Source organism: Aythya ferina (genome assembly GCF_964211825.1).
Source record: "Aythya ferina genome assembly, chromosome: 9".
Taxonomy (NCBI): domain Eukaryota; kingdom Metazoa; phylum Chordata; class Aves; order Anseriformes; family Anatidae; genus Aythya; species Aythya ferina.
In genome coordinates, this window is record NC_140305.1 from 21,009,083 (window position 1) to 21,296,614 (window position 287,532).

A 287,532-nucleotide genomic window follows, 5' to 3' on the forward strand; every position below is an offset into this window, starting at 1 on the left:
TGTAGAAATTTCTACAGTTTGAATATCAAGAGGTTTCTCCTCTTCTGTAGGGATGTCACTGAATATGGGTGAATCACATATGTCTTTACACATTCCATTATTAGTAGCTTTATCTAAAAAAACAGATAATACAAGCAGAAGGTTAAAAACAAATACAGCAAGAAATCTGGGTCCGTATTTAACTTTTCAGTTAGCTGTAATAGCTAATACATACAAAAAGTAGTTATTGTTCCCCAGCCACTAGGACTACATTTTAAAGTTTTAATTAACTCATAAATAATGTAAACTACAAATTTTTCATCTCTTATATCAAACCAAAAAAGGAAAATACCAGCTATATTAAAAGCCAACATCCACGCTCTCCAGCTTCCCAGCATCTCAGTTGCAAATACGCATTTACCTTTACCTTTATCCTTCTTTTTAGGTTCTGAATAGTGCAACCCCACAACGTTTGAATGTGACCCACTCCAGTGAGAAGTGCCAGCATGCACTGGACTCCCATCATCGTCTGTGTCTATGCTCTGCACAGGACTGTGGTATCTACCTGCAAAGGCAAAAGATTTTCTTGTCATTATTCATCCTTTCTAGCATCACCCTGACTCCCTTGATTTAACCTAGATGTTACTTACTACTTACTTATTCTAGTTATATAAATTTATCTTTACATATCACTTACGTTGTAACCTACATTGAAAGAAGTTAACAAACACCGCAGAAATAATTTCCATACATACAAAAGTCAACAGAATAATTCAAAAGGTGGCAACTCTGTCTTTACAATTTCAGAAAAAAAAAAACAGCCATTTGATTACACTGGAAAAAAATAAAATTCTTAAATGAAAGTTTACACATGAAAGACGCATCTTTTTAATATCTTTAAGTATTTCTGGTCATCATATTTTAAGGTATATACTTAGAGAGACTTGTGGATACTTGTTGGCCAACTTAAATTAGAGTGAAAGGAAAAATAAATATAATTAAAGTCCATCCTCAGATTTACTCTGCCCAGTGTGTTAAACTCTACATCAATTAGTGGATGCTGTATTAAAATGTCACTTTCCTGAAGTACAGGTTACTATTGCTAGTATGCTTCCTCTCAACTCATAGATTATCTAAGTTGGATTTATGGCACCTGGCCAATGGATATTTAGATAAAGTTTAAAATTCATTCTAAATACTTTAAAATTGATGTATCTTTTTGTTGTTGTCACTTTTTACTTTGAAAATTATATTTGAATTACGACTAAACAACCTTCCACTAGTCTTAGGCATACCAGATGAGAACAATGCACAGAAGTCTGCCACTACGTATTTTGTATTCTACTTACTTCTATGAATAGGAGTATAATATTTAAGGATTTAGGAGTATAATAGTTAAGGATTATAGAACAAGATCTCAAAGTGCACTCTTACCTCTGTTTTCAGAATATTTTATGTCTGGTTGTTTCATAGAACAGACACTGTAGCAGTGGTCAGAAAGAATTCCACTATTATCTATGTATTTGGTAGCACCTGAAGAATCTAGATTAAAAACAAAAATAAAAATTAGTATTTACACTAACAAATGGATGTAGCTACATATGGATTTAACATTCACCAGAGTTCTTCTCACTGGCCACGTTATTACTTCTCACGTTGTGAGGATTCTGTGCCTGTCTGATAACATCATTGTTCTGATTTGCAGATTTCAGCTGCGGTCCTGATGTTCAGAGCATCAGACGCAGTTGTTATCAATCTCTGCTTCCACTGAAGATAGCGACGAGAGCACAGTTAATTCAGTGCTGAGAACTTATGGACACCCCCAATCCAACTTTCATGAAATTTCTCCCCTGTGCGTTAGTAAAATCTTCCCTTTATTGTTTGTGTGAGCTTTCCAACGTGCAGGGAGTACAGAACAAAACGGGTCAGATGCACTGACCAAAAGTGGCTTGACAATGGAGAATGCAGAGTGGTTACTCTATACATTTGGAACAAGGCTCCTTATCCTACCCTTTTACTGATTTTACTGAAAGTTACTGATTTTCCTGATATAAGTACCCTTTTCATAATAAAGTGATTACCTGAAGCAAATTAAACTAATTGAAGTGTGTACATAACTCAAGCTCTAGACTGACCTGAATATCGAGAAGGGTGTAGAGTCTTCCGTTTTCTCTTTTTAGGATGTTCGTTCATTTTGAATGGTCTAAAACAATCATAAAGTGAAAAGCTTCAAGAATTAGCCTAACTTGCTTTTATCTAGTTCTTAAACTTTCACAAGTTTATGAAATAACACAAACATTTTGAAAACCCAAACACCACATGCAAGATTGCTTTTCATAGAATCCTAGAACGGCTTGGGTTGGCAGGAACCTTAAAGCCCATCTAGCCCCAACCCCCCTGCCATGGGCTGGGAACACCTCCCACCAGATCAGGTTGCCCAGGGCCTCGTCCAACCTGGTCCTGAACACCTCCAGGGATGGAGCATCCACAGTTTCCCTGGGCAACCTTTTCTACCCCCTTACCCCACCCAGCCCATTCTGTTACAGTTAAGAATGCAACAAACACACATAGGTAATGGAGTCTAGGCTCATATCCCTGCCTTGGAACAAAATAACGAGGAGGCTTACTATAAAGACACAGGTCAAGACTCCTATCACTCAAGTGCTCATTAGAAGCAGTTCTGCATTCTGTGGCCTTTTGTCAGACACAGGATATTCTGAGGCACGTTGGAAACATTAACAGGAATGTCACCTTACCCCAAATCCTAGACTCCTCAGTATCAGCAAGGAGAGCAGCTAGGAAGGTGATGGCTGCGCAGCTCCCACGTGTAGTGAACGCATCAGGACATGAAGATTTACATCTGTGGAGTGACAGAATTTAAAACGGTTTAAACCTAAAATAAGAAGTCACATCAGGATCAAACACAGAAGCATTACTAACCGCGAAGCTATCGAAATAGAGGCGCGGAAACAACATACAAAGTTTATATTCAAATTAGCGTCAAAATGCACGAGGCGCATGCTGTTTGCCCTCCTTTTGTGCCAGGTTAGCTGACTCTGGCTGCACTTGGCAGCTGCTGGGGACAGGAGAAGAAATGGAGGTGGCAGCAGAGCACCGCGGCGGTTCGCTGCCAAGCAGCCCCCAGCGCATCGGCACCGTCCCGGTGAGCCCGGCCTGAACCGGCCCTTCCCCAGCAGCACCCAGGGCCCCCCCCGGGTTTTTTTTGTTTTTTTTTTTTTTTTATCCCGGCGGCTCCGCCCGGTACCGGGGACGGGGGCACGGCCACGGGCTCGGGCTTCAAATGGCGCCGGGGCAGCGCTAAGATGGGGGCGGGCGGGCGGGCGGCGAGCGGGCGCCGCGCCCGGCGGGGCCAACGGCGGGCGGGAGGGAGGGAAGGAGGGAGCCACCCCGCTCCCCGGGCGATGCCGGCGGCCGCTCCCCGCCCGTGCAGCCGCCGCCTCCGGGACTCACCTCCCGCTCGGCTCCGCTCCCCGCGCCCAGCCCCGGCCGCCGCTGCCAACCCCGGACGCGGCGCTCCCCGCGGGGGAAGGGGCGGAGCGGGGCGGGCGGGAGGCCGCCGCCGCCATGGCGCCCCCTGAGGGGCGCGGGGGGGAATGGCGGCCGTGAGGGGCTGCGCCGTGAGGAGAGGGCTCGGCCCCCGGCATGGCGCTGAGGGAGGGCTCGTTGGGACAGGAGCCGTCCTCTCAGCCCCGAAAGGTGCTCCCAGCGCCGCTTTTTGCCTGCTTCACAGCGTGGTTTCACCTGCAGGCAGTAACCCCTGGCACTGCTGAAGCCCCCCACAGGACTGACAGGGTCATCACTGTAGCGTTGGGCCTTGGTCCTGTGTTACAGAGGAGATAGAGCACGATGCTCATAAAGCACAAAGCTTTTTGTATCGGCTGCTAAAGCTGCTCTAGAGGAGAATCAATATAAAATAAGGGTTAAGGAAGTTATTATAACGATCCATCTCCTTTTCAACCTTCTTCCAAGAATATCACAACAGACTCCCCCTTTTTTGCTCACTTTTTTATGTCACAGTAGGATAAAAATAAAAGAACAGTGACAGCCTTCCCTGGCATCTTTAAAGGTGATCTTTAAGGTGCCATTCTGTGAGTCTGTATCTCCCCACAAAGCAGGGTATTTCAAATAGTAGTTTGATGACAAAGCAGATTGTGGAATTTTATCAAATCTTCCCTTTATTGAACTGCTGTGCTCTAGGTTAGCCTGAAGTTAACTAATTTAAAAAATTAAAAGCTCTCAATTAGCAGACAATCCACAACATCCCTAATGTTACTGTTCCAGTGATTAATAAAAAGTTATACCTTACATCTCATCTGTTTTATTCATTAGCTGGGAGTTGAAACTGGACATACTCTGTTTATAAAATCCTACCTTCAGCCTTTGTCTTGAAAGTTGGAAAACACGTCTTAGGGTGAGCCAATTTGGTGACAGCCATATAGGAAGAGCTCTGTTGTATGATCACACAGAAGTTTTGATGGCAAGCAGCATGAATGCAAGCAGACCGATCCTTTTGAAGACATATTGCTGAGTCCTCAGAAATTAAATAAATATGATGCATCTAGTATCTCCTAAGCTATACCAATCAAGCAAGGTACTAGCATCCCAGTTCAGTTTGTTCTCTACTGCTTATTCCAGACATAGAACCTGAGCTTACTCCAAGATGGCTTGTGATAAATTTCTTATAAACTGGGTATAGCCACCCAAAGGTGTAGATGCCCACGTATTTCTCCCTTTATTCACTAAAACGTTTTCTATGTAAATATTTGGGGGGAGAAAGGGGGGAGGGGAAGAAGCACTTTCCCCAGTTTCCAGTGGAGGGCAGTAATGGGAATTTATTATTTGTACTTTGCCAAGGGAAAAAGAGGGGAAAAAAAAGAAAACAACTCTTTCCTTTAAATTCAGTCCTGCTCAGTGAGACACAACAAGGCTTACCAAGTCACTGTCACATAAAGCACAATACATCATCTGTACCTTTTGACTGATTTCTTCTCCACACAAAGCAGCACAGCCCAAACACACACCTGTCAGCTAGGAAGCCGAGACCGAGTCCAAGAAAGAAATGTCTGAGGAGGATCCCCTTTGAAGCCGTAGATCCAGTTCAAAGTCACAGGCACCAGACAGGCTCATCAATGCTTTAGACAGAAAAATCTAAATTAATCTCACTTTCAAAACCCTCATGTGCCTGGGATGTTCAGACAGATCTGGGTCAGCTTTTAAGCACTCAGAACCCATTCCAACCAGATATATAAAGAAGCCCAGGGGTAGTCACCTTGTGGTTTAAACAGGCAACACAAGTGATGTTCATTTCCATTAGCAAGGATGTATCTGTACTGAAGTAAGGAAGGATAGGGTAAACTTGTTTTTTTTGGCAATGACATCAGAATGTGTAGCTCACAGGGACAACTTTTACCCACCCGTAGCAGTGAAGGGCAGGCTGCTGTTGGAACTTGGAGACACACCAGCTTCGACCTTACAAGCTACAAAGGCAGAGTATCTTGTTCTGCAGCCAAGGGGATGACAAATCCAGGTGACTTCACTACCTGTAATGGAACTTAATTTCCTTCCTGGAAGGCCCCAGCCTGACCCACATTTCACAGAGAAACTGAGGGAGCTGTGGAGCACGGGGATTTCAGGGCTTCCCTTAAGACTTGCAGTGAGAGGACAATGACAGTCCTTTCCAGATTAGAGCTCCACTTGAATTTCAAAATCACTGTAAGGATGATGAGTGTCCATCTTTAATGAAGAGTTCAGATCCAGGGTACGCTGAGCATTTGCTGGCCCTCAGCCCTTTGTGAAACTAGGCAGAGGTCATCTGAAACAGAATTGACCAGTGCACAAAGTTTAAAACCTACTGAGGGCATCAAAGATGCTTAGCAGTGACCTGATTACATCTTGATACTTTTCTCATCCCTCCAAAAAAAGCAAAATTCTCATCAAGAAAACTCACATGCCTCCCACAATAACAATTTGTTGGAAATTGAAGTCGAAAATAGACCAGCCTTTCCACAGATGAACTTCAGCAATTCTATTACAGCCTCATGGTCTTATTCTTGCCATTGAGTAATTTCCCAAATATGTTTCTCAATCTTTCAAAATCAGTATCAGATACAAAAATATGACCTAGTCTTCATTTTTAAATATAGTTTTGGTGATGAAACGCCAAGGATATTTTTCAGAACCAAACCAGATTGACTTAGCAGAGGCTTTACAACCATTCAGCTGAAACAAATATTGTCCGCTCTCTTCTCACAGCTTTGACAGACCACGTCTAAAATTAAAGTTACTTATTTTGAGGATCAACATGTACAAGAATGAATGCCATGTGCCGTTAAGACCTCTCACTTGGCCATACCCATAAATAATGCAAATTCTATTTCAGTATTTTTCACCCCACCTAAATTAACAGATGCACAAAATTTTTATCTCCTTTTTAGAAGAGCTGAAACATCAAATCACACCTCCAAGACTCAAGTTTCCTTAAATTCTCACTTCAGGATTCACAAGTGTACCAACCATATTATTTTAATTTAGTTGTTAGTATATACAGTAACACTCAAAAGTGTGATAAAAACCAAACAAAAGTAGTTTTTTTTTAATAAACAGCATGTGATACAGACCACGAAGATAAATAAAAAGCAGACTTTTTACAGTTTCCCATGAACATGAACTACAATAAGTGTCATAGGCCAAACTTGTCTTTAGCACAGCAGAAGGGAAAAAGTTTTTTTTTTCTTTTTCTATTTTTTTTTTCCTTAAATGTACTGCAAGACTATTCTCAGTACGACAACACATGCATCTTGCTGCATCTTAAATAGTTTTTTGGCCCATTATTACTAAAAATGTCTTGCTTCCTAACTATTATACCACAGGACCTTTATTACAGAATGACATACACATTGCAACATTCCCCCCCGCCCCCAGTAGTGGTTATTTCAAAGATAATTGTCTCATTTTTTAAGAAGTATTTCAAGCACTGGTGGGTGTTCATACTCCCTTTTTTGATGCAGACGTGTAACTGCCACTAACTTCAACAAAGCAAGAGACACATCAAGAGAATGCACCCTCCTGGGCTCTATCCATGCAAAATGCCAGCGGGATCCTGGTCAAGGGAGGTGATCCTTGATCCTTCCTCTCTGCTCAGCGCTGGAGAGACCGAGCCAGCGCTGCTGGCCTCCCCAGTATGAAAGACACCGGCACACTGGAGCAGGTCCAGCGAAGGGCCATGAAGACAGTGAAGGGATACAAAGGGAGGGCTCAGAGAGCTGGGATTGTTTAAGCCTGGTGAAGAGAAAGCTCAAGGGGCATCTTGTCAACACATACAAATACCTGATGGCGAGGAGTAAAACAGACAGGCAAGGCTTCTCAGTGCAGCCCTGCAAAAGGGCAATGAAATAGATGGAATTTCATTCAAACATCAAGAAAAATACAACTTTTACTGTGGATTCTCCTTTTCTGGAGATCCTCTGAGCCTGGCTGGTGGATGTGCTGGGCAGCCTGCTCCTGCAAACAGGGCAGTTGGACCAGAAGATCCCGAGGCTGCTGCCAACCTCAGCCATCTATGATTCTGTGACAGCTCCTGCCATCATGGTACCGCTTGTAACAACAAGACTTTCCAAACTTCAATCCCAAGAATCCAGGACAGACTGCACCCATATATATTTACACACTTTTTTTTTTTTTTTTAGAATCATTTTCTCCACCAGGCAAGTGGATTTTGATAGTGTATGTGGCTATTCACACTTAAAACTTGCAGAGGTGAGAGGGCAAGGAGAAAGGATGATGCTTTCAGAGGAAGAAGTTATGTTTATCTTCACAAGAGGTGATGAATAATTTGGACCACAGTGGCTCTAAGATAAGGATTCATCTCTTTCTCCTTCCTCTTCTCCCTTCCCTACATCAAACAAAGACAACTTCGGACAGCCTGGGACAGCTGATAATCTAGGCTATAGAACACTATTAATAAAGCCTGAGAACAGATTAAATATACATAGATCAAAGAAACAAACAGAACTGGATTCCAGCTGTGAATATCCACATTTTGGCCTTCATGGGTTAAGTACAGCAGACAAAAGATTTGCAGGAGAAAGTTTCTGCTCGAGTTAGGCTTTCTGTAACCTCAGCAATACAACTGTCAGGTTTAACTGTGATTAACTCAAATACTGGATCAGGTTCCTAACCACATTTTTACGGTTACACTGAGCTAAACGGTTCCTAAACTGGTTTACAGCTACTGGGAAATTGGCACCAGTATTTCAGGAGTCAAGATAGGGTTGAATATCTTTTTTTGGCCTTCTTCATGCTGAAAATATTTTGTGTCACAAACAGAAGTGACAGTAAGGACACTTAAAACATGTTTATGCAAGCCAATGGAAAACCAACAGACAGAGCATCGCTTCAATTAATCTTCTCTTACAAATGGTTCAAGTTACCCTTATGCCATGGGCATGTTTGTTTTGGGGGAGGTGGGTGTTGGAAAGGGAAAGGAAGAGAGATGGAGAAAGGGATCCACCTCTGGATTAGAGTCAGGAATGCTAACACAGTAAGATCTCATCCTTTTAAGTCTACCCCATAAAACTCAGAAGCCAAGAAGGACACTGTACTGCAGATACTGGATTAAGAACTACCGTGTTTCTCCTGAGTGTGGGTTTGCAAGTCTTAATACTATGAAAGAATAGGAAGAGAAAATATTTAAGAGTTTTCCTTAAGCTAGCAAGCAATAAAAATCCTGGAGGTCTCACAAGTAAAGGCAACTACAGACAAGACTACTGCAGCTATGAATTAGAGAGCTAAAGGCTAGTTAATAAAGAAAGTATTTCAAAGTCAAATTGTCAAGGGTTTAACTGAGCAGCTAGGAAACATCCCTCATGAAGAGAACAGCTCTCACACTGAATCGTACAAAGAAGCAATCTGGGGCTTTAATATACATGGAGCCTAATTCTGATTTCATATGCTAGTGTGAATCCAGAGTGATTCTCACAAAATCAGTGTTGTATCAGCATAAAGTGAAATCAGATTTTCTCCAACACCAGAGCACCTATCGATTTGGTTAACGTATGCAGACAGAAAGCTTCTTTATCTAGTTTCCAGTTGGCTTCTTTCATCAACACAGATTAAAAAACAACCCACACGTGATCAGCTGCAGGGGTGCTGAGCTACACATCTTTTTGGACAGATAGAGCCTTACTTAAACTGAGACAACTTTCAGCATGAAAAAAGGTAAAAAAAAAAAATCATTTGTATGAAACATGTATTGCAAAACTAAAATGGAGATTCAACGATCTGCAACAACAGCTACATAGCGTTAAAAAAATAAACCCAACAAAAGAAGTGTGGTTCTTCCATTCAAGTAAAACTAGAACAAGAGAAAGAAACATGGAAGTTTAAAAAAAAAAAAACCTCAGAAGCAGCAAGTTACAATTCTCTGTAATACCACACCATTTTCATTAACTTGAAGCATTTTAAAGATGTCAAAGTCTTCAACAAAATAGTAATTTAAGTGGCTTTTGTTTTGAATGGGTCCAGCCCAGGTCTGCAACCTGTACAGACATGCAAAACAGGAGGAATTCACAATTACAAACAGACGCTGGAACATGCCAGTTATAAAATGACAAAGCAAAGAAAATGCCTTCAAACTGTCCATGAACATGGGCTACTGACTGCTAAAGGGCTTATAACATTTTACATAAAAAGCGAAGTTGGAAACAAAAACAACCCTCCAAAACACCACCAGCAGGGTCATCACATACAAAGCTCTCTACAAGCTTGGTTATTTCTATATTGCCCTTAATATGCAGGCTTATATCTTCTCCACAAGATACGAAACCACTAACAGTTTTGGTTTTATTTAAATGCTTAAATGCTTTTTTCTTTCTTTCAAATTATAGTGACTGCAAGTCTGAAGAAACTACAAATGCACTCCTTCAGAACAGAAAGGTGTGCGTAAGTCAGAGGTGCTTTTTCAGCTACCTTCAGGAAAGCAAAGAATTTAATTTATGAAAAACTAGTCAGCAGCAACCTGTCTTGTCATTAAATCAAACATGAATAGCTTCACAGTTGAAAAGGTTAGTCTTTAAATTTCACTAAATCGTCACTTCCTACCGCTTTGTAATAAAATGGATGGCCCAGTGCTGGGCTTCTTGCTCTGGCAGTCCTCCTATGGAATTTTGCAGGAGCAAGGTGTTCAGATTCAATTCAAGCTCAAAATAAGCTACTTGGCGTTTTGAGCAGCTGATTCTCAGAACAAAGGGAACATTTTTAAATCTCCATGAAGTGGGAATAATTAAAGAAAAATTTCAAATTCCAAGCAATCTGTAAAAACATAGAGCTCAGCTACAGGTGCTTTTACAGTCTGTAAGCAGATCTTACTTCTGATACTGAGAATAGATGAGATCTTATTTACACCAATGTAAGTCAATATAAAATTCCACTGTAGTGAAATTGTATTAGCACAAAACTGGCATACCAGGATAAAGTAATTAGTGTTAAACGCTTTGAAGCTGTAAAAAGTGTTTTGTTTTTCCCCCAGAACACTGGGGGAATGTTTTCCAAAAGCTCACCCTGATTGTGGTAGGAACAATAGCTTAAAGCCCATGATCTTCCTCTACTTTTTTTTTTTAAACTATAATTACCCCAAATCATATTATGTCTATATCACTATGGAGTTTCCTTTCTTTTATTAGATGTCTATATGAAATTCTACAGCTTGTGCACAGCACTTAGTTGCAAGAACTTTTAGAAACAGAGCCTGATTCCTCATACCTTTCTGTTTGTGCAAAAAGGGTGCAGAACACTGTATGCTTGAACTGAAACACATACCCATATTTACAGAAGCAAATGGCTAGGAAGGGGTAAAGTACAAAAGAAGTTGGGCTCATAGGATGCAATAAATTTGAGTTGATCTTTTCATCCAGACTGGAGAAGTCCAACCATCTCTTATATAAAGAAGGTAAAACATTGTTTCAATAATAGATAAATAAGGATAATATAGCACCTAATATGGCATTTGTGCAATGAGTTTACTCTATTAAATTAAGAGTTACAGCCAACAGGGTTTCAGATTTTGTGAACTAAACAATTTGAACTCATTGAAACAAAGACGTGTTTTCGAAGAGCTACACCATTAGTGTTGACTGCAAAGTAGTATGTACAAAGGTTAATTTTGCTCTGGAAAGTATGACCAAGGTTAGCAGGAGTGAAAATATTCATGTGAGCAAAAAGGAATATGTAACAGTCAAAGAATAACGGGAAGTCTGTTGGACTATTCCAAAATGTTTAGTAAAACTAAGGAAATAAAACTTCACATTCCCCGTACTATTCGTGGAACTTCTATAGTCTTCACAAAAACAGGTTTCCCCCCAGAACATTGTCAAGTATCTATGTGTACAGTAATTAACTGCAAGAGCTTGACTATGAAAGTGTCTTGAAAGACCTATGTCTTGCCTTTACAATCCCCAAAGTCTTTCATAATGTAATCAATTGCACATTTTTAATATATTACAATTTGCTAAATGAAGCCAACCACTCATTACCTCATCAGTACAGCCTGCACAAAGTACAGTTTATTTATATACTTATATTCTAATCTAACACCAGCTGTCAGCATATTTTATATTACATGTGGTATTGCACTTTTTGAGTGGCACCTCGGTGTGTGTTTGCAAGTGAATGAGTTGAACCCCCAAAAGCCCCCAGACCTCTGGAATTCACTCCAAGTGCTGCCAATCTAGTGAGCTTAAAATGTTAGGGTGAACATCACCCTCAGAATCATGTGTTTCACTAATTAAAAAACCTGTTTAGTAGTTAGAAAAACAGTTCTACCTGAAGTTGTGCATAAGGGCAATCTGACATCCTTGGTACTCTGAACAGTTTCAAAAAGTGGTGCCAATTTAATTGATTGCACACATCATAATTGTGTTGGAGGACAACAACTAGATTTACAAATATATATTACACACACACAAAACAGACAGAGCTATAAAATGTTTGGTAACTCCACATGCTTTGAGCTAGCCAAATGTATCTGCTGTATGTTGAACTGCTCATTATTGACCATACTGAAAATCTACACAGCTATTTCTGATGTATCAGTTACTGGATTAAACAACCACTTCCAGAGGAGGAAGAAAGAGGAGAAATGGTGGACCCAAAGGTTGAGGGTTTAAACATACGTTCCTTGAATAGCCAGCATACCACTTCAGTAATGTGAAGAGTATTGCCCCAATGTGTGTTGATTTTTTGCTTTGTTTTTGTTTTCAAAAAAGAATCAGGCCAAGTTCACCTCTGGCATTAGTGGGTGTCTCCCCCACTTCTTCAATGCTACTTGTGTCCTCTTTCACCAGGGCTGAATTTGGTCCTAGGAGTATATCTGGTCACCTTCGGTGACACTAATGGAAACGGGAGTCTTGGACAGATAGAACTGGGCTGCAAAATTAAAAGAGTGAATATTGGACAAATCATGTAAATAAAGAATATATATTAATAATAGTTCCTATTATATAAATAGCCTTTATAAAAAAATAATCTTTCAATAATTTTAATAACTCACCTTTCTTTAGGTTCTGGAAAACATGTATGAAAAAAATCTATTCAGTTCAAGTTAGATTAAAGCAAACCTAAGATGAACACTACAACTCTTTGTTGCACTAAACCCAATTCTGACCATTCAATTTCCAGGTTAGTCAGTTTTGGGGGATGGTAAGAAGAGTTTCTTTGTGAAGGTATGAATTGCACCCCTAGAAATACTGAGCAGAAGAAACACCATCCTGAATGGGCCGATCTCCTACTGCTATCAGAAACTGTGCAGATGACAGACCCAGAAATCAAAGGTTCATCTAAACCCCATATATGTTAATGCCTCTGAGCGCATTTTAAAAGGCACTGTCCTCTCACTATTATTTTTAGATCTTTGAGCTTAAACTCCTTCCCTTCAAACTATGCTGCATTTAAATATCCACTATCACTTGAACTGTCTTTCAATGCTTTTCAGTCCAGCATAGTCTCTAGCTGCTGTACCAGATCTAAGGTAATATGTGATGGACTCTATATTCATGCTAGCACTATTTTCTTTTTCCTTCTAATTTATCCTATCAAATGAAAAAAGGAAACATTCTTCCAAGTTTACCTTTTTGGGCTTAAGGCATAACATGAAGTCACACATCATACTAAAGCTTAAGTTTTGAAGAGTACAATTTTAGTGCTATCTGAAACCCTGTTTTACATTATTTTTCAACAGTTGTCTGTACAGTTCATCTCTTATTTTTGCCGTAAGTTCTAATGTCGTTCATGGTTTGTGCAATTCCTATGCAACCAGTCTTTGCTGCTAACGGGTATTAACAGTGCAGTACCCACAAAGCGGGTTGTTCAGTTCTTGTTTTCTTTGCTTTCATTTCAGTTCAAAGCATGTTGCTTTATTGTGTGGAAGATCCAGTCCATTTTTGTTGTCCAGCCACCATGGTGAGCATCATTCATTTGCTTCATGAAGTACTCAAGAGCTTCCTGCTCAGTTTTGTCCAATGCAAGGGTCTTTCGAATGTATGCAATATCGTCAAAGGACTGCAGTTCTGGCATTCCTGAGCCAAGCATCATGGAGAAGAGATTTATGAACAGATTGGCATGCTGCCGAATTGCTAGATAAGCCTTATAGCACATCTCTTGAAACCTGGAAAAGACGGGGAAGAAAAAGAGCTCAGTGTAGAAGCCTGTTAGATGCATTTTTAATCTCTAAACACGTTTTCGGGCTACTGGTAGACATTTTTAGTCTAATAATCTAGTAATATCAAGTAATAGTCTAACAAGAACATCAAAACGTTGCTAAGAGATATCCTCATCTTCCTACTTAGGTGATCTTAACTTCTGTAAAACTCCGTAGGGGTCAGACTGACACAACGGACAAATTACAGACAAGCTTTCTAGCCTCAATCCTCATTTGCAGTTTGTGCAGATGTTCAACACAAGTCTAAGGGAGTTCAGAGACATTTTAGTTATTGCCGCTGACATTTCAGATTATAAAGCAAGTTTCCCGATATGCTGCTGCAAACACAGTGCTTTCCTGGTTATTACCAGTGACAGAGACAATTCTCTCCTTTAATTTTGTGGGGGAGGTAACTGTTCCTCCTTAGATATTCTGCAGAATGCACTGAAGATGGGCATTTGCTTTATTACAACATTGGGTGAGAAATGCCAGTTTATGCTGAAATCACTAATGTAAGTCAGGTTAAGACAAAAATGCAAGTAAAGCTTCAGTGCAGCATTCAAACAGGCAATATAATGAAAATAACACAGTATTAAAGTGCATTTTATATACAAAACACTCTGGAATTTAAATGCTTAAAAAAGCTGCTCACCTTTCAAACTCTCTTGTTTTGGTGCATTCTTGGGCTCCTTTACTAATCACTATTAAAAAGTCTTGTGTTAAGACAAATGGCACACGCTCTCTTTTATAACCAAATTTTTTCTTCTTATGATCAAGGAAGTGGCCAAAGTCAATGTGAAACAGCTTGGAAAGACAAAAAGGTATTTAAGGATTAGTAATCTTTGTTTAAAGGATATTATTGTAAAATTACTTAGAGTTTGGATGGATTTTTTTTTAAACAAACTCGTATCAAATTGAGATTATATTATGCTATATTCCTGCAAAAAACATCTTACTTGTCCATCATCTTTCACCATGATGTTACTGTTGTGGCGATCACCAATGCCCAGTATAAAGGTGGCAACACAGTAGCCAGCACAAGAACGTGTAAACAAGTCAATAGCTGCATCATACCTATTGAAAACAAACAAAAGACATTTTCTTACAGATATTCTAGTAAAACAAAATTGCAAGCCCTTTTTTTTTTATTATTATTTAAAAGGGAAGAACCAACTTTACTACCCTTGCTCAATGAAGTGGAGTTCCTAGACTTTAGCAAGGTAAGGAAGAAATTCAGCATACTCTGAAAACAGAAGTACTTACAGTTAAGATCATGGAACAGCAAGCAGGACTGTCTTTCTTCTGAAAACAGACAGTAGCTTTCATTTTGATGAGCTACTGTTAAGATACAGAGTTAAGCCTTGTCTTCATAGTTCTACCTTCAACTTATGCTTTACTGTTGATAAGTCACACAACTACTCAAACTCATTAAATACAAGCTAAATAAAGCAGGACTATTAGGCAAATGAGGGCAGGGAAAAATACTGATGGATGTAATTTTCCTCATGGTAAGTTTTAGTTCTCTTGAAGCTTCAAAAACAGCAAGTGGACATGAAAAAAAAAGCAACAAGAAATCTCACATTTCTCCTTTGTTCTTGTCCTTGAGCCACTGATGCAATGTATGGCTGTTGAACTGCAATGCTCCCTTTAAGCCTCCTTTACACTGAATCTGCATGATTGTATGAGAACTTCTCACTACCTCAATGAGTCCCACGCAGTCACCAATAGACAAACAACCATAAGGCAACATCCTGTAAGAGAAAGTGGTTTTTAGAAAGCACATTTTAAGATAGCGACCAACAGGTACTGTTTAATAATCCTTACTAGGTAAATTTCACATTACTGACTTCAGGATATGAAAATCTATCTTTAATGTTTCACAGGTGTATTATCATTAGCTGCATGGAAAAAATGTACCAGGTATTAGTCTTGTAACATGCCAGCCAATGTATTCACCATTTCTGTTCTTTAGTTTTGTATCAAGGCAAAAGACTAAGGAAAAACTTTATTGACACTTTTTGAAGACTTTGGGGAATCCACTGGAAAGACTTTTTAAAAAGACATTCAGCATGATTCAACAGTATTTATTCAACTATATTCAAAATGAAATATTAGAGACAGAATCTAAATACTGAGAGAATGAATGTTAGTATTTCATGGATTACTATAAATAAGCAGCAGGTAACTGAATTAGCAGCATGAACCTTCAAGATGATTTTTCGAATAGTGCCTGAACATAGTACAGAATTGTAACTGCAATCTACAGTCAGGAACATTATTATTTATCCAGACATTAATGGACTAACTGTACCCAGAAACAGCCATTTACTCACGCACTCCTTAAAGATCATAATTTGTTGCTTGAGAATGACCTCTAATGCTTACCGAAGATCAAGACCCTGATTTTGCCAGATGTTTTCCATAATTCTAATTATCTGTAGTGTCAGCATGTCCTGACGTAAGTCTGGAATAGTCAAATACATAAGACATTGCACATAACGTAACACAGAACACTGTTAGACTTTACCAACTAGTAGTATTTCTAACGGAAATGACGTTTGTATAGTTTAATATAGGTTTTGATCTCTCAAAAGAGAGGAAAACCTTTTAAATAACTTGAGAATGAATATAAGCTTGTGGTGATTTCCAAGCTGTTTACAAATATATATTAAAAACAATGGAATTGTCATGTCAATCAGCTAAACATTACACATCTGGAATGAAGTCTTGAAAACATTTTCGTGTAAGGAAACAAAGTATTAAATAGTGTCATGTTCTACCCCAACAGACTGAACATTTAGGAACATAAACACTTTGCACATGCCTTTGAGACAAATATTTATTTGTGCATGCTCAGTTTTTCTGGGAAAAAATTGCTTTGGTCAGTTTTTTTTTAAATGCATTTTTTTATGCTTAAAAAAAAAATACTATGTAGTATGCCAGAAAAATAAACAAATACGTAGGTTTTGAATTACACTTATTTTTCCTTACCATCTCCATTCTTAAAGATTATCTCATTGTTCTGAAATAACAATTCAGACATAATATCTGGGTTTTCCCAGTTCAACCATAGGGGTCTTTTTGCAGATGACATTATCCTGCACTCCTCAAGCCTATAAAGAGATAAGGTTCATATGAAATAAGCATATTCATACCATGTTTCTATAATACTACCGTGTTCACTCTGTTTTCTTTAAAATAGTATCAAATAAGATCTTCACAGGTAACTGACAATCAACCACTATTTCCAACTTGAAATTTAAATTACTAACGTCAATGCTAATCATTTACTAAGCACAAAGGAAGAACAAGCTATATCATACATTTTCCCTTGGTAGCATGCATTCTTCACAAATGGAACTACAGTTCCTACCACCTTACAGGAACAGCTGTCATGTTGCTCTCTAATTTGTTAAATCATTACGTTGAAACTACTTCACTCTGCTACATATTTTATTCAGCTAACTTTGATAATGCTAGCATTTAGTGTATGTTAACATTACTAAGCATTTACTTAAATATCTGGACAAATTTTAAACTGAAGACAATACCGAAGATTTCCCAGTTGATGAGCAGGATTAAGAGGAGAGATAAAACCTTGCAAAGCATCCATAAAATCTGGCCGTCTCATTTGTTCAACAAGAAACTTCATCTGCACCTGATAAATAATCACATTCAGGTTTTGAGAACACTGACTACACATAAATGAAGATAAGTATCAGGTTTCAGCTTTTGTTTAAAGGGTGGTTTTACACAGTTCCAACATCAGCAACTCCATTTAGTCACACATTACTCAAATGGAAGCTCTTAGCTTTGGTTCTATTGCTTTAAAAGGCAGACAATGGTAATGAACATAGAAAACGCTACAGCTTCCAGGTAACATACTATCTACCAATGTTAGTAGTATAGATACATCGCTATTTTATCAAATAAAACAGTTCTACTAATTCCTATGACTAAAAGCAACAGTTTTGGTATGTGGACAGCTTATAATACCTTCTGTGTCTCATCTTTCTTTTCCTGCTTGAGGATATCTGTGAGGTTAATCAGCTTCTCCATAGCCTCCACCTGCCTGCTCAGATGCTTCAGGTACATTCCACATGCTCGACAGTAGGACTCCAGAAGTAAACCAAATCTCTGACTTACAGTTTTATTGTGCATTTCAGACCTACATAGAGAGGAAGAACAGTTGCAGCTTTAAGACAAGACCACTTACAGGTGCCAAAATGAAACTATATTCATAACATCTTCCTGAAGGTGGCTTATGGGTCCTTCTTCCCAGCAAAGTAATTAGCACTGACTTCCCAAAACTCATCTCATTTTGACTGGACTGATCAGAGTTCAGTATTCCTTACAGCTAATTCAGCACAAGGTTTTCAGGCTTTCCCCTCTTTTGCCCACCCCCTTCCTTCCTGCTCCATGTTCTAAGATTTTCCTTAATCAAAAATCCATGCTTCTCAGAAATGCCGTACTAAGCCTCAAGCTTTCAACTCAAGTTCCAGATTTCTTGCTCAGACAAAGGCTAAACATGCATGTACGAACCGTAACTTTCAAAGACTTATGTGGTCAAATCAAGCGGGTCAAGAGAAGTCTGCAGAGATAGGTTTTTGTTTTTTTTTTTTAGAAACATACTTTTCCATATATTTCTCACTTAATTTCAGAAGTAACTCTGCTCTGGCAAAATTCTCTGTAAGACTGGTGAGGGGATCTGGCATACAACAAAGTTCAAATAGCAGAAATCTGTCAAAGTTGTGAACAGCTAACATGGGAAGCTTCAGTAATCTCAGTTAGGCTACCTGGTTTTAGAATAATCACCATTAGAGGAAAAAAACATAAGATTAGTCATCTAATAACTAGCTTTTTAAACTGGAAGGAATGCATTCTCTTACCAAACTATGCACTCAAACTCTTAAAATAAGGCTTGCTTTGTTTAAACACAGCAGGTATCTCACCACCCCTAATCATGATATTAAGCTTACTTTAAATGCCAAAAGAAGAAGTGTCCTATCCTTTGATTCGTCAGTGCTTTCTTGAGTAAAAATCTCACGAGCTGATTATCTAAATACTGTTCATATTTCAGAACCTATTTAAGGATAAAGAAAGAAAGTTAGATATTATTTCTATTAATCTACATATAGATTAAATCACTTAGATAAAACACAATGCAAGTTTTACATTACATTTTGTAGAATGACTGATCTTGGTATTTTAATAATTGCACACGTTAGCATAACAACAGTATCTGCTAACAGTGCATAGACTGCTTCTCTTTCAGAAACTTGCCATCTGAGGCTTCTTTTACTGTTACCAAATATTTTAGCCTCAACTTTCAACTTGCTTCAAATTTTAAAAAGATGCTTCTGTTCATACTTTCCCATATGCAAGACAGCTGAAATAGTTGCCTGTTCCAGCTGGTAGAACAGTTCTGTATCTGTTAATTTTTGGCATTTAATATTGGTAACAGATACCAAAGCACTACAGAAAATGAACCACATTTTAACTTCAAGAGCTCCTCCTGCTAATATAATCTGCAGTGCAAACAGATACTGCTGAGGACCTCACAATGTCCTAACTTTTGTTGTACTTTAAACCTCTGTAATTATCAAATATACATAAAGCATCAAGTATACCAAAACATGTTAAATACCTGTACTAGCTGGATTAAGTACTGTGACAGTTTGTCATCTGTCAAGTACTTCTCTAGACACCGAACTGCAAAAGCTCGCACCATTGGATCTGGATAATTACAATCCAAAAGCTCCATTGCTTGCTCTGGCTTGATTGGAGGCCAGTCTTTTACCAAACAGTACATCTGTGAACAAGAAGTCCAAGGACGTTACACATTTGCAAGGATTAGGAAAAAGTTATAATACACAGAAGATATAATAGAAGGACATATCAGACACAAACTGCTTCTGAATAGAAGCTGTTTACTTGCCAGTCACCTCTAAATAAACAATTTGGTATTAGTTGCCAGCTGATTGTTTTTTTTTGTGTTTTTTTTTTTTTTTTTTTTTTTTTTTTTTATCCACTATAAAAAGAATAAAAAACCCTCACATTTAACTAATTGACATAACAAAGATTGAAGTAATGCCATCAGAAGAAAAACTAGGACTCAGTCTGAGTTAAAGAATGAGAACTGAGGGCCTTTCCTGGAGCAGGCAAATGGATCACATAAAACAAACACAGACTGATCAGCCAGTTACGATGGCAACTTGAACCATCTAAGTTTTCGTTCAACTTATCATACACACAGCTTCTGGAAGTTTTCTTGTAAAGTAACATTTTCAAACTTCTTCAAAACTTAAACTTCTCCAGTGTTTTTTGTTACCTGAGCTACTTCATCTCTAGAATTCCATTTAACAGACAGAAGTAATTTGGGCAGAATTTCTGGTGTATTTACACAATAGTGCCTGCAAAAGATAAAAAAAAAAAAAGATTGTTTGTACAAAGCATCATTTTGTTTTTATAACTATCTACCACATTCCTTCAGTCCCGCATCTTTTTCTCCCTTTGCCAGCAGGATCCAACTGATATCAAAGTGTTGTCTGCATCTACGTATGAATGCAAGACTACAGTAATCGGAAAAACAAATTAATTAAACAACTTAGCTCATAAGCCTTTTCTAAAGCACAACCTAAACATACAGAATAAAGAAAAGGGATCAAAGCCCAAAACAATCAAAATCAAGGGAATGAAGTTTGATTGTGACAATGAATGATTTTCTGTTTTGTGTTTTTTGTTTCTCCCCTCCCAATACCTGTGGCTCCAAAGGAAGTCCTTCTCTTGCTCAGTGATTTCAGACAAAGGATCCCGCGTACATATGGCTCGCAGTTGCTCCTTGTCACTTTCTCTTAATTCGTTATCTCTAGCTATTCTGTTACTCTGTAGAGAGACAGTGGTCCATTAATCCTCCACACATTTTCTACCGTTGTCATACATCATACACAAGTATTTTAACAACATAGGAATATTTGTACATCATGCCATACTACCTTGCTGTTTCCTTCTGTTAAAAGTGAGCACTTACAAGTAGAAAAGAAATTAAGGACTGCTTTTAGTCACTACTGGGACAAGAAGTACATTTCACAAAATCAGCTGTGTGGTGGAATAGCTGCAGTTGGCATCTGATGAGCAACAGACTAGTGATACAAAATGAAACAGGTCATTTCTGTCTCCAGATTTGATGATGCTGAGAACTGCTGAAAGGGCTGAAAAAGAATCAGAACTGAAAAAGCAGAGTATGGGTGTTGAATAATAGAATCATTCAGATTGGAAAAAAACCCTAAAATCATCTAGTCCAGCCTTTAACCTAGCAATGCCAAGTCCATCACTGAACCATGTCCGTAAGCTCTACATCTACGTGTTTTCTGAAGACCTCCAGGGATGGTGGCTCAACTACTTCCCAGGGCAGCATGTTCCAATACCTCACAACACTTTCAGTGAAGAATTTTTTTCTGAATCTCTAACCTAAACCTCCTCTGGCACAACTTAAGGCCATTTCCTTTTGTCTTATCATGTGGTGCCTCAGAGAAGAGACCTATCCCACCTTGCCATAGCCTCCTTTAAGGTAATTGTAGAGTGCGATAAGGTCTCCCCTGCACTTCTTTTTCCCCAGGCTAAATAACCCCAGCTCCCTCAGCCACTTCTCATAAGACTTGGTCTCTAAACCCTTCTCCAGCTTCATTGACCTTCTTTGGTCAATGTAATAAACAAGTTTGACACTTAACAAGATACTATCCCAAAAGCTCTACTCAGGAACAGTGTTTTTAAAGCGAGCTCATGTTTTGATGTCTGTACAATACTGACTTATACAAAAGAAAATGAACATCAACCCTTTCCAAAGTTCAGAATGCTTAAACTGTGTAACTTCTAGAACTGAGAAAAAATACCACAGCATTTGATCTCTTGTTCTGCTCTTTCCCTGTGTAATTTCTACTGAACACATTAAAAAAATACAGTAGACAAGAATGAACTGGTCTTTATCCACCAGTTTTACTGATTGTAATTTTCCACTGGTTGAACTAGAACTTTGAAACAGAAACATCTGCATGTCTTTTACAGAAAGTCTTTCCAATGCATCTAGCTTAAAAAATAAAAAATAAATAAATAAAAAAAATAATAATAATTAAAAAAAAAAACAAAGAAGAACAAAGGAAAAACCCACTCAAAACAGAAACAAAAAAAAAGAAAAAAACACAAACTGCAAAAAGGAACAATAGGAAATTTCCAGATAGGAGATCAAGGCACCCTTTAAAAAATGAAATGGAAATATTTCTAAGAACGCATGCGAATGTAGAATCAGTTGTTATATTATGCCACAAGATGTATACTTGCAGATTCCAGGTTCTCTACTTTATATTCACTTTTAATTACATAAATTACATGCTCCCATGATGGGTTCACTACTATTGTGTGTGACAAGAATATTCCAGCCTTCAAGCTTTCATCTATCAATATTACTTCACAGAATTTTTAGTACCTTTGTCTCTTGTTAATTTGTCAGTCTGAAGCACATGGACTAGATTTGAAACTGAGAGAATTCAGGACTACTCTTTGTGTTGGCATAGAAAGATTTCTGGAACGCATTCTTAGATATCATGTTAACATACAATGCAAATAGCAAAGCCAGAATCATTCTGTAGGGAAGTTAATGAATATTTATTCATTATAACTCTACAATCACCCTACTCCTGATATAAAATCAAGTAGTTGATATTGAAGAGATTAATTGTACATATTTATCTTGATTCTGAGTTATCCTAAATTGTAATTAAATGTCAAAAAAGTATAAAATGTACCTGCATAGTGGGTCAGAAAGATCATAGATTAGGTCAAGCCCAGAAGGAAAATGCATTTATCCTGTTGCAGTCAACACCAAAAACTTGAAATTCTATGAATTGTGGGACAGTAAATGAGATTTAATATTTGAAAAGTCTTTCATATTAAAGATAATAATGGATCTATAAATGCTGCCTTATGCATTAATTTATTTAAATGCAGTGTAATGCATTTCAAGGTAAACAATAGATGTAGTTATGCTCTCTATATTATAACATTTATATAGAAATCAAACCTCAGTGACTGCTTTGCTGATTTTGACCATTTCAGGCATAAAGTTCTTTCAGGTATGGCCAATGCTAGCAATCTAGTATCTGATTTTCAATGTGTAATGCATTGTCACTTATTTCCCTAAAAATACTTAACGTTAAAAATAGCCATAAATATGCACAGTACTTGAATATAGATAATTTGGCCCCAAACCTGGAGATACCATACATTATAAGATAAAGGGAACAAAAAGATCACTAGTGATGTTAAATCTCACACAGTGAGATTTAGGAAAGGATAAGAGGATTTTTTTAAGACAAGGAGGAGGGCTAGGGAAAAAAAGCAGCATGAATAAGGGGAAAGGGAAACCTGGAATAAAATACTGGAATATAATTTCTGTTTCCCTATCAACTTGGTCATTGATGCAAATACTTTCTCTATATTTAACTACTATGACCTGCTTTTATGGTATTTTAAGGTTTATCACAAAAAAGGCAGTAATTTGAGACATTATTCTACCTCAAATATTTTTAATTTTAAATTCTAAAACGCAAGTTGATCATTACTTTGTCACTGGCTTAGTCTCCTAACCCTTTTCAGTCTTTCACAGAATCACAGAATCACAGAATTTTCTAGGTTGGAAGAGACCTCAAGGTCATCGAGTCCAACCTCCAACCTAACGCTAACAGCCCTCCACTAAACCATATCCCTAAGCTCTACATCTAAGCTTCTTTTGAAGACTTCCAAGGATGGTGACTCCACCACTTCCCTGGGCAGCCTGTTCCAGTGCCTCACAACCCTTTCAGTGAAGAAGTTCTTCCTAACATCTAACCTAAAACTCCCCTGGCTCAACTTAAACCCATTCCCCCTCGTCCTGTCACCAGGCACGTGGGAGAACAGGCCAACCCCCACCTCGCTACAGCCTCCCTTGAGGTACCTAAAAAGAGCGATAAGGTCGCCCCTGAGCCTCCTCTTCTCCAGGCTGAACAAGCCCAGCTCCCTCAGCCGCTCCTCGTAGGACTTGTTCTCCAGGCCCCTCACCAGCTTCGTCGCCCTTCTCTGCACCCGCTCAAGCACCTCGATGTCCTTCTTGTAGCGAGGGGCCCAAAACTGAACACAGTACTCGAGGTGCGGCCTCACCAGAGCTGAGTACAGGGGGACGATCACCTCCCTAGCCCTGCTGGTCACGCTGTTCCTAATACAAACCAGGATGCCGTTGGCCTTCTTGGCCACCTGAGCACACTGCTGGCTCATATTCAGCCGACTGTCCACCATCACTCCCAGGTCCTTCTCTGCCTGGCAGCTTTCCAACCATTCCTCTCCCAGCCTGTAGCTCTGCTTGGGGTTATTGCGCCCCAGGTGCAGGACCCGGCACTTGGCCTTGTTAAACTTCATGCAGTTGACCTCAGCCCATCGGTGCAGCCTATCCAGATCCTCCTGCAGAGCTTTCCTACCCTCAAGCAGATCGACACACGCACCTAACTTGGTGTCATCTGCGAACTTACTGAGGGTGCACTCGATGCCCTCGTCCAGATCATCGATGAAGATATTAAAGAGGACCGGCCCCAGCACCGAGCCCTGGGGGACGCCACTAGTGACTGGCCTCCAACTGGACTTGGCTCCATTCACCACGACTCTTTGGGCCCGGCTATCCAGCCAGGCCTACATGTAGAACTAAACAATGAGTTCAACATATCAAAGCCTAGGTAAAAGGCTACATAACAGCAAAGGAATGTTCTTTAACAAGATGCCAGCTGTCCTTAACTTTCTGAGAGCCCTGCAGCACCTCTCAGTCACAATATATACCATAAGCAGATAATACCAGTCTACAATGGACTTGCCATAGAGCATCAAGAGAAATCCAATACCCACAACGCTTTGTTCAGGATGTTTTGAGAAGGGCCTGCTGTCAATATCACCAGAATTCCCAAGCTGGAGGCTTACTCACACCTACATAATTTTTGGTACAGGGGAACTTTTCACATAGACCACAAAGCCGTCTTGGGGAAACTCTCCAGTCTTTACACCAGCCTCCATGAGAAAATGCAAACATACCAACTAATTCCACAGCCTTGTCTTTAGCCTCATAGAAGAGGGGGCTAAAGGACTACTCTCATGTAGTAAGTATGGCAATCAATTCCTTTAAAATTCATGGTACTTATGGTCACAACAAACCCATTCAACAGGCAATGAAAAGTTATAAGCACCTTTACACTACACAAAAAAGCCTCCCTATAAACATGAAATTGCAACGAAGAAAAACAGTACCACTGAAGGAGAACTACAACTTTTGAAAAGTAGTTTAGACATCTGAATCTGTAATTTAAATATGTCAAAAAGGTCCTAACAATCTGCACAGTAAGACAGTTTCTCTTTCAGGCATGGATCAGTTATGAATTAAGACAGTTTATTGGCAATAGAAAGGAAGGAGATTATATTACTCTGTGCTAAAAAGAAAACAAAAAATTGGTTTATTCCTCTTACAATAGAAGAATCCTTCTTCTTATATCCTGATTTATCACTAGTATATTCAGAAAAAAAGAAAAAAAGTAAATACTTTCATATTTTAGTAGCTATTCTTGGAAGGTAAGTTTGTCTTACCAGCCCCGCATAGCTGTAGTTGAACCCCAGTTCACGTGAGATAGTCCAATTGGCATGTTCTTCAATCACTGTCATATCTGGAAACTTAACAGGATTGCTAAACCAATCGAATTCCAGCTCTAAACATGGAGTTTCCTATGTAAAGGGAATTTAAATTATTTTTTCAGTCCAATGATACTGATTAGAATAGGGCATATTTTGAATATGTACTCTCGAGAAAGCAGTTCCCATGCAAATACCTACCTTATTCGGATTCGATCCAGTAACACCAATAGGATTCAACAAATCTTCCAGTCCATGAGGTACTGCCCAAAGATTCAAAGCCATTTTCCCAGATACAAGAGTGTCTGTGTAATCAAACATGTTTATATTTCCCCAAGCCAATGGGCAGTGCTCCTTAAAGAGATTAAAAGAAGATCTTTCAGTTTCATCTTCTAATTACTGCACAGTAGTACATTTTAAAAAATAAACAAAGTAGATTAAAAAACTAAAAATATAACAATATGGATTCATCATAGCTTAAAGTTTTATCTTTGTTGGTCCCTTCCAAATGAACTATTCTGATTTCTAACGTCCATCTGCACAGTAGAAAGATTATCAAAACCAAATAATTCTGGTTTTCATAAAAATAAAACAGCAGCTGTTTTCCCTACACTTAAACTCTAACTAATACCAAACCAGCGGGTCTAATCAGAGAGTTAAAGTTATGTTAACAATGAAAGGCATGCTCCAAACAGACTCTTCTGCTCATTTTTCAAGCAGTTTAAGACAGGGAGGGAAAAACAGAAAATGGACTCAGGAGAGCAGTACAGTACATAATCTTGCTATTAATAATACCATCTCACTTGGCCAATTTAAGCCGGCAATGAGAGCAAATAATTAGAGAAGTATCATTATATCATAAATCACATTGTTTTCCTTTTAGTAACACTTGTTTAGGTCCATTTTTCCCTGATAAATCATGTACCAAACAGACCGCTTAATCTACTGGAATTTATTGTTGTGAAACCACTGAACTCCGTCTCTGACATCAAACCTTTGATTGTGCGTCACGAGAAGTAACATTTTTATCTGAGAACAAGTTGTTACATTTCCAGATTACCAGAAAGCAGTTATGGAAACTCTCCTTGCACACAACTATGACATCTAACCTTTGTGCCAATATAAGGGCAATCATTTTGTAGCATGTTATCAGAACTCTTGCAAACACGCTAGCATTGTCCCCATGCCCAAGTAACTCAAGATTTGTAAACCTGGTTGTAGATACAAAAACTACAAAGTATCTGTGACAGTCACACAAATGCAGAATTTAAAGATGCTAGTGTCTAGAATTCGGTGCCATATTTAGATTCCTAAAAATGTTTTGAGAGCTTTCCTCAAATACTAAAGCAGCGCAAATTTTAAAATAAGCTCTAAATCTAGATATAAATACTGTCCTTCTTTAATTAGTAGCAAGTAATTCATGAGTTTAGAAACTTACAGACACTCACACCTCAAAAGACTAACACTGATCTTTTTGAAAGGCAATATAGTTGCAGTGTTGAATGGATAAGCTTTTTCTGTTGTGCTTGATTTCAAATGACAAAAAGCGGTAGTCTGAATAATATAAAAGAAAAGAAAAAATCCTATTTGAGTCTGATTCAAATCAAACATTTCACTAAGACTCATTACTAGGACAATGGTTACCAAGTATCTTCCCAAACTTGATTTGAGTAACTTTTATTTGAAAGTTTACTAAAGCTATGAAGTATTTTACCTCTTTAGCACCCTTCCGGCCTTTAACAGAACAGATAGAAAGGCAGAGCCGAGCAGCACGTGGAAGGTCGGGAATGTACATGTCATACAGCAACCACTCATTCCATCTGTAACATTTACAAAGCAGAATAAAACCTGGTTAAAAGAGGCCAGGAAGAGAGCTGTATGCAAACAAGAGTTATACTAAAAAGCATCATATCCTTACCTAAACTGTGCATACACGTAAAGAATACACTTCCTTACTGTAGAACAGTCCTACATGCACTTGACCACAATGACTGCCTTTGGGAATTGAAGCTTCCCTGATACGCATTCTACCATCACCACTGTTTAAGAAGTCACGCTAGGGTCAATTCCTGCAAGCTGAGTAACAGGTTCATTCACCTATTTTCTTGAATACCCAGAAGCTGCGACTGTGTAGGTATAACCAAAAGACAACGACTTTGCAAGTGTGCTACCAACATAAGGTTTTGCTTGTGAAATTTTTCACTTCAGCATTCAACTAAATTAGAATTGTTAGAAAGAAAAAATGCAAATATAACAAATCCAAAGCAATATTCCTAATGCCCTGCCATAGTTTTTGAATACACTGTACAGACTAACAATTTTATTTTTGCTAATGTTACACTGATATGATTAGGAGTTGATTGGAGAAAAGTGTTTTATAGCTGCCATTTAGAGAGCTAAGCAAAAAAAACATATCTTACAATTTTTTTTTTCCCCAATTTGAGGAGAATCATTAAATATATGGATGATGAACTTCAAGTATTAGTGATAAACAAGACATTTCTGGTTCCAGTTCCTTTGCTAAAAAGGGCGCAACTTAGTTTATACTAAAACATGAAACACTAGGGACCAGTCATTAGGTACAACCAGACCAGAGATTCCTCAGTAATGGTGATAGAAAGTAAGAACACTTCCACAGCTGCATAAAGAAAGGAAAACCAAAATTGCTGGCAGCAACTGGACACTTTCCAAATGATTGCTTAACTCTACTAACTCTATTAACTGTGTTGCTGCTAAAATGTAAGTGAATGAAACAGGAAGCAATTAACAATTAAAATGCAAGGAACTGCAAAATCACAGCAGACTGAACCATGTTACCTCTTTAAATGACAGTGTTCCAGTTACAAATGCATTACAGTCTCATTGCATTTTGAAAATAAACGCTTCCTCAAATCCTTTTTCACAGGATGACCAGTTTGCTATTCCATGAGGTTCTAGTGCATTAGCAAAGTGAACTAAAGAAAATGAGTATTTTTTACTGCAGTAATTCCTCAAGCACTCCAGAGTCTTGTGCATAGGCACTGTTTCTCATATTTTATTACCTTAAAATCTCACCACTGTTACTAGCTCAAGTAGTCTGAATCATAATAAATAAAAACAAGTGTATTCATTCTGCTCTCAGTGTTGCTCTAGAATTAGACTGCTAAAACAACTGTGATATTACTCAATTTACTATAGAAATAAGAACAAATTAGTTCTAGAGAAATATACATTCTGTTTTCATGAACTTCTCTAACTAGAATTTTTCTCTCAACTGGCAGAACTGTGCTTTTGAACTGCTGAATACACTTATTTTCTTAAGTATTTTCTTAATTTTTCTCAGCTGGGAGAAGCAGCAGCTTCCAAGGACAGTATTAATTTTTCCATGTGTTTGTAGCTACTAAAAGCAGCATTTCACAAAGAAATAACTGCCCCAAGCCCTTCTCTGTGAATAACTAAATTGGCAGATAAACTTTAATTCACAGAATCATGGAATATCCTGAGTTGGAAGGGACACATAAGGATCATCAAGTCCAACTCCTGGCTCCTCACAGGACCACCCAAAAATCAGACCATAAATCTGAGAGTGTTGCCCAAACTCTTTCTGAACTCCAGCAGCCCAGTGCCATGACCACTGCCCCGGGAGCCTGTCCCAGTGCCCGACCACCCTCTGTGTGCAGACCCTTTCCCTAACACCCGGCCTGACCCTCCCCTGTCCCAGCTCCATGCCATTCCCTCGGGTCCTGTCACTGTCCCCAGAGAGCAGAGCTCAGCGCCTGCCCCTCCGCTCCCCTCGTGAGGGAGCTGCAGGCTGCCATGAGGCCTCCCCTCAGCCTCTGGGCTGAACAAACCAAGGGACCTCAGCTGCTCCTCATACATCTATTCAATTTTCTTACAGTTTTTTAATTTCATATAGCATAGATCTGTATGATGATAGCCATGTTTTCAAATCACGCCTTTCAGCACCTTTCCTAAGAGGTTTTCCTTGTAGAAGAGCTACACTTGAACTAATGGCTTAACTATGTGGGGGATAACTAGAAGGGAGAAGCTATTTTTCAGTAACTGCATACATTATTAGGCCCTCTAATTATAACACCTAATCATATTCATAGAAAACACATATCTTGCGACTTTCAAAGACATGAAGTCAGAAAATGCAAGTCAATTTCTGAACACCTATTTCGTATCTAATCCTAGGAGATGCTAAAATTGCACACCTCCTCCTTACTCAAAATTACAGGCAGAAATTTAACATCTTTTAAATACTAATTCTCAATATGCTTATGTACGCTCAAATAAAACTTTGTTTTGCATATTAATGGCACTTTCAAGTTCATGTGATTTATTCTTCCAGATAATATTTGTGGTAGGTCCTGAAAACTATCAGCCCAGAGCTGGCAGTCACTGGCACATTAGCAAATGATTCCCGTTTCTCCACACTCAGTGCTTCTGCTTTAGTACACGCTATGCAACCTCACTGGAACAAATTGGTGGATTACATTACATCCCATTGCCTCATGCTGAAGTTGGAATCTGTACCTGCAACCAGAATGCCAGCTATTGATAGAAAGTAAAAAAGGGAGCTCAGCTGCTCAGAGCTATGCTGATTTCACAGTACTAATGAGTAATTTTACTGGAATTTCAGAGGCAATTGTGAATGCGCATGTAAAACAGACCTGTTCAGTACAGCAACTGTACTATTATATGTAACATTACAAGACAAAATACTTGTGTTTGAATGAATTCAATTCTTCTTATACATACATGGATATGTAAAAGTGTTCTTCAGGTAAGGGATTGCCAGCAAGTAGCTCTACCAGAACAATGCTAAGCAGAGCCTTTACTTCTTCAGTACTATCATTTATGATGCCCTGGAAGTCAGGTTCTCTACAGTTGTTCTAGTACCTAGCTTACCTGGGATTAGAACAAGGTACCCTCTGAGTATTCACATTGTCACACAAAGGTTCCCCTCCATGGTAGATACCTGTTCGAACATATATCTGAAAATAATGTTAACATTAGTACTATCTTCCAAATGTTGATAGGAATACGAATTTTGTTTATAACAAATATAATATGATTACAACATACTATCCTTTAATTTCTATCAGGCTAAAAAAAAAAACAAAACAAAACAACACCCCCCCAAAAAAAAATAGCATCATCACCCCTCAACCCAAATTTTTTCATGCTCTGCAAGGTGTGAAGTATAGTATATATGCATAACCTTCTAGGAAAAAAATAGGTTTTGGTCTTTTTCCTTATTATTGCTAAACTACTCCTAAAAATATAGTAATAAACCTGAAAGGAACTTCCAAAATAAACTGGAATTTATTATCAATTCTTGTGCCAAACTACAGTGAAGGAAAAGACCAAACAGACAAATTCTGAGAAAGTTAGAGAGCCAGGCTTCTTGCATGACTTCAGTAGGATTAAGCCCTACATGCCTTTTCTCACTGATCTCCCCATACCTCCCTTTCTAAAACAGATAGTACACTATCCAGCATCCCCTTATCAAATGTATTCCCAACTACTGCAAGAAATTCTTAAACATACTCATTATTTAGAATGTGTAAGATAACATGGGTTTTGCTTTTCTATCCATTACATACTCAGCTGAAATGAACTACACAAACTCAGTTCTGCTCCCATCAGGAAGAATATTTAGGTGAATACCACAACTCATGCATTTTTCAGTAGCATACAAAAGTTTGTAGATGTTAGAACATCGCTATGTTTTTCAGAATTGAGTGCTTGAATTTAAATGGCACGAGGATATAATTTTCTAACACTTTACATAACTATTTCCCAATTGTAAACATGGAACAGAAAATTTAGGAGGGAAGCCATGAGCTGTTAAAAACCACATGTGATTCCATAACAACATTTTCCTTACTTTGTCAATGTCTCTAATGTTCACATTTACATAGGTTGCACAGAGAATTCTTATTCTGAGCGCACTATTTATAGTCCACAGGGATTTAGCTGTAGCTTCTCCATTCATGTAGGGTGTAGCTGTAGAGATACGCCTGGAATAAGATGGCATTGTGAAGGTATCCAGTGGCAGCTGGGTATACAGGCTTTCTTTAGCCATCAGCATCAGATTGGGCATGCGACCAAGCATTATACAACTTCTTATGTACTGCAAGAAAACAAAACCAAAATTCAATGTGTTTTCCAAGTGTATGATCTTGGTAATCAATGTGTAAAAGACTCCTAGTCACAGGTAGAAAGCACACGACAAAGGGCAGGGATGTTCATTTTTGGTTCTGTTGTACTTATCACCTTCAGCTCAGCACTGATCCTGACAGACCCAAACTTTAAGCCTGTGTGATGTCCACTCAGGACTGACTGCTAAGAGCATTTAGTCTGGCAACAGCACTACAAAATACCATGTGTTAAGACGAGTCCAGCTCTGGACTGTAATTACTAAGCTCTTCTGTGGCACAGTAAAGGCATACCAGATACTTTTGAAGAAACCACACTAGATCAAATAGGTCTAGCGTTTGATCTCCTGACTGCACAAAATTATTCACGTATGCCTGCCCCAGCTCCCATTGTATAAAGTTTTTTTCCATTATTCAGGATCCCTCATCCCCCTTTTCTCCTCCACTGCTTCAGAGAGCAGATTTTCAACCATTTCAGATGAAGGAATGGAAACTGTTTATTACAACAATACATTTTTCGAAGAGGAAGCAACTGCAGTCTGTCAGGAAATCTACAGAGTAACATTGTTGCCTACTCCAGAGAGGGCTGCTCAGATGCTCTTCAGTCAGCAGTTCTGTCACACTCCCAGCACTAACAAAACCAAGGCACTGAAGGACAGACAGCCACAAGGAAGATTTAACAATGATTAATGCAGTGCTGGCAGTTTACCACTCCCCTTTCATAAGATCAAAAAGTTTACTGATGTAATTAACAGTAAACCAAGGAAGTTTGCTTATTTTTTTTCCCAACCTCTAAAGGAGGAAGGGAGAAGATTCACAGTAGCGATGGTTGCTTCATAATCCAACATCTGATCAAATTTCCTTTTGCGTTACATCAGCCCCCTTCAAGCATAACTCATCTCTTGCCATCAGAAACATGGGATACTTCTGAAAGCACCTGCCACTGATTTATCACTAATGTTAGAGGTAAACTCCTACTTCCTTTAAAGAAGAAAAAATAAACTAGTCATCTAAATCCTAACTTCAATTACCTTCCCCCACAACAACTGAAATACACACTGCAACAAATATGCACACAAGTCAAATGCACACGCATTAGCCAATTGGTTTGATGACACATACATTTTTACTTTCTATGTTTTCAACTAATTTAATAAAAAAAAAGCAACCCAGTCATAAAATTGATCACTTTTCTCCCTCAGAAATTTGGATTATTTCAGTGTACTTCAAAATAAATCCATTATGTTACTCACCTTATACTGGCTCAGCGGATATTTTTCTAGCAAGTATTCATCACAGCCGCACACCTTTAAAATATACTTGCCCTGGTACTCCAACACGCAAAGCTTCAGTTGTTCGGATGACAACAACATACTTCGTGTTTTCTTCCTAATTGCTTCAGCAATAACTTGCTCAGGCACACAGTCATGATTGATTTTTAAGGTGTATTTCTGCTTATCGTTGTTTGGTGAGACTATTACCCAGATCACAACTATAATTTGCCCTAGAATGTGAAATAACGTTAACATTTTCAACACCGTTTCAACAGACATACAAACCATCTCCCCCTTCCAGCCCCCAAAACCCAAAACTACAGAGAATTACTTGCAATACTACTGCAAGGAACTAGGTGCCCTCAGCTTATTTTTGGTTCCAGTGTAAATTCAAGAAGTTTTACTCCTAGAGGTTAGGAATATTATAATACAAGTACTGACTATTCATTCGGCCTTCAAGTAAACAGCACTAACTGTTCCATCCTTGACTTCTGTAAGATAACTCAGTGCTTCAGTATCATTTAATTCTGCATTTCTGAGCAAAGAAAAACAAAGAGCCAACAAGCTGTTTCTGCCCATTAAAAGGGAATACAATTTACCAAGTTTAAATAACAAAATATAAGTTATTAGAACAGAAAAAAAAAAAGTTTTGCTGTTTGCCTTTTGAACCTACACTCTATTAAGCAAGTTATTCTGAATAACTCAAGGTTATGATACTGATGTAGTATACTAAATATACTACATAAAACAGTCATTTACCTAAGTCACCAGCTGTATTCTGATCTCAATCACACAAAAAACCCATTGTGTGTCTACAATAAATATTTTTCTTACCTTTATCTAGTTTATTGTATATGTGTTTGGGTAGCTCAGGTGAAGACTCCACATTTGGAGGACAGACGTACAATGCTCTACTATGTGGTGCATTAGCATCTCGAAGATCCACTGCTTCTTTACAAACATTAAGAATATTTCTTCTGAAGTCTTGTACTTCAGGATCCTTAACCATGTCAAATTCACAGACGGGCATGCCAATAGCAAAACCTACAATATTGCAGAAGCATGAGGAAGTACTTGCAATTGAAAACTAAGTTAAAGCTAAAGATACCTTCTACCACTGACAAAAAAAAGCATGTTTCAAGCAAAATGCAACCCAAAATACTTCCGCGTTAACCACAGGCTTCCACTTTATACATAATTGTTTCGTCATTCAAGAACAACGCAGTTCTGAAGTTAAGTTCACTCAGCAATCACATAAAAGGTTAGAAACCAGGTGTATGTTCACTGAAAATCCTGGAAGCCTTAAATCACCACACTCACTGCTAATACTGTTTGTGGAGGAAAAGAATCAGTAATAAACTTCCTTTAAAGTCAGCACAAAGATTTCTGAGAGGATCAGAGGTGCTGTGGTGTTGATTTTCTTTAAAACCCTGACAGGATTATTAGTAGCTATTAGAACCATTGCCAAATTTGCCTACAAGTCAGTGACAGCTCTTCAAGTTTTTGATTAACTCCACTATTTAAAGATGTGACAAGCACCCCAAGAAATACTGAACTTAGCTCCTTAGCAAAGATTCACGTAATAAGGGTCTGTTCCTCTCAAGTCTTCAGTCCTACATCTAATTCCATTTACTTTCATAAATAATTATTTTTGCATGAATGCTCTAATTTGAAAGCTTTCCAACTATCTCCACTCACAGTTAGGTTAAAACCAGTGTTCTCTCCAAGTCCTGAACAGGTTAAGTTTTACAAAACAGGAGGAGTTTACCCATGATGTCTTCATAACAATTAAATAATTTAACAATTACGAGCTCCCCAGAACAAGTATTTCCAGTTGACAAGTCTCTACCACTGCAATATACATCTGTTAGCAACTATGAAGGAGGGGGTATGCTTGCCCTGGCTGAATTTAGATAGTTAACCTAGATACCAAAACACATGCTAGGCTCCCTGTACTTTCTCAATGGATAGTGGAAAGTGAAAAGCTTCTCCACAGGTGATTCAAAATACTACAGTTTGTCTCCTTCAGGTGTTTTTGTTATGTTCTCCCTTACCTACCAATGCTTTTTGTAGGAAAGGGGGGGAGGAAAACTCACCTTCTCCCTGAAATTCTACTCTAAGCAAGATAAAAACAGTACCCAAATCTGTGCTATTGCAAACGTGACTTAAGGTTGTAATGAAATCCTCTTCTACCTTCTCTTAGCTATCACAGTTCTGTAAACTTCAAAACAAATTAAGACTGATTTCCCAAATAAAACAGGTACAATAAGGCTTTGCTCTCTAATAACATGAAATCCTGCCAATTGGAGACAAGCAAACGATATGGTCTAACTCATATACAGCTGCAAATATGCATAAAGCGAAAAATTTGTACATGAATGAAATAGAATAGCAAAAAAAAAATAATTCACAGTTTACAAACGTTGTCTTAACTATGATCAGTATCTTTAGACATTTGATGTATCACCAAACAATTACGAAATGCAAGCTCTGGCACATACAGCTGCAAGAGGTGACAAATACAATTCATTTCAATTCTTTGGTTTGTGTTTTGAAGAGGAGAAACCAGCTAAGCAGACCAGCTATGCTTAAATACAAATAATCTCACCTATTTCTCTGTTGAGAATCTTCTCTTCTCTGTTACCTACTGGTTCAATGACTTTTAGAAAAGGTTGAAATAGTCTCAGGTCACAAAGCCTCCGTGTTTCATCGAAAAACTCTTCTCTCTCTGCTTCTTGCGTAACACTTACAAAAATGTAAGAAGATTCATCTTGAAGGAGCTGGTAGAGAGGGTATTTTCTCGCTTCTTTAAAGAGTTCATGTTTAATAGTTAGTAACGTGGCCTCACGGAGGCATTCTAGAGTCACTATCATTCCATTTGGGAGAAGACATTCCACAAGGATCCTCGGTGGCATCAAGTGGATGCCCCATAGCTCACCGGATGATGGTCGTGGAGGCATTTTTAAGTCTTTTGATAACTTTGTGCTAGAAGTTTTTCAAGCAGTGATTTGAATGAGTAAACCTAAGAAGAAAAATCAGAAATTTAAGCATTAAAATTTAAAATACTAGCACCAGAAAGAACTTCTGATATTTTTTTTCCAAACACTCCTTACAATCATAGATCCATTTCACAGCTATGTTTTACATCATAAAAGCAAACTTGATAAAAGCGGTAAGGAGCACGCATTTAATGTAAATACCTACTCAAATAAAATAGTTAATAGAACCATGTTAGCTTGGGAAAAAATGCCAACATGCATATGGTTTGGAAAATAAATTAGGACTAGTTTTTTGACCCAGGGTTTATATACTTATGGTTGGAACAGTTAAATAGCACAGGGGATGAAAATACCTCATTTTAGAACTATTTTACAGCAAGTTTAAGCTTCTTCAGTGCTTGTAGAAACATCTTTGCTAAGCCAGGGGATGGAGGGGACATATCTGACCTTTCAGCAGTGCTGGCTCACGCTGACTTAAAACAGGTACAAGAAAAATTGTATTTGTGTTGTACAGCCCAGTGGCCAACGATGGATGCCAAACAAGGAGCAGACAGACATTTCACAAATAAACTCTTCTAGTATTTATTTATATTTTTACATTTTTAGCCAGGCAATGTTTCTGCATTCATGAAAGCAATCTATCAAGTCCAGTCAAGTTTGTCTGGGTTGTTCTCAAGCACACACAAAACGCAGCCATCCTGTGACAGGAGAACAATACCCCACGTTGTACAGCGTCTGCTTTTCTTTGCTGTAAAGCCTGCTCCTCTCACCAGATGTCCTAGATTCCTTGCAATGAAACAACGTTCCTGATCTCACATTCAGTGCTCTCAACTTTCATTTTAGAGACCTATCACGTGCTCCCCACTACCTCTTTTCCATACCAGCTGCAGACTATTCAGGCCTTCTCTGCTCCGAAGTCATTCCATCTTTCTGCTAACCTCCTCTTCACCTTTGCATCTCTCCCAGCCTTACTTATCCTACCCTTTTTGCAAAGGAAAGGGAGAACCATAGCTGCACAGCATAGTCTGGGGCCAAACTACACACAGGCTCATGTTCTGACCAACTGGGCTGCCCATTTCCATCCCTGGAAGCGTTCAATGTTTGGTTAGATGGGGCTTTGGGAAACCTGACTGAGTGAGGTGTCTCTGCCCATGGCAGAGGCGGCTGGATTGGGTGATCTGTAAGGTCTCCTCCAACCCAAACCATTCTGCAATGCCATGGCAGTGTTTTCTTTTGTTTTCCTAACTGGTTGCTTTCTGACCATCCCTGAGCACTGAGACATTTTACTGCGCTATCACGGACCAACGCAGTCGCTGCAGCACCTCAGAGGTCATCACACCCAAAGCAAATCTCTAACAGCACATCGCAGTCACCGAGCCCGTCCTTCCATTCCATTCAGCATGGCCATCATGAGAAAAATACACCAACAGACACCTCCAGAGCAGGCCATCACGCCTCCTCCCTCAGCCACGTGTCCTGCAAGCACAGGGCCAGGGGACGACCAGGCTGCCCTTCTCAGCCATTAAAGAACCTCCTCCAGATGGACCCTCTACCTTGTTATTTTCTCTTTAGGAACACAAGGAGGGAGGGTATCAACAACAACAAAAATGACTTTTTGGAAGCGTTTTCTTTCGAGTATGCCCACTACCTACTTTTGCCACACTTCAGTGCTTAAGACGCATTAGAGTGAGAACGATGTCTTCCCAAATTCACTACTTCCTAAGCAACTCTGGCTAGCAATAGGGTTATCTTTTTTTTTTTCCTTCCCTCCTTTGTAGTTGCAGTTTGGGCTTTTAAAATTATCTGCAGAAGCATTAAGGTGCCAGTGCAGGTTTAGAAAAACGCTTTTCCACTAACACCTCATGCATATTTAGAAGGGCTTTGCTACCGACTTCTTTTTGAAAAACAGCTTAAAGAAGCAGTTTTATTTTCTTCGTCGTTGTAATGGTCTCAGCGAGCAGACTCTGAAATGGAAAGCCCTAAGCACACTCGCGGTGTATTTAAGGAGGCAGACCAGGAAAGCTTTCCAATTACAAAACGTTACAAATGAACCCAGATAACACCACTCACAGCAGCCTGGAGAATTATGAATTACTGATAACCATCCTCAGTCTACAGATAAAAAGAAATGCACAGAAGGTTAAAAACCATCTTTTTTTGATCAGTCGAAGCATGAGCAAGACTCCCTCTCCATAGGGCTGAATCAGATGTTTATATTTACATTTCTTAATTACAAGCATAGGCATAAACACGTTCCTCTTAACACATAAACCAGCATGAAAAAAAAAAACAACCACAAAGCAAGAATATGCAGTCGTAAGAACTTTCCTGTCCCCACATACAAACAATGATAATACAGATGGACCACAATCAAATTAGTTATTCACAGCACAGGCTGAGTTTACACCAGCAGCCTTTTAAGTTGAGCCCCACAGCCCTGGTCAGGCTGCTCTGCACCGCCGGCTGCTGGAGCCCATCTCCTCCCTGCCCAAGGCAGGTGCTCTCATTCCTCATCACGCTGGCACCCCGCACCCCGAGCCAGCTCCTTACAGGCTCGGATGGATTGAAGTGGTGAAGAATTACTCACTTTTCCCTTCTCAGTTTGGGTTCTGCTGTCTCAGCTGCCTTGCCAAGAGCACCTTGGAGCCTGAGATGAACACCGGGGTCTATGCAGGGCAGGGAGCAGGACCGCAGGGCACATACACATTAAATCCTTCTAGATGCTATCTATTCCAAATAAATGTCATCCTTGACTTTTTTTTCTCAAACATTAACTGCCAATACTTTTTTTTTCCCCCCTCCAAACAAAGACTTGCAAATGGGCCAAAAGGGACAGCCCAGAATCGACACTGTTTTTAGAGCAACTGCACCAAAACAGCAGCTTTGTTTTAAATTGGGAAACGGACATGTGCTGGAGCTGTGTGTATAGTCATTTTGTGTGCACATTCATTTTACTTGTGCATGTAAGCACGCCTCCAGGGTTTGGATTTGGAAAGCAAAAATGTAAACAGAAACAGTTTTGAAGTATAGTTGGCAGCTTGTGTTTCTGTGTACACTTTCAAATCTGGAAAGCTGCCTGGAATAAAGGGAATCAATTATGTTCTTCGACAGTCGAAGGAGTGTAATTTAAGAGAATTCGAGAGAGATTTAGATCCAGCTATGGCTCCGTGCAAACGCATCAAATGATCACTACAGCACACCTGCAATCTCTGACCTTCCCAAAATACCTTAAACCTTGTTCCTCTGCCAAAAGCTTCGGGATACCACAGATGGTCAGAAAGCCAAACTCAAAGCACCCATTGATCAGACCATATTCTTCTGAACTCATTGCAGCCCTCAGAACCCATTAAGCACATTCTCCATCACTAACCTTGCTAAGCATCAACAGTGACCAGATTTTGAAGCTCCGTTCAAAAATAAAATACGAGGAAGAAAAAAGGGAAGTGAAAGAACATGCCTCTCAAAATACTGATTCCTACTTGCTTCCACACTTAGCAAATTACTGCTAACTTATATGATCTGTTTTCTTATACGGTAGAAATCAGCTACAGTCCAACAGCTACAGAATTTAGAATAAGGGATTCTAAGACAAAAGACTTCAAAATTTGCTTTTGGTAAACTAGGAGACCAAAATCAATGCAAAAGAGCAGACTAAACACTTGATACAATTTTATCAGGCTGTACTTGAAACTGAATTACTCATTCAGTAAACTCCTAAACTTTAATTGAAGTCCATTAGCTTCTCCAATTGTAAGACAAATCTCATTACACTGCTGTCATAAACAGGATGTAGTAATGCCTTATAATAATTGGTGGTATCTTTGGTATCAAGGAGCTGCTCATTAAGATTTGTATGGAGATTTGAATTCTTTTCCAGTTAGAAGTTTCCTCTAGACTCTTAACCACTGGCTTCAAATGAAAAATTCTTCTGCTCATTAAACAATCCAACCACGCTTATAGATTCCAGTTTACTGCACACTCACGTGTGGGTTCGAAGATTTCCTCACTTCCCTATCAAACTGGCAGAAGAACCAGCTACAGCCAATTCCCCCAAACAAGCTATTTTTATTTCTACGGAATCCCCAAAGCCAACATCATGAAAAAAATAAAAGCCTGCAACAAAAGTAACCCTCTTCAGAACGCAAACATCTATATTCCGTTTTGTCCCTGAAATTTCAATCTTGCTCAAGCCCAAAATGTTTTACTGTCACTGTCAGACGCAGTCATCCCAAAACTCACCATGAAGAGAACTGGGCAGAGTTGCCTGGCTCATTTTGCTGCTGTCCAAACCTGCTGCGTGGTGACAGTACGGCTGCCTCAGACTAGATATTTTCAGTCTTGTCCTTTTGTTCTTCCTGCTTGCCAAGCTGGCATTTTTCCAAACTGCAGGAAGACTAGTACAAAGATGTCTGGGACTGTCCTCCCTTACAGCATTGTCACACGCAGCAGCAACATTTGCTTTGTCTCTAGCAGAGAGCAGGAGACCGATGCATTACAAGTTACGTGTTTGTCTCTTCTGTATTATTTTTGTCTTTATTCTTTCACAGAAAAGGCACAAATACGCAGAATTGCTTATCAGATCACAACCAGCAGCTCAAGGGAAACGAGCACGCAGAGGGATTGAACAGTTAAAAAACACATATCATAGCATTTTGTTTCCTTCTGAAACAGACACGCAAATATTCCTAACAATACCAGTTTTACTTGGAGTTACATACTTGTCCCCCCTGCCCCAACAGCACCGAGTACTTTTGTTCTAGACTGAGCTAACAAATTAACATTATTGGTAGCATCTGTACAATTGTAGCACAGCTGAAATACAACATTTTTTCTCACTGGAAACTAGTGAAACTCAGTTTTAGTTTAGTTCATTCAGAGCTCTATCACATGCAAATTTTTTTTTTGTTGTTTGTTTCAGAAAGTAATATCCTTGGATTCTGCTTGTAGTGACATCCAGAACCTCAAGTAAAATCAATCGTGAGGTCATTCAGGAAAAAAAAGAACTCACTATGTAGTATTGCTGGCCAATACTGAAAAAATGCTAGAAAAAAATACAGTATCAAACAAACAGCTGAAAAAAGCACAAGATGAACAGATTTTAAAACCAGAAATATTACTGCTGGAATCCTTTTTTTTTTTTTTTTTTTAAATAAGAACAAAACACCTTCACAAATGCTATGCTCTCAACATCACACTATTTTCCAAGCGCCCTGACCACCCCCACCCATGCAAGCACGCTGTGTGCAGCCCCGCAAACAGGAGCACGAGCAAGAGGCATCTGCAAGTCGCTGGTGACCTCTGCAACTCCCACCACGATTGTGCTTTTTCCCTAGGGATCCCGTGACATACCAAGAGCAGAATGTCTGTCCCAGAACATTTTCTGCCAGTTAAAGGCAGATTTGTTTTCTTTGTTAAACAAAGGAAAGCCTGGAATTAAATCTCTTCTTTAGACCAAAATCATTCACTAATTCCACTTCTAGCTTTACCTCAAAGGAAAGGATCTTGTACTCACAGAGACTAGCAGCCCCAAAGCGCAGTGCAGAGGCAGAAAGGCACCTCCTCTTTACTCTCCATACGTGTGCTTACCCACTATTTTGACCATAGCTTGGCTGCAGGCACGTGGGATGAGAACTACTCCTCTGACTGTGCTGGGGCCGTTCCTCTGCAGCTAGGTGTGCGCCCTGGAGCTCGGTGAGCAGCACTCCCATCATTTCAAGGTGTTTAACTCAAAAGCCTCCAAGTTAGGCAACAAAAATCAGAGCGACAAGCCACTCTGTACCAACAGAAAGAAGGTTTTGCCATGATTATGTATTTTCTTTAATACTCTCTTTTATACCGGTGACAAAACATACACAGGGCTTCTCTTTCAGTTTTTGCATGCAGAGTCTTCTGCTTTTGGGAATTAGCAGAGAATGATGTAAACAACAGATTACTGCAGAATTTCTTCCACGAAACTGGACTAGGTAGGTAACAAACGCTATATATACACGCACAGGCGTAAACATTAAGCTCCACCTTAAATAACGCTGTTTACTTTTCTTTCTGTTTCTTCCCATCCTCCCCCCTTCCTGGGATATTTGGAACCCAGACAGTAAACAGGATCTTTAAAAACAGGAAGTGCTGGCACGGGGACAAGGACAAGGAGCCGGAGCGGGACGAATCCAGGTGTTGTGTGCTGCTCCCAGCCCTCGCCCAGGCAAGCAGCTGGGCAGGGCTGCAGCTGGGACACGGGGGCTTCCTGGAGCTGCCCCCAGTTTTTGGGAGTAAATCTGTGCTGCAGCAAGGTGAACCTCTAGTCCTAGGGAAAAAAGAGGGGAAATTTCCTCCTGCTACCATACCTAGAAGGGCAGGGAAAGAAACACAGAGGGACACTGAGGCACTGCAGACCCCAAATGTGGCACTTTGCCCTCTGCCACAGTCAGGGCTGTCTGCTGGGCACCCCACCAGCTCATGGGGATAGGGGCACAGGGAATGCACGTTCCTAAGAAAACAGGGCTGAAATCAGGCCAACTGCTGTTTATTAATTTTATCTTTCCCCAGCAGACCCACCCCACGAGCCCTTCCTTTACTACAGAGGAGCTGAAAATGCCGAACTCAACAGATTTTGACTTGGAGCACGCTGTGTACACAGCCCACATCACGTTGCTCAGAACAATGTCTGAGAGCAACGGTAAACTGAGATAAAAGGTTTCTGCTGCCCTGAAGGAATTGCTCCAGACCCCGAAAGCAACAGCGTAAAATAAAAAATAAGTTCTGAGGTGGCACTAGATAGCAGAATTTCTGCAACTCTGCAGGTTTTTTAAATATTAAATATAGAAGAGCGAACTGGAAGACAGAAGTTTCTGTTCTGTAATCCAAATATAACTAGTTTTCCATTTCTTCTGTCTTCACTCACTTCTGTGGTCAAACAGCCTTTGTAGAAGCACAGGTTTAGTTTGCATAGCCATGCTGACTTTCCTTAAAAAAAAAAAACAAATAACATGCATTACAATTTATTTACTGGCAAACAGAAGTTGGGATGCAGCTTCACTTTTGACAGAGCATTTTTAAAAAAAAACATGCCTCAGCAAAAGCCATGGAAGTAGTGTTTCATTTTGTTTTTTAGGCTCCTCAACTAAAACCAAAACAACCCCACGCATTTTCCACTGAGGTATTTCCTAACTCTCTAAAATCATTTGTTGAACGAAAGTCTGTGACGGACTTAACACAAAGCCACAGCTACCTAAGTGAATTTTTTTTTTTTGCAGCTAATCCCTCTCACCCTACAAACAGCTAAAATTAACCCAGCCCTCAGGAAGCCCTACCCAGACAGAGACGTAGAATAAGACAGGAGGCAAAGGCATCCCGTTCTGGGAACCCTGCCCTGCAGTAGTCACCTGCTTCTTCCCAACCTACAGCCACCACAGCAGAGTAGTCGGGCTTTTTCGGAGTCAGGCAAAATTGTGAGCACCACTCCCAGCAGCCTGCGACACAGAGCCAGTCGCTGTGTATTTAGCAGAAGGTAACCCTGCTGAAAGGCAAACACTGGGATGATGAAGAGCTTTACTGACTACCTGAGCAGTGTCAGGGCTCATTTATTACCGACGGCTTTATTTAAGCTATAAATAAAGCGAAGTTTCTGTGAAACCTGGAGGAGCCTCCGTGTGTTTTGGTTCCAGCTGCTGGCCCAGGTTGTGAAAGCACTAATTCCAGGGAGCGCTGACCAGACGTTGAGCTTGCTGCTGGGGCACCTCCTTCCTGTCCTTCAAGCTGTTCCCCAATTCACATTTACTATATCTGAAAGAAACTGCCAGTATTTGCCTAGACAGATATTTACAAATACCAGGAACTTTCCTAAGAAGAAAGTGACATAAGCTCACAGGCATTTAACCACTGAATGCCATCAACTTCCCCACAATAACTTGATTTCTCAACTCCCCTGCTTGGAAAGTTGCTTTCATTTCCACAGCCGATGAAACACGTGGATAGGTTGGGATGTGCTGCCTACCACTATGATCAGAGCTCTGCTAGAAAGGCTGTATTGCAGTGACTGAACTTTCTCTTAAAAAAAAAAAAAAAAACAAACAAAAAAAACAACAAAGCAACAGTAGTGGTGGTCAGTGTCTGCTATTAAGAGCACTTTATATACCTCAAACAAGAAGTGTTTTTAATACAAGGTGCTCTGGAAACATTTTGTTAACGCCTTTGCAAATGTATATATTCAAAAGGACTGGAAGCCTGGTGAGTTTAACCTTGAAACAGAACACCGCACCAGCTGAAGTGTTTGGGATTTAATTCTAGCCCATAAGAAACACCAATTAAGGAGAGTAACCATACTGGCAAGTCATCTAACTCATCTTTATTTTGTTTTTATTATTTATTTATTTATTTTTTTAAACAAAACCTGCTCATGCAAAAGGACAGCAAGAAGAGACCAGAAGCTGTAATAATGGTTACACTTCTCACATCACCTTGCAGGTGCTTGTGATACCGTCCTGTCTGCTGCTGTACAATGAAGGGCTTGGAAAAGGGGTGGTGAAAGAAGAGCTGGATTGCAAAGTAATTTGACAACACAATCAAACAGAGGCTTGAGAGTCAGGGATAGCTTTTGCTCTCCTTCTGTTCATGTAGTTTTGTTGCTCACCAGTTCACATTTTCATCCTTTATCTCTCGATAGTTGTTATGCCATCTTCCTCTACATGTCAAAGCGTTCCAAGTCGGAGCTATCTAAGATCAAGGGAGCGCTGCTCAGCAGCGATAACTACAGCAGGGCTTTCTCCTCCATTTCAGAGCAAGTTGGAGAGGAAGACAGCTTATTAGGATTTACTAACAAGCAAAGTAATTATGCTTCACCTACTGAATTAAGATGTTAAAGTCCACTTTAAATACGTTATTTTAGATAAAAAACGCATCCAAAAAAAAAATCACATAACTTCTTAAGTATACCCTCTAAAAGACAGCATCTCAATTTCACGTACTTTCCCATATTTTACACCAAAACACATAATTTATTATAATCCCTGTAACAAGCTTGCTAGACTAAAAGTGGCACTCACGGGCACAGGCCTGGATGTTGCTTAAGAATTAGCTCTTTCACTTCCACAGAAGAGGTTTCCTTGGGACAAGTGCTCTTCTATAGTACTTAATATTAAAACCAAAGATCTCAGAGGTAACAGCATGAAATTGCAAGAATATGAAATACAATTTGTTAACTACTTTCCTCCCAGCAATGGAGACTGCCTTGATGCACTGATAAGCAGAACTGGATGCTCAGCATCCACATACACTTTTCAAAGCCCAGCAGAAGTTTTCAGATTTACGAGTTCCATCTCCACTTCTAAAATCCAGCCGTAGCATTTGCTGATTATTCTGCTCAGAGTTGGGAACATAAATACAAAAATGAAGAGTAAGTGGTATGTTTTATAATCTAAGCAGTTTAATGACCACAACATGCATATTTTAGAGTATTATTTGGAATGGAAGTATTTACTTCCTGTCTCCCAAAGGGAGTCTATCCAGAAGCTTCTCCCCATGTTAACTGAATTAACTTGATTTTAAAGCTATGTCTGTAGTCAAGGATCACTTCGTTATTTTCCATCCTTAACAAAAAGTTACTTAACAGCACAAGTACCAAAGTTAGGTAATAACACGTCTCACCACACAAAGCATATTTGTGAAGTCTGAGAAAAAGAGTTAATCTCCACTGTGCTTGCACAGAAAACCAGCCTTCACTCTCTGGTCAGCGTTACTTTATTTGTGCCTGTAAGCCCAGATGGTCAGTGCTTAGCTTGCCTACATCTTCCCAAAAATTAGTCTCATCGCTTCTCTAGGAAGTCAGATGCCAAAATCTCCAGGTACAGAAAATTTTGTTCCATTATATTCAGATGAGAGAGCAGGGAGGTATTTCTGCTTATGGCGGATTTGTTTCAGCTGAAGTTCTGAATTTTGGTATTTTCTTTTCAGTCCTGCTCAAGGCTTTTTGCATTTTCAGGATGTTCAAGAACTGCTGGTTTCTTTATTGACTGCTAATATCTTAAAGACTGAATTAGGTTGCAACCAGGCATAACCTTTTGCTCTATTGGAAGAAAAAAAACAAAGGTCATGTCCACCACAAGGACTATCAGCTGTTTAGCGGTGAGTTTAAGACATTTCCCAGACAACAAATGCAATCACAGCAGAAAATCTATGCTTCTGGAAGGGGACCATGACCCAGGTTAACAGCAAGAATCAAAAGATGTCAGGAAGAGTCTTGGAAGAGGCATTCATCATAATTAAGTGCCACATTAAGTACTGGCAAAAGACTGGCTGCCTTGCACCTTAAATAAATAATTAGTGTGAAAAAAACTGTTCAGTCTGAGCCACAGATAAGTCTTTTGACATACTGTACAATCTAGGAGGCAAACTTCCAGTTCCCTTTCCTTTCTTTTCTGTTTCGACTTAGAAAGAAAATACACAAGGGATGTTTCTCCACATTTCTTTGCCTTAGAAGAGGGTCATAATGTACAGCCAATAATGTGACTCAGCTGTCTCAATTTCAGAGAACTTTACAGTAAATTTTAGTCAATTCAGTAAGCCTCCCGTATCTGACAAACATGCTTCGCATTTCACAATCCTCAAAAGCTCCCCTTGCAAGTATTTCTTTAACTGGAAGCTATAAGTAAAACCACCAGTTTCCCTACAAAAAAAAAAAAAAATCCAAGTATATAGGTTAAGAACATTAATTTAAGAAAATTAACCTATAGGGTGGCCAAAAATAAATAAATAAAAAGATCTGAGGTATCCCTAACCTGCTACCGGTAAAAAGCAACGAGGCACAAACCAGGAGAACATTGAACCCGAAGTTCTACGCTTGACCCAGCTGCTCTCACGCCAGACCGCAGCAGAGCTGATTTACTTCTGCTGCTGCGTTGAGCTCGAAGCACGCCAGCGAGGTGAAGGCTTCTGAAGGCCTCCATCATTCTCTCTCTTTCAATTTTGCGAAAGTAAGTTGGTTTCTTTGAACTTCATTGCCTTGTTTCTAGAGTTCAGGTACTCAGGCGTAACTTTTCAGAAGCAGACCGTAAACATTCCCAGCGAGTGCACTTGCTCAATCATGCCTGCCACGGGCTTTAATTCCCCGCGTTACCAGCTTTGAGAAAAAGTACGCTGTTAATGGAGAACAAGTGATTATTTCCACTGTCCCTCACACTCCCTGTTTGAAATGCACAGGGTTTTTCAACTGCCTCTCACAATATCTGATCCAGAATTAACTAGGAAAATACTTTCCAAGAAGCGAAGTGTAAATGCATGCTATATAAAACAGACACGCAGTTTGCAAAGCCATTGCTCAGACAGAGGGCAGATTCAGAACTGCAGACACTACTCAGTCTGCAGCATTCCCGTTTGCCCACAGTTTACTTGCATAATTTACAAAAAATGCAACTTTTAAAAACAGTTTAACTCCCCCCGAGCCTCCCTCCTTTTAAAAATAATAAATACATATTTTCAAGTTAAAACTACAGCAGTGTTACAGGGGAAAAAAAGAGAGTATTCAGAGTTATTTCTGGTTCATTTAACACTCCATTAACCATTCAGAAATAGAATTACAGAATAATTCAAGCTGGAAAGGACCTCTGGGAGCTATCTGAACCAACCACGAACTCAAAACACTTCACATGTTTGACGTCCAAATAAATACCGAGAGAAACAAATCTATTTTCTCTCTCCACCGTGCACATTGGGATTAGGATACTACAAAGACAAACTTGTAACAATTCTTTACCATGACACATTCAACTTAAACAGTAAAAATTCCCACCCCGTTTTAGCTTAAATATTTTTATGCCTTTTCTAGTCTTAGCTACAGTTTCAGACAGGCATGGTCACTTGGAGCAACTGGACTTGTGGCTTTTTAAAAGGAAGAGACAAAACTCCTAGATGGATGGAACACAATGCATGAAGGGCTGAAAAAAACAATCCCTACCTTATCTTACACTTCAAGGCATGAAGCTTTTTTTTTTTTTTTTTTTGCAGTTTGCTGAAGTACAAACACACATTCTCTCTCTAGTGTTCCCCCTCCAACTCATGGACATGCACAAAACACCCATATGCCTTTGACTAGAAGACTTACTAGATCTCAGACATTTTCCTGTAATTACAAGACTGAAAGTTACGAGACAAAACTCACTTTTATGTTACTTTAATACTAAATTAGAAAGACTAATTTTGAAGTATTATTCCTGCTTCAGTCACATATCATAAAAAATTAGTTTTAACTGTTTCCTCACCTGTATCAAAGTTAAATAGAAAAAAAGCTTCACTTCCTTTCATCCAAGCACAACATTTTTCATGCGCTTTGTCAAAATTGACATAGGTTGTAGTTAATGTACTCAACTAGACGAAGGAAGCAGGTGTGTGGGTATCATATAGACACACGATACCCACCTATGAGATGGTGGTGTTTCTAGTATGATTTGGAACTGATGTATCAGCATAACAGATCTATGGCAAGGATTCTGTACATAAAACATCTATTCATTAACAAAGCTGTTTCTGCAGACTAAATGCCAGCCTTAAGTTTGTTGTTTAACTATTTACAGATAAATCTCTGACTTAAAACCTGCGATGATCATCAAGGTTTTTCAAAAGTGGCTTGCACACGAGCAAGCCATTAGCAAGCACAGTGTGTACTTGAATCTGAGGAACAGCTGTTTTCAGAAAGAAGTCTGTTCTTCACGTAATAACACCTTTTAAATATATGATTTTCTCCCAATAACTAGAAACCTCTTATGATCTCGTTGGTTTTGTGAGACATTGTGACATTAAGTGCAGAGCCCTTGCTTGTAGGAATTCCTAGTCCAAAACTTCCAGCAACTTTTTAGGACAGCTACCCTGGAAGCGCTGCTCCCCACCCGCTTTCAGAAAGCAGTAACAGCCTGGTTGACAGAGAAACAGTTAACCAAACACTGGGCTACTTTACGACTTCCAATAAAGCACAACTGCTTTGTAAACAGCTCAGCTACACCACCTTTTCCAAAGAACGCTCCAGAAAAACACACACACACGCACTCAGTTCCCTAACTAGTGGACGTAACCTGTAAGAAGAAGCAAAACATTTTTGCCATTAATACAGAATGAGTAATTGAAGGAGCAGAACAGCAAAAACATCTGGGCACGGATTCGTAGGCTGGGCTTACGCAGTCTTTGAAAAACATGAAGTGTTGTCTGCAGGTTGCTAAGTTTGGCATCGAGTTAACGCCTCTGAAGCGCAGGGCATCTGCTTGAGCAGAACTCCAACTGCAGCTCTGAAGCTGTCGTGTTTATTGTCTTAATGAAAAAGCAGAGCGCCTCATGGATCACAGGCAGAGCTCTGTGGTTTCATAAATTCCCCTGTAAACACTATGAGCTGGGCTAATGTGGGGTTTGTCTACACAATGACATCGTCTAAAATACACTTCCAAATAACTGCTCTGGCAGAGTTTGCCATGGTTATTGTTGGAGAAAAACGTTATTTATTGTTAAATTTTATGTTCGCATGGGGCTTTATTTCAGAACTGATTATCTACTGAGATCCCCACAGCAGACAAGCATTAAACCCCACCGTCCCGAGCACCGGAATATCCCTGGGAACTCCTGTTGTTTATGCACAACAAGAGGTGGACTTTGATTATTACAAGGCACTGGAGAACTGTAGCTTAGAAACAGCTGAAGCAAGCGCTCCAAGAACATCTCTATAAAATAACAGGGGGGTGTTCAGATTGATGCTGACAGAGATGGGAAAGCTGACTTCTGCCACACGATGAATGTGAGAAGAGCTAAAGCTCAAAGCTGGAACGTAAGGGTACGAGGAGGTAACAGAGCTGAGAAGCAGATTTCCTCTATGGAATTGCAATGAAATCCAGTCAGAAGCCAGCTTACCCCTCCTTTCAGGCTCCCTGAAGGATAAACTAAAGCAGGCTTACAGCCCCAACACACACCTCACTCACCCTTATCCCGAGCACGCCGTGCTTACAGCGCACCCCCCGCTCAGCCGCATCCTCCAAGCCCTCCACACAAACACCCGGCAGAGGGAAAGACCCCACAGGGCAGCGCCAGGAACCGCAGCTGTGACACGAACAAACCAGCTCCGCGGGGCAGACCCAGCCCTGAGGAGAAAGCAGCGGGCGGGCACCCCGGGGAACCCCCCCCACACCCCTCAGCGGGCCGCCAGCAGCCCCCAGGGAGAGGCCGCGGCCCGGCCCCGCGCCGCCCCTCGCTCACCTCACGGCCGCTTCCGAGCCGGGCAGGGCCGGGCCGGGCCGGGCAGCGCCCCCACGGCCCCCGGCGGCGGCGGCAGCCCCAGCCCCGCGCCTCCCGCCCGGGCAATAACAGGAAGGCGGCGGGGCCTGACCCCGGACGGGGAAGGCGCCGCCCGCCGGAAGGGAACCGCGGCCCGCAGGGAGGGGGAGCCAGGCGGAGGAGGGGGGGGGGAGGCCGCAGGGCGCCTGCGCTGCCGGGGAAAGGAGGGGAGGGAGGGGGGAGAGGTGTGGTGGCACCCGGCGTGACGTCACGCGGAGTGATGTCACGCCACGCCGCGTGACGTCACGGAGAGGAGAAGCAGGCCCCTAAGGGCGCTGAGGGGGGGAAGGAGGTCTCCAGCCTGCTGTCAGGCTGCCCCGAGTGGGCCCTCGAGTGGTAGCGTGAGGAATGCTTCAAGTTTTGTCTAAAAAGTGTTGAAATTTGTAAAATTGAAAAATAAAGCGATGACATAAAAGAGGCTGCGTGTGCTGCTGGAGTCGGGGCGGTTCTGACTGTCAGAAAGGGGGCACAAGCACCTAGTGAGTGCCCCCAGGAAATAGGAATTAAAGGCGGCGTCACTTAAATTGTGTTTGGTTTTTCGGGGTCTGAGCCCGGCGCTGGGCTGCTCGGCCAGAGCCAACGCCACACAGTGCGGGAGGGCTGCGGTGGGACATCCCGAGGGATCACGCCCTGTGGGGCTGACACGTGTCCCCACAGCAGGAACGGTGGCATAGGGGGGCTCCGGGCCCATCCCAATATGCTGAGGGCATCAGTGACACGCAGCACGGCCAGCTGGGGGTCCCCAGGGGCTGGGTGATGGCTGCCAGGAGCCTTGGCCGCAGCTCTGGCTTATCAGTTCTTCCCTGCTGTCTCCTCTTGGGTAGAAATGGGAGAAAACCAACAAAAGCCGAATGTACCCCAAAATGGCAGCCTGTGCCACTCCTCGATGGCTCGAAGGGCAGCGTAACGCACTTCAGCAACCGCTGCCACCAGCCACCCCCGGGTGTTTATACGGACACACACAGGCTCAGCTGCGAGCCTGGCTGCTGGCAGACGACGCAGCGACCACAAGAAGCGGAGATAACACCGTGGGGGCCTCCAGACCGGGATCTGCCCCAGCTGCTACACCTCGGGGGCAACTTTTCAACACCTTAAGCATGAGGGGCTGGGGGCTGCACGGCCGGCTCCTGCCCATGCCAGCCCCGGGAGGAGGGCAAGGAAGGGCTGCATAGGGAGGGGGCGAGCTAAGCCAAGCCGTGCTAAACTAAACCAAACCGTGCTGAACCAAGCCGTGCTAACCCATGCCCAGCCGTGCCGAGCGGTGCCGCTGCCGCAGCCCATGCGCAGTCCCCGCCCCGGCTGCCTGCGGTCACTTCCTGCAGCTGGGCCCGGCCGTGCCCGGCGCCCCGGCGGCCTCGGGCGAGCGGCAGCGGCTGCGGGCGGCGCGGAGCGGGGCGGTGCGGAGCGGGCGGATCTGGGGCGCCGGGGCCCGGCTGCGGTAGGTGCCGGGGGAGCGGGGCCGGGAGGGACGCGCCGGGCCCCGGATCCGCACGGGGGGGTTGTGGGGGGGGGGCTCAGCGCAGGGTTTGGGGGCGGTTCGGGTGTTTCTGGGGCTCGCTGCCTTCGTTTTGTGCTGGTTTTATTTTTATGGGGTGTTTGCTGGCGCTGTGTCCGTGCGGTAGTGCCCAGCTCGCGGTTGTGTCAGGGTGGTGGATAGCAGGCTTTTTTTTTTTTTTTTTTAATTTTGGCTTAGGATCTGCCATCGAGACTGCAAGGCGTGCAGCTTTGCAGGGGTGCCTGCTAGGATGCCAGCATCGGCACCATGGCTTCGGAGACCCTGCTGGGCTAGGGCATGGCAGTGCCCTAGGGCCCCGGTACATATCAGCATCAGCAGAGGGTCAGCAGGCCCTGTGCATGAGCATAGAGCTGTGTGTGGTGTGCATTGGCTTTAATGCACTGTATGCAATCCCTGCAGCACTATAAGGCTCCCCCGGGCACTGGTCATGGCACTGAGCCCGCTGGAGTTCAAGGAGCATTCACAGACACAGGCTGTGATGTTCGGGTGGCCCTGCGTGCAGCCAGGAGCTGGAGTCCATGACCCTTGTGGGTCCCTTCCAGCTCAGGATATTCCACAAATCTGTAAAATGACTGTATCTTTCAGGGTAAATTCTGCAGGTGGCCAAAGGTAAACTTTCTGGCAAAGAGATCAAGTGGCAGCAGTGTTATGAGATAGCGTTTCCTGTCTTGGAAGAAAACAACCTTACAGTTTTTCTTAATTTCTAACTAGTTTTCTAAAACTAATTCCAGTGAAACACTGCTCTGCATGTGGATGTCTTGTGAGTTACATCTATGGATAAGGAAGGTCATACAGTGTGTGTGCCTGCCAGATTTCAGATCCAGACCAAATCAGTTCCTTCCCCAGACCCGTGTTGGTGACAGCTGGGGACACACTCCCTGTTAGCTGTGCCACCAGCAGGATCTAGGTGCTACCACCCTGTGGCACTCAGGGCAAGGAGGCTGAGTCTCCTCTTTCAGTGCTGTCCTTGGGCTGCCCCAACCTGAAGGAGCAGGAGAGGGGCGTACCTGTCCTTTACACCCACCTGAGTACAACTGGCACAGGGTGGAATTATGTCCTCGGCCATGCAATGTGCACAAGGAGGCATGGCTGTGATGGAAGAGATGCTGTGGTGAGGCAGAATGCCTCCCGAGCTCAGCCTGCAGAGCTGCAGGTCCTTACCCTCCCTGGGGCTGCAGTGTTATGTGCACAACTCTTTCACGGGGGAGGTTCATTGATCGTTTGCTCTTCTGTAAGGGTAAAAATTTTGCAGCTTTTCATGCGAATGGAAAGGAGGAGTCAAAGTGTTCCTGTTAACTTCTGCACAGGTATCCGTAGTGACCAGCGGTGATGTGTTAAAGGGACATATAAATAAGTAGAATTTAAATGCCCTTTTTTTTTTCCCCCTTTAAATAATATCCAGACAAAAGAAGTGAACGTAATCTGAGCAGTTTCAATGATGGAAGATCGCCGTGAGAAGAACATCAGAGTTGCATATGCAAAGTCAAGAAGTTCTAATTCTAAAATTGCTCATGCAGGCTTAATTTTATCTTCAGACTACTGTTTACTTTGAGAAACAATAAATGGCCTTATAAATAAAGATTTTTTTAAAGAGTATTGCGTTCCATCTTTTCCCCTGTGGATGCATATGCTATAGCAGTGTCCTATCTTGTGCCTGACAAATGTCATCCATGCCAGATACGTATGGAGGATGCAGCAGGCACTCATGCATAATTAAGCAGATGGATTCCAATTGCCATTTAGTGTAGATCACTTTATATTCTTCTCTGAAGTATTTAGCTATAATTTACTCTCTTTTTAAGGAAGAGGCCCACTATGGTATTGAAGCAGGACTCTGATGGTATTGCTTGGCTGCTTGCATAGCTGATGTAAGATGCCTTGATAGACCTGTGGTATGATCCATTTAACCATCTACAATATGAACTAATTCCATCAATAGCCCCAGTGAAATTGATTGGACAGAGTACTAGTTGAGGAAACTAAAGACAGCAACATCTTTTTCCATAATTCTGTTTAGCCAGGAAAACCTATGCTGAAAGTCAGAGAGAAGTTAGGTGACAGTACAGAATTTATGCTGCTGATGAGTGATTTACACCAGGCTGTTCCTGTGTTTCCTCTTTCTTCTTCATGATGGATTTTGTTTTATCATGTTTCAATTAGTTGTCGTAAACTTGTTTTTGATTTTGTTTTTATGGTCACCTTTTGGTTCATGTTTTTACTTTTTCTTACCTTTAGTTGCTAATAGTAATGGAACTTTCTCCAATCTTGTGTTATTTAAAAATCTGGTTTTAGAGGTAAAGATTTCAGAAATGCTTTTGTCACTTGAGTGTTTTAGTTCTACTGATTATTTTTTTCCCTAATAGTATATAGACCTCTCTGGAGCCAGACTTTCAAAGGTGATAGAGTATTTAAAAATGCAGTCATCAACTAGGATTTTCCAGAGCTTGCATGTAGCAAGGTATTTATCTCCTGCTAATTTTAGCAGATTGAAAATCCCAGAAGTTATCCTAGATAAATGCTATCTGCTTCTCCAGGTTCCTAAATGCCCTTGAAGTCAAATTATTTTCTCAAAAGTGACTCAGGATCAAAGTTCCTAGGTGGCATATCATCTATCTTTCCTGTAATTTTACAGAAGCCTCTTAATTTTAAAATATAGATGTGGCTAACTATTCGCTTAAACAAAGCCCACAGCGTAAACATGGTTGCTACCAATGCAATCTTAGCTGGAAGTGATCTGCAGAGACCCAAGATAATGCTTTTTGCTACCCCAGTGTAACAGTGAACGGGATTTGTTACGATAAGAAGCTAATAAGACATTAACAGAAGTAGCTGTGCCTTGATTTATAGTATCACTGCTCCACATTATTCTGGGAATGTTCATCCCGGGCTTTAGATGTGATTTATAAACTTTAATTAAATTAGCCTCTGAGAACCCCTTGTTGGAAATGTAGGGCTAGTTCTAAGAACTTGAATTAACTGAGAAATAATTGAATAAAGGTTAATATGGGATAAGCTCTCCATTCTTGCAGAAGAAAATACAGCTTTAAATGTTGCATAGGTTGTAGTTAGTAAAGGAAATGCAGAGAAATAGCTCAAGGTCATTCAACAAGACCACGGAAGAGCTGGGAAGAGAACCATTGGGGGATGGCTGGGTACAGCAAGGTGTTCTCGAGTCACTTAGTACTCCTCTGCTTTTGGTTGACTTACATGAGAAAAATTAACTTTAGAATATTTTTGCTCAGGAAGGTCTGTGTGAGTATTTGGGGGATGTATTCTGTGTGTAGGTATATTCTATATCTGTCTGTATAAAATAAATCTTTGAAATACTTGTATTTTCTTTTTAAGTTATCAAGTAGTGGTAATAAATTTTAATATTTGTTTAGGCCTTAGAGTGTAAGCTTCTCCTTAGGCTGTCAGAAAAGGACGTGGCTGATGGTTGTATCCCTCTGCTAGCAGTTGTATCCTTCTGTTACCTCAGCTCTATGTGCTGAACGTGTTGGAGGTCGCATCTCCTAGCAGTCATAGAGCAGTGGGGTGGGCATGCTGGGGCAGGGTTTGGCTCTGGGGCAGGTACTGTGAGCTCTTAGGAATCTTCACACCTCCAGAAAGGTGCCACGGGGTACTAACAGCTATATTTCAGGCTTCAGTCCACTTCTTGTATTCGTCATTTTTTAATCTTGCCCTGGTTATGTGGGATGTTGCTGCTCCCGTGAGTGATACAAGTTGCCTTTATGGCTGCTTGGCATTGTGAAAAGGCATAAAGGAGAGGCAGGGAAGTTACAGTAGGCGTCCCCTGGGTTGTCACTGTTCCTGTTAGTATGATGTGCTTCAGCAGTTGTGTTTCTCTGGTCTAGGTCTGAAGAGGACTCCTCATCCTTCAGACGTAGCATGCCCACAGTCTTCCTGGCCAATGATTCTTTTACAGCAAGCAGGACTTCTTCCTCATCCTGAGAAGCCTCCATCTCTTCCTATGTCAGTGGCTACAAGGCCCAGAGCCACCTCACCGCTGTCCCCACCCAAACCTCTCGGACTGGGGCCTTCCCTTCACCACGCACAAGACGAAGAGCTTGCAAAGGCGGTGGAGCAGGACCCTATGCTGGAGGAACTATGTAAGCCTCTGTGCTGTAAGCTTTGCAATGTCACGCTGAATTCAGCACAACAAGCCCAGGCTCATTACCAGGTAAGCAGAGCAGCGGGGGCACAGCTCGCGTGTAGCCGTGCCTGTGTGAGTGTGTGCGCTGCCGGTAGCGCTGCTGTAGCACGGAGTTCAGCGTGGGCTAAAGATTGAGGAATAATTCAGCTGCTCCAGTGGGTTTTAAGCACTGTATTGAGGTGGCTGCACACTAGCAGCTTCGTTTGAGTTAACTAATCTGAAGCTACCTCTTCTGATTGATTCATCTGAAATAGGTTAGGGACCGTTTGTATATGTTTCTTTGCTGGCATTGAATATATTGTGGTCTTACATCGCTCCCTTCTACTAGTAATCTGTCTGCCTAGTGTATTTGTGTGAGATGTGGAGACAGTAACTTTCTTTACCAGCAAATACAAGAGAGTGTTTGTCTGTATGCTCAGGACAGCAGGCCCAGACATCAGGCTTTTTGTTGGCCCTGAAAAAGTGCTGTCCAGACATTGAACGGGTAGGTTGAATTAGTGTTACAATTTTACATCTGATTTCTGCAGTATTTCTGTCATGAGGGGACAAAAATTATATTTAAAAAGGTGCAACTTGTGTTTATACACATGCCTTACTATATATCCAAAATACATATACATACTCCCATATACCTCTCTCAAGTTTTCAAAACACCAGAAAGAGCTACAACATATATTTTTTCAAGAGAAAATAAAATGTGAAGCAGAGTTTTGTTTTTTTTTTTTTTTAGAAATTCAGTCCCATGTTTGAAATCATGCTTGAAATCTCATGACAAGAAATGTGTGTGTATGTGTTCAGGCTTATCAAGAAAGCTATGTAAAGCAGTTAACATTTCATGTCTAAAATACAAGATACTGATTTTAGGTGAAATGGAAGCAGACTGATGAACTAATTGTAACCTTACAGTTTTCAGAAAATTGGTTGAAAATTAGGTCTAAAGTGCGAGCTGATGAGCATTTTGGAGAAAAGGGAAGGATGCCAGCATATCCTAAAATCAGAGCTGCTGTTTTCCAAGTGACAGCTCCTTTACCTGAGGTGCCATCTTCATGGACACTTTTTCCTTTCTGTCTCTGTCTCTGCTTGCTTTCAGTGTAAGATTCTATTATTGGGACAGTGATTAATTTTAGTTCTCTTTCCAGGGTAAAAACCATAGTAAGAAACTCCGAAATTACTATGCTGCCAATAGCTGTCCGGCACCTGCCAGGATGAGTAATGCAGTTGAGCCTGCCCCGCCTCAGGTTGTCTCCCTTCCAGCTCAGGTAAGGCATGGGAAGGTGACTGAGATCATGCTGCTTGCTTCTGACCTAACTCCCAATAAGGATAAGCAGATCTGACACCTGGAGGATTAATGCAAGAGTTGGGAAAGAATTTTCCTCTTGATGGCACAGGAAGGTGGAGGTGGCTTGTTGTGAGCTGTTTGCTTTCCTCTGAAGAGGCAGATATTGGCTGTGGAAGTTTGACGTGCTGCTGACTGAAGTTGTTTAAAAGCAGGTGTAAGGCAGCTTTTTCAGAGCAGCACTTGGACGTGAGGGTGTGGCATCCACCCTGCACAATCATCCCTCCTTGCGTGAGTGAAGCAAACATGGAAAAAGTGTTAGGTGCTCCTGCACCCATTGCCCAGGGCTGTTGTCTAATTCCTCTTTTGTTGCTCCTTTTGCAGTGGTTATTCCTGTGTGTAGGGTGAGTGGATGGATGGGTCTCTCTGTGATCCAGATTCATTCGATCTCAGGCACATTAGAAGCAAAAGAGATGATTTTTACTTTTGCTTGTAGAGTTTATCACTTCTGGTTGCTGTGGGGTGTAGCAGCTAACCTGTCTCTTGCACATGTATGTGCAGAGAATCTCAGCTGGGCTGCAGGGATCAAAGCTGTGCCTCACACCCCCAAAAACATTTGTCTCTGTGATCTGTACAAAAGAGAAAAACATTTGCAGTAAGTGGCAGGTTGCTACATGTGCTGTTGGAGCCGCCAGAGGGAGACTCAGTCCTGTGTAAAATGACTGCGGCTCAGGGAACTGAATCAAGGTCTCGAGAAGGCTTTGGGTCCTGTCCTAGGTAGTGGGATGTGGGTGAGGCACCCGCTAGGGTGTCTGATGCTTCTTGCACTGGAGAGAATGGTCCATGGCAATAAAAAGGCGGCTTTGGGGCCGTATGAGGATTCATGTTGTAACTTATGAGTCAGAACTGTGTGTGTGTGTGTGTCTGTAAGCTTGCAGTTTCAAAAGCAACTGGACTTGGCAAGTGCTGCAGTGACAGGGCTGTGTGAATCACTGCTGCTGCGCTGTTTGCAGAGCGCTTTTGTCTGGATGACACACACACACACACACTGAGGAGACCTGGTTGCTGCCCCAGTCAGCGTGCCTGGCTGCCTGGAAGGGCAGGGTACCAATCAAACAGCTGGGTCCTTCCTCGGAAATCCTGGCCCAGGTATACCTGAAGGGTAAGGTTCAGAGGTCTGGCAACTCAGCTATTGCCCGTCTCCTGGCGTGGTCAGGGAACTGTGCAGAGATGGGGTATGCAGGAAACATGAGAGGGGAGCACCATTACATTTCTGTGAGTGTGAGCCTTCCTCTATAGGAAAGTCACTATTAACTGCGTATATCTCAGGGGATTTGCAGATTCCCTGGAAGGCTGAGGCAGAGAAAACTAAGTTGTCCTTGTAAGAACAGTTTGGGGAGCACCGAGAATGTCCTCATCCATACGGTCTAACTCCAGCGCTCTGACAAACACGCTACTGGTCTCAGTCCCTGGGATTCAAGGCTTTCAGAGATTTAACCTTCTTGTGTTTCACATGCTGTCTCTCCCTTTGCTGCTAGATGGGATCCAGTAAACCAGGTGGCCGAGTGATCTTGGCCACAGAGAACGATTACTGCAAGCTTTGTGATGCCTCGTTTAGTTCTCCGGCTGTGGCGCAGGCTCACTACCAAGGGAAAAATCATGCCAAACGGCTGCGTCTTGCAGAAGCACAGAATAATTCGTTCTCGTAGGTATTGTTCAACTTCACGCTCAGGCTGAAAGCATGTGGCAGTGTCTCTGGCAGTCGTTTTACTCGGAAAACTCTGAATCGCAGCTGTTCATATTTGTTTAATCTCCAGGGATGCATCGGAACTAGGCAAACGGAGGACAAGGAAAGAAGGGAATGAATATAAGATGATGCAGAACAGAAGAAATATGTATACAGTTCAAAACAACACAGGTAATCGGGAGCTTGCATCTGTTTTAGTCTATAGTTGGAATTATAATGCTAATACTAAGCAGTTTGTCTTCTGTTTCTGAGCTCTGGTCTAGCAGAGACAGGTTGTGAAAGGAGCTGATTCTAGCTCTGATCCTTCCTGTCTGTATCTATCTTCCCAGCTGCTAAAGTCACTTTGTTTTATCAGCCCGCTTGGTAGTTTGGTTTCTCAGTTTGTAACTTAATTTACCATCTGCCCATCCGTAAGGCTACTCTGAGCAGAGCTGATTTTCCTGCTTTATTTTCTTGGCCAGTGGCCAGATGCTTTGACTCCTCCTGTAGCACATCAACCCGTAGGTGTGCTCCTCTGTCCCAAAGGAGAGAGCACATTAGCCTCCCTCCAAGAGCATCTGTTCCTAGAGCCCATCCTCAGGTGTTAGCTACTAACTTTGCCTCTTTACTGTAATTTAAAGCATGTTTTATAGTGTCCAGCCCAGCATCTCTTTCTCTTTTTCATTTTATGTTATGAGCACATTAGCTGAAACCCTGCTTCGTGGTGAAGCATGGTTTTATCTTGTCATTCTAACCACTGTCATTTGGAAAAAGGTATGTCTTAAAATTCTATTAAAAATCATTTTGTGATAATTTTAAACTGAGATAGGCGGCTTATTCTAATCAAAAGACTGCTCTATTCTGGAATTGGATGGTTTTAAAAAAAATAATTGGCTCATTACTTAAATGGTTAGACTCCTAATATTGTAAGACCCTATTGATTCTTAATAAAACGGGGGCACTAGGTCCACTCTCCCACTTTGGAAAATACCTGCGAGTACTGCTGCCCTGTGTGCTGCACTCCCTGTAAATCTGGATCTCATTGGAGAAGTCATGGAAAAAATGAATTCACTCGAATCAGTTAAAGAAGCTGATCTTTGTCTGCTTTTTAAATATTTGTTGGACTTGGAAGTTGTCAGTGAGGGGTGTCAAGTTTTTCTTTTTATAGGTAAATACATGTAAGCATTTGTGTTGTTTCCTCAGGTCCCTACTTCAATCCCCGCTCACGGCAGAGGATCCCTCGGGATTTGGCCATGTGTGTCACCCCCAGCGGCCAGTTCTACTGCTCCATGTGCAATGCCGGGGCCAGCGAGGAGATGGAGTTCAGGCAGCACTTAGAAAGCAAACAGCATAAAAGCAAGGTGTCCGAACAGCGGTACAGAAATGAAATGGAGAACCTAGGCTATGTACAATGACGCGCCGCCCTCGGTAGTAGTTTGCAAATAGAGCAGCTTGTCTCTCGCCTGCTGTTTGCCACATGCCCTGCTTTGTGCTCCATTTGATAGGAGCATGCTCTCGAGCTATACGTGTAACACCTGCAAACTTAATGGTATGGTTAGATTTTTTTTCTATCATAGTTGGCAGGATGACGCTGTGCAGGACATGAAGTGTTTTTGATGTTTGTTTGCTAGTTATCTAAGGCTCTTCGTTGTGTTGAGTGGCTGGGGGGACTTTGATGTCTCCCCAGCCTTCTGCATGAATATGCAAAGACCAAGAAGTGCTGGGAACTTCTGTGGTTCCACCTCACAGGTGAACCATGTGCAAAGCCCGCTCCCCTCTTTGTGTGCCGCAGAGCAGTGCTCCCGAATGTCTCCCTACAGCAGAGTGAATCTCTGGGCAGCTTGTGAAAGAGGGGTAGGAATGGGGCCTGTGAATGTCCAAGCTAGGGGTGTACTTGTCCACAAATTGCTGCTTGTGGCCCTCATTGCAGCCTGCAGTAAGTTCTTTCCACATGCCTGTAAAAAGGCTACGCACACCTCTCCACTTTGGAGGGTCTTGCCTCTTACCCATTTCTCTGTGATGCAGATTTCATTCTGAAGATCTGACAGTAGATGCCAGCTGATCAGCCACATCCAGAAATGCTCTTCTACCAAACAGTTAACAATGAAAATGGATTTTGGCATTGTTGGCTGGGTATCTTAACGCACCATGGGTGTAGCTCATCTCCCTGAAGAGAGCCTGTGGGGGTTTCAGTGGCTAAATGCAGTGCATTGAAAAGCAAACCTGCTCAGGTGAAATGTGCTGTGCACTGATTCCACGTTAGCCAGGGTAGGGTTAGGGATAGGTTGCAAGGAGCTGTTGGCTGTAATTTCTTTGCATAGTGATGTAGAAGAGAGCGAGTGTTAGTGTTTGGTGCACAGCTCTATTCCTAGGGAGAGCAGGGCTGCCAGGACCCTGGGAAGCAGAAGTCAGTGTGTCCCACTTCCATGCCATTCCCTCGACAAAGCCCACTGGGTGTTAAAGAGGAGAGGTTAAATGTTCCTTTGAACTAGGGCTACCAATATTGGATAAACTTTTTCCCCTCTTTCTTTTCCCATCTCAAACTGGGTTTTGATTCCATTCCTTGATGTGAACTTCACTGTTTTAGGGACCATAAAAATCCAAAGTTAGGTAGGATGTAAATGTCAGGGGTAATGATTGGTTAAGTAAAAGCTTTTTGGCCATGCAGAAGTATTCATGAAACTTGTTAACTTTTTAAATGTCAACAAAGGGTGTGTCTGTTTTGGTGTTCCTCAATGGAAGTGGAAAGGAGACAAAGAACAGAAGTAGGGCTGACATTTTTCTACTCCATTTAGGTAGCTGTGAAGCTGTGACTGGAATCCAGTTCACAGTTTTTCTATAGCATTGGCTCCAGTGGCAAGTGTAGCATGTAGCTAACCTCTCCTGGACCTGATTCCCACTGTGCTGCTATAGCTGTACGCCAGTATAGCTTCATCGACTTCAGTGGCAGGTGCAGGGAGGGAGTAGAGGAAGCATCATGCCTTGACTCTCGCTCCTCTTTAGGCAGATTGAATTAGGTGCAGCTCCATTGGTTTCAGTAGCATTTTACTAGGGATAAATTGTACCTAGTGCATGATGTTGAAGGTAACCCTGCCCCTTTTCCCCGTTCTCCCCCCCCCCCACCTGTTTTTGCCATTCTGATCCTGCTTCTTGCATTCCAGGAGGATTTTCTGCTTGCCTTAAAAAATGAAAAATGACTCAACAAACAAAAAATCCAGATAGTTTTTGGTAATCTTTCTAGTCCACTTCAGAAGGGCTTGTCTCACTTGGCTGCTCAAAAGAGAAGGCTGCTCCTCAGAAGCTGTGTATTGTTCTCTCTACCTACCTGAGCGTGAGCTATCCATGCAACTTTAACACAGCCTTCCTAAATCCCAGGAAATCCTAAATTGCTGGGTGAGTTCTTGCAAAAAGAAGAAGAAAAAAAAAGCAACCCTCTGCATTGTTCCAGGCTGATTCGTGCCTCATGAATACGGGCAGGGCAATGGACATCCTTTTGCATGGGATTCCCTCCCCTCTGCTGTGCAAAGCCCAGTTTTGTGGGCTTTGTGCACCGGAGCACATTAGAAGGTAGGAAGGAGAACAGGTGTCCAGGTTGAAAAGTACTCACTGGGCAGTTTTCACAGCTTCTAAGTCTGTTTCTCCTGTGCTGTCCTGCCCCTGGCTCACCTTCTTTGCAACCTTGAAGACCATTCCCCTTGCAGAAGTCTCCTGTCAGCCTTTACCCCTCATCCTTTGCAGTCAAAGGGCTGGTTTTCTCTTTGTGTTCTGTCTTTTTCCTAGTCTGACACCACTGCGAAGGGACAGAAGGAGCTGGGTGAGCCGTACCACAAGTGTGTTTGACCAGCGTGGTCCCTGCGTTGTGGTTAAACGTCCCTCTTGCTGTAAATGAAAGCGTGGTATTTTCCCACATTTGGGAGGCAGTGCGTGGGATGCGGGTGGCTGTGCTTGCTGGCTGCTCCCCTGCAAGGGAGTCTGGTTTTGAGGAATGGCTCGAGTCTCCCCTGAACAGACACCTAGCTGGTTTGTTTTTTCACAGGAAAACAAGCAGTGAGTGTCGTCATCCTGAGAATTTCAAAGCGGCGGGTGGTGTAGCAGGCGTAAAGCAGGCGGTGAGATTCCAGCGGCAGGACGGGTTTGCTAGGCAGGAGGAAAGCAGCTGGGGATTAATTGCCTTGCCCCAGCCCTCTGTTGTGGCCCTTCTCTGCGAGTGACCAAAGCTTGCCTCTCCCTTTCCAGCATTGCTTAATGGTTTGTGTTCTTCCCACTCTCCCTCCAGCACAGAAAATTGTTGACTACAAAGAGAAAACACCTCACCCCACTAATATCTGTAGGGTTCGAGCCAATCCAAACTCATACTTTTCAGCATGAGAAGCAGGGTGGGTCCTGATTTTATTTTTTTTTGTGAAAGCTGTTCTCCAAATCAGCAGTCAGAAGGCATATTGAAAACATGTCCTGGCAAAATCCTATTAGTCATAGGTGGGATGGGGAGAATAACATACAGCTGTAGTACCGTTTTCCAGACTCAGTCTTTTCTCAAGTTAGTCAAAGTACCAAGCTCAAGAAATAGGACTTCTGTGAAACTGTCACATTGGCCAGTAGGTTAATGACCTTTGCTGCTAGAAACAAAATATAAATCAATGTGTTGATATTTATTTTACTGCGCTGACCACTAATTGACTTGTTGATATTTAAGGCATTATTATGTAGGTTGTTTTTGTTTAAATAGAAAACTCTACATCGCACTTTGCTTTTGGATCAGAAATGATATTTATTGTATTTGTGAAAATGTTTTTCTTCCCACGTTATGTATTTTTTTCTTTCCCTTGATGCAAAAGCCTTGCCCCCCCCCCCAAAAAAAAAAACACAAACAAAAAAACCAACGCAACCTACAGATTGTCTTTGTTTCTTTTCATGCCAAACAAATTTGGAATTTCCACGCAGCTCTTTCTTAAATGTCCATTTGAAGTTTGTGGTTTTTGTTTTTTTTTTTTTTTCCTTCCCTCCAGTGGTTCCTTTGGTAACTTGGGATGATATTTTTAGAGACACATGAAGTTTGTACTACATTTAAGCATTTCTTTTATGGCAAGGAAGTAAACTGTGGAATCCATGTATTTGTGAGAAGTACGAAGATGATACTATTTTGTTTGTACTAAGCATTAGCTGCATTAGCTGTCATTTCGCATTCTGCACTAATGGGAAAACGTGGTAGAATCTTGCCTAACGTTGCTCTAATTTTGACTTTTTGCTTTTTTTGGTATACATCAAGAAGAACCCTGAAAACTTCTGTGGAGTTGCTTACAATGGTCATCAGTGTAACAAAACGCATTTTTTTCTATAAGGCTTCTTGTCTTTTTTCCTTTTCTAGGTGCTCATTATAGGGCATTAGAAGGGAAAGCTATCGCCATGGCACAGGTTCCTATTTTGGCTTACTAATGCATGAAGTCCTTTTGCTACATTACTTCAGTAATGTTCTTGCTGTAACCAATGGAGTAAATGAAATACCCTAGCTAAATATATTATGTTGGCTAGGGCCAGGGAAAATACATTGCTGAAATCTGTGTCTTTTACTTCTGTGTTTGGGTTACAAAACTCTTAAGGTTATGCTTTTTTTGAGGAATGTGTATCTTGTTCTGTAAGGATTTGGTCCTGCTCCATCTAAAATAGTTTGAAGTACATTGACTTTAGCCGACTAGGAGCAAGCCATGAAACCCTTCAGGAATTTCATACTGCTGATGTTTTCTCATGTGCTTTTTTTTTTTTTTTTTTTAATTTTACAACCATGCATACAAGGGTGCTCTGGATGAGCAGGACATCTGTTGCCAATTATGGAAAACCAAATGTCAGGGTTTGTAACAGACAAAGAAAAAGAACGGACCAGGTTTCTTTGAAGTTAGTGGCTAAGCTCCTGTTTTGAGCTGGGCCAGTTTCTTTACTATTTGCATGAAGTTGGAAGTGAAGATAAAATCCACTTGCAAATAAATGTGGTCCAACAGTAGTTTGGGGAATCTCTCCTTTAAAAAAGTATCGCAGTTAAAATTTTTTATCTAAAGTATCTGCAGATACAGGCAGGACTGTGGATTTTTATTTTGAATTTTTTAAAATAAATCGGTTTTCAGTCTGTATTTTTCAGGGGAGGAATGACTTAATTTCCTTCTGCATCTGTCCAGCAACATCATTTGCAAGTGCTTTGAACGTGTTTCATCTAGAGCTGCCTTGTCAGGTTGGTTTTGTACATTTGTCCTTCTTTTGTTTATGTTGTACTGATCCCCCTGAGGGAATAGTTGATGAAACTGATTTTTTTTTTTTCTTCAATATATAATAAATCATCTTGCTCTTATCATTGTACAGCCTTAGTGTTTGGTTTTGCTGCTGCTTGTGATATGGCTGGACGATGCATGACTGAATTGATTTCAGCCTAGCATTGAGATGGAACTACGTGAGTAATATGTTTTAATACACTGATAAAGGAATACAGCCTTCTGCAGGAGCTGTTACTCTGCAGGGGGGCCAGGGTACCTGCAACTGTTACTGAAAGCCTGCTGAGGGCTGAGGTCTTCCCCTGAGCTGTGTTGGTTTCAGGAGGGTTGCGGTGGGAACCCTTAGGTACGGGAAGGATCTTTTTCATGCTGTGCTTTCCCCTAGAGTAGACATCACAAGCTCTGGAACAGCCCCAGGCTGAACCATGGACTTGCAACTCTTAACTGTTAAAATGTGGGGACAAGCTGAGCCTGATACTTATATTTGCACATTTTTTTTGCCAGATTGCTCTTCCCCACTTTCATTACTTGAGGGCTCTAGAAAAGCATGTGCCTATGCAGCTCAAATGACTTTCTAAACAGGAAAGACATCCTGAACTGGAGCCTTAAAGCAGAGAAGATCTGGGGGCTGCTAGGTTGTTCTCAGATGTGAGAAGAACCTTGTTTTTCCTCAGAGCTGCAGCCATGCAGTGGGTAGAGTGAGCTGTTGGCCTCAAGGACAGTGCCTCAGGGTATAGATGGCTGCTGCAGCACAGCTCTGAGTGTAGATGCCACCGTCTGAACAGGGACAAGTACCTGCACTCCTGTGTCCTTTGTTATTCATGGGACTGGGCCACTGCAGCCAGTAGTGGCACCATGGTGAAATTATCTTGATTAAGTATTCTGTGGGCTGGGAGCTGCCTGCGAGCACTTAGGCTACTTCTGTGATAACAGTCAAATGCAGGAGCTTTTATGTGTTCTCATTTATAGTAAATAGGATCATAAAAAACTTAGAAGTAGAGCTTTATGTTAAATCTGACCCTGGTCCTTCATTGTTTTATGTTCAAGTGGACTCTGTTGCTTTCAGTCATTTTAGGAATCAGAGAATAACAAGCCTTTACATATCCCCATTATGGGGTGTTAAAGTGCTGCCTTAAATCACAAGATATTTTTTAATGCTTACATATGGTAATTACATCCTGTAGAAATTCCATGGCGATTTGGTATAGTCAAGCCAAGTGACGTGCAGAGACACCTGGGCAAGCTAATTCAGAATCACTGGCATTTGTTAAATTATGCAGCAAATAAAATAATAAAAAAATGAAAACCTAAGACTGATCGTATAATTTAAAACCATAAATAACCCTCCTTCTGCTTCTCCAGTTACCCTCGTATCTAAGGAATCTGTTTTAGTTGTCTTGCAACATTTTACAGCTGAGGAAGGGAACTTTGGATAAAATAAGTGATCCATCCAGAAAGTCTGTGGCTGAAAAGGAGGATCGAACCTGAGGCCTTTAAATGCTGGGGTACTGACCCTGCCACTTCTCCATTCAGCCTCCCTGTTTGCAGGCTGATGAAAATGACTGGATTTTTAAAACAGTTTGATTAAGAACTGTTTGATATATATATATATATATTTAATCATGGCTTTACAGTGCATTAGAAAATGGACGTTAGCATATGGTTTAAAAATAATGAAGCTTGGCAGAGAGAACTCGCCATACTGCTTCTGCCATTAAATCTTAACAGAGTGGTGAAAAAAAATCTGACAGCTTCTAGGATTGTAGGGTGGGCATGTTTGCGAAGAGCAGGTTCTGGATGCTCTTCTGTGTTTATTTATGTCCACCTTACATAAATTCTTTCTGTTCCTACTGCTAGTTCTCCTAAGGCATTTGGATCGAATGCTGCTTGTCTTTTGGAATGGTAAAGAGCTGTTGTAACAGATAACACCTAGAATTCAGTTGGTCTAATCCCTCACTAAATGACACTCTTTCAATTGGCCTTATTCCACTGGGCTTGTTTCACCTCTCTACCTGTACGAAACAAGAGCAGATCTATTTAAAGTCGGTGGAATTACACGAGCCTAAAGAGAGATAGGAAGATTATCCACAGTATATTAGCTGAGACTAGAGACTGCCTTTGGCAGGTGTTTGTCGTACATATAAAGATGTTAAAAAGTATTAATCTAAGCCTTGTTTTTCAGTACCAAGGCCCCCTTTTTTTTTTTTTTTTTTAACAAGGAGATGCTGTGAATGAAAGAACAAAGTGTGGGGTTGTAAGGAGATGCACAATAAGCTACATATGCTGCATTTAATGTGTCTGTGGAATTTTAGGCATGAATGCAGCATTTACCTGAAGAAAGCAGACCATGTACTTTGCTAAACGCAATGAGACCAATAGCATGAAAAACACTGCGTTAGTCTGGCTATTACCCTGGGTACAGATGAACTGTAGGTATGAAACACCTGTGCAAGTCAAATGGCAGAATTCCCATTACCAGGAGAGATGAAGACATATGGGCTAACACCTGATATTTTGAGGAGGCTGTAAAGAATATTTCAGGCTTAAGGGACTTGCAAAAACAATAACATGATGACAAAACTCTTTGATAGCAGCTAACTAGAGAGTTTGGGAGCTCAGAGGTCGTTTCTGACAATGGCTCCTTTTTGCTCTATGTGAACCTGTGTAGATGGGGAGTAATTGGGCAAAGCCTGGAAGCTGCAGTGCAAGGCAGGGCTGGCTGAGTCTCAGCAGCAGTGGGATTCTCCCTTCTCTGCTTTGACCTGCCACGTACGTGCATGCATATGTATGTGTGCACAAGTGAAACAGACCCTCTCAGGCCTCTTCCTTCTTTATTTATTACCTGCTATCCATTAGAGATCGCTTTCCAGTAGCTACCTATTGCAGCTACATCCCTTGCTGTCTGCAGTAACTCAGCACAAGCGTGTTGGGATGATTTGGGAACCAGCCAAACTACTGAGTACAGGGTAGGCTCAGACAAGTGCCTTCTGTTTGTAAAAGCTGGTGAGCACCTGCTGCTGATATAATAGTCAGCGATACTCAGAGTATATTTGGATTAGGAGGTCCAGATTTAGACAGGAACAATACAATTCACTTCCAGGATATTGCAGTTGTGTACGGCAGGTGGGATCGTGGGCTGCTGTACCTCTTGCTGGTCTGTCTGGTAGCTGGCACCAAGGTGCCCAGGCATGAGAGTTGGGTGCTTCTCATGTCTTCTCTGGTGACCTCTCTGACTGTGTCTTTGAGGTTTTTTTTTTTTTTTTTTTTTTTTTTTTAACTAGTCTGTCTTTGGTTTATGTTGTCACGCAATCACAGAAATGTAATTAATAGGACAGCTTTTATAATGTTTGCTTAAAGACTTTGATTTAAAGTTTGATTACTTGTGCAAAGCACAGATTCTTATTAAGCAAAAAACAAATAACTTCTAATGAATGTTATCAAAAAGTACAAAGAAAAGTGGCAACAAGAGAATGTAAATAAAAACAAGACGGCTGTTTCAAGGTTGGGGTGGCCCCAGGATGAATGCAGCAGCACACAGAACCAAGGAGGTAGAAATGGGAGGCAGCAGTGAGTAGCACCAGTCTGTCTTTTGCCAATTCCACAGTCCGAAGACACATGCTGGATGTTCAGCTGCCATATTTGCGATGATACTCTTGAAATAATGTCTGATGAAATTCAAGATATATGGCTAACCATTAGTTTGAGCCTTCCCTTGAGGCTGACACACTGCAGTGCGGTACAACAAGGAGGCTGCAGTGGGCTCGGGGATGGTTATGCATGGCTGAACAGACTGAGCCTTCCTCTTTGCTGTCTGCCCCCAGGGCAAAATGCAGCAGGGCTGGGCTGAGCCCAAATCCTCAGGGTGGGCTATGTGGTAGCCCAAGGTCAGCAAGTGCTTGCACAGAAGACATGACAACAACTGTTGGAAGGTAAGGTACAGCCACATACCTGAGGCTTTGGAGGAAGCACTGGAGGTTGCAGGTAGACACAGTAAGAAGAGAGGCATGGAAGTTCAGGCTGGATGTGGGTGCTTGGAGTGGCATCTCTCCTCTCTACAGGTGTCCCAGTGTAGAGACAGTTATATCAGCCCAGAGTCCTTCCGTGCATTGCTTAGCATCTGCTACATGAGACAGGTTTCAGAAGACACAATGTTAATCTAGATTAACGTGGATCTTCACACAGCTTCTCACAGCTGCTAAGAAATTCAGGGATGGATCAGAATGCAGCTATATGGATATACGTGCTGGGTATATATTAGAAAATAATAAGCTTCCAAGGGAGTTGTTCTTAATTTGGGTACAGATATATGCTAATTATATGGCAACAGTCTTGACAAGTAGCGTGCATGCACACTTTTAACTTGCATTTCTGATTACGGTAAGAAAGCCAGCATTGCTTTCTCCTCTCACTAGCTTCAAAGGCATTGTCTTGATTTAAGAAATGGTATCCTAAGCTGTTCCGAGAAAGTGAAGCTGTACTCCCGTGACTGTCAGGCTGCCCATTTAACAAACTGCATGGTAAACGGGTGAGCAGCCAAGCTCTCTGAAATGGTTCATGAAAGCTTTGAAGTTACAAAATGCCAGCCTATATTTATTGTCATTGGCATACAACAGAATATTCCCATGTTGAGTGCAGCACAGGTGTTCCAAATCAGAGTACGTGTCACCAAAATATTAGGACCCAAAGATATATCTTGAGCCTGGATCATAGGATGTAATACATAAAAGAGAATATAAGGTACACATCCCAGAGGAATAAGTAATATTCAGTGGAAGAAAAAGGAACAGAAACAGCCAGAAAATCTGAAGCTCTCTATGGTGATCATTCCAGCCCTTAGACACAGGAGTGGTGGCAGAGGTCATGGACAATGGTTTAAAGGCATTTGGCTCCTTGATCTGCTTGGGTGATTCATAAATCTCAGCGGATATTTTAAATTACTGTAGCATTTTTATAAATCTGACTGCAAGTCCTTTGAAAACAAGGCTTAAAAACTGAAGTGAGTTATTTTACAAAATTTAACCCTCCAAGGAGAGTTGTTAGCATGTGGTTGCACAAAAGCAGTGGGTGCAGTTGTAGCCTTTGAACCTGGCTAGAGCTATCCAGGACAATTCCCTGCACGATCCTGGGGTTGCCTGAGCTGCCTACATGAAAATTAGACTACGCTCCCCTGCATCTGCAAGGGTGTAACGCTGCTTGCCAGTCTCAGGTATGTTCCATATAGAAACCCATCATCTCAGTGCTGCAGTGCCACAGTCAAATTATAAATATCTGAATGTCTTCCTGGAGACTGGCTGGGGTCACCCTGTGCTCATCTGACCCTCCTGAAGATGATCTAGATTTCTTCCAGAAGGAAATGAAGCTGTATCACATCACACAGGAGCATCGCTTATGTTTGGCATTTGGGATAAAACTTAATGTTCTACAATTATAGTGTTGGATGGCTGGCAGCAATTTTGCCAGACAAATACCACATGTCTTTCCCAGAAGGATTCAAGCTTTAATATTGTTTTGATGCTGGAGGCTTTTCCAATTTCTGTTTATTAGAAATGACTTATCTTTGTTGGAAGTGCTGCTTTTAACCTAGTATAGCTGGTGCCACCTACAGCACTCCAGAAAACTCATGGCTGCAGTGTTCTGCTTTCATGGAGCTGCTGTCTGACCAAAGCAAACTGTCACCTTACTGAAATTAAACCTCTGAAGGGCTAAACTTGTGTTAGTTCTTCATCTGTTTCGTCTGTGTGCTTTGAGGCTTTTTCCAAATAGCTTTCCTTTTACATCCTCAAAGAATGAAAATCTATTTCTGAGACTGCAGGCAAACATTGCAGACTTGTGTGTGCCTCTGGTCAATGCTGTGGCATCATCCTGCTCTTTGGTTTGGGGATAACTGTCATTTCAGAAAGGATTTTATTCTTCTGTACGGCCACCTTCAGTGAAGACCATTAGTTACACCCACTGGCTCCACCTTCAAGCTCAGCTGTTGATAAGGTCTGGCAATATTTCCGCAGGCTGTTGTCGGTCCTGGCTGGTGCTTAGCTATGTAGCTGAGCCCCAGCCCTCAAAAACCCTCAGAACATGTTTAAGCACCAAGCTAAAAGTCATATTTGCAAGTACAACCCTTCATCTCCATCTCCATTCCTAGCCCAGCTTCTCTTCTCTCATCAAAAGTTTTGTAAAGGCAGATTTTTATTAGTTCACTATGTGCTTTCTGTAACAGAGATGGAAAATGCATACCAAATCTGTACGTATAATGGATTTTGCTATTGAAAAAAGTTGTGACTTGTCTGTGAATTGAAATTGCTAACACAACACGGCCATCAGACCTCCTTCCCACAGCATCGATCCTCATTGCTCCATCCGTGCTGTTAATAAACACTGTGAGAGTCAGTCACCGATTGGGTGGAGCAGAGGACTGGGAGCGGCTGTTTGCTCGGTTTTAACCAATTCTAATCACCACTTTGTTGTTATTGTGACCTTGGGGAAGCCGTGACATTTCTCCGTTTCGAGGGAATCTTGCCTGTTCTTCTGGGAAAAGAGATGTGAGGTGACTGGATTCATTGATATTTCATAAGATTATAAATAATGGACAAGGTGTAATATGTGAGAGAGAAATCTGGCTGTGCTGCGTATTCATTGAAATGCAATCATGCACTTGATCCTCCTTCTAAAGGTTTTCACTGGGCAGCTCAGACGTTTTCCTGACACATTTCAGGAGGAGGAGGAGGTGAAGGAGCAGCCACGCTGAGAGATCACAAGTCGCCTTCCTGAAGTGCTCAAACCAGCACTTAATCCTTGCTCCCTAGAGGAATGGCTATAGTAACTGGAAAGTCAAAAATAGCACAGAACTGTGACCAGATTTGAGGAAACAGGTCACAGTAATTCACAATTCCAGAACAACTCGTATCACCTCCCCAGGCTCTGTTTCCCACCTGCCTGCTGGCCCAGCACTTTTCCTGTGGGCTGCGATGAGTAACCAGCCTCAGACCCACAGGCCAAGGTTTCCTACTTGGTGACCAAAATCAAGGTGATTGGAGTAAAATTATTGAGTCTTGTAGCCCTTTAGAAAACTACTTTTTATGTGTTTGAGCCTTCTGGCTGCAGAAGTCCCATTGCTCTCCAGCCAGGCTGAGGACGCAGGGGTCTAGGCCGCAGCTGGAGGGGTGGCCATGGAGGTGGCTGTCCCTCGTGGTGGTTCTCCGGGGTGCCTGGAGCTGTCACAATGCAGTTGTCCCTGGTGCTGTGTGTGCAAGATGTCCGTCCCCATGTCCACACATCGCTGTCAGTCTGTCCTGGCAGACGTACTCCTGCCTGAGCCGTCTGAGGCTCAGCCCAGGCAGGCCTTCACATGCTGTGATCACACCTTCTGATGGCACTGCAGACGTAGTTTTAAAAACTCCAGACAATTACCTCCTTAAACTCATATTTCAAGTTCTTATTTAATATTGCCCCATTTTCAGAGGTTTTTAGAAAGGTGCCAGCGCTTTATTGATACTGGTTTGTTGTTTTGGCAAGCGAGGTGATGGTATTTTATTTTGATTTCAGCAGCACGCCCATTAGGGTTTTGACTGGAAGCAATATCTGCTAGAAACAGAAGAGGGCAGCTGCTTTTTGAGAAATGAAGAGAGCATTGACTGTTTTTGAGAATGAAATAGCAGTCACTCAGATCTAGGCGAAAGGGCTTTTTTTTTTTTGCCTTTTTTTTTTTTTTTTTTTTCATGAATGAATAAAAATAGCACGGCATTCCAGGGGCCCAAGCTAGTGTAATTAGTGTATAAAATAGCTAGACCCCATCACCTTCCGCTGAGTCCCCGGGCTTCGTCTGGCAAAATTAGATTCCTTGCAATTTTATTGCAATGTAATTAAAAAGTAACCAAGGGAATACAGAACTCAGTCTTCAGAGATGTTCATCATCGGACTAAAAAGAAACAGAATAAAAAGGATTCAGCAACTTGCTGGCTTTGTAGATGATTTATTTGTTTACTGCTCAAACTGGAAAAAAAAAAAATGCTGTGAATTGCCACACTGCACATATGGAAAAATATGGAAAAAATCAGATTTAGTAAAATATTATTCAAAGCTATGTATATTTTTATTGAAAGTTGTTTTCAATTTGTATTTAAAAACAAAAGCATGAATTCCTAAACAAAACATCCTTCTTGTGTGAAATCATTCTTGTAATCCAAAATAAGGCATTTGTGACTTTTTAATTTTCAAAGCTTTCATTTCCAGTGAAAATGATGTGAGGACCTCATTAGATGAGGTCCATCTGAACCTTTATTTTCTGTTAAATACTTAGCTGAAAACCCTTCAGCTGCTTTGGCAAGCACCCACAAACCCACAGAGCAACCGCGTTCTGGCAGCAGCAGCACCAGCCTGCATCCCTTTCTAAGTCTATAACCATTTTCCAATGCCTACTGACTTCATCAAGACAATATAGCCTCATAGTGCAAGGTGTTGGGTTTCTACAGAAGAAATACCCTACGTTTGGTTTGCTGCACTATGTCCATTCCTTGTTCAGAACTAACATCCCCACCTCGTCTGGTCCCCCATGGCTGGGGCTGTGCTGAGGTGTGTCTAGATCCGGAATTAGGAACCTGGTTATATTTTTAAAGCCAGAACAGTTATATTGGTTCACATGGAAATGTGTATAAGGTTCTTAGTGGGAGGGACAGTTAATCTCCATTCCCCGTGGGTGGGAAGAGGGAGCCTACAAGGTGCTGCCAGCAAAGCAAGGTGACAACCAAGAGGGATGGTGATGTAGCCACTGATGTCGAGGAAGGGTAAATATCTGTGTGAGACTTCCACCTCCCCCTGCCGTCGTTAGTCCAGACGGTAGGTAATTTGGAAAATTCAGCAATGACTCCTTCCAGTGCCTTCCCAGTGTCCCTGTGCCTTTCTGGCTCTGAAAACAAATGGGAATTTTTTTGTATTTGGCTTCGGTGAGGAACATGTGAAAAGCAAGCTGTCTTTCTTTTTAAATAGCTTTGAGGCAGAAACAATTAGAGACCCTCTGTAATGAAACTACTGACTAACAGGCTAACCCAAAAAGACAACTCTTCTGATGCAGAAAATAATGAGGGCTGCCCTAAACTTTTAATCAGGAACTCAACTTTTATTTGCAGCTCCTGACAAGGATAGCATCCCTAATAACATTTCTGACAGTTCCAAACTCCTGAAATTAATATGAGAGCAGCGAGAATTTAATGGAAGTGCTAATTACAGATGCTGGAATTATTCTGCTTCAAGTCAAACCTCTGATGTGGAGAAATTCAGCACGGATGGGCTGTCATCTAGTTTCTATGAGCTTTTGCTGTGAAAGGTGACCCTGGCTTTACGCACCTTCATTCTGCGAGGCATAGGCATCCTTCCTTCCCATTGACTTCCACACCTTGTGAAGAATTAGGATGCAAACAATTAATTCTTCTTGCCCTAGAGACTGTACCACTCATACCCCTAATGCATGCTGTTCCCTCTGTCTCCCCTCTCGCGATTAGTCATTATGTCCTCGACTGGCAGGATTGCATCCAGGCTTTTTCTGAAAACCACCGACTGATTTCAGTGCATCAAGCCCAGGTGTCTGTAGCAGTTTGATCCTGGGTTTCCACCTGTGCAGCAGGAACAACCAAACCTCACATGCAAGACCTGCTTGGCTGTACTTTACAGTCTAATATACTGGGACAAACTGGTGCCACCAGTCAGGAGCTGCTGCCCATGGTTTTTCACACATCGCTGGTGCAAGGGCTGGAGGTCAGGGCCAGGCAGCCTCTGGGGACATGAGAGAAGACTGATTTGTGAGGAGTGGCCACGTCAGTCTTTGATCCACCTACACTCCTGCGTGAACATCTCCGAAATCTCAGATTTTTGTAAAGGAGATTTGATGTTATCAGTGGCTCATTCATGCCTCACCCCAGAGCCACTTTTCACCTTGGGCTTCCTCCAGAGCTCAAAGAGGTGTGTGGGGACCACATCTCCAGACCCAGCAGGCTGTGGGAAGGCTTGTGCTATTCTGGTGCATGCAGCCTCAGCCTGCCACTTTCCCAGCCGTGCTGCAAGGTTGCTGCTGTCCAGATGAGGTGCCCTAAGTGCTGAGAAGAGCCTTATCATCACCTTTCAAAGGGTTTTATCTTTTTTTTTTTTTGGAAGTTGGCTACACAGCAGCATGCCCACACTACCCTCTTTACATATCCTGAAAAGGCTCTATCAGCTGGTTGTTTAGCAGTCAGGAGATCAAGAATTAAGTCTGAAGGCTTCAGAGGGAGAGCTTCCCTTTCAAACTACTCGTTAGAGACCAGAGGAAGTCACAGACCTTGGGCCTGGCCATGGATCTTTCCCAAAAAGTGAACAAATTGTGATGTGTGATTTTTTTCCTGCTTTTTTTTTTGCAGCCAGCTGTGAAACCTGAACCTTGATATTAGTTCCAACTGTTGAATGGCATTAGATGATTCATCTCTGCTATTAACACAAAAAGTAATACCACTTTCTGCTTTGTACTTAATGCCTTTTGAGAAATAGATGAAGACATAAGGGACATCGAAGAATTATTTAATCTAAGCCTTTTTCTTTGGGCCCTCATTTTCTCTCTTTATTGAATGATTACACTCTGGTTGCTGCCCTTGCCCAGCTCCACTGGAGACACAGCGGCAGCAGCCGTCTCGCCCTGCTTCAGCGCCCCTCTCGTGACAGAGGGGTGTGCATCTTCCACAGGCAGTAATAAATGCTCCTTGATGGAAGAGAGGAAAAAAAAAAAAAAAGAGGGGAAAGACAAGCTGGTTTCACTATGCTCTGTTAATAAGCCAAAGCCAGTATCATTAAAATGTCAGCATGAGCAATGAAAATTGAAGGAAGTCTTGGTGATTGGGCTGAAAATCTCATTCAGCCAAGGAGGTGGCTTGGAGGTTTTCCATGCTATCTGGTCAATGTTCATGGAGTCATGTGCACAGATACAAATGTTCCCAGGAAACATTGCAATGAATCAATGTGCTCCACGGCAATACAGATGGAGAAGTTTTTGTTGGGGTGGTAATGCTTGGCAAAGGACGTGGGTTGGCAGCTGAGAGCTGATGGCCCATTGTAGGGATTTCTGAGCTCTTACTACATTTTGAGGACCTAGAGAGAGTGGACTTAGCACATCCCCTTCCCTTCACTCCTTCTGCTCTGCTATTAAGAAAGGGAGCAACAGATCAAATATGAAATGTGAGAAGTAAAAATGAGAGTCAAGAAAAATCCTATGGCATTAAATTTTGGGGAAGTATGTTTGTAAACCTAATACTTAGTTCCAAATATCACTGTAACATAACAATCCCTCTACAGTTCCTTGAAATCACAGCTCACATGCTGTGAAAGCCCTGAACAAACTTCCCCCACCATCAGAAACACGCATTGCAACCCCCCTGCATTTTCCTGGGGCTGAACCCACCCAGAGCAGTGGGGCCGAGGTGAAGCCATGCCAGGACCCGCGAGCTGCAGAGCAGAGGTGGCTGCTCCGCACATGGCATCCTCGTCAGCAGCTTCCTCCCCAGGTGACAAAATCATCTGGCTAGTTTCGCAGGGAGAAACACCACTCTTCCACCTCTCATCACCTCGCTCCTCTCATCAGGTGGGAGCCTTGCCGAGCCTGTGGGGCTGGCTGCTGCTTGGGTTGAGCTGTCCCAGAGCCATGTCTCTGTCTGTGTGCATGGTTTCTCTGAATAAATGAATACATTTTCGAATACATATTCAAATACATATTCACACTGTTTTCTCTCACCCCATTTTATTTTCTTCCTGCATCTAACAGTAGTCCCTTGCCCTGCTTTGAGTTCAAGTTCCCCTGGGCTGTGATCTTCTTTTGTGTCCCCTCCGCCCTGTCCCTGCCGTGCCATGTCCCGGTCCCCAGACTGATGGGAGGGGATGGGGCCCTCTGCTTTCACTTCATGAAAGCTGTCTTTGCTTTTGCTGGGTGCTGGGGCAGTGCTGCCAGAGGAAGGCTGGCACTCGCTCACACTAAAAGACACCTGCAGGCTCTGGGCTAAAGAGCTTTGGGTGCTGTGAGCTGCGGGAGAATGTCATTTTTTATATCAGCATCTTAAAAGTGCCAGTCACCTGTGTAACACAGTGGTAAGAGGCCTCCTAACAACCCGTATTTGTTGTTTATTGGGGCTTCCAAGTGCTATTATAACAGGAGTAAATTATACAGAAAGGAAGGAGCTAGTCTGCTGGGGCAGAACATCAAGTTCCATCTCCTCCAGCGAGGTCCTCGCTGCTCTCCAGGACATCGGCTTTACCAATATGAAGCTGCATTTTCCCAGCACATCAGTCCTGTGATTATTTCCCCAGCACTGACAGCATCCTCGCTACTTTCTCATTATTTAGTAGGTGTGTAAGAGCCCGGTCCATCTCCTGTTAAAGTCCATAACTATCTTCTTTAATTAGCATTCAAATTACTGCCATTCTCCTAACATTACTGTCACCGAGGTGCAGCATGGCCACGCTCCAGCTCTGTTCTTCCTTTGAAGTCTCTGAGGTGAGATGTGTCCACAGAGGCTAGGAGGGATCCAGTGACAATCACAGGCTCTCTGAGATGCTGGTAGAGGAAAAAAAGGAAATGGAGGAGGAGGAGGAGGAGGGGGAGGAGGAGGAGGAGAAGGAGGCTCTCCCAGAATGGTGGGTCCAGCAGTGGGGTGGGGAGATGTGGCTGCAGTGCCCATGGGAGGGCAGTTTAATTGCCCTCTTCCCTTCAAATGAATGACTTGAGAGTGTCAGAGATGCAATTTTAACCACAGAAAAGGGAGCCTTTCCTCCTTTTTCCTCTGAGCTGGATCACTGAGGGCTGCAGTGACCTTGGCACACAGCAGACTTCCACCAAGCGCTGGGCTGGGGCCCAGGAATTAAGACGTGCAGGTTTCTAAGGCCAATTACAGCACATGGGGGTGAATGATAACTGGCTCGGATGCTGCAGCCTGGAAAACTGGTTCCCAGCTTTCCCAGTGCCAGGTTTACCCTGCGGTGCTGCACTCTGAAGTGCAGTCCATCAAGGAATTGATGTAGATACCGAAGAGGTGCAGGGGATCTGGTCCCGTGCTGTGACAGATGGGTCATCACGACTCCCCCCAAGTACCTGGGGAGTGGGACACGGGTAGAGTGGTTCAGGTGCTGGGACTGCAGGGTGTGTTTGCTGTGAGACTGTTTGTTCAGATTGTGATCAGAGGAATTTGCGGTACTTCAGTCAAAAGTTAAAAAAAAAAAAAAAAAAAAGGCAAGAAAGAATGTGCTGTGATAAAGTTAAAGAGCAGAACAAACCTTGCTCCCTGTTGACTGTACCAAGGTTTGCTGAAATTTAGCTTATCAGCACACAGTGATATTTGCTAGCAAAATAGACTAAATGATCTAAACCGAAGCACCTGGGACTGTTATGAACCGCCTATGCCTTAGAACAGAAAATTGCTTTATACCGGGGCTCTCAGGCTTTTCTTGTAACGTCCTTCTCTAGTTTGAGATTACCTTCTGAAGACATCTGTTTTCATCTGTGAAAGCTCAGGCTGCCACGTGTTTTTCTCTGACCCCAAAGCCTATTTTAACTTTGGTACTATTTAAACTCTTGCCATTTTTTAGACTATTCAGTTTGACAACAACCCGGTACAATGAGGTACCAAGGTGCACAGAAATGTGTGCTTTGCCCTGGGTCCCAGGGGAGGTTAGTGCTGGAGCTAGGGCGACTACTGCTTAAACCCCAGAGCTATGTATTTTGCCTCTTCCTTCCCTTTCCTTTCTCTGAGTTGGCAGCAAGACCTTCCTGACAAGGATAGCAACTGTCCACTTGGAGAAGTGACCTTTGAATGTGTATTTTTTACCTGTTTGGATGCAGGGGCAAACATGGAACCAGGATTTTGCCTGCAGGACGGAGAACATTAGCTGCCATGAGGTATTAGCATGGCACCAAGCACCACTTCACCTACACATCTTGCCAGTCTGTTGGAGCGAACTCTTGCCATGATGCTACAGGAGATGGGGTGCATGGGGCAGGGATGGGGAGCAGGGCCCCCCCTTGCTGGCACCATGGGGCGCCCCATCTCCCCCTCTGCTGTATTCCTGATTCATTCACATCTCGCAGCAGGGTGCCATTTATCTAGATGTGCCTGCTCAACAAAACCTCATTTTCCTAACTGCTATGATAGTCTCACCTCGACTGCTTTTTGAAAATAGAAAAATCCACGCAGCTAAAATGGAGCGTTTTGATGAGTATCTTCATGCTTTTTCAGCTCTTTCTTTGCTTCACATCATAGAAAACTTCAGAACCTCACCTCAGCACCTGAAGCACCGATTTCAATTTACATTTATTTCAGACACCACAAAGTGAATCCCTAATTCCCTGAGAATTGTTAACTCTTCTCTTTTTTGAGGTAAAGAATGAAGAAAAGGGTCTGAAAGAAATCCACGTGTTGTACATAATAACAATTCACAGTGAAGCAAATACCCTTAATGTCCCAAGGAAAGTTCTTGCAATAAAATATATGCAGTTCTCTCTCTTTGGCAGTTAATTCCTATTTCACACTTTTTATCCACTGAGACTTTCAATTTTCTGAGCAAAATGAGAAAATGGGCTCTAGGTGCTTCATCCTTGGGAGCAGCAGCAGCAGCATTGGAGAGAAAGGAGCTTCCTCCTGAAACCTGGGGGATTCCTGGCCTCCTGCAGGTAAGGAGTGGGACACAGCAGGGAGGGAGGGGGGATTCCTCCCTTGCAGTGTGGTTACAGCAGGAAGTCTCCAAAGGAGAATTTTAAGGAGCAGTCACTTAAACAAAATTGTGATACATATTCTGACAGAAAAAAGGAAAAAGAAGAAAAAAGAAAAAAAAAAGCCATAACTTACTTTTAAAGCTTAGAAAATGGAAAAATGGCTATGTTTAATAGCAATGTATCTATCCCCCTTGGAATGTGAATGAAGATTAATCCTCCATCATGTTGGAAAAAAACTAGCTTTGAAATTACTATTGCAGTGATTTTAAATTAGCATATACAGCATACAGCAGAGTCAGTTCTTTTCCTCTGAGTGTGTCCACTCTGGGCACTTTTTAGCTCAAATTTAATTGACCGTCAATTAATGTAAAGTAGTCACACATTTTTAAGGCTAGTGTAGACATTTTCCTGTATTAATCTCCAAGTTAGCTGATAATTAATCTGAGATACCTACCATCACCCAACCCCAGTGATAGTTTTATCTACCAGATATATGAGGTGCTTGTTACTGAAAAGAACAATTACATCTTCATTCAAAAATAGCTGGGGAGCAGTATTTAATTAGAGCTACATGCTGTATATTGTGGACAACTGACTTACATAGAGACAGAGACTTGAGTGGTCTGAGTTATATATCCAGCTTTGCTGTCAGGTGTGCAGATCACCTCGGAAAATTATTTACATCTTTGTGCTTCTCTTTTGACCTCATCCCTAACACTGACAAAAGTGAATGAAAAATGCTGTATCAAACCATTAATTTTTTTTTTTTTTAATACTGAGTACTTAGTGTCTTTTTTTTTTTTTTTTTTTTTTTGGGTTGGTTTGTTTGTTTTAAAGGAAATTTCAGAACTAAAACAAAATATTTCCCTTCAAACATTTGACCTGAAGTTACTTGTGACTTTCTTTGAACAATTGAAAGCATTGTGAGAAGAGTCGGTCTGCTGCAAAAACACTGCTGTTCTTGCACCCATCTGGCTCACCTATCATCATTTGGAACAGGACAGAGGGAATGAACAGGTGCTTTTGCTCTTGCATGACGTTTCCCAATCAGTCTGTACAGCCAGGCATGGCTCAAAGATAATGCCAGGCTCACTGCAAGCAAAGACTGTTTGGCGCTCTCACTGTTTCTTCCCTTGTCTCAGAAAAACAGCTACTACCCGCAGAAAAAAGCATCACCTCGCTTTACAACTGCTCTGCACCTCCGCATAGCCCAGCCCTTTACAAGGAGCCCTGCTATGCAAGCTGGTACGTACAGGAGAGCGAACGGCTTCATATAAATGCCAGAAACGTGCATTTCATGTCCTATCTTGTTTCCGAAAGCAAGCAGAACCAGCTGCTAATGCTCTAATGCTGAGAACTGGTGAGGCGCACACCGCTAGCCGTGGCTGAGCCCGGCAGTCCTTGAGAGGGCTGAGCGCTGGCCGAGCCTTTGGCTTTCTGCTGATCAGGACCCCACATCCCAAAGTGCTGGTGGCTCGTTCTTAGATCCTGAAAACAAACGTGTTGCCCGGTGTTATTATGACAGATGCTGCAGAAACCATCGGGGCCTCTTTTACTTGCCTGACTAAAGCAAAACACTTAATCAAGAGAGACCAAGTGGATTATTCCAGCCTGACTGTTCTGCTCTAAGGACCCCACTGCATTCCTTGCATCAGGAGTCACACCAACACTTCAACAGCTAGATTTGCTGGACCCACAAAACCCTCAAACCTCAGTGAATACCTCAAAATTGAGGTGTTACAGCGTGCTCAGCAAGGCCACAGGCTGGACTGGGCTGGCCAGTCTTCCCAATTCAACCATACAAATACATATTGGCCATACTGGGGGAGAACATCCTGGGGAGCTGGTGCCCCATGGTGCTGCAATACAGGCAACAAGGACGTTCATTCTCCTACCCCAACCACCAGGAAAAAAGCCATCACCCTTGCTTTGCAAAGATGAGCTTCAGCTTTGTGATTCACTCCAGAAATCCCTTCTAGTCTGCAGATAACCCCGTGGCTTGAGGAATAGAAATTTCTGCAAAGGTGATTGAAGAAAGCCCCTATACAAACACTGGAAGTGTCTTAATCAAGTTCACTAACAGTGCCACTGTGAAGTGATTGAGTTTTAAGTAAAAAAAGCCTTTTTTTTTTTTTTTTTTTTTTTTTAAAGGAAGGTGGATACTTTCTATTGATTCTTTTTTTCTTCACTCAGGATTTTTTTTTTTTTTTCAGTGAAACCATAAAGCAACTTTCACTGCAATATTCTTGGAAATAAATGGACCACATATTATGCACATTCATTTAAACCCACCAGATCTATTTAAAAAGAATAGGAGCTGATTGAGTTAGCTTTCTGTAATTGAAAAGGAGCTTGGCTGTACCAGTCTTTTCACAAAATAATTTGTCTGCTTGAAAGTTGGATCATCAGCTGCAGTTAAAATTCATTCTGCTTTCAAGATGCTTGTTTTGTGTCTCCAGTCTAGTTTTTTTCCTACACCATCCTGAGCTTGGTTTTTATAACTTGAACAAACTTTGGTGACTTAAATCAAAGCCGGGGAGGAGCAGCCCTGCTGCTAATCCAGTCTAACCCTGGCCTTGAGCCCTGCCCCATCGCAGTGGGTTTATGGTTTGAGAAGGGTTTGTTTAGTAAGGATGCTTATTTAGGGTTCAGAATAAAGCCCTGCTATACTTCTTGGGCCCACAGCCTCTGCTGACTACTCACATAAGCCAGCACCTGGCTTCCATGAACAGGTCTGGGAAGGGCCTCTTAGTGCTCAGGGATACCCCCCAGATGTGGCACTGGGAGCTCAGCACCCCAGAGGTACTTTGATGCTCATTTCTATGAGCCTCTCACCAAGGGATGTGCTCCCTTCTTGCATTAGTCAGATTTCCCTCCCAGGAGGTAACACCAGGGGAAGATTGGGGTATCCCAGCAACGTCCAGGCACAGCCAGAACCTTGGTGGCACCAGAGTGCCTCAGTGGTGGCTGTCACCTCCAGAGCGAGGAGCTGAGATGCATGTGCCCTCAAAACCTTGAGCAGCAACATCACTTTGCAAGTGAGGAAGGAGGAAAAACAAACTGATCGAACAGCCTCAGCCCCAGGGAGTTCTGGCAGTCCTTTAACATGAGTAAAATTGATATAATCCATATCTATGGATCAAGACAAACGGCCAGACTAGCAGCCACTTGGTCGATTGTCCCCCAGGCCTGCAGAGGGGACCACAGTGCAGATGAAAGGCTCAGGGATGCTGCCTGGCCCATGGTGGCACTGAGGGCTGGGAGAGGAGCTGGCACAGGGCCATGCTTCCAGAGCCTGACAGCGTTCCTGATTTGTAGCCTTGTGGGAGGAGAAGCAGTCAGAAATCAATATTAGTGGATTTTAAATGAAGTCCTAAATTATCTCACCTTCGGTCATAGTGGATTAACTCCAGAATGATTCCTAAAATAATTATTGTCTTTATATGCAAAGAAATTATGTAGCGGGTATAGCATTATGTGTCCCATTGCCAAAAGGGGAAGAAAAAGATTACAGGAAATGGCATCTTTTTTATTTTTTTATTTTTTTTTGTCTGCTAGGTTCTATGTAAAGACCTCCACGCTTACCTCCTAGAGAGTTACTGGTGAAAATATGATGCAATGTTATTTGTGGAGTAAGAACCACTGCTGCATATGACATAGATACAAAAATGATATCATCCATCAAATACAGAGGCTTTATAAATATCTGAATAGAGAATGACGTGCAAGTTGTTTTTCCTATTGGTTTTGGGACCAGGTGTCAGTACACTTAATCAATGTACACATATATTAGTGTAATGCGAGTGAATCTTTATTACAGTAGAAGAGAAACACCTGTGATAGAAAAAGAGCAATATAAATACTTCTTCATCTCAGCCACAGCTGCTCTGGGATTCTTGTGCTGAATTCTAAGAGATAGTAAAACCCATAATCATTTCCTTCTTCTGTAGCCTCCAGCCAAAACACAATTAGAGTAAAGCACTGAGCTCTGCAAAAAGGAAGAGGTAAAACCATAACCCCAACACTACCTCCAGGGTGGGACGGGGATGAGCTTGAAGATGGCAGTCCCCTGGGTGAGAAACAATACTTTAGCCATGGGGATAACACCAGGCCCTAGCAGAAGGTCTGTGGCAAGGCCAAAAATCCTCAACCACCAGCCAGGGCCAGAAGCAAATAAGCACAAGTGCAAGGCCAGAACCCATGCAGCTTCTGGGCCAATGGTTGGGGTGCATGGGGTGAGGGTCTCAGATGGGGCTGATAAGGATAATTAGTGCCTATTAATGCACCCAGTGTCTCATGCTTTAAAAGTGCTGGAGTTACAGCTATGCTTTCTTTAGAAGGTTTTAGTCTAGGTTGCAGCATGTTGTTTGCTTCCTACTTCCTAGAAGTGCTTCTCAGGTAGGTACCATGCTATGGCAAGCCTCTGTGAGTTCAGAGACCTAAATATGCTTTACTTAATGATTTTAATGCTATTATGCTATGATTGCTATTAGAGAGCAGGTTGCTGGTGGAACAGGTCTTCTGACAGTGCTTCAAGGGAAAGCTATAAATTTCTTCACCAGTTGTTATAGTTCTAGTCTATAGACAACCAATTTAACTCTGTCAGCAATTACTGAAGGCTTGGGATGAGGATGGTAAAGCCTGGCAGGTGGCTGGGTGTTGCACAGCTGCTCCTTAGCAATTCAGATCTGCTCACAGTGAAGGAAGTTGTGGATGGGTTACAACCTTTCAGTAAGCTGTCTTTTTTGAGGTGGATCTGGCTGTGTCCAACTGTTATGAGCAGAATATGGCACTTCTAGAGCTGTATGGGTGGACTGACAGCCCTAAATGTGTGAGGGATGTATCTTTTGTCAGAATGACATCTGAGATGTAGGTGTATAGAGGTGCCAGTGGGTGACCAGGTCAACCTGGAGAAAGTGTCTGCTGGAGGTGATGGTGCTGTGTATGCCCCACTCACTCCATTGGTATGCAGGTCTGAGAAGAGTCAGGTTTGCCTTTGGAGGAGGTCTGGGAGCTGTTTCCAAAATCCAGTTGTGAACTGGGCCCTCTGGTCAGTACTGGGAGGCTGAGGCATCAGCAAACATGCTGCAGTGGATGTTGGGCTGTGGTCAGCTTCCTAGGGGAAGTTACTGGCCCCATCCCAGCCAGGCCTTGGCCAGGTGCTTAGCCCTTCAGATTGTCCTCTGGCATCGTCTCCCCTTTTTGTGAGGAAAATATCTCCCACCAGTGAGTGTCAGGAACTTTTGGTATGAGCAGTCATAGCCCAGTGCACTTTTCCTTAAAGAAGCTTAAAAAAAATCAAACTCCATACCTTGATGCACACATTTTATCTAGTAATTAAAAGCTCTTATCGCACCAAGCTCTGGTTTAAAAATAGTTCACAATCCCCCATGGACTACAGAGTGAAAAAAAAGTCTTTATGCAATGTATGATAGAGAAGCTTATGTATTTCCTATCACTTCTGCAAGCTGTGTGGAGAGCCCTTTCCCAAGGAGGAAATCTGGAGAGACAATGTCAGTGGGAGAAGGAAGAGGAAAAGAGAATCACAACAATGAAATATTCATTCCTTTCTAAAATAAAAATAGCTTGAACTCTTCATGCATTTATCGTTCCAGCTGGATGGGGGTGGAGAGACACCCCTAGTGCAGAAAGATTCAGGAGGAACCAGTGATGAAGTCCCTCTTGACTTAAAGCAATCCACTGTGAAGGACCCATGAAGTCAGGCAATGACATGGGGTTTGTCCCCTTCCCTCTAGGCTTGGTGGTGGCTGTTTCTGGAGCTCTTTTCTCCTAGGACACCAGAAGAAGCAGGGCTAGGGCCATCACCCTCTATCTACTATTTTTAGCTGTGAAAAAATAAAATTCAGTGTGCTGATGAGGAAACCAAGGTGGGTTTTGCAACAGGAGAAACCTGCCTTCCACCTTACCCTCCACAACCCTGAGGCCTCTCCAAATTTTGTCATTCCCAATTTCTGAAAAATATCAACGTCTGTACGTCTGTGTGTGGAGTACCATAATACTATGGTTAGAAGTCCATTCTAGGAGATGGCCAAAGAATACAAGTGGGCATTTATTGCTTTATTCTCCTATCGATTCAGCTTGATGATGTAGCATGGGCAAAGCCACCCCATGTGGCCGTGCTGCAGGAAGGCCTGCTCCTCCCCGCCTCTGCACGCCACACACATCACCCAAATTACACGCACAGCTGTTCCAGCACCAATTAGTCATGTGATATTTGAAACATCAAATATTCTTTCTCTGCTTATCAACACTGTAATTATGGCCTGTCAGGGCTTTACGCTCTTCTTAAAATAAACATCCAAATGTTCGTGTTAACCCTTCAGTGCTGTGCTGCTGCCTTCGTGCAGCAGCTCAGGGACCTCGGGGCCCATGGCATGGGGGGCAATGGGAGGATAAGGGCAGTGATGGGTGTAGGACCTGAGGTGCCAAGGCCATGGTTAGGCCCCTAGAGCTCTCAGCCATCTACTTCAAGGCCTTAGCAATGTCACCCTTATTCCTTTCCCAGCATAGAACAATTTTGAAGCTAACTTGGCTATGACAAAGCCTTGCAGCATCCTGGGCAGAAGAGATACCTCATTTGAGACCATCTTTTTTTTTTTTTTTTTTTCCCTGCCAGATGTTTTTTCTATTTAATTAAAACTTTACAGGAAATAACCATATTTTGATTCTGTTTTCATTTTGCGTACTAAGTCAGTTTACCTTTGAGCCATTGTCCAAACCTGCTTGTGCTTTCAGTTTATGAAAAGGGTATGAAAAAAACAAGGTATGAATTTTTTAAGACTTCTTCTGAGAAGAAATTTTTTCTGCAGTTTCGTGTAGGAAAAGAGGCTTATTTTCTCAGTCAGCACTAGTGCTAGCTGACGCTGATTGCGCAGCCCCAAGCACAACGCAAAACCTCTCACCCAGGCAGGAGATGTAAAGACTTTGCCTGCTTTGTTTCAGTGGCCAGTCAGCTCCTGTGCACTGGGCTCTGTACAAGATGTACAAGATACAGCTGCTGCCACCCTCCCTGGAGCTGCTGCCCCACTGTGACCAGTGCTGTGATGGCTGGGAGGCCTTGTGGTGCTTTGGGGCTGCAGGAGGGAGAGGTCAAGCTTTGCTGAATATGTGCAGCAAGTGCGTGCACTGCTGCAGGCTAAATTTTGCAGATGCAAATGATCTGGGTCATTCCTCCCAAGTCACCTCTGCTTTTTCATAGGATGAGCTTGGCAGCCTGTACTCACAAAGGACTGCGGCTGTGTCTGGTTGAGAACAAGGGGCTGCCCTGGGATACCCCCTCTGACCTCACAGGGCACTGGGGCCCTGGGTGCTGTTTGGGCTTTGAATTCCCCCGCACTAAATTTGCCCCAAATGGCTGGTAAGTGAGCAGAGGCTGCAGCAGAGACCCTGTATGCTTGCTGGCTTTGAACAACAGGCCAGCTCTGTTCTCCCCTTCCTGGTGACCTTAGTCTCTCCACTCTTCACGCTTCCGTTGGCTTTGCTATGCAGCATTCTGTTCAGAAACTTGATGCTACTCAGCGCACTGCAGTTAATAGTGGTGACGTGCAGGCTTGTTTTTTCCATTATTCTCTATTGCTGCTTAATGACCTAAACATCTTGTACACTTTTGATAAGTTGGCTGAGGTGTACAGATTCAAGGCCAGGAGCTTCTCCCACACAGGGACCTTGGAGCTGAGCAATGAGGCAGCCCATCTGCAGCACTGAGGGCATGGCAGCAGCAAGGTAGCCGTGTCTCACTGCCCTGGGAGCAACCCTGACTTGTGGGCACGGCTCCCAGCTCACACAACAGCATGGAGGCCCTGCCTCAGCAGCAAATGCCAATACAGGTGGTGGTGTTGGCTAGGAGTAGCTAAGAGAAGCTCACCTCTGTCTCAGCTTCTCTTTCTGGGTGCCCCATTTTATCCCAGTCTTGTGACAACTTATTTAGTGAAGGGTAGAGCCTGGCTTGCATCCTGAATAGCAGCTCTAGCCCAATCTAATGCTGTATCTGTGTTGGGAGTCACCCAACTTGCACTTCTATTATTTATAAGGATAGTCTGACCTCAGTGCCAGGGAAGGTTATGGATCAGATCATCACACAGCACATAGGGTGGCACTAAGGGACATGGCTTAGTGATGGGACTTGGAAGCTCAGGTTGATGGTTGGACTTGATCTGGAAGGTCTTTTCCAACCTAGATGTATCTGATTCTATGATTCTAAGGATATTTTAAGAATGTGTTTTCAGGCAATCCTTTCCTGCCATCTATTGTTTTGCCTTTCTAGGGTGGCAGGAATTATTTGTTTACAACAACAACAAAAAAAGAATGAAAGTAAGAAATTACTTTAAATTTCAAACTCAAGTGGTCCATTGAGGCTTGGTATGGGCAGAGGGGGATGCAAGGCATGGTGCTTGGGTGGCACTGGTGTGGCTTGGGCAGGTCAGCTGTGAGCTGAATTGCCTGACCTCAGCACCAGATCTCACAAATTCACCATCCAGCCTAGCAGACCTGGAGCCTGTACCTGCTGCTATGTGCTTAGACACCCAAGGATAGTGAGGATGCTGTTGTCGGCACTCATCCCTTACAAGGCACAGGCAAATTGGCTTGGACGTGCTGACTGCTGCTGGCAGGTACCCAATTAACCTTGCTAATCAGCTGCTTTTTGAGGAGGAAAGTGTACTGCTCCTGCAGGGACTTCATTTTTTACTTCAGGTTGATTGAGATTCATGTACTTCAATATTTTAGCATTCCTCTGTTAACAGTATTGGGTCTGGCTGGAATGTGAAGGGTTTTTCCTATGCCAGAGCAAGGCAGAGTTTTTCTATGGAAGCTGGCATTCCTGCAAATCAGGTCTGGGCTGGGGAATGCTGAGAACTTAGTACCACTGAAGGAAATACAGAGAAAAAGATAAGAAAATCTATAGGGAAGATCATCTCATGGGATAAAATAGCAAAGAGAAAACAGGATTCAATACAACATTTTGTAGAGCTCTGAAGTTCACGTGTGTTTTGCTGAGGCTGGTCCCACAGACCCCAGCTAAACGTGGGTCCTGCCAACTTGCACAGTAATTTAAAACTCAAAGATAAACTGTGCTGGAGAGTGCTGCTGCCTGTCCCAAAAGCACAGAACAGCCTTGGTTGGCAGGGTGGGCTGGAAAAGCCTGGACTTCAATTATTCACTGCCAAAGAATGTGTATGCAAGGGCTGCTGCCTGGTGAGCCCCTCGGCAGCAACCAGCCCCGGGGGCACAGCTGGTGGCAGCAGGAGAGGGGTTGGACTTTGGATGTTATAGCACACTAAAACCAAAACTTGGCCCAAACCAGGGCTGCATTAAACTTGGAACGTTTTATTACCCCTTTTTCCAGAAAGCACCCTGCAAAAGGAGCATTTTTTCAGCTGCATCATGATGAGCTGCAAACCTCTTCTGCAAGCCTGACCTGCAAGCCTGACCTGCAGAGCCAAAAGTCAGTCCCCAAATTTGTTCGAGAAGGACATTCCACCCACAAGTACAAGCATATGCATTTATGGGCTATACTTATGCAAGAAAACACTATAATTTTAAAGGCTATCTTTATGCCAGAACACCTTAAAAGAGACCATCTGAACATCCAGGCGTGCAGCTCCATCTCTGGAGCACTGGTTCAAGGCATCGCTGGTCCCCTCTTCTTTCACTTGCTGCCCTTAGCCCTGCAGAAGTGCTGCTGAAGAGGAGAACAGCTCTGTCTTAGCACTCACTGCTTAAGACTGGAGGTGGCCTGAAAGATGTGCTCTCTTTATTAAATAAAATCACTTCTGAAGGTATTTTCTCCCGGCTGAATTTATCAGTTTAAACAGTTCAATTAAAAGGCCAGCAGTGTCCTTAAGGGTGCTGTCTTTCATCACTGATGAGAAGATGAATGCTGTACAGACGGATCGCAGAGAGATGACAAATAGCATCACACCCAGAGCTCAAAAATAAAAAGGGAATGAAAAATTCCCCAAGCAAATATCTTCCCCTTCTCCTTGTGTTGCTCCAACCACACCATGCACAACAGCACATCCCTGCATACCCTGTATGTGTCCTTGGCTTAAAATTTCTTCCTTGTGACTGGATCATAAAGTTTTTGTGGCTGTACCCTGCTCAGTTCCCTATCCTGTAGGGATTTGGCCCTGGAGAAAAGCATCCAGAAATATCAGCCTATCCCTGCCTGTCATGGCCCTGTGCCCCGGCTGCAGACGTGATTTTTCCCTAGAAAACAAGCCATCGATTCACTCCTGGGGCTCATGCTGACTTTGGTAACTGTAAGGTAGCTTTGGCTCTGTATGCCTTGGCTTGCCTGTGCTCAGCACACTCAAACAAGAGCAGAAGATGACTTCATGCCCAAAGGCTCATGTCTTTGCAGCAGTCCTGTAAACTGTGAACCTAGAGACTGTACTCTTGAGGCACTCCAAGCCCAATTGCAATTACACATGGACAGTGAAGCTCATGTCCAGGCTGAATCTCACAGTCAGGGGACATGTCAAAAAGCCTTGAATGGCTGTACAGTCCTCACTAAAGTGAAATGAGAGGCTGTTTTATCTCCCATTGAACCCAGTAATATTGAGTAGGTTAATGTAATTCATATTTTATTTTTCTGTTCATAATTCTTAAGGTTTCAAAACTTGCATATGCTCATTTGTTTCTTAAGGAACAGGAGATGTTACACAGTGCAAATGTGTTATGCTTTGGGATTGCATTAATTTTTTATATTTCATATGCTGGAGTTATTCTGGAGTCACTGAGTACGAGCTCTGCCAGATTCAAACCAAAAGATAAAAAAAAAAAAAAAAAAGTGGAGACATTAAAAGTAAGCACATGAGTGAGAAAGACTCTGACTCTGTCTCCACTGTCTGTGAATGAATAGTCACCATAGTCACCAGGGGAAAAACATTTTGAAAAATCCAGGTAAATCAATTAGTTTTGCTTAATTTCCTCCTCACTTGCATTGCCTTATCGTTTTTCACCACATTTTGATAGAACATGGTGCTGTGCACCATGGCTGCTGGTGGCTGAGAACCTGAGAACTGATAGCAAATCCTGGTGGACACTCATGGCTTATCTGGGGGATTTTTTTGGGAAGAATCCTCTGTGCCTGTACTAGTAGAGGAATGGGACTCTATGGCACTGATGGTTAGTTTTGAGAAGTTCCAAACTTGTCAAGTGATTGACACCCTGATCTTTGGCCTGGCTTATGAGTAAGGCCAGGCTGAACTGGAGGAACGTGGGCTCTGGTGGCTGTAAAGTCTGTATGTTGATAGGTTATTATTTTGTTTGACTGGCCTTCACCAGGACACCTTTGTCTGTGGGGTGCAGTAGGAGATTTTGGGGGGTAAACTCAGCCCATATGCTGGGGCTGGTGGGGGCATTTGTTCTGCAGCACTTCCCTGTTTCTTTAGAAAATATGGACTAAAAATCTAGAAGTAAACTGGCCCTGTTTCCCAGGGGTCAGAAATGTGTGAAAACAATCAATCTGGAGCTGTCAAAATGTTTCCATCAAGCTGCTTTTGGCTTGGAGCTGACCTGCTTGGGCTACTGCCCCTTTGGAGATGAGCCCAGTGCTTGTATTGCACCAGCCTGGCCATTTCGCTGAGTCTTGGTGGTGTCAAGAAGGAGAAGGATCCACAGGATTTTGGGGAAAGGAAGGCTCTTCATCAGCCTCCCTTACTGTAATGCTCACCACCCTCATGGCATCATGGCAGTGTTCTCTGCCAGAGGACATCAGAAGTCTCTTCTCCTGTCCCTGTTGTGTGGTAGCTTGGTTGTGACCCCACTCTGGGTGCCAGAGCTAACTTTGCAGATGCTCTGCCCCAGGAGAATGGCTTAATCCATGTGTCTGTGGTGTCCACCTCTGAGCTGGGCCGTTTGGGGGCTGCGCAGGTGTCTCTGGACAGAGCTGCCTTGAGCTCTGTAGAAGGATCCAGGCAGCTCTGCTGGCAGAGCAGCATTTGGCAGCAGTGCTAGATGGCACCGAGGGCACACCTTGAACAACAAGGGTTAAAAAAGATGTTGAACAATGACTCATTAACTAAATGTCTTTCATCTGGGGCAGGGCCAGGGGGCCTGTGGAAAAAATGGCACATCGCTGTGTAGTTAGAGCTGTATCCTAATGCGCACGTGCACGCGGCGCTGCGGGAAGGCTATTCAGGCAGCTCTATTTCTGGCATTTTGTAACTTTTCAGAGCTTGCTTTTGCAACCTGAATAATATTCCCTTAAATGTAGGGTTTGGGTTGCCTTTTTTTTTTTTTTTTTTTTCTTTGGATGTAATTATAATCTTGTTCTACATAATTTAACATCGTCAGGGCAGGAGATTTTTATCCAAGTCTGGAAGTAATTGTTTGACTAGCTTGTTAAACAGCTGAGGCAACATGAGGAGAGGACAAGGGTGCACATTTCCAGCCATATAACGAAGAATAGGACAAGCCCACCCTGGGTGTGCACAAAACCTTTGTGGTGGATGGGATGGTAGTGAGTTTGGGGCAGTGATTAAATCATTGCCATGTTCACGGCTCCTGCAAATACTGTGCATGAGTGATAAAGGTCACTACCGAGATGTCCACACAGGCATGGAAGGGATTGTGCAGCCCGCTATACCCCTCTGTTTGTGGGCTGCTTAGCTCCTGCTGCTGGTCTGCTAGATTAGCAGCCCCAAGAAGGCAGAGGAGATGGAAGAAAATCTGTTTTTGTGGCTGTGAAATGCTGTCCTGGCTCCAGAGGAGCTGTGCCAGGTGCCTGGCCCAAGGTGGGCTGTCATTTACTGCTCTTGGTTTGAGGGTTATTTCAGGCATGGGACTGCAGGATGTGGGCTGGGGATGTGCTTCAGCCTAGCAGAAGGGTTGGTGGTCAATGACTGCTTGAGAGGGCCCTGGAAGTTTCTTCCTTAATCTCCTTCGGGGACCATCAAGTCATCGGTGGTGATGGGTCCATAGCAAGCCACGTGGTAATGGCCGACTCCAGGGTTGAAGGACAGGTGACACCAAGGCCTCCTTGTCCAAGCATCACAGTTTGAATTAATGTTGACTCTGTCTACAGGGCTCCTAAGATGGGAGGTGGGTGACTCTTGGGTTTTTCTTCTCCTGCTGTCCTACGTGTGTTGACCAGCATGGCCAAGTCACGCTGGGAGAGAGCCCAGAAGTGGTGGGAGGGGACTCTGGAAGGATATGAGGGAACAACAAATTTCCTAGATCATTAATTTGCTATTTGTGGCCAGAATGTTATTGGCTCGAGATGAAGGACTGCCAGCGACAGCAGCAGAAATCTGGGACTGCAGATGTTTTCCTCCTTAAGGCGACTGCTCGGCAGCACCAGGCTAATGGCAGGACACGGGGACATCAAAAGCAGCGCATGCCTCCCGAATTCCTGCTGGCAGACAGGGCTATCAAACACAGGCGTAAGACAAGACCCTGAATGAAGGTTTTGCTCCAGTAGAATTTCCTTAGCTTCAGGAGGAATTTTGATGGAGTACAGACCTCCTAATTTTGACAGGAGAGTATCTGAATTCCCTCTAATGGCAGTTCTAATTTTGATACTCCTTAGCACGGGGAAAGCCTTTTGGATAGCTCTGCCTGTGTCCTTAATAGGATGTGTCTGACTTAAAGGAGTGAAAAATGGAGTGTGATGGAGTGTTAGCAGAAAATCAGGTTTTTGAACAAGGTTGGTCAAATTCTTTGCCTGCAGCCAACTCCATCACGGCCTCTAACCTGGCTCCTGCTTGCCAGCCAAGCCCTGTGCTGCAGGGCACTCACCTGCCTGCCCCACAGTGCCACTGCCCCCAAAACCCAGAGCTTCCCCTGTTCCTTGTGTGGGTTTTGCAGCGCTTGCATTCCCTCCTTGCTCACCACCCAGCTGATAGTACTCAGGTCTGCTGGTTTATTGTGGAGCCCCAGGGCTCACCCCATGGGTGTGCTGTTGGGGGATCTGAGTGCTTAAATATTTGGCCCCAAAGCAGCTAAATGTCATGGGTTTGGCAAGCTGAAGACAGGTTTTCTGTCTTCAACCCCTTGTCTTTGATAAGCTGAGGAGAAAAAGCCAACAGTGACTTTGGAGAAGCGGTACCCTTTTGGTCAGTAGAGTTATGCTGGAAATGTTTCCACTGCATTTTTCTGCAGCATTTTTATTTTCCTTTAGGTTTTTCTTTTAAGGTTTGCCTGGCACAAAGACTTCTGACATGGAGGAACAGTCCCCATGCTGTCCCAGGTCAGGTATGAGTGAGTGCAAGCTGTGAGCACCTGCAGGGAGGACAGTCCCACCACTGGTCATGTCCCTGCCTTCTGCATTGATTAATTCATTGGGCTGCTTTTGAATCCTGATTTGTTTGCGACCAGTGGAAGCTTGGCTGCTGATCTCAGCAGAGGGAGGTCAGATGTCCAGACTGTGTAGTCTTGCCTTGGAATTTTTTCTCTGTTTTCTCAATACTGAACACTCAAAATGTTTAGTGTCTGGATCAGCAGCATTAATAACCAGCTGCTCGCAGCAGCTTTACAGCTCGGGTGGTTCTTGGGTCATGCCTCTGGGGATAGCAGTGGCCAGACTGAGGGCTGTGTGCCCCGGCTGGTCAGGCTGCAGCACCCAGCTTAGTCACCAACTTTGGTTACCTGCGTTTTTCTCTGTGTGTGCTTTCCCACTCTCTCCTAAAGGCTCTTTAATAGAAACCTGGACTGATGGGACTTTTTAAAGGTAGCTTACACACTACACAATGACAGTGCTCGTGGCAGGTTACTGGGACTGTGTTTCACTGCGGGGCAGGAGATAATATATAACATCTATAACGTCTGGTACCTGGAGCAGGGTGCAGGGCAGGAGGCAGTGGGTGCTGGGGGACAAAGAGCTCTGCTGCTGCCACTATCTTGCTTTCCCTCCCGTCTTTGAGCATATGGCAAAACTGAGTTTTGCAGCCTTCTGTGGTTTTAGCTCCCGTTGCATTGTTCAGCTGTCTGCCTGTATTAATGACTTCGAGCCTGCTCTTGTAAGGGGAGTGATAAAGGTGTTGCTGCGTAGTCGTCATGCTTTGCTGCCTGCTTAATCTGTGATGAACGTAACAGAGCTTATGTGCGTGGTGATTAAAATCAGGAGTGCCTTCCACGTGGAAGTGTCTCAAAGCCTTCTTCCTTCTTGCCCGCTTTATTCCAAGTCCGCAGCTGAGCAGCAGGCTCAGCACAATCCATCCTCTGTGATCTGGAGCTGCGTGCAGGTGGCTGGGTGGTAAAAAAAGGGCTTTTGTAATTGAAAATAGAATAGTAATTGCAGTTATGCAAAAGAATAGCCAAGTTGGAGACTTTAAGAAGAGGGATGATGAAACCTCCCACTTTTTCTCATATACATTATCGCACGATATATTAGAAAATCTACCCTAGGAGACTTTTTTATTTTCTTGAACATTTTAGCCTGAGCTGTGTGGGAAGCTTTTTTTCAATTCCATGACATTTTAGGTGATTTTTTTCCTATCCTGCATATGGCATGAAAAATTAGAATTTTATTTTTTTTCCTAAAAACTAAAAACCTGAAAAAATTGAAGTGCAGTCAATATAAAGAGCTCCGTGGGATAGTAGCTGATCACTCTATTACAGGTTCAGATTTTTAATTTTTTTTTTTAGTTTCAGCTTTGTGCATTTTTTTCCCTAAACCAAATTAATATAAGTTTTGAAACAAAATGTTGTTTTGTATTTGGAACTAGTTTGTGGAGAATTGAGTGACAAAACCATCATCTTAGTGTTTTGTTTTTTTTTTTTTGGTTTTTGTTTTTGTTTTTTAAACAGTTTTCCCAAAATGTATTGGAAATGGCAGCTGTTTCTGGGGGGAAAAAAGGCCATAAAGATTCTTTGCCACCTATAGCAGCAGCTGATCCTGCTGTGCAGGGTGAACTTTTCTTATCTGCTCCCATAGTCCTGACCTGTCCATAAATATTTCACACCTTCTGGGGATGCTTGTATTTCTCACTTCTTTTTCTGGAACTTCCAAAGTAAACAAACCCTTTCTGTGCTTTGCATGAGAAGACCCATTCCCTGTGCCTCCTCAGTGTTTTTATGAGTCACTTGCTGCTGCTCTGCCTGGAAATGGCCTCACTTCTCTATTGCTGGCTCTGTAGAGTTTGTAGAGCATTTTGGAATAAGCATCTCTTATCTTTTATATTACAATAAAATACCCTAAATTCTCACCTGAATAAATGTAGTTCAGTTAAATATATACTCACCTACCAGCTCCCCGGATGAAAACGGAGAACTATAAAAAGTATGCAGGCTTGTAGGGAGGGTTCTGCTATTTATAACACTTTTTTATTACATTTTGAAGAAATTTGATTCATTAAAAAAAAATAAAAATGCTGTGAATTCATCTGGCAGCATTTCCAGTTTTGAAATCAGACCTTAACAGGTTGCTGGGGACATTGGTACCGGGAGCTGGCCCTGGGAGCACTGCCCCTCACTGCACCTCTGATAAATGCTGCTTTCCTCCTCCCCCTTGCCTTCTAGTTTATTAGCTGTTAGGGGCTCTGAGGCTGACACTTTGCTTTACTTGTGGTTGCAATCACTGATGTTCTCTGGGATGACCAGGGCTGCCGGTGGCTGTGTATGTGACTGATCCTGTGGCTCTCTGACTGTTGAGGAAAATAGAAGAAAAGAAATGTCACCAGTCAGCACCTAAAAAATAAATTCTCCAAACTGTTCAGTGAACCAAGCAATTGCCAATAGCTTTGTTTCACATCAGAGGAACTATTATATTTATTTTTCAAGCTTCGCTAGTAAGAAAACTACCCCCCTTTTGATTTTCAACAGGCAACATCAGCTCAAACTGAAAAATGGGAACATCTTGTTTTCAAAACATTGAAACAAAATAATTGATACTTCCCCCTCCTTTTTACTTTTTTCCCCAACAACCAAAACTTGGCAGAGTTTGTACACAGTTGTAAAATGATTGGGTACACCGCAGACTGCATGATGCTGGGAAATGACATGCTCAGGGTGCTCAGTGAAGCAGAAAAGTGTTTTTGTTTTTTCTTTCACCAGATCTATGATAGATGATGAGCAGCACAGGGGCTAAAGGAGAGCTGATGCTCTCCTGCTTGGATTCTGAGACTGGAAAGTTGCATTGAATAGCTACAGCTGTGTTAACAGGGGCATTACTGTATGAGGGAGGGAATCAGCTGTCCAGTTTTTAAGATGCTATTACCCCCAAATTGCCATTCCCTCCAGAGGTTATACTAACACAGTTGTAATGCTGTAAGGTCTCAGCTGTCATAGCAAAACAGGTGCTGGAGTCCCCCTGGACCAGGCTGACACCAGCCGGTGCTTTCTCACTGTCTTCTTCTATTGACCTTTGCTGTGGCTTGTGTCATGGCAGCAGCCTTTGGGTTGGGGACACAGACTTTGATATAACTAAATATTGCTGTGCCGGCTGAGAAACCTCCCCATTGCACTTGCAGGGCTTGTCTTTGGTTGCCTTTAACGTGGCTGTGTTGTAAGAGCAGAGTGCCCCGAGGTGGGGACATGCAGGCAGCAGTGTCCCCAGCCTTGCTTCGGACTTCGTGCCAGGTTTGAGATCACTGCATTGGTGGCTCCTCGAGATGTGCAGCTCTTGTTTCCTGAGTGCTCTTTCCACCTTTCTGTATTCACCTCCAACTCCCACTGCTTGTGCTTTGGGTACATTTTGTGAGATAAAAGTGATGTCTCCTCAATTAGAAAAGATAAACCCAAATACGCTCTCTGTTGTCCTAGCTGGTGACATTTACTGGGTCTGCTGCAAGGTGCCAAGTTTCAGAGAATTACAGCAGGGACGTTCACACTTCAGCTTCAGATTTAGATATTCCAGGATAGAAATAAGACCTGACATAAATAATCTAATTAAGAAAATAACAACTATTAAAAGGCCATGCGAATGTGGCACCTGGAGTATTACGCATGCTTTAAACCCCACGGGGATGCCTCATAATGCCTTTTAACACTGTGCTGCTGTTTTCTTGTGGCACTTTTCCATTCAGGGGTTTGGCAGCCCTGGCTGCTCCCTCCTGCCCCAGCCGGGATGCTGAGGTGAGGTATTTGTGCTGGGGAGAGTCAGAACCAGCCTCAGAAACATGGTGGGGTTGCATGAATACTAAATTTTAACCCCAGAGCTATGCAAATAGGGAATTTTTCTCATCATTTGTGCTTTCTACAAGAATATCAGTTCATTTTGCAGGGGCTGAAAAGGATATTAAAATGGAGGTAGAGTAAGCACAGGCAAACATCCCCTCTGAAACACTACCTCCTTGGGGCAGCAGGAGTTGTCAAAATTACACTTGCCGTGCTAACACTTCAGTGGGGGGTTAACTGTGCCAGTGATCAGGTGGGTAATTCCCTTTAAAATTACTGTTTTACATTGCTCCATCCAATTACTCAAGTTATTTCACTACCCCACAGATCTCTCTATTAACGTCAACAAAATGATTACAGACAGCAACAGCGTCAGGATGCTTTATCTACAGGTGAAACGCTGCTGGCATGACACGTCAAAGGCAGTGCCTGATGTGTGGGTGTCAGCAGCAATCAGCTGTCCCGGCCCCGCCACCGAAAGGCACCAACATGGCAGCTGAAGTGTCACGCGTGAGATAGGAGAGTGGCTTTGTCGCTGGCTGTCGCAAACCCCTCTGCTTGAAGGGGAACCTAAATGGGCCAAGATGCCTCAGCAGTGTGGCTGGCAGGTTCTGGCCTAGGCGCATCCTGTACCCTGCAAGTTTGGCCACTCAAGTTTTGTGGTAACACCAAGTGCCTGACTCCAGGCAGCAGGCCCTGCGTCCCCGTTTGGTTTCTGCAAAATCCCATGGGTTGATCAAAAAAGCATTTTACAAGGAAACCTTTTTGAGTTCCCCATTGCATCAGTGCTCCTAATTTCAAGGCACTAGGAGCTACAGACAAAAGTCTAATGAAACAAGCCAGGTCTGAATGCAGAAGATATTGAAATCTGGAAGATTTAATTTATTTTTTATTACATATTTTTGGAGCCCTGATTATACCCCACACCCTCCAGGAATTATTTTACCTAAGGAAAATTATACTACTGATTACAAGATTGCAATTTCATTTTCACTGCTGAGAACTCTTTTTTTTTTTTTTTTTTTTTTTTTTTTTTTTCACAGCTCATGTTACACTTACATGACTTGTAAAGTTTTGTAACATCTTGAAATTGTTAATGCTATGCTACGGAAAGGTACTTATATATAGATGAATGAGGCAAAATACTTTCTTTGCAGTCTTTTTGAGGGAAAAAAAGTGATAGTTTCTTGGTTTGAATAGGCCTGTAAATGAATTCTTTGAACCATTGGGTAGTGAGTTCACAGCCTGCTCACAGGAGTTGCCTTGCATTTGTCCTTCAGGCTAAGTACAAAGTGAGAAACTATGAGAGGTGTCTTTAAACATAACATAAGAAGGAATGTTTTCTACAGGGGAATAAAAATATATTATGCGGAAATCGCGACTACAGTGTGCATGAAATTAGACTGGCAGGATCCCTATAGTAAATATCTGACAGACAGAACAACATATTAGTCAGAATCTGAGTTTTTCCAATAAATCATTTCACCTGGGCATTTGAAATCAAAATTCACTTCAGCCAGCACTGCATTCTGCGTTAAGGTCAGGAGAGATTTCCAGAAGCACTGTGATTATTATCTAACAATTCAATTAATTGAGCCATAGAATTGGATGAGATTTTTGTCATTTCAGATGTCGCAGCAATAGGGACCTTTGACTGCAACAACATCATGAATATTGGATAAGATCCTGCAGTGCCACTCCTCCATGTTATGATCTTATCCAAGGCTGAAGGTTATGAATACAGGTTATATTGTTCACTTTTTCATTGGTAAAAACAGAAAAAAACCACCCCATAATCAAGTTCCAATACACAACTAGATATAATATAGCTTTTCTTTATATATATATATCTGTATATATATCAAGTAAAAAAATCTAAAATAGTTGGAAGTAAAAAATGAAAAAATAGCTGATTGTGTTATTATTTTTTTTTTCTTTACAGTGATATGGTAGCAAATACAAGACAAATGAGTAATAAATCTTTACATAAGGTGTTCTGGTCCCATCTCCATCAATAGGGCTCAGACTGGAGTAGAAAATGGAACAAGGTGATTTTGTTGTGTGTTTTTTTTTTGTGTGTGTTTTTTTTTTTTTTTTTTTTGGCTACAGCTTCTGCAGATAACAAAGATGCTGTTGGTAAGACAGAGGAAAATTATAGCACTAAATAAAATAAAACCACAAAGTGTTTTGCAAAAGACCTTAAACACCATACGGTAAAATTTACTTCTGAACTGAGGGAGGCTGTTAATACTGCATGCTTGTCCCTGTCCCTAAGATATGTCCATTTTGTGCCACCTAACAATAGAAAAACCTCTGGTGTTTCTATTTTTTTTTTTTTTTTTTCTTCCCCTGCAGCCAATAATAAAAAAGCAAAACCACAAATCCATTGAATTGGACTGAGCCAGAGGTGAGACCTCAGTGATGCACAAGTCATTCGCTGCCCTTTGTCCAGAGTGAATTTCCCCAGAATCCAGTGAAAAAGTCAATTGACTGAGCTTGGCAAATGGTCACACTGAGCCCAATTTTGGCTGTAGAAAGGAAAGAAGTACTAGTCTCAGCATAAAACAAGATCATATAGACGGTCAACACAAAACAGTATTTTTTTCGGTTGTCTGCATATTACATCATGTTTGCATATAGAACAGCTTTTGCATTATTGCTCTACTTATAAGAATATAGTAAGGAACTTAGAACAGACTTGCACATTACAAACTTAAGGTTCTTTGGTGAAGAATGAGAAAACAGTATTTTAGCGGTAATTGAATCTCTGAAGTTTTCATTCTTATCTGTTGATCCTTTGGATTCTCTCGCAGAGGAGGGAAAGGTATTGAGTCAGCTTTACCATCGCGACGATGGCAACGCCACCAATCATCATGCAGGTGGGCCAGAAGAGGGAGTGAAACAGTACATTAGAGCTGTATAGTTTGGTCAATATTACATTCTTCTGAGAGCCTTCGGGGTCATAGAAGCAGGAGAAGCGTTGGTACTTTCGGAAGTTTTCCATCACAACGTTCACCAGCGACAGGGATTCTTCGTAATTCTTGCCGCACTTGGGTATATACGAACACTGGGAAGAAATCAGAGGGAGAAAAATGCATCTTCAAACCAGATACTATGTCTGTTTTCAGGTGACAAACAGGAGAATTCAGAGATGATTATGCTTCTCAAAAGAAACATAATGCTATTAAATCAGTAATACATCTATCCCAGACAAAACTCACTGTTATGTACATCTAAGGAATTTCCCATTGGAGTTCCTCCAAGTGCTGTACAAACATTAGTGCTTTAATCTGCACAGCGGCCTCATGGATAGGTGAATATATTATTATTGCTAATTTACACATGCAGAAATGGAACTGATGAAGCACCTCTTCATCTTAAGTGGTGTGTGTATTCTTGCAGTGAGATGGGTAATTGGCTCGCTGTAAATACAAATCTGGTAGATTGGACCTCACTTGCATTGGATCAACATGATCTTAGGCACAGGAGTTCTCTCACAGAGGGAAAGGCCCCAAAGAGACCTTAATACAAATCTTCCCTTAGGGACAATGACTCAGATAAGAACAAATGGAAAGTCTAAGAGTAAACGGATTTTCTTAGGAATGTGGCAGAAGGCTTCCCTTCAGCCTCTTGCTGGAGACCAGCCTGGCTGCTGGGGTGGCCCTTGGGCTGTTGCTTAATTTGCTCATGGGTCCCACCATGCTCCCCTGCTGCACTGCTGGTCTCACTTGTATGGGGTGATAATTAAATTTAGATAATTTAATGAGAAGGAGTAAATTTTTTTGAACGGAAAAGACATCTTGATTAAAATAATGCAACCCATGGGTTTTTATTGTTTTAATGTATAAACTTTACAAATGTCCCTCAGTTCTTTTTCATGACTGTGCTGTGACTTTTCATAACATACTGAGACAAATCTCTAGTCCTAATAATGATCAAAAGATTAAGCTCATAACAGGATTTGATTGATTCATTGGCAGGTTTATTAGCCCAGAATATGATTTGAAGCATGGCAGGAAGATTGTCTGGCGTTAGCAGACTGGAGCATTAATGGTAGAGCATGTCAGCCTGCCATTATGAATATTTCATAGAGCTCTAGAAATTAGAGATGGAAAATATCAAAGCAGTAATATCTCATCCATCTTCCCAGTGGATACAGGACTGCTCCCCCCTGGATATTGTCTTGCACTCTGTTCAGATTTGTCTTAAATTTCCAAAGCCACAAGCCATCTTCCACTGCCTATGACTCTTCAGTACATCAGAATCTAATAAGTAGGGGAAATTTTTCAGTGAAGCTGTGCCTCATTTTCTTTTACTGAATTATATGCTGTCACTGTCTTAGCAGTATTTCCAGCTCTGATGTTTAGGTGGTGGGTGTTTGTTGTTGTTTTGTTTGTTTTTTCAAATTTGGTGCTAGGTATTTTTGTTTCTTGAAGTCCCAACTGTTACTGTCCTGAAGGAAGAGATTGAGTGAGGACTTGGCCACTTTTTCCAAGCTCTTCCCTCAGAAAACAGCAGTCACATAAAAGCCCAAACAATGACAGATTACTGGACTCCAAGTCTGCAGAAACACCTCAGGAGTGCAGTGGGGAGGTTCTGCAAGTCCTGGCTTCCTGCAAGCTGGACTATTTTCCAGACACTTTTGTAGGAGACCTGATGCAGAAGCAGAACTTGAGCTGCTGCCTCTGATGCCTGATGTCCCCGAGCCACCAGCCATATTGGGCTGGTTGGGCTGACTGTGCCAAGAGGGTTTGAAAATACGAAGCCATGGAAGTCAGTTGTGCAAGGGAGGTTGATGTGTTTTGTCTCTCAGCCCAGGCTCCTTGTGCCAAAATCATCTCTCTCTGTGCTACAGCCTCCTGTGTGCTCTCCGAGATACAGTGCCCTTCACTCCACATGCTAGTGGCCTTGTCCCAGTTCCCCTGAGCATTGTGTAGGTGACTGGCAGGCAAGAAGGCAGACACTGATAATGGGATGCTTGGAGTGTTTCCTTTGTTTTGATCACCATTTAGTTTTCTCCAATGCCTGGCAGGGAGTTTTGTGTCTATCACTTACTCTGTATCTGTGAATGTAGCCTGCTAACTCTATGCTGTTTTATTACACTTCTGCATTGTTGAACACCTGGGAACCTGCAAACATGGAAGTAAACTTTGTGTCTCTGCCTCCAGTAAGGATTCTGTGACACAACATGAGAAAAGTGGCTCTTGTGTTACTTGCAATCTGATCACAAGAAGCATGCCCTAGGAAGATATAAAGAAAACTTATATTTCCAGCCCTACTTTTCTAATTTAAAGGATCAGTCAGTCTGTACAGGCTGTCTACCTGGGGGCATGTCCAGTCCAAAGCTCTGCTCAATGAAGAGCTGCTCAGGGACTTATCCAGTCACATGTGAGTATCTCCAGGGATGGACACCATGCAAATCTCTGGGCAAGCTGGAGGTGGTGTCGTTTAAGTCAATGAAGTTGACTTCTGCAGCAGGAGGCACCGTCTCTCCCCAGATTTTGGCTCTCGAGCAGGTGCAGCTACTGCCAACAGCCTACTTGGTATCACACGTATGGAGCACTGCTGAGATGGGCTGTGCTGGTCTGAAACCTGGAGGCTCTGCTGATCCCAGCCAGGCACAACAAGCCAGGTAGTTTACAGCTGTTGAGAACTTGTATTCAAAATTGCATTTGGATTCAGGTCACATAGTCAGCAGCAGCATATCAGGAAAAGCTGGGAATCCTCCCGAGAGCAGAGCTTAACCTGTAAAACAACCTTGGGCTGGAGGAGTATTAACCGTGCCTACATTAAATTAGGAAGAGGAGGTGGCTGGGGGAATTTCAAAGTCTGTTTTCAGCAAATAAAAATAATCAATAACAGAAAGTGAAGATTTATGCTGAACTTGCTGATTTATTTGAATCCAGTGGAGCACAGAGACTGATCTGATCTGTTTTAACCAAATCACAGCATGAGCATCACTGGATTTTACTTCTGCCCCAGCAGAAATTTGGGTCTGTCCTGGTTTGCAAGTGCCGTGGAATGAGCTGAGTGTGCCTCATTTCTGCACTGACTCCAAACTGGGCTGGGGAGCACTCCTGCATTTCACACTTCAGATCCAGAGGACTTCATCTCTCAGCCACAGGAGCTAATTATCCAGCAGAACAACCGGCCCCGTGCAACTACTCTGTGCTTTGACTCATTTTAATATCACTTCATCTTAATATGCAGAAGTAATTTGGTCTACCGAACTGCTGCCATAAATAGAAACACAATAGGTTACGTTGTCAGCAGCCTGACAATGGGGCTCAGCCTTTGCGGGCTGCAGTTTGCCGAGCGCCTGTAGTTTGGGGTTCGGTGACCTTGGGTAGCAAAGCAGTCAGTGCAGCTCTGGCACTTGCACGCCCACTGCCTGAGCTGCATCCCGGCTCACTGCAGCCTGCAGACCTCAGTACCCAGGTGCTGTAGGGGCAAGGAAGGGGTGGTGGGGAGAGGGCATCCTGCCAGCCTCGCCTTTGTGGCCGGAGGGATGCCAGCCGTGCATCCGCTGCCTTCACCACAGCCGCCAGGCGGGAGCTGTCTCCGTCCCACCTGGGCTGAGTCACGCTGGGTTTCGCAGTCGTTGAAGCAGAGAAAGGAATTCTTCTGTGAAATATGTTTTTGTTTCAATGTCTGGAATTGGGGAAATTGTGCAAGAAAGATGGGCTGGCTTCTTAGTCTGTCTTTTATTTTTATGCTATGTCTTTTCTCCTGACAGTCTCTCCTCTGTAAACTTTCAGCATCTTTGCACCACCGGCAGGGATAAGTGCTGTGCCATGGCCCCAGCAACACAGCTGACCTCAGCAGAGACTGCCAGGGCTCAGGGTTTGTCACCAGAAATGCAGACGTAGCCACGTCTGCTGCCAGGCACAGGGCTCTCATCTCCCTCTGCTGCCTTGTCTGGCCCTGCAGAAATGAGGCCGTTCCTATTCTCCTGCCCCCCTGGGACCACCACCCCATGTGGGATGTGCTGTTCTCTGTCTGGGCTCTGATTTCTGCTTTCTCTGCTCTGTGCTTACCAGGGAAGCAGGAGCTGGAAGCGTTATATCGCTTTACAGCAGGGAATGGATATAACAGAACGAGCAGCCCTGCAGAAACCCACTTAGGAAGAAATTTCATTCTGCGCTCCTACCTCAGAATTAATTTTCATTGTTTCTTCGTTGTGGTAGAGCAGAAGCTTCTGGCCGGAAGAGGTGAGATTGACGTACACCTGGAGGCAGGGGTACTGAGAGATTTTCCAGCAGTCTGGACCGCAGCTAAATGAGCAGTTGAAGCTTTCTGTGATGGATGCGTTGAGAAGCGAGCACTGAGCCTCTTCCGTCCAGACGCTAAGCAGACAAAAGGAGATGTTAGAGCATGGCAAGAATGGGCAATAAGCGCTAACTGCAGCTCAGCCTTCCCATCAGGGATAAACCCGGGGCACCTTGCAGGCTGATGGGACACGCTGTGGGGCTTTGAGCAAAGGCTGAGCTTCCTCATGTCACACATCACAGACAGAGGGTATTATTCTACAGTCCCTACCGTACGTGCTTTTGGCACAAAAATACCTGATTTGCTTACTCCTATGTGTAAATGAAAAAACTCAGACTGAAGAAGGTATATCTGAGATCAAAGGGAATCAGCAGACAAGGAAACGGAGCAGCCTGCCCTGGGGAGAGCAACTTCATGATGGGGCACTGTGAACCAAGACTCAGTGGTTCACCACAAAGTCCAGCTCAGCTTAAAGTGGGGGACAACTTTGCATTCCTGGGGTATGGATATCCATATGCACAAGCCCCCAGTAGCACACAAGTGGTACCACTTGCAGCTCTACCAGCAGGAAAGCTTTTCTGGTAGCAGCTTGCCTGCTTTTCAGTAAGTTAAATCTCCTGATGTAGTCGTTCTGGGGGATTTCAGCTTATCTCACATTCACTATAGGTTAAAACTGGCATGAGGGAGCCTGGGTATGTACTGTCACTGTTCACCTGGGTTTTCTGTATGTATTTAACAACCTATGGCTGTATTTTCCTTAGGGAGGAGAGCGCAGCCTGTCCCTGGCCACAGCCAGGAGGAAGCCAAGGTCTGCTTGCTCCGTGCCGAAGCCTGCAAAAGGCTTTCAGTGATAAGTGATAGCCAAGATTGCTGACTAATTCTCTTGGTATTTCATTTTGGCAGTAATTACGCTTGTATATTCTGTTTTACATTTTTATTAAATTATGCTATGATTTCTGGAGGGAAATCGAATGAAAGATTTTTTTTTTTTTCTCTTTCTTTTTTTCTTCCCAGGAAGCATTCTGCTGGATGGGTATTGCTGTCTGCAAAGGAAAATAGCCCCTAAGGAGATCTGGCTGCACCGAGAGACGTGACAGCACAGGGTAGCCTTCGTTTCCTCACTTTAACCTTTATTCATGTATGGGGAGGATAAACTAACACCTACCTACAACAGACTTGTGAAGTTGGAATATGTGGTACTTCATAGGTGCTTTGGTATCTTCTGGCAATTTTTCACATAGATTGTAATATAAATCATCTTTCCACATGAGCAGTTCTGACCTTAACAGCCTCTACAATTGACCCTGGTATTGCTAAAAGGTCTGGGAGAGCAATTTGGAAATGCAAATACTCTTAGATACTTAAAAGGGCTTGATCCCTATCTTCGAAAAGCTAAACTTTGCCTGGATTTAAAAAGGGACAAATACCTTTATCACACAACTAAGATGCTGAAAATCAGCACAGTTTATGCATTGTGGGTTTGTGTGTTTCTTTTTTTTCTTTATTGGGGCAGGGTCAAGAAGGAATATTTTCCTGCAGGTGCACCATTAGAATGGAGGGTATTCATACCAGTTACCTTCAGGCACTAATTGTGCATATCTAAATATGAAGCCTGCTGGGGATAAGCCAGCATGTGCCAGGTATTGGCCACTACCTCAGAGTGGGTTTGGGCATGATACACCAGCCTTTTGATCCGCAATTATGCATTTTTCATTCTCCTAACTTTGCTGATCAGAGCAGAAAAAACATTGTTGACAGCCTTATTACAGTCTAGGCTGAATTTTAAATAGGGTTGGTGCTTGAAAACTGCTTTCAAATACTGCTAATGAATTACAGGCCAAACTTTCTGCTCAATACCAGAGAAGAAAGCCAGAGAAAGACTCAGAAAAATTAAGTACAGAGCAGTAATGATGAAAGATGATCCTTCACTTTCAGCAAATTACTCTATTTTGGGAGGATTTCACTTGTTGACATGAAAGCAGTAACCTACATGGAAAACTACATGCTCCAAAGCAGCTGGATTTCTTTCCCAGATAGATTCTTCATTTTTCATTTGTAAATGCATTGTTTCTTGAGGCAGCTAAATATTTTTGCTGTTCTCTCCAGAGTTTGCCTGGGCTTTACAGCAACAGCCTTTGCGAGGCTTACAGAGCTCAGTAGGCTGCAAGCCAGCTGATGTGGATATTATAGATATGTTAAACTGTGGCAAGTCTAAGGCTTATGGATCAAGATTTCGTCAAACAGGGATCTAATACTTCCCTTGCTTATGCTGGCATTGCTCAGCTTGCTTTTCACTGTAGCTACGCGTAATTTATACTGGGGTAAGCAAATGCAGAATCTGATGTATGTTGACCAAAGGAAAAAAAAAAAAAAATAGTTAAAAGAATAATCAACAGTAAGTCATCTGGAACAGAGCGTGTGAGGTCAGGGCAACTGTAATGAAATTACCTTTGCATGTAAGACCGCAGCAGGGTGATTCCCAGGAGAAAGTACATCATGATAGAGCACACCATCATGGCCAGCCCGAGGAGTATGGCCCGGTCTTCTCCAGCTTTTAGGGCTGTGACTGTTTTCCTTTTGTCCAGTAGATCGTGATCCCTGATTTTTTGGTAAATATTTCTGAGGTTGAAAATAATACATTCTTATGTGAAGTTCATATTTAATCAATGAGCCCTCTGCGGGGTGGGCAGTTCCACCTCCATACCCATCTTGTGGGTGAGAAAGGCTTAAGGGTCCTCAGGTGTCCATTTTCAATGGATTCACTCTGACCTGGTGGAAATTTATTCATCTCCAAAACAAATTACAGCCATTTCTGAAAAGGTAAAAACCTCTTATTGCAAATAGAAAGATTAGACACTTGTGCCAGCTCAGTAAATCCTTCTTTGGTGCAGCTTCATTGGCTCAGCATAATTCTACTGTGGATGAATTTGACCCCTCAATGCCAATTCTGGCCACCAGAAGATATTTAGTTATAGGAGGTGTCTTTTCTTCAGTTCAGTATAGTAACAGGTCTTACGTTACATGTAGGAAAGAGCCTGAAGAAAGTAGTCACCGATTTTTTATGAAAGGACAGTGTTCTTTCTTGATTCCCTATAGGTTAGTGGAAATTTTCCACGCTGAGTGTGACTCAAAGCTCATGAAACACTATGGGGATTTTGCAATTGATTTCTGTGGTGTTTTTTTTTGTTTTTTTTTTTTTTTTTTTTTGATCGGAGCTTATTTACTTTATTTTTAAAATTGCTTTCTGGAAGACCCGTTACTCATTACATTGAAAACCCTCACAGAAAATTATTCACTAAAGCTATTTGTTCTGGGATTAAAAAAAAAAAAAAGAAGATACAACAAACCATTCCCCCTTCAGCAGAGTCCTTTCCATTTTCTAACCATAAGTCCTTCTTTCATCTCCGAGCCTTTGATGATTCAATGGGTCATGAGGACACAATGGTGAAGAAGGAAATATTTGAGTACATTTCAAACACACTCAAACTTTGTGGGTTTAAAATGTACTTACAGACCTGAGGATGGTCAAAATCTCCTGTGTTTTCTGTTACGGTTCTTTTGAATCATCCAGGCAGCACCCGAAGCATGTGAACCGCACGCCTCTGAGCCCTGGCACCACCATAACATGGACATAGAGGTACACGTGGAAGAAGTTCCTCTTCTACTGTCTGCAAAATGGCAGGTGAGCAACATCAACATCACTTTGGGCTCTAGCAAACCCACCACTCTTTTAAGCTGAAACCACCAAGTTTCACGCAACCATGGAAAAAAAGCACCATGTGACAGACCAACCGTGTAATTTACATCCACTAATAGGGACAAGGAAATAGAGTTAAGACAGATGCAAAATCATACATAAGCACAGTAGAAACAAGAAAAAAAAGTTCAATCATAAACTCCTTGAAGCTGGAATTGAATTTGTGTTTAGATGATGAGTCATAGCCAGGCAAAGCACATATGGTGTGGGGTTTTACAGCAAAAATTGTGCTTAGGTGCTAGTGCAGTCAGATAGTCTCCCATACCTATGACCCCCTGAAGTTTCTTCATCCTACTGTAATTTACATCTTTAGCTGTCCATGATTTCTCTTCAAAACCATCCTTTAAAGCTTGTCAGTGTTTTTCTAGTTGGAAATTAAATGGTAATTCAGCCTGTCAAAAATTTCCCTGGTGCTGGGGAGAAAAATATATTGTGAACTGGTAGATGCCGTTGCCTTCAAAGAAGTGATGTAGAGCAATAATCTAACGCTACTTTTCTATTATTATTTATCAAACTGTATTTAACTCTGAGAGCTGCTATTAGGATTTGCAGTGCTCCCAAATGGAAGTCGGCAGGAAGGAAGAAATTGTCATGCAGTTCCAGAACATTACCCGATCACACAGCATAACTCATGTCTGCATGTAGACACAGAGCACACAGTGCCATCACTCACTGATGTCACCAGAGCAGCTAGAACATAAGAAGGGTCACCGATGAACAATTTAAAAACAAACAGCTAATTGAGAATTGTTGCAAATACTCCTGATGTATTTCATCCTTCTGATGTAGAATGAGAGGTAGAAAAAGAGGGACTGAAGGGTGCATTGTAGAGATGCACTCTCTGGCAGGTGGTGGGCAAAGAGGACGGTGTGTGGTCCCCACCTGCCTCGTGGTGGGTGGACAGCAGCCCTGATACCACCCAGGAGACACACTGCCTGACCATCCCTCCTCCTCCTCCCACTCCTGACAGCTCTGGGGAAGGAGCAATATGCTCCCTGTCACACCAGGAACACCAGCTATTACCTGGCTGCGCATTTTGTACTACAGAGCCCTGGTTTTGGGGACAGGATAGTGTACATACAACATTTTGCCACTAGCAGGGCAGCCTCAGCATCGCCTCAGCTGGAGCAGCAGCTATGGCATCTGCCCGTGTGCTTGCTGCTCTGTGGGGAGGGGAGGATTTTGGGTACGTGTGAACTTGTGGCGCAGCCCAGGGACCTCTCCCTGCTCGGTGAGCCGGCAAGGCGTTGTGCTCAGCCGGCTGATTCTGTATCCCAGGGCTGCACAGCTGCAATTAGCTGACGGCTGCCCTGCGTACACACACAGCACTGCACCCCGACACCGTGCATCTTGGGGACTCCATCGAATACTTGTGATTACGTGTGACAACTCCCCAGATAGGACACTGGCGTGGGTGGGGGTGTAGTTTGTTTTTAAAGCAGTGCCAGCTGTCAGAGCACAGATTCTGCAAAGACATTTAATGGAAAGCAATCCTCCAAGGACGAAAGGTCTTTGCTGTCCTCATCATTTCCAAACTGAAGTTCTCCCCTGCTAAATCTCCGTGTTCCTTTTGCCAAATTGCTCGCAGGATACGGGCTGGCTGCTCTACCCAGATTCAGCTGCCAGAGAGGAAACCTCGGCTGTGACCGTGCCTGCCGGGGACAGAGCAGAGATTTCCCTCTCTGTATCTCCCCCCTCGCAGCAGAGCAGGGATCCCTCTGCAGGATGCTCCATAGCTCCTTCTGTGCCCTTCAGGAGAAGGGAGGGGAAGGACCTGTGTGAGGGATTCTGGCAGCCTGGGTTATGTTATTAGCCCGAATACTAGACCACCAGGGAGAACTATAGTGCTGGTCTGAGCCAGCCAGCCTTCCTAAAGAAGTTCTACATCTGCAGAGTTGCTCATATTTGCTGCAGCCAAGGCCTTCCTTTGCCATCATGGGGGACATGAGCTTTTAGCACCAGCTTACATAAAGGATGAGGCTTGCCACATGCTCCCCATGTGCTCTGTGGGTTGCTGGGGCAGGACTTCTCTGCAGCCCGGGGGATGTGATGGATTTATTGGTGTTTAGTAGAAAAGGTCCTAAGGGTTTGCAGCCAGGTGCTGTCACACAGAGCAGGAGGGGGCTGAGGTAAGGCTTCTCCAGTATACCAGTTCTCATTTCACTCCCAAATGGGTAGATCTAAGCATGCTGCAAAGGCAATCCAGGTTCTGGAAAACTGAATAACCAGGAAACTGGAAAACTAGAATAACCAGGCACCTGCAATTGCTTTATTTTTCAGAAGATAAATATGAGTTACCTCCACTCAAATTTCTTCCCTTGCAGATGGGCCATGGTGCAGGTGCTGAGGGAGATGCTGCCTCTGTCAGCACAGAGCTGCTGTGGGGTTGGCAGGGGGGATACCTGTCTGCTTGCATTATTCAGAGTGACTTTGAATTCACATTTACCACTCGTATATCACAGTTAGTATTCAGAAGTCACTCAAATTACCTCATGTTGAGATGTCTGCTGATATCAGAAATCCTTGAATGCAAAACTCAGAAAACTCCTGTTTGTTACCTACAGTATTGCCAGTGCTCAGGGGCTTTTCTGCTCAGAAGCCAATTTCTTTACATTTTTCTTTACTGGGTATATTTAACCGCATTGCTTTTTGTTGTTAGAGCTATGGCAACATGCGATCTCCCTGGAGCTCTTACACAAATCTTCATGGTGGTTGTGGAAGGATTCCTATTGGTAAGAACAGATTTCACTCACTTTATTCCCTCCCTTGTCCCCACCAAACCAGACCAAACCGAACCACACCAATCCAGTGCTCTGGTTTTCCAGTCTTACAGTACTGTGGAAACATAATGGACAGCTGAGGAAGAATGAGGGCTTGGTTAGGTTTCCAAAGCCTAAAAGTGGCAGATGGGGAACAGCAGATTTCTAAAACAGAGCAACAAATATAACTTTTGGCCTTGGTCCTGCAGAAGCAGATGCTGGTAAGACACCTCCCACCCAGGAGGAGACGATTCCCCTGCAGCAATGACCCATTGCTGCAGCAGGCTATTATTAAGGTTTGCTGCTACGAAAGTTTGCTGCCCCAGCTGACAATTTCCCATCTGAAGCTTAAAGAACACAGAATTCCTAGGAAAGGATCGCTTAGGGGATGTTATTTGTCTAAAATGCACTGCCTGTTTGGTACAGTGATGCTGCCAGTGACCTTACATGTGTTAAAATTCCTGCCAGACACTAGCAAATGAATCCCTCCCATCAGCAACACTTGCTCCACATTCACACCTCTCTTCTGCAGCCCTGAGGCTGTGGTCAGCACTCTCCTGTTCCCATTTTCTCTTCTTCCCCTTCCATCCTGCATTTATTTATCACTCATAGGGTATGAACGATCCTTCCTGATGGCTTGACAAGGCACCTGAAATTGCCAAGGCCAGCGTGTAGGTACAGGGGTGCTGCTCCCACCTCTCCAGGCAGATGGGGTGAGCTCTGCCCAGGTCTGAGCAGACCAGATGCTGGCCAGCCCTGCTTAGCACAGCGCCCAGCCCAAGTCAGCCAGCCCTGCAGGAAGGCATGCTAGGAGCTGAAGGCTGTGCTAATCAGGAGCACGTGGCTCCTGGCCAGCCCGTCCTGTGGGCAGATATCTCCTGCAAGTGCCTAGCCTTGGACCATCCCGTCCATGTCTGTATTCACACAGAACATTGGCCTGGGGAAAATGCAGTTGCAGAGGACACCTGCAGAAATGCAAGAGGCAGAGAGCCAGCTCCATCCGAAAGTCCATGGAAACCTGCTGCCAAGTTGAGGTCCTCCAAATATCTCTTTGGGATCAGAGTATCCAAAGCTGAGCACCTACATGGCCTTTGCAGCAGAGTTCAGCAGACTAGTTAATTCTCCAAAGAAACTCTGCATCCTGAGGGCAGCTCTGGGGCCTGAACTCACCAGCCCATTTTCCCAAGCAGATGCCAGCAGTAATGTCTCATTAGAATATCTGAGGAGTGTGTTTTGCTAATTGGCACTGTAGATGTACTGACCTCTGCTTTTGTTTCACTGGAGTCTGATTTTTTGTGATTGCATTTAGCAGTGACTGCAAGGAGAACTGAAGGAGAGGAGTCAAGGGAGAAGGGGGAAAGAAAAGAAAGGGAAATGCGTCCGGTTGTGACAAGACAAGCTGTCCAGCAAATCTTACTACAAAGGAGAGAGATTTTGGAAGGATGAGTCTGAGTATTACTGACAATTGTTCTTTCATCAGTGATATTTAACTTCTTTCATTCCCAACTGAGTGCTGCTTTGTCTGAGGACTTAAAACCTCTCCTTCCCTTTCCTTCTCCTCTGTGCAATTCTCTGCCCCCCGGGAGACCCAGTAATTCGTTTATTCCTCTGTTTCGTCAGCCTATTTCATCCAGCAACACCACTGAAGCGGGCTGGCACTCTCCCAGTAGCCACCTCCCTTTCCACCTGCTTGTCATCACCCATCTGCTGTGCAGTGCCTTGCACACATGCTTGCCCTCACGCGTGTGCACAGGAACAGAAAACATCTCCAAGAGCTAGACACATCACCCAGATGTGGAACAGTTAGACATGGTTTGGAGAAAGGGGGCTGTGAGCAGTGTAAGGAGGGGGGTGGGTGTGCTCTGGGCTCCTGGCTGGAAGCAGGACACCTGTGAAAGGCATAGAGCTGTGGCTGCAAAACTACACCTGGGGATTGGTGTGCCATAAAATGTGCAATGCGTGCATGCCAGCCTCAGGGATGGACCTCAGAGAGGAGCTGGGGGGAGAAAGGGATAAGAGGATGCACCCTTTGCATCCCCCCTCCCTCTTCCTATGCCCCCACTGAGGAGCCGTGATAGGGCACACTCCTAGAGATTCAAAACCCATCCGAGACAACCAGCATCAATGCCATTTACCTTTTCTCATCATGTCTGTAAGATGTAGAGCTCCGGCCACTGGTCCAAATAAACATTTTAGAGGGTTGCCCAGTGTTGTTTTTGCTTGCTGCAGTGGGACGATGGAAGGACCTGGGGGAAGAGGGATAGTTTTTGTCACTGCCCATGCAAAGCAGCAGTCCAAGTTACTTCCAATGTGCCAAATCCCCTGTGGCTGTGCCCAGCGTGCTTTGAAGATGGACCATTCGTTAACGTGAGGTGAGATGTAAAATAATGGGGATGGCAGAGCAGTGGTGGATATGAAGGACAAATCTTGTAAGCCCTTCCTTCCTGTAATAACTGTAGTTTAGAAGGTGAAATAGCATCTATCAGCCACCAGCTAAAAAGTGTTTTTATGGTGATCACAGCCAGAAATGTGCTGTGTGTCCTTGGGTCTAATCCTCATGCTGGTGTTTCTGCACCGAGCCGAAGAGTGCAGAGCAGATGTCCAAGAGCTGGAGGCCATATCGGATGTTGGACCAAGACCTCTCCCAGCCTAAGCCCCAAGGCTCCCTGTTGCTGGGAAATAAAATTATATATTCATCACTGCTCCCTTGAGGGTGTCATATGTGAACTGCCCAGAAGAAAGCCCAACTGGCTGTGCTCCCACAGCCTGAGTTCTCCTGGAGCCAGACAGAGGTGGTGATGAACTCTACCAGAGAGTCAGTTCTTCTTTGAGCAATACTTGGGCATGCATTAGAAGTAACTAGCAGCTTCTGCTGCCTGCCTGAGCTGGCTGAGCTTCCTCAGCAGGGAGGGAGCAGATTCACAAACTCTAGAGCAAATCACAGCAGAGGGCCTGTCCCACTGTGGGGATGCCAGCAGAGGAAGGGGGCTGTCCTTCCCCACGAGGTCAGCGTGATTTCAGACACTCCTCATAGTGCCAGTGCCTTGCAGCAGTCCCTACGTGATTGCGTTAATGCTGCCTGCTTCATTAGCTGGGCAATCCAAGCTAATGGTCACTGTTTAGCACGCAATTGCATCCCTAATCTTGTGTAAAATCCTAACACTGATGGCATCACGGCAGCCACTCCACAGGCCAGAAGTGACTGAGGTCTGAGTTTCCTTTAGGTGAGGGTTAGCTCTGAGGTAAAAGCCTTCTGCAGACCAGTAATGTTAAGATCCCCCCTCCAAGGCCCTCCTTTGAAGACCTTTGTAAGACTTCTAAAATATAATGGCTACAACCTACACAACTGTCTCCTCCTGGAGAATACTCCCACAGGGCATCTTACCAGCAAGCTGCTGTACCTGGTGTAACTTCTCTTTTGTACAGTCAGAGTCAGGATGCTGGGTTGGACCCTGGGCTTTCTGCTCAGTTTTGCCTGAACAAGGTTGTTTCCTTCATTATTTACCCCATGTGGCCTCAACACATTTGCCTCTTGGCACTGTTGCCACAGAGACAGTCAAGAAGGCCAAGTTTTGGATTTTACAAAACACACCTTGTTCTTGGCACTGGGGACCTGTCCTGAATAAATGTACAATGCTTATGGGAGAGGCTCAGAGTACAAACTGCACAACTCCTATGAACACATTTACACCCATGCCCAGGGCACTTTACTGCTCTGGGCTGGCTTGAGAGCACCTCTAAGAGCCTGTGACACCAAAACCTCTGCCAGGCCTAACCCATCTTCTCTCATCTTCTCCTAGTCTTGTCTTCTTCTTGAACATTATCTTCCAGTGAATTTTATAGACCTCACTAGAAAACCCGACAAAGTTTCCACTAAGGAATATCAGCATGTCTCCCACCACCAGCAGCAAACACCTGAGGCCCGTGGTGTGAGGAGAACCTGCTGGTGAAGGCCTGCTTCATATTGCTCCAAAAGAGAGGTAATTCTGAGGGTGAATCTCAAAATCCTTAGCAGGTGCTTTGGGTATTATATTGTGATCTGCTTGCCCTAATTCCACTTGTCTGTGGCCATAGCAGAAGAATAGAGTAGACTAAGAGAGACAGCAATAAGCTAACTCATAAAAGAAATGTATCTACATTAGCGGACGACAGTTACCACTTAGGGAACATTTAACGCCCTGGCAGCAACAACAGTAAATCGTGAAGCAGCAACAGCAATATCAAACAGTGCATTTCTGCCCCGTGACCAGACCTTGATGTACCGCAAGCTAATGGCACGGTGCAGGACAGAGGGACATAAATAACCCTTCTCGTTGGAGCATCTCCGGAGCTCCGGCTCTACTACCTGACTAATCCAACTGGCAGGTGACCTTGAATTTGGGTTCCTTGTTATGGGAAGGGGAAAAATGGACACTGGGGAGCTGGTGTTAATGTACTGACAAATGTTTAGGAAGACTGATCGCTAATGATGCTGCATTAATGAATGCACCTCTATTTCTAGACCTTTTTCTAAATCTCTCCCGAGCTTGGAGCTGAGCTCTCCACCTAGGTTTTGAGCTGAAGGTTAATGTCCAGGACCCAGGGTGGTCTTTCTGGGCTCCCAGGGGACAGACATGGCTAAAGGAGGCTCCGTGTCCAAAGGAGGAGAAGAATGAGGCTACCAGTGACAAGTCATCACACGGGGATGCAGCTCAGCTTTGGGCAAAATACAGGTGCATTTGGTTTTGTTTTTAAAGGCAAAATTTCTTTTAACTTATGGCACAGAGGCTGCTGAGACTGATCCAATGTCTCCCAGAAACTCTGTGGTGGGCTTAGTGGAGAAAATAGCCTGGAAGAGGGTGGGCAGTTACCTCTCCCCTGGTGAGGAGGGTGGACATGTGCAGATCCCCATGTCAGAGAGCAAAGGCAGAGCCCTGCTTCGTGCAGTGCCAAGTCCCATCAGCAGGGTCGTCCCCTCCAGCTCCAGCTATGTGCAGCAGTGCCTCAGCTTCACACACTTCCAAAAAAGACCTGATCTGAGAAGTGCATGGCTTTTAAATATCCCCGAAGAGATGTTTCATTTGAGGAAAGCAGTGCTAAAACCCTGATGGTGTGTGTGGATAGGAGCACACAGAGGGGAACAGGGAGGACACCAACTGCCCTCAGAAAGCCACAACAGAGAATGGGATCAGAGGAGCAACGTGGCTGGGGAGAGAGGTGAGGACAGAGGGAGATAAACAGCCGCAAGGCAGCACCCAGAGGAACAGCACAAACAGGCAGGGCAGCTATAGCAGGAGCGGTTTTTCTCCCACCTAATTCCCTGAGAGGGTCAATCATCTTTTATCTCCTTTGAGCCAGTCCCCGTGCCATCGAGAGCACCGGCCGGAACAAAGCAAAGGCAGAGGCGATGCTGAAACGGCTGCCCATCGGGAACTGAATGCTCTGGCACTATTTATTTTTGAGTCCACATTTGGATTAGCTGTAAAGAGCTGTGTGGATAAGCAAGCAGGCAATTACAGCTGGGACGTGCTGCTCATGAATGGAAACGGCTCCAATCTGCTCAGGACATATTGAAATTCTAATTCAGTTAGATTCCTTTAGTTACAGCGTTCATCGCAGACGCTAAAAGAGATGGGATTAAAAAATAAATACAACTCTTATGCTGCCTTTGGTCTGCCTTCTCTGCTCTCCTTTCCCCCCCTCTCCTCCTCTATTTTAGCTGTTGTTTGACTTAATTTTCTGTGGCAAAATGCAGCAGTCCGCATTTAGTAGCTTGTTAATTTTTACTAGGCTCTAGCAGCCTGCAGTGGGCTGAACGTGTTTGCTGCTGACGGGTGGGCAGTCAGTGTGAATACCAGACCACCACCCAGGTTTCACATATCACGTCTTACTAAAGACCATTACCAAGAGATGTTTTTATTATTGCAAAATTGCAGGCGTGAAACCAAGGTGCAGGGGATATACAGGCAAAGCAGATGATTTGCACAAGCACTTAATTGACTTGTCCCTGGCTCAGAGCAGTGCACAAGCCCAGCAGACCATGCTGCCTCCCTGGTGAGCAGGTTGGCTTCCTGCTTTAGATGTAGTTGTGCTGTTTCACCTTTGTAGGCAGCTGCTATTGCACTGGGTTTGTGCAGGTATGTCAAGAAAAATCGGATCCAAAACAGTGGCCAGAGAAGAGGACCAGGAGTGCTGGACCAGCACTGCCAATGTGACCCAGCAATTCAAGCATGCTATTTAACTCTGCGCTGCCTGATTTTCCCTGGCTGTCATTGAAAGACGTATTAAATCTGCTGGCATATGCCAGTTAGCTGAATCTAAGTGTCTGAGATCGCCAGATGGGAGGAACAAGAGGAATGTGAGCTCGATCCCTCTGCCCACACTAGCGGTGTCTTGGACCTGCTGGAGGACCTCTGGACACAGACACATGTTCAGTCAGGCTGGGAATAGTACCGACCACATTAGTGTGTAAACCTGGTTATTACATACACCGAGTAGAAATGACTTGTCTTCCTTAAGACTAAGAAATGATCTTGATGGGGAAAGGCAGATTTAGTAACCCCATCCTACAGAAATGAGACATGAAGATGTGAAGTAGGCACCTCTGTGGTAAATCAAAGAACACAGTTCAGAGCTCATGAGCATGTTTCCTTTTTGTCTTAGTACAAAATGGTAAATTCTGCAGTGTAAATACCCTGTGGTGATTTCTCACCCTTTCAGAACCTAGACTTCATTATCTGTAGCCCTTTGGTATTTGAATATGATCAGCAGTTGCAATCAACATTTCTGATAGATTCATGTGCAGAGATCAAATCCAGCCTGGGGAGCAAGCCTGCTGGAAAGTTAGAAATGAAATGGGCTGTAATAAGGCAGAGGATTAGAAAGTTAGGAAACACAACATAAAAGATAATAATGATGTGCTCACACAAGAGAGAATAGGAACAGCGTCATTTTGCAGAAAAGCAGTCACAATATCTACCAAAATAGTTGTACGAAGTGGATGGGAAATCTGGGGGAGTCAAGTGAGTCAAATGACTACAGAGACGAGGCTGATGAGCTGGGCTTAGTGCAGTGCAGCACCAGTCTCTTAGGTAAAAATCAGTCTAAGCACTAAATCACCAGCTTTGTGGATGAGTTCAGCACACGATACACTGGATGGTACAAATGCAGACTTAGCCTCCCTAAAAAACTAATACCTTGAGAGCTTATGAATCTCTATGTAGACGTGTTCTTGTAATATACTTTTTAGCATAAAACCAATTTTTCTTGAGAGTCAGGAAAGAAGATAATGAGAAAGAACAAAAGCAAAGTCTCTATAAGGGAGAACAATGCATATGCCTTCTATGCAGTTTTGAGACAACAAAGGGAACAAAATCTCTGCAGTCCTCTGAGGCCAGCAGAGCACTCTGAACAGTGAAAGGGACATGTCTCCAAAACAAAAGCCCAATGTATTTTGGTCTCATAACTGGTCTAGAATGAAAACAATGTCAGGAGCAGGCACAGATACTTTCATTCCTCATCTGCCAATAATCTATATTAATTACAGCAAGCATCCAGCTTCAAGCTATGTCACTGCAGTGCTATTAATGTTGAAGAGTATTGAGTTTCTAAGGAGGTGAATGTCTTTTTCTCTCCCTAATCATGATTACTTGGCTTAGTACTTGGGCTAAGCTTTTATTTAACCAAGATAAATGGATATTTCCAAAACCAGTGAGTTAACACTATGCATCACATTATTACTCTCTTTTCAGATTTCTTGCCTTGTATGCTATTTTACGCAGCTGCTAAACACAAATAACAATAAGAATAGGAAGGAGGAGCTGTGCAGAATTCCATATGGATTAAAGATTGAAAAATAAATAAATCTGGTTTTGACCCATTACTTCCCCATTCTATGCCAGCATTTCCCCTCAATCAACGTAACATAACTCTATTATTTTCTCCTATAATTTCCCTCTCTTGAAACATGAGCGCCCACACCACATTGCTGCAGACACCACCAGCCTAGCTGACTAATATTGTGTTGCTTTCTATTTGGAATCCCTCTTTATCATTTAAGCTTATGTGCCAATGCTGTAGGTTAACATTCAGAAGAGCAGATGGGGAATTAGAGGCAAAACTTCTGTCAGTGATAACGGGGTTTCCATGCTTCATTTCCCCCAGGGCATGGGGAATGTTTTCCTTTTCAACAGTGCTGGGCAAAACTGCCCTAAGGAACTGGTGGTAGCAATACCGGGCTCTGGCACCACATTGGAATAATCAGGATTTTCAGTTGTGGGGTTTTCAGAGTGTGTGGGATATGTCTGTATTTTCTACTTTTAGGGAAACTTGATAATTGTCTCTCAATTTTCACCATTTTTGATGAAATTTACTGCTTCTACCTTTCCTAAGAATCCCTGAGCCCCAGTAATCAAGTGAATTTAATTCAATCAAAATGAAGAAAAACTGTATTTACAAATTGACCTTGAAATCTTGTAGGTCATTCCCATCTCCTGTGGGATACAGCTGGTGTGCATCTCACTATAATTGCATAGTATAACACTTTTTTTTTTTTTTTGGTAAGTTTAACCAAAAATGTTTCTCATAAATGGGTATTCTAAAGATCCTGTTTGCTACTAAAAGCTAGTGTTTGAATTCCTAAATTTATTTAGATCAATTTAAGCAAAAATGCCTGGGGGAAAGGTTGCTAAGCTATCAGCTAACACACTGTAGGTGACCTGAGCTGCCCCTGCTGCAACACTTGTGTGCCTCGCTGTAATACAGCATAGCAGGTAAATAAAAGCTGATTGTCTTCCTCCTAATGTGTTCAGAAGGCTTTTCTCCTATATTAATTTGATAGCAGTAATCCAATTACAGAAAACATCATCGGAAGTTGTTGTAACATGGATTGCATTTTTATTTTATACGTTGCAAAATGTTAACTTTCACTCCCCTCCTGCTTCTCTCCCTTACATTGGAAATGCTTTTGTGAATTCCCCACCTCAGCAGGTTTTTTTTGAAAGCTGATATATAAGCTTAATGAAGTCTATCATTTCAATGCTCTTTGATATGCACTTCAGAAGAGATTGGATACTGGATTCTCTTCCTATTTACAGCCAGGTCAGGAGTGAAATGCAGAAGCAACCAAAGGGTAGGGCAATGGCACAGAACTTCTCAGTGCCAGAGCAAACACTTTTCAGTTTGTTATGTTCCCTTCGGACCACATTACTCCAGTCCCCAGCTGGACCAGTGTCAGATGTTGTTTAAGAAACACTCTCCTTAAATTGGAAGGAAGTTCCAGTGTCTAAATAAAATCCCCGCTGAAAGAACACTCAAAAACTCAATTTTGACCTTCATGCAAACCAAAAAAGAGGTTTTCAGTGTCTGTAAGGATTTAAAATTGATGTGGAACACTTTGTCCAGTAGTAACTTGAATTCCTCATAGTATATGTATTTATTTTTACCTTTTGCCACAATGGCAACTTAAGTCAAATATTCAATCAAAGGTGAGCGTTTTATCACCTTTCTGCTCTGATGTCTGAGTCAGATGCTTAAAAAGTAACACCAGCAGCTCTGTAAGTAGTGGGTGGATAAAGAACAGGTAAATCAACCTTTTGTGCTGTATCTCAGGGAACGTTTTCTTCTTTTCTTTATCCAGGTGAGGCCATTTGCTATCAGACCTTGCCACTATCAAAAGTGATCTGCAACTGACACCATACAGCTATTGGAAAACATTGCTACTTGAGTAATTTTGGCTGCTAGAGCGCTCCCAGTCAGACCAGTCTGCAGGTGGGATGTTCTGGCTCGTGGCAGGAGCCTTGCTATTAAATGTTTTCTGACTGGCAACAGGCAATTTGCTTCCTATTCCTCAGGTACAGAGAAAGGCAGTATCTATTTAATCTAGAAGGTAGAAAGCTGGAGCAGGCTTAGAAAGATCATTGCCTAGCACCTTTCCACAGCTTCCCTTTATACCCCCAGAAATGTTTTTCTTCACCACTGCTTTAAAAGCTCCCGCCTCACTCATGGCTGCTGGGGCAGCTCTGCTTTTGGTAGCCAGCTCCTCTAGGGCCTTCTGGTCCCAGGCTAGGCAGGACATGAAGGTCTCCACAGGGTGACAGAAGATGCTTGTCCAAGCCATTGCTACCACCAGTCCTCCCAGAGGACGCACCACCAGTGTTAAGATGAAGGACTCACTCTAAGACAGCACAGCTGGTTCTGCTTCTGTAGGTTTTGATGCACAAAATAAATTCCTGTGAGGTATGCAGGTACTGGGCATTGCCTACTGAGCAAAGATATCCATGTGTGTGTTCTTATCTGTGTCCCTGCTCTGACTCCGTGCCCCTTGCAGTAAATACAAACCAGTCAAATGACACGGAAAGTCCATTTGGCTCCAGGAGTGCCCTGGCCCACCTTTCTGGTCACCTCTAAAAGAGCATCACCCCAAACGTCACCTTGGCAGTACTGGGGGGAGTGCCAGCAAGTGCAATAAATAACTGATAGTATTTCCTACAGCATCTGTACTGTCACTTCCATGGAAAACATGGAGCTGATCTAGGAAGACTTAATTGGGGAGCTGTAACACAATCACGGTGAAAAGCAGCACTGGAAGACCGCCCGTGGATTTCAGCAGATCAGATTCCCCGTAGTTAAACTAAATGTCATCACACCGTACGTGGCTGCTGATTTCAGGTTTGCTAATTTGTAAAACAATGTGAAGAACATGCTGCAGTTGTGAGTGGAGCAGCTGAATTATAGGTACTTACACAGCACAGTAGGGATATGAATTCTGTTTATTGCACAAACCTGCCTCTATAATTAATAGAAATAGTAACATTTTCTTGCTCTGCTTCCATTAATTCAGACTGATAGCTTTGGAAGATTGGATTGGATTAGGAATTGCTTTTTTATTAGGAATTGCTTCTTTTTTTTTTTTTTTTTTTTTTTTGGAAGAACAGGATAGAACCACAGGACTTTCTTGGCTTTTTTTGCATCAGTCCTGATCTCCTTCATTGTGCAAGGAGCAAAATTACTAGCAATGCCCTGTTGTTTGTAACAGACCATCTGTCACCATAATTGTAGCTTTATTTTGTTTTTCCCATGCTTCTGGGAGAAAAGACTTAAACTTCCCCAGCTGCCTGTCTGCACTGAACATTATGAAATGTATTTTAAAACCTTGAGAAACAGCCACAGTCAGTCCAAAGCCTGCTTAAACCCCAGCAGCTCTCCACTAATGTTGGCACCTCCTGATTAAAACTGGCTTCAGGGTTTACCTAACAAGCTGCAAATGATCTGAACAGCCATGACTCCTTCAGTAGGGGTTTTATAGGCTTTCCCTCTCTTTTAGGAGGCCTGAACATACCAAGGTTTCAAATTGTGCTTTATTTATCTCAGTGGTATGGCACAATAAGCACTGTTGATACTTTATTGTGGTGGGTAGGAGGGCATGGCATGAAGCAGAGCTGATGCATGGGTTGGTTTAGCCATTGCTAGCAACAAATATGATATAGCACAGGCTTCAGGCTGGGTTTATTTTAAAATTTGGGACTTTTTAGGGACTGGAAGAAGGGAGTGGCTGGAAAAGTAGCGTGAAAGCTGGACTGCTGCTGAGGGGCAGTGGACTTCACCTTGCCTGGTGGAAAGCTTTGCCCCAGCACAGCCAGCAGCCTCGTCCCTCTCAGGGTCAGAGGCATGGGAATGGGTATGTCAGAGAGGACTTATTTTCCCAGTGGTTCATTGAAAAAATATTAATCTTAATATCTTTCTTACATGAAGTACATAGTGACCACTGAGCTGCTCTAAGGAGGACCTTTTATTGATACGACTCCGTAGCCAAGTGTAATGCAATTAAATGACTGGATTTCATTACATATATTGACAGGGTGTCACTGACGGTTTCCATTCCCCCTATTATTTCTATAAATAAAGTCATGCCATAATCAGAAAATATGAACGTGCTAAGACCTCCATTAATTCTTCCCCATACTAATCTAAGAGCTGGGCAGATGTTTATTAATACCTTGTTACACTGCATTCATCAGCTGTTACCAAGAATAGAAAGGCTGAGACCTGATCTCATGCTGAAGGTTAAATAAGAGCAGATCTGCCTAAATCTAGACTTCTGATTGACTTTTTGACAATATTTTTGTTCCCTATCTAAATACTGTTTAAACTTTTAACCTCTCTTTCTCTCTCCCTCCTTCCTGATGTTCTGTGGACCACTTCTGAAGCCCAGTGGCATTCCCCTCCCTGCAGCCTGGAGTTCAGCAGTCCTTCAGCTGCATGCTGACATCTCTTTTGATTTCAGTGGAGCTGAATCACATCAGCCTGTGACCTGCCCTCTGTTTCTCCCTCCCGGAAGGAGCAAGGTGAGAGCCCAGGTCCACCCCACTCAGTGCTAGGCCCTGGCTAGTGCCTGCTGATGGTGCTTGGGGATGGCCCTGAGGAACAGAAGGTATGGATGGACCTGTGCTGAGCTGTGGAGGTGCTGTGACCGACTGATGGGACCTCACGCACCCTTCTGGGTCCCTGTTGTTGGCAGGGACCAAGCTGGAGCTGGTTTGTCCTCTGGCCCAAGCCATCTCTCATTGTCCCCTGCACTGGCTTCTCTGCCAAAGCAGCTCCACGATGTAATTTCTCAGTGAAAGTACTTTTTTTCCTTCTTCAAATCTTAAAGAAGGAAATCTTGACTTCTTTGAAACGTAGTGCTCTTTAACCTAGGGTCACTCCCTGATCTTCTCCTCCCCTATTTCTCTAGCACTTTCTCTTCCCATTCTCCAATCTTCCTCACCACCTGGTGTGGGCTGGGGCAGCTCAGAGCCTCTCACACTGCTTTCAGTGGGGCTGCACTGCCTCATACCAGCAAAGCAATTGTCCTGTGACCTCTGCAGACACTGCAGATGCTCTCGTGTGCAATGTCTGTGCCTACGTGGCAGTATCGAGGCAGCTCTGAGCTTCGGGCTGCTGCCAGCCTTCCTGACGTGCTCAGGCTGCCTGGGGGGAAGGAGGTGCTTGATTTCTGGGATAAGCCAACTGATGTACAAACAATGCTGATTCACATCAGATGTCCACTGAAACAAAACGTAAGATACATGTCTGTCTTACTGCATTGGGGCTGCAGTGGATCCAATTTTCTTATTTTAGGAAAAGTTTGAATCTTGCTGGCAAAACTCAGTGAACTTTTACTGAAGGACCCAGCCTCCCAGGCTATTTCTTTTCCCAGCTCATAATTATTGTAATTTTTTGCAAGCTCATTGTATTTTCAGGTACACTAACATGGATGAGATTAAATTGTACATGTCTTGTGATCTTTTCTCCCCTGATTACTGGCCTGTTTCAGTTCCTCATTTAAAGCTAAACAAAGGACAGCTATTCCCACGACTGGCCTTTATTTTGGGGGGTAAGATCTAATGCACTAAAACAGGTGGGGCAGCTCTTGGTCTGAACCTGCCTTGATGTTTTTGGTTGGGCAGCACTTGAAACAAAACTAGAGCATGTTGTGAGCTGTCCAGGGCTGGGGCTGGCCTTTCATTGCTGCTACACCCAGCACCAAGCACCTGGGGGGTTTTGGTCTTCATCAAGCCTTAAAGAAAAATTTGAATAAGAATGTTTTCAAGATAGGCTGTCCACACTACTGTGGAGGATAGGCATGACCCAATGCCTATCCCATGGTCATCCATCCAAAACCTGGATTGATGAACTGGCTGATAAGTACTTTGAAATGCAAGTGTTGGTGGCCAGCCCAACCTACTGCCCCCATCCCATCCCATCCCATCCCATCCCATCCCATCCCATCCCATCCCATCCCATCCCATCCCATCCCATCCCATCCCATCCCATCCCATCCCATCCCCAGAGACAAGAAAGACAGATGGAAAACAGCTCAAAAAAACAACAGACAGGGCCCGTGTCAAAACTCCTGACCTTGGGAAACAAGAAGGTGGATGCAAAATTAGACTGCCTGAACCTGCAAAATGTGTATGCAGATACCCATGCTGCTCCTGTACTCTCTCCTGGCTTGATTTCAATTACAGTACTCAGACCTTGCTTTGTATAAATTAATTTGAAAATTCTGTAGAAAAATCAGATCAAATCAAAAATCTTATGTTGCTTCCACCACTTTTTAGCCCCCGCCCATCTCCTTTGAGTTGGATGCTGCTTGTCTATTATCTTGTCTGCCACCTCTGAAATTACCCACTTACTTTTTGCACTCTCTTTTCCTTTCTCAGAATTGCATTTGCAGAAATGTACATAAACACCTATTCTTCAGGTCAGCATTTCAGTTAGTTTTAAATTGTACATTTCTATTTCCTGGGTCTTTACTTATTTATTATTAGTTATACTGAGTCTTCTTCTGAGTGTTTGCATTGATCCTGATAACTCTGTTGGGTTCTTATCTGTATAAATAGATCAATAGCTTTTGGATTGCACTTTCTGAAGCAACAGACTAAGAGGCTTGCTTCAAACTTGAAAGCTTATGTACTGAATTTATTAATATATCCAGCCATTACAAATGTGTGATCCATAAAATGACTTCAACCTCTTTTAAAAATAACTGAATTTTGTACATCTTCTTCCTGGCTAGTTGTATTTTGCAGTTGCCTAAGTTTAGTAACACCTTTTTACTTTAAAGACTCAAAGTAAAGTTCAACAGGGGAAAGGGTACTAACAGGGTCATGATGAAGTTCTTTCTGGAGTTGACAGGGTTGGGATAATTGCGGGTCCCAGCAGTCAAAGGGTGCGTGGAGCATCTTGGGCTGCTCAAAGGGACTAATCTAGTCCCTTAGGAACTAACAGGATTAATCTAATAGGAATCAATCTCCCATCTCAGATAGGAGATGCTCCCTTCTCTTAAACTGCAGCAAAACAACTCCCCCTCTAAGCTGATACTGAATTGAAGTCAGGCACAGAACAAGACTTTCCATTTTTATTTCTAGCTTGCTCAGAAAAGACCTCTTTGCGCTGTCTTTCTCCAAGCCAATTTTGGGCTAAATAAGAAAACATAGTTCCACAAAATCTCAGTGTGAAGCCAGCAGAAACACAGCAAGATAATAGTGTCGCAAGATAAGGGGGATTAAGATTACCTCTGGGCTTTTTTGAGAAACAGGGGGTGAAAAAGTTAATGGAATGCTCAACTGGGAGATGTTGCTGGGACCTGCAAAAAAAATGATAGACCAAGATAGCTTGTCTTGGTGCACAGCAGTTGCTCCTTGTGAAACACCATTGCACAGCCAGCCTTTTCCATGTACGTTGAATTCTACATGGCTCATGACATGGAGTCTTTTGGAGCTCTGGGTAATGAAGCTGATAATTTCCAGCTGATGTACGTAATAAAGAAGTGGCTGAAGCAAAATGATTTGGCCATTAGCAAAATTAGAAATACAACAGCTGGCAATGCAGTAGCATAATCATTGCAGGATGGGTGCTGTGTCTCCTGTTGGCCGTTCAAGGATCCCTTGGAGGGTGGGGTGAGGATTCATGCACAATTTGTTACCATGGTGGAAGGCTCTGCCTATCGATTACACCTCATTTAAGAAGGTCTGGTGGTTACATCTCATCTACTTGTGATATTTCTGGGCCAATTTGGCTCTTGCTTAATGCAGGAGATGGCTCTGGTGCAAGCATGGCAGTGCCTCCTACGTTCCGCTTGCACGGACAGCACACACTGAGAATTTACTTGTATTGTTGTGGAAATTAGAAGCTACTTTAATCACTGTGGTGAGTTTAAGTGGAATATTCTGCAGAGACAATAACAACCACTGACAGTCCAAATTCAGTGGAGGCCTGATCCAGCTTGTATTGAAACTGAAGTAATATTTCTATTGTACTTAATGGACATTGGCCTCAGACTCAAAAGAGTGCACTTCAGATTGAACTTCTCTGCTTTTGCAGAGATCTTATTAGATTTGCAGAGTTGGTATTAGATTTGCTCAGTGGTATGAGAACATTACTATGCCGTTAAATTACTTTTTCAGTTAATAATAAATTCTTTTCTACAAGGATTTTTTTTTTAAGTCCTTTTTACCTGTTTGCCTTCAACGGGTTAGGGAATTCATTCTGTCTTTCTGTTTCAAACTATTACATAGAGCTACCCTGCAGGAGGAAACAGCTCTTGTCCACTTCTCAGATGAGTACTCTGCATGCTAAACTTCTTGTCCCTTGTGCAGGATGTCACTGTTTTACTGCTGGAACCAAACCAAGAAGACCTTCAAGAGTTAATGGGAAACCTACATCAGAACAGGTTTTGACCCCAAACTTTTCCAGGGTGGGGCTCAGCACTGCCTTTTGGGGAACTGGTCCTCAGCTTCTCATAGTTGAGCCTTTTCTATCACAACATACAGATACACTTTGTGAGCACATTTCCAATGAAACAGATCTCTGAGATGTGAACTGTGATATATTATTTGTAGTATTTATATCTATAATACCAGCAGTGTGCTAAGTGCCTTGTAAAGGTGGTGGAGGACAAAGTCCCTGCCCAAAGAACTTAATAGTCATATTTTATTCAAAATGAAAAATATCCATACTTTAACCCTGTATGATACTGGATTAAAAAGGCTTTTCTCCTTACATTAGCACACAGAAATACAGCCCCCTGAGGGAAACGGAGGAGAAAGCTGTGGAGCCCAGCTGGGATCAGGGAAGATTGAGCCCCACCGTGCTTCCCTGGCTGGATTTCCCTGTGCAGAAGATGGATGGGGGCAGCAGTGGGGATGTGGCCCCCAGAGCTACCTGTTCTAGCAGCAGCCTGTGCTCTTGGGACATGACCAGGTTGCTCGTCCCGTTTGTCAGAAGTAAAGAGGGCCTCAAACGTGGTTCCACCTCAATATTTTGTCACATCACATTTACTTGCTATTTCTATGTGCAGCACATCATAGTGACAAAACCGTTTCTAAAAATATATTAAATATATTTCATCTATGATATCATTAAAACTGAATGAAAAGTAAATCATAGCATCTGAAGAAATCTTTGAGAAAAGTCTAAATTCCTGCATCAAGTATCATTGACGTTCAGTGGAAGTGGGGTACTTCTGCCCTAATGAGCACCAGTGAGAGTGAAATAGAGCACAGTGCTCAGGTAGGGAACAGCAAGCACATCTATCTAAAACATTTTTGAGGTGAGGAAGGCAAACCCACCATTACACGCTGCAGGCTGAGAAGCAAAGCTGACAAGAGTTTTGAAGCCCTAAGTTGCAGCTAATTGCAGAAGTCTAATGTGTTTCCACATGAGTGAGGCTTGTAAGCACAGGACTGGAAAATTAGGATTAGCAAATGAGTAAATTAAACTGAAATTTGGGCAAAGAGATAGGAAAGTAGATTTAAGTGCTTCAGCCATCATGGGCTTTGCCTTCCAATGATTTTTATTTTTTTTCCTTTGAAAACGGTCTATGAATTTGTACTGGATTTGAAATTGTTTCCATTACAGACACTAGAGATTTTGCAGGGAAATCAGCTGGCATTATGGAAGAACAGTAACAAGAACACCACCAGAAGAGATGTAGGCTGAAAGTGCTTCCGTTTTGATTTAATGATCTCGCTTTTGAGAAACTCTCAGCACACAAACAATTCCTGGGCTTCACTCCTGGCCACAACACAAAGACAAAAATACTCCATGCAGACCTTGCTGAGCTGCTTCCGGATCCCAAGAAAATGTCTGTAACAGTCTAACCCCAAATCTGACTTTGCAGGGTTAATTATCTCTGAGACCTAGGAAAGACACAAAGAAAACTGCACAATACAGGCAGGACAAATAACTCTGGCAATTGACTGCACAGTGGGGACGTGACCCAGTGGTGGCAGGCAGGGGACACCTGTGGCAGACCCCTGGGGTGTGCAACGTGCCCCAGCACCTGCACTAAGCTCCCTGCCAAATCTGCTAAGCTAAATCCACTTCCCAGCAATGGCATGTTGATTAACACAGGAGTTGGGGTAAAGAAGCCTCATGCTGATGCTGGAATGAGCCAGAAAGCTCAAACATGGAGAAAGCAACAAGCATTAGAGAAGAGCAGGTTGGGCATTACCACGATGGCTTCGTCACTGCGCTGTCTTTCCAACAAGGACATGGAAAACCTGACGTATTTGCTCTCAAGGAATATTGTAAGGGTGATAGCATTAGGGGAACGGAGATGCGGAGCAGTCTGGCTACTTTCCATGGTTGTACCTACTGAGCCACAGTTAGATCCAAGGCTTCCCTCTCCAATTTGCGAGGTTAGAGCATGCTGATTTCATCAACAAGGTCATTTTAGCACCAGTGCTTAATCCAAAACCTAGTCAGATATTTTTTTTAGGAGATTTGAGTAATCTCTTTAAGAGAATTAACAAGTGCTGAAGTCCCAAGGAACAATCATCCCTGTCTGGAGCACAAGGATTTGAGGTCAGAGCTAGGTGAAGGGTCTTTTTAAGGCAGGCTGGAAACAAAACAAATTCCCTTTAGAACCAGACTGCTTACAGGGAATATAGGCACACAGCCTATATATATAAAATAGTGATTTTAGGTTGCTTTTTGGGTTCAGCTGTTGGGATGTTCTGGAGGCAGCCCAGGATGTGTGGCACCGATGCTGCAGTATTGGTAAGGCAGGGGTTGCTCCAAGGGGCTCCCCTCTGAGCCACAGTCACCTGCAGTCTCTGGCCAAGCAACACATGAATGTTTTGACACCTTTCCAATGTGTCACCACATGCTGCCCGTTGGCCCTTCGTGATACAGTGCTGGCCCTGGGGCTGTGTGTTGGGAGATAATTTCTAGTTAAGGGAAAATTCACTCAAAGTCACTCATGCTCAAATACCAAGCTGTTAATCTTCAGTAAATCCTGGTTCAGAAATTTTTCCTTTTTTTTTTTTTTTTTTTTTTTTTTTTTTTTTTTTTTGGATAAATGCTTAAAAAGATTATCAATGGATATAAGGTCAAATGTTCATTTGAGGCTCTTGGGTAAAATCTTGGGAAGTGCTTTGAGGAATTGGCTTTGAATCCTTGCATCCAAAGCTACTCAGCATGTTCTGGTTGTTGGATGGATATGAAATAAACCATTTCTACATGCCCTTGGCTGAGAATACGTGGTTGACATCTCATAAGATTAGTCCTCCTCTTGCAGATTGCTCCAAGAATAATAACAGAAATCCCACAAATGCAGTGTTCCCACAAGGTTCCTATCATGTCAGGCAGAATGGCCAGGAAACAGCTCACGGCACTGTTGTGATATTAACCCTTACACCCCCCTTCTCCCTAAAAGACCGATGAAATTTTATCTAGATCCAGAAACAGAGAACGTCATGTTGGCCCTGCGTGGGTGGCTGCTGCGGATGCTCATCTCAGGCACCCTGCTGCTTCACAGCTGGCAGCGACAGATAAATTTATCAGTCATCTGAGCCAAGGTTCACCAGATGGAATTGCATTCTGCTTAGAGGGAATATTGGACTATTGCAGCCTCAAGCGTGGAAGTAGTTTTGGGTATTAAACTCATCTTAGCTTCCAAGCTTTGGACTGAGAGAGAATTCGGAGCATAAATGGGAATCCTGAGGCCAAATACCCCAAACTTGAGAGCACATAAAGCAGCAGTCATACCTGGAAGCGGTATTACAGCTCACCTAGTGAGGTTTTACGGGGAAGTTTTCTATCCAAGACATAGAAAGCTTGTTATATACATGTGGCTGATAAATTGCAACAGCAATGATTTTACCATAAAAAGAAACAAACCTCCCGCTAGACAAGTAAGAAGCAACATTAAATCTCATTCCTCTACATACAAGAGACATTTATATAGGGACTTAGTAATATTTTGATATTTGGAAAAATGGCAGCTTAGATGAATAAAGAGAAGAATAGCATATAGCAATCTTCTTGGCAAGGCCTGTAAAACTGAAGGTAAAAGATATATGGCAGGTGCTGCCTAAAGGAACACAACAGTTACACAATAGACAGCCAGGGAATATGGTAAATACAAGAAGAAATTGTTGTTAAATTCAACACACCCTTGGCAGACCATTCAGACCAAGCAATGGGGTTTAGGACACCTGCTGCACTCACTGCAATCCGCTGCTAACCACATCCCGGTGGCCTGGCTGGCTGTGGCTGCTGCAGAGGTGAGAAGAGGAAAAGGGGCCCAGAGGGTGCTAAAAGCCTGACCGTAATGCAGGCCTGACCCTGAGATACTTTCTTCTATTAATACCAGACTGAAAATCTGAAAGTCTGAAAGCGTAGTGAAAGTACATTACAGGAAGGCACGCAGCATTACACAAGTCATTGAATGTTCATTCCTTGGTTTAACATTTGTTTCAGCACAAACTCTACCAGCTCCATGGGATCGGTTCCAGGTTTATTCCAGGGCAACACTGAACAGCTAGTGCCTGAACCAAGGGGCCTGTGAGGCTGCCAAAGAAAAACACCAGGGTTAGAAGCAGCAGCTGCTACTGCCTAGCTCAAAGGTTTGACATGAATTTTGAGGAGCAGAAGCGGTCCCCATTCAGACTCCTGGTCACCGAATCTTCCCCCGATCAATCAGAAGATCTCCAGGCCATGCTGGAGACCCGCAAGTCTCTGAAAGCTCAGCTAAGCTTTCAGATGGTTATCACAACAGAGCTTTAAGTACAAATGTACAGCGTCTGCCAGCAGTAATGAAAGCCTTCTGATGGGCGTCTCTGTAATATTCATACTTTATGATAGCCTAAAACCACCTCGTCCTGTATCAAACTCATCACTATTTGCAGAAAGAAAATCAACACATAAAAAAACCTGAAACAAACATAAAGCAATGAAATGAGAGAGACTTCCTTAGTGGTTCTCAGAGATGAGATGCCTAAGGGTATAGAGCAACTACATAATTTACAGGTCAGGAATACACGCACCTACCATATGGGTATCACACTCGTGTACTGTTACCTTTCTGCAGGTAAGCACACAGAACTGGTGGGGTAGAACCAAACAACTAAACCTTGCTTCTTTTTCAGCCCCTCGGCTGCAGACTGAAGCCTGCACAGACTGCAGGCTGCTGCTGGCAGCAGGCTCGCAAAACACGCTGCTCATACAGACATCTCTTTTTGGTGGCGCTTTCAGAAACACAGGGTTCAGTTCACATTGTGGCTGCGTCATGTGAGGAACTTGACGTGCTGATACTTGGTGATGCATCATCAGGACATTTTTGACGTGATATACCTGAATGTTACAGCTATACCCCAACACTGCTGGGAGCTGTAACAGCAGGGTTTATGGCTGTTAACGCACAGCATGCTGCTACTAGCGATAGCATTAACATAGATCTCCCAATACTAGTGTTCTTTATTATTAAACAATACTAATAACATATATTTTCACCTGTAAGCAGAAGCATGTGCTGAGGGCATTCCCTAGCAAGCCTGTGCCTTTTACTCCCCAGCCATGCCTTGCTCGGAGCGCAGCCCCGCTGACCCAGCTGGGGCACACATGGATGTCCCCGAGGCCATCTCCTCAGCAACTGCAGCCAGATGAAACACCCAAAACATCTGCCTCCTGCTCGCTGTCCCTTGCAGTTTTTGCTAAAGTGGATGCTAAAGCTCTTATCTGAACAGCAGAGGTACAACCTGTGTATCAATCACAAAGCAGAACAGTCGGCTTGCAAACAAGCTAACTTTTGTTACTATACTGACTTCAGACTTAATTGTAAAAATAACATTATTTTTCTACTGCATTGTCTCTAAACACTTCCTGAGGTCATAAACTAATACAGGGAGCCAATGCCAGGTGCTCAAATGATACAAATTGTCATTAGGGATCTGTTAAAGTTAGTTGAAGCATGACAAGGTAGAGATATCAGCTGCTGTGTGCTTGCTGGCTCCAGGTGCTCTCTATCCCAGCCAGATTGGGAGCAGATAAAATGCTCACCCAGGAGACATAGGAGTTGGTTTGCTGGGAGCAGTTTTGGGGAGCTTCTTGCTGAGGTGCTTTGAAGGAAACAGCTTTTGGGAGTGTTGGCCAGAAGAAGGAGGAGCTGAGTGATATAGGAGAAGGTGTTTGCAAGCAAGGGGGAAAACATCATTTGTACATCCAAGGTACTGCATCTAGTAATCTGAAACAATTCCCTTTGTATCTGTTCATTGCTTCTTTGAACATTCAGTTCAAGTCAGGCTGACTGTATATGCTTTCCTCTTTGTGTAGGCATGCAGGTATGGGAGAAAAGTGCAGAAAAGCATGTATTGATTTATACCTATCACTCTTTGACAAGAGCAGATGGTGGGTTCAGGGTTTTAGTTCAGCTGATGGACTGTACTAAATGCAGCCTGGCTCTGCTGCTCTTGTTTATGGGTTATCTTTGATGCAATCAAGTTGCTTTAGAAGTATTTCAGAACGTGAAACAGAGCCAGCTTTAGGCTGGCTTTATAGGCAATAACAATAGTGATATTATTTAGGCTAAAATAAGTCAATATTTGGAAAGTTCCACTCTTGGTAAAAAGATCTTACCTGAGGAAGGCTGCTTGGTGCTGCCTGTGGTGAGGGCAGCTCAGCACCATGAGCAGCAGGAGGAGGAAAGGCTGGTGGGACACAGAGGGTCTGAAACTGGGAAAATAAAACTGGGAAACTGGAACATGAGAACAGAGCTGTAGTTACAAGGTGGGACAGGGGCTGAGTGGGGCTGTATGCCTGGTGGGAGGGGATGCACATCTGGTCACTGAGGGTGAGGAGGGCATAGCCATGAGCTCCAGGTAACAAGTGGAGGAAGAAAAAGCCAGCTTGGAGAAGACGTGAAATGGTGGAGATGTGAGCTGCTGGGGGGCTTGTTCCTGGCAGCACTTGATGATGACCTTGTTCCCAGCTGGGGCCAGCACAAGGCTACCTGACCTGCTTTCCCAGAGCCTGCTAGCCCTGGAAACACCAGACTCCAGCTGTGCTATGCTGACACTTGTCCTGTAAAACTGACAGCAGTGATGAATGATAGCCCATATTTCTGTAACATCATCTCAGCACACCTAACAATGTACCATTGACACCACTTCTGAGGGCTGGACTGCAGCCAGCTTCTTGATGAGGCAGTAGCTGGGCTATGGCCCTGCAATGAGCCCCAGTCTGTGGTGCTTATGGTCAGCAGGTGGGGTGAGGGACTTCTCCCCTGTACCTCCCTCCCCCAGCTTAACAACCATTCCTTACAGCAAATGCTCTATGTCCAGGATGTTTAGAAGGTAGTATTTAGGGATGTCAGCTGCCCAGCCTGAGCATCTTGGTGGTCTCAGCTTGAGCTTCAAACCACGAAGGCACCTCTTCTACCAGAGCAAGTGTGTGCTAATCGGCTTTACTGCATTGGAGCAGCTGTCTGTAGTACCAGGCAGCAGGTATAATGACATTGCCAGATCAGTTCTGGGACAAACTACAGCAGTAACTCATTTAGCATAACTCCAAGGGAGCCAATTTTGCTAGTTTTGGAGGTGTTACAAGCCACTGAGAAATAAATTAGTTGTCTTTATACCACTGGTCCATTGCACAGGTCAGAACTTCTCTGGTTATTTGCAGGCTGCGTCTGTTATTGACCAGTGTGCAAATGGAAATTTCAGCCTTCAGGTTCATGGCCATTAATGATGGTGATAAGTGATGCATTTGTGTCACATGATGAGCTTGCATGTGGAAGCTGTGGGCTGATGTGTCTGGCTGATACTTTCTCCAGTACTTTCTGTAGGAAGTGCCCATCTGAGCTGGCAGCTTGCTGGTGTGAAGTGATGCTCCCTCCTAGGAGCAAGTCTCCCAAACAGCTGTGTCTTTCTCATGCCCTGAAGGAATTTGCCACTTCTGGGTTGTCTCTTTGTAAGAATCAAAGGGGACAGGCTAAACTTTTTTGATCCTTTGTGTTAGTTTCTAATCAAGTTTTCTGCCCAGACATTCTGCCTTATTTCCTCTGGCTCTGTCACTTGCTGGTCTCTTTGGCTCAGTGGCATAACAGACCAGATGTGACTTGGACTGTAGGTGTGTAAGAAGGGAGCTGAAGCTGGCAAGCATCTTATGTATGCAAAGGAGTCTGCAGCTGAGAGTGACTAGTCTAAAGACTACTTTAAATCCTTGAGTGTGGGCCTGCATAAACCATCTCACCCCGAGTGGAGTTTGAACAAGCTGTGTGCTTATGCAATTAAGGTGAAGCTGTGCTGCTCCTGCTGTGGCTTGAGCACTTGATGGGGATGCAGACAGGTCAGTAACTGCTCTGTGGCCATCTACTTAATCCCTGAGTGGGAGGAATTGGCATCTGTGCTGTGTGGAGGAGCAGTGGGTTTGCCTTGGGCCATGTAACTGCAGGCTCAGGCCCTGAGGAGTGACTGCCATCTCAGCAGCACCTGTGCTCTTGTTTTGCTGGGCTTGGTGCTTATCTTCATGGATCAGGAGGTTGCAATCAATTCCAAAAATATCAACAGTACAGTTTTAGCCCATTAGTCAGATCAGAAGTGGATGTGTACTTAGGAGAAATTGCTTTAAAAAAGTATCAATCTTATAATTGCTGCAAAGGACTGTCATAAGAAGGCAGGTTTTCTTCCACCCAGTGCAACAGAAAACAAGGAGTCATATTCTGGGTGGTTTTCAGTTTTTCCATTGCCTTGTGTTTGGAGATCAGCTACCTTCCTTCCTGGCTTTCCTGCCTGCAGGCAGGGCAGAGCTGCAGCTGAGGAGGTGTCCTGTGGCTTTAAGGCTGTGCAGGGATGGGAAGCTTTGGATGCTACTACAGAGATATAACATGATTAATCTGCAGGCATCTGAGAACACTTATGACTTAGCTTTTGGTCTTGTATCTGTTGTTTCACTTAGGGGGCTGTTAATAACTCATAATGCACATCAGGCCATATCTTAATGATTAAGAGGGGTCTGCTTTATCTGTAACTAGTGAGAAATGCAATTATTTTTAAGTGGTGTAACTTCCTGCACCAGCTGGACAAGCAGTATTAAATGGTTTTCATGCCCTGGCTGGAGGTGTGCTGGGAGGTGCTGAAGCATGGGGCCAGCTCTGGAGCTGCTGTGGGGCAATGTGGGGGCAGAAGCCCTGCAGTGGAGGGCAGAGGGATGGGGGGGAATTGAGGCAGGGCCAGGTGTGGTGTCTCAGATGGCTGGGGAGGGAGAACAACACCTGGGGTGATGGGGGATGTAAAAAGGATGGTAGAGCTCTGAGACACTGGAGGATGGGTGGGAGTGAGAGGGAAGGGCTGGAGATGGTGAGGGAAAGAAAGGTCTGTTCTTCCTACACTGAGCCCTTGTGCTGGTGGTAAATCCCATGGGAGCAACCTTTGCTGCCTCATGCTGACCTGCTAATTGCTGGCAGGCAGCTGGCAGTGCAGGGACCTGGTAGACCTGCTGGTAGCAAGGGGATGTTCTGTTACCTTTCCCTGCAGCTGAAATGTCCAGTGCTTGTCAGCACCACACACCTTGGAGCTAATTAAGCTGAGTATTTGCAGAGACAGACCAGTTTTAAGCAGAAAGAAAGACAACACCCTACCTACATGCTCATGATTGGGTTTATTCAATTTGAGATTTTTATTCTTCCTTCACGCAAGACATTTTCTCTCCCCTTCAGTCTTTACACACCAGCAGTGGAGTTAAGAATTGGAAACAGAGTGAAAAAGGGCAATTCTCAAGGCTTGCCACACCTCCAGTGTGCAGGGCTGCTGTTCAATTCACAAACCCAGTACAAGAGCTAATTGCTGAGAACAGTGGGGTAGTTCAAAGCTCTAATTAAAGCTGATTTTCCATCTCTACTGATAGTAGCAAGAGCATGCTCACTGGTATGTTTCCAGCACAGTGAGGCTGCAAGACCACCTTATCAATGATGGTGCAGATGGCCTCTTCCAGAGATGGGCATGGCTCTGCTGAGCAAATTGGAAGTTAAATTGACTAACACTGAGTGGAAATTTGGCCCATTATCCCTCCTGCACCCCTGGCAGTGTGGCTGGGGAATATCTCTGAGCACAAAGTGTCAGGCTTGTGTCTGCGCTCAGTGGTGAGTGCAGTGCTAAGGGAAGTCAGCTTGATTCAGATCCAGCCCAAGGTACCAGTGTGTGTCCAAAGCTCAGGGATTAAAGTGCCTGTGAAGCTGCACCACGAGCTCAGACATCTGGAGTTAAGTATTAAAACAGAAGCTTTACCTAAATGACAATTAACTTGCTTTCTAACTGTGCTTTCCCTGCTTCATTCCTGGTGAAATACCTACTGAAATCACTGCCTGCTTGTGTAAACACCCAAATGTTACACCCAGCAGCATTTACCTGTAAGTGGGCACAAATGAGTGCATCTCTAGCCACATGGGAGCCAGAGGGAGTTCTGTCAGAGTTCAACTAGCATTAAAATAATTCCTGTAAAAGTGCATTTCTACCACTGTGCTGTAATCTCTGCTGTGGACCTCTAGCTAAATGCACATTAAAGTCTAGGGTCAAGGCACCTGGCAGTAAATTAATGGTCTGTAGTGTGGCTGCTACTGTGATGCCTCTTCTATTAAGAGGCAATGTTGCTGTAAGTGGTTTGTGTGCCCAGCTTAACGGTGCTCACGGCTTGCACCTGCACAGAGAAGGATGCTTGTTGCATTTCAACAAGACAGGAGCCCAAAGGCACTGCTCAGCCTAAGAGGCACTGCAGAGCTGCCTTGTTCTGAAGGGAGGCTCTGAATTGGAGTGGGAACTTCTGGTGTGCCCCCCTGCATCATTTCTGGGGACTCACACGGACCCTTTCACCAGCAATACCAAGGGGTATTGCTGCCTGCTGTCCTGGAGGGTGTCACAAGCATCATGCTTGTAACCTCTGGATGAACATGCAAAACTCAGGAGGCTCCTTCTTACCACTACTCTTTTGCTGGCACAACATGCATCATCTGGTTACCAGTACACTTCTATACCGAATGATCCTTAAATATAAAGGAAGTAAATGTTGGGTCACTCTGGACACATGCAATACTCCAGCCTACTCAGTTGCCTCTGAGTATTTCAGGAGCAGCCTGCAAAGCAAGGTTCAGTGCTCTCTGGCACCCTGGTGCTTGGCATGCAAAGCGGCACAGAGAGGGGCTGATTTCTCTGGCTCATTTAAAAAGAAAGAGTAAAAAACAAAAGGAAATAAGAGACATTTACCATCTGTGAAGGTGGGAAGGATGTTGAGGCCTTCTGCTCTCCTTTCCCATGGTTGTGCTGCTTTTCTCTCTGGGGCCCCATGGTGCAAGTCCTATGCTCCCATCTGAAGAGCTCCAGCTGCGGGCTCTCTCCAGAGCCCGTTGATGCAATCTGGGTCATTCAGAGAAGGTTGTCAGGAAGGATTCTGCACCTCCCTGCTGTGCTGGGGCTGGGATTTGCCTTCCTGGTGTGTGAGGGGCTGGGCTGGTCCCCAGTCCCCATCCTGAACCCAACTCATTCAGTGTGCTTTAGCCTCTGGACTCACAAAGTATCCCTTGAGGGGCCAGCTGAGAAGGACAAGGACACAGTGGCACTGCACTGGGGACATGGGGAAATTGTCCTGTGGGATCCATCTAAGCATTTTTTTTTTACATAGGGACAAGTCAATGGCTGAAGTTAGCACTTTGTGGCTATGCCCAGGGGCTGCAGGTGAACTGGGGAATTTCCAGCAAGGCAATGACCCCCTCCTGGCACAAGACTGCTTTTCTTGAAGTGGGGCTGAGTGGATTACTGCTGGGAGCTAATCCGTGTGGCTGCTTCATACATTTCCCTAGTGTATGGGCTCGGTGTTCAGCATCAGAAACTAAATGTGCAAAGAATAACTGATTTCAGAAATGCTGTGCAAGGATATGCATGTACAGAGGTCCAGAGCAAATTGCAGATAAAATACAAAGAAACTGATGCAACATCTCTCATGTTTTAATGCCGGTTTAGTACCATGGGATTCGATGCTGTGCCAAGCACCACGGTTTGGTGGAAGCAAGCATTACCTTACTCTGTGTATTTACACAGCACATGAATGCCAGTGGTGACAAACCTAACTCCAAGGTAGAAGCTTTGGGGCAAAACAATGGTCACCAGAGCAATGAATTCCCAGGCACTCCACATATATACCACTGCAAAACAATGGAAATCAATGCTTATGTTCCTGTCTGGTTGCTCTTTCTGCTCAGCTGTAGGCTTGTATTCAATTTATTTCAATGCTCAGTGCCTCAGTTTCCCCACCTGAAAGTCCCTAGCTGGACCGTTTGTTGTTCTTGCATTAAAAGCCCTGTGTAAGATATGGTTTGTCCTAGCAGCTGCCTGTATGAATTCAAAAAAAAAAAAAAAAAAAAACACAAATGAACTCAATGCTTTCTGTGGAGTATGGATAGCCAGATCAGCCTGTGACTGGGATAGCAGCACTGTCGTGGTGCAGCCTGATGCTTGCAGGCTGAGGTGTGCATGGAAGTTTGTGCTCTGCCCCTGGGAAGTTCGTGTGCAGCTGCTGTTCTCTCAGCCCTTCCTCATTTTAAATGCGAGTAAGTAAATGTGCTTGTTTTCAGCTTAAAATAAATGAAGATCAATATGAGGTTAAACAAGCTTCAACAGCACATGAAGCCTGTGAAACCTGGGAGCTGGCAGCCTGTCTTCATTTGCTGCTGCTGCTACCCCTGTGATTGCCCTGGCCCAGCTGAGAAGCATGGCTGGGGGGGGACTTGCCATGAGCTTGCCCTGTCAGCTACAGCCAGAGGTTTCCTGATGACTTTTGTCATAGTGCCAAAAGCAACTTTCTGCCCACAAAGTTTTGCTTGTGCCACTTCCCTATCCCACAGGCTGTTTTCAGCCTCAGTGCATTCAGGGATATTTCGCTTTCCACATTAGAGGTCCACAGGGTGTTCTAGCAGGTCCCCCCATACGGTATTACAATATACATGGCTAAAATATTACCCTAAACTTTTAACTTCAACCCACAAATGCTACCAACAGCTAATTCTTCAGATGAGCTATTGTAATTCACATCCTAAATCAGTACTTGAACCTGTTTGCCTGCAGCATGTCCTTCTCTCCACTCCTTGACTTGCAGCCTGGCTCGCACCTGCTGCTTGTCAGATAGATGTGCTCTAGGAAATCCTTTTCTAAGGTGTGCTGAGCTGCCAAGCCTGAATTTGCTCCAACACATGCTATAATCACCATTCCCTGGCTCTGTCCCCATGTCTACCACCTCTCCATGCCCCACAGCCACCACCCCACAATGACTAGCTTTACCTTGGCAGCAGCAGTGCCCAAAGCAGAGAGTTCAGTGGGGCAGGAAGGTTTTTCCCATCATCTACTTCAGTGCTTTCCACCTTTGGGAAAGCAGCCTGTGTGCAAGCTGGAGTTCTCAATGTGTTTCCAAATATTTCTCGCTGTTCTCACAGTTCCTGGGTTGTTTTAATTGCTTTGTATTCAAGTAGATGTGGAAAAAACAAAAAACACCAACACGTTGTTCAGCGACTTCTTGGAGATGAGCTGCCAGAAGGAAGTGGGTGAGAAGACCCTCTAAATAAAGTCAGCCTAGAAAACCCAGGTTTCCTCTCTCTGGATGTTACTCCCTGGAGCTCCTTGGTGCACTTCTGCCTGCAGAAGCCCCTCTTCCCACCTGCTCTGCCCCGGCTCCTTGCGTGGCCCCGGGGCATGGTGCTTGCCAGGGCAGGGTGCTTGCTGCAGTGGTACCTTGCTCTTGCTTGCTCCTTGGAAGAAAACTGCAGGACTTGAGCAGAAAAGGGGACTCGCAGCAGTGTCTGGTGGTGGGGCAGCCCTGCTCCTGCCCTGAGCTGCTCCCGTAGTTACTCCTCGCTTGCGATCTTTACTTTGAGAAGTGCCAGGGCTGTGATGGAGTAGCTGTGTGGCTGCTACTACGGCGCTCGCTCAACCCTGTGCCTCCTTGGCGGTGTGATGACAGGGACTTTCCAGCCCTTCCCTCCTTCACCTCCATCCAGACTGCTCTGTCCTTGGGTGGTGTTTGCTTTTCTGAGCTGAGAGTGTGCCGGAGGGACTTGCTCACCTCATTCTGCTCGCTGCTGTCCTACACTGTACACTTGCTGTTTGCTCCTATGGCCAAAATAAAAGCTGCTTTTCCTGGCAGGAGAAATGCATGATCCATGGCTGCGATAGGATCTTTTTCCCCTGTTTAAAATGTGAGGTCTAATGAATTAAGGAGCTACAACCCATCTAGATCTTATACCAGTCAGTCTCTGATTCATCAGAGAGTCTCCTTGGTAACTAGCTGTTCCTCTCTGATGGTTTGGTACGAAAAAGCTCTCCCAACTTAAAGATAAAATACAGCAAGAGCAGAAAGAGGAGCTGTGCCATACAGACACCTCATACACAGACAGATGCCTTGTGTGCATGTGGTTGTACAGGATATTTTCCAATGTGTGTGGGAAGCAGCCTCTCCATGCAGTGGCACAGGTTGGGAAGGGGCTGCCCTGTTTCTACCAGAAGCCCTTATTTTAGGGACCCCCATCTGCAGGGCGAACAACCCCGGAGGAGGTGATGGTGTTGGTGTGTAATGAGGGGCTGCCTCCCTCCCCGTTTCCTCAGGGACATTATGCACTCTGAGTCCTGCAGCACTAATCCCTCTGAACAAACACAATAAACAGCAACAAATCCCTGGGTGTCAGGTGCCTTCTCTTTATCTATCACTTCTATCAAAGCGAGGGGCTTTTGGGCTCAGCACTGGAACTTGACCACCTCTGCCTGCAGTGCGGGCTGTGGGCTGTCACACGCCGTGAGCATTTTGGGGCAAAATCCGTTCCCATTAAGCATTGTGGCATCTCTAATGTCTGAGCAGAAGACTCAGGTTCATGTCCTCCAGCCCAGCCCTACTCGGACCTGGTCAAAAGTTTGGCTATAATGTCATTTACCCCTACTGGCACACCCTGAAGAGCTCAAACCTCGATTCACCAAGTGATAGGGGTGGCAATGAATGGCTGCTGATAAATGAGGGTTCAGACAATCAGGCTCATTTTCAATGCAATTAATCCATGTCAGAAACATGACCTCATTCTGGATAATTGAGGTCTTTGCAGATAATCAAAGCTGTGATAACGGAGGGCTGACTCCCCCTGTGTGGTGGAGCCCCTGAGTCGTGGGCAAGGGGAGGGAGGTGAACACCTCCTTGTCCTGCTCCCACGTGGCTGCAGTGACATGGGAGGGCAGGCATCCTGCTGTGTCCCCAGCTTGTCCCCTGGCTGGGAACGGCTGCTTCAGGCCCAAAGGGAATCACAGGGGAAGCCTCTTCTCCGCCTCCATCCTGCCTTTTCGCTTTCTTTACAGAGCTTAAAAGGGAGAGCAAAGTCTTGCTGCTGTCAGATCTCGCACCTGTGTCTCCTGGTGGGAGGGAGGTGGTGGGAAGGGAGGCGGAGAAGTGGAGGATCCCTGAGGGGCCGGGTGTCTGCAGGGCACGGCCTGGGGGAGGCAGCAGGATGGGGGCCGTGGCTCCTTCCTGCAGCACCGGGCAGGCCATTGGGGCAATTCCTGCGCTGCCTTGTTGTGGTTTGGTTGCAAACTGATATTTATTCTGAAAAACAACCAAACAGAAAAGATATTGGGTGCAGTGTCTCCCTGTTGCTGTCTCCTTTGCAATGTGTTGGTGTTTTGGGAAACCAAGCAAAGGTGGCCGTGGTTATATGGAGCAGGGGAAGTTGTTTGGGTTCGTGAGTTCTGGTTTTGCTGTGGCTCCTCCACTTCATTTCAGTGGCTGGTCTAATCATGGGGCAGATGCGAAATTACAGGAGTGGCAGTAAAAAAGAATTGTGCATGGCCTCGGCAAGTATTTCTTATGAATTGGATCTCCTGAGATGAAAGCTTCGTTACAGTGAAACAATGAGCCTGCTACGCTTCCAGTAGTACAAATGGGTTTCATTTGTATTAGGAAGATACAAGCTTATTATTTGTAGTCTGTTCCTCTAGCACCAGGATTGTTTAATGTGGTAATCAATGTAATTGAGGAACTGAAAGTACAGAAAATTGCAGCGCGTTCGCAGGTGATAAGGACTACAGCTGCTGGGAGGCCTGGGGGGCTGCACAGGTGAAGATGGGAACGTGCAGGGGGATTCCTGCAGCCCTGACCCCGATGTGCTCCTAGCACAGGAGGAGCCCAGCATGACGCTGCCATGAGGCTCTGGGGCTTTGTCTTTCTGGGTTTGCCATGACTGTCCCCTCCCCAGGAGCAAGCCCTGCTGTTTGTCAGTGATTTACTGTGTGCTTTAGGCTGTGGCACAAGTGGCAGGGAGGAAGGATGCTCCTTTGCTCTGCCCTGCTTCCCTTTGGCAGGAAGGGACACCTAGGGTGGGCAGCCTGAGCGTGGGGCTGCCCCAACACCAGCCTGGGTGGATTTGGGCAAGGAGAAATGCCAGGGGCCCAGGAACACCAAGTATGTTGCAGGTGCAGTCTCCGAAGCTGCTAGATTCAGAGCAAACCTGAAAGGAAAGACAGCTTGCAAGGATGCTGTCAGGTTTCTTCTCAGCTCTCTCTGTTTTAATTTGTTTCACTTCAAGGAGGGAAATTTTCTCTGCTAAAAAGTTGCCTTGTTCTGGTGGTGGCCTAATAAATCACAGCCTCAGTGAGCAGACCGTGCAGTGCGCATCACGTGGGGAGAGCTACGGCGGCTCTGCTCCACGGGTGCTGCCCCACAGCCCGCACCACTGGGGCTTCTCCCTCCTGCAGTCTTACACAAGTAGCTACAGAGCAGGTCTGACCATCGAATTAACTCACTTTAACACACGCAGTCAGCTGTGCAATGAGTTTCACACGTGTGCTGCAGTCAGAGGGTGCTTTGCTCAGGGAGCTGGCTGGGGTCAGAGCTGGAGGGACGGCTCTGGCAGTGTGCTGTGCCGTGCTCACACTTATAACAAAGCTGCTTATGTTACAATGCAATTATCATGATTTAAAATTCCAATAGTGTTTTGAAGGCGTATATGCCGGGGGGCTCCATTTGCAGAGATGTTTCTGTTATTGTACCTCCTTGCCTAATAACTTTTCTGTTTGAGCCACACTGAACCGTGTTTGTTGTCTTTGCTGAAAATCTCCATGCAGAATACAGCTCCATTGCGAGCTGCTTCTAGGGTCTGATTTATGTTTTGTGCAGGTTTAATTGGGTAAAAGTCCACACAGTGCTTCCTGCTCCCCTTCTTAATTTTTGGCAGCCCATCCCTCAGCCAGAGCAAAGCACGTCGGTGCTCTGTCACCGTGAGACCAGCAGCCTCTCCTCATCAGTCCAACCCCTCCGGGAGCAGCAGTCACTCTTGCAGTAAATTTTCGCCCCAAATATCATCTATCATTCTCGCAGCCCACTCTTGGTGTGCTGCAGACAGGCTGGCTTGGGTGGGAAGGGTGAGCTTTGTCAGTCAGCCATCTAAAAGCAGATCTGACGCTGGTGTTTTGGGGCTGCTGTGCGAGGTAAAGGTGCTGCCAGTCCCATCACCAGTGCTGGGGGACGCGGGCAGGTCTGAGGAGCTGTCCCAGCTCCAGAAAGACCAAGAAATGAACCGGGACCTACTGCAGGGGATGGTTCAGACATCCCTTAATGCAGAGGGCACTGTCCAGACCTGACAATTCAGTATTTCCCAGGAGGGCTCCAGTTCCCTTAAACAACCTCAGGAGGTTTATCATCACACCACCATTTATTGTGTGCCAAATGCACATGGAGCTGCACGTGTAATTGCCATAGTAACCATAGCCACAGCCTTCCCGTGCAGGGATTTAAATGCCAGACTGACACATCCTGGGCAGTACCACACACACACGTCCTAGCACAAACCTGTACACTTCTGGCAGCCACCCTTTTGATTCTAGACTTCCGCTGCCAGGCTTATAAGCGCTCACCAAACCTTGATTACCGGCTGTAATGAATACCTTTTCACTAGACGCAGGCTTCTGTGTGATGTCTTTAAGGTCATGTGGAATTCTATTTGCAATCTCTTTTATAAATAATAACACAAACACTTGCTGCTAAATTTGGCTGTCAGCAAGCAAATGCCAAGAAGCAAAATGATTATTATTGCTGTTATTTGCACCATTCCAAAATCCATTAATTTGCTTGTTGCAGTGTTAGGTAATGAGCGCTCCTGCAGCAAGGTCACAATTCTGTTTTATATCACATAACTATCTATTCCCACGTATCATGCATAAAGCATATTTCTTGCTTAGGGCAAAATGTTTTATTAAGATTATTTTCCTTTGTTCTTTCGTGCAGATTGTCTGTTACGACTGTACAGATTTCCTGCATGACATCTCTTTTTTTAAATTCAATGCATAATTATATGAAACAGAAATTCATCTGATGCCACGTTAATAAACCTCTCATTATTTTCCTTGAACAGGGGGATGTGCTGCTATTATTTACACGACAACATGGATTTAGCTAAGCTTTGTGGAATTTTGCAGCCTCTGACACATGTATCAGGCACGGGCAGAGCAGCGATGGAAATAATGTGAAGGCAAACTGGTCGTTTCAAGTCCAAAAGACTAATGGAAGTAGTAAAAATGGGAAAGATATGAAAGCAAGAACCACTGAAATAAATATCTGAGCTGGGAACCTGCAGGAAGGGTTCAGTGCAGCTGCACCCAGCTGAGTGTCAGCTTGGGTTAATTTGCAAGGTGACGGATGGTTTGGGAATGGGCACGTGCTGAAGAAAAATCTGGTGTCCCTGGGCCAGATCTGCCCACAGAGCCGAGCCGCTCTCAGGTGTCCTTGGAGCATCCCTGATTTACTGCAGCTGTGGCCTTGGGGTTTGTGGTTAAGGATGGTTATGCAACCCTGGACCTTCTTTCATCTTTGGCAGTGCACAAAGCCTGGACCCCCAGCACTAATGCAGTTTCGACTGACTGACCCTGCAGTGCTTGATGTGCTGCAGCTGGTCTGATCTCCCCTCTGGCTCTTTCTCTGAGCCCTGTCCTGCCTTGGCTGGCTGCAACCACCTCTTACTGGGCTTCCCAGCCCTCCTGCTTGCCACCCTGCCCCAGTGCCTCTGCTTCCCCCCATCTCCTCCTCCTCCAGGCACCTGAACACCCGCCTTGCCTCCCTGGGTGTTGGTCCCACAGCCTCCTTGCTGGGGCTGGAGGAGCCCCGAAGATGCTCCCGATTTGTGGCAGCCACTGTGCGAGGACAGGGCAGCGATGTGGTCCCCACAGCCCTCAGTTTCTCCTGGATCTGCAGGAGGTGAGTGCTGCTCTTCCTGTGGATGTAGAAAACTTGCTGGGTGATGTTAAGTGCTCGATTCAAGGTCACGATGCATATCTTTGAAATTGCTTGATAAACTCTTAATTCCCACCAAAGGACATGCTTTGGGCTGTGATCTTATCCTATAACTAAAGCTGGGATATGTTCCTCCTCTTTCATTTTAGTCCAGCGGTACATTTTGCCCACACTTAATAGTAAGTGGAAAATCATTAACTTTGCCTTCTGATATATGTTTTTAATTTCTTTATTCATAATGAGTTCTTTGCTGCAGCAGCAGGGGTGAAATATGTTGTACTCCTGGAATTCCTTTGCAGTTCAGCATTAATTAATGTCCACTTCTTATACAGTGTTAACAGTAACGAGCCCAATCTTTCAGAGGCTACTGTGGGAAATTCTTTGTTCTTTACCAGCAAGCAAGTTGTCAGAAATACAGTGAAATTTGAGCCTTAGCCTTTGTTTAAAGCTGCCTCTTAGGGGTTTTGAAGGGCTGGAGGATGGTGAAGTGTGGTGCCTTCGTTATCCAACCCTGTGCCATGTAATGGACATCCCAGTCTATCTGCTCGGCTTGCTTTTTCGTGTTTGCCAGGCTGTGCAGGAAAGGGCACCTCATTTCCACAGAGACCGTGATCAACTTTGTTAGAACAACAGGTCTGTAGGTCCCTGCTCTACGCTGAAGAGTAAACACAAGCCCTCGTGGCAGCACCAGCGTGTGAGTTCATTGCACACCATGGCACATATAGATACGCTTTACCAAAAAAACTTACTCGACGCCTTTCTCTTTGCTACACACACTGAGAAATGTAGCCCTGATTAATGATATTTTTCCAAAGCTCCCATGGCATCTGTCTGTGCTGAATTCATACGCAGAAGTCTATATGAAGAAATGAATTGCTGGAATTCCTAATGAATTTGGTTATCAGAGAAGCCTTTCTAATAAAGATAATGTACGTCAGCAGAGCTGGCAGGGTTTTTACTGGGGCAATTTTTCATTGAGTCCAGAGTAAATGTTCTCTGATAAATCTTGTCAGTGCTGTCACTCTTGGTCTTAATGGCGTGAATAGCCTTTTAGCTCGCAAAACAGCAGAGCTGTTCAGTGGCTCGTGGGTTTTGGCACCACGCTCGAGTGTTCTCCAGCCCTTCCTGTCTTTTACTAATCTCTCTGTGACTAATTCACTAACTTTTTTCTAATGCGAGAGAGGTTGCCTCCATGTGTCTGTCCACCTCTGCTGCTCAGCCCCCTGTGACTGATGCTGCCTGCTCTCCCTGCAGGATGTGATCGACATGCTGCACTTCACCTGGCTGCCTTGCCAGAGGAGCGTAGGCAGGATTAACGCTTTGTTAGAGCACCTGTATGGTCTGTTCTGTGTCCTTTCCCTTTCAGAAGCTTTTGAATCAGATTTCTTCCCTGGCTTTCACAGCCAGGTGTAGCCGTGGATTGAAATGAGGTCTAAGAAATAAACCGTGCTCTGAATTTCTTGTGAATAGTGTTTTACAGCAAGCTAATTCATTATGAGCGATGCTGTGCTTATGCCAGCCCATTTCGTGTCTCACCCAGACACCCACGGCCTGGGGCTGTGAGCCTGTGGCTGTGATGGCTGCTTGCTATCATGATGACAATGACCTTGTTTTCCTGGCTGGGACTGAATTTGCCACTGTCTAACACAGGGGGAGGACCCTGCTAACTGGGATAAACAGGGAATTTGGAAACTGCTACCCTGTGCTTGGTACCTGGGACATGAGCTTACATATATATTCCTTGCTCTGTGCTGTGCAGGATGAGTGGATCTGTGTCCCACTGTGTGAGCCTCTCTGTGAGAAGTGGTGGGAGGTTTGTTTGGTTTAAAATTCTTTTAAAGTCTCTGTTGCTGATCTTACATGCCAACAAACTCCAATGTATGCAGCAGAGACAATATCTTGATGAGTGGGTTAGCATTTGTGGAGATCTCGGCAGAAAGAGAAAAATGAGGAAATGTCATACAGATGAGTGAGAGCTGTGTATCAACTAGATCTAATACTGACTTTGGAGAAGTCCTTGGATGATGTGAACTGGCTCTTATTGCTAGCAGAGAAAATAAAGCTGAAGCAATTTATACCAGCTGAGCACCTGGTCATTACATCTAATGTAGTAAAAGCTGCTGTGGAAGCACAGGCTAAAATGGCTATTCATCTTTGATCCCTCAGCAGTGCGGGAGTCTCAAGTAATCTCTAAGAGTGGGGTTAGAAAGAGCTCAAATTTTATCTACAGCCTGCTAGACCCTGTTTGCAAAATGCTTCGGTTCCAAGAGGAAAGCTGGGCAGCATGCAGAATGGGTGCAGATATTGCATCTCCTCTTCTTCCCTGTGCCTTGGTGGGGCTGGAAGGTCTGAGCTTGTTCTGGTGCCCAGCTGAAGCCCAGCACTTCAGGTGTGGGCATTTTGAGGAGCTGGAGCTAGGGTGCGTACTGCGTGGGGTCGGCTCTGCCTCACATGTCCTGGGTTGGAAGTGCCAGGCAGGGTGCAGGAGGTGATGTGGCACCAGATTTGGGGAAAGAAGGATCTCATTTGTGAAAGCAGAGAGCCACTGAGGCCAGGAGCCAGGGAAAGCAGCGATGAAGCTGTCTCAGGTCAAGGCTGGGCAGCTCCTCAGGCTGCGGTGGAGTGGTGGTGGGTTTGCTGTAGGAGAACAGCCTGCCTGGCTGTCAGGAGGAAAAGCAAAGCAAAACAGGGTGGATTTTGTGGTTGGCTTGCAAAAGTTGTGCTCTTTGAGAGTCCACCCTGGTCTCACATATGATAATGAAAAAGGACGGATTCAATGGAGGTTGGTGTGTTTTGGTGGTGGATGGAAAACTGTTTTCTTCCTTCTCAACTCACAGTAATAACTCCGTGTGTATTTTCAGAGGTTTCACAACAATGTTTTTGTCCCTCCCAAATACTTGGTACAGTGGTTATCTCGGAGACTGCAGGAAATATTTGCTCTGTCTTGCTTGTCCTTCTCTCAACAATGCACATGCATAAAAGCCAATTTGGAAATGTTTGTGAATTTTGATTGACAATAGAATTTTTTGCTTTGAGTTTTGGCAAAAGATTCATGCTCCCCAGAATGCTTTTCAGTTAACTCTCATTTCATTTGCATGACTAAACAGTGGTTCTGCATTGCTTCATTACAAAAGATTTGCAGATCCAAATGTGTTTCATTGCTGGGGAAAAAAAAAAAAAAAAAGCAGTAAATAAAACTGCTGTGTATGGTTAAATTGCTTTAAATTAAGAATCTCAATAGCAACAGTTCTTTTTATCCCTTCAAATTTAGCCCTAGGCAATATGAAACGGAAAGGCTTCGTGCCCCAGAAGAATCTGGGTGTGGATGGTGGAAACAAAATGTTTTCTTTTAGGAAATAGTCCTGGTTACTGCCAGTGCAATAATACAAAACCCTGATGATTCACTGCTGGAATCCACTACTACATCAAATGTATTTCCATGAATTATTTAGCAAATCTAATTGAATGTTAATTTTGCTATTGGAGATAAGTAGCCATTGAGCTTAGGCTGAAAAATCAATTTGTACGTGTCATAGTTCTGATATCCCTTGAACTTGCTCGGGCTCATCTGCACTGCTGCCTCTGCTGTGCTGTGGTTTTGTGCTCTATGCTGTTAGTGTTGCCTGTGAAGTCCAACAGCACCAGGCCTACGGTATTTTACATCCAGGAGGCTCTGAACCTCCCTGGGGGACATCTCCAGCACTCTCTGTCCTTGTTGGAGCACTTGCAGCATGTTTGGGCAGCGTGACAGACCCCCTGGACTCAGGGAGTGGTGCAGGATGGTGCTGGGCCTGCTGCCCTGGTTCTGCTGAGCCACGGTGTAGAGGAGCCGGGGTGCGCCCTGCAAGTGCTTGGGAAGAGCAAGCAGAGCCCGTGTGGGCTAAGAAGCCTAGATTTAGACTATCAAGGTCAACGTTGTCCACTGAGGATTAGGTAGGATCAAGTAATTAAGGAAAAGGATAATTTACATCAGTTTTCTAATCCCCGTAGATGGAGTAGATGGCACATTTCTGCTGTCGACCCTCCTATGCATGTTTTTGTGTGAGGAAGCATAGGGAGAGGAAGGACGGGTAGCAGGTTGCAGAAGCCGTCACCGTCACTTCCAGAGTACCTCCCAGTGACCTCTCTTCCTCACTGCAGATGCTCAGGATGCCAAACGTGATCTGGCAGAGCACCAAGGCCCCAGTGGTTCCCTCAGAGCCCCCAAAAGCAGTGAGTGCACAGCTGGGGCCAGCTCCAGCACACCACTACTGTGTCATGGGGAGAGGCGGTGCAGCTGAGCTGCCCCTTGCTGAATTTAGGCCTGGAGACACCAGCATGGGCAATCCACACCTCCTGTGCTCTAATTCAATAGTTTATGAATAGCAGAGAAAGCAGCATCCTTGGGGATGCCCAGGCTTGGGTCTCCGCTCTGTGGTATGGCCTAATTGCTTCCACGGCTCGTGCAACCGGGGTGTTTTTGTGGGCACCTGTGTGGGATGTGGCTGGAGCTGTGGGCTGCTGGAACGAGCTGAGTCCGGAATAAGTCAACATCCCTGTTCCTGTCTGCTTGTCTTGGTTGTAACTAGGAGCCTGTGGCTGGTGGTGGGGATCTCTCTCAGATGTACATCTGGGTGAAAACAGATAGCTGCAGCCACAGGTAATTTGACCAATCGAGGATTATTTGCTGCAAAATTATCCACTTGGACCATGAACAAATGGATTCGCCACCTTCTGAAAGCTGCTTCACATCAGGTGGATGTGCGGACTGTGGAAAACTATGACTTTGATATCTCCAACAACAGGGTTGAATGATCTCAGTGGAATTTTTCTGCTTCAGAGTGCTCAAACTTTTCACAAAAATGGACAATTTAGGCCAATTAGAGGAATAGTTTTGGCTGCAGAGAGGGGGAGGAAGAGGGCTTCTGAAACTGTCATTCCCTCTGTTTTGAAGCTGACAAAGTGCTGTTTCAATACTTTTACAATGAATCTCTTGGATTCTGCCTTGAAATGGTTTCTGGTTTGAAAATGTTCCTAAATTTAAAAAAAGCTAGGCTCTAAAATATTTAAAGTAGACTTGAAAAGAAATGTGGGTTTTATTATTTACATGAAAAATGTCTTTTTTGGATCAACTTCAACCAAATTTTTCCTCTCTGGCCTGCTTCAGCCATCAGACTGGAAACTCCAGTATTTGCCCAACTCTACAAGAGATATCAGACACTTGGCAAGTGGAAACTGGGGGCTGCTTCTGGAAGTGTTTGCACTAGGAAACCCCCGCCAGGTTTTGGGGTGCAGAGGCGTGATGCTTGAGCACCCAACCACATCATATTCCCTGACAGAACAGCTCTGAAGCACAGGAAGCAGAGTCTGAGTGCTCTGAAGCTTGTGGTTGCAATATGGATGTCAAAGGATGACTCCCTCAATGTTCTTGCTTTTATTGCTGAAACATGAGACTCCAGATTACTCAACCTCAGCATCCAGAGCCATTTAGCCATGTATGTGTGTTTCTGGGTGTATGCTGTCTTGGTCTGTTCTGAAGGCTATGTTTGGCTATGTTTGCTGCTGCATCTTGGTGTGCTTTCCTCCCTGATTCCATACTCACTTTGCACAACACAGGATGCTCGCCACCTCCCCTGATGTATACATATCACCTCTTTTAAATTTCTTCTTTAAGTTCAAATTTTGCTTTCCCCCTGACATCAGAGAGACAGGGTGCACTCCCACCCTCTGAAATCAGCACCTGAGAAACAGAAGCAGCATATCTGATTGCATTTGATTTGGCTGCCACTAAGCAGCTCGTTGTCCCTCTGCTGTGGCATCTTGCTCAGAAATAATGTTATCAGATTAGCATAATCAAAGAGGGAACAGTTCCTAAAACCCCCAGTAGAGATAAAACTGCATAATCGGATGCAACATGCCTGTTCCTCTGGCACGTGGGAAGAGATGTGATAGGTGGTCACCCCAGTGAAGGCTGATAAGAAATGCCTTGAGGGAAAGGGAATGAAGTAGGAAGCTATTTCCCACTACCTGTTTGTAGTAGTCTGTAGGGTGCTGTGAATTGAACTCTATATTATTTTTCAGCCTGTTACTGCCAGCTATGTCATTCAAGAGCAGTTATGACTTAGCACTGTTGTTACCTGCTCCCTGTTGTGTCTTTTATGACACTTTACAGGTGTGTAAGTCTGCGCTGAGGTTGTAGCCAGGTGATGGGGCGTGGGAAATGCCATAGTATCTCTTATATCCTAGCTGGATTTCTGTTCTGAATGTTCCTCCATCAAGACAACTTCTTTTGTACACAGAGTGTCTTGCACCTGTTAATGACGTAATCAATGTAACACTGCTTAGCTGTCCTGCAATTGTAATAGATTCAGCAAAACAGTGATGGTCTAACTGGCAAAGCAACCTTTTTGGGATACGATTTAGAAGGTTATTTGTGGAAAGAAGAGGAATGCATCCACAAAAGTGAAGGTACAGTTGGGTTCTTTCTACCACCTTTTGGCACGGTGTGATGTAGCAAAAATACTAAATTGAGCAAATAGGCTGTGGCTGCTCCACATCTGGGTGGGGATTTTTTTGTGCACATCTAGAATTCACTGACCATCCCCTTGCTCCTGCCCAGCCCTCAGTGCTGCTGGGCCTTGTGACCAGCTGAAAGCCCTGCAGCTTGCAGCAGGAAAGTGGTTGCTTGGGGTAGAAGACCCTTGAAGGGCTATGCTTGGAGTGCAGGGGGATGCGATGCCTGGGGGCAGTGTGAAGGAGCAGGACTGGAGAAGGAGAGGCAAGAAACTTCAAGAATAGCCCCAATCCCTGGTCTTGTAGGTCTGTGGGTGATCAGGGCTGTCTTTAAGAAGTGATGTGGAGCTGGAGCTCTAGGAAATCAATCCACCGGAGTTTGTGCATTGATCTGTTTGGAAGCATTAACCTGAGGAATTTCTCCGTCTACACTTGTTTTCATTTTGGGCGCATGTTCACAGGGATTGATTTTCTGAAGATCTGAGCATTGAATTAGATGTTTTTCTGGATGCATTGTTTCACACTCAGCTTTTGTAAGGAGCCATCAGCTGGGCTTTCACCTAATTTGACTGTCATTGAGATTCACTGGCAGTGAGCAGGTTTGTGACTACACTTTCCCCAGCGGCCCTGGAAAGAGCAGATTGCTCCTCTACCTGTAAGGCTTTACCATCTCCTCACCCCAGTGCCATGGGAAAGGGGATGCAAATGCAGATACTGCTGTGCAGTAGGGTCGTGTAGCACAACTTGGGGTGAATTCCTACCCTAACAACACACAGTGGCATCTTAACAGGTAGAAAAGGCACCATTGTCATCTTGTCTTAAGAGAAGTTGCATAGATACATACTGTGTGTGTGTGTGTGTGTGTGTGTGTGTATATTCAGACTGTGTCCTCTGGCCATAGAAGATAAAGAGGAAGCCAGGCCACCCTGAACTGTGTAATTTTTGGTGAAAAAACATTTTGAAGGAGAAAGAAGGAAGTCACCGTGATGCTGCTGCCCCATCTTCCAGTGAATCCTGTACAGGTGCAGCCACACCTGCCCCTTGACAAACCCCTAGAGCAAGAGGAGTGGACACTCACTACTACAGGCACTGATAGTGTCATTTCCCATGTCTTCATCCCCTGAAATCTCTCTCCCTACATCTCCTGCCCACTGCTCAGCCCCACTGCTCCTGGGACTGTCCCAAATCACACTGAGACTGCACCAAAACCATCCGGAAATGGAGCCACTGCTCTGTCACCAATAAAGAAGAGCTGCTCTTCCCTAGCTGCAACTTGGTCCCCTCCGGGTTTAGTACATCCTTACCTTGTACCTGACGAGCTGGGTTCAGGTCAGACTGAGGAAAGGTTCTAAGGTTCAGGGGTCTTTTGGATGCAGGGTCTGCGTTCAGACACAATGTGTTACCAAAAGCTGATAAATATATGTGGAACGCCTTTGAAATGCTAACTTCCCCTGAAAAGCCTGCTTCTTGACTATTTCTAAGCAGCACAAAGCTCCTTCCCAGACAGTCTGCTCCCTTCTCTCTCTTTTAATAAGCAGGAAGCATAGCATATGGCTGGAAAGAATGTGACAAGTATTTTCACATCCACCCAGCTCAGGAAAGAAGGGACGTTGTAAAACTTCAAGAAAGCTCAGATTCAAAGTAGAGATCTTCAGAGAGAAGGGAGCCTGGAGCAGCAAGGTCTGAGGCAGGGGACTGCCTTTCCCTCCTGTCCCCCTCCTTTCCCCATGGGTGTAGGCAGCTGTGCCCTTCCAGGAGATGTTTCATTTCTGAACTGGTTGCAAGAGCAGCCAAAAAAACAGATTTCTGCTGCGACAGGCTCTGTTTAACACACTGTGCACTTGCTCTCCCCAGCTGCATTTTCCCTGTGCTCTTCTGAAGTTGGGTTTGCTGCTGAACTCCTTGTGTGGGTACACTGTGACCCATTTCAGCTCATTTGAACTAGGTTAGCTAAAGTGATGTAAAATGTAGGTCTTCTGCTGTTGTTGCCTCACTTGGAGTGAAATCCATTGGATGCAGAAGCCCAGTCCCTCAGCTGCTGTAAGTCAGTGCACCTCCTCTGACTTTGATGGAAGTTTGCGTCTTGTTTCCAGCTGCAGGTCTCGCCTGGCATCTGGTACAATTTATCCTGCGTGGTGTTTATTTTAATAGCCTGATAAAACTGTTATTCTCAAGGGGAGAGAGAGGCTGGTAGCTGTGTGTTTAGCAAAAATCTGCACCCATGTAGATTCCATAAGTATTTGCTTCAAAGATGTAAACACCACATTACCCAATTAAAGGAGCGTCCTTAATAATTTATCAGGCAATTAAAGTATTCATTGCCCTTTATCCCAGAGAGCTCCACCAGTGATATACAATCTGAACTTGAGTTAAAATGCTATAATAAATGAACAGCGATGCAGTGTATCAACCATAATGAGAACATTAAGGCAATGAAGGGTGGTTTGTCAAGAATAGAGTACATAACGCAGTTAGTGGAGCTAACTTAATTTCTGGAAATACCACTGATCTTGGGTAGGGGCATGGAGGGGGATGTCTGGGAGAAGAAATCTCAGTAATAGGTTCTAGGGAAAATTTGCCCATTACGTAGTCAGAGACGGAAAAGGTCTGTCTCCCTAGTTGTTATTAATAAGCCTCCTGAGACTGGCATGAGAAAGGGAAACGAGTGACTGAGTGAGGGATTGTAGCAGGAGCTGTGTTTCAGCTTAGCTCTGACTGCTTGTCATAGCACGATATTGCTTCATGGTCGTGTAATGAAAAACAAAAGCAAAGGGGAGAGGAAAAGATAAAAAAGAAAAAGCTTTTGCTACTAATTCGGGCCTGGATGTTTGAAAATGACCCAAGTGATCAGGAGTCCAGTTAGCACTGGGTTATAAGCAGACACAGACACTTCGTTTCTCTTCTGAAAATCTCAGCCACTGCTGTAAAAATGCCAGAGCTGCACCCAGCCTCCTGTCTGGTGTGCTGGGAGCTGCTGTTGCTGTGGGCGAGCACCCAGAGAAGTGGAGGAAGTGTAACCACGCAGCTGGGAAGTGCTCAGCTGTGGCTGAAGAAGGGATGATGGCTCTGTCTTCCCATTTTGAAATTGTACCTTAAGGTGGGTGAGGCGACCAAGGGCCGTTGTTACTGCTTTTGAAGATTTTTTTCTAAGTCAATTAGTGGCATGAAAAAAGATGGGATGGAGGTGAATGGAGGTACAAAAACATTGGTTCCCACAGTTAGACAGCCACAGTTCCCTTTGCTCAACACTGAAGCTCAAATGTGTTGGCAAATGATTTCTTTTAATGGAAAACAAAGAAACGAAACTTGTTCTCTGACAGTGGTGGGTTTCACAAATATTCACAATCACGTTGCCTGTATGTGTGAATGTGACATGCTTTGGGAACAGGTTTCTGCAGTAGTGCTTTTAGTGCGTGAATTCTTGATCTTTTTCAGGTGGCACCCACTGTCTGCCAGTTTAGGAAATAACTACCCTATTTAAGGCAATGTTGTGTGTTTGCTGGTTTATTAGCCAGCTTTGATAGACGTGTATGATACCTATGGAAACTTTAGTCATTAATACTGAGGTCTTAGCACAGCAGATGAGGCTAAATGTAGGTTGTCACTGGGAAAAATCCATCTAAAATCAAAAGAAGCCAACCGACCAAAGGCACATTTTGGAGTCCTCTGCACACAGCAAGGGCAAGAAGGATGTGGGCTCTGTTCCTGCCACCGTGACTGACTTGCTCTGTAACCTTGGACACTTTGTGCTATTATTATTTTTCTTTTGCTTATTTGGTCTCTTGTGAACTCTTTGGAGAATGAACAGCTGCTTGCTGCAGGATTGCACGGTGCTTAGTGCTGTATGGCAGCTCGTAACAATAGCAGGGAGGGTGATTGGATAGTGAACACTATATTAACTAATTTGGAGTGGATTATATGGACTAGAACAGTGTAATTGAATGCAGGGCTAATCTTTTCCCCGCCACTTGCAGTACATTAGCTCCATTTATTTATAATGCTATGCTTTCTCCTTCATGTGATGCAAAGGAAAGTCAGCCTCCTGTTATGAACTCACCAAAGATTTTTGGGGTGAGGATCTGCTCATTACTACATATCTGAAAGCTTTTGTAGATGTTGCTGGTCTCTGGAAGAAGATACTTCAGGCCTACACACAGCTCTGCTATCTGTGCCTGCACCGCAGTATCCATGTGGGCGCATGGCACTCCGTGCCCTCCTGGAGAAGCAGGCTGGGGAACAGGACACATCTTCACGATCCCCTATCCTAGTTCAGTGAACAACCACACCTATAGGGGTAAAATGCCTTGGTTTGTCAGTCACTTCAGAATCAACTTCTTACTGAACAAAACTTAAGGACAAAAGAATACGTTTAAATAAAAGCATGAGCTATAAGAAAGTCATAGAAAATAATACTTTTAATGTGATACATAATAGATTTTTTTTTTGGTGGTGATTGTTTAACTCAGCAAACTTTTAGTTCTTTGTTCTAGGTTAAAGCAGCCACCTCCCTCTCTTAGCTTAAGAAAGGCACAGAAAAAAGGCAATTTTCCTGTGTTTGGAGCTTGCATGTCCTTGTATTTCCCTCTTGCCTTCTGCACTTGGTTCCCCTCTTTTTGTAACTGAGCACTTGGATGCCGTTCAGCCTGCTGGGGGACTACAGCTGTTCTTTCTCTCTTCATCATTCTGGTCATTTGGCTGACATTTTGATTGTACACCTCCAATTCCGCATTCCTGGATTCAGTCTGATTCCTTTGCAACCTTTCGAAGACAGAGCAGCAAGACCTTTTGTATTGCTATGAGATAAAACAAATGTCCAAGCTTCTTTGGACAGTCATAACTATTTTCTTGTGACTTAAGACAGTCAAGTGAGAAACAGCTTGTGTGGTTTACTGGTGCCCTACCTCATTGTAAGGGTTATGGGAACTGCTGAAGGTTCCTCTGCAGCTAGATACTGCCAGTATTTCCTTTGTATGACTGCTATTGCTTGACATAAAATTTAGAAGATGACTTGAACCAAAGCCAAAGACCCGATCTCCAATCCTCAGCAAACTAAGACAAATGCAGTCCTAAATGTACTGTGAAAAATACTTGAGTTGTGATGAATTTACAGGGAAAAAAATTACTTTCTTGCAGAAATTGCAAAAATTTCTGTAGCATATAAGAGATATGGGGTTTGGTGACTGTTTGAATCCTCATCATGTCATGTAATTTATGTTAATTAAATGCTGATGGCATCTGAAGAAGCATATTGATGGAATATGTATTTGAGATACTATTATTAATTCATCATTCAGTAGCTAGTGCGTGAAATAATACATTCCTAGACTTTGATTTAGGACATTTCATTTTCAAAATTACCAAGCTCTTTTCTACAAAAATAACCCTTTGACATTTGTTTAAAAAACAAAAACAAAAAACGAATGAAAAAAGCTCAGCCCAAACCCCCAAAATTTCATTGGAATTAGGCTGGTTGAACAGCTCTGAAGTAATAATTATTTATGCACTTCCAGAGCTATCATGTGTACAGAGCATAGTTCTCTGGGACAATAAAACCTTAATTTAAAAATAATAACATTTAAGTATGAAGAACATTAAACTCAGCATCATCTGCCATGTTGTGCCCCAAGCTTAAATTTCAGCAGGTCTAAGGACATGACAACCTTCTCAGAAGCTCAGCAAGTCTTAAGTTTGCACCTAAATTTTGACCAGGTCCCAGGTGAGTAGGGTGCTTGTAGGTGCTCAAGAATAGCGGGAAGGGTTTGGGCAGAAAGCACAGGGGCCAGAGTCCCACCACGTCAAGATGCTCACTGGTGCTGGAGTTGCTTTTATTCACTGAGCATTGACAGATGACCTATGTTTTATAAGTTAATCTGGGGAAACAGCAGCACCCTACCACTCAGTTGCTTCCATTATGCTGAGCTTTACTGGCAGAAGGGAGACCGTCTGCTCTCCAAAAGTTGTTGTTCTTCACTAAAAGTTGTCAACCTTTACCCATCCCTGTTCTGCCCGGTGTCACCAAGAGGGACTGACACACGTACCCAGCTGAATTGTCTGTACAGGTTTTTGGGTATCCACCCAAGGCTTACAGCTTCCTCCCCTCTCTAAGAGCATCATTGCCTCAGGAGCTGGAGAAGCATTGCTGTTGACAAATGTTGTGTTAATGCATGAGGATGTGCACCCGTTCCTCATCACTGCGTGGAGCCCTGGGGATAAGTTTGGAAATGATGGAGAAACCTAGTGATGAGCTTATCTGAGGAAATTACAAATGTAATGGGGAGGGGAATGAGGTAAGCAGTGAAAATCAAGGTGAAATTTCATGACTGACTGAAGCTGAACTAACTGTGGGAACTTGCTGAAGCTGTCCCATCCTCTACTCCCAGGTGCACAGCTTTTAGCACTTTCTTCACCCAATATTACCACGTGATGCAAACTGAACTGGTTCTTTTGGGGATATGGGATTAGTTTTCAGGTGTAGCAGTGAGCTAAAGTCAGAGGGAAATGGCTGCTTTTGATCAGAAGGAGTTGAGTTGTAGGACTGCCAAACTGTGGTGTACGAGTGAAGGTACAACGCAGATGCACAGGTGCCAGCTCAAACACCTCCTGAACAGAACTGATTCAGGCCCTGATGGATCACTTGTGATTTTCTTTCATCTGTTCAAATGTTTGAACAGATTTGTTAAAATTTGCTTCTGTTTGACCTATTAATGGGAAATTAGGAGGTACGGAGAACGGCCCCGTGCCAATGCTAATGAAGCTCTGTGCCATGGATAGAAAATAGAGCAATGCCTTAGGGGCCAAACTGGGCTTCCAGTTGCTTCCTAAGCTCCAGATTTGCAAGGAGTAAGTCACTGTTTTTTCTTTTGTTCTTTACTTTTTCTTTTCTTCCCCCCCCCCCCCCCCCCCCCATTATGACTTCTGGAGGACATGCCTTCAGCCTTTGCCTCTTCTATCTCAAATACATGGTGGGCATTATCAATGTGTTAAGCAGGTTGCTAGGGGTGCTTCTCCTCCTTCCTTCCCCCTTGTACCAGCTTCTTTCTCACCTTGCTGATGTGGCTGGAACCAGATACTGACACAGGATTTTAATGGGTGAAGAAATAGTACTGAAGTGATGTAAACTCTTGCTTTGATTACAGAAGGCACTGATAGCCCTGAGAGGTGGGGTCTGGATTGGTGTTTTTATTCTCATGGTGCCAGCCTGCTGTGTGTGGCTATGAAACACCCCGCTCTGATTGTTACCGAAGGAGCTCATGTTTAGCTCAGAGACGTGCAGTGCTTCTTGGTGGTGCCAGCCTTTAAGTTACATCAGCGTTACAGTGCTCCTGCTCCCTCAAGGAGTGTGGAAAGTCCACATGAACGTGCTCAGTCTACCAGCAGGACGATGCTGGAGGTTTCAGTCAGCTCTCCATGCCTGTAGGCTGCTGAGGCGAGATACCGAAGTGGCAAAGGCAGGCAGAGGCATCTGCTGCAGCCACTCATTGGGTGCTGGTGTCCCTGACCCATCCAGAGGGTGAGGCAGCAAACTGCACGTCAGAGCTCTTGCTGCTAAAACATCCAGAGTCCTGGTCATGGCAAAGCCCTCCTGAGAGGGTTGGGAATGAGGACACAGCAGTGCTGACTCTGCTTGCTGTGCTCCCCTGTGGCCCACCAACCCATCTGTCCTGCTCTCCCAGGGCTTCCTTAAGCAGTATGTAGTGCGTGGCCGAATTTCTGGAGAGTGGCCACCTCTGTAAGTTGGCAGAAAATGATTCACTGTCTTTTTTTTTTCCCCATGTTGATTTTTTTTTTGACAGTTTTAAAAAACTAAAGGTTCTTAAACCTTTTTAACCTTGGATAAAGTAAGAGGTCAAACTAATGCCAAGCCAAGGAGGCAGCAGAAATGTGCCAGCAGGACAAGGGGACGTGTGGCCACTGCCCCTTTTGATCAGGTATCCCCTGCCCCAGTCCTTCAGTGCTTGTAACACTGCAGGTTGGGTGCATGGAGCTGTGTGACACCCAAGCTGCTCTGCTGCAGTGGGGAAATGTCGGCTTCACAGTGCTAATAAGCAACTGGAAGAATTGGATATTTGGTATTAGCCTCTGGGGACTTTTATGTTTGCACCATCAAGAGAAATTAAGTTCTGGGAAAAGATATTTTTAAGCACCTGTGTGGAAAGGATGGAGTTGTTCCAGATTGCAAATAGCCACTTTCCCATTGTGCTCCCTGAGATGAAACAACCCCGGAGTCATTCTGCTTTTTGCTCATCACCATTCAGTTTGGTGGATTATTTTAGTTAAACGTAATTCCTGCAGCATCTCAAATAGTAGCTGGAAAACCTTCCATGCAACTTCACCAGGTCACTTAGAAAAACACATCCTGCCTGTTGCGTTTTGCTGAGGAAGTTGTCACTCAGGTAGGTGTGAAAGGAGCCGGAAAACAGCTTGTGCGTGTTTGTGCGGAGCAGGACAAGGTGGCTGATCACTTGGACTCCCCGTTCAGGCTGTGCTTGGGGAAGGCTCTGACTGTCCCAATGATCAAAGATATTCATTCATACAGCCTGCTGCCTGGCTGCAATCTGCTAATGGTGGTGTCTGGCAAGGGAATTCCAGCTATTAGCAGTTGTAATATATGGGCAGTTTTACTTAAGAAACCTGAAGCTGGAAATTCTTAGGAATTGCTTTTTGACCTCGAAGGCATTTGGCTGTCTGGAGGATTGGCTGGAAAGGGCATCACCTGTAGACAAGGCCAGGAGCTACTTGTGTCTCATGCTGGTTGCTCTCATGGATTTGGGCATTTCTGTAGCAAACTAGGATGAGTATCACTTTATAGGACTGATATTCACCTTTGCTTTTTGGCTTCCTCATACCCCAGGGCTGGGGTGTGGTGCAAGATCAGGAGCTGTGGGGTCTGCAGAGCACAAGAACTTCTTAGCTTCTGCATCACATTCACGTCCTCTTTGTTTCTGCATTTCAGTGGTTTTATGTACATCCACTTGCCTGGGGACTTGTCGTCTTATTTGTAATCTATTGTTTTAATTATTTTCTGTGAAGGTGCCCAAAGACCTTGGGGCATTGAGACACACATACTTTATTTTATTCATTAATTATTCATTATTGCTAACTACTTGCTACAACATAGTCAGATGCACCAATGTGTCTGGGTGAACCCTCTCCTGTGGTAGCAGGGTAGCTGCTTTATTAGCCTGACTTCCCTTGGTTGGTGGTCAGACTGCTAAAATAATTGGGATGGAAAATATTTCATGTGGCCAATAACTTTATTTTTCCTAATGTGAATCTAAAAACTAACCTAAAATTCATCAGATGGAATATAGGCTCCTTAAGCAACATCCGAGGATCCCAATCTGTTGCTGATTTGTCCCAAAATTGCTAGGAGAAGGATTTACAACATGGGTAAAAGGGCTTAAACTGCCTGACTGCTCCCCCTCATGAAATTCGTGTCCTCCTCTCTCTGCAGTTTCAACCAGGTCTGAAACTTCTCCAGTTACCTCTGTAGTTCAGTGCACTGGTAGTATTCTTCCTTGCATTTTATTTTAAACACAGAAATAAACACAGAAATGTTAAAAATATAAATAACCCTGAGCTGACACAATTTCCCCTTCCTAGCTGACTGCTTTGTGCACCAGGATACGGTCACATTTTGTCTGCAATCAAGACTGGTGCTACAGAGCTAAGTTCAGTGATGGTCGTTTTGGAGAGATACTTAGTCTCAGTTCTTTGTATGCTTTTACTCATTTCTTGTCCCTCTGCAATCTGACTTCCACCATTTGCCTGCACTGATTGCTATAAAAAACAGGCCTGCCATGAACCTGCAGATGCCATCCCAACTTATTTCCATGGCAGGAGAAGCGTGTACCTGGCCAAAGCACAGTGACCTCAGCCTGCCTTCCTCCCTAACACTGCAGTTCATCCCACCCCTCAGTATCAGGGCGTATATGGGGTTTTAAATGTATTTTTAGCATGTAGTAGAGGTCTGAGCTACAGCCCAGGAGGGAGCTGTGGTCCTCTTGCCAATGCCCTGCAGCATGTGTGGCTGTAGGTCAAGCCAGATGCCATCACTTGGGGCTCCTTGTGCAGGTGCTGCTGGAGGACACCTTGCTTTGGAGCTGGTTAAATACAGCTCTGATGAGCAACAGCTTTAAACAAGGTCCTTTGAAGCCTCAGGGAAATTTTAACAGGCTGTGTGAAATTTGTTTTGGGGTTTGGTTCAAAATAACTAATAACTGCTGAACATTTTATGTTTGGCTGGAGGGGAAAAACTCTTAATTAGTTAATTGATTAGTAACGGGTCAGAGAGAGGTTGAAATTTCTCAAGTGGACTGACGAGGCTAGAATTTTTTCCAGGAATGGGAGGACAGGATTGCAGGTGGAGGAGAGCTGTGTGAAATATCTAACGACACCATTTTGTCCTACCAAAAGAGTGTCTTTTCAGAGACAGCTCCAGCCCCTGAACTGGAGTGTGCGCCTCTGGAAATAAAGCTCCCCTGCACAGGAAAATCGATGCAGGCTGCTGGGTATTGGTGTGATGAGCAGGTCCCATGGGACCGACAGGAGAATGTTTTTAGTGTGTTGAGGATGTTTCTGGGAGCTCTGAGAAAATCCTCTTTGGCTTCATGGACTCATCAAAAAATCCCCCTGGGAGTCTCTGGTCACCATGACTGTCTGTTCAAGAGATTTCTGCATCTGGTTGATTAGCATGTTGGATTGCTCCAGTAATCAAGGAAATTAAGTCTTTAGTGTTACGGACAGATTTTCTGACAGTCCTGGAGAGGGCTGGGAGGAAGCTTAGGTGAAAAATCCCAGCACTGGAAGGGTAAATCAAGCACTTGGCATTGTCGTCAGCTGTTTAATGGAAGACAGCTCAATCTCTGGCTCAATCAATCCCTATAGATTGAGCCCATAGCTATTATCAACTTTTCCTAAGTCCTTTCTGCTTGTAATTTTAACTCCAACTCTCAATTATTTTAAATGAAAGGCACAGAAGTGCTGTAGAGGAAGGAAACAATGCTTCCCCAACATGTTTTTTGAGCACACTTTTCTCTGCATGGAGCTTAACTTCTGCCCGTTGTCTGCACAGATTGGTACCTTGAGTTTATACCTCTCTTGGTGCCTCGTTGCTGTTGTTGAGCAGCCCCAGTGCAATACAGCCGGCAGTACCTGTCTGTGCTCCTCAGTAGTTACACACCCTTGTTGTAAACACTTTAAAGAAAATGCTCTTGGGAGAGCACAGCTCATTGCACACAGTTGTGAGAGTCTCTAGCAGGATTGCATATATTAAGTGGTTAGCATCTCAGATGTTTTTCAGCATAATTTTCCCTCTGTTGCTCTCTCTGGTACTCCCACTACTCTTGCTGCTCCTGGACTGAAGGAAAGGACTGGAGTAAAAGCAGGACTTGTGTATTTTCATGGCCTCTTGCTGATCTGTCTGGAGATGTCTAGCAAGCAAGGCAAGAAAATGCTGGAAAAGTGACTGTCAGTGCTCTTGAACTTGCCAGCAGCTTTGGCGCCACGCTCTAAGAGGACCCCAGCAGCCTATGTCAGTGAGCGCCCAGCGCTGCCACGGCTGCTGGGAGGAGCTGGGCTGAAGAACGGCAGAAACAGCCTGGCCAACCTGAGCTCCACACTTGGCTGCAGGCACTCAGTATTTTTAGCTTTCACACGCTCCCCAGCACCGAGGTGTTAATTTTGCAGCACCCCGGGCTGCGGCCTACAACTGTCTGTCTCGCGCAGCCCTGCTGTCTGTGTCGCGTCAGGCCCGGGCACAAAGCCAAAGGCTGGAGGCATTGGATATGGCAGCGACAGGAGCATCCCATGCCAAAGCCACCTCCTAGGCCTGGGTTAATAGAAAACAGCTCAAATGCTTGCTCAGTTTGAGAAAAGAAATGTCAATATGTCCTGGCTACCAAAGGCCTTAGCGTGTAATTGTGTAGAGACTAAAACTGCAGAAAGTGATAAACTCTGATAGTGTCTCAGAATTTATGGGAACGAATATCCCATACATTATCATCTGATGTTATCGTATAAATTATCACCTTCTCTATACCTTCTGGTTGTCCTATAGCCCTTCCTAACGCTGCTCCTGGCTGTGCAAGGAGCAATGAGGAACCCGGTACTTCACACTGTGCCTCACACAACAGAAGTGCAACATTATTCTGACAGCCGTTCTGCTTGGGGCCCTGGTGCCTGGAGCACATCCAAAGCCATCTGCCCCGCACCTGCGAGACGAGTAGAGCTAATCTGACACCGCATCTGCCTGCTCTGACCAGTGCTTCTCGGAAACACAGCAATGGCTCAGACCGACATCTGTAGAAACTGGATTTCACAAGGCTTGCTGCCACGTACACGTCAGTCCGTGCTCAAAGGAGAGAGAGAAACACGAGTGTGAAAGGATCCTACCTTTGATGCACAGTTGCCATAGTGAAAACAAACTTCTTCAGCGCAAAGGGTGCGACAAGGTAAAAGTTTGCTCTTAAAGCAAGTGGCTTGATTATGTGGAAATAATGGAGGGAAGAGCCGCGGGGAAGGAAAACAATCCTTTAGAAATTTCGTCATGGAACATGTGGGACAAAGGAGCCACTGAAAGAGGCTTTAACACATCGCAGTGATGGTGCTTTCAACAGGTCTTGCTGAAGTCTGAAACCATAAACTTTCAAGTATAACGTGCTAATGATGGAGATGGGGCATCATCCGCAGAAATGCTGAAAAACAGAATTTCTCTCCAAATCCTCCATGTCTTAGACTGTCAAGAACATATATATGTGTATACAGTACGTGTTCAACACCAGAAGTATCAGTAGAAAGACTTTACTAAGGAATAAAGAACTTTGTAGACAGAAACTTGAAGGTATAACATGCAAGCAAATTCTCTTTGCTGCCTGTTGCAATCTTCTAACAAGCAAAAAAAGGAACAGAAAGCTAACAGCTTTTTGCCAGCAGGTCATCTTCAAATGTGTAATTGGTACCAAATTGTGATGCTACCAAAGCTAACAAAAATTGTAACTGATGATCAGAAAACAGCATTTTCTGAACACACAGAGAGAAGTTTTCCTCCCTGGTTTTATAGACCCTGTTAAGTTAATTTAGCTGACCCTGTGGGGAAGAGATAAGTGCTACAGCAGCTTACAACTATCCTGCTCCCTAAGTGCCTGCAGCTGCTCCCCATGGTCCCCTCCTATCACTGCCTCAGAGCTGTTTTGATGCCAGGCATATATATATATTTTTTTTCTGTCCTGTATTAAGGCATTTTTTAATCTCTCTATTTGCCACAATATGCAGGTGGAGTCCCTGACCTGTGGGAACTAGTCCGCAAGGATCATGTGCCCTGTCTGTGATCACAAGGTTGCTTTATGCAGCACAGGGCAGATCCTGGGGCTTCTACTCAGATTTTCTTGACTGTCATTTTAAGCCAAAGATCTCCTTTAGACAAACTGTCTGTAATTATGGCTGTATTAGTGTTTATGCCATTCTCCCAGCAACCATCTCATTTCCAGGTCCCAACATTTCACCTTCTTTTGCCTTGGACAAGCTCAGAGCAGGCCAAGGTGGGATGCTGTGACTTGACCCAACTCCAACTGGAGTCAATGCAACTTCTCTCTCTTTCTTCCCATTCATTTAACATCCATCAGGGTAGGGTTTTACGGATGGGGACAATGTTTGCAGTAGTGCTATAGCATGGCAAATAAACACCAATGGCCACTATATCTGTAGAAAAGAGATTTGTCCCACTGAGCTCACCATGCGGGGCAAAGGTAGTCAGAGCACATTGAAAAGACACCAAAAGTAAGAACCCAAAGGTAAGAACAATAAGCAAGAAAGTCTGCTCCACATATACATGAGAATTTTTTGACCCAAACCAACACGTTGTTTAGATAATGGAAATTATTTAACAAAACAGTATCTGGGGATTTTTAACTGGTGCAGATGAAAGGCACTCATCCTTCCCTCCCTGCTGTTTGTCAGTCTCCAGCTTCTCACCTCATGGCGGCACGACTCAAAAGTGGGCTTTTATCTGAGGGAATGAAATTTAGCAAAAAAAAAAAAAAATATTTTTTATAAAAGCAATCTGCTCCCTGAGAGTGGGGTGGGAAACATTACAGCTGCAGTATTTAATATAATTTAAAAGCTGATTACCCTGCATGTGGAATAACTGCTTTTCATAAGGCTTTCTACTATGTATGGTACGCACCCTAATTCGTATTAACGGCTCCTAAGGAGCCATCATACTTTATCAAGAAAGTAATATGCATTTTAAACGCACTCAAATAGAGATTTACATGATAAACCTTAATGACTCCAGAATGTGTTATTAGCTATTGTACACTCCCAGAAGCAGTCACTCACTTCTGGCAAATTAGATAATTCAAGAAGCCCATAGAAAACTTCAGCCCAGAATGAAGCTGTTGCTCAGCCACTCGATGGGATTTATTTCACACATAAAGGGGTATTTTCCACCTCCACCTTGTTATGGAAAGCAGCAATTTTGTGGACAGGAACATTGCTATGAATCCGTTCTAAAGAAAACACACCATTAAATGTTAAAGCTCATTATTTATTTTAAAATGGTCTTATATTTCTTGCAATATTTCCTTGCAATTGTCCTGTCAGCCCGATGCTAAGTAAGATATCAGTATAAACCAGTTTCACAATATCTGTGAAATATTGCTGGAAGATAATAACGTTGCTGAGATGATGTTTTTTAAATCATGCCAATAGCCAGCTGCTAAATTAAGTGATAGCTTCCGTAAGGCCAATGGAAAAATTAATACCGTGAAGAACTGGGGCTAGCAACTACATTTCCCCCAGCAAGATGAGATCAAAGTAACTGTGAATATGAAAATTCAATGACTCCTAATTGTGCTGAAGATTAGGACCCCCATGACACAATGACTTGCATGGAACAAGAGAAAATACATCCTAGGGAAAAACTGCATGCTCCAAGTAAAAGGATTAACTGACCTTTCTATGTCCTAGTCCTGATAGTTTGACTTTAAATATACTTCTTACTGAGACTGGCCATGTCCTAAACAGTGAGCGGTGATTTACATTTTTTACTACTGAATTCCAAACTGACATTTTCATGCTATCAATTCTCCGCTTTTCAGCTATTCCATATTTGAAATTATTCTTATGGGAAAATAATGGTGGAGCACGGCCCGTTAGTGTGCCAGCTTTGCCCCTGCCTCTGCATGGGCGAGGAGACACAGTCAGCCCAAAAAGAGAGGAGAGCACTCAGGGCCCCAGCTCATCCTGTGCATCACCATGCAGTCAGTGCACTGCCTAGCTGCTTTATTTTTTTGTTATTGCTTAGACTTTCTTCTCCTGTGTGCTTGTGCTTCTGTGTACTTTCTCCAGAGGACAGCTTTCACAGATTTGGGGGGTAGGGGGAGGCTGTGAAGGTTTGCATATTCCACTGCTGTCTAGGGAGAATTAGTGAGAGCAGAAGACCAGGTTTCAAGTGCAGTGATCTTTTTGGATACTTAAATACCAGAAGGTTGTGATCAGCTGGAGCAGATTCAGATGGCTAACAACTGGTGAGGCAAATTGGTCTGCAAGATTATAAGTCTTTACCTTATCTTGAGTGGCATGGTCAGTGTCTGCTCACCTTTGCAGGGTGTGTGCTACAGAAGATTGTGGCTTGCTGCAGTCAGGGGAAGGATGTAATGAGGGAAATGGGACTGAAGAGGAGGAGCGTTTTACCGAACTGACCTGCACCATACCTGCACCTCAGACTGGTGCGGCAGAGCAGAAAAGTGCCCATGAGTTTGAATTATGGCTGAGCAGGGCAAAGCAGGAGCAGTCCCATGGGCAGGTAGGGCTGGTTGTGTGGGAGCAGTGTGCTGCAAGCACCTGGCAGTAAGTGCAGGGCTTGTGTTACCCAGAACTCGTTATCCACCAGCCTGCAGAGTAATTAGTATGGCAAAATCCCAGAGAGCAGGTTAGTGCAGAAGCAAAGAGCACCGAGGGTGGACTTGATGGACTGTCCTTGCAGTCTGCAACCTGGCTTGGGAGGCGCTCCCCACCGTGTCTGCCATGGGGCCAGAGAATTAAAAGGAGGAATGAAAATGCACCGAGTGTAGCCAGGCTGAGCAAGCATCACCAGCTGGGTGAGAAGCCAGCAGGAAAACACTCTCTTGGCTAGCTCCCACCTTGATGGTCCTCTGAGCTGTTGTGTTTTTTTAAAAGCTTTTTAAAGGGAAAAATGCAGCTGGGATTGGATAGCAGGAAAACCAGAACAAACTTATTTTACCTTGGTGCTGCACCATCACTGCAAGCATGTTTAAATAACATCTCCCAGAGCATGAGCTAAGACAGGGAGCTGCAGTGAGTGTGTTCAGAGGTGGAGTATTTGGGTATTTGCTTGGAAGCCTTGCTGTTTTTAAAGTGCTGTGCAGAGGGAACTGAAGGAGCAGGGTTAGGTGGCTGCCTTTGAGGAAAGGGATTGTGCCCTTTCTGTTTAAAAACATGGCAACTTTGGGGGGTTTTGTGTTTGTTGTGTAGGGTGGTGATACCTGAGCTACTGCCTCTGGGTCTACCTGGGCTGCGTTTAGGCCATGCACAAGGCAGGAGCCCTGGCTCATCCCCAGCTGCCCCAAGCTCATTACCTGTTTGCAGAAAGGCTAAATGTCCATGAATGCAGGCAAATCTGAAAAACTGGGCTGCCTCCAAGTGAGCCGCAGCTGCCTTTTATGTAAATGACACACAGCTTGGTCTTGTGTTGGGGTTGGAAAGGAGGAGGTTTGGGAAGCACTGCACTATCCAAGGTCTGGGCAATGCAACTGGAAGCTGGGCTTGCCTTCCCTCTGTCCTTGCCTCATTGTAGTCTTGTCTTAGATCTCACTGGTTTGATAAACTCTGTAAATACGCATTTAAAAATAATGTTATTTCCATGTAGGTTCCTCTTCCCAGAGCTCCTTCAGCAGCCTCACTCTGTTGATACCATCTTGAGCATTATGTGAGTTTCTGGCAGGTGTAATTGGAAAAACAAACAAACAAAAGGGACCATAAAGTGTTCCTGTAAGAACACAAGGAAGTTTTCCTTCCTTACCCCAAAGCTAAACTTTTATTTTTGGGCTTGAATTTTAGGTGTGTTTGGGATCTGTTGACACAAAATGTAGGGTTTAGTTGTGACAGGATGAAAGCAAATCTGGCTTTATTGATTCTCCTTCCCATTTAAGCGATCACAGACACAGCGGCCGTAGCACAAAGGCTCAGACGTGCTCATTTCACCTTAGGTGTTTACTTATGCCAGCCTAGGTCAGACTTTGAAATGAATTTTCTGCAAATTTGTTTGTATGAAGTTTGGCACAAAGCAAATTTGAAACTTGGCACGGCAGCGGCGAAGGGGAAACTGTTCAGAAATGCAGAGCAAGGAGCCTGGCAGCATTTCAGCGCTATTTACCTTCAGCTGGAAACCTCACTTGTAAATACCAGAGCTAGTCAAAGGCACACCGTGCTCCTCTCTCCTCTCCTCCTTCACTAACTTAGTTGTCAGTAACTGCCAGGCCGATGGGCTTGTGTTATCCCCTAATGTCTGCCACAAAAAATTGTGCTACTGAAGTAGGTAAGCAACTGGCTTGGTGTGGGAGTGCAATTCCTGAGATGGAGGGGCCATTTCTGTGGTTTACGTGAATGCTCTGAGTAATAATACTTAGCACTAATAAATTGGATTTTGGAGCAGTCATAAAAATTCATGCTTCAGGGCTTAATCTCTGTCAGGACGAGACCTTAGTTGGCATAGATCATCCTGTGTTTATCAATTAAGGAATTTCTGGTTCCTCCCTCGGGAGCCAGCTGCTGGCTGGCTTTGGGGACAGGGTTGTCCCCAGGCAGAGGTGGCAGCTCTCACGCCAGGCTTGCTGACCAGGGGTACAGCAAAAAGGGGCATAATTCCACCACTGTAGGCGTAAAGGATATTGAATGGGGTTTATCCTTTGTGCTGGGAGACTGACTGCTGACTTTGGTGTAGGCTTCCTCTGTGTTTTTGGACAATGCACATAATTTTCTGTGCCTCTGCTTTCACATAAGAGAATACCACTTTCCCCTGCACCTGGGGCGCAATAACCCCAAGCAGAGCTACAGGCTGGGAGAGGAATGGTTGGAAAGCTGCCAGGCAGAGAAGGACCTGGGAGTGATGGTGGACAGTCGGCTGAATATGAGCCAGCAGTGTGCTCAGGTGGCCAAGAAGGCCAACGGCATCCTGGCTTGTATTAGGAACAGCGTGACCAGCAGGGCTAGGGAGGTGATCGTCCCCCTGTACTCAGCTCTGGTGAGGCCGCACCTCGAGTACTGTGTTCAGTTTTGGGCCCCTCGCTACAAGAAGGACATCGAGGTGCTTGAGCGGGTGCAGAGAAGGGCGACGAAGCTGGTGAGGGGCCTGGAGAACAAGTCCTACGAGGAGCGGCTGAGGGAGCTGGGCTTGTTCAGCCTGGAGAAGAGGAGGCTCAGGGGTGACCTTATTGCTCTTTACAGATACCTTAAAGGAGGCTGTAGCGAGGTGGGGGTTGGCCTGTTCTCCCACGTGCCTGGTGACAGGACGAGGGGGAATGGGCTTAAGTTGAGCCAGGGGAGTTTTAGGTTAGATGTTAGGAAGAACTTCTTTACAGAAAGGGTTGTGAGGCATTGGAACAGGCTGCCCAGGGAAGTGGTGGAGTCACCATCCCTGGAAGTCTTCAAAAGACGCTTAGATGTAGAGCTTAGGGATATGGTTTAGTGGAGGGCTGTTAGCGTTAGGTTGGAGGTTGGACTCGATGACCTTGAGGTCTCTTCCAACCTAGAAAATTCTGTGATTCTGTGATTCTGTGATTCAGTCCAAACACCAACTCTCTGCTGGGTAGGAATCTGCTCTTCTATGGGCTTGTGCAGCAAGTGCCTGGTACCATACAACCATGGAGCATTGATTGAATTTGAGGATTTTGATTTTTAGCTGTGATTCTGTTGCCACTCTTGGTGATAAGGATGACAGCTGCAGCTTTGCATTTTCTGAAGTTTATTGGTTTTCACATTTTGTTTTTATGTTTCATTTTCTTGCAGTAAAAGCTACTTTTCACGCATAATAGCTTGTTTATTCGGTTTTTAAATTGTGAGGCTGGCAAGTAAAGACAGCCAGGAGTTAGCAGAAGGTGAAGTAATTTCACAATGTCACTAGAATCTGAATGAAGAAATCAGGGTTAATTTATGATAAAATGCTTTCTTTGCAACACATGTTTTGTCCTATTCATCCAAATTTAGTGAAAAATATAGCATGGAGCAAGACACGTCTGAAATCTCTGGAGCTGGGAAGGTGCTGTCATATATAATTTGTAACTGTTTTCTCATGTCTGGAAATAAGTTAGAGATGAAAAAGATGAGTTAGAGAGGAGAGGAACTCTCTTTGGATCAGCAGTGTTTCATAGTTATGTGCATGTGAAAGCCAGAAATATCACACATAATATTACACATGAGAGGGGATGGGAAAAAAAAATACTGTCCTGGGAAATGCGTATCTGAGAATTTGAGCTGCAGATACTGCTTTGGAAAGGGCAGATGTGCTTCTGTAGTTACTATGAAACCACATGAATGAAAATGTTCTTCTGGATTTATGATTTTATACAGTGCAATTCAATGGCAGGCAACAAGCTCTTTCAGAGAAGAGCTGATGGACCGGTTCCAGGGATGCTGTAAATACAGCCTTCCCCCCACCAGAAAAAAATAGTCTGACCGAAAGAGCCAGAAAGCAGCATGGTCTGTAGTTACCCCTCCACCTTGCTCTTCCCCAGCCACACCAGCACTGCTGTGCTCCTGCCCACCCTGGGATATCAGCTACCGCACAGCCAGCCTCAGCTAGCCACAAAATAAACATTCAGTTCCTGCAATGTGGCAGCCCATTTGCAGCTGCTGCTGTCCCAGTCTCTCATCACTCCCTGCTGCTCACACTGAACAGTTCAGAAATACGAATGAGGCCTCCAGGAAAGCGAAGCAGCTGGGGAGAAGGTGTGTGTGTGTGTCTCGCTGCTGGGGTCTTTGCCCTGTCCTTACCCGAGGAAGGCCAAGGGGGCTCTGTGCTAGCTCCTAGGCAGCCCGTGATGCTGGGGGACCAGCAGCCTGACAGAGGAAAGACCTGGGAAAACTGGCCAGAGGTTGTTGCTTTGTACATACAGTATTTCATTCAGAGCCCATGTGGTTTTGCATGTGGCATGTTGCTAGGTTTGGGGAGCACAGAGTGGCTGGCAGGACGTTGCCAGTAGCATGGCAAACACAGCCAGCTAAGTGCTGTCCTGCTCCATGCTGTGCCCTTCTGAGACACTGCAAAAAACTTAAATCCAGGTGCAAATCTTGCAAAGCAAATGTGCATACATTCAGGGTTTTAATTCCTCTTTAAAGGATGCACTTGGAGCTGCCAGACTGCAGCAGATTTGACACAGAGATGGGAGAAGTCTGGGGCATTGGGGGTGACACCAAACACTGGTTGTCCTCCTGTGGGAGGGCTCCATCTGCCTTGGGGACTGAACTCAGCCGGGGGTCCGGCAGTGGGTCACAATTTGGTGTGATACTGATGGGCTCCAGCGCTGCTGGGATCATGTCTCAGCAGGGTCCCTTCTGCATGGGACCCTCCCCAGGAGCTCTTTGTAAAGCCACCCAACATGTTCAGGAGAGTGGCAGCAACAAGCTGCCTCTGCTCCCGCTGCACGGGGAATCTCTACAGGATCTGACGCCTCACACCAGTGTCGTGTTCGTGTGCTGCCTCTGAAGGCAGGTAATTGCTCTTGATGGCTGTGTGTTTGTCCACCACCTGGCACAACCTGAGGCTTTCAGCAGCTACCGTGTCACACGCATCAATAATAAATATACCAATTAGATGCGATTAGTTTGGGAACTACTTTCTTTTTTTTTCTTTTACAAACTCTTTAACCTGTAAGATATGACACCTGTGAGTTGTTTTATGGGGGCATGCTGAAAATGAAAGGCAAATTGCCTTGTTTTCCATTTACCATGGAAATCCGGAGGAGCTCTTCATGCCAAGGTGCTTTGAAAATCCAGCCCTTAATTTTCGCAGTGTTCTTTGAAGACAAAGTGATGGTGTTGGTGGTGTTTGCAGCTTTTGGCAGATCCCAAATTTGTGATACTGTTTTTCTATCTCCCATCAGCCAACATAAGGCGGTACACAACCATACCATAATGAAAAGAAGAGCAAGTGGCTTTGTCAGACCTCTGATGAAACGTTCATATTTGATTTTGTCTCACCTTTAAGACAAGAATCAAGCTGCTTTTTGTCCAAACCAGTTTGTGTATCTTTAGTTGACAACAGGGCTAGAAAAAGCCTTTATACCTGGTCTCTGGCTGTCCCTGGCACTATGCTATATAATCCCTTCTATTGGGTTATCAAACTCCATCATAAACTCTCCACCGGGTTTTTTTTTTTACCTCCATTATTGAAGGACACTTTTATACTCTGATCCCTCTAGGGTAAGGCAATTTGACACCTAATATGGTTTCCAAGGCAGAATGTATTAAGAAGGCAAGATTCAGCAATAACGTTTATTCTCTGATTGCCTTTATAAACTCCTAATGCCTCTTGGCACACTTAGCTTTTTATATCCCTGACATATGCACAAGAGAGGAAAGTTATCAGTGTGAGGAAAAGCAAAAATCATTGAGGATGCTGCCACAGGTGACTATGATATTTATTCATGCACATCTGGGGGACTTCTAAGGCTTATGGAATGGCTCAATAGAAATTACAGGGTTTTGTGGATTTTTTTAGCATTAACAGTTGTTAAATATGTCAAAGCTGGTGGAGGAACTTTGCAAAGACAAATGTATGAGCAGCGTGACAGCTGGTGAAGCTCATTGACAAATTCTAGTAAGACTGATTGGAAAGAATCATCTCAACTTCTCGTGTGTTGGGGGAATTTAAATTAATTATGTTTTAACCACTTTGGAGGCAGACCTAAGAATAAATTTGTGGAACCCAACTGTAAGTAGCTGTTCGATAAGTGGGAGAGGAATAGAAAAGTAATCAATGTTTTAGCTGTGTACAGAATGAAAAAGAAATCAACTACTGAAAATATTATTACAATGTCATTAGCATAAATCAATTGCATGCTCTACTCTCAGAATCTTTTTCATTTCTGGTTATCCTATTTCATAAAGTCTCTAATAGATATAAAAAGAGCGCAGAGACTGGCAGTGAAAATGATTACGGACACATGGAGATTTTTGCATGAGGGGAGGCAATGAACTGGGACTGCTTAGAGAAAAACAGCCCAGCAGATCCAAAGAGCATTTTGGCTGCAAAACCAGGTTCCTCGACCACCTTGCCTGCCTCTTGCCTAGTCCTTAGGGTCCTTAAACTCCATAGGCACATTGGGTTTTTAGCTTGAAGCCCCAGAGACTCAGGGCTGTGTATGAGTGCCAGCTGCTGCTCCTGAGGTGGGTCACAGAAAGGCTCTTCCAAAGGGTCCTGTCCCGAAGCCTTGGTGGAGGGGTCACCACATGCTTTCCCTGCCAGCACATGGCTCTGGCACCCAGTTTTGAGGAGCAGCCAGCACAACACTGCTGGCTCTGAGGGATTTCCTCCTCCCTCCTGCCAGAGCCAACTGCTAAAACAAAGCTGCTGGAAATTCTTTATCGTACTAAAATATTTACTGCAGGATACACACCCCTGGCTTAATAGGATTTATAAAAGTGGCCTAGAAATTTCTGGAGGTGAAGAGAACATACATGCATATCAGTTTTATGGAGCAAGCTGAATAGTTTGCAGATTATGGTGTCTCGTGCTTGAAGTCAAACACGTAGCCACGGCAGGCTCGGGCAGGGCTCCCTCCTTGGCAGGGGACTCTGCAGCTGCCCAGCCAGAGGGCTTCGTGCCATCCCTGGGGGACAGAGCTGGGCTGGTGGGGACACGAGGCACCCCTAGGTACCCTGGGGGTCCTGTGGACAGACTTCTGAGGGCATTTCACCACAGCAAGGCAAGCTTTCTTCCTGGTCATTTCATCTGGGGTGGGCTCAGCCCCTTGCTTACATGGGTATTCCTGAAAACCTCATCTTCCTGTCTCTCTCCTTGGCAAATGGAAGAGAGAACAGCAGCGTTTCTGTGATGTAAATAATGTTTAATGAGTGGGCCTTGGGGTTGTAAAGGAACTCGAGCACTTACGCTTAAATAATTTTGGTGGTTGATTTAAAGCCAAATCCTGCTGGCTTTACGGAGGCAATTAGCCTTATTATTGCCAGAGGGATACTCACACAATTAAGGTGAGCAGTGTTTGATCTCTATTGTAGAAACCAGTTGTCTATGCAGAAGCAGTTGGCATATAGTGGTGCTAGGGCAGGACAACAATGGGCACGGAGAGAAATCCTCAAACCCAGATGGAAACCCGGTGTCTTTCAAAGAAGAGGGATGGATAGATGGACCTCCTGCCTGATGCACTTCCAAGTGGAAAGCCAAAATCAGAGAGCAAGAGGCGCATCCTCACATGGTCCCCTGTAGGACTGCAACTGTTGTTGCCTCCACAGCTTCTCCAAAGAAGCGAACAGGCTAATTAGCTCTACAATTGCCATTTATCAAAAAGAGCATCTGAAGTCTTCCAGTGATATTTTTTTTTCCTTTCTCCCTGATATTTCTGAGGCACCTATCAATGTGGTACATAAGTGCCATCTGGATAGCTGGCTAGTGACCAGCAGGCTATGATGCGGGAGGCTTTGTAAGGATAGACAAACAGAACGGAGAGCAGGGTGAGCAGGCAAACAGGCACATTTTAATGAAGGCTGAAGATGTGAAGATGGCATAAATGAGATCAATAACAACGAAGGCCAGAGAAACCCATTTGTCCAAGATTTTCTGCTCCAAGAACAGGTGGAGCACACCACATCTCCTATCAGCCTCCCCAGGTATAATTAAATAGCCTGGGAAGTGTGCTTTGCAGAGCAGTGCTGCATTGACTCTGGAGATCAACGTTTGTGAAAGAATGGAAGGCACAGCACTCACAGCATGGATGTGCTGGAGTTTTGTTAAGGAAGGGGACAGCTTTGAGATCAAGTGTCCCGATGGCTACACCTCACCCTGAATTCAAGAAAGTTTAGTTTTTATTTGATTCATAAGAAACAAAGACATTTTACAAAATATGAGATATATATATATATTAAACTAACATGAAGAGTTTATGAATACTCTAGTCCAAGGCTTTGTGTGAATAAACATGTCTACTTATCCAACTTCTCTCATGCCAGCAGTTTGCTCTGTGTGGTAGTACTGCCCCCCACCTGGGTGCCATCTTGGTATGTGTGTGCAAAAAACAATGTCTCAGCCTGGCAGAGTATCCCATTGTCAATTATTTGGGGTTTTCTTTCAACCCCGATGCCTCTGGAGCTGAATGAGAACTTGTGGTATTACAACAGAATCCTGCAAGTTCTGTGATGGCTTTTGACAGCCTGGGTCCCAACAGGGGAAATCTTCTCACTTGAAATCCATCAGCTTCTTTGTCACACAGGAAAAATGAAAAAGAAACCCACTTAGCAACTCAAACCTTGTTTGAAAGGGGATCCTCTCTGCCTGAGCTGAGTTACTGCAGACATCTCTACATGACAAGCATATTCATTTAGAGAACCATCTAAAGGATGGTGCACTTAACAAAGACATCCTGTTCACGCTTAATGCACCAGATAAATTGTTTTAAAATGCAGAGTTATTTTGTGAGTTCTTAGTGAATAAGCACATCCACATATGCATCTCTGAAGAGATTTTTAATTAATTGCTTTCAGTGTTTTTCTTTTTGTAAAATTAGAACAATGATGGAATAGACTGGCTGTGGAGTTTTGCTGAGGAAAGATTATACTAATCCACTTGAAATACGACTAAAACAGTAAGCAAGAAGAGATTAAAGCAATTTTTCCAAAACTCGTTTACCTGTGACAAAATTCTTCCAAATCAGCTGCATACAAATTGCTGGATCATTTTAATTAAGCTCTACCAAAAAAAATGTTGCTGTGGACTTCTTGGGATACTTCACATCCAGATGGTAAGTCCTGTGATGGTCTTTGCAAGAGGGAAAAATGCACTTTTCATGCAGTTAGAGATTAGGAGAGCAGAAGAGCTTTCAAAGAGCAGAGTGTCAGCAAGATCAACGTCTTATGTGGAAGTAAATGAAGACACAGAACTTGTCAGAAGTTTATCCTATGTCCTAATGCATCATTAGCATGGGTTTTCAAAAGCCAGAGGACTCAACTTCCCCAGATCCTGCAGTTAATAAATGCTATGGTTACAAATGAACTTCCTTTGTTCCCTTCCTGGATTACTGCTTCCTATGCCTTGAAGTATGTAAGCTTTGTTGAAGGAACTGAACGATGGCCTAGTTGCATTGATGTTTTCCACTCAGGCTCTCTGTCTGAAATGATCATTTCCTGGATCAGTAAACTTGACCAAATCGCAACAGACATCCTTACACCTGCTCTACAAGGACTGTTTTTCAATCCAAAACAATTCTTGCCCTATTGCCACAACAGCAGCTCTGGAATTCAACAGACAAGTTTAAAAATTGCTCCTCAATAGATAGATGGGCCACAATGATCAGAGAGCAACGAGCACAGACAGGCTGGTGTCCTTTTTTGCCCTTCAGTTCTTTTATAGGTCGGTCTCTGCAACACGTTGCTGTGATCAAGACGTGGTTATCTGAAGCCTGTTTCTGCAGCAGCCTCACTGGGTCATTAGGACAGAGGAATTTAGGGGCATTTAGCTAGAAAACGTGATGTGCCAGGACTGCCACTGCTCATTGCTCCCCATATCTTGCTAGCTCTGGTGCTGGTTGAGACCCAGCTGACATCCCTCAGCCAGCTGAAACCAAAGCACAGGTTCCTGAAGGTTTGGTGAGCTGAACGGGCTCCCCAGGGGCCAGGTGAAGGTGCAGGAGGTGGTGGCTGAGTGGGAGCAGGGAGACAGCAGAACAAGGGGTGATGCAAAGGCAGCCTGGCTGCTCGGTCCCCTGGGCTGTGCTCCCAAAAACGTGTACTCCTGAGGTCACTGTCAGTCTGTCTGGCAGCAGCACTGAGGAGCACACCCGCTCCTGTGGATGGAAAGGGACATGAGTCTCCAGAAGGATTTTATATTCCTTTGTTTCCTCTGACTTTGATTTAACCATGGCCTGTGATGCTTTAAGTACCAGATATTAATTAGAAGTGGTAAGGAGTGTGTCCCAAAGGGACCATACTGCTGGTCTTCTCACCATTCCTAGTTTGACTTATTTCAAGTTAGTGCTCTGAAACGTTATTTATTCACTCAGGAGCCTGACGTTTATAAGGCCCATCTAAATTTGCAAATAACTAATGGTTGTCAGCAAAGAGTACCACTCTGCTGAGGTGGAAAATAGCCTGCCTGCAAGTAAAGTACAGCCAAGTGTATTGAATGTTTCCTGCAGCACTTCTTTAAGACAGGCAATGTTATCTTATCTCTCCTTTGGTACCGTGCCTCAGAGGGCACACAAGGGCAGTGCTGTCCGGGGAGCGGTGACCTTGGGCAGATGAACCACATCGGGCTTAAACAGAAGCTTTGGTCTCTCTCTGATCTCTGAAGCACTGACAGGGAAGTGGGGAAATGGGACAAATGCTCTTTTGTCTCCTCTGGCTTTCAAAACCCTTCTGGCGGTGGCTGATTTAGGACAAGGCAGCGGCACGCAGAGCGGGAGGAACACTGAATTCAGGCAGAACCCCTGGGTGCCTGGGAATGGCTGGGGAGCGGGTCCTGGCTGCTCCATGCCCATCATCTCCCCTAAGGACACTTGCCCCACTGCTTTGGGATCTGCCAGCTCCCTGTGATGGGAGCTGTGGTGCAGCCCGATGCCAAGGTTCAGCAGGCAGGACAGGCTGGTGCAGGCTTGGTGAGGTTTGGGCCAGTTATACAACGCAGAGGGTTACCTAAATAGCTCGTGCATTTACTGGAGTAGTTTTGAAAGACTGTTGAGGGCCTCAGAGCTGCCAGGTCACTCCTGCAGAGCTGTAGAAGTGGCTGATAAGTAAACTGCAGGGACCCCCATGGTCACTAACAACCACCTTGCTGCCTCCAGTCTTTCAAGGATCTTAGAGGATGCTGCAGCTCCAAGATGTTGTTGGGTGTCCCTGCAGAGCTTGTCAGTGGGAGCTCTCCCCTCCAAGGCTCTCTGCTCCCCACCAAGCATCTGAGGCAGCAAAGCACAGACCAAGGGGACTAACAGCAACATGGGCAGAAAAAGCTGGGATCTGGCTTTCTCTGTGTTTTCTCTTCAAAAATGAATTACTGCTTTAAAAGTGGTCCATACAAAATAGTTCCACCTGGAACAAGCAGAGGTGGGGGTTCACCATTGGCAATAGGACAGCTTTGTATTAAGAAAGCAAAAGTAGCATTAGAAGAAAGAGACCTAACAGTAGACTTAGCAGTATCCAGGGGGAGTCTTAAGATGGGATTTCATCCCAGGCTACATTGAATCAATTTTTGTCCTAGCAAAGATCCTCCATGTTTGCTTTGATTTTGGTTCTTCTAATTCTTCTAGTTCCCTTGCTGTCCCCAAGCAGCATTAATCTGGCATTACATGTGCCCTGGTGGAATACGAACACATGGGTATTGCCCAGAGTGACTCTCGGTGTGTGACTCGCTTGCTGTGTGCAATTCAGACCCACTTCTAATTTTAGAATAAATAAGGATATCTAGGAACATTGGGGTTTAAAATAATTGGAAGGGCAAAAAGGGCCACCTGTTGGGGGTGTAACGCTGCTGGTCGGCTCCACACGGTCACAACAACCCTGTTGATTCAGCACGCACCTGATTAATTCTACGTGAAGTGGGAAGTAGTTGGATGATACAATTACTCTGTAGGAGACCTATTTGACATAACTACAGTGCAAAAATAATTCAAAAGGGAAATATATTCCTGTTTTATAACCTTCTCCTCTTCATTTGTTTCTGAATCAAAAGAGCTTGGTGTTTTGACAGCTGATTTTTTTTTCTGTCTGAGAAAAATCACTTGACAGAAATTCTTCACCCAACTGCACTTCGCTGCTTCTGAGCCACACACCAGATGTTGGATAGTTTCCTTTCTGCCTGCTATTCCACAGCTCCCCCGTACCTCCCTGGCATGCCCAGTCCCCGGCGTGACAAAGGCCAAACCACGTCACCCCGGGACCCGCAGCGAGCACCCGCGTGGCGCCTGCAGGCCGGTGACAGCTCCAGGTCCTGCCCTCGACTGGGTCTGCTGAGGCCATAAAGCTTGAGGATAACGACCCCAATTCACCAGATTCATGATAAAAATTGTTCGGGCATATTTATTTGTTCGTGCTGCGTCAGTCCCTTTCTGGTAATGTTTGTGCCCGTGGGGGCCACCTTGGTTTTTCTTCTTTCTGTGCTCTTCTCCTGCAGCCACTGCACCGCCGCTGGTGCTCTCCTGCTGTCCTCCCTGATGCCTCTCCTCATATCTTGCTACATGCAAGACCCGCAACAGGAGAAGCTGCCATGGAAAATTCAGAAATTTCCATACTGTCTTTTTTCCTGTTGTTTTGGCTGCACAAACAGTTTCCACAGGCGTCATGGATTGATGTGCACAAGTTAGGGAGGCTGGGGGGCATGGCAAGCACTGCGAGAGATGGGCCCATGCCGTGCACGATGGATGGTGCTGACTGTACGTCCTAACAGAGCTGCAAGAATTCAGACGTTTGCCATTAATATGTATATGAATCTGAAAGCTGTTTAACCCGGCTCTCACATCTGCCTGGTGGGAGCACTTCAGCACTGATGTGTTGCTTGTGTGGCTGCTCACAAGGCAGGAATTTTAAACCTGACTGCTCAGACAGCAATGGCAATCCAGTGTGAAACTCTACACTTGGTGGAGGAATTTGCTATTCGCTTTGTGTGAGTTAGTTACACAAATCATCTAATCAGGGAACGCCACATGACTGAACTAGGCAACACAGCATGAATTTGCAAACATTTGCCATTCCCAAAAGATCTGCAAGCCAAGTGTTATTCACTGAAGAAATTCCCAAATAATATCAAATAAATAAATTAGAAAATTGCACGAGCTCTGCAGACAATTCATAAAGCAGAAGGGAAAGTGAGATTCGTGGCATCAAGTACTCATTCAGCTTTTGAAGAAAAGGGGGAAATTGTTTCTCAGCACAGTGAATCAATCTGATGCAGCTTACTTCATTATCTGCTGAACATTGAGGGAGCAAGGGGAGCGCTGAGAGATTTGGAGTCACTTCTGACAGGCTCTCAGTCGAATGGATGTTTGCTGCTGGCAGAAGTTTTTCTAAGTGGCAAATTTGTCTGGGATAGTTCTGAAAGCACATTTAGTCTTGGATGATGGGATTTGCAGTATGTCTTACTCATAGCCCAAAATGCTTGAAACATGAACCTGCTCATGCTACAGAAGTTTGCTTTTTGTTTTCCCTTTTCTAGAACTCCACGTTCAGCCTCATTACCTGAGCAGCACTGTCTGTATTTTCATCCCATGAAATGCTGCCCTCCCAGTGACTGCCAGCAGGGCTGTCACCCTTCCCTGCCCTTTCTGCAAAGAGGCTGGGGTCTGCCCACGTCCCCAGGAGTGGAGCGGGTGGCAGGGCGCAGGCTGAGCGAAGCTTCCCCTGTGGTCTTACCCCATCAGCCCCTTTCCTCCGAAAGGGCACCCACTTAGAATGAAGAATGAGAAATAAAACGAAGTAAGACCTCTTAAGCTTCTGAATAAAAGTGAGATGGAGAAGAAAAACTAGGTGCTTGATTTCCACATGCATTGCTCCTTTCTGAAACAGGTTTAATATCTCCGCATAATATCTCCTTGACACATCCTGCAAACCACTAGAAACATTGTCTTTGGAAGAAAGTTTTCACTGTTATCGTCATGTACCACATAGCACAGATGACATGGGTTGAAGTGATTTTCCCCCCAATTTGCAATGCAAAGTAATACACTTTACTGAAAAGTTGTTGCTTGGACCAAATGCTGAATATTTATAAGTTGTGTTTCTTAAGAGCAATTCCTGCTGTTCCTGGTCCAGTATTGCTTCCTTTTGGCACAACCTGTATTTACTGTAACTAAAGGCATTTGACTTTTGCTGTTAAATTGCCATCAATGTATTGTTACTAAACTAATTACAGCATGACCCAAGTACAGTGTGTTACAATACACTGAAATTCTCCTTAAAAGAACATTTGTTAGGGTGAGTAAATTCAAATTACTTGGTGAGTCTCGGCTACATAGGAATTCTTTTTCTGTTGAGGATGTAATGAAAACAATCAGTCTAACTGAATTCTCCAAGTTGAGAGTATTTGACAACAGTATTGTAGCGTATGCCTAGTGACACCCACGTTAAGATAGATTTAAAACGGTTTCATAACCTTAATTTTAGTAGTTAGCAGGGCAAGTGGTACCGTATCTCTTACTGCACGACTTGACTCTCAGCTCCTTTAAGTGCATTTTTAATAGCTCCTGTGAGAAGTATTTCCGCCAGCAGAACATTTCATTGTCACTAAATACCACTCTCTCTCAAGTCTGTCTCTTGTTTGGAAATGAAACTTTAATGCCCAAGTAGAAACAATTCATCAATGCAGGGAACATCGCAGTTGGATCAAACACCCCGAATGGTAATGATGCTCCATATGCGTGTACATGAGATTTTTGGTTATTAATTTCTTGCTGCTTATCGTGGTGAGGGCCGTATGCAACCACAAACATGCAAACTTGCAGCCTAGCACTGAGCAGGGACCATGCACAGCCCGTGCTGCCCTGTTTGGCCATACAGACCGGACTCTGGTGTTTGGACATTTTCTCACACCGAACAGGCGCAGCATCAAAAAGTACGTGATGCTCCCAACTTTGCATCCCACCTCCTGGACTTCTGGCTGGGGAGAATCAAGTCTTTTCAAGGGGAAGCTTTCCTGTAACACTACTGAGTGTTTACTCCATCCCCAGCCCCTGCTCCCAGCCCTTTTGGCATCCAGCTGAACACTGTTTACATCCCTCCCCATGCTGTTGTTTCTCAGAGGGAGGGAGGGTGGCAGGGGCTGGCAGTGGCACAGGAGGAAACCCTACCTTTTTCAGTCTGAAACTACAATTCTTGTCAAGCAAAACAATGTCAACAGTGCAGAGGAAGCTTTGATAGTGCAAAATGGATGGACACATTATGTGTTTGTTGTTTTTTTTTTTTTTTTCTTCTTTCCCAATAGGTTATAACTCAAAGAATTCCTCTCCCAGAAAATCCACCCCCCTGCTTTATTTTCCCCTTTCCAAAGGACAGCAGTGGCAACCCAGGCACATTTTACATGCTAATAACACATCTCCCTCAGCTGACAGGCTCCACGCCTTTCCCCTTCCCCTTTTATCCCAGGGCACCTTCTCCTCTCCCCTCTCCCACCCCAGCAGCAGCCCGGCTGGCTCGGTAGCTAAGGGGTAAAGTGTTTCCTGCATGACCTCTAATGCATTTTGCTCCCGGGGAATGCACGCTCAGCAGGGACGAGCTCTGAGCCGCTGGTCCCCGAGGTTTTTCTGCCATAAACCCCAGGGCTAGCGGCTTCTCCCCCTGGCCCCCCACCTGGCTGCGCAAACAAAAGGCACCCAGCAGCAACAGCTCCCTTTGTTTCGCATGCAAATCCTACCTCCGATAGCTGTCACATCTTCCTCCGAGGCGAAGCCTAATTGTTAATAAACCGGGATCCAGTGGTATCCTCCAAAGTGCCACCAGTTGTTAAGCGCTGTCATCGTCCCCTCCCGGCGCTTCAGCCTTTTTGGACCATTAGTGTCACAACCCCTGCTAACTCATAGCCGAGTGCTCCCTGCTCAAAATGTCTGAAAGAGTTTGGAAGGACAATAGGAATGACAGGCACACTAGACAGCCATGCTTGAAATTAGTTATCTCGAGCTCACTTAAGGCTGTTTCGCCGTGTTTGTAAGGCACGCTCTCGGGAGGGTTTATTAGCCTAGGCTAGACGTGCCATTCCTGCCGTGATTCAGTGCCGTAATAGGATGGCTGCTGGAAACGCAGCGATCGCTCTAACCCTGCTCATCCCTCTGGAGCTTTTAAACCTCCCCGGGAGGGGAAATAGCTTCAGTCATCCTTAAACTTACTGAGGCTACTGTTTCTGCGGAACAGGGCTTCGCACGTTGTTTTGAAACTAAGGACAGAATCCCTCCTGGGGCTGGAAGGTGCTGTCGCGCCCGGTGTGAGCGGCGAAATGCAGGCAGCAACATCCGTCCCCACCGAGCTGGGGCTGCCACAGGAGCTGGGGAGAACAGTGGCTGGGGCTGAAAGTTCACAAAACTCTGCGAGGCAGACGTGGCAGGAGGGGAGCGAGGGGGATGTATGGACCGTGCCGGTATTGTGTTTATAGTCACAGATGTAGGCTGTGCTTCCCTACAGAGAAAGTGCAGTTTGCACATAGGAGGGTCTCACAACCCATATTTGCAAGTTGGCAGCATCCAGGATAATAACGAGCTAAGGAAACACAAGTGAATTGTGGTATTTGCAGTGCCTGTGACGTGGGGAAGAAGTGTTGTAAGAGGATGCTGCTGGGGAGTGCTGCTTTCAATGAACCTGTGCGCATCCCTTGATCCCGGTCAGAAACACCAGTGCTCTGCCGGGATCTGGTAGGGTTCCTCTCCTTGGCTGCCAGTTCATGACCAGCCCTGGTCAAGACAGATCAAAGCTTGCTAACATCTGCTGTCAGCTCCGTGTTGCTGATCCCAGTGTGGTCCCTAGCGGTCAAACGTAAAAGCCACCAGTGCAAACGTGTCTGCCAGCAGCGATGGCACACGGGGCTGGGGGGCACACAGGCAGGCTGGGGCCAGGGCAGGCTAGGAGGGAGCAAGGGGGCAGTTAGCACCTGGGCTGCTGCTTCAGCACCCATTTGGTGTTTCCATACTGCCCAGTCTGACCCTTGGATTAAAGCAAAAATATGCATGGAGACACCTCGGAAAGGAATGGCACTTGGAGGATTAAGGAGGAAGGCAGATCACAGCCAAAACCCACCCATGGCTGCCTCACACCATAGGAATGAAGGGGCTGAAAGTGCAAATGGACATTAGTTTTTTTAATAACTGGGAGCTGAGGGGTACTGAAGGTGAGTTAAGGAGTGAGACCTCTCTTTTGACCACCAACACAGAAGATGCCCACACCAAAGAGCATGTCAGAGTGTGCACTCCCATATCTGCCTTCATGCAAACTGTGAGCGAAAGTAAGGCTAATGTGCACAGCCACATCCCACAGATGCTGATGGGGACACCTGGGACCACTACAGGCATGACATTTGCCCCCCAAATCAACGCCACTCCTAACTGGGCTGCCTTCGCACCCAGTGCTTCCCCATGCCTGTGCTTGCTATTGCTCTCAAGCACCTGTGGTCCTCTCTTCCCCTTTCTGTCCCCTGCACCTTACAGTCAGTGTGGGAAGGGAGGTCTCAGGGCTCCATCTTTGGTTCTGGTTACAGTGGGGGACTATTAGCACCTTAAGTTTTTCCCAGAACTGGTGGGAACAAAGGGGACATTGAACTTGGTAGGCATGAACCTAAGGGTGGGCAACAATCACATGCTCACTGCTAGCACAGCTGCCTGGACCTTTCCAGCTTTGTGAATAATTTAAAGAATTCCGCTCCTGCCACCTACCCGGCATCTGCACAAGCACTAAATTCACTTTAAAGGGGAAGAAAAAAGGAAAGAAAGAAGAATTCTCCTTGTCCTCAGCAATATATGTGTCTCACTACAGACTCACTACACTCACTACAATTGCTCACCATGCAATTGATTTGTGCGTGGGATGACACAGCAAATCAAGAGGCATTGGGCAGATTCCTATTGAAGATAGATGGGCCTGGGGGCACCAACTTTGTTGCTGATGTTTCAGAGATTTCAGTGCCAAAGTGGACACAACAGTGTTCACTGACAGGTTAAAGCAGGTGACAATTGCCACCTATGTCCAAGGTTCCCCAACCATGCATGCTGAACAAAATGAGGCTCATAAAGAATGCATGACCCCAACTGCCATCACCCTTACGCAGCGAACAAACCACCCCTGGGCCTCGCTGACACAGTGATCCCAAACGCTGAAGTCCTTTGTGATAAGTTAAACCACTCAGCCTTGGTGGTCAACAGGTGACAACTATTTGTGAGAGCTGTGGGACCCAACGGACAGGGAGATGTACTTACATTGGCTGGTAACTGAAAGGGGGGTAAATTATTCAAGGAGTAAGGTGATAGGAAATGACCAGAAAGATCTTCTAGGGGTTGGTAGTTCAAAACGGTTCCATTTTAGGGTGATACTCTGAGTTACACACCTTTTTCTCAAGCTTTTTCTAATCACTGAGCAGCAACAGCAGCTGCCACCAATGATGGGGCTCATGTGTGCTCCCCACCAACAGCACAGCTCTACTGCCCGTGCATTCTTCTGGTGCATCAGTCTGCTCCCTGCTGGAGACATGATACAATGATGAGCTCTGAGCTGGTCAGGTGTGGCAATCTCCTACCTTCCCATGCTGCTGGAGTGTTGTGAAGTAGGGCTGCTCTGGGAAATGGAGGGCTCACAGGTGCTTTCACTTGGCTTTCCCTCAGAAAAATGCTAGTGACTTCTGCCGAGGCTGCTGTTCAGCTCTGCAGTAGACCCTCTTGGAGAAAACCCATCACTTGCAAAGGAGCTGTGGCAATTTTATAATGCCTGTGTCTATTTCTGACCGGTATGTGCATAGGAAACAACAGAGGAGGGATGAAGGAGAAGAATTCAGGAGATTTGTAGTTTGTATGCTGATTGTAAGTCAAACAATGTAATGAATGGAGCGACTAATGCATAATTTCATTATGAGTCATCCTAATTATAGTGAGAATTTGATAGATACATAACTGGAAAGTGTAACTATCTGTTACACACTCCTAACTGCACAGGGAAGTACACGGTATAATTAAAGCTGCAGGTTACACGTACCATAACCTTTTCTTCCCCTGTGGTGATAAGTTCTCCAGCAGCATTAGGAATTTGTTTTGAAGTCACACACCTAGCAGACAGCACTCTTTCTACCTGCTTGCTGAGTCTTTTTCAAAACGGATCTGCATTTGAAAGCAGCAGGGAGCCTCCCTAATCCATAGATAGTCGGTGTGATTCGGGTATTAAAGGAGTGACTGAACGATGGCTCTTCTACCTGGGGTCTCTCTGAAGAGTGTCAGTGGTCAGCGCGGCGTTAGCCTACAGAGCTGCAGATGCAATATGCATGGCAGGGAACAGGCTGTATCAAGAATGTGTAGTTACAGCGTAAATGGAAATTAGTCTTAGCCAGGAGAAGGATCCTTAAAATGAGGTAGGCCAAAATCCTGTCCTATATATCTAGTAGATACTCTTGGGCTTTGTGGAGCCTGAGCTGAGAACAGAATTCTGCAGATTCTGGCAAAATTTCCATAGAAAGGACGAATCCAGCATGGGAGTTGATAAACTTCTAATGGTGATATTGGCTACATGTTTTAATCCCACCCCTGGCTTTTAGGTGAACAAATTTTCAAGAAAGCCTTTGACTTCAGTCCCCAAGTTTGCGGCTCTGGCAGATCTCCCTTCCTTTCCCTGGGGTGAAACAGGCAGCACTGTGCCTGCAACAACGCTGAGGTGTTACAGCTGACATGGTGCTGCAGGAAAGCACTCAGCCAGGCTGTCCTGGCTGACCAGGCACAATCTACAGCTCTAGCATGAAGTCAGAAATCAGTTGTCTCCCGATGGTGAAGAGCAGCCCCGTGCTTGGCCATAGTCTTGCAGCCTCTCTCGTGCTGATGGTTACAGGACACCCAGGCATCCTGCAAAGCTGTCCCCATCTGAGTTATGTTGCACAGAATAGTTCATCACTTCCACTTGCTGCCTGGCTGTCCCCCTTTATAAGACAACTGTCTTTTCCTCACACAGCCCTTTCTGAGCCACTCGCCTAGGAGAAAACATCTACAGCTGGAATGTTGTTAAATGACCCAGAAGTGGCCGCTTTTCAGGCTGGCACTGTTTGATGCAAATAGATGGCTTCTTGCTGGGAAAATCTCCCTGGTTGACAACCCATTGGGTACTTCTGACGATAGTCGTTTGAGGAGTTAAAACACAGGCTCCTCTGTTTTTGCATATTCAGGCTATCACCCTCCTCTCACTGCTGGTACTAAATCCTTCCTGCATGGTTTCGGTAGAGGCCGATCTCCCTGTTTGCTCGACAGCTGCTGGTGTGCACTGCTCCTTCTCTTTGCAGTCAGCTCTTGCCATCTGCCATCATTAAGTTGCCCAGGTGTCGGAAATCTTCTTGCTCTTCTCTTGTAAACATTATTTTGCCTTCTTCTTCACTAACTCAACCTTCGTTTATGTAGAGGCTGATAGATCTGGCTGGCTGTTCTCAAAACATCTGCTGCGCCTCATACTTGGTGAGGGTGGATGGGGAAGAGAGTACGTATCCTTGCTGGCAAAAATAAAGACTGCTTAACCCTTCCTTCACTTCCCATCTCCAAAAGCTCGCTGTCTTACTGCGCTTCCAGATGTGCGAGTTAATTAATATTTGCCAGTTGGGATGCTGCTCACAGCAAAGCTATCATAAAGCACAGCTAGTTTTCAGAAGCAGCAAAGCTTCCACATGCTGCAACGATGCCTAGCACCCGGTGGTACTGAGGAGCAGGTACTGGGAAGTGCCTAAGACAGGTACCAGCAAAGACAGCAGAATAAACCTCTTCCCCTCTTCAGGCTGCTTCTGCTGGTGCAAACAGCGCCTCGCTGTTTTTTTCCTGCTCGGATATGGGTCAGGCATCCTTTTATGATTACCTGGAGGGGGAATTCAGACTCAAATAGCATCTTTCACAATGATGGGTAGTGTAAACTATTGAATTCTTTGGGCAGAGATGACGAAATTAAATGATTTCTGCTGCACCCAATCCTCCTCAGTAAATCACCGAAGATTGACTGTAAGTTTGAACAGCAAGAGAGCAGAATCCAGCAGAACAGGCTGCCTGCACAATGCTGCTCGCTGGGCCCAGGGAATGTTTACTGCTTAAATGCTAGTAAAATATGTATCTGGGGATGCACACCCAGCTGCTGGGGCCAGTCTCCAAGGCATGTGTAGAGTAATTCCAACAGGATTTCATGCTTCAGTGATTTTACTCTCCTCTGCGTGGGGCTCAGTACCAGCGCTTTCAGAGCCTGATTTTGTGTGCAGCTATTGGGCTGTTTCTTGCTCTGAACAGTTCTGCTGAGCAGCAATTGCTGCCTGCTGCTTTCCCATTTGTTAAGCAATGGATTACTGTTCAAACATTTGCAGCACATGTTGGTCTAAGCTCTGTGTGCAATTCTCCAAGTGTACTCCTCTCCTGGAATGCCACCATCAGAGGTGTTTCGTCCTCGGTTGATAATTTCCTCAAGCACTGTCCCAGTCATCACCGCTATGCTTCCCATGCTTTGTGGTGGATAATTCACTGTATTATTCACCTTCCACAGAAAAACCAAATTGCCCACTTAGTTGCTCTCTGATTTTATATACAGTCTAGCTGTTTCTTTGCCAACTCTTACCAGCTTTTGCTATCTACACCGTCCTATTCCTATGATAATTTTAATTCTCCAGCAACTTCAGCAAGATACTGCTGGATAATTCTTCCCTTGCCTTTTTTTTTTTTTTCCACCCCCCTGCAAATCATTTGCTATGCAGTGCTCTCCTTTCTTCAGGACTCAAGTATCTCCTTTAATCTCTTCTTCCTTTTATTCTTCCCTCAGCTGCTGCTTTGCTTTGGTGGAATAGTCACTTCTCTGATGAAGCTCATGCTTCTATTTCTGTTCTCTCTCTTTTTGAAAGGTCTTTTGCATCAGTGCAGTGCCTGTTTTGGTGTCTTTGATGACTCGGTGCTGTGTGCTAAGCTCTGCTCTCCAGGTGCGAAGGATCAAGTTGTGGAGAGAGCATGCCACGAGGGAGGGAAAGTGACTGCTGTGTCGCAGCAAGGCCATTTTCAATGGAGTGATGTGCTGTGGAAGCAGCTAAATAGCATGGGTGTTGGGATCTGCACTGTGGAGGGGCTGTTTAGCAGTGCTGTGCCTCAGTTTCCCCACCTGTAAGGCAGCAACAATGGCATTGCACTGCCTTTATGAAGAGCTTTGTGAGCTTTGGCCAAGAACTAAAATAGGACAGCTGAAATTGAGCCTTGTCAAGTTATGTTGTTGCTTACTAAGTGCCTAAATCTGCCTCCATAGCCTCTGTACTGCACATTGAGGTTCACGCTGTACGTCGCTGGTCACATCCAGATGCTCCTGCAGGCACAGCTGGCCTTGCAGTGTCCTCCCAACCATCACACAGCCCAGCCTGTTTCAGAGAAAAGATGTGCTGGTGGGAGTGGGTGAAAACCTTCACAAAAAGCCAATTTGTCATTTTATCCATCCATAGCCTGTTGCTGGTGCTGAAAGGGGCTCAGCCCACACCGGGGGTGTGGGTGCAGGGTATGGGGCATCCGCCGAAGTGACTAGCAGGGGATTTCTTGGGTGTGATTACCAAAAATTCACCAAGGGTCCAAGTCTCTCCGTTATCTTGTGTAAGTTGGGAGTGACCAGTGAGCTTTCACTATTATTTACTGTAGTAGAGTTATTTGGGATTTATACCACAGAGAGCAATGTTTGGTGTTAAATGTACATCTCCAAAGATATATAGGTTGTGTACGAAGTTATCTCCCCCCTGCGAAAAAATTACAGTCCCTGTACAAAGCTGCCACCTATTTATTCCCTGTCATCACAACCACTGCGGACACTGGATGAGTTCATGGATAAATGACTCAGGAGAGAAAGAAAAAAAAAAAAAAAAAGTTATTTGGAAACCAAGCACATGCTTTCCAAGAGGAAAGGCAGAATGATAAAGCTTTGCCTTTATCACAGGCTAGAGGGGTACTCCTTTGGCATAAACACACATTTTCCATTGATAAGAGAAATATGTGCTTCTCTCTGATACGTTTTTCAATCTTGCATATAAAATATTAATGTATCACCAAAGGCCACAGTGAAGAGGACTCCAGAGGAATTTAGCCAGTGAGTTATCTCTGGTTTTAATTACCTAATGTTATTTGTTTACATCTGTTTGAAATCATTTTATACTCATTATACCTATTGAGGTAATGTTTCATCATTTCTCCGCTTGGGTAACTTTAAAAACAGAAAAAAGAAAAAGGAACAGCTTGTCCATAAATTCACCTGTAATCTGACCTTTTCTTTGCTCTGGGAAGTTTTGATAATTCTCTAAATTTCTGTGGCTGTACTTGCTCTACTTTGGGACTCTTAGAAATAACCTTGACTCTAAGTTGTGGACTCTAAGGTAGGCACAGAAGATGCTCTGTAAGCTGTGGAGCACATCCCTACTTGTTGTTGTGACAGGCCAAACACTTAAAAAAATGCACTGCACACAGATCTGCTCAACAGAACCCAAATCCCGTGCTTCTATTGCAGGGGCTTCCAGCTGGAGCCTCAGCCCACAGGCACCGGCTGTTTTAATGGTGAGTGAATAGAATAAATCTAGAAAATCAGTCCCAGAAAGTTCTTACTTCCTCCAATAATGCCTCAGCTCCAGCAAGACCATCTGGATGTTGCAGGATCAGGCTTTGCAGATGCATTTCAGCCCCACTACCTGTGCTCACACACACACATGCAAGCTGCATCGCTAACCTTTGGCTGCCTCCTCTAATCCACCCTCCTCCTACCCACAGCCACAGCAAGAAAGATCTATTTTCTTTACTTACTTTTCATGTTTATATTTCAAATACCCCTTGGTACAGTAAACTAGTTAAAAACCACAATCCCCGGCCATGCAGTACCTGTTGGGGGAAGCATGACGGATCTGGTAGTGCAGGAACAAATATCCCCGGGGTCCCATCTGTCTCACACAGTGTGTATATATATATATATATTTATTTTTATTTTTATTTTCTCTCAGGCAGAGTTGTTGTTATTTTTGCAGAGAGGACTGAATCCTCTCTGGCCCTTGGTTGCCCCTGCTGCCCACTGCTCCCGTGCTGTGCTCGGTGGCTCATCAGTCCCCGCTGGGTCTGGGGGCTTCAGCCACGCTCAGCCCCCAGAAGCAAGCTCGGATGTGATTGCTCCGTAAGGAAAAGGTGACTCCTTGGAGCACCTGCCTGGCTCCTCAGACACCTCCTGCTGTTGGTGGAGTGAGGAGGGAAACAGCCGTGCCGGCACTACAGGCCTTTGGCTGCCTCACTGATGCTAACAGGTGTGGATCCACCTTAGAAGCAGAGCACCCCTGTCCCTCTTGTGCCAGTCCCTGCTCTGACCCGGCGTACCTGCCAGTAGGAAGGGGTCAGGAGCCTTATGAACACAGCTTGAAGTCCCAAAACTGAATATCTACTTTATCTTTCCTCTCTTTCACAAAGAAATCAATCATGTGCATTGATTATTTTGGCTGGCTCTTTTGGCCCTTTCAAGATTCCCTGTCAGGGACTGCTCCGTTGTGTCAAGGGCTCTACAACTACTGAACAGACACTGCCTGCCCAAAATTATTCAGGTACTTAATTTCAGTAGCCTCTTGGTATTTTAGCTACTGGAACATTCCTTGGACCACATGAAATATTTGAGATACTCTGAAGAAATTTCATGCTGTTAATTTTTAATATAGCCATTTTTAATGACTAGAGGATCAACACTGCGCTTACACACCTGGTATGATAGATATTCTCTACTGTATAATTACTACTGCCTTCTACAATTTCTGACTTTAGATGTACAAATGCATTTTACTCTTAAAAACTTAAATCTTGAAGTGGGATTTTGCTCTCGAGATCTTTTGTCCACTAAATAATAATGATGGTAGAGCCACCTAAACATAAGTATGAGCCCAGTGACTGTCAAGCAGCATAGTTTTACAAAGGAAGTCTTAAACATTCCTGAAGCCCTTTTGATTTCAGTGGGTTTACAGGAATATAAATGAGATAAATGAGAAGGAGATTACCCCCATTGCCGGCATCTGATTTTTGAATTGGATTAATTATGACAAGAGCATTTTTTTTTTTCCTCTGCATAATCAGATTTGCTAAAATTTCCTTACTAGGTTCATAAAAACATTTTGTGGTTTTTCTTTGCAGCTGAGTTCAAATTTGACTGAATTTTCATCTGGACTCTGGTATTCTTACAAGGTTCATCTTTGGTAATAACCATGTTTAAGTTTCTTTACTTTCTTTTCTAATTCAAGTTACAAAAATAAAATGAATGGATGGTAATAGGAGCAGGAGGTTAATTGTCCATCAAAGGCTGTTTGAGATGGTCCTAGAACAGTTTGAATGAAGTGTCCTGGTTTTCTTAATGTTTATTAACTCATCAACTTTATTTACAACAGTAAAATGCCTGACTCGGTCCCATACAACACGGCTTGGAGGTCTGTCTCATGAGCTCTTATTGAAATGGCCTTAGTGCCACTGCAGCTGGCCAAAAATGAAGCCTAAAAATGAGGACGGGGGCGAGACTCGGAGCCCATCTGAGGGCTGTGTTGAATGAAGGCACGGTAAGGGGCAGGCTCAAAATGTTGTCATCATGAAGCATAATAATGTGACGTGACCCAGGACCAAAACCCCTCCAGCTCCTCACCTTCCACCCCCATCTTCCTCCCTCACTAAAGCTGCACTTCAAGGGGGCTAATGATCTCATTAGGGCTTCCTTCTGGAGGAGATCTGTGAAAAGCTGGTGCTGTTTAGGAATTCCTTGGGGGTAGGATGAAGGGAAGACAGAGAACAAGGGAGTGAAAAGAGGTTAATTTGAATAACTCCTTAACATAGCACATGGGAACCTATCAGGTCCCCAAATCCAGGTCCTTTTCCAGGAGTGACCGGAGGATGTAGAGTCACTAAAGAATTAGATCCCCAGCCAGAAAGCCGTGAGTGCCTAATAGCCTGTTGGCTGTGCCATCCAAAAGGCTTTGGAGCAAACCCAAGCAAAACACACTTAATATTCTCAATTTTATTTTCATTTCTAATCACCTGCTCCTGTGTACTTTACAATTCTTTGATCTGTCTTAGAGATCAGCTTCCCTAATTTCCACGGGAAAGGACAGAGCATCTTATTTATATAAGATATAAATATATCTTATATAAATAATATATATAATATATTATAATATATATATTATATATTATATTATATATATAATATATAATATATATAATATATTATAATATATATATAAAATATATAAATATATATATATATAATATATATTACTTATACCTCGAGTACTGTGTTCAGTTTTGGGCCCCTCGCTACAAGAAGGACATGGAGGTGCTTGAGCGGGTGCAGAGAAGGGCGACAAAGCTGGTGAGGGGCCTGGAGAACAAGTCCTACAAGGAGCGGCTGAGGGAGCTGGGCTTGTTCAGCCTGGAGAAGAGGAGGCTCAGGGGTGACCTTATCGCTCTTTATAGGTACCTCAAGGGAGGCTGTAGCGAGGTGGGGGTTGGCCTGTTCTCCCACGTGCCTGGTGACAGGACGAGGGGGAATGGGCTTAAGTTGAGCCAGGGGAGTTTTAGGTTAGATGTTAGGAAGAACTTCTTCACTGAAAGGGTTGTGAGGCATTGGAACAGGCTGCCCAGGGAAGTGGTGGAGTCACCATCCCTGGAAGTCTTCAAAAGACGCTTAGATGTAGAGCTTAGGGATATGGTTTAGTGGAGGGCTGTTAGCGTTAGGTTGGAGGTTGGACTCGATGACCTTGAGGTCTCTTCCAACCTAGAAATTCTGTGATTCTGTGATTATTTCCACTGGCCATGCGGAAATACAGGGACTACGTTTCTTTTCTAGAACCTGGTCTGCTGGTTTCCTGAAACAGATTCTGATCTTTGGCACTGTAAAAATCCAGTTATCAACCACTTCTGAAGCAATGCATGTAGAACACTTCAAACATTAAAAACAAAACAAACAAAAAATTGCCAGAAAAGTAAGCACTAGAGGTTAGCTGTTATTTTGCTGTAGTTCTGATGGCAGCAACAGGTAGGGAATCTATATCCAGATAGGCCTTGGTTCTTGTCACCCCTTTGTATAGTACCTGCTTAGTATATTTTAAGAGAAAAATATGGTCAATGTGACTAAAGGCTAGCTCGTCTGACCTCAATGTTACACAAAGCCTTACGAAGGAAAATGACTCCTTCTTGGGGGAGAGAATGCAACGCAGCTTTACCTAAGGTACATTGTGTCAGATGAATTTGATGGTTTTATTTGATAAGATAATTGACTTTCTTGGCAAAAGCAGTGCAGTAGATCTAATCTCTCTGGACTTCCACAAAGTATTTGACATAGTGAAAAGATCAGTCAAACTGGAGAAAACAGGGATTAGTGGCATTGTGCAGGAAATGACTGGAGACTTAGGGAGAGTAAATGATGTATTGGGGAAAGTTTGGGTGCGGTGGCTGCCCCTGGAGTGCCTTTAGGGTTGGCTGGAGGGGTTAATTGCATTTATGATTCTCATGGGAATTCACAGTTCTCATGGGAATCATGCCTTGCGTTACTTCTGTGAAATGGGGTTCATCTTCTGAAATGACACAGAAGGAAGTGACACCAGCTGTCCTGGAGCCGGGGCCTGGAGACCTTGCCTGGAGTACGAGGTAATCTGTCCTGGCACACGACCTCAGAAAAGGTGTGTTAAAATAGGATCAGCTGCAGAGAAGTGCAGCAAATGCAGCCTTTATTTGGCTTTGAGAGATGTGATTGCTGTCTATGAAAGCAGGGGGCAGGAGGGTTAACACTGGGGAGTGAGGAGAGCTGTTTAAACTGCAGACCAGTGTTGGCACAGGAACAAATGGGTATAAATGGGTCACGGATAAACTTAGGCTGGAAATTCTGAGATTTCCAGCTGTCAGAAGAACGAGGCACCAGATTAGTCCTCTTGACAAAGAAGTGAAGGTAAAAAAAAAAAACAACAAAACAAAACAAAAACTAGCTCTAAGACAGAGCTTCACTGCTGCTTGAAAGGGATCTTGTGACATGGTGGCTTGTGATCACAGAGGCTTGGGCTCAGTGACGCAGAGCCCCCTCCCAGCCCTCTGCTTTCCCTTCCTGCCATCAGATCTGTTTGGCAGCAATTCTGTCCAACCCTGCTCCTGCGAGGCAGTGGCTGAGGAGGGCTCAGAGAAGAGCCTTTGCACCAGTCAGGAGCACAGAAAATATCCACTGAAGGCCAGCTCTGTGAGACCATGTGTGAATATCCCCAACATGTACATTTGTGGGTGTCAGCAGCTTTCTGGCCCCTGGATGAACGAACTCTGTGCTGGGCCCCCCTGCCAGGCAGTGCTGTGCTTGCTGGGCATGGCAGAGTGACTGCGCTCTTGCCCCTGCCCCACAGCCAAAAAGGAGTCAGGCTTTCTTGCAGCTGAAGGATTCATGACCTGTGCCTGCAACTTTTATCAAAATCCTGGAAATAGAGCAGGTCTGAGCCTCAACTCCCAGGAAAACAGTAGCAGCGGAAGGTGGAGGAGCAGCAGTCCTTCCCCCTTCTCCCTCTTTGCTGTCTCTTGCTAAAGGGACTTCCAGCTGCCTCTGCTCCTCCTGCCCTTGTTTGGGGAGCAGCGCCGAGCCACGCTCTGTCCCATCAGGGGCTGTGGCACCTGCCAGCAAAGAGCTGTGGCTCTGCTGCAGCGCTGCTCCCAGGATATGCAGTCTCAGGCTCCCACAGAGCATTAGTCGCTCATTTTAACCCCAGCCTAATTGCACCAAAACCTGCACGGCTGTGGCTGGACCATTTCTGGCCTCCTGCTGATGGCACCACTGAGATGCAGGGATGTGAGTGGTGGGGCAGGGTACAGCTGATGCTCTGCATGTCCTGGGGCTGGCACTTTGACCAGGCTTGCTCGTGTCTGCTGAAAAAAGCCATAGCTCTACGCCACGATGACGCATCCCAGCAGGTAGCAGGATTACAGCAGAATAATATAAGTCTCATGGAGCACAAAGAAATGTTCTCTTTCTACTGGCATAAAGTAGATGTCTCCTTACTTCATGTCAGAAAGGCTAGGCAAGGAGCAGCAAGGCTGAGATGTGATGTTACGCATGCAAGTGCCTCCTGACACATTTTCTTAAAAGTGACTGAAGCACCAAAGATGCCCCTCAAATTTTTGCTCAGAGAGCAAGGATGTCCTCAACTCATCCTGCAACAGACCCAGTCCTCTGGGCATAGAAGTACTTGGAAAGTCCATAAAAATGCTGTCATAATTAAGTCAGGAAGCAAAGGGCGCTCGCTGTTCCTGGAACTGTCTGTGTGCTTTCTTTTAACAAGTTCAGGCTATGCGGGGCGTACTGGCAGCTGGTGTTGTCTGAAATGAAAATAAAAGTGTGTGAGTGAGTGTCCAGGTACTGTCAGCATTTGAGAAGTACCGGGCACTTCAGGAAAGAAGAAGTATTTGATTTTGGGAAGCTTCTTTGTGTCACAAGTTATAAACGGGAAAATAAGCCTGGATTTGTAATCAGGGCAGGAGAGATGGTTTCCAAGGGGTGAAGAGCTTGGGCCAAACATCCTTTCCTTCTGGCTGGGTGACACCTACTAGGGCTTTCCAGCAGAGAGGTCTTCACTGAATCACTCCTGTAGTCCCTTGTAGCTGGCACTGATATTTCCTTTTTTTTTTTTTTTTTTTTTTTTTTCCCCAGAGACATTGAAAAGATTCTGTCAAATAAAGAGCACAAATCTTGTCTTTTGACAAAAATAGTAGGTAGAAGAATTAAAAGTACCTGGAGGACAGACAGTGAGTATTTAAAGGGAAAAAAAAAAAAAAAAGGCCAGTCCCATTTTTCAGTTTGACTGAAGTTTGGCTTATATTTTTTTTTCACTTTCTATGTGAATGCCAGGAGCTCTTGGATCAGAGGAGCAATGTGGGGTGTGCTATCACCACCCTGAGGGCAAGTATCAGGGTAGCTCCTGCACCCTGGGGTTATGGACAGGGGAGACCTGCCCTCCTGAACCTGCCCCAGGCTTCCTTCCAAGAGCTGCTCTGGAGAAAGGAAGCACACCAGAAATTGCTCATTAAGGAAATGATTAAGGATCTTGTGAATACCACTTGGGATTGCTCTGGTAATGGAGGATTCATTGCCATTTTTTGTCACTGAGGAGTACGTGTGAATGTAGGCGCTGATACTTCTTGGCTTGGTCCCAGGGGGAATGCAGCTAAAAGAGGCACTGGCAGCCGCAGTCTCTGTGGTCGCTGAGTGTTTGGTTGACTTCTTGGGCAAGACTATTCCTTGTTTCAGTTTGCTTATTTGTAAAACAAATATTTTTCTGTTGCTGAAGGTATATGTAAACCCGGGTGGTGTCTGTGGAGGGCTTGGAGATCCCCAGCTCTCCAGAATCACCCAGCCCCACCGGCGTGGGTAGGGTGCTACTGCTCACACCCAAGGTCGTGCTGACCTTGACTGCTGGACATGACGGAGCTGCCTTTGTTGTTGCTGCTAAAATAGATGCACTGAAAACGGTTCACTCACTTTTGCCATTTCGGCAGATTCCCTTTTACTCCGAGAGCTTGCTTCAAGTCAAATGGTCAAACTGTAAAAGGTTTCTGTCCATCTGGTAGACGCCTCAGAGTGAGAGAAGCCAGCAAAGATGACACCCAGCAGATATAAGCTGCCCGAACTCAGCTATTACAGAAGACTTCTCCCCATCAGCTCATCTGAGTATTAAATAGCTGAGGAGTAATTATGTCTAATGTTTCCTGATCTCTTCCCTCTTTGTGCATGGCAGGCTATTCTCCTTCTGAAACGCTCGCCTCATGTTCATGGCATTTGGCCTGCAGCAGTGAGGTTGAGTCCAGCCCCGGAATGTCTAAAACATTTTCTTCTAATAGATGGCTCACCATAAGCTCGAAATGCGTCACACACCAGCCAGTTATTTCCACATCATAAACTCCTAATGCTTCTTTAGACTGATGGGGGTTTGTATTTGCGAAGGCCTGGAAAAATGCCAAATATTCTTCCATGCATGATGCTGCTTTTATTTTAGCCACTGTTGAGCTAATCGCTGGGTATTTCTGGTGCTTGAAAGCCCCTCCATTTGTTTCTGAGCATCAGCTTAAAGCACCAAGCCACTCTGAAGCTTAGCAGCACCCAGCAAAGCAGGAATGGGAAACATTTGTGCTGAGATGTCACCCCTCACCATGGCCAGGAGGTTCTCATCGCAGGCATTCCCAGGATTTCAGGGAATGCCTGGGGCTGGGAGCTGAGCTCTCCTCACATCCAGCATCCCACTTGATGCACTTCTACACATTTTCTTGAAGGTCTAAGCTCTGCATGCCACTGATTCTGTTCTCCCAGTTTTCTTTTTCTTTTTCTTTTTTTTTTTTTTTCCCTCCTCCACCAGCCTTCCCCACTAAAAGCCCAGTAAAGCAGCCTGGCTGTAAAGTTCAAATTATCAGTGTTTGCTGCAAGAAGGGAGGGTGCTTAGAAAGCATGGGCCATGAGTGCAGATTTTCAGTGGTGGCTTGACTTCTGCACTCAGACCTCTGGTGTTCCTGTTGGGATGCAATCGATTTCTGGTCCCAAAAACCAAAAAGCAACTCCAGTTCATTAATCACTTTGCAACCTGGTTTCTAATGGTCCTACTAACATGCTGTGCCTTCTGCAAGCTGTCCCACCTTTGAAGTGCACTGTCTGCTCACCTTTAATTTGTTCCTTTTATGGCAAGAATCTGGTGACTGTTTGCAGAATTTCCTCTTTTCCCCACTGACTCCAACTCTGATGTGCTTTCCAGATTCTCCAGCTGCTCAACGCTAGTTAAGATTGTGCCAACTTGTCAGCGATAAACCCTTCTTTATTTTTTTGCACAGAGGCTTGTGTGTACAAAGCTTCAAGCATAAAAAGCTGCTTCAGTCCCGAAGCTTGGCAGACAACATCTCAGGCTGAGAGCAAATATCTTTGCCAGCTTAAAAACAATGATGACACATTTGGCCATTTATCAGTAATGAAAGTATAAAGATAATCATTTGCGTGATGCAAGAGTTTATGAGTTTATGTAACTAAAACTGAGTTTGATTTAGCACAAGAATTTTGCAAGGGATTCATCCTCAATACAGCCTTATTGCAGTGCTTTAAATCCCTCCTCCTTCCTCTTTTAAGGTTAATGCAGTCACATTCACACAAAGATGAAAATGTATTCCTCAGCTGGGTCCAAATGCATTCAGACACCTAGGAGTTAATTATATCCACAAACTTGCTTGCATATGTATACATGCATGCAAATACACACAGGCAAGGTTTGCAGGGTTTGTTTTCTCTCTGCCCTTTCTAAAAGCTCTGACCTTGTACCACCTCTTCTCCTGGAGCCACAGGAACAGCTCCTTCCAGAGCTCTGCAGAGCCGTGCTCCCCAGACAAAAGCTTCACCTCCTCAGTGCGTGGCACAAAGTACCTGCGAGCCACCGTTCCTGGATCCTGGCTTCCCAAGCTGACAGCAGAGCTCACCACATAGCGAGAACCCTTCAAGTGTCAGCTCTCCTAGGGACCACGTTTCAAAGGACAGGGATAACAGTGATGCTTTTCACTTCTGCCACACTTCTCGTCACAAGACAGCAAGCATTGGATCAGCACTACGTCCTGCCTACAGGCTTGGAATAACTTTGCAAAAGAGAGGTGTGGGGCATCCTCGACCCTAAAAGCAAAAAAAAAATAATTCTCAACTCAAGTGCAAACCTTACCAGCACTGCCTGCTACGGCGTGGCCAGTCGAGCAGGACAGACAGTGTGCAAGGAAGGAAGGAAGAAGGGGCAAGGCAGCTAGAGCGATGATATCCTGCTTGCACTGAATTCAGACTGTGTGAATTAAACTGGTTCAGCTGAAAGCATTTTTAAGTCGCAGCAAACTGACATAAATCAGAGTAAACAAAAGCCTGCAAGATCACCTCCACATTATTGGTGCACCTGCTGATATATAATCTTACCACCATCCCTCCTTACACAACCGGGTAATAGTGGCCAATATCTCACACTTGAAGATATATGAAGCCTCTAAGCATTTTATGATGCCTGGAAAATAGTTTAAACAATGCAGTAAGTTTACCATGACTCATAATGCACAACGATTAATAACAAGAGCACAGTTACTGCCCAAATCCCTATAAGCAGAAAACAAAAGCCTTCTTGCTATAAACACAGAATTGCGCTATATTGCTTAATTCCACCCCAAAACAATTCAAATCCCCATTCCCACTGGAGGGCTTTATAGTTATCAAAAATCCAATAGATGAAACCAAAAAGGCATGGCAGAACTGAAAGTGTCCAAATTAAATCCTGAGATTCTCTGTAAATCCATACACAGAACACAAAAATCATTAATTTATCTCCTGCCTTCACATCCTCCTGACAACTTAGCATCCAAATGCATTACTGGTGGCTCTTCCTAGCAGGTGGTAACAGCCAAAAGAAAATCAGGAAGGAAATGGGATTGGGGTTACCAGCGGAGATCTGGGCATCACAGGAGCTTTGTCCCAGGCTTGCTCCATCCTCTTGGTCAAGTTGCTTAACCTTTTTATGCCCCATCTGCCTCTCCGCCCTGGCTAACAGCTGCTGATTTACTCCGTGGGGTTTTGTGAAGCTCCATTTGTCAGTGCCTCTGATGCATTATTTATTGTCAAAGCCATAAACAGTCGCATCCTGAAGATGCTGAGCACATCACCTGCATTTTGATTTCTGCCAAAACATCTTTCACTTCAGACAAACCCCTTCTTTCTCCTCCACTAGTGTAACAGTATTTTATTCAATGACGATTAAATTTAACAAGCCAATGTGCACGTTTGGGGCCACGAAATCAGCTCCCAGTTACAGACATGCTGTAACAGGGGAAGCTCAAGGGAAAGCCACTGGACCTGTGATGCAGTGGTGGCAAAAAGCATTGCTAGCTTTGAGGACTCTCTGAGAGCTGCTTGCAGTTGGTGGGCCTCTCAGCATCTGCAGCAGGGTGTTACTGGTGGCTGAAGAGCAGCTTCAGGGGCAGTCTGTGCCCTGCAGAGGTTCCTGGAGAGCCGCAGGATAAAGCTATGCAAGGAAAAAGCTGAACAGAGCCCAGATGTAGCACATATATCTCAGTTAATGCTACACAGGGTAAATGTGTCTGAGAAAAGGCACATAAAAACAAATACATTTTCTATAAATCTTGGTTAAAATACTGGTTTGTTTTTAATATTTTTTCTTCTGGAGACTCTGGTCTATCAGGCTCTCCTGTTCCTGTTATAAAACCTGATGACAAACTGGGCAGTGGCTAGATTTAACATCCCGACTGACCTTATCTAACTGACCTTGCACCAAAGCAGCACAGTGTGCTGCCAAATTTTCCAATTCTCTTCAGTACCTGAAGTCTCGGGAGCAACATTTCCAAAATCATTTTGCATCTGCTGACCCGAGTGCACTGACCAAAGCACCAGGCAGTCGGGGGGGCATTAAAGCACACTGGGGAAGGGGGAGCTCAGGGTGCAAAGCTTTGCTTGTAGAGCTCAAAGGTGCTGGGCTTGCCTGGCTGATGTAGAGTGCTGACAACAGCAAGGGATTTGTTTCTGAAATAAATCTGGCCTCCAAATTCAACCCCAAATGAGTATTTGACCAAAATCCTGCCATGCTGTGGAAGCCTGAAGATAGTTTGAGTGATCCAAACTGCTGCATTTCTGAGGAGGTACGCTTCAGTTTGAGGCAGAGCTCTGTTCAACAGTTAAAAATAAAGAGGAGAAAGTTAGAAACGTACCTTGTGGCTCTGCACAAGTTTTCTGTTGTCACTTGTTATGCAAGCAAAAAATGGTTTCAATGCAAAATGACACTGGCTTTTCAATCATTAATGGCACAATCAACTAAAATACATAATCTGTTGCAGTGAATACAGTGTTTGTAAACACATGCAATTAAAGTGGAATAAGATTCAATTATAATGGGTTATGTGTGCATAATAATGCGGATCATGCAATTCTTATTAGTTGGGCTGTACCCTGAGCTCAGTTCAGGAGGAAATTATATTGAAACGCTCTATAATGAAGAAGAAATTTTAATGAGAAGACAAGGTTGAAAAAATATTACTCAAAGCAAGAGGAATGAAAGTGTCTGGAGGCAGAATACAAATGACTAATGCCGAGGCATTTGACTACATCTCCAGCTTTGTGCAGAGATTAGAAATCCACACTCGGCAGCTGCCAGGAGCTGGGCAGGCAGAAGTTGCCCCATCAGTTGCAGGGTCCGTGCCCTCCCTCCAGGTATGCTCTCTGCAAACTCTGCTCATTTCAAGGAGTTTCAGTAAAATAAATGAAAGAAGAATTTAGCTCTTGGTGCTACAAGAGTGCCTGTCTTCTCCTGGGCTGCTGCTTTTCGGGTTGGGACAACCAGTACCCACAAAGAGGTTCAATTTCATTTCTTTCCATGTTTTCTTCAGATAGTACATTATTAAATGCTTAGATGCTATGTTAGATGCTATGTACCTACCCAATCCTTCCCTTTCTTTAATCACTTGTGGAAGTTGATTTACTTCACGTGAATTGCTCTAATTAACCATCATGAGGAGAGGGGAGGACCGGACTACATTTTCTAATGCATAGAAAATCACTAGTGAAAGAGAACCTAGGTGGTACTGAACCTGAGAGCTGATCTCAGCTAAAACACGCAGCCCTTGTCTACTGCTAGAAACAGATAGCTCCCAAACTACTTTACAAAACCGACTTATAATGGGTACATGTGTATAACAATGCACACCCTGCTACTCTGATTAGTACAAGGCTTTGACTTGACTTAATCAATATTTGAGAGGTGAAAGCAATGCAGAGTATGAAGTAAAACAAAATAAATGAGAAAAACAGGATGCTGTGTTGCATTAGCTACACAATCCCTACGAGGCTGCAATCCTGAAGAATAACGTGTATCAACTTGGACAAGGCATTACAGATCTCTGCCCTGAGCTTGTTGCTGTTGGCACTGAGCAGCTGCACTTAAGAACATAAAGATGCATTTCTGCAGAGCGCTAACAAGTGATTGCAAGTGGGAGAGATTAAGCTGGAAACTTTACATGTGCATACCAGGGGAGGAAACCTGTGTGCACGTGTTTGGTCTCACAGTACCACCAAGCATAAAAGCTCTCGGACAATCAATGAAAATTAAAAAAAAAAAAAAGACTCAGAGACCTGAATCCAGACTGTTCATTCTGAACAAATGTTCACTAGAGGAAATTTGAAATAATGTGAGGAAATGATACTGTCACCGCAGCTCACAGCGAACAATAGCCTCATACATATTCATACAGCCAGTGCTGTCGTCTAACTCCCAGCTAGGGACCTGTGCCTTACCCACTGAAAGCAGCAGGACACATGGTGATCTTCTGGCCCTCCTGGGGCACGGTGTGAGCACCCCCATTGCACATCTGCTTTTTCTTTGCTCTAAGTTTAAGCATTGCAAACTATGAGGCTTCCCCTGTCAGGAAACATTTATGGCTATCACACTGTACATCCCCTTCCTTGCTTCTGACTTCTTGTACTTTCCTTTACACCCTTCCAAGCTACTGAATTCTTCCCTGTCTTTGGTGTTTACATCGTTCAGCTCTAGCCTGCAATGTCTCTCCAAAGCCATTTTTCTCAGAGTGACAGTACATTACAAATTCAGTCCTTCCAGTACTGATTTAGCTCCTTTAATCTTTCCTTACAAATGAATCTCTCCATCCCCTTGATAATTTTTGTTGCTCTTCTCTGAACTCCCTGCAATTTTTCACCATCTTCTCGCTAACGAGCTCCCCAGGACTGAAGGCAATGTTCCAGGTGTGGCAGCAGCACAGCACCATCGAGGTGGGCTGAACCCAGGCTGCCCCGCACCACTGCCCTCCCCGCCACCCTGCCTCATTTCTGGCTTGGGTCTCATTTGTCCCCATGAGTTTTGAGGGAAAAGATGAAGTTTCACCTTCTGTTCTGCTTCAGCTGTATGGCAGACAGATTCTAAAATGCTAGATTTGTTTTTTATGAGTAATTCTGGATCTGCATATCTGTCCTGGAGACTGCAGTGTGGAGTCTGAACATCATTTATCCATCATCCCTCATCCGTGTGGAAGTCAAAACCCTGCCTTATGTCAATAACATAGAAAATACGCACATTGTATAATTGGATGAGTAATTCAGAACTTGCTGTTTAGGAAGGAAGCTGGGATACAAGCGGATTTTCCTATGTCTTCAGACTGGCAATATTCACACCTGCAGAAGTGGGCAGGCAGAATTATGAACCGAAACCTCCTTCCCTCCTGCCTGTGAAAACTGATTGATCTGTTCTGCTCCAGTGAGCAGGAAAACTGGTCAAATTCTCCTGTGCTGTAACCAACCCCAAATTCATTTTATAGTGTCCTTACCCAGCTGCTTCTGTCTCTGGACCTGTTCACATCCTTTGTGGAGGATTTTAGTTCCTCCTAATGTCACCTCGTCTGCATGCCTTAATAACATGTTGCCTCCTTCTCCATTTCTACACGAACAGTGAAGACATCAAATTAAAACTTCTTGTAAAGCTGAGCTTTGTGGTTCTTCTATGGACTCCTCATCTTCAGCTCCATGCTTTGCCACTCTCTCCATAGCCTTCCAGCCTGTTTTCAATCAAGAAGGCAATGCTCATTTCTAAGCTGATTTAAATTAATTTTTCTAGAAAGATTTCATGAGGCACAGTATCAAACGCTCTACTCAGATGCAAATATATTACAGCTCCAGAATTCCCTTCATCTGTTAATTTTCTGTTTCTATCAAAAAAGCAATCAAGTTTGTCTGGAGAGATTTATTCTTGCTAGATCGATGCTGCCTGAGGCTTCGTGCTGCCGGGGCCAGCTCTCAGGCGTGCCAAACATCCATGACCAGAATTGCCTCCAAGGCAGCTGGGTGTAGGGGCACCTCTAAAAATGGGTGTTTGGGGTCACTGTTATGGTAGTCCTACACCGTGGGCTCAGCTAATTGGGAGTTCTGCCTTTACAATATCAAGTCCAGGCTGGGATGCTCCATGAAGACCTGGGGCACCATTTCCCTGGAGGGCTGGAGCCAGGGCTTGAGGTCCCTCCACCTCCTGAAAGCAACTGCCCGCGTCCTGCAGCAAGGTCACCCCAAGTGCCTCGGCAGGCCCTGCAGCAGCGTGCCTTGCTCAGCACCATCTGAAAAGCACCATCCTCCCTGCCAGGGCTCTCTCCGTGGTGGCACGGTGCCTGGCCAGGACAGGGACCTCCTGCCTGCAGCCTGGTGACAGATTTAGGAGCAGTGAGCTGCCTGGCAGCAGTGGCCTGTGTCACAGGGGACTACAGTCACCCAGGGACCGCTGTGGGGACCCTTTGGGGGGCAGATTGCACCGACTGCCTTTGTATTCCTCACCGTTGCCAAATATCAAAAAGATGCTGATTTCTTTATTTTAGAAAGGTAGATTTTGCAGTAGCCTTTGGGGATCATTTGTTTCTCTTTCTACACATCTGTATATACTTTAGTCACTCCACATCTTATGTTTACAATTTAGGAGAGAGAATCACGTGGGGTACAGTATTTTCACCACTTCCCCCAATATCCTGGGCTCATCCATATCAGCAGGTTTATCTATAGGCTCATCTTCCCTCAAGTAGTTCCTCACATGTTGACTAGGAAGAGATATTTTATTGGCTTTTCCTTATTTGTGAACTGTTCACATTTCTTTCATCCGTCTCATTAAGGATAGATTCTAGCCATCATTAGTTCCACACCCACCCCAATTTACTAATTAATAGACATCCATTCTCTCTACAACTTTTGCTTGCCTTCCCCCAGTGCTCATGTAATAAGTATCTTTCATATTCCCTTTAAATCCTTTGGCAGCATTAATTCACTCTGAATTTTTTTGCTATCCTTATCCATTCCTTACTGAGCTTTAAATGAATCTGTATTCGCGTTTGATTTCCTCCCCACCTTTTCCTATTTTCTGTGCAGGTTTTTTAAGCTCACATCTTTGAGCAGCACCTTTTGAAGTCACTGTGACTGTGGGATATAACAATTATTTCATGCATGCTGATTAGTCAAGTGGATTTATGCACAGACTGCTGTAGAGATTGGAAGGGGCGAATCTGGAAATAGCCCCTTGTGGATTTTGGCTGCAGTGACGGGTCAGGATGGGAAGCACTGCTACCGGGTCCTCCTAAGCTTGGTGTCTCCCTACAAACCAGGCAAGCAGAAGGCAGGTCCCAGCCACAACCCCCAAAGCAAGCCCCAGCCCCAGCAAGTTCAGTGTGGTCCTTCAAAGGATACCTGGCATGCACCCAATGTGTGTGCTCACAAAAAGCAATAAATGTCTTTCCCTCAGTAATTAGCTCCTCAAAAAAGTAGTTAATATTTGTATAGCGCTTTGAAGTTGCTAAGTGCTCATTAAGCACACACATTACTTTTGGCATTTTGGGGTCCTTTCAGACTGTGGGGCCGTACACAGTTCTCAGTATTAATGAGTTATGTGACATTGCTTAAAGGAGATGCACTTAGCAGAAAGGATTAGTTGCTCTCTCTCTCTCCACACTGTTTTGACTGGAATTCCAACTGGAATTTGCTGTTTTGGGGGGAAAGGACTATCTAGGTCCACTGTCCCTTAGGGCAGCTGAGAGCCTCTTGTTGGGCTCCTGGTCCAGCTGGAAAGCTTTTCTCCTAACCAGCTAACCAAGTCTGACCCCTTCCAAGCTAACAGGGTCCAGCTGCAAATCCTTCCCCTCACGCAGGTGTAAGACTGGCTGGGTTAAGGGGAAAAGGCAAGCTCTTCTCTTCCAGACCAGGTAAACCACTACATTTCTGTTGTTAGATATAAAGTGATATTTTTGAAAATGAAAGGGTTTTTTTGGAAAGAGTCACTAAGGTTTTAGCAGGGACATTGGTGAAGGTTCTGTCAGTGGTGGGCTGTCACCACCCTCTGTAGGTACCGGCTGTGATATATGGAAAGTGAATGGAAGCAGTGTCTGTGTTGGTGTTGTTTATGTCGTTTTCACAGCCTTACCTAAAGTTCCTGGCTAATTCATTATTCTGAGAGCCTAATGCAAGGCAGCAGGTACTACAGTTCCCCTGCCGAGTCTATTTTCAATATTAATTATCTTGCTGCGCATTAAGTAGTTTTTGTTTTTGCGTTAAAAGGTTTATGAAGATTAGATGATTAAAATGATAAAAAATAATTTTCTCAAGCATAGCCACTCTGCAGCAGCCAACTGCGAAGAGAAAAATGCGTGCGTTTAGTTGGCTTGGAAAGATGGCACCATAACTAAGTTATTACATGGGGGGAAAGGAAAGAGTGGGGAAGGCTGTTTTTATCACAAATGTTGTGGCTGCCCTGCTGGCCACACTCTTGTGCTTGTGGTGATGTGGCTGCTGCTCATTTTCATTTCCAATACAGCAGATTTTTGTCGGAGAAATTAATTTCAATATATGACAACAAGTGACAGGAATGGCTATCACTTGCAAACATACCACATCTGCTGCAAGGCTAAGCTCAGTGTGACAGCAGAGTATATTTTGTCTGCTCTTTGAAGGGGAGGGGATCTGATGAAACCCAGCTTGTGGCAGGGTCTGGTTTCATGGCATTAAGTTGGGATGCGGTGCAAGTGCCTCTCGCAGGGGCAGCTGTTGCTGGAACGTGATCTCATGGCTAAAGGAATCTCTTGTACAAACACGGTTATTATGCTTTGGCTTCCTAGCTGTGAGATGATGAGGAAATCCTGAAGGAGAAGTCACAGCCCTACCTTCTGTGAGACATTATTAGTCTGCTAATGCTGACAGATATCTGGTGTCACGCCGCTGCTCCTTATCCCCAGTGACATCCAGACCCCGCAGAGCTCTCATGGCTTATTACAACATATTGCTAAGCTGCGGGCTGTTTGGCCTCAGCAGGTTTGTTGCTGGGTTTGATTTTTGTCCTGATGGTGAATTCAGAAGCAAGAATCAGTTGGGAAAGGAGATGCCTACCCCTCTCGCTTTGACAGGGCTGCACTTGAAGTGTGATCCAAGTTGCACAGCAGTAGAGGTGGGCGCAGCTATGAGATAGCTACCTGAGCCATGACCTGCAAGGCTGCTGCCCCAAAGGGCCCATGCTGCAGTTTTCTGCCATATACCACAGTCACCTCTGCTGCCTCCGTCACGGCACATGTACGCTGGGTGAGAGAAGGTGGAAATTGATCCAGGGCATTACCAGCAGCACCGTCATCCCCACAGATGGTGCTCCAGACCCTTTCCTGTGGCTTTGGTACAGAGTATGTTTTTCCTTCTTTTCCCCTCATTATAAACATGGGGACTTATAGGCAGCATAAAACAGTTTGCTATAGCAATTTTTTCCTCTGTCAGGTAGAAGAATCAGTACAGTATTTGCTAATGCTAAAGCACTGGGTATTAAAGTCACTGTTCTCATTAGCAGTGATCATCCCCGTTGCGTGTCTGAAGATGAAACCAAAAGAGCAAAAGGTGCCTTGTGAGATACAGAGCTGAGAAGCTGAGGACAAGAACTGTTCTGATTGTTTTGCGTGTTGGATGGATCAGTTTTATACAGTCCTGTGATAGTTTCTGCATTTTGGGACACTTTGCTTCAATGACTATCACTTTTTGTATGAGGTTGTTGTCATTAGTGTTATGAATTGTTATTTGTTGATATCATGAAGTCTTTTCAATGTCTTAGAATTTATTACGAATATTAGAGATGCCAGTGTTTATCCATTTTACACCTTCATTATCTGATCTAACCCAGTCATTGCTCCAAATACATCAAATGGTATTATCACTGCTGTCTCGTTTCATTGTAATTCCCATTTGTTAGTGCTTTATTTCTAAGAAATAATTTATAAGAAAACATGCCTAAGCATAAATATTATGCACCAGTATTAAGTATGTACAAATCTCAGGTATTTGACAGAAAATGTCTGTGACTTGGGGGTGGTACAGTGTCTGGTTTAGGCCAGTGCTGGCAGACTGGGCTGGTGAGAATACTTAATGTGGGAAAGGCCCCTCTGAGAAGCCTAAAATACCTGTAGTGCATATTGCAGCATCCTACACATCCACGGTAAAGGTTCCTGCCAATGCTAAATGTAATCTCTGTCCCCAGAAAATGAGGAGTTTGTCTTATTAACAATGACTGTTATTTGACCTTCTTCCCTAGTTCTCCTAAACTGAACTGGTGTGTTGTGCAAGGCTATGGAGCCAGTTGGAGAGAGTGGAAAGGAAGGAAGAAGGGGCAGGGGGGAAGGAAGGTGCAGCTGTCTCTAAGATGGACATAAACATCACCCTGTGGTGGTGGCAACTGTTTGATTTTTATGTTGAGAAGAATTTTTAAGGATCACCTAAATAGAAAGTAAATCCAGGAGAGGAAAGGGGCCAGGAAGACAGCTGTGATGCATCTGACATGAGGTGACTCTTGAATAAAGAAACAGCCTGTCCATACTGGGTAGAGAAAGCGCACTTGGAGACTAGGACAACTTGTTGAATATCCTATCTGAGAGATAGCACTGAAAAAGCTGACCTGAATCCATTTTTAGCAATGCCTGTACTTACAACTGGAAGTGTTTTCCAGCTACAGAGAGCTTGCGCTCGCCTATGAGCAGGTTTTCCTTTGCTGGACTCTGCAGTGTTGGTTCTCAGCCCCTGATGCTTAGAGGAGGACAGCTTGGCTTGTAGAACAGCCCTTACCCCTGACAGTGTGATGTGGCTCATGGTATGCTGGCCCCAAGTAACACAGAGTTACAGGAGACCTTGCAAGAGCATCTGCTGCAATAAAAACAGACAATTATCTCTGTGTTTTAGGGAAGATTACAATGAGTCTGAGTTAGTAATCCCAAACACAGCACTTCATCCATGTTAAAGTCTGGAAGGGAAAAGCTCCAGTTTCTCAGTTTGCAAGGTGGTATTAATAAATCAACACATACAAAAAATACTAGAAACAGTGTTTTGAAACAAATGACATGATTAAAACATATTTCATCCAACAAATCAATTATCACACCCACTGATATTTGTTAAGATTCAATTCAATGAAAAATAAAATCTGTGCTTCTGCTATAAATTCTGGCTTGATTCCCGTTGATACTAATCCTCGATCTAGCCAAAATTTGCTGAGGCATTGTCTGACACAGAAAACGGCCTCTGAGCTCTAACATAAAACCTAATTACAAGAGGTCTTGTAAAACAGGGCAAGAGATGATGCTCACAGTGCTAAAGACATGCGTGGTACCCACGCTTTTTCCAGCACCAAAATACCAGGTGCCAGAGACACTGCGTTAAATGCAGAACATGCACACAGATGCATGCATATGCCAGTATTGAAAAGCATACACTGCCTTCTCTTCTCTTCACTCAAAACCCAAATGCCTGCAGCAATATCAACAAATACCATAAAAATCAGAAATAATGTTCCAATTCCCAATGCAAGAAAGCTGTGGTGTATGCATGTGCACACAGGGGGAAGTGCATGGATTTGGATGAACAGGTAAGAAGTCAAATTTGATTCCATACAAAATCATCTTTTGAAAACCTGTCTATTCACCAGGACCTGGGCAGTGGCGGCCGCTGGGTGAGTCACTGCAGCAATACCCACCTAGGGACAGCATGATATGGTAGGGGCCTTATATCTCTGCTGGCACTAATACCTCCAGCATCAGGATGGATTACCTAGATACTTTTCCCTGCTTAACACTTGGGAAACTGTACTTTGCTGATAGTTTTGCCCGGAGGCTCTATATCCACTCAAACAGGAAGAGTTTTCTCTGTGAAACCCCAGAGGAATGAAGGTGGCTGCCAAAAGGCAGGTTAACAGCATGTCTCTGAAATAGTTTGGAGGGAAAGTACTGCAAAATGCACTTTTGTGTGGGAACCCATCAAAACTGTAGGTTTACAGCAGTAATGTGCAGGCAATGGGAGCAGTCAGTGGCTGTGCTGAGCAGGTTGCCCCCTGGAAACAAGGGAATGTTTGTCGCTCATTAACGAAGCATCAGATGAGACACAGCTTTGCCAAATGTCTGAGCAAAGTTCCTCATGGAGAGGCAACTAATAGGCTTTCTGGTACATGTTCAAATTTTCCATCACTGGTCAGGGCATGGTGATAAACTGATGGTGTTCATACTATGCTTTTTGATAGCGATCAATGTCTAATTGTATAATTATGCGAAATGTTAATCTGTTAATGCCTGAAGCTTTAAGCCTTGCCTTCAAGAATCGGCCCCCTGTGCATTACTGCTTTCCTTCTCTGACAGACAAATCACCTGTATCTTTGCTCTTGACCTACCAGGGTTAACTCCTATCATGACAATGCCATTAACTCAGTTTAACCTCTTTTCTTTGGAAGCATGAAAAGCTAAGCTACAGCTGTCGCAGACTCAAAACGTGACGCAGACTGCGCCGCTCGGGCTGATTCCCTCTGCTGCAATCCCTGCAGAAAACAGTCGGCTACGGCTGGATACCCTTGCCCTTTGTGTTCGTTTACACAAGGGCGATGGAGATGTTTTAAAAATGCCCTTTCTGGGGATGAGGAGCGCTGTTATTTCCTCCCACAGTGGGGGAAGGCAGTACACCCCCTCCTCGCTGCGCCTGCCCATGGCGGTGGCAGAGCAGCACCTAGAGGCCGTGGTGAGGGGCTCGCAGCTGGGTGCTGCAGGAGGGTGGCAGGAGAAAGGGGGTCCCAGCAAGGGCCTGCAAAACTATGGGGCTTGAGGACAGAGTGCAGTTTTCCCAGTGGCACAAAGGATTTGGGGATGAAGGCAGAGAAAGCCCAAATTTCCCGAGTCTCACAGTCCTGGTCCAGCTCGGTGTGGCCTACCAGGGCTGAGCTGCTTGCCTTCGCCAGGAGGCCAGTGAATGGGGCAGGTCGGCCATTTTGTGGTTAGGTGCTCATCCTCATCCTGCTATCGCAGTACCCACACCCCTCCTGCCCTGCCAGACCCCTTTCCTCATCTGCTTCCCTCCTCGAGCCCCCTCTGTCCTCCCGCCTGCCTCTGCCTCTCTAACCCAAGGCAGCGCCAGGATGGGCAGGGGCAAGTTACTGTGGAAAGAAACAGAACAGTTCTGCCCCATGTGGGAGAGAGACCATGCCGTATCACCAAGTAATCCCTCTCACTGTATGGTAGAGCTTTTTCCAAGTAAAACTTTTTGTGTCTGAAGATCCTGATATAATACAGTTAAATTTTTTTTTTTTTTTTTTGGGGGGGGGGGTGCGGTATGGGGGTATGAATGTCATCTGATTCTGTTTTGGTCAAGAAATCTGCCATCGATGCTGACATTAATAGTCATTAGAAGAAGGCACCCTGTTTGCTGACTGCAGCTCAGCTGGCTGCTTCCAAACACCTTTTCTAGATGTTTTCCCAGTCACTTTTTCCTGAAAGATTAAACAGTTTTTTATGACTGATATTTTCCCCTCATAGAACTACTTTTGTGGTCAAATTAATTCTATCTAACTCTAGCAGTTAGATAAGCTAAGAAACAGATTTGTCCTCTACAGCCTTTTTGCCATTATTATGGCTCTAAACTGGCTTTGGTATTTAAGCATTCACGAGAAAATATGTAAGCTAGAAATAGGTGCATCAATTTAGTATAATGCTATGTATGGAGGCAATACCACTTCCTCCAATTAGTCTTAATTCCCTTATTAATATAGCTGTGAAGGTCAGTCTGCCTTGGAGAGATGCTTGTTTTCACTGAGGCAGGGAAGCTTTGAGCAAAGGGGTGGAAATCAGGAGGACAAGAGGAGATCGGAGGGGAGTCAGGTCAGTCCAACCCTTCAGAAGAGGATGGGGCACATGGCTGAGATTTAAGGATGCAATTACTTTCTGGACAAGGAAAGAGGTGTCAAACATTTAGACAAGGAGATGAGAGGGCTGTATGCAACTAGAGCCATGCTACGTGTCTGCTGGGGAAAAGGAGATGGATAAGAGAATAAGGATGAAACTCAGTCTGTTTATTAGGAAAGATGATGAGTACATGAAGACCTCACCTTGCCTGTGCCTATCACTGCTCAGGCCAACAGTGGGTTCATCCTCTAACCCTGTGGGCTGAGCCGTTCCTGAGTTGCACAGCTCCTGCAGTGGCTGGCAGAGAGGGCTATGGTGAGAGCTGAGCTGATGGCAGGGCTCTGCCTGGGACAGATGGGCAATACATCTGTAGACTGATACAAACTGGAGAAGAGCAACATTTTGTGTGCAATTCTGTTTTTCCAACCCTTCCTATTGATCATATTTTAAGGTAGGCCTGATCCTTGCATAGACAGAACGCTAAGGACAAAAACACCCCTTAAGACAGGGCCTTGGCTCTGTGACATCCTTTTCACCCAGGGTTCTCCCTCTGTGGCTGGTGGCAGGTGTTTCTAGTGCTGTTATACTGGTGTTTAAGCAGTGTACATGTAGCTTATAGTCATGTTGTCTTTGCACAAGATCTTTGATGAACATGTAAATACTTATTAGAAGACAGTCCTGGAATAAAATGGGCAAACAGACAATAGAGACATAACCAGAGAGAAAGAAGAATGGAAATAATTTTCACAAGTGAGACAAGTCCCTCACCACTGCAATGCCAGAGTCACCTTGCTCTTTTCCCATTCCTTACAACCAGGTGCTTTATTTCACCCTTTTTCACTTTCCTTCATTTCCCATTACCTTCAGCTTATGCAAGCTGTGGTTATATTCTATACAAAAGCTTTTACGCAATGCAGGTATTTTCGAAACTTAGTCTTTTCCCGGTACCCTGCCTCCATCAAGCTAGCAAGCTAGTTCATCACTGTTCTCACCGGTCCTAGAGAGCTGAAAGGTAGTGCCTTTAGATGTCGGTGCTTGTAAAGGTGATTGCATTTTCATTTCCAGGTTTGTAATGTGCTGGTCACCACCCCAACTAAGCAGAGAACATTTCTTACTCCTGGGGCCATACTGAATCATCAGCCAATCTCCCTCGGTACTTTTGGCAGCCCCTTGCCATCTTGACAAAGATCTTTTGGCCACAGAGGGCCCTGGGGAAGGCTGAATGCTGCTGGGTCATGCTTGAATGTTTGAGTGTGGTTATTGAAGGAGCGTATCCAAGTCACCTTGCTCTCATGTGATGAGCAGCAACATCATGTAAATCTACAAATTTCTCTTTCTTTAATCAAAGCCTGATACTCCAGCAGGAAGTGGTGTGTGGAGCCAAGCAGGCTGCCACAATTAGCTTTGTAGTTTAAGCACACCAGCAAGCAATTTTATCATTAATACTCATGAATAAGACTCTGTGCAAAGAAAATGTTCTGGAAACAAAAGTAATGTAGAGGCAGACTTGAGACTATTGATTACTCTCCTGCTTGAACAGCACCATCGGGAGCCCTCTGTCTTGCTCCAGAGGGCAGCATAATGCAGGGAAGGGTTTATCTCTGTTCCTAACTTTCAGTGGGATAAACTTGTAGAATGAGGCCTTGATTCCCCCTCCGTGATTAGCTCTTTTCCCACAGGACCCTGAGCTTTGTCACTGGTTGTCCACTTCTGGGAGAATAGACCTAGCTCAAACCACAGTCTTCTTGCCCATCCAGTTCCCCAAAGGCACATTTTGTTGTAACAAAGCTCTCCTTACCACTGCACCTAAAGTACCAGCGTACAGCTCGCATCCTGCTGAGCATCTTTGTTACTGCAGATATTCTTAATCTGTTTAAAAAATTCCCTGTAATATAGATCAAAATCTGTCCTAGATGGAAGAAGATGAGGGTTGAGGGAAGATGTTCTCAGTGGACTAAGTTGTATAATTGGAATAAAAACACGGTCTTGGCAGGTCTAGGCACTGGTCTGCAGAGAGGCCAGATCTTAAAAATGCCAATAAATTGATATGAGTGTGCATGGGATCAAGGCCTGTGAAAATCGATAAGGCCAGCTAGCCAGCTGCTGTGTGTCAGTGTAACTCCACAGAATTCGATTTGCACCAGTTGGTCAGCCACTGACCGTAAGACCAGAAATGTGTGTGTGTTTGTGTGTGTGTGCCACGGGGAAAACCGCTGCAAACCAACGGCCCCACAGAGCTCCACTCACCAGATGCTTCATGGAGACGAGCTGCTTGAGCATTTTCTCAGGAAACACAGAAAAAAGCAAGACACAGCATGTGAAGCAGGATTTCATAGGCACATCAGGGTGGCCACGGAGAGCAGCTGGTGGGCAGGGGGGGCAGTGGGATGGATGCTGCCTGCACACAGCACTTGACGCTAATTGTACTCATTGGACTTCAGTGTGTTCCTACTAAACCTGTGTGGAGATGCTGCTATATCAAGCGTGGCACTGCTTTAATGCTTTGAACTTTGGTAGGGATGCTTGTCTAGAAACTACGCTAACAGAAAAATCCACAAAGCATGTGGTTTGTTTTCCAGACTGTAAGTAATCTTGTTTGATTTTTGTAGTAGCTATTGGGTCTGATGGCGCTCTCCTTATTTGCAGTGAAAGGGGCAAAAGTAATTGCTGTCTCGCTCAATGTTGTGAATAACTATTGAAGTCACTGAAGTCAGCATTGGCTGTGAAAGCTTTTTCCCTTGTTGAATTAATTTTGGTGTGCAAGAATTCATTAAATAACAAGAAAACAGATGTTGATTGAGTATTGCAAAGCTTCTCATAATTGCAGTTATTCCTTCTTGTCCTTTATTTATAAACCGAATCCATACTAGAACTGCACAAGCAGCTATTCATTTAAAAAATGACAGTAACAAGTAGCTTTGCAAACACAAATAAGAATTTCCCAAAAGGGAAAAGTTCTATTTCCTATACTAGAGGGGGAGGCTTGAAGCCCAGACCTTGGCTAGGGTCTCTCCTGTTACCTGTGTACGAGCCAGGAACTGAGGTTGGATCTCCCATACTCCGTTCCACCCCATACCTATAAGGCTGTCCTCTACTCTCTTACTTCTGCAAGCCATTACACTATAAACATGATAATTAGGCTGGTAGCAATGTTTAGCATTGAGTGTTTCTAGAGTATACTCATTCCAGCCTCCCTTGGGAGTAGAAACATTGTTCTTATGTCAAAGATAGAGAAACTGGGACACAACACTTTGTCCAAACTTGTGTGACCATTAGGATCAGAGTCCTTCAGCTCCAGAGCGTGGCCTAGATCAGTCCTATGAACTGTGTTTGTTGCCTGTCAGTGCCAGCTACTGCCAGTGAATTAAATAATAGCTTGGCGGAAGAGGAAAATTAAGCAGTACTGACAAGGGAGACAAGGTATGCTTTTCAATGAGACCTGAAAATTGAGACAGAGTTGATTAGGCTCATATCACTGTGATCTAGAGATGCTAAACAACCTGCTCCCTGCAGCTACAACAGTGGGAATATCGACCAGATGGAACTGCTCCCCCTGAAATGTAATAACGCATTAGGGAAACCTACACAGCGTGGTACCTAAATGCTTTTTGAGTTTATTTGCAAAGAAGGTAGTGTCAGAGAAGCACATTGATGCACTGGAAGAATGATGGCTGTAGGGGCAGCAGCTGCCCTGTACCCACACATACCTGCCTGCCAGGGCTGCCTGACTTAGCAAGGGTCCTGGAATCCAGGAGGATCGTGTCCTGGTGAATCCCCTGCAGTGCACGTTAGGAAGCATCTGAAGCTCTGCTCCCCTCCAGAGACTGTGCTCTCACTCAGCGATGGACTTGTGGCAATGAGAGAGCAGAGCTGTATCGCTACCAGAGGTCTGCCTGCTCCTTTTATACTGAAAAGCCACAGTTTGTTGGAATGGGAGAGACTGGGGACTGTTCACAAGCTTCCCAGCTTCCAAGGTTTTGGAAAACCTTTCGACAAGTTCCTTTGGTTGCACCCAGCCTTTCTGGTGGCCTGCTTTGCCGTTAGTGCTCTTGTAATCCTATTTGCCCCATGACGAACCTGCAGGGAGCAGAAGGGCTCTCCAGTCTGCCTGCCTGCTGCCAGAGGTGCTCCTGCTGACCAAGGGAGCAGTTTGTGCTCCGGGAGTCCTGGCTGTGGCTCCAATTAGGGACCTTGGGTGGCGAAGGGGTCATAGCATGTACAGTTGGAGGCAGAGAGGGTACAGAAGGCTTTCTGGAAAATAAGTGGTATTTCTGACTGACTGGGTGCCGTGGTGATTTTACAGGGCTCTTCTGCCTCAAAGAGGAGCAGTGGAGAAGTGGAGGTGAGGGGGGATGGCTCAGCATTGATTAAGCTGCCAGTTCTGCTAATGTCACTGTGGACACAGCCACTTTCCTGTTCTTTGCCAGCAGCAACTTAAATAATAAGATGCAGAGGGAGAAGGAGGGAGTGTCAGAGCTGAGCTACTCACAGTGCTGCTGGCAGTATTTAGATGAGAACTGGTGGTGTGATGGATGGCAGCGATGCAAAGATACATGGTGAGCAGCGCTCTGGAAACACAGGCAGATTAAGTAGGACTGTGCTTGACTAGTCTGAAGGTGACTCTACCAAGAGCCAGTTGCTAGATGCTAATCACTTTCTGTCCTCAGCAAATAGTAGTTGTACTGAACTCAGCTGTGGGTACAGTTCATGCAAATATGTTGGCAGGTGTGCTTCCACGTGTTGGCTTGGACCTGCACGCAGTGCTGCTTGCTGCTGGCCAGGCTCTGCAGTTCGCGGGCAGGGAAGAGTTTTGTTTGGCCCTGGGCAGAGTGTGACGAGCAGAGCTGCACTCCAAGCCCTGGCGGAGCTGTGCATGGTGCAGCTGTCCTGCAGTCCTGTCTCCATGCCCTGGTCCTGCTCCCTGTGCCCCCGCCAATTAGCTGTCTTACTGGCTCAGTGGGTGGCACTCTTATCATACCATGGTTTGAAGAGATTTTTTTCCATGTTTTACCTTCCTTCTGGCAGGCAGGGATTACCTACACAGCTCTAAGCACTCCTAACTTCATGAGCAAGTACCCGGACAGGCAGCAGTGTTGCAGGCATTGACATGAACAAGTGGGCTTTGAAGGGTCTGGACGCTGAGGGTGCCTAAGTGGTAGTGTAGTTATGGGAAGTGTCACCAAATCTTGTGCTTCACACACTGGCTTTTTACGTTACATGGCCGGACTTGAACTTAGGCCCCACGATACATCGATATCCCACAATCAGAGTGAATGAAAAAGTTTTCTATTATTATAACTTTTAAATTTTATCTATTTTTTTATAAGCTTGATGTGTGCTGTATACAGCTCTGAGAAGAATCGGCTGTACAGCCAGTTGTGCTGGGTCCACGTCTCCCTGGTCATTACAAAGACGTGATCTTTTGACATCTTTCAAAACAGTGCGTCAAGCTATTTCCAAGGAGGTTTCTGCTTAGAAATGAGTATAGTGCTTTAGTTCTAATTCTGTAGGAGTTAAATTGAATGTTAATAACATCTCCAGCACTGGGCTTCCCATATAGAACATTATGGATATCTATCTAGTGGTTCCAATTAACCAGGGGCACCGTCTTTGCTGTCGGTTTCATCCAAGGACAAAAGTAATTCGTTAGGATAGCAAATTGCCTTCTACTGCTGCAAATTAGCATTAGACTGTCACTGCAAAAATAATCCATACTCTCTGGATTATGGCAGTGAAATTGCTATAAGTGAAAGCTGTTTTCTGAACTAATATTTAGAGAAGATGAGAGAAAGAGAGACATGAGGACATTATTAAATAGACTTCAGTTTTATTTTATTTTATTTTTTTTGAAAGAGGTTGGCTTTCTCCTGAAGGGGTAATGTACATCTATCTTGCAGGGAGTTTCCTTAGAGGGTTTAAATGGAGAGTGAAGCTTTAAGAGCGAAGTGAAAATGGAGGAAGAAATATACTGCCATGGGAAGCTCAGAAATGAGACATTGGGGGTTTCAGAGAGTGTTCATAAATCCTCTCCTGCCCAGAGGGCATTCCTGTGTGACCATCAAAATGACACACATGCAGCTGTCTGGTGGTTTGCTGCATCTCTAGGCTTGATGGACTTTGCTCTGGGGATGGGTAAACCTCCAGCTGCTCAGAATGGCAGTTTGTTTCCCTTAACAAACATGCTCAAATGTTTACTTGAACTGTTCAAGTCCACAAAATTAGATTATAAATTGTTTCAAATGGTTTTTCAACACATTTTCCTGGCTAGGGCCTGGAAATATGAGAGGCCGTCGACATCTGAAAACCTGCCCTGCCCGAGCACTGCTTCACCGTTACATGAGGAGCTGGATCAGTGCTTGTGCCTGGGGCCTCCTAAGATCCCTGTCACACCTTTGACTTAACAAAGCGCACAACAAGGTACACCTCACTAACACAACGGGGAAGAAACCAGGCACTTCCCTAACTGGCTTGGCGATAGGACTGCAAAGCTCCTGTACGCAGCGAGAGCAGCAAAAAGCAGTCCCTAGCTGGTTCCCTGGGGCAGTACAGCTCGCGCAGTTACATGAAAGCATCCACTTTGGGTAAAAGGAGGCAAAAGGCGAGTCGGACATGTGCTGCAGGCAGCAAAGAGAACTCTTCAAAGTGGGCAGAGCTGAGGGCAGGGTGGGGGCACGGTGGCAGCCGGGGGCTAGGGCAGGCATGCCAGGACCCGGGAAGGCAGCGTGCTTCTGAGCCAGCAGCGCTGGGAACGGTTTGGCTCTGATCACCTCATCAGCTCAGGCATTCTGGAGATTTAGAGCATTGAAAAACAGTTTAATAATAACTGACAAGATATTAGCATTGATTTTTAACATGCTGCATGGGTATAATAAAGGAGTAGGTATATGATGGATGACAACTGTGCAAACCGCTTGTTTGGCTTTGTTCAGCTGGTGTTGACTGAAAAAGATGAAAGAGAAAAAAGGATCTTCTCGTACTGCCATGAATCTTAACGATGTAAGGCTCAGGCCACCAAGGGTATAACAAATATCTAAGCCTCCCTTAACATCTCATGGAATAACACTGATACAGAGATTGTCTTTAGGCATCAGATATTGTCTCTGTAGCAAAGCTTTTATTTGCTTTTATTTAAAAAAAAAAAAAAAAAAAGAGTTGGAAGTATGGCTCATGAGTGCAGACTGGGAAGGAGAACAGCTATTTCCAAAGCTATTGCCAATCCCCTTACATGGACATGCTTTGCCTATCACTCTCCAGTACGAGTACTCGAGAGGGACTTGTGAGTCAACACGTGAATCTGAACAGAATTGCATTCATCGGTTTCAATTTATTACAATGCCTATGGTACAAAAATAGGAGCCTTTCAAGAAATGTATTTTAAAAAGAGACCAGAAAGTGATTAGAAAAGGGAAAAAAAAAAGCCAACAGCAACAACAAACCTCTGAAATAATGGAAGCAGTTGTACATATTTCCTAGCAGTGAAAGAATTAAAATCCAGGCATTTTATGACTTGGATAAATCTTAAGTTTCCCTGTGTGTACATTTGTGATTACAAATTTGGAGAAAGACTTCTGCAGGAAGATGAAAGCCCTCCTGGTATGTGAGGACTTGGCTCTCCTTGCTCAAATACAGGCATGTTTTCCAGATTATTTGCTTTGTGATAGACAGACAGCTCTAAACCCAGGTCTTTCAGTCTCTTAGCAAAACTCTTGAAAGTATTGAATGCATGTGTAATACACGGGATTCGGGGAAACTGAAACCAGTTGTATATCTGCTAAAGAGAATAGAAAATCTGCGAAAAGGAGTATGAAATTGGGATGTTTAAGAGGACAGGAACAAGGTAATTTCAGAGCACCTGGAGCAGATGCAGCACAACCTGTATTTGCAGGACCAGATCTGTGGCAAATCTGACCCCAAAAAAGTTTGGGTATTCAGTTAATGCACTGGAAAATATTAAACTTTTTGGATATTTAAGTGTTTAGTTGACGAACATATGTGGGTTTGAGGCTGACTATGGCAGCTGCATGAAGCTCAGTCTGGTAAAATGGGTAGAAACCCAAGCTGTGCTATGATGGGAAGACGTAGATGCATTCCTGAGCTACCCAGTTCAAAGCTGGTGCCTCTCAGAACCGACAGCGGCAGGCAGGCGTTCCCTTTGGAAGAGCGGTTTGCGAGGCTGGACAGATCATATTTAAGTGTTTGCAAGTATTGCAATTCCCGTCCCAATCCTGCAGACTCGATGCTGTTACCTCTCCAGCACAGCAAGGCCCTGCCTTCTCCCAGTTCTCCCAGTAACACACAGCCAAGTGCTGCATCGTTTCCGAATGGCCCACGTACCTGAAACTGGTAACCCAAGTAGATGAAAAACGGGCAGGGCCAGGATACTGTCAGACATTCAGGATTAATTTAATTAATCTGGCTTATATTTTATTATGCCAATACTGGCCTTTCATAAGACATCAAGGTTTTGGGGGCTCAATCTGGCGAGTAAGGTCCACAACTGCTAAAGTTTGTTCTGTTTTTCAGAACTTCTGCCTCCTACCATCCAGATGCAGTCTGTTCACACACTTAGAAGGTAAAAGGTAGAATAAGAGTATCTATACAGTGGAGGAATACATGTTTCTGAGATGGTATCGCAGGCTGTTGTGCACAACTGTGTGTCTTCCAACAAGCTGTAAAATGGCTAGTGTTTGCATGCACAACCTTTCTTTTGCTGGGAAGGATTTCAGCTTTTCAGATGTCTGAAAACACAAAGAGCAGCTGTGCGTGTAGCCTGTTAGCTCCCCTCCAGAGCAGGATGACTGCTCATAAAGCAAAAGCAAACACTCCAAACTGGCTTCATCTAAACCACCCTGCATCGCTGCTGTTACTTGTCTACTAATGGAGGGCCAGCTGTCTGGTCAGTGAAACAGAAGCATCAAATTACAGAAATCACAGAAAATGGAGCCTGGGAGCCCCTTAAAGTCACCTGGTCCATCTGTTGCCCTAGGGTGCAGCCAGCTTACCTACGCTAATCAACAATCATCAGTAAGGGGAGGTTCCGGAGTTACCCATAAACACATAATGGGTTCTCTCTGTGAGGTTGATCTGATGTAGAAAACATCCACTGCTGAAATATCTGTGTGGTTTGCTAATGCTCCAAGGAAACACGCTGATCCTGTGGAGACACGCGGATCTTAGCACTGGAAAATGGGAAACACGTGCTAGTTTCTGCCTGTGGGATTGTTGGTAGTAATCTGCATGGGTAAATTTTTGGCAAGATGGGATTTTTTTGGACTAACGTACTTATGTGGTTGCCTTTAATTGTAACAAACATGATTAGCCCACAGTTCTCCAAGAGGGGCTGTACTGTGAAGGGGATGGGAAGGTTTGCTTCCAGCCTCCACAGGCAGCACTCATGGCTGCTTCCTTTAATTAACACACCGAGGCCGTTTGGGCTGTACAGTGATGAAGCACATCCTGCGTTTGGTGTGTCGTCCTCTTCTGTCCCTTCTCCAGACCTGGTGGGTCAGGAACTGTGACAACAGGGGAGTCTGCAAGCTGCAGGGCCTTGGAGAGACCTCCCTGTGCTCTGGCTGCCTGCTGTGCCACTGCCCCTTACCAGCGTTGGTGCCAGGCTGTAGCTGGGAAAAGCCGTGTCGCTGCACTGGAAAATGACCCTGGAAAATGAGACAATTCAGAACTAATCCCAGGCTCTGCTGCATGGCAGCACCTCTGAATGCCTTATCAGCTAGAGATGAAGAGTAAGCGACTCTTGGACATTACCACCTATGCAGTTTCTGAATTGTACTAGCCATAAAATCTTTTAAGCCTTTTTTCCAAATCCACATAATTCACAGAAAGATGGGGAACAAACCAGTAATGGAAAAGAGCAAGTGTAAGCTAGTTAATAGGCCATACTGCCATTTACACTCAGGCTGAATGTAAAAAGCTTTTTCAAAGCAGTTTCAAGGAAAATGAGAATCAACCCTTTTGAACCTGTGCTGTTCTACACAGTCTGAGGAACTCGCACAAAATGGGTATTCCCTTTTTCAGTTTATGGAACATAAACCATAGAATATTATTATTTTTTTAAATAATAACCATTCTGGATCTGCTGTGCTTAATATTGTGAAATTCTGTAATTCCAGGGATACAGAGTAACTTTCTAAAACCTGCTTCCCCATACCAGGTACTGCAGGTTTTGTCATCAATTCCTGACGTACCAGCAGCTCTCTGCAACACCTTGGCTTTTTGTGGCCTCATATTCCAGTACTTTCCTATCCTGAAGCTTCCTAATTTACAAGGTATAGTCAGATCCCCTCAGCCTAGGTTTCTTCAGTGAGTGAATAAAGCTGCTGGAACTTATCCCAGAACAAATCAGATGCTGGTTGTTCTCTGTTTCCCTCCAACCTGTTACACCCTGTATGCTCTGCTTTCCTACCTGCACACATTAAGGTCTCAGCAACCAAGCAAGAAGTCTCTCTTCACTCTTGCATATCAAGCAAAGCAGTCTTAGGTCAACATACAAAAAACCTCTTCTCTTGCTAATTAAAATTCCCTGTGCCCAGTAGTGTGTGTGTGTATAAATAAATAAATAAATATAAAAATAACAAATATATATATTACTTGTTTCCTAACCCAGGATTCCTAGAATTTGTCTTAGTTTCACTTTCCGGCCTGGCTTAGGAAGCATTGTACTTAAAGAAGGATGCTAGTCAAGATCGGAGGGTCTGAGGGGTTGCATTTTCTTTTTCTCCATATGACTTTTGCTCTTTTTTTGTGTAGATTTGGTTGAGTAGAGCTTTTGCTTGGGTATTTTAAACCCATTTTAGAACGAGGCCCCAGAAAAAGAATCAGAAAGATGAAAGTATGAGCAGAAATTCTTGGGCACAGAAAACTTGAGCTAAAACTCTAAGACCCCAAACTTTCAGATACTTTTTAATGTCTGCACATGCATCAAGAACAAAATATCTATTGGAAGATAAATGTTGCCAGTAGTTCTCAACAAATCACCAGAAGTTTTGGATATGCAATAAATTGGACATTTTTTCCACTTCTTTAAACACCACAGTATAATCAGAAATAAATAGATAACTGCTGGTTTCAGCACAGCTTCATACCATCCAGGAAATAAAGTGTCAGACACATCTTTTATGTAAAAGCAGAAATTTCATTAAGAAACAACAACTGAAACACTTTCTTTGTTAAGCATAATTTGCAGTTCAAAGACACTTGCCTTTCAAAATCTCTGCTTTGATTCCTGTCAGATGCAGAGGCAGTGATATATGACATGACATACATCAGTTAGCTCTCAGCATAAAAAGATGTGATGATTTTTCTTTAATTGAGGGGATGGGAAAGCAACTTTTTTTTTAATGAGCTTGAGAAATGATTTTAAATGGCTGTCAAATATTTGGCATCGATTAGTAGATAATTCAACTGAATAGAAGATATTCAAATTCTGTTTTTGCCCAATCCCAATGCTTTGCTTTTGAAAGTATTTTACTTTCTAACATTTCAGGCATTTATAGAATAGTTTTTTGTTTGTTTGTTTGTTTTTTATAATATATATATATCCTATGTTCAAATTTGCCTGCTGACTTCAGTATGCCATTCTGATGATTTCTGGGGAGACCGGTCACCTCTTCTCTAATGGTGTATTCCAATTTACATGTTTCAAAGTAGTTCTATTTTATTTTTAATTTCCCTGTGTTATGCGTTTTTTTTTGTTGTTTGTTTGTTTTTCTTCTAGTTGGCTGCACTAGTACTCCTTTTTCTTTATTCCCCACTGACTCTCAGCATATTTTTATATAACAGGTTGTTATTGTTTTGTGTACTTTGTGTATTATTTTTCTTAAACTTTGGATTCTACAATTAGCAAGATCCTGCCTTTCTCTTTTAGAAATCCAGCTAGAATAAAATGTGAGGAGCAGAGGAACTTGTAACTGTGAACTGCTCACAGCAGAAAGCCAAGGTCTGTGCTCCAGCTGAGAGCTCAGAAGAGAGTGGGTGGCTGGTCCTGCCTCACCCTCAGTACCTCACGTTGCCTTGCTGACCGCATGCATAACCAGCAGGTTATTTCTAGGAGGTCAGAATCTGCTCCTTCAGATTCTACACAGGCTGGAAGCGGTGCTTCAAGTTGTGTAAAAAAGAAAAACTGGAAAGGCAGTGGAAATAATCCCTCATGTAAGTGAGTTTAAAATCAGGCTATGAAAATAACTGTATAGGTTAGTAATGATTGTACATCCCTGTTTCTGTCTGCATCAGTGGTTCAAGATTATAAATATAACTCAGCTGTCTTCCTTCTGTGTTTGCTCCTCACACTGTGCTTTCTCTCTCTTCCCTGGATACCAGGCTTGTAGCTGGGGAGTGTGACTGACTCTGTCTCTGTCTCAGTGCACTGTAAAAAAGCAAACATCTGTAGCAAGAAGCATACTGGAGGCCTTGGTGGAGGAGGAAGGTTGTATTCTGAAAAATCAAATGTTCAAAGGAGCCATAGCTGCTGCTTCGGGCAGAGTGACTCAGCCCTCCGGGCATGGGTTTGCCAACATAAATGCAGTTTAACTCAGCGTTTCCATGAAACCGATGAACTGACTGTCATAACTTGAGGTCTGCTACTGCCGTGTAAAAACTTCCACCTGCTTGAGTGAACTTTTTGCTGTGGAAAAGGGAAGAATAAAGCCAGCACTTTTGATTTATCGTCCGTGCAATGCTGCTATCTAACTAACAGCAAGACCCAGAAGCACTGTATGAACACCCAGTAAGGCAAAGTTCCTGCCTTAAGGACTTTTGGGTCTACATGGAAGAGGAGATCGGGCAGGAAGTGAACAAGAACAGCCAGAGGTGGTATGACTGACCCAAAGATGATTCAGATGTCCCAGTTCCAGGCTGCTCCTTGTCCTAAGACCTTTGCAGAACTAAAGCCCTCTCATAAGTTACACATCCTTCACTCAACAAAATGCAGTTCTGCTTTCTTGTACATCACAACATGGAGGAGTGTTGTGTCTGGTCTATATGAAGAGAATAAACTAATCTAGGAAGTGTGTAGATGCTACAAAATATTTTGGGAACTCTTTCACACATGAACTACCTTTGTGCACATCTGAGAGCACAGTAAATAACATTGATTTCTTTTTTCGGCAGCTGAGTCTGGAAACCTACCTCTAAAAATCATGATAATGCAGTCGGAGACCAAAAATACACTGTAAGTGTGCATGCAGAACTAATGTGACTCGGGGTTTGACTTTGGAAGCGGTCTGCAGATAAGGAATGATTTTTCAGAAGTATTTGTTGAACAGTGTGGAAACCCCCTACATCTCAGTAAGTTTCAAGATACTTGAAAGATAATGTAGAAAACAGAAAGAAGGGTATCAATATTTATTTTTTAATGCCTGATCTTGACACACATGAGTAGTCTTGCTTGGACGCAAACCCCTTTCTCCTGGTAAACCTTCGCCACATTTGTACAACACAATAACCCAGACTATTTTCATCCACCCAGCTGCCCGGTATGGCACCCTCTGGGTGAAAGATCTGCATGTCATCAAATCCTGTACTGAATGGTTTTCCTTAAAGACACCATTTTCAATTTATCTCAAAGTCCAGCTTAGCTCTAAGTATCTCTTTTATGCTGGTACCACCAAACTGTATCAACATTATAGGATTATGAAGTGGGATCACTTACCCTGTCAGCTCTCTGCTAGCATTATGGCTTCACATTGATATTTCCAGCAGAGCAAATGCTATATTTTATTAGTTACAGAGATTCATTGTGCATCCAGAAACTGCCCTCTGCACCCTGCTTTCATAATAGGATTCAGTACAGCTGAGCAAATACAACTTCTGTAATATATATGAAATACAAGAAGATAATAGGAGCAGGATAAACTCTCTGATTAGCTATAGTGTGCACTGTGAATCAGAAATACAGAGATGCTTTGCAAGATGGGGAAGAAAGGAAGAGGGAAAATGTACTTAAGGTCTGCCGTGAAGGCCTAGTAAACCCTGCTTAAAGGATTTCTATCCTAACCAACTCTCCGTAATCCATACAAAGGCCCGAATGAGATCACTACTTCAGTATATTTTCAAGCCAGACTTTACATTCTTCACATTGCAGTCAAATTGCAGGGGAAAAAGAAACAAAACAAACCCAGTCCAATGCACCAGTCGTTAGCAACCTCCAAAAAACGAGCTGACAGCAACCCCCCAACCCAAACAGACTGAGCTGCTCGTTCCTACTTACCTCCATTTGTCTCTTGGATATTTCAAGCAAAGGCTCATTTTGTCCTGCAGATTCGGTGCCGCTGCTCAGTATTATCTTGCCTGATCATAAAAAGGCTCCTGACCAAAAGGAAGAGGAAAGCAATACGTAAAACAAACACAGAAGCCCAAGAGGAAAGCTACACCCAAAAGACCAGCACTAATAGCAACTGAGAGACAGGGAAGGAGGGAACACTCCCCGTTACTAACTTTTTCCATTGATACATCAGCTACAAAACAATTTTTGCTGCAAACTTCTCTTCGTTCTTGCAAGCAAAGCTTTGCTGTTTTTGTAGACCTCAGATAAACTGCATGATGAACGTGGGGTTGGTGTGCTTGTGGTTTTGTGTGTTTGCTTTTTTTTTGTTATTATTATTATTATTGTTTTCCTTTTTTGGACCAAGAAAGCAAATTAGTGAAATATGAACTAGAAACTCAGCTGACCACTTTAAAAGCACAGTGCTGGGCAGCAGTTGTCACAAGGTGCGTTTGTCCATGCTTCATTTTTGTGTTTTTAATTCAGAAATCCTCCGCAGGAGAAGAGAGATATTTGAAACAGCTGCCTATGGGACTTTTTGGCCAGAGAGCCTTCGTGCCGCAGAGGTGAATGTTTAGATGATTAATAACTTAATTTTTTAAGAGCTTGATGGGCAGGCAGGGAAAATATGCCACCCTGTCCTTGCCTCAGAGGTATTTTTAGTGCCAAAAAAGAACTTTTATTGAGAAGGAGAGCTGATGATTTCACCTCTAAAGACTTCAGGACCAGAGGGACTTGCAGGGGGCAGAGCAGGACTTGCTGCAGCAGCAGGAGCCGCTGGGCCCCGCGGTACCCTCACACCGTGCCCGGAGGATTTCAGGCTCCCCAGGGCTGCCCCTCGGTGTAGGTCACTGAGTAGCGATGTGTGTGAGTGCCCACAACGGCTGCGTGGAAACTTTTCCCACTGACATTTAAGACGTGGCTCGGAACAACCAGCAAACAATTGGGTCTGAATTAAAAAAGTTTTGACAGCTCCATTTTGCCGAGCATTAGTCAGAAAGGAAAGCTGATGGATGTGTCATGTTTGAAAATTCCCAGGGTGCAGGAAACTCATTTGGTTTTGAAAAGTTAGGATCAGATCCTCCCCTTGTTTCAGATCAAGTCTGGACCTACTTCGGGGAGGCTGGCGGAGCTGCTCTGACAGAAATTAAGGTCGTGCCATTTACCAGGGTAAATGAAAGCTGCCTGGAGCCCAGGCAGAAAGTGCTGCGTACAGCAGCAGAGCTGGGAAGGAGCAGCTGCAGCCAGTCGGGCTGACACCGCTCCCAGTAAAGGTAATTTTAATGTGCACACACACACACGCACACCTTTAACCCTCTTGGCGACACCTTGCTGTTGCAGGCCATGTATAAAGCTGCCAAGTTGGCTCCTGGGGAAGAGAATGTCTTCTAGCCCCTGCCCGGGACATTCAGAGGCCTAAAGGCACTTGGTTCCCAACTGCCCTTAGGCACAAGAGGGGCAGAGGTGTCCCCAGCCCGGAGTGACCCATTGCCTTTGGTCTCTCATTGCCTTTGGTCTCTGAATGGGTTTCAGAGCAGAGGGTGGCTGAGCTGCATCTCTGAAGCCCCTGCGTACAAAACCAGACCTTTGCCAAGACGAGAGGAGCAGCCCTTTTAAAACGCCTTCTGGATCATTTCTCTCTGCTCCTTTCGGTCTGGCACAACAAGGAGCCACATGGCAGCTTGCTTTTTTCCCCTTTCCCATTTCTCTCTCAGAAAAAGCATCCGGCAATGCTGTCTTTGGGGCTGGTTAAAAGCTTGACATACCGACTCTGAATAATTGAGCCAGGTTAATGGCAGAGCATCATTTACATGCCTTTCAATTACTTTTAATGAGCCTGGTTGGTGCAGGTGTTTGGAGTAATTGCCAGCTATAGATTTATTTGGTTTTGTACTTGCTCGCTGTTCACAAAGCTGGTCATCTTAGAAGGGAAAATCAGCGGAGTAATTCCAGCACAATTATATTTAAGCTACTGGTTTGCAAAGGGCATTTGTGTAGGTCGGAGCAGAATATTTTCTTCCTCATTATGAACACAGCATTTTCAGCACCGTAGGTGACTTCATCAGGATTACCAGACCCTGCCATACACACCACCAAGGGCATGGTGCACAGCCAGCCCTGGGGTTAGTTACCTCCCAAACAAATGGAGTTCCCTTCCCTTCCCTTCCCTTCCCTTCCCTTCCCTTCCCTTCCCTTCCCTTCCCTTCCCTTCCCTTCCCTTCCCTTCCCTTCCCTTCCCTTCCCTTCCCTTCCCTTCCCTTCCCTTCCCTTCCCTTCCCTTCCCTTCCCTTCCCTTCCCTTCCCTTCCCTTCCCCTTTTCTCTTCTCTCTGTATCGTTCTCTGTATTAATTTTACTAATGCTCGAGTCCAAGACGTTTCTGTTCTAATTAGTTACAATTATATAACTGCATCTTATTCCGTGGATACCCTTCCTTTGCAGTGCTGCTTTGGGGGTTTTAATGGGTAGAAAATAAGGCTGCAGGTCTGTTCTCTGCCCATGTACGGCCCTGAACCAGGTCTCCAAGAAGGCAGGCAGCAACGATGTTTGCATAAGGGAGGTAGCAGGGATGGATGGCCTGCTCAGGGCACTGTGTATGGGGAGGGGAGCTGACGGGGGGTCAGGTTATCCTGTCTGACTCTTAGATTGGCTGTGTCGGGCTGGGTGGTGACTGTGGGCACATGGGGATGCTGCCACCAGTGCAGACGAGAGCTGGTCCCTCTGTTGCTGCGCTCACATTGCCAGGGGATACCCGGTGCCACGGCAATTTGGCACCACGCCGAAGGGAAGCATTTCTGCCCAGAGCCCGGCTCAGCAGCGCGCTGAGCAGCACAGCAGGAGCCGGGTGGGCAGCCGGGCCCAGCTGGGAGGGTGCTCGGAAGGATCAGGGCACCAACAAACAGTCCCTGCTCTGCAATCTGCACGTGCTGCTGGCGCACTGGCAATGTGGGTGTATTTTGAAGCCCGCCAGCCTTACCGCAGGGCAGTTTGGTGGAGCTGAGGACAGCCCTAGGCCAGCAGGGCTGCAGTCAAGCTTTAATTCTTCAAGACAAGGTCATTACTGATTTGCTTGCCTTGCTGACATGTTTTGCCGATCAACTTATTCACGGAGTGTGGCCCTTTGCACAGCAGGGAGCTGCTACACTGGGAAAGAGCTCTCTGTGAAGCTTTAAGTAAGATTTTTTATTTCTTTATTTTTGTGTGCATTTGGAAGAAGCTCCGTGCTGACATGTCAACATGATTTTCTTCCATCTGTATGTGTTTATCCTCGAATTAGAACAACTCAGAAGCTGTATAAGGGGAAAATAATTTTAGCCCATCTAATACATCCGGGAGGTCAAATTCAAGATCGGCCGCTATTATATATTTTCTAGGGGTAATGTTCTAGTTGATGTGTTGCCTTGCATGGAGGATTTTTTTAGCTCAATAGCTAAAAAGAGGTTCAAAAGCCAAAAGAGGTTTGCAGAAGCCATAGTCTCACCACCCTCTTGGTAACTATAATGCCACTGTGCTACCAGCATTCATCTCTGCAGTGTTGACACTTTCTCTTCCCAAATCAACTTTTAATAAATGTTGACCATCCCAGTCAAATTCTCTGGTCTACTGTTGTTTATATTTCCAACTGACAGACCCTCTTATTTTCTTTTCTCTTTTCTTTTCTTTTCTTTTCTTTTCTTTTCTTTTCTTTTCTTTTCTTTTCTTTTCTTTTCTTTTCTTTTCTTTTCTTTTTCCTTCTCTTCTCTCCTTCTTTTTCTTTTTCTTTTTCTTTTTTTCCTCTTTTTCTTTTTTTTTCCTTTTCTTTTTTATTTTCTTTAAATTTTTTTCCTTTTCCTCTTTTTCTTTTTTCTTTTTTTTCCTTTTCTTTTTTATTTTCTTTAAAAAATTTTTCTTTTTCTTTTTCCTCTTTTTCTTTTTTCTTTTTTTTCCTTTTCTTTTTATTTTTCTTTAAAAAATTTTTCTTTTTCTTTTTCTTTTTTTCTTTTTCTTTCTTCTCCTTTTTCCCCCCTCTCTCTCTCTCAACACAGCTTTGCAGCTGAAAGTGCTACAGGCTTGCCTCTTTAATATGACTATGCGAACCCCATCCGTGGCTCTGTGGTGTATGAGTGGTTTGCAGAGTGCAGCCTGATGTCTCTCTCTGTTTCTGTGCCACGCTTCTGTCAAGCTGGAAGCATTAAGTCCCTTCCTCTCTGACAGCATTAGAAGGCATTTCCACAATGGTGGAGTTTTATGGCTAAGTCTCATTATCAGCTCTCCCAGTGGTGTGGGGATGGACAGGGGCAGGATTTCCATTTCCTAGGACAAGGCGATTTGCCCTTAATTGACAGATTTTCCAAAGAGCCCGACAAAGCTGTATTGAGCATTTGCACAACTTTGGCCTTCACTGACTTGCTTGGAGTCATCAGTGAACAAGTCCGTGAGTGTCAGATTGAAGCTGCTGACTTGAGGAGAGAGTGGATGCCTCGCATGGTGTTACAGACTGCTCTACTGCAGTTTGACATTATAGACTCCAAGGTTACAAACTTGGGCTTCTCCAGAGTTAAGGCTACAGCTTATCTGACAGCTGAGGAGGCACTCTCCAAGTCTAATTTCCAGATTTATGTACTCAGACTTTGCCTGCTAGTCTTTCAGCTCTCAGAGCACTTCAGTGGCTTGGGCCAGAGGCAGCATATAGGTTAATACGGTCAGCTGTTTTCTGTAACATAAATACGCGTAATGTGAGGTGATGTCCATTGCAATGAAGTCCTAATGAACTCCACAGAAAGGCGGAGCTGATTGTAGTCAGCTTTGTTTGGGAACAGCGATCAATGCAAATTAAATTTGTTCTCACAACAGCAGCCGGAGCCCTGGGAAAGCAGAAAGGAGTTGGAAAAAGGCATTTTAGAAAAGATGTTAAAAAGTGATTTACAGGAGATTAACGGGTGACATAAAATACTAGTAACCATAAAAAGCCTGGAGGCTACTCTGTAATTTGTTGAAGCAGGAAAACCTACTCTTGGGAAACAAAAGAAGAAAATAGAAATAGAGGAATCGACCTGTACTTAGAGGGGGGCTAGACTGTAAATTCATTGCAATCAACAGTAATTTTCCCACAATGGGTCAAGCCCATATTGCTCTGTTGCAACTGTTGGATGGGTATCTTGGTGCAGAAAATGGTGGAGGGCATCTACGTTGCTTCTTTTAACGAGGCAGAATATACTGTCCTCTGCTCTGCAGACAGGATTGGGAATGACAGATCTCACCTACCCCTTGAGGCTGCCAGGTAGTTACAGTGCTCAGGTCAGCAGGCAACAGGAAAGTTAATTAGGTGTAATGATGGGATGAGGGTGAAAGGCGAGTTAGTGAAGGAGCGGTTGAAATTTTCTCTTCCATTCAGTAAAATATTAAAGCCTCTTCATGTTGTTATTCTCCCTTCCCTTCCCTTCCCTTCCCTTCCCTTCCCTTCCCTTCCCTTCCCTTCCCTTCCCTTCCCTTCCCTTCCCTTCCCTTCCCTTCCCTTCCCTTCCCTTCCCTTCCCTTCCCTTCCCTTCCCTTCCCTTCCCTTCCCTTCCCTTCCCTTCCCTTCCCTTCCCTTCCCTTCCCTTCCCTTCCCTTCCCTTCCCTTCCCTTCCCTTCCCTTCCCATTGTTATCTGGCCTGTCCTGGCCTAATGTCCCTAAAATGGCTCAGCCTGACCAGAAAAACGCTTTCTTAGTGAACACAGCTTCCATAGGACGCTTCATGGGAGCGTATTCAGCGTGACAGAATTTTCCAAGTCACTTGAAACTGAAGGCCTCCTTCAACTGGAGAACAACTCCGAGCACAGAATCACAGAATCACAGAATTTTCTAGGTTGGAAGAGACCTCAAGGTCATCGAGTCCAACCTCTAACCTAACGCTAACAGTCCCCACTAAACCATTTCCCTAAGCTCTACATCTAAGCGTCTTTTGAAGACTTCCAGGGATGGTGACTCCACCACTTCCCTGGGCAGCCTGTTCCAGTGCCTCACAACCCTTTCAGTGAAGAAGTTCTTCCTAACATCTAACCTAAAACTCCCCTGGCTCAACTTAAGCCCATTCCCCCTCGTCCTGTCACCAGGCACGTGGGAGAACAGGCCAACCCCCACCTCGCTACAGCCTCCCTTGAGGTACCTATAAAGAGCGATAAGGTCGCCCCTGAGCCTCCTCTTCTCCAGGCTGAACAAGCCCAGCTCCCTCAGCCGCTCCTCGTAGGACTTGTTCTCCAGGCCCCTCACCAGCTTCGTCGCCCTTCTCTGCACCCGCTCAAGCACCTCGATGTCCTTCTTGTAGTGAGGGGCCCAAAACTGAACACAGTACTCGAGGTGCGGCCTCACCAGAGCTGAGTACAGGGGGACGATCACCTCCCTAGCCCTGCTGGCCACAGTGTTTCTTATGCAAGCCAGGATGCCGTTGGCCTTCTTGGCCACCTGAGCACACTGCTGGCTCATATTCAGCCGACTGTCCACCATCACTCCCAGGTCCTTCTCTGCCTGGCAGCTCTCCAACCATTCCTCTCCCAGCCTGTAGCTCTGCTTGGGGTTATTGCACCCCAGGTGCAGGACCCGGCACTTGGCCTTGTTGAACTTCATGCAGTTGACCTCAGCCCATTGGTGCAGCCTATCCAGATCCTCCTGCAGAGCTTTCCTACCCTCAAGCAGGTCGACACACGCACCTAACTTGGTGTCATCTGCGAACTTACTGAGGGTGCACTCGATGCCCTCGTCCAGATCATCGATGAAGATATTAAAGAGGACCGGCCCCAGCACCGAGCCCTGGGGGACGCCACTAGTGACTGGCCTCCAACTGGACTTGGCTCCATTCACCACGACTCTTTGGGCCCGGCTATCCAGCCAGTTTCTAACCCAACGAAGCATGCGCCAGTCCAAGCCAAGAGCAGCCAGTTTCTTGAGGAGAATGCTGTGGGAGACGGTGTCAAAAGCCTTGCTGAAGTCAAGGTAGACCACATCCACAGCCTTTCCCTCATCCACCCAGCGCGTCACTCTGTCATAGAAGGAGATCAGGTTCGTCAGGCATGACCTGCCTTTCATAAAGCCATGCTGACTGGGCCTGATCGCCTGCTTCCCCTGCAAGTGCTGCATGATGACTCTCAGGAGGATCTGCTCCATGAGCTTTCCTGGCACTGAGGTCAAACTGACAGGCCTGTAGTTTCCCGGGTCTGCCCTCCGGCCCTTCTTGTAGATGGGCGTCACATTTGCTAGCCGCCAGTCGATTGGGACCTCCCCCGATAGCCAGGACTGCTGATAAATGATGGATAGTGGCTTGGCCAGCTCCTCTACCAGTTCCCTCAGTACCCTTGGGTGGATCCCATCCGGCCCCATCGACTTGTGCACATCTAAGTGCCGTAGCAGGTCACCAACCAGTTCTTCATGGATAATGAGGGCCACATCCTGCTCCCCATCCCCTTCCACCAGCTCAGGGTACTGAGTATCCAGAGAACATCCGGTATTGCCGCTAAAGACTGAGGCAAAGAAGGCATTGAGCACCTCCGCCTTTTCCTCATCTCTTGTAACTAAGTTTCCCCCCACATTCAGTAAAGGATGGATCCAGTAAAGGAGCAGTCACATTACAACTTGGTATTACACAGTACGTAGACCAAAATGTAAGCTTTCACGAGGTTCAGCCTGTGCTTCTGACCCTGAAAAGGCCGGAATAAGCGATTAAAACAGAGAAACTCGCGGAGCGCGCCTCTGATGCCAGGCACCCTCCTGAGGGGACGCTCGGCCGCCCCAGGCGCTGCGCCTGCGCCTGCGCCTCCCGCCATGAGGCCGGACCCGCCCGCCACGCGGCCGCGGCGCCACAAGATGGCGCTGTCGCCATGGCAATGAGGCAGCGGCCTGGAGCTGCGTGTAGGGCTTTCAGCGTCACTTCTGTCACCCCGGCCCTGTGTGCACGTCTCGGGCTGTGCCTCACCCTGCCTCCACACAGCTGGAGCTGCAGGATGGCGTCCCGTCTGGCCTCAGCCTGTCCCTGTCACTGTGGCACTCATGGATGTCCTGAGCCGCACCTGGCTCTGCTTCCCCTCACATAGAGCCATGGCCCGTCCTGGTCACCCTGAGCTCCCCGATGAGGGAGGCCCAGCCAGCACAGGGATCTGTCTCCCTAATGGCCTCATGGCTCCCTTCAACAGCCCAACACGGCTTTAGTTCAAGGGGTTCAGGCCAACACACTCAGAAGTAGGTGCAACACCACTGAAGCTTTCTGTGGGCTTTCTAGATTACCTTAAATGCACTTTCAAAACAAAAACAAAAACAAAACAAAACAAAACAAAACAAAACAAAACAAATACATTAATATTGTGGCCAGCAATGTGGCAAGGATTACAGGGAAAAAAAAAAAAAAAAAAAGGTTTTGAAAGAATAATGTGGGGGAAAAAGTGATTTTGTACTCTACTGCAATACCTTTGTGTGAATAGATTGGCCCTATGAAAGGAAAGCAAACAGAAACTTGACAACAACTGGGTATAACTGTACTTGTGAAGAAAAATGGGTGCTTGTGTAGGGCTGACAGGAAATCTGAAGTTTGATGTGTAGAGGCCTACAGATCACCCTCACCTGTGCAGCATCAAACTCACCTCCTTGCTTCCAACAAAAGAGCGTATTTACATCAGCTGCTTTCAGAAAGAGTATGCATTTCCTAAGGGAAGTTGGGTTTTTCATAATTTGATGTGCTTATTGATTTCTTGAAGGTCACTATTCCTCCTACATTTTATTCCCGATGTACCTACCTGGATAGGTAGAAACAGCTGAAATTTTCTTTGCTTCCTGCTAATTTGGCCTCATAGTAATTCATGGCTAACACATCACAAGTTAATTATGTTCTGGGAAACAAGATTTCCTATCATCTCTGTTACTAGCTGTTGCCATTTAATTTCATTGGCGTACCTCTTGTCAATAGAGTGCAAGGCACAGTAAACCTTACAGACTTTTCCATTTGTTTTTCATAAACATCTGCTAATGTCAGTTCTAATTCACTTCCTCCTCCTCTTACCTTTAATTTGAGCTGTTTCCTCATGAAAGTCTTTTGCATGTGAATAGTTGTTCCTGTCCATCCTTGAAGCTTCTCCTTTTCTGCGTTACGGTTTTTGAAAAGAGGCGTCTAGCTGAGACAACAATATTAAAAACATGGAGGTGGAAAGTGGGAAGAGCTAGTGCAACTCTGTACAACTCTGCATACAAGTAGGAATGCTGCGCAGGAAGGGGAACTTGTGCTACTGTGCAATAATAACGGCAAGCCCGTTACTCAGTGTGGTTGGTGTTGGGTCTTACTGACAGTAGCTCCAAAGAGATTATGAAAATTTGGGAGTGAGGAGCCATGAAAACACTGAATGCCCCGGAAAATCTTCCCTGCAGGGAAAGCTTTCAGGGCAGCCCCATCTGTTTGGCTTTACAAATTTAAGGAAAATCTGATCAGAGTCTTAAGTAACCTTATAGAAAGAATGTGAGTTTGGTGATAAAACAATCTTAAGTCTACTAAAATAATTGTAAGCAGATAGTTGAGGGTAGTGGAATGTAGAGTTACAGCAAGCTGCAAAATCCTAATGGGATGATTTGCTGTGAGAACAACTCTCTGGAGGCTTTGGTGGACCTCCATCCTTGGAAGTTTTAATGTGATTTACCTAAAAATCCTATGATTTAACATGGTTCTGCTACAGCATTTCATGAGCTTCTTTGGTAACAAAAGGAACTAGAGTCGGAACTCTAAAACCGTGGTTTATTTCTGGTAGACCAGCAAAAGCAGCCAGGAAAATAGTTTCAAGTAATGGTGCAAAAAAGGAATGGTCTGTCACATAGAAATTATTTTTAGAACAGCTGAGATTAAAGAAGTGACCCTGACCCAGAGGCTATTCCAAGATATTGGGTGATTCCTCATGCAGCCAAATTCCCTGGGAGGTTGTGAGCAATGTTTAGCGGGCATAAAATGCAATCTCATTTTCTCTGGGTAAAAACTTCACTGAGCTCCTGTCAGATTACAGGTGTGCATACTGGCAATGAAAGGAGAAGTCATATTTCCAAATCCAATTGTTTTGCTAAAATTCCCTATAATGAAACAAACTCAGCTGGCAATTTTATGTCCAAGTGTGGATAACTGAACGAGGATCTTTGCACTTTCCCTTCCAACTTATCTAACTGTTCAAGTCATCTACCTTGGCCTGAGGCAAAAAGTCTCAACCTTCCCCTCAGGAAAAAACGGGAGGTTGGCGGGGCAATGCTGCTGCTCAGCACAGCCTGCCCTGCCCTGCCAGCACCTTGGGCAATCCCAAGAATTTCTGATCTGCTGTCTTCTGCTGGTGGCTGTTCATGGGACTGTCATTCTGTTTGGTAGCATGGCAAGGAAACGGTGTAAGAGCAGGAGGGAGCAATGCTGGATGATGTACTCTTCTCCCATGTTACAGCAATACCAGATCAGAGTGTGAGCTCTGGTAACAAGCTTATATAGGTGGTGCTTCTGTGGTGAAAAGTGAACCCAGTATCCTGCAGGCTTGTACTCACCTTGTTTATGCAAAAGCTCAAATAGGTGGTGCTTTTGAGGTGAAATGTAAACCCACTATCCTGCAGGCTTGTACTCACCTTGTTTATGCAACCCTGCTTTGGAAGATGCCTGCCCAGGTAACTTTTACACCTCGTCTTGCAAACATTTGCTCAGGGTTGCTGTGCAAAGGTCTCTCCTTGCAACTTCCACCCTAGAAGGGCTGCATGTTAATGGGGAGGAAACTGAATCCTGTAACCCAAGCTGAGCCTGATGTGAATGAGTAAACTATGTGTAACATGAGCCACAACGCAAGCTCCGATATGAGAGCAAACAAACAAATTTGATATTTATCTGCCCAGCTGAAGATTCCTTTCTTGCTTTTAGCATAGAAAAACCTGACCAGACCTGACCTAAATCCCTTTGAAATGACTATACATTGTTGCCCAATTCCTTTTGGTTCCTTCTCATAGATGCAGTTGGATAGGTGGCTGTTGCCAGTGTAACAGTTTGGAGAGGAAATAAAAGACCCATTAATCCCTTGAAAAATCCACGTGTGCTTTGCCCCGGGCCTCTACACTCAGCATGACCTCAGTTTACTGTGTTACTCACACAGAAATTTGCTTGTCTTTAGCCCTGGTGCCAGCAGTTCCTTTCTCTGCTGGGCTCTGCTGTCAGCCTCCTGGTAGCCCTTGCCAAGAGCACTTTCATTCAGTGTGCCTAATTTTGGCACCCTGTCTTGGGAACTGAAGATTTGCAGCATACCAAGGGCTAGCCACATCTGCACTGCATTTTTTCCTTATATCTTCTTCCCATTTTTTTTTTCCTTGATCTCTAAACTTTGTCTTATCTCAAAGCTCGGTTTGTTTGATTCCATCTCCCACTTCGAATCCGACACTCCCTTTGTGTTTTGCTGCCACGCAGTATTGAGAAGACACAGGTCTTGTAGGGCTCACGCCTCTGAGACACTGGCACTTACCCAAAATAATAATGCTCTCAGTGTACTTATTTCTTTGGAGTGGTCATGATGAGGGATTTCCTTTAACATCTGTAGAGGACACCTGGGTCTGCAATATACTTTTACAAAGGTTATTTCAGCACTAGACAGATATTTTCTCGTCATTATACCGAGCACAGTACCTGCTTCCAGAGCCACTGCTTTAGTAGAGAGCCATTTTATTGAAGTATTACTCACTGATAGTGGTCATATTCATGCCACGGATTGCCAAATAAATATAACGATAAATGAGCAAATACTACCACATGTGCACATCCGAGAACTCGCAGTCACTGAAGATTATCAGTGCAGGCAGACTTTAAAACAGCCTGAGAAGGGCTCAGTCCTGCAAAGTGCCTCACTCGCTGCAGGGGGTCCTCCTCTGTGGTGGTCCCAGCAGGCGTGTTTGTCTGTGGTGGGCTGCCAGCCACTTCTGCAGGCTCAGAGCTGAGACCGGCAGGAGGCAGGCCTGATGGCCAGCACGTATGTGCCGTGCAACAGCGGCCACCTCTTTGAATTTCCGACCTGTGGTCACCAATGTCCACCCCCCCTACCTCTGTGAAGCCTCTCCGACGCCTTTTGCGTGCCCCAGGTGTGTGTGTGCCCATTCCTGGAGCATCCAGAGACCTTCTTACCCAAATGTCATGTTGTTAATGTTTCCACGGGAAATAAAGTTTATGTATTTATGTATACTACGTAGATCCAGTGCGTTTGTACTTACCTAAAATTACACATGCAACTGCTTACAGTCAGGATTTCTCTCCAGAGGCACACGGTGGCTGCTGGGCTCAGCTGCGTGTTTCTGCCTTGCAAGCATCGCAGTCCCTTGGGATCGCTCGCTCTTTGAGTTTAGGGTCTCCCGGCCATGGCTCCTCTCTGCTGTGCTAGGAGTCACCAGGCTCAGGCCCCATGCCTCTGGGTGTTTCCCTCTCCCTTAGGTGCTGTAAATATGTTTTGCTCCAAGTCACAGCACTGCCTGCAGAAGTCGCAGACTTGTGCAAATTGCTGCCCTTGCAGCTAGGAGATGTGCAAAATGCAATGTTTGTGTCAGAGCAGCCCTGGGGATTGTTTAGGCACTCATCATTTCCAATCTGCTAAACTCGCATCGTACTGTAAAACACATTGCCAAAAACACAGCACTTCTTTGGTTTGTCTTCTGTGAATGGGCCATTTAGGATCAAATGCTGCACGAACCCACGTGTGGTGATCCTGTATATTGCAAGGTACATTCCCTGAAGGTCCCTGTGAAGCCTCAGACGGGCACACCCCCGATTGATGTGGTCTCTCTGCTCACACTGCCACAGGAAGATCTGGTGAGCAGGGGTCACAACTAGTGCCGCACAAGATTCCCCCAAAAATGGAGGTGAACCCTGGGGAATCTCATTTGCTTTAGTGTCCTTGGGCACTACCAGATGAGTAAACTTTGTAGTCACAAAACACTGCTCTAACTTCAGAGCTTTTCTGGCAATTTTCTGCCTCACCTGTTTGGTGATAGACTGGACAAAGGCTAATTTGACGTGCTGGAGAACAAAGAAAATTGTCTGCATTTGAGACAGGAGGAGCTGGTGTATTATGAGCAAGGTATCCCACTCAGCTACCCCAGCCTGGCTGCTAAATACCAGTGCGATGCAGCAGTGCTCAAGTACAGAGGAGTTTGTGCCTACAAGAGAGCAGAGGGCTTGGCTTCTGCTGCTCTCCATGTCCCTATAACCTCTGAGTGACGGCTCTGGAGGTGTCTGCTGAGTCCAGTCCTGGGGCTACCCACATCAGTTGTGCAAGACCTTGCCCAGACAAGGCAGGATCACACATGGGCACTGCTCAGGTTCTAGAGAGTGCAGACTTCAAATAACTGGTGGATAAAAAAGCATATGCATCAGTGGTATTTTTTCTCCTCTTTCGTAAGTGTGTCCCGAGAGAAGAGCAACATGGCGTTAATTCCAAAAAGGGGATGTTGGATAGATCAAAGGCCTTTAAATGGCAAGGTAATTTTTCCCCCCAGGAAAGTAGTAAAACCAGCAAAAATAGATTTAGGAAAATGTTGTTATGCTCCCACCTTAGAAAATAAATAAATAATAATAATAAAAAATATATATATATATATATATATATTATTTTGGCAATTACGTATTTACAAAGGATTAGAAGGTATCAGAAAAATACCTGTTTCTTGTTATAATTTAAAGCAACAAGAAAGGCCCAATTTTGCCAGATTCAGAGCTCTGGTAAAGGACTTTTCCCTTAGCAAAGCTGGTTTGTATTCACAGCTTACCTCCTCTTCTGTCTTTCAGTCTGCTGTGCTGGTGATTTTGAGGTTTTCCCACTGCTGTCCTCAGACCCCCATGAGGAATTGGTGCACTGACATGAGGTTTTCTTCCTTTTCCGTCTTTCTGCTGACTGAAGAGGAAGAAGGAGAACCAGAGTCTTGCAACAACCCCCGATCACTGCTGTATAATCCCAATTCCAGCCTTTGATGGCTCTAGGAAAATGGCAGGAGCTCTGCTTGGCACCATTAACCTTGACTGTCAGGGCAAGCCTGCTGAAGGAAGAGGCTCTCCAACTTCTTGCTTTGACCCTATAATATACCGGGTTAGTCCTAGTTTAATTCCAGTAAATTCAATAGTTACTCCAGGGATCAATTTGTTCTGAAGTTGTTTTTTTTTTCAGTGTTTTCATACATAGAAGTGTCAGGTATTATTAGCAACAGAAGTTTATCTTGTGAGATAGTATTAAGAACCCGATAGAAGTGTGATTTTGTTTCATACTGGCAGAGAATATAGGAAATGCTGTTTGACTCCCTTCACAGCATGGATTAGCAAAATTAGACTTGTCTCCTTTGCACTAACAAGCCCCAGAACAGACTGTGAGCCATTAAATAAAGGAAACTCCTTTCAGACACACACACACACAAAAGCTGTGGGAAAATAAATCACCTAGGCTTCTAGATGGATAGATTATTACAGAGTTCATATCTGCAGGGCATCTTCTCTGCAGGGCTATTTTGTGCACGATGATATGACTTTATTATTTTATTTACATTTCCTTAACAGTTCACATGACTTGTTGCTAAGGGAAATGCTGCAGTTGCCTGGAATACCCTTTTATATTTACATCACACACACGCACAGCTCTGCCTGTACACTGACTTGGTGCTGCTTGACTAATCAGCAAGTAATATGATGGGGCTGTTAATTTAACAGCTTGAGTCAAGTTTTAATCTCATAAGAGTACTGCTGGAACTTCATTTTATTTTACCATTTGCTTATTTTTCCTTTCTTTGAATTTTTCACGAGTAATACCTTTGGAAGCAGGTAAATCCTGTTCTCTAAGGCTGCAGGTAATAGTGCTTGCCTTGGGCAATATTTGCAGCACCCAAATATTAAAGCACTCAAATAAGTGACCAGAATCTACCTTAACCTTCAGGGGCCACCAGAACCTGGGTGCCAGTTACACCCCAGTCAGGTGAGGGTTTGGGTTAACGTATTCCTGGATGGGCATTACAAACACTTGACATTTTCCCCGAATCTTTGGAAAACCTGTCCTCAAGGTGAAACCCTGAGTTTACTTACTGGCACAGAAAGACTTCATTCATTTTAGTCCTGTGGGCCTTGACTCTGGCTCCAACTAGTTTCACTTACAAACAAAGCTCAACTTTGAGTAGAAGTTAGGTGAGGACAATGAGCAGATATTCTGAAGTTTTTCTTTTCAAAGCATGTCTGGGTAGAAGTTTGGTTCACAGACTGTTCACACAGAAAACAGTAAACAATAATGTTTCAAAGTATTCCTGGAAAATTGCTCCCACGCCTGTTACCTTAAGCACACATCATCCTCTGCTTAGTTTTGCAGAGGACTGTGCTAGGGAAGTCGTGGTTTCAGAGCTTACACCTCAGGCAATGACGCTGAAGGTGTAACAAGAAAATTGCCATTTTTTCCTCAACAGATTCTTCTGAGTTGCAAAGAAGTGTCCCCTCCGTGACATTTTCCCCTCTTCATTGCCTCTCCCCGACCTCCCCAGAGTATCAGAACTCCTTTAAACTTTTCAAGATACCAGACTTTCAAATGGCAGACGGGATCCTAACATTGCCAAGCTTTAGAGCTTCATAAAATACCAGAAAACTGGTGAATGCCACAAAAAACATTGCTCACCTCAAAATAATGTTAATTTGGTTCTGAATGACTGTGCTTTTTGACCACAACCACGTTCCTCGTCATTAACTAGTCTCAGATGGTCACACTAGACTACTTTTGCTCACATGTGTGTTTAACGAGTGACTGTCTTTCAGAAAAACTGAGTAATCGGGCTTTTGTTCTCAGAAAGATTATTAACGGCACACCATGTGTTATCTGTCCTCTCATTACTTATTATCAGTCGTAATCCTTATTTGGGAAGTTCTGGTTACCCAGTCAGCTAAGAATGATACTATCATGCCACTTGTGCCGTAATTTCATAATTTGTTTAGGTCATGCAAAGCTGTCACTGGTTCTGGAAGATGGTGGTACCTGCACATTTTTGTCCCTCATCCCATCTTCCAGCACAGGAATTCATTGTTCTTTCAGAGAAAGAAGCCAAGAACCTGGTCTGGCTCAAAACTAACACCACAAAGGAAAAGCTTGGCCAGACAAACACTTGTGTTTGTGCACAAAGGAGCTGGCAACACGGGGCGTGCAAATGAGTTTCTGGAGGAGAGTTCAGCTTTGTCTTCTGGTGCCCTGTGTGAGCTGGCACCGTGAGATGACTGATCCCCTGCCTGAGGAGGGGCTGGTGCATTGCCAAAGCAGTGGGTTTGTGAATGCCCTACACGTTGAACATGTTCTAACTTCTCCTAGACGTGGATGCCTCCCCTTGCAAGGGAGAAGGGACCTCCTAGGTGCCCTTGGGATGCCTGTGGCACCAGTAGGCAACACCATAGCACCGTATGCCAAACACGCTGCTGGGAGTGACAGTGTGGCTTCACATAAAGGCACCAGGCAGTGCTTCCCTACTCCCACTGGAAAAGTTGGCTTAGTTTTATCAACAGAAAGAAAAGATTTACATTAATCAAATAATCATTTTTTATCATATGAAACTTCCTGTCCAGTGTAAGTTAGGAAATTTCTGCCCACAGCCCCTGTGCTGTCACCACGTTGCATTTACTCATGTGTTGATCACCCAGTCTAACTACCTGGGATGGCAGCCAAGTGTATGCCTCTGTAGAGAGGGGAAACCCACTGTTTTTAAAATTCACGTTATCAGATAAAGAGCAGCATGGCAGAGTATAGCTACAAACCCAGCACACTTTGAGGCTCTTACTAACTATAACAAAACACAAACCCAACCACCAGTGCATCACCTTTTCTACCTGAAAGGGTAGAACAGTACCCATTGACCAATGTATTTGCCCCCTACAGAGATTTTTCTTCAGCTTCCAATAAAACAGAGCCCCAGTGTGGCTCATTCTCCAGTCACAGCTCAGCTGCTAGAAGAGCTGGGTTTGTCTATTTGGCATGCCTGGTCCTCCCACTCTTTCTTTTGCTTTTCATATTTTCTGATGGATTGTTGACTCTTGGTTATTCTGCTTCTCCCTCAGCCCTGGATAATGCACACAATGCATCTGGTCTTGTTTCTTTTAACTGGGACTGAGAAACAAAGCAGCACATTTCAGCAATGCATATTGGTTTTTGACCTTGAACAATTTGTTTGTGGGTTTGATTTTGCTGGTTCCTCTTCCAGCATCTTCAGTAACTTCAAATCTCTTGAGTCCCTCTCATCTCCTGTCCAAGGTCTCTTCCTACTTTGTGTTCCCAGAACCGCTTGTCAGACAGGTAAAGGGAAGCATCAGTTCACTACAAAGGGAATTATATGTTTAAACATCTCCAGTCTGACACATATTGACTTTTATTTTAGGAGGTAGCATGTAAAACACACACAAAATGTAAGCTTTTGGGGCTTTCTGTTAGGTCAGGCTACAGCCAGTCCGTCACTGACACCTGATCACAGACCATGCAAGCCACCTGCCTGCACCGACCCAGCTGCAGACTTTCCCTGGAGATGCAGTTTGTGCTGGTTCATTTCCATCACCCATTTCTAAATCCAGAGTGGTACAATGACACGCCTCCAGCCCTCTATACCACTTCGTGTCTGAATCAGACCCTTTCCCTTTGCAGAATCTTGTACCTTATCTCCTACCCTGTCACTGCTGAAGTTGTCTCTGAACCCACACACTGAGGGTGACCCTGTTCTCCAAGCCCACCCACATACTCGGCTCGTTATCCTCTACCCTGGCAGCTCATCAGGCATCGGGCCCTAATGCGTGCTAAGTCCTGGCCTGGAGATGGGACAGCCCAGCATCCTGGGGTGGATGGGACACCCTGAGGCTGCCAAGAAGTTCACACAGAACAAGTGTGTTAAAGAAAACTGTACATGGGCTTATAGAAGATCTGTGTGTACTGCTTCAGACACATGGGCCTCTTAAAAGATGATGCAGTTAAGGCCTTTCAGCTGAAGGTGCAGCACAGCTGCAGGGCTGAAGACCTATTGGCTTCCCCTACAAAGTTATTAAGGTTAACTCACAGCACTTGCAGCACTTGTGCAGCAGTTAGAGAGAGGTTTGGGTTGTCTCAGAGCTCAGTTTTTCCCCCCTAGCACAAGGGCAAAGCTGTCTTTAACTGCCCAGTCAGACCTACAAGAGGCTGATGAATCATGGTCTTGAACAGGGTTTTTGTGAGGTGCACCAAGGAAAATGTGTTGTTCTTGTAGAATCCCTGTTCTTCTGCTTTTTTTTTTTTCCGCCTCTGAGGACAGTCAAGCTGTCAGAAGAGCTGCAGAGGAGGGTAGGTGTCTGGGCATTTGCCTCCCTCAGGAGTGATCGTGGTTGTGTGCTTGGTCAGTGCTGCGTTTGTGTGCCCTCGCTGCAGAATGGTCTCAGCCCCAGCTAACTGAACCCCTTCCTGCCTTCTGCTTGCTGTCTGCCATCTACTTCCACCCACGTGTTTGGTGTACCAGCTACTCTGGATGAAGTAGTCCCTTTTTGCAGAAACCTGTTGTATCCTTTATTGTGCGAACTCTGCACCCTGTGTTTTAATGTCAAGTTGGCTCTGTCCCCTGCCATTTCACTTGCCATTTGTGCTCAGCTCCTGACTGCTTGAAAAAACCTTAATGCTGACCTGTATTTACTGATGATTGAGCTTTTCATGGCTTTGTGAAGAAGTGCTTGCTGCTTTTGATCATGGAGGGAATTAACAGAGAAAACTGGCACAAGCTGCCTACCTTTTTGAAATCTTAAGCATGAATCTTTCTTTTCATTTAACGTCTCATTGGAGGTGATTTTCAAAAGTTATAGAAAAGCTCTTATCGTACAGCATACATCTTGAAAAGGCTTTTTAAGAATCAGTGTAATTCTTAGGAGTTGTGGTGTGTGTTTTTTTTTTTTTTTTTTTTTTTTTTTCTTACAGAAAAACTTTATCCAACGCTGTTTTTAAACTTATGGTAAGCTGTGATGAAGTACAGAAAATCACAGAGAATGAATTACCATCTTCCAGTCATCAGAATCTCACAGGTTTTGCCTCTGACCATACCTGTTTTTTACACGTACGGGAGATCAGACCAGAGGGAAAGAATGAACAGAAATAGCTTGTGTACTTAGGAAGGAAGGATGGGATGAACCTTGTTGAAAATGATGAGCTACCGTATGTTGTTAAAGGCAATCACAACGTGAAGCACAAAACCATCATCGCCCCCAAATGTCTCTGTTTGGAGGGCCCGGGGAACTTTGTACTCAAGGTGTGAAATGAAAATTTGAAGGACTTGGCTGGCAATGTAACTCAGCTTGCTAGTTCTGTGGGTAGCTCTTGGAACTGATGAGGGTTGTCTGGATCGCTACTGCAGGCTGCCCAGGCTCTGAGTGGGAGCAGTGAGTGCAGCTCTTAGTGGGTTCCCTGATCCTTAGTGCTGTGTTCTTAGTCCTCAACTGCACGTAACAAGCAGTCTGGGCAACATGGTGTAAAGCACTTTTCTTATGTTCTTATTCTGAGAAGGCAGTTTAGTAACTTACCAATAAGAGGCCGTAGTGGCTTTCTGGGGGAGTCTAGGCAACAATAATTGAGCATATCTGCATGCTGAGTCTCTTGGGGATATGCTTTTGAAACCTTGAAGTTTTCACAAAAATCACACTTGTATTTAGGAAGCATTTGACTAATATTTTCTTAATATTAGTTAGCTCAGACAAAGGAAACCAGGAAACTGAAATTAAAGAAAACTCTGAGCATAAAATGTTGTATATTGCCACAAAATTGCTTGCAACAGAGGACATGTAGCTCAGATTTTAAAATATTGCAGCCTCCAGGTTATTTTGAAAAGTGAAAATAAGAGTAAATGTCAGATTCTGCATGAAGTATTGCCAATCCACGTGAGCAGCTATCTGAATCTTAAATTTCCTAGTCCTCAGGATGTGAATTTAAAAGACACAAGGTGTTGTGTGGGGTTAGAGACTCTTGGGACTGCTCACAGAAGCTGTAGCATGGCCAAATCCTTAATGCAGCTTATTCATTGCCCAGGTCCAGCTCGGCCTTCGGGGCTGTGCTGCCCTAGAGCCTTGTTCCTGGCACCCTTCCTGAGGGCAGGCAGCTGGTGGTGGTCCCTGTCTGCCTCTGCTTCTCTTAGGCACCCCGCTGATTTGCCAGGTGTGCGGCACTTCTTACTCTAGAGGTCAGTATAATGTTAGGAATGGAACTGGTGCACGCTCAACTCATTTTCCCTGATGAGATGTTCCAGAGTGAACTCTAAATTATACTGCTTCCAATATAAGATGGAAGAGAAATTTCATACTGGGGAAATGTACTTGTAAAAGCACAACAGCCAATATGGGAAGCTCAGAGGGCGTTAAAGAAAACAATCATTGAGCCTCTTTGTTGAATGGAAGTTATGAATGCACTAGTAGTAATTTTCTGAAGCCATAGACAATAACATAATGTGAGTGGGTGATGGAAGAAATTACATAGGGTGAAATTTAGAGAGCTGACAGCAGCCTATGCATCACTTAAGACCTATTTCTGAGGGCTTAATTGCGGCTTAAATAGCACACAGGCCTCGTGCTCATCTTCTGCATAGAAACAAATTCCATCTCGAATGAGCACCGTGAGCAGAACATGGAAAATGTAATCTGATCAGCTGTAAAACTCCGGCTTTGGGGAAAGGGTGCTCTGAACTGAGAACAGATGTGGGCAATGCAGATCTGTGCTGTAGCACACACACTATAAAGGTCTAATGCTGCGTTTCGCCATCGGATGCACTGATGTTAGTCCAAAGGGATACCATGAGAATATCAATCTTTAAACAAATGGGAAAACTGAGTAACGAGCACACCCCAGGAAACTGGGGTAATTACTCCATTTGTGAGCTATGTGGCTGATAACACTAAAAGCAATCCTGCTTATGAGTGCTTCAGAGGCATTTATATTATTTTGTGCTGGCTGTCTACAAATATTCAGACTTAGAGGTAGGAAGGCTTATAAAAATAAATTTTCAGCTTGGTTGTTTTGCTGTGTAAGAGTAATCAGGACTGGACAGTCGTGTGTTTGCTACAAAATGGTTGCGTGCTAGTTCAGTAAGAGAGGAGCCAGAGCTCTGCGCACACTCCCTGAGAGAGATCAAGTTGGAAAGCCACTCTGCATAGTGCCTATTGAACACTTCTCAGGCAGTTCCCAGAATGTTTAAAAAAAAAGGTATGGTGGGCAGAATTAAAGCTGAACCCACTGAACTCTTCCTTATCTTTACATGCTTGGATTTCTTGTAATATTTAACTTTTTCTTTGCGTTTCCTGGACTTAGGATTCTTAGTTCTGAGACGATCAATATTCCCTTGTAATGTATTTTGACATATGTTCCCGATAAGAGTTTTCAACTTGAAGTCCTAACAAAGGTTATTTTTGTCAGGAAAGAAAAAGTAAATCAGAGTAGTCTCCTTATGGCCATTTTGAAAGCAGAAATGAAGACAAAATATTGGGACTACACTAACCGTGCTTCTCAAAACACAAAGCTCGATGAATTTAACTATTTTCTTATTAATTGAGAGGCAACCTGCAAAGCATTGCTGTGCTCTGGAAAGAGATGTGTTATTTGGCTGCCTATTAAATAGTCTGCATGAATTCTGTTCCGGTTCAGGGTTTGTTCACAAACCATTCACAAATTGTCTGCTTGTATTATTCACACTGTGTGATTAGGCATGTGGTATATTTTCTGCTCTCCGACTTAATGACTGAAACATTTTGACAGGGAATAGCAAATGGTGAATGACAACCAGTAAACAACATACAACTTGGGGTGCTTGCAAACACTTTCAAGAGTATTAACAATCAGAAGAACAATGATTCATGTCTCCATCACTCAGCTACAGATGTATTTAAGTCCAGATGTATTTGTCCAGCTCTGGGAAGCTTGCAAGTAAAATTTGCAATGAATGATGTCTCTTTGACTCGATCCAAGCCTTACATTACTTGTAAGTAGTCTAATTCTGAAAGTTGCCCACAAAGGAGCAAATTCTGATTTCCATATCAGAATGATTAACTAAAGGAACATGTCTGTCCTCCAGCAGGACTGTTGACATGGATAGGTGCCATACTCTTGTTTGAGATATAGGCATGGTGCTAAAGTCAATTTAACAGTCTACATTAATGGTAGAAATGCTACATCTCCAAGAGATAAGACCAAGTTATGTTTATTTAAAGATATCCAGATACTTTTCTTCCAGTATAAAACTTAGTCTAGCTTTAGTTGATAAACTTCACTCTTGGTTTCCGTGCAAAACCTATTGCATTTCTTCACTTTTTCAGGTTGGCAATTGAAAAACAACCTTATTCCAACCCAGAAGGCTTTGAAATGGTGGATTGTGTGTTTCTCACACAGAATGTGTAAATTATTTTTTTTTAATGCCACAGCCTGAGGTCCTTGAACTGTATAAATGATTAAGATTTCATAACACTACAGGCAAAATTCTTTCCCTTGATCCATGCTGTAGACATCTTTTGCATTTTCTGCACACATGGTACTTTCATTCCATCAATGGGAATTCCACATGCTGAATAAGGAAGAAATATTTGCATTCTGGATAACTGCCTTATTTGGGCACTTCTTAATACTTTCTCGGGCAAAGCTCCTGCTGACTTTGATCTTGTTGGCAAGCTGCCCCCTGGATGAGAGTCCCCGGTTTGAAGAGTTGGTAAATGGCGTTTTAACGGCAAGGGTCAGCAACAATTGCCGTGCCATTTTTCTTGCTTTCCCCACCACAAAGCTATCATCTGAAGTAAGGCACTGCAGTTCTTTTTTGGAAGATTAATAGTTCCCTGCTAGTAACAGATTTTCCACTAGCCAGAAAGCAGCACCCCCCCACTGATGAGTTTATCATTTGAACTTTGAATCCAGTCGGGAAGTTGAGACGTAAACTTTCCATGATGGTGATTTGTGGTATATTTCCAGTTTTCAGGGTCAGGTTATTAACCGGCGTAACAGTGATATAAGCACATGCCGTTGAGAACATGAATCAGATGAAGCATCTGACAAAGACCTCACTGTGCAGGCAGCTTTCCTAGGAGGCTGTGGAAGTCTGATGTGTGCCATGAAGCTCCAGGTGTCACGTTTGAAAATACCACAAGTATTAACAACCTGTGAGTGTATATAAAACTTGGCAACATTTTTGGTACTTAGGGTTTTATGCAGTGGCCTAAGGAAGGATTTTCATTTTGTTCAAAGATATGCACTTCTTAGTTTTTCTGTGCTTTTCCCTATCAGTTTGAGGGAGAAAAATATTGACGAGAAACCAACCCAACTGACTGAATCGGGTAGTTTATAACTCCCTACGTAGGAGGAACATTTATCACTTTGTATTTGGTAATAGTGTTCTGTGTTCCTGTTAAAAAGAAGATAATGAAAGGGTGTAATTGTGTACAAATTGCGAATGCTTGTCCTGTAAGTCTTAAAACGTGGCACTTGAAAATATATGTAATCTGGAAAAAGCTAGTGATGTAAAAATAAGTATTTATTGTTGAGCTTTGAAATGCTGGAAATCACTACCCAGAGAAAATTCTGATGTGTTTCTGTCCTGGACTGGAAGAAAAATTGAAAATCTTCATGAGTGCTGTTCTGAAGAGCAATGTAGTGTAGAAATACTTAACCTTTTGTTTAAGACCAGTCTAATGTTACTGCTGGGCACATGTTATGGAAATTGTATCTCGGGTGTCTCTTGCCTCCATTCAGCTGCAGGGATTAGATATTTTTGCCTCATGGCGTATCCCATGATACGCCCTGTTTTATGGCTTCCACAAAATACTAAATGCAGAGAAGAAACAGGAAAGTACATCCTGTGGCAAGCTTTCAGTCTTGCAAAATCTGGTTTTGGTGTATCATTTTTCCCCATTACAAATCACTTTGAGAGAAAACTCCTAGCCCTGTGAATAATATGAAATTCAGCTTCTTATTTAACAGACACACTCAGCTGTGGTGTGGCAAGCTCTCTGCGTCTGTGCTGTAACGATCTGTTCAGACCTCCTGTCTCAGGAAAGAGACTGTCCTTTGTCTGCACTCAAAATAATGCTGCGGCCCACTTCTGTAGAGACTCCTACTCAAAAAAACTTGATGTAAACTGCAGATTCAAGTGTGATTCATATGCAGTGAAGTCACACAAGCTTTTGTGGTGTAGGTAAATAGCATGTGAGATTTAGTAGTATGTGGGGTTTGACTTGAGAGAAGACATTTCTGTTTAGATTCTAGTGACTTAAGCCATGCCTGGGGATCAAGAAGGGAAGTCTTTTAATTGCAGCTCTGCCAGTGATCTGATGAAGGTAGTTCCTGTTTGGATCTGGTGTCATATATTTACATGCCACCCACTTTTAAGCACTAGTTCTCTAAATAAGAATAAAAATGTTGCATATTTTAAAATAAGACACTTAATTCTGCATGATGAAAATGTGGAAGACTGAAGGGCTGGGAGAAGCAGCCCATCCTTGCTCCCCTGAACACTTGGCTTTAGCCGCTAGGTGATGCAGTGACTTCTGTTTGTGTCTCATGAAGTCATGGGTGGCCGTGTGGAGACAGGAGCTCGGAGTCTGGCATATAAATTAAGAATGAGTAACTGGAGAAGACCCCCACTTCTCTAGAAGCAGTATGCAGACTAGATAATAGGCCTTGGAAAACCAACAAGATGATAGGGTTTCCAACTTTATATTTTGTAATTGCGTCAAATGAAACCCCATTAGAAGCAGCTGGTCTGATTCTCAGCTGATATAAATTGTCATACATGTTCAGATTTAAATAGCAGTTGGCTGGCCTACCCCAGATGTAAACTCTGGCCTATGTTATGTGATAGCTATCAGCTTGGAATGGAAACTTTGGTGCTACTTTTACAGGCAAATTTATTTTAATGTATTATCAGGAAAATCCAGCGTATTTCCAGGTATCACGTATCTGAAAAAGCAATCACCAATACAAGACCACTATGAAGGCAGTTAAAGCAATACATGCTTGCACATCATCACTGCTCAGGGCAGCTAGATGAAGCTTCAATCCAAGCCACGAGTTGGTAACTGGTGTTGTAGGGCTAGGTGCGCTGAGCCAAAGATGTCTTCAGCTTCCTGACTCCAAAGAGAGGGGCGTTATACTTCTTCAGTGGGTGCTCACACCGTTATGGAATGGAAATACATTAAGATGAGTTTCATTTTACTCTTACTCAAGAGCTTTTTAAATCTGACTTAAACGATTTATTCAATGGGATATTGTGATTCTCATTTAAAAGAAAATCAACAAATCATTTGTCTTTTTTTTTCAGTTTAGGATAGATTCTTATCTTCCTTAAATCCAGAAAAAAAATCACAACTCTGACCCTTCATATTGTCTGTTAAGTGGGGTTTAAATGAGTGTTGTGCAATCCATTGCTATAGCCTTTTCCAGCAGTGCTGTTCTATAGATTTTTGACCTATGTTGAAAGAATTCCTACTTGTGGATTCCTACGAGGGAGCTGGGTTGTAGTATCTGAAGCTGGCAGCAATGCAAAATTACAAGGAGGTGGGGGGAGTTCACTTATCTCCTGTTTCTACTTCTCCACAGTGTGTTTATTTCATAAAGTGTTTGTGTGTGGGGGGGAACAAAGAAGTAGAGCAGGGTTAAAGTGGGATGGAGAACTATTTTCCAATAACATGAGCAAAACACTTATCTATAAAAGATACAATTTTTATAGGCAATAGGTCTATTTGTGACCTAATTTAAACTAATTTCAGAGCAGTCGATGCCAATATACATTGCTTTAAAAGAAAGATTCCAAATGAGCTCACTCTGGGAATGAAACATCACTGGAGTTTGTAGATATTTGCAGCTGTGGGACTCATTTTAGAGAATAAATTGTCTGAAAGAATTGGATTCCAGATTACTTTCCAAATTAATGACAACTTTCCTGTATGTTTGCAGTTTTACGGAATTCCATAATCAAGCAATGTAGAACCACGTGAGTAATTAAGGGTTATAAACCTAAAGCCCTGTGGTACAGACATCAATATAAATATACTCAGCAATAAAGGATTATTATGTTAATCTGTATATATTGATCCTTACAAAAATATGAAAAGGGCCCTCTTCAAAATCACAAGATTGATAATGGGACATTAGTCAATTAAAATCGTCACATCGCAGAGGACGTATCTGTTCTCTGATGAAACTGCAAGTCAACAAAACAAAGGAGAAGACTGCAATGGATTTGTCTTGTTACTTGCTCGCACTTCTTTCAATGTAGATAGTGTACATTACTATTCACCTTATTGCTATTTGCATATTATTTCCAATCATCCATTTCATGTTAGCCTTGCCACAGTTCAGTGTTTGAATTACATCCGTGGCTAGGGACTATTTTGTCCCAGCTGTTTCTGTTTGGAGTTAAAAACATATTAGGTATTTTAAAAATTGATCTTAGATCTTTTTAAAGGACTCATTCGACCAGAATTTCAATTTGGGAATGCATTTTATTTGGCAAAGCCCTTCTGAAAAAATGAAGGCAGTATATTGGGAATCAAGCCTGGGTGGAAAAATACAAAATGGATGACTGGTTTGAAGGTTATGTAAAGTAAAAGCCCCCTGTGAAATGTTACTTCACATTTCAATATCTTGGAATTCATGTTCTTGTGCTTTTCTGTCTAGTCTTAATGACCAAAATTTACTTTCTTCAAGTATGAAGACCAAGGATTTCACATAAAACATCCTTCCAAGAGGAGTTTTGAGAAGTCTTTAATACCATAAAACCTGTTGTAAAACTGGGTTTGTGGCCAGGTGGTGGGATAACATACTTGCATTGGTAAAATCCAACTCCAGGAAGGGAAGTAATCCAAAACTGACATCACCTGTCCATCTGTCCCAGTAAGGACATTCCAGGCTAAGTGAATCTGGAGGGGACTATCCCCCTTTCTGGACATACCTAGTGAGACTTTTTCACCTGCAGCTTATGTTATCTTATTGATGGCCACATTTCTGAATGCAGGGATGTTTAAATATCCAGAAATAACTGGTCTTGTTTGCCCTTTTTTCCCCTGCCCGAGCCCGGATATGTACCTGTCATGGATGAGAAAGACAAGTACCAAAATGTGGTAGTAAATCACCTGCGTGCTTATATGGTTGCTTCTCTCTTTCTGGATACATGTTCAGAGTAGTTGCCAAAGACATTTATCAGGTCTGAGGAGGGAGCATTTGACTGAGGCCTCTGCTTAGAGGCAAAGATGGAGCCTTTAAATTACACACCTTGTGCTGCTCTTTAGTTTAGGACCTAAACTGGAACACACATCTCAGTATTTACTGCTTTTTATTAGGAGGAGCTGTTTGTGGTTGCTTACGGCTTTTACTCATTTTAATCACGCAAGATTTTAATCATCTAGGCTGAAATTAGGAAATGCACTCAAGATTTCAGGCGGTAAAGTTCTTAGGGCTGTCCTCTCAGGTGCTATAACCAGGAAGGAAAGGATGGGATTTGCTTCTTAGTAAGCTGTAAACATCAAGCTAATGAAGACTTGCATAAATAAGCAATCCAAATGATAATGCAGAGACAACATGGCTTTACTTGTCCTCCCAGTGAGGAAAAGGGCGTTCCTCACTTGGGGAACACCAAATGGCTGCTCATTCAATCTTTCATTCATCTATCTGTTTCCTTCCTTCATGCTGAGTGAAGACCCCAGGGCACCTCCTGGGGGTGTCTTCCCCCTGTGCCTGGCACCCAACCTGAGAATACGCCAGGACCTCTGTGTACACCTCAGTCCCCACGGAGGCTGGTCCTTCGTGCATCTGATATCCAGCCTCACTGTGGTGTCAGAGGTTTTGGCAGGTCTCAAGCTGCTGAGGTCAAAGGCCGTTAAGATGCTGGGCCTTCTGCTACTAAATATCAAAAGCTCAGTTTTCAAGGCCCTGTCACAACTTTGTGTGGAAAGTAATTATCTTAAAAATGTGTAGGAACAAAGGGATTTTTTTTCCCCCTTTTAATCCTCTTGCATCTCAGTTTTGCATCTGTAAGAAGAGAACAATATACTGCTGCTCATAAAAGTGAAGCTGTGTGTTGTGTTCCTCATGAATCATGCAAATGCCATGTGATGCCCCATATTCTAGTAAAGCCTACAAGGAAGCAAACAATGCTATTGTCAGAGCACAGCCACAACCAAGGCGGGAGGAAAAAGGCTGGGAGATTTTTCCAAGTGAGGAAATGCAAGTAAAGTACTGAGTAGTTGTTCTTCATGCAAATGTGCTTCCCCCCCTCCCCTGCTTTCAGTGAATGAAGCAGGGGATCCTGAGGAAATATGGTTTATGAGAAGTACAAGACTTAAATTCCCATGCATAGCAGGATGGAATTAAAGCAGCGATAATCACGGTGTTTCTGCACTTGGAGTACTAATTAAAACAAGATCTGCAGGTATCTTTCCTGCTGACTTCAAGCCTCAGGGTAGGCCTGGATAAAATGGCATGGTGAGATAGGTATTAGTGGTATCTGGGCATCCTCTTGGTAATACAGGTGACTTATAAATTCCCTTTTTTTGACAGCCCACTCATGGCTGAGTCTGTGCTCGCAGCCTGTTTCTCAGGTCCCTGGTGCTGGCAGAGGCCGAATGGCCCTTCAAATCCTGCTGGGATTTGGGGGCATCAGAGGGAAGAGATGCACAGCAGAAGGGAGAGCTCCAACGTGACTCTTTTAGCCTCCCAATGAGCTCAAGTACAGGGTTTCAGGGTAGGAAGGGCTCCTCTGGTTTGTCCATTTTGGTCCTGTCCTCTCCCAGATTTCCCCATCACGTAACCAGTTCCATAAATGCTCATAAATTTGGGATGCTCGGCAGTTGAGTTCCCAGGCACATTGCCTGTTTGATGCTGAAATATTTTAATTTGATCTCCCTCTCGAATATTCTGCTCGCACAATGGAAAGTTTTGACAGTCGTTATCCTTGAGGCTGCTCAAGTGAGGATGTTGCCATTGTGCTGCCGTGAAGGCTGCCGATGAGAAGAGGTGGGATGACTCAGGCTTATTAGAAGGTATTAAACCACTTCATCTTCTATGCCTACAAGCAAAACCTGGGGAAGGCTGTGGGTGGCTGTAATGTTGGTGTCTTTTTTTTTTTTTTTTTCTTTGTATTTCTGTTGCTCAATCAACATTAATGCACCATAGGACAGTTGGAGATTTTTTTTTTTTTTTTATCTGGAGCTGTAAAAGTGTTAGTTCCCCTCAAATCTCATCTTTTTTTTTTTTCTTTTTTTTTTTTTTTTTCTCCTTTGTACCACCACTGACTGGCATCATCTGCTCAGCTCTTGGAGGGTTTTGAACCCAATTATGACAACTGTCTCTTGCTGCCTTTGTTTTCTGTGCACAATTCTGATATTCCCACTGGTTTAGATTAAATTAGCTTAAATCCAATATCTAGCCTTAGCAAATCTAAGCCTCGATATGGGTAAAAACATTCCTACTTTTTAATATGAGAATTGTCTTGCTGACTTAGGAACTTTGTGGGCTTTTGCAAGCAGTCATCTTGTTTTCTGTATGACCTCTGAAGATGTTCTTGCACTTTCTGCTCTTCTCTCGCGTTCTTCTTTGCCCAAGATGTGTAGTTCACGGTTTAGCACCTTGGTTTCACGGTTCATTAAAAAATTGGCTCGTCCTTACTGTTTTTACTTGAGCAACTTTTTTTTTTTTTTTTTTTTTACACTTAACCTAAATTAGGACCAGGCCCTAAAACATCAGGGTCTTATGACTGCAGAACAGAACTGCTTTTCTCCTTTCCACCCAAACCCTCCAAAATTAATACTGCGTGAAATTAAACTTTGGTCCAAAATGCAGGAGGGAAAGATTTCTTTTTATTAAGATTTTCTGTTAGAATATCTTCTCATGCCAAGTGCAAAAGAAATATTTTTGAAACAACTTAGGGAGATCAGACTTGTTGTTTCAAACTAGGAGATTTAAATACGTACATAATATTTTTAAGCTTGTCTTCCTTCTTTTATTAATCCTCCGAGGCAATTCTGTGATTTGATCTGGATTTACAAATAACTTCAGTTGAGAAAAGAAGTTGTTTTTCAGAGAAATATTTTATTCATAAAAAGGCTCACTTGGCTCTCACAAGGTAGCATATGGGCCTGTGTAATTCCTTTCCGTGGGATGCGTTTAACCCTGGGTGATGAGCACGCTGTCAGCGCTTAATAATTCAGTGGAGAATGTGTCTGGAATGCTGTTGTTGGGATCTCAGTGTATTTTGTACTTATCTGCAACAGACCCTTCCCTGAGGAAGCTGGGCTGCCTTGGGAGCTGGCTCCCTGCTGCAGGTTTCTCTTGTTGCCCAAAGTCCCTTTTTGTGCTCTCCGGTTGACAGCCCACAAAAAACACCTGCCAAGGAGCCCTGTATAGCAGAAACAATCTTCAAACCTCAGGCTACCATAAACTGAGCAATAAGCGTGCTCTTCATTGCTGAACCAGGCTTCCTTTAAAATTCCTTAGTGCCTCCTTATTGCTTATTACCCTCCCATAGAGATCAGGAGGTGGGGGAATGATATAATTTTTGGTAGTAAACTGGAGAAATGATGACCACGGGGTTCCCCATCCCTTAAGAACATCTTGCTGTGCTGCGTTGGAAGCTACGCTAACCCATAGGCCTGGCCAGCTGTACTTCAGAGCATGCAATTATATTAATTTTAATGACTGAAGAAATGAAGGATACTTGGACAGCTGAAGTTCTAATACAATACATAAGACTGAATGAAAAAAAAATAATTTTAAATGGTTTGCAGACATACAAAAGGTTCATTCGTTGCGTATAACATGCTCAGTAAAATAATATCCTTTAATGTGCTGAACTCTTCATGCTTTTCATGAGGCTGCATCTAATTGTGCTGCTCAGAGTTGACTAATTCCGCACTGCTTTCCTTTGAGAGAAATAGCATTTCCAGACATGACTAACACTCTAAGTAGACATTAATTCTTAATTAATTCCGAATGAAAATTAAACTTCTGTACCATATATATCAAGCTGAATAGCATAGAGAATATATACACTCAGGTCATTTATTTTGAAATTAATGTTAAACGTTAGGGGGGAAAAAAAAACACCTTAAAATGATAGCAGCAGCCAAACCATTTACTAATATAAATATTGGGTTTCTGGTCATCTACGTGTTAATGTTTTATAATAAGACTTTGTTTTTATTTATACTGCATGATAAAACCCAGCTTTTAGGAACATTTTGCATCTGAACATTAAGAATGAGCTCACAATTGTACCAATGTGAATGATCCTCTGCTATTTATGTTTGCCAAGAATATGTAACCTAACAGCCTTTGGTTTTGGTTCACCTTAATTAAAGGAGGTGGGGAACTTGTTCTCCACATATGCGTTTCCAGGGGAGCTGAATTAAAGCTTTCTGGGGTGAAGCTGACCTTTTGCTCAAGCAGCAAGAAATCTTATTTTATGGGTTTTGTGGGCTCCTAGAGGTAACCCATCAGGCAGACTGTAGCCTGTCCTACAGCCGTGTTTTGTTGCGGTTGTGGTTACAGAATAGGCCGTAATAACCTGGGTTAGCAGACCCACATTTAGAGTGGGTCAGCTCGATACCGTATCTTCTTGTCCAAGCTGGATCTAGCTCTGTCAGCACTTGGGGCCTCAGGGACGTGGTGCATGAGAGCATCCTCCTTAGCATCAGGAGGACAGGTTTGGCAACCAGTATTTGTCTGGGAGTCCTGGTCCCACTTGCCTGCTGAAAGCATTTGGTCAGCTTTAGTCCCATGCAATCTTTCTGCAGTAATTATGTGCTTATGGTCACTAAGAGGCAGTTAAACACTGTACGAGTATATTGGTACCTTTCTGCAGATAAAATTTCAAGTCAATAAATTCACTATGTTTTCATTCAGAACAATGACTATAAAGAGCAGAAATACCAAGAACACTTGGTGAATATTAATAGGAAAATATATGTATGTCTCATTCGGATATACCCCACAATGCATGTGCCAAAACAATTGGTGGGACATCTTGATGTCTACTTCTGAGGAAAATCCAGCTTTATCAGCCCTGCGTGCCTTTGATCCTTGCATCAGAAGTGATAAGTAATGAATGCTGGAAGAGGCTCTGTGGGCATTTTACATACAGCAGAATATGAAAGGAAGCAGTGTCTTTGAAGGAAGGCACGAGTTCAATACAAATTGTTTGTTAACATAAGAAGGGGGTAAATTAGTTTAATTCAATATGTAATATAGTGAGAAAGGCCGTGAAAACCAAATGAAAATTGCTGTGACAAATTATGCGTATTGATGGTGTGGAAAGTGCCAGAAAAGGTGGAGCATGGGATCTTCAGGAAGGGGCTAGCTTCTCTAGAAGGTGAGAATAAAGAAACCATTCAGAGAATAGGCTAATAAGACGTTCAAAGACCCTGCAAAGACATTCTCAGAAATATTCCTTTTGAAGATCTGGAACTGAACCCAAATCCTACTGGGATGTTTTAGTGTGCAGGAGATTGAATTCATCATAAAGTTCATCTGTTTGCAGCTTTTGAGCATCAGACTGAGCAGCTGTTTTTCTCTTTAGTCTTTCTTTTTTATTATTTTTTCTTTTATTGGAGGCTGGGACCTGGCATTATGTATCTCCTGGGCAGCAGTCACTGGACGTAGGTTTACCTGATCCCATGTGGTAACTAGAGATGAGTGATGTCCTCAAATGAAACCTATTGAAGAGCTCAGGAGGGGAACCTGGCCTGCTCAAAGGCCTTCCCACCTATTCCTTAAACACGGAACTACACAGAATTCAGCGGCTGTCTGCCTGCCAGCCTGGAGACAATACAATTCTTTCCAAGCCCCTGACCAATTTCTTGTTCATCTCTGGAATTGGTTGTTCCTGCCTCTCGCATTCAGTCTGTTAGAATAAAGACAGATGAATTTAAAACTATAATTTCGATGCAGCTCTAGCTTCTCGGCTGGTAATCAGGACACAATGTACTGCTGAGGATGCACGCTGCATTATGCAACTCGTTCAGCCTGTAATTATCCCTGACTCCCCCCTCTCGTAGCAGAAGAGCGACAGACACTGACGTGGCCATTCAAGGTTGTGCAGCTCCTGCTGCTTGCTAACGGCCGAGGTAACAAACTGTATTGGTGGTGGCGAGCTGGGGTTCAGGGATACAAAGGTTGTTAAAATCCAAGTTAGTTTATTTTCAGGGTTCTTGTGAACATGTCAAAAATCTAATGTTTACAGCTCAGGAGCAGGATTCGTGCAGTCAGGCTCTTATAATGTTCCTGGGAGTGAGTGCTAAAATGCTTTAAACCTTCCCTTTCCTCCTGGCTCTTTGGCCAAAGTTGACCTAAGAGGTTGCTTGAAACATTAAATGGTTCCAATACCCATTTGATACAGGGTTGTTCAAGGTCAGCTGAGTGATGGATTAAAGGAAAGAGGGGAAGAAAGTTTTATGGGCTGCTAGTGGCAGTATGGAAAAGTAAGCGTATTTAGCAGGTATAGCCAGAAGAAAGTATTTGACTTCCAGGAGGAGATCCCAACCCCCAGCCACTGGGGCTGTTCCTGTAGCTGGGGGCAAACCATCAGAGCTGCCATAGTGCGACCTGCTTTGTCCTCCTGCCCATACCTGCTGCAGTTATCCTATCCATTGCTGTCCTGCTGGATTTCATGCTGTCAACGTGCTAAGTTCATCAGCCTGCTGCTTGGGAAAAAATTCCTCCTTTCAACCCCAAACGTGGGTGCTAATGTTGGTGGAAGACGTATATAACATGTCCTAGGAACCAGGAGGTAACTTACTGTCCTTGAGAAGTTTTTGGATCAGGTAGTGATGATGGGTGTGGGGCTTCCTGCAACTTCTTAAATAAGCAAAATTAGTGCAGCCTTCCCCTGCACATAGTACTAATATGGGTAATCACATTTCTGTGTAATTTAGGCTCCACTAAATTCAGTTTGTTTTTCAAGACTCTGAAATATTCAACATTATTGATTTCCATTTTCTCCTACTGTATTTCCAAACTGTAAACCAGGAGCTGTTGCCAAATTCTGTTCCTTCAGTCAGTACTGCTACGAGGACTCACTCTTGTTTCCTTAGCGCACGATGTCCGAGAATGCTGTTCCCCGGGCGGGAGGATCCTAGGAGCCAGGAGGTCACTGCTTTATGGCAAAAGGCATTTTCCCATTGCCATCAGGTGGCAATTTTTATTTTAAAAGTGGATGGTCTGTGTGTGTTTGGATCTAGGCTTCCCCCCCACCCCATGGATTAAACAAAATATATGACAACTCTAGCATGTGATGCAAGGTTTCTTCTCATGGATTGTGAGCCCTGTAACCTTGGGTTAGGTTCTGCTTTCATTTACATTTATTTAGATTTTGCATAATGACAATAGCTACCAGCTAATTCTCTGCTGAATGCAATCGAAGTTACACGAGTCAGGATGTTCTCAATGAGCCTTTTACCTTTCTGATACTGAATCAATTTGGCATTGTGAATGTCAAAAGCATTGATTAGCATGGCATTAGCTATGGTATTATAAGTAAATGAAACGTGAAATTTTTACCTTAATTTGTGTTTAAAAAAAAAAATAAAAATACCCGAAGCACAGTACTATTAGACAATTAAGCTTAGTGAGAGACTTAAAACTTAAAGTGTGGACTTTTACTCTGTTTTTATAACTAAAATGTGTCAAGGCTAGAAGGGAAAAAAGCAGTGTAACAGGATTTTTTTTTAATGCAGTGAAGGTTCATTGAAACATAAACGTTATTAGCGGTGGTTATTAACCAGAACATACCTGCTTTGATGGAGAAATAATTATTTTCAGGTAACCAAATATTAAGCAAATGATCACTCCATTAAATTATGATAAACATCAATAAAATATCACTTTGAAATTGTTAAGTGACAGGAGGAAACAAAGCATTGCAACCTCCTGAAAGAGGTACGCTTCTCTGTTCTAAAAATAACTGTACTTTGGGATCAGGCTTTGGGTAGGTCTTGTGAGATAAGTGTTTACCTGCTTTTGGGTCTCAGATGCAACCAATGCCTTTGGCACTATGGGGCTGAACTTTACACACAAATGCAGACTGATCCAAAATTTCAGAAATTCAATGGAACTGTTTCATTGATTTCCAGCAATGTCTTCACCTGAATTTAATTTGCATGTAGTTGTTGAATTGTAGCCAAGGGTACTTGACTGGGTATAGGAAAGGTGAGTTTCTCCCTTCATCTGTATGAGGTTGCTATCTGTACACTGCCAAGAGAATTTCTAAAGTAAGTGAGACAAAAGAAGACAACTTAGAAACCTAGGCTTGGCTGTCTTGCTTTGAATATTTACAATGGCAAAAAGATAAAAGTGACTCTTAACACCCCTCCGTGGCAAGGGGGCTGGCATTAAATTATCTTTAAGGTCCCTTCCAACCCATTCCATGAATGACAGAAGCGTTGCTGTGCTGCCTTAAAAAAAAAAAAATAAAATAAAAAATTACCATATAGAAACCAAACCTGCAAGGACTGTTTACCTATGAACCCTGTATGGGCTCCCCTCCATAAACTCCTCCTCTGGGTATAATTATGGTATTTGACTTTTAAATCTCTACATGTGCCAGCACGATGATGACTGGAGTAATAATTGAAAAGTCTGATGTTACCTAGCAATGATGCAGTTTGTGCTTTACCACTGTGTTCTGATGTTATGCTTAATAAAAGATGACAAGACTTGCTTTAAGTCTTAATCCATCAGCAGTACTATAATCTACTCAGGTGAGCTGTATTTTCCTTCTTGCACAGATAAATGGCATAAAAATTGGTTCATTTGGAGAAACTTGTTCTGGGAACAATTACTATGTATACTGGTTTGTTTTTGTCCTCTGTATCTGGTCTAGTTTCAAAAAAAACTTATTCAGTGAGCAATTTCAGGTTGCCATAATTAGGAAGGGTTGCTCTTTGAAGAGAGAGGGAGGTCACCTTTCTTCTTGCTGAGAGGCAAGTGCATGTCAGGGCCTAGGGGACCAGCCATGGTTTCCATGGACAGGTTTGATCTCTGCATGGACCCATCTCCTGGGATGAGGTGCAGGGCACTTGTGGTTTTTCATCCCCATTCCTTGCTATTTTGGTGGTAAACCCTCCAGGGCAAAGACTGCCCTTCCCATGTGCATGCGAGGCAAACAAGTACCAGCAGCCAGAGGTTTGTAAATGATGGTCACTTATTTCTGGCTGGTGGTGCCAAGGTACTGAGTGGAGAGCAAAGCCCATTGCTACCTGAAAAGCTGACTGCCTTCCAGCAGAGATGGCTTAAGGCTTCGTGGCAGCCCTGAACTTTGCTGCCCGAAAGCAGGTAAAGGGGAGGGAAGGGGAAAAGGGACAACGTGGCAAGTAAGGGCCGATCATGGTGCTCCGTGAGGAACCCCTGCTCCTCCTCCAGCATAAGTGATGGGTTGAGATGCTCTGGTCTTGATCCACCAATGCAGCAGTAGTATGAAACTTGGTTTTGTGCACAGAAACATACCCATAGCTTGTAAATCTGATGCAGGGCATAACACCTGTCTTCCTTTCCCCCAAAAACTGTTGTGCTGGTTGGAAAACCACAAACACCTGGGGAAACCAGACAGCCTGTTACATCGGAGCTTAGCCATGGGTGGCATCACCTCTTAAAGCTATGGAGAGTAACTTCATGTTACCAGCACGGCCTAGTCATTGTCCAGCTACAGCTCCTGCTGTCGGCTTCCTGAACAAAAGATGGAATTTTAGAGATGTATATGAAAAGTGAATTATTTTTCCAAACGTTAAGCTTTTAGTATCTGTTTGTTTGACCTTCAGCTCAGTCAGAACTGGCGTGAAGTCAACCTCCTGCTAAATGAATACAGCCTATTGATTTCAGGCAGACTTACACCAGTTTGAATATGTTTAAAAGGCATTCCTTCAGCTTTCTGAAGCTTATAAATCAAAGAATTGTAAGGCTGTTGGGTGTGGGTTACCGGGACAAGATATTGCAAATAAAAGTCCTTTGTGTGGATGTTTCTTAGCAGATAATATTTTTCATGTGATAAGGTCAGATCCTGGGTTAGAAGCCTAATCCACATGGCTGTCTGGGCTGTCAGTTAATATTTTTATTTCAGTTTTCACTTTTGTGTTTTTTTTTTTTAGAGTAGAACCAGTCAAGACTTGTTGACTAAAAAGCAAAAATACAAAAGTTTCAAGTGCGCTTCAGTCAGTTGGGTTAAAAAATAAATAAAAAATCACATCTTAAAAAATATAATTGAAGATTTTATTCTTGTAACTTCTTTATGGAAAAAATATTGGTTTTCTGACCTACTCTTTTGAGCATAGGATCTTTGCGTGGCATTCCACTTTCCTAGAAGTGACTGAGTTTCAGTGGCAAAAGGATATATTAAGCATTCAGGATACTCTTGAGTTGTGCCTGGTCTCATATATAGTTACCGGGGCTGGCAGGTTAGAGTAAGCTGAGTGGTATTAAGGTCAGTATGTGGTAACTGAGAACATGATCCAACAGCTGTCAAACACATCTTTTTCGTTTGGTGGGGGGAAGGGGGCTCCTGCTGAATTCAGTGAGGTTTCCAACTATGATGTGATAGCGGTAGTTACATACTTAGCCTATTTAATCTTCTTGTATTTTTAGTATAATACTTCCCCTCTTGAACGCACCCATAAAATCTACTTGTTCTCTCTCTACATTTCAATATATGGCTTTAATTTTTAATCTTTTCTCCAATGACTCCCTTTTAAACTGAAACCAGACATTATTGTGTGTATTTATTTCATGCCTTTGGTGATCTTTGAAGCCTCAGTAAGAATTACATTCTGTGCTTCTCTTTTCTTCTTACTTTTAATCTATCACTCTATGGTCAGTCATTCTTCACAACCATCACTACAACCCTTTCTTGTCAATTTGTCCTGAACATGAGGTGACTTATTCAATTATCCCTCTTCCGATTGAAGTTTTCTCATCCACGTAATCAAGACAAGCTGACCAGCAGATGGGAATTAGCTACCTCCATGACTTCAACACAGGCTTTTCTCTTTGTTCCTTCACTACCTGGAAGGCTGTAACTAAATGAGTGTGAAATCCTCAAAAAATTGTCCAAAAAACTGTCTGTAACTGATAACAGCTTTGTTTCCTCTTTGTCGTTTGCAAGTATTTATGTTCTCCCATGGCAACACAGATCTGCTGGTCACGAAACACCTACAGATGTCATTCTGAAACTGCCCAGCCTTTAAGATGGCTGTAAACTCCACGTTGGACAATTTTCAGCACCATTTCCAGAATGTTCAAGTAAGTCTGCTTGATTTTTTTATTCTTTTAATGATTCTGGTGTCTTCTAATCATTTACTCTATTTGATTTTTTCATGTCTTATAATAAAATTTGTGCTCACCATTAGAATTTAAGAACTCAAAGAAATGCTTAAATTGTGTTTAATAAGGTATTCATTGAACGGCATGTTTTCCAAATGGTACAAGATCATTTTAAAAGCTTAATGATGTTTGTTGGCCAAGTAATTAGTACATTATGCTGTGGGAGCTCAATAAAATTCGTAGCCAATGTTATTTAATATATGGCAGCCAACCACTATTTTAGTTGTATCGAACTGCTGGGATTGTGCTGCTTAGAGGCCAGCAATGGCTGCGAGGCTGGAAATGTGGCATTCATGGTTCGGTTCATTTAATGAGGCATTGAAAACATTCAGAGATGACACTGAACACCTTTCTGAAATGCAGCCGTTGGCTGGTCAGCTTGGAGAAGTGTGAATTTGTTCCAGAGTGGGACTTAAAAGTGCAAAAGATACTGTGAAAATAGTACCTCTTTATTTTGGCTGAAGAGCTCCAGTGTGGAAAAAGTAACTCTGGTCTTGTTCTTCTTGGAAGAGCCTTGTAATAGTGAGGATCTGCTGGGAGCTGTGTGTCAGCTGTCTCGTTTGGAAGAAACATGATTTTGGGACACAAGTGGAAGATTAGATCACTTAATTAAACACTCTGCTGATAAGAGTAGAAATGCATTGCTCCAGTGTGTTGTAAGCTTCGAAAGCTAAGCTCTGAGCATTAATATAGAACATGTTTAAATATGAACCGTGGCCTGGCAGGATGAACAGGAGGATGTGAGTGGCATGGCTTTGGTATGGTGTTGTGTTTGGGCACAAAATGGTATTTTCCAAAACGCTACTTGGAATCCATAGCCTCTCTGTAAAAGATAATTTAAGCACATGATCTCTAAGTGTATTGACTCTTAAATGAAGCCTGACCTCTGAGTGCTTGAAGGGCAGCTTTGCAAAGGAATTCAAATGTTGATTTTTAACTTTGGGAATATATAACTGGACAGAATGCCTACTTCTGTTGATTTCATATTATTTCCCTCTAAATTGCACTTGCTGTTCTCCTTAGATTAATATGTAGTAGGCAACTTTATTATTTTGGTCAAACTTATTCTTCCCAATGTAAGGGCATGCACTTAACACAGTTGTACCCAAAAAAAGATGTGACATTTTGCTTTTCTTTCTAGAAAAGAAAGGGGTGGGGGAATCAACCACCCTTAGATTGCCTGTTTTGTACTCTTTAATCTCTGCATTTTAAGACACACAGAGAGTATCAGATTCTTAAAAGTCCTCATTACTCTGTGTTTGTCAGCTTGAACAGTCTCTGCCATTAGCTTCTAAATGATTCCAGTCTTTCTATAACTGACTGGAGTGTTCCTCATTTACTGTTCCCTAGGCTTTAACACCATCAACTTATAAGCACTTCTTAATTTGCTTCCTGTTCTAATGTTTTTTTGTTCTGGACTAGTTTTCTCCCTCTGTTCTGCTTCTTGCAATTTTGCAGGTATTTACTATTGACCTTGAATTAGTTTTTTATTTAAAACAAACAGTGTAATTCTCAATTAAAAGAACCTGGGCAGTCTTCGTGATATCATTGTACAATTAAGCGATATGTGACTGTTGCAGACATAGCACTTTCTGCCATCCTCTGCTTCCAAACTTCTGACGTGTGAGGCACAAATAAAGTAACATCGTTCCAGCACCAGCCATCCCACTCCTTGCAGCCACTGCGCTGCTGGCTTGTTTCTAGTGTTTTCACAGAATAGCCATTTAATACTGTCTACAGTAGTCCGGGCTTTCAAGAGATCAGTTATCAGCAGTCATCTGACAAGGATTTTAGGCTGATACTTAAGTTCCTGCTGGCACTGCCAGCAGTACAACAGCAAGCATAGGGATGCTGTTGAAGACCGCTTACCAAAACTAGCCTGGTGCCCCTGGTATCAAGCTGCCAAGCAGCTGCCATCGCTCCTGGACCAGGCTCATCTCGTGGTGTAACAGATGCTGTTATCAAGATGGCTGATGTGGCTGCCCGTTTGTATCCCTCCTTGGGTCTTTCATAATCTCTGGGAAGGAAAGCTCTCCGTAGGTCAGCAAATCTCTACTAAACCCTGATGAGCAATATCTTCCTACACTCATGGCTGGATCCTGTTGCTGGCAGATAAGATCTTGCCAGTGCTAGAAAGATAAACGTGAGCTTCAGAAAGTGCCTCACTGAAGGATCAGTGGTTTTTATCCACCGTAAAAATGGGTGTTGAGTTTGGAATGGGGTGTATCGGGGTTAAAGAGGAAAGGACGCTGGGGACTAGAACTGCTGCTCGCCTGCATCTGGTGGGAACAGCAGAGGAGGGTGGAAATCTGCCTATGGAGGCAAGAGTTAACCTTTGACTGCTGGGTGACAGAAAGGGCTCTTCTAGCTTAAACTCTCCTAAATCTCAGCAGGCTGCAAACATGACAATGAGTTTGTTTAGCTAGTAAGCTGGGCTGGTTTTGTGTTGCTATTGTGGTACCATTAATTGCATTAGAAATAGGAGATGTTACAGAAGCTAAACAGAGAGACAAGCCCTTGTTCCACAGAGGGATGAAGGTAACAAGGGATCATGGCAGGAGAGAGGGTGGGAACTGCTGAGGACAGTGCAACTGAATGGCAGAACTGTCAGCTCTTCAGCTGCATTTAGCTGCTTAATTAACCAGGTGCTGGTGATTATATCTGTTACAGCAGAAGATGTTTCCATAGTTTTCCTCTTTTCACTTGGCATAACTTTTTGGAACAGCAAACTCTGAGCCTCCCAAAACAGGGCACGTTGCATTATTTCTAATGATCATGCAACAATCAATATTATGTTGTACCAGTTTAAGGTTTTTACTTCTTGTAAAACTACACAGAAAAAAAAATACAACAAAAGAAGTCCAACAAACTTTTTCCAAACCAAAGTAAAAAAAAAAAAAAAAAGTGGTGAGGATTTTTTTTTCCAAATAAGCCCTGGAACCATTTATCTGCAGGGAAGATATATAGCACACCAAGCTGCGAGTAGTGGCACTGTCCACTAATTCTTAAGTGAGCACAGTTTGTTGACAACCTTCTGATTAAACTTTCCTTCTTCCTTCCTTTCAGACCAATTTAAATCATAATATCGACAGAAACAATTTCTGTGAGGAAAGTGGAAAAGTTCATAGGGTGGTTGAAGTTGCATAGCCTTTCCCATTAATGTGCCTGGGTGTTCATTCAATTTATGTATTATTTATCTTGCCCCTGAGGTGTAACATGAATAACGTAAGGCACTCCTACTAGACTTCTTGCATGTTGTGAAGAAGCAATATTCAAAATAGAACCAAGTTGCACACAGCAATTTACTGTGACAAGTTCACTGTTATAATTGTACACAAAATGCTGTCAAAATAAGCTTGCGTTTCTTTTATGGAAAAGCTGCTCAGAGGATAGAGTTGTGTTTCCAGCTCTAGCAAAGAGCTTTTCTTTGCCCTTAGGCTAATCACTTCAGCTATCTCTGCCTCCATTTTCACTCTCATCTTTCTCTCCTTTAATATTTTGGCCAAACACAGCGGTGCTGGGACTCTTTGCTTGTGCTTATACCCACACCATGACCCTACTGCCTTCAGCCTTTGCTGTGACCCCTTGGCACAGCAAATGGGAACAGCCAGCACACTCACCTCTCCTTGCAGTGAGGCTGCAGGACTGCTAACAACCTGTATCCGTTGAGGTGTCAGCCTCTCTGTGACACAGAAATCAGCATCTCTGCAGGGTGAAGCGGTGCCCCCACATGTTATCACCTCCAGGCCAGGGTGTGTAAAGCAGGTACGCAGCGACACTGTGGGAATTAACTGCCCACTGGAAAAGGGCCATGAAGGGATGTGCCTTCATGCTCTCGTGGAGCCAGCTGATGGGAGCAGGGCTGCATAAGATGAATTGAAAGCTAGCAGTGCCATGAGCAAAGCAATAAACATCACTGCTGATTTTGGTGGGCCTGCTTCCCTCGCTCTGACCAGTGACCCATGCAGGAGCAGGTCTCTTTGCTGGCTCGTCCTCCGGAGGGCTCCTTGTGAGCCAGTGCCAGAGGAAAGTATTGCACAGCACTGACATCACAGCTGGAAAAGGGAAAATGCTGCTTTTTGTGAACAAGCCAAGGATTTGAAAGAGACAGGGCAAGGAAATGCAGTAAGCTGAACACTGCAATTTCTCCTTGCTGGTAACCAGAGGTATGACACAATCCCTGGGCTGAGTAGTGCTCCCGGTCATGCACAAGTTTCTCTACCAGAAGAAACGAGGTTACTGCAGATTTATGCCAATGTTCCCAGGAGATTACTGTGTTTTGAAAAAAAAAATCTTTGGAAACCATCACTGCAATGCCAGTGAGCTCATAAAAAGGATAAAATGTAAATATTATTGAGGACTAACGTAGCACAGACATCAGGATGATATTAAAGGAGTTTTTATTAGTAGCCTATCCAAAGATTTATATCCGTTGATCAATGTCTTTGCTAAATTAAATACATAAAATCTTTACTTGAGACATAACAAAAAGTCACGAACAATATCAGCATTCAGGCAGCCTCCGTGGCATTCAGCATGACAAACTGCGTAGGAAGCTCGTTGTCAGAGCCCTGTGATAGTGGAGATGGCTCCCTTCACAGCACAGAGATATTACTTATCTTTCTTAAAGGCTGAAAGGCTGCTAAAAAGAACAATCCCGTATATATTTTGTATTTGCATTAGAGGCACCAGCACGGCAGTTAAGTGCCTGAGGTTTTGTGTCTATTGCTCCTCCTAGGCTACGTGGGAGCGCTGCAACCTCCCCCCTCCAAGACACGAACAGAAACCTGAGCGAGTGTCACTGTTTAACGTGATGCCATGCACAAAAGGCTAGGGAACATTTTCTAAACCAGCTAAGTTCAGGATCTGTCCTAGGTTTACTACAAATGGCTAAATTTAACCCATGGAAGCATGCTTTGTCCAGAAGCCCAGACCTGAATGTGTGCCTCTCTTCTATCCCACACCAGCTGATGAAAAGGGGAAACCTGGTCACTTTGGGATGATGTATCAGAGAAGCAACAGACCCCCAAATGTTTATTGTGTTTATTTTGTTTACTTTGTATGCTTGGAGATTAGAAAGCTTCTAAAAGCACAGGGATCAATGTAATAACTTATGAAAATAATTGAGATGTTTGTTCTACTGATTTTACTGGGAAACCAATACCTTTGTGTCTATATGCATAGGGACGGGTGCTGCAAGATGTGCGCCTCGCTAAGCAAGTGCTGTGGCTGTGTGGGGCAGGCATGTACCTGAGAGTGCTTGGAGAAGCCAGGTACGTGACCAGCAGCGTTTGGCACATCCTTGGCAGGCCCTGCACTCAGCACGGGCCTGGGCTCTTTTGAAGAGCCTTGGTGTGTCGGTGACTGGACACCCGAGACCAGTGGGGTTAAGTCTGAGCATAACAAGCTGAGGGGCCTGTTCGCCATATGAACCTGGAGGCTATCTCCACACCAGAGTTAGTGCAGGAGAAGATATCAGTACGAGCATTATTCTGAGTTGTGATTCAGGAGCATTACTCAAAGCTGCAACGTGGAACGTGCCTGGAACCAGACTCCTGCAGTCCCTCCGGGTTGTCAGCATCGTCAGGGCTGTTACTTCGTATTTATCCAGTGTCGTTGCTCAAAGTCTGTGGAGTGTACCCATTGGATCAGAAAGATAGCGGCAGAAGAGAATAACAGGGGAAAGAGCACCGTGTGCTCTGCCAACCTGCAGCTGTGACCTTCCTGCTTACTATATATATATATATATATATTTTTACATTTGTTAGAGGAATGAAGCAGCAAATCACCAACAATAACAGAAAAATCAATACCCGCCTCTGCTTCTTTTGTGAGATCTGGAACACGGCCTCAATCTGTCAGACTGAATTACAGGGGCTGTGGGTGTCAGCGAGGGCTCAAGCAAGCTGGCGTGCCGCGCTGCTCATTGATAAAAGGCTGAGGTCTGTACGAGTGCCACCAGCACCGCCGCCTCCAGGAGGTGTGGAGGGACCACTGACCTTTCAGATGAAAGGCGGGTCGTGCAGCAATGGATGTGCTTGCTTGCACTTTGCATGTAAGATTGCACTAATCTCTGGAATAAAAAGGGTAAACAGTTTGACAAATACAAGGCTCTGGGGCATTACCTTGCTAATGGATATTAAATCAGATGGCTGTATTTGAATGGAAGGTGATATATCAACACAGGAATGTCATCCTAAAATAGGCCATTGATCCACTAGCTGAGAATCCAGTCTTTGACAAAGGTCAATGCATCAGAGAGAGGAGCAACCTCTTCCAAACTCATCATTTTCCAAGGCAACAATAAAAGGCTGTATCAGTATAAAGAAGAAAGCTTCTTCTTGACTCCAGATGGTAATTAGTTTATACCCTGGAGCATGAAGATTAACATCCCTTATCGCTTTTAATTTTGCCAGTGGACCATAGGCTACTGCAATGAGCTTTTGAATCTTGGAGTAATATACCCTGTGATTTTTTTGGCTTACAGAAAGGAGCTGGTGCAGAAGTCCAGCATGGTCTTTGTGTTGTGCCACTGCTATTTCTGCAAAGAGACCAGGCAGGACAGCAGCTTATGCCCATGGAGGAAGAGGGTTGTGACCAGCAGTGTTGTCAAGGGAGCAGAGTGGAGCTTGGGCTCTGTGCCTGGCAAACATTGGCCCTGCTTCCAGAGCCACCTGGCTGTGTCCTGGCAGGCAGGGGCTCAGCACCCAGCTTCCCCGTCCCCTTTGCCCAGGCTGGGGCAGGCAGTGCCAGCTCAGTGCCTCTTGGGCTGTTGTTGCTGATGTGCCCCTGCTCAGCAAGGCACTGCTGACTTGCCCCAGATATCATTCCTGTTGTGGGATAGAGCTGCCCATCCTATTCCAGAAATCCCCTCAGACTTCTGAAGGTCTTCAGCTGCTTGACTCTGCAACTCACTCCTCCTTCTTTGGCCTCTCCCTCTTTGTCAGTAGCTTTCTTGTTTCCATCTACTTCTCAAGGATCCTTTTCTAAGCCTCCTTTTATGAGCGTTGTTAAGCCTAATCCGGACAGAAAACAACCAACAGCTCCCATAAGAGCCATGTATAGACCAATACTTCCTGTTTCATCTTCTGCTTTCAACTAAAATGTTCCCTTACTAGTTTATTTCAAAATGTGCTTTGAGGGCATGAATACGGCAGGATTCCACACTTTTACAAAAAAAAAAAAAAAAGTCATTCTTCCTGAGCTCTGAGTAGGCACCAGTTAATTTCACAGGCTGGTTATAAACTATGTTCAATAGGAAAAGTCCTTCCTTTAATCCGTATCAGACTTTGCAGCCTTTCTAATTTCACGAAATGTCTCCTTATTCTTGTCCTGTTCTGTAGGTAGAATAGGAAAATCCAAGGGGCTTTCATTGCCTTGTTCATTATTTCATATGCCTTTGTCATTCTACATCTATGCAGCAATGAAATATCGTTAATAAGGGAGCAGAAGCCTTTTGTTGAGAAGTGGAGCCGATCGCAATAGACACGTAACTAATAATATGTGGTTAAGATGGATAGTGATTTGGACCAGCGCTAGCTCCTGAGCAAGCAGTGAGGAGCATACTGTTTTTCCTGATGAAAAGAGCCAATGCCATAAAGGGAGTGAAATAAAGATGAACATCCATCCACCAAGAGGAAAAATGTCCCCCTTTTTGAGATTGTATTCACTTCTATGCCCAGTATGCCCAGTACCCTCCTTTATTTATTAATTTTTTCTTTTCCTTTCTTGTTTCAATTCTCAGTGTAGCTGTGAATGTCGTGTGAAGGCTTATTCTTGCAGTATCCTCATTTTCAAGACTCTTACAGTGGCAAAGTGCAAAAGCCTTGATGATTTCACATAGTCAATGGATCTAGACACGTCTCTGAACTTTTCTGTCTGAACCAGACCTAAATTTGCAACCTTCATTACTGACCTCATTCAGCTTCCCATGAAGTCAGCTGGAATCCTGCCATTTAAGTCAGCGTGACCACGCAGAGGCTCATAGACCTGTCATAGACCTGCGTAGGTTTGTACTGACTTGCTTTTTGGGTAGCATCATTAGAAAGGTTTCCTCACAGCCCCAGAGAGGCAATGACAAGCAATAGGTATTTACAGTAATACTTTACAAAAGAGATCATACATCCTGTGAGTGTTTGGATTTTCACAGAGGGCTATGGTTAAAAGCCAAGAGCTGTACTTCAGGAAATATGAATTTATAGTTTCTACCCCAAGATCTCAAAATCATGGTACAGCTGGGGCTGAAGTTGGAAGTTAGACTACACTGCTGTCTGAAACCCAATATGAGAAGTCTTCAGTCAGAGGGAGATACAGGTGTCTACAGATGTTATCCCGTGGATATATGGGCATCTACAGCAAACAAGGAACTCTCAAATCTAGATAGAACTGAAATTCCTATTTGAAACCTGCATTTCTGGGGGGAGAGTCAGAAAACTGGCTGCTATGAAGTGTTGGGGAAACTCCTGCATAACCAGAGGCGAGGTAGCACTCAGTGCCTGGGACCTACTGCCTGAGTTGTGGAGAAATGAAGGAAAATGGGATTTGGGAAGGTGGGGCTCCAGACTGGTGGGCAGTCAGCCTGGCAGGTGGGTTGCTGGCACCTCGTACACAAGATATTCAGTATGTCTCCACGATACAGTTTCCTGATTTGTCTTGTTGATGCAATCAATGTCTTTCTGCAAAATGACTTTGTTCATTGAGCCAATATTCTTTGTAGGTACAATATTTTTTTTCCATCTCAGTTTCAGAGGTTGCTGCAGCGCAGCTTTTAGGTGGTGAAGTTTTCTGCTAAGGTTACATGAGATGCAACTGGAGGTCTATTTCAGGCACAGCTAAGGATGCTTCATGGAGGCAAAAGCTGTTTTGCTTGATCATTCCCTGCTACTAATTTGCCAATGTCTTATCAGCCATTATAATGTCAGCAGACAGCCAGGCATGTACACGGCCTGTCAACTCAGAAATGTACTAAGGATCAGCTTTGGAAAAGGATTATGCTGAATTTTCTTTTCATCTGTATTTATGAGTTTTTTGGCCTGGTTACGCACTGTGCCAATCTTGTGCTGCCCAGAGGGAATATGAACCACAGCATTCTTCTTGCCAGCTATTTCCTGAATACCTGTGGTAACAGTTTCCAAAGGGCTGTGCAACTTATTTTTTCATCTAAATGGAAAAGTATTGCAGCAGCAGTGCTCACAGAAAACTGTAGGGAATTGAAGAAGAGTGAAGTTGCTGCAAATCGAAGAAGTAGGAAAAAATGACTTACCCCTGCCTAGAAAATAAGCCACAGCAGACTCTTTTAAATGAAGCATACAAATATGCAAATGCCAGTGTGGCTGCGTGCCTTTTGCAATTGTTTGTGAGCATGGTTTCCTTTGGCAAAGACATTCACATGGCATGAGCCACAACCAGTCAGTTTTATAAGAGTGTGCAGCTTTGCACAGTGATGGCGAGGCACACTTGTGCAGCAGGCATATCTGCTGGATGTATCTGTTGCTGTTTCCTACACAGCATCCATGTAGCATCTCCGTAGCTCAAGAATAGTGACTACAATTCACATTCACCATGTACTGCATGCTGAATAATTCACAATCCAAACTATTTGTCCTGCACATCAGGTAAGCTGGTAAATACAAATAGAAGCACCCTATGTAGCAGAGAGAACCAGCTGACAGGGATGCATCAGGGGTGTGTGAGTTACACCAGGACTGTCATGCATAGCAAAAGGAAGGTAAAAAGGGTTGCCTCTCATTCACCCATATGGGCTTTTGAAGTCAAGCTGTGGTTGGCGGCTCCAGGAACAAATCTGTGGCACAGAGCTGGGGAGGGCTGTGGTTTTACTCATGCCTCTACTTCATTTTTAAAGAGGTCACTTTGTCTGTTTATTTCCTTTTCCACCTTTTGTAGTTCAAATAGGAAGCCTCTGTACACTGGATGTCGTCCCAGTGACCAAAAGGGCTGCAGACACCCAGAGGAGGTGCTGGGTGCCGAAGACGTGCCAGGTGCCTGCAGAGAGGGAAGCAGGGCCATGGGAAGAGCTCGCTCTGATTGAGATGGGCAGGATGCCGTCGCCTCACAGCAGCCTGCTGTGTGGAGTTGTAGGAAGCCACAGGTTGCTGTTGTTGGGCCAGTTTAGGGCAGCAGGCTCTCCTCACTGCATTTTCACTGGCATGGAAGTGGATTGCCTGCGATGCCAAATCTGGAAACCTACAGTTCACGTAGCTATAGGAACATATGTCCGTACTGGCATACTGGTCCCTTTTTTTTTTTTTTTTTTTCTGAAAGCAGGTAGCTAGAGTAAATATAAGACAAGCAGAGAGCAAATGCATGTACAAAAAATAAAATAAAGCAGAAGATATTCCAGCGAGTACTTTGTCATCTCTGGGAGGCGCATGGTGCAGCTGTGAGTGGTTTGAGGTGGAGCAGAGACTGCCATTTCCTTGGGCTGACTCAGACCTCCCTGCACCACAGCTGAAAACCATGGTAGTTCACATTTTCTTTGAAAAAAAGCTTTCTTTATTTTGGTGTCAGAACCCCCTGCAGGAAATGCCGTCTGTACTGCATCTAGCAAAGTGAGCCTGTTGTGTGGTGTTGAAGTGGTCTTAACTGCTACGCAATGAAATGTAAATGATGAAGAGTTCACCAATGTATGTTATTGACAAACACAAAGCACGTAAGCTGCTTTGAGAGGAGCCTGTGGTGGAGCTGTGCATAGTGTCCCTGAGAGCAGGCCCAGCTCACGCAACCCGGGCTCTACCCAAATCCTCCAGATGAAAATAGCTGGTGGGTAGAGACAGGGTTTTCAAGTGAATACCATTTACATTTTTCTCCTCTGTTTTGCAAGAAGGTTGGGGTTTCCTATGCCAATTCTAGTAGCGTTTGGGTGAAGCCTTGGGTAGAGCAGCAGGAGCTGAGGACTTCCTACTTGGTTAGCCTCGCCTTTGGGGCACTCGCTTCGTTCCTGGCTTATTTAGGGAACCAAAGTGCAGTACATTTCTCATCTGGTTTTCATGCTGAACTAAGGCTTGTTAATGGTGCTGTTTCTCCTCCTGAGGGGTGTCCTAGGACAGGATGGCAGGACAGCCTCTGGGTCTTCCTGCGGCCACGTGAGGGGACTTCTGGTGGCTCAAAGCTGCACGAGGGACATAACATGAAAAGGCATTTGTGATACAGTTCACACTACAGTAGTTCTGTGAGCAGCAACAGGTTGTGGCTGGGAGAAATATTGCTTCTGTCAGCCTTGCATAATGGAAACGGTAATCAGCAGCCGTTAGGTCAGGATGCATTGTCAATCCACAGCGAAGCAGAAAGGACTACATCTCGGGAAACCTTTTCATTAAGCAAAGAAAACCGATACCAGAGCTTGGCTCAGCCCAGCACTTTGTTTGTGGAGCGGAGTGAGGATAATGGCTGCGTTTGTTTTCTTTTCATCCATTTCTCCATGCGTGGTTATTTTGATTAGGAAACATCCACCTTTGACTCTAGACGAACAATTCTAAAAACTTTCTTCCAGCACTTATTATCTTATGTACACAATCAATACTTGTGTAAAGAACAAAGCTAGAGCATTAGTCAGGAAAAAATATTTTGTGTGACATGATTTAAAGCCATGGAATCTCAGTTGAAAAATATTATTTTTGTGTCTGCATACTCAGCTACAATCTTTTTTCTTTATGGTTTGTCTCAAAATAGGCACAAGTGATGCTCATGAGTAATACTGAGCTTGTGATTATCTCACTGTATATGTGCATTAACAACGTAATGCTGGATGCATGGGGCCCTGCATGTGGAGGGACTGAAGGCTGAAGGGTGTAGGGCAGTGATTTGACAGAAGGGATAATAAAACCTTTGTAGCAATGTTCTGTGGGGACAACAGAGTAATTAATGCTAAGTTTGGTTCGCTAACTAGAGATCATTACTGCACACTGGCATTGCAAATACCACTACTCCATTACCATGATGGGCTGATGAGGATGAAAACCAGTTGATGGATAAGTGGTCTCCTGCATGCCGTCATCAAATCTAGTAATTGCAGAATAAGTGGGGAATCGCTGCTACTCCTGTTGCTGAAGGATTTTCTCTCTCAATACTTCTGCTGCTGCCATTAAGCTGCTCTTAGCAGAGAGAAGGATCCTTCCCAGTCTTTATAGCCCTTCAGATTCCATCCATTTATCCTGCTTGCCACAAACCTTAGTTTATAGGGATATAATTAGGAGTTGCTCTTTCTTTCATGTTTATTGCATCAATAAACCTTCTCAGCTAAAAATAATTCATTTCAGGAGACAGAAGAGAAAACATTTTACTTGTACTGTTACAGGTGGCTTTGGGAAACTTTGATATTGTGGGTAATGAAACATAAAACATGAGTTCAAAGGGCGTGAACAGCAACCCTGTACGTTAAGTGCAATATCACTTCTTTCTCTTCCCTTGTGTAGTTGAGGTGGCACAGTGGTGGCACTTCCTCTCTGCAGCAGGTCCACCAGCTCTCCCATCTCTGAACTGTCTTCTCCAAGGCTGAAGTGCTCTTTGCGCCAATGTTGCTGGGATCCTTCAGTTTTGGTGCACAGACAACCACAGTCCTGCATTGCTGTGGACGTTGCTGTCGCCTGGATCAGGCTTGATTCAACGCATATGAATACGAGGAGCGAGTATGAACAAGAATGGGCATAGGAAGGATTTGTACTGGTATCAAGTACATGATGTATCCTTAATCCCAAAGTAAGTGATTTTTGTAGCTGGAAAAAGTCATCCCAAAGTTTCCAGTGAGCAAACCCTGGGGGATCCTGATTTTTGGCTTCTTTTTCTTGCACTGCAATCCCCTGTTGTTTGCTACTCTAACTACTTCTCTGTCTCTGGATATAAATAGCTCTTTTCACCACAGTAACTGAACATCATGAATAAAATGAGATTGTAAATTCCTATAGGGGACATCTAGCCCCCATCTGAGTGCTATATAAATAATGCTCCATCTAGAATGAAGGTGCTATAGAAATATGAGGCCGTTATCATGGTTACTTCTGCAGTAGGTACACCTGATATTGGGTGTAACTGCCACAAAAGTGTTTAACCAGTCCCTCATCGCAGAGCTCTAGAGCAATTCCTCCCCAGACTAGCTTTCTTCTCTCCTCGTGCATTTATCTCCCAGTCTTTTGGACCGCAGCTGTATGTTATGCTGTCAGCTTTATAGTTCTGTTCCACTATCACTCACAAGAAGTGTTATGCTTAGTCATAAAATTGCAGTGAAGAAAAAAAAAATTAGCTTATCTAGCATTATTAGGAAGCCTTCATAATGCCAGCACCTATCTGCTCAGCATTTCCTTTGGTTCCTCGTATATGAGCTATCACAAATCCGGGTTGCTGAGGAAAGATTTCTCTGGCAGAGAAGACTTTCATCCTTATCTGATGTACTTATTTTGGGGAAGAGGTCTATTCTCTAGGTTACTTCCTCCTTTTTTTATGATAGGTTTGGCCCTGGGCTGAGGTGTGGAAAACTAAAGTCAGTGCTAGTAATCCCAAGAATTCCTGTGTGAAGGTAAGAACCTCACTAACACAAAGCACAGCAACAGGCATGGAACAGAGCTGAGGCAGGCGTACAGCTCTGATGGGCAGACGGCATCGAGACACAGAAAGCATTCTTATACATTTAAGCCTTTTTTTCCAAAGAGGACTAATCCAAAATGGGTACAGAGTATTGCTTTGACCTAGCTCAATTTGGGACTTTTTTTTTTTTTTAAGCTTGCAGGTTTCAATGATGTTGAGTCCCCACTTATATTCTCAGAATAATTTTGCCATTAATTTTCTAAGTTTTTTCTTTCTGGAAATGTTTCTTAACTAGATTAAAACTTCTGTCACCTTAGTTTAAATGCAAGATAGGGGGAAAAAATAATAAGTTCATTAGTCTACTTTAATATATATATTTTTTTCAATCTGAAAGTGATCATCTCAAAACCTTATTTCAATTATTTAGGAAAAAAATAAAGCAGAATGTGAAAAAAAATATTAAAATTTCATTTAACTGCAATTTTTAAAGTTCCGTTTTCCATTCTGGAATTAAAATAAACTCCCAACTTTATGGAGTTTTAAGCAAATGAAAGAGTTCTACCCCCTCTTCAGAGATTCTTCTCTAGAAAAGCAGTTGGTATGGAAACAATATCCAATTTTAGTTAGAGATTCAAAAGGTCTCAAAGAATCTGTAGAAGAGCCAAAAGGAAGGTGAAACCCTGAAGGAGGGATCTGAACCACTGCAAAAAGATTTAGACACTTGTCTAAACTGTGAGTCCTTGCTCTAAGTTCCTTATGGGCTTCTTGGATCCCCACCATCTTACTCTTCTTTTTCCCGTCATCGTGAAGCTATCTGTGCTGGAGGTGATACAATGGTCCATCTAACTTTCCTCACCTGGGGAATACTGGAAAGGGAGACACTGGCCATACAGTGAAATTTCCTTCATAGGTCAAAAAATAAAAAATAAAAATAAATAAAAAATAAGGGGAGGAAAAAAAAAAGCAGCTTTCATGGCTGATGTTCCAGCTTTGCAATTCTGCTGGAGACAAAGCAGCTTTTTCTAAGACTGGCTTAAAAAGAGGGGGAATGGTAAAAAGAGATGTCAAAATGTATCAAATGTGGTATTTGCTGGCCACCTCAGCCTTGAAGAATATTACTTTCCCTTTGTGTTTTGGCCATTATATCATCAAACTCTGGCATGCTTTCCACTGCCCGCAGGGATAACAAATACTGACAAGCCTGTACCTGGAGGCCTGAACCTTGCTTTAACTATTTAGTGTTGTGCAGTGATTAGACCATGTCTCTAGGCCCATTTACTCCATCAGATTAACACATCAGGCAAGAACACATACTTAGAGAGAAGTATATCCTGACAGATATAATCAAACAGCATTTAAATCAAGGGAGACGACTGTGACATTAATCTACCCTGGTAAAACAGCCCATTTAAATGAGTAGGAGGAGGGAGGTGGTACGAGTGAAGATAGATGGTGTGTTTAAGTAGAGAAATGAAATCTGTAGAATGACTTCAGTGGAGATAGTTTTGATTGAAGTCAAGTAGTAAAATGAACAAGTGAGAGAGATAAATTTCTTTAAGCCAGAGACACTTCAGAGGAAAAAAAATGTGTGTATCAGGGATCTGTAACCTGCTCAGACCCACAGAGATCAATGGACTTGATGCAGATAAATTATCAACATAGAACAAAACAGCTTATATTCCTTGTGGAAGCATAAAAGTTGTTTTCCACCTTTTGCAGAACAAATCATTCAGCGTGAGTTTGAGTTAGCAGATTAAGGCCAACCAGATTATAAATAAGAGGGTTTTTTTTTTTTTTTTCAGGCTAGAGACCAGTGTAAGTTGGCACTTGTGGAAGAAGAGAAATAAGGTAAAGCAAGTTCATAGATGAGAGAAAATTAATTGACAGTGTATTAAGAGGGTGATACCAAAAAAGCACTGCTGCTGATTAACTGGAGCAGCAACACAAAAAAATGTAATCAGCGAATGCAGACCTGCAGTGGTGTTAGCTACTTACTTGTGCAGTCTGCTGTGTTTAAAAGATGGAAGTGATCCTAGCTAGGGAAGGGGAATTTCTGGAGTACCTAACAGAGGTGTGGCTCAGTGTTTGTGCTCTGAAGGCACTGCGGGAGGCTGCAGGGAGCCACCCTCGCTGAGACAGGACTGGCAGAGAGTTGGTACAAATGCTCTCACTGGCAGGTGTATCTGTAGCTATAGTGCCTCAGCCTGGGTTTCTGCAACATCTCATTTCACTCTTCTTATTTTTGGTGTGCAGGTAGTTACTTAATTCATATAAAAAGTGGTTTTGGTTCACTGGATGACGTAAGTGGGAGATTAAGTAGTAAACAAGAGGGCAAATTAACTGTGCTTCTGCCCTTTCCCCAGAGCTAGGGCCCACCAACTTTCCTGAAACCATTATAGTTGGTTTTTTGTTTGTTTTTTTTTTTTTTTTTTTTTTTTTTTTTTATGTCTGACATACAGCTATGAGTTACTAGCTATACTTACTCAAGAGGCTTGAAATGATGTAAGCTCTTCTCCTTCCACAGCTCTGCATCTCAGATTCCAGGTAAATCAGACCTTTAGGAGAGAAATGTCACACGGAGTGTGAGTAAATCTTGAAAACTACATAGAAAATTGGGAGAGCTCTGGTCTAACTAAATACCAGTTACTACTACAGATTACACAGAAGGAGATTAGGGTTGAAAGGTTCTTGCTGTGTTGTTTTCTAATGGCTAATTAGCTGATTCACATCCCATCCACAGTGATATTGAGGAAATCAGACCAAGAGGGTAGGTAGGGTATGAGTATTGCCTAAGTCTCTCCAGGAACACTAAGACTGGACTATAAACACTAGACAGAAATACTAAGAAGTTTTGTCACATGGAGATCTAAATAATCCTGAAACTACAACCTTCCTATTAAAACCTTTTATTTTGAAACTCAGAAATATGCCATGATGATGTGTCTATAACCAGCTATTGCACCCCCAGAATAAAAATAATTCCTTGGTCACACACAAATCAACCAAGGAAAAGTTTTTTTTAGTAAAGCACCTCCATGTATTGAATTTTGGGGGTCATTTTTTTTTTTTTTCTGCAATGATAGGGTTAACCACCACCTTCCTTTGACCCACAAGGAATCACAGAATGATTTGAGTTGGAAAGAAGTCAGGGTATGAAGAGTACAGAGCCGAGGACAGAGCGTTAATGAGCAGTAGATGAACCACATGTCTAGGCACAGTCCTCCCACCCTGTTCAACAGGATCCCTTAAAGCTGGGCTCAGCTGGGCCTTTTCTTTCTACACAGCACTTTTGTTTTTCTATTTTAGGGCAGGGGGACTGGGTTAGGAGAAAAACATCTCTCTGTAGGTAAACTCTCTTTATCCAGAGTTCTTTTGCTAAGGTTTTCACTTAGATATATGCTATACTTTTTTATTTTTTTCCTAATACAATGACTATTTTGTCATGCTGAATAAGTTTTCCTACTCTTCATCTTCCATTTGGGAATGTGGGCTAAACCTCAGAACAAAAGAGATGATAAAAGACAGGCATAGCACTTTCATTAAGAGGACGGGGAGCTTTTGAAGTACGCTCCTGAAGTCAGCAAACAAAAACTAGGCAGCAAAGTGAACTGCCTATAACAAATGTGCTGCAGAGATGAGACTAAACCCAAATGAAATATTATGCTTTTTAGTCACTGGTCCTGCTTCTGAGTGATGAAAGGGATCCGCTGACTTTCTCCTTAGTCAGAGCTTTCATTGCCCCTGAGAAAGGGAGGCATTGGTTATATAGGCAGCAATTAATTGAAATACCTCCAAGCCTGGGAAACTCCAGAGCAGAGAAACACAAGCCTTTGTAGGTGGCACACAGAAGCTATCAATCAGGAAAAATAGAACTTTTTTTCTTCTAAGCTGCAATTGTTCCTGCTAATATATTTATTTCTGAATCCTACATCCAGGCCCCGGAGGCTCAAAAATGATGTGCAATATCATTACAAAACCAAACTCTCACATTTGAAATGCACAGAACATAATGAGGAAACCCTCATCAAACTAGAGCAACCACTCTTTGCTATTTTGCCTGAAACTGTCTCTGTATTCCAGATGAGAACTCTTTCCCGTGCTCATCTTCTAAAGATGTAAGACCTACTTTAGAGAATGACATTTCCTAGTACGGAGGGCAGAGCTATGAGAAGCCCTCGGGATATTGGAGTGGCTTCAGCTTCCTCTCTGCGCAGTTTGCTCAGCCGTGCTCTATCTGCAGTCTATACGATTAATTAATGTGTGATAGATTAGGAACTCCCAAATAGGAAATCATGTTTTAGCCACAGGCTGTAGCAGAAGTGCACAGGGTCTTACTCTGACATTGCTTGCGCTGATAAAAACCTGAGAGCAATGCTGCTGAGTCTAGCAGGCTGGCAAAGTCAACACGAGGAAGATCAGATAGGGCACAGCAGCCAGCAAAGCCACCCCACCACACTAATATCTGAGTCAGCCCCTGCAGATGTACACATGTGGTATGCTTTTCCTCAATCCTTTTGTTTAATGGGATAAAAAGTAATAAGCTTCCAGGGAAAGGCATAACGAAAGAGGAGTGAACTGTTCTTTCAAGTGATATTCCACAACTGGGGAAAAATGCATTCATGTGGTGTCTACCCTTGGTTTTCAGCAGCTCTTGGGAGTTGGAACCATGGCACGGGGCCCCGTGGGACCTCAGCCCTGGATGGAGGGGTGCAGGTGTTACTCGTGGGGACTCAGTTTTAACTTTTCCAAGCAGTGCAATATTCAGCTGTCTTGTTTATGTATTTTCCCATAAAGGGCAGGTAGTAGCACCACCTTTCCTTAGGAAATTTGTCTCTGCTGCTGTTGCCCCAACCTTTGCCATACAAAAGGGCTGGAGGTGCCCCAGCTGGCAGATCTCCGATGGGCAGGGATAGCTTCACTCATGCCCTATGCTGCTAGAAACTCCCGATAGCTACCTCTTAAAGCTCTTCTCTCTAGGTTGTTAAATAAGACAAGTTATGATGAGGACCAAATAAAGCATAATTACTGTAGCAAAAGGAGGAGTTGTGTTCGTTATGCATAAATATTAGTGTTTTGCTAAAAATCTCAGGAAAAAGCAACCCAAATTGCAAATCCGCTCACAATTAGTGTCCCATAAATGCAAAAGAATTGTGGGCCAGCAATTGCTTAAGATGCATCTGTAAGTGCTGTGCTTAACGCAAGTGCTCCTATCACAGGAGGTCTGTTTGTACCAAATCTGGAAGTTGGAAGGAAGCACAGTGTGCTTTTCTCAGGTGAGGGTTTTCAATAAAAGGTCATCTTGAACTACACCAGTATTATGCCTGTGCTGCAGACCACAGGCAGCTCTAATTTTGTCTTCCACAGTAAAAAAAGGTTTGGGTTTCTACACACCCAGTATAGAAGTGACATGTCTACCAGAGGGTGGAAACACCGTTTTCAGTGGGGTACCAACAGGCTTGTCTGTACACATGTGGCTTTGTTCTATTCATCTTTGTACAATCCTCAGAATTTACAGCAGCTCTTTATTAGCGAAAGCCCCATGTGTCCATGTGTCATTTTTTCCTCTGTCTAGATCTCACCTCATTAATCTGGTTTGTGAAGATTTCATCTGGTCGCACTAACACAACCCTGCAGAAGTGACAGTGCCTTCAGCAGCATTTTGCTCACAGACCACCCAGCCATGCTCGCTGGCACCCTCCCTGCTCAGAGCTGGTGCCCTGGAGGAAAAGCTCCTCACTAGAGAAGTGGCATAGCCAACCCAACAGCGTGTGCTTATGGTACCTAATGGTGCTGTGTTTCCCTTTGCCTGGATCATGCGTTCTTCTCTTCTGTTTCCTTTTGTCATTTTTTCCTTTATGCTTGTGTGAAGTCAGCTGCAGAGGATCTCTCTCCACCCAGCGCTGTAGCACGCCAGGGCTCCTTGCTGCACGGCGCCTCTTCAACGTTCACTTTCCGTAAATGTTCCTCGGGATTCTTCGGCAACCTGTGCAGTCTACAAAAAATTATGCCAGCAAACCTGTTTTGGGAATAGCTGTAGAAATTTGCATTCTGTCCCAGTTTCTGTCACAGGCTTCCTGTCTAGGGATGGAAAATTGCTCAGTTCTTATCTGTCTCAATTCTCCTACTCTAAGGTGGGAATAATAACGTTTCCTTTCCCCAGTGCTTTCTTTGTATATTTAGATTAGAGGCACAAAGGGGACAATGGCTGTTTGATTGTGTCCTAGGATAGCTGCTAACACACAGCATTCCTTACCCTGGTTATCACTAACATATTCAAAAACAGCGCTCTCAAATACAAAGGAAAACTAGTTTAAAATTTGAACCAATATTGATTTTTGGTATTTTGCAAAGTCTATTTAGTACCAAATGAGGAGAGTTGTTCCTCTGCCATGTCTGTATGGCTGCAGTGCCCGGCTGTGCCATGTTAGTGCTGGTGCTGAACCACAGAGCGCGTCCTGCAGGCACCCAGAGGTTCTCTTGGGCTGTGCCCAGCGTGGTGCAATGCTGCTACAGCCCTCCAGCCTGCAAATGAACGAGACCTTTCTGGTTTGTCAGCACATCTTTTAAATCTTATGGCTATTTAGAAAGAAGGTCTCGCTGTATCTTCCAGTTACAGCTGCCGACTAGGCCACGAGGTAGTCTCTTATTCCT

The 287,532-nt window shown here is 44.0% G+C and overlaps 4 protein-coding genes and 6 long non-coding RNA genes across 34 annotated transcripts in view; 7 read left to right on the forward strand and 3 right to left on the reverse strand.

Moving 5' to 3' along the window:
- The window catches only part of ZNF639 (zinc finger protein 639), a 7,583-nt gene extending 1,162 nt beyond the window's left edge, over window positions 1-6,421 (reverse strand). The window contains exons 1-7 of one of the 6 annotated variants that reach the window (XM_084528800.1): window positions 4,372-6,421; window positions 3,451-3,892; window positions 2,736-2,839; window positions 2,115-2,182; window positions 1,414-1,521; window positions 407-544; window positions 1-113 (exon numbers count right to left, since the gene is read on the reverse strand). The exon at window positions 1-113 is cut by the window's left edge and continues 1,162 nt beyond it. In XM_084528800.1, coding sequence (XP_084384926.1) covers window positions 1-113; window positions 407-544; window positions 1,414-1,521; window positions 2,115-2,172 — 417 coding nt within the window. In that variant the 5' untranslated portion in view covers window positions 2,173-2,182; window positions 2,736-2,839; window positions 3,451-3,892; window positions 4,372-6,421. Of the gene's footprint in view, window positions 114-400; window positions 545-1,413; window positions 1,522-2,114; window positions 2,183-2,735; window positions 2,840-2,919; window positions 3,314-3,450; window positions 3,893-4,371 lie in introns of those variants that run through there. The other 5 variants (XM_084528796.1, XM_084528797.1, XM_084528801.1 and 2 more) reach the window with 5 other exon arrangements.
- A 4,575-nt stretch (window positions 6,422-10,996) lies between these two features.
- Window positions 10,997-50,175, reverse strand: PIK3CA (phosphatidylinositol-4,5-bisphosphate 3-kinase catalytic subunit alpha). 7 transcript variants are annotated; one of them, XR_014695804.1, is made up of 22 exons: window positions 40,043-40,338; window positions 35,413-35,826; window positions 33,639-33,848; window positions 32,784-33,034; window positions 31,260-31,505; window positions 30,278-30,363; window positions 27,099-27,204; window positions 25,586-25,738; window positions 25,343-25,477; window positions 20,451-20,575; window positions 20,022-20,103; window positions 19,338-19,502; window positions 18,670-18,773; window positions 17,687-17,858; window positions 17,242-17,348; window positions 16,682-16,803; window positions 16,076-16,154; window positions 15,271-15,441; window positions 14,647-14,764; window positions 14,343-14,494; window positions 13,121-13,657; window positions 10,997-12,420 (listed from the first exon to the last, which is right to left on the reverse strand). XR_014695804.1 is itself a non-coding variant. In XM_084528790.1 (22 exons), exons 3-22 carry the CDS (start codon window positions 35,762-35,764, stop codon window positions 13,387-13,389), a joined length of 3,207 nt encoding a protein of 1,068 aa, XP_084384916.1. In that variant the 5' UTR covers window positions 35,765-35,826; window positions 41,390-42,760; window positions 50,021-50,132; the 3' UTR covers window positions 10,997-13,386. The 7 variants fall into 7 exon arrangements, 6 of the variants coding, with proteins under 6 accessions (XP_084384916.1, XP_084384915.1, XP_084384914.1 ...); XM_084528790.1 differs by lacking the exon at window positions 40,043-40,338 and adding exons at window positions 41,390-42,760; window positions 50,021-50,132 and having other exon boundaries at window positions 10,997-13,657; XM_084528789.1 differs by lacking the exon at window positions 40,043-40,338 and adding exons at window positions 41,316-42,760; window positions 50,021-50,132 and having other exon boundaries at window positions 10,997-13,657.
- Window positions 50,176-51,432: 1,257 nt separating this feature from the next.
- On the forward strand, window positions 51,433-65,109 carry ZMAT3 (zinc finger matrin-type 3). Its single transcript, XM_084528808.1, has 6 exons — window positions 51,433-51,536; window positions 55,469-55,794; window positions 56,907-57,026; window positions 58,582-58,748; window positions 58,861-58,961; window positions 59,973-65,109. The coding sequence occupies exons 2-6, from the start codon at window positions 55,525-55,527 to the stop codon at window positions 60,182-60,184; spliced, it is 870 nt and encodes a 289-aa protein (XP_084384934.1). The 5' UTR covers window positions 51,433-51,536; window positions 55,469-55,524; the 3' UTR covers window positions 60,185-65,109.
- An 18,685-nt stretch (window positions 65,110-83,794) lies between these two features.
- LOC311441127 lies at window positions 83,795-113,801 on the forward strand. Of its 2 annotated transcripts, XR_014695810.1 has the most exons (4): window positions 83,795-84,134; window positions 106,098-106,186; window positions 108,655-108,765; window positions 111,500-113,801. It is a non-coding gene; the product is annotated as an uncharacterized lncRNA (long non-coding RNA). The 2 variants fall into 2 exon arrangements; XR_014695811.1 differs by lacking the exons at window positions 83,795-84,134; window positions 106,098-106,186 and having other exon boundaries at window positions 108,599-108,765.
- On the reverse strand, window positions 98,674-229,320 carry KCNMB2 (potassium calcium-activated channel subfamily M regulatory beta subunit 2). Of its 9 annotated transcripts, none has more exons than XM_084528812.1 (5): window positions 228,984-229,320; window positions 113,735-113,845; window positions 107,532-107,681; window positions 104,965-105,160; window positions 98,674-100,881 (listed from the first exon to the last, which is right to left on the reverse strand). In XM_084528812.1, exons 1-5 carry the CDS (start codon window positions 229,019-229,021, stop codon window positions 100,597-100,599), a joined length of 780 nt encoding a protein of 259 aa, XP_084384938.1. In that variant the 5' UTR covers window positions 229,022-229,320; the 3' UTR covers window positions 98,674-100,596. The 9 variants fall into 9 exon arrangements, with proteins under 9 accessions (XP_084384938.1, XP_084384937.1, XP_084384935.1 ...); XM_084528811.1 differs by having other exon boundaries at window positions 107,532-107,702; XM_084528809.1 differs by lacking the exon at window positions 228,984-229,320 and adding an exon at window positions 201,972-203,928 and having other exon boundaries at window positions 107,532-107,702.
- On the forward strand, window positions 120,200-121,848 carry LOC311441525. Its single transcript, XR_014696014.1, has 2 exons — window positions 120,200-120,349; window positions 121,216-121,848. It is a non-coding gene; the product is annotated as an uncharacterized lncRNA (long non-coding RNA).
- Window positions 133,414-147,600, forward strand: LOC311441126. Its single transcript, XR_014695809.1, has 2 exons — window positions 133,414-133,573; window positions 145,768-147,600. It is a non-coding gene; the product is annotated as an uncharacterized lncRNA (long non-coding RNA).
- On the forward strand, window positions 208,688-229,325 carry LOC311441131. The gene is made up of 2 exons (XR_014695822.1): window positions 208,688-208,789; window positions 227,096-229,325. It is a non-coding gene; the product is annotated as an uncharacterized lncRNA (long non-coding RNA).
- Window positions 208,822-210,771, forward strand: LOC311441130. 2 transcript variants are annotated; one of them, XR_014695820.1, is made up of 2 exons: window positions 208,822-209,058; window positions 210,409-210,771. It is a non-coding gene; the product is annotated as an uncharacterized lncRNA (long non-coding RNA). The 2 variants fall into 2 exon arrangements; XR_014695821.1 differs by having other exon boundaries at window positions 210,412-210,771.
- Window positions 229,326-247,093: 17,768 nt separating the features above from the next.
- Window positions 247,094-283,426, forward strand: LOC311441128. Of its 4 annotated transcripts, XR_014695812.1 has the most exons (4): window positions 247,094-247,323; window positions 267,155-267,264; window positions 282,684-282,729; window positions 283,406-283,426. It is a non-coding gene; the product is annotated as an uncharacterized lncRNA (long non-coding RNA). The 4 variants fall into 4 exon arrangements; XR_014695813.1 differs by lacking the exons at window positions 282,684-282,729; window positions 283,406-283,426 and adding an exon at window positions 277,249-277,594; XR_014695814.1 differs by lacking the exons at window positions 282,684-282,729; window positions 283,406-283,426 and adding an exon at window positions 273,833-274,359 and having other exon boundaries at window positions 267,128-267,264.
- Window positions 283,427-287,532: the final 4,106 nt, after the last annotated feature.

Excerpts from the sequence above, each read along its gene's own strand:
- KCNMB2 (XM_084528809.1), bottom strand. The coding sequence starts at position 202,093 with ATGGTAAACTTACTGCATTGTTTAAACTATTTTCCAGGCATCATAAAA. Across the intron at positions 113,846-201,971 it reads TTGTGTAAGGAGGGATGGTG|GTCCTTCCATCGTCCCACTG; the intron begins GTAAGATTATAT and ends CTCTTCCCCCAG. Across the intron at positions 107,703-113,734 it reads TACAGACATGATGAGAAAAG|AAATATTTACCAAAAAATCA; the intron begins GTAAATGGCATT and ends TTTCAACCTCAG.
- PIK3CA (XM_084528788.1), bottom strand. The coding sequence starts at position 35,764 with ATGCCTCCACGACCATCATCCGGTGAGCTATGGGGCATCCACTTGATG. Across the intron at positions 30,364-31,259 it reads ACATTAGAGACATTGACAAA|ATATATGTTCGAACAGGTAT; the intron begins GTAAGGAAAATG and ends CATTATTTTCAG. Across the intron at positions 16,155-16,681 it reads AATCTTTAAGAATGGAGATG|ACTTACGTCAGGACATGCTG; the intron begins GTAAGGAAAAAT and ends TGACTATTCCAG.
- ZMAT3 (XM_084528808.1), top strand. The coding sequence starts at position 55,525 with ATGATTCTTTTACAGCAAGCAGGACTTCTTCCTCATCCTGAGAAGCCT. Across the intron at positions 57,027-58,581 it reads TTGTCTCCCTTCCAGCTCAG|ATGGGATCCAGTAAACCAGG; the intron begins GTAAGGCATGGG and ends CTTTGCTGCTAG. Across the intron at positions 58,962-59,972 it reads TACAGTTCAAAACAACACAG|GTCCCTACTTCAATCCCCGC; the intron begins GTAATCGGGAGC and ends TTGTTTCCTCAG.